This window comes from Chlamydotis macqueenii, chromosome 2 (genome assembly GCF_036417535.1).
Source record: "Chlamydotis macqueenii isolate bChlMac1 chromosome 2, bChlMac1.mat, whole genome shotgun sequence".
NCBI lineage: Eukaryota > Metazoa > Chordata > Aves > Otidiformes > Otididae > Chlamydotis > Chlamydotis macqueenii.
The window spans coordinates 122,626,203-122,914,560 of NC_141557.1; the positions used below are offsets into that span (position 1 = coordinate 122,626,203).

At 40.7% G+C, this 288,358-nt stretch overlaps 8 protein-coding genes, 1 non-coding gene and 1 pseudogene across 34 annotated transcripts; 2 read left to right on the plus strand and 8 right to left on the minus strand.

Annotated features, from left to right (window-relative positions):
• Positions 1-214: 214 nt before the first annotated feature.
• Positions 215-55,244, plus strand: LYN (LYN proto-oncogene, Src family tyrosine kinase). 8 transcript variants are annotated; one of them, XM_086740827.1, is made up of 14 exons: positions 215-463; positions 16,111-16,170; positions 24,167-24,303; positions 25,508-25,556; positions 25,649-25,754; positions 26,107-26,205; positions 26,316-26,419; positions 27,664-27,813; positions 29,093-29,245; positions 36,250-36,432; positions 37,325-37,401; positions 47,687-47,840; positions 49,593-49,724; positions 53,584-55,244. In XM_086740827.1, exons 3-14 carry the CDS (start codon positions 24,172-24,174, stop codon positions 53,784-53,786), a joined length of 1,542 nt encoding a protein of 513 aa, XP_086596953.1. In that variant the 5' UTR covers positions 215-463; positions 16,111-16,170; positions 24,167-24,171; the 3' UTR covers positions 53,787-55,244. The 8 variants fall into 8 exon arrangements, with proteins under 8 accessions (XP_086596953.1, XP_086596959.1, XP_086596952.1 ...); XM_086740833.1 differs by having other exon boundaries at positions 24,167-24,240; XM_086740828.1 differs by lacking the exon at positions 215-463 and adding an exon at positions 4,091-4,109.
• Positions 55,245-57,176: 1,932 nt separating this feature from the next.
• On the minus strand, positions 57,177-80,589 carry LOC104475105 (kinesin-like protein KIF20A). The gene is made up of 18 exons (XM_086742342.1): positions 80,458-80,589; positions 79,270-79,344; positions 76,384-76,503; positions 75,339-75,477; positions 75,057-75,241; positions 71,458-71,554; positions 70,795-70,992; positions 70,602-70,713; positions 68,894-68,965; positions 66,715-66,861; positions 65,926-66,091; positions 64,484-64,654; positions 63,677-63,816; positions 62,295-62,460; positions 60,547-60,664; positions 60,398-60,465; positions 58,783-58,902; positions 57,177-57,602 (listed from the first exon to the last, which is right to left on the minus strand). The coding sequence occupies exons 1-18, from the start codon at positions 80,587-80,589 to the stop codon at positions 57,330-57,332; spliced, it is 2,499 nt and encodes an 832-aa protein (XP_086598468.1). The 3' UTR covers positions 57,177-57,329.
• Positions 80,590-83,676: 3,087 nt separating this feature from the next.
• On the minus strand, positions 83,677-86,515 carry RPS20 (ribosomal protein S20). The gene is made up of 4 exons (XM_086740834.1): positions 86,356-86,515; positions 85,159-85,258; positions 84,324-84,397; positions 83,677-83,894 (listed from the first exon to the last, which is right to left on the minus strand). Exons 1-4 carry the CDS (start codon positions 86,356-86,358, stop codon positions 83,712-83,714), a joined length of 360 nt encoding a protein of 119 aa, XP_086596960.1. The 5' UTR covers positions 86,359-86,515; the 3' UTR covers positions 83,677-83,711.
• Positions 84,479-84,543, minus strand: LOC147601771 (small nucleolar RNA U54). The gene has a single exon (XR_015257957.1). It is a non-coding gene; the product is annotated as a small nucleolar RNA U54 (small nucleolar RNA).
• A 17,605-nt stretch (positions 86,516-104,120) lies between the features above and the next one.
• MOS (MOS proto-oncogene, serine/threonine kinase) lies at positions 104,121-105,214 on the minus strand. Its single transcript, XM_010119988.2, has one exon. The coding sequence runs from the start codon at positions 105,168-105,170 to the stop codon at positions 104,121-104,123; it is 1,050 nt and encodes a 349-aa protein (XP_010118290.1). The 5' UTR covers positions 105,171-105,214.
• A 13,064-nt stretch (positions 105,215-118,278) lies between these two features.
• PLAG1 (PLAG1 zinc finger) lies at positions 118,279-168,493 on the minus strand. 5 transcript variants are annotated; one of them, XM_086740839.1, is made up of 5 exons: positions 168,307-168,493; positions 139,683-140,078; positions 124,504-124,603; positions 120,312-120,670; positions 118,279-119,720 (listed from the first exon to the last, which is right to left on the minus strand). In XM_086740839.1, exons 4-5 carry the CDS (start codon positions 120,551-120,553, stop codon positions 118,457-118,459), a joined length of 1,506 nt encoding a protein of 501 aa, XP_086596965.1. In that variant the 5' UTR covers positions 120,554-120,670; positions 124,504-124,603; positions 139,683-140,078; positions 168,307-168,493; the 3' UTR covers positions 118,279-118,456. The 5 variants fall into 5 exon arrangements, with proteins under 5 accessions (XP_086596965.1, XP_086596964.1, XP_086596961.1 ...); XM_086740838.1 differs by lacking the exon at positions 139,683-140,078 and adding an exon at positions 167,363-167,451; XM_086740835.1 differs by having other exon boundaries at positions 139,683-140,103; positions 167,363-168,493.
• Positions 168,494-168,610: 117 nt separating this feature from the next.
• Positions 168,611-207,733, plus strand: CHCHD7 (coiled-coil-helix-coiled-coil-helix domain containing 7). 15 transcript variants are annotated; one of them, XR_015257696.1, is made up of 8 exons: positions 168,611-168,855; positions 192,748-192,927; positions 195,977-196,035; positions 196,165-196,280; positions 203,636-203,672; positions 204,537-204,602; positions 206,062-206,123; positions 207,458-207,733. XR_015257696.1 is itself a non-coding variant. In XM_086740841.1 (5 exons), the coding sequence occupies exons 3-5, from the start codon at positions 171,734-171,736 to the stop codon at positions 173,377-173,379; spliced, it is 255 nt and encodes an 84-aa protein (XP_086596967.1). In that variant the 5' UTR covers positions 168,653-168,855; positions 171,051-171,154; positions 171,710-171,733; the 3' UTR covers positions 173,380-173,685. The 15 variants fall into 15 exon arrangements, 3 of the variants coding, with proteins under 3 accessions (XP_086596969.1, XP_086596967.1, XP_086596968.1); XR_015257691.1 differs by lacking the exon at positions 195,977-196,035 and having other exon boundaries at positions 168,634-168,855; positions 206,058-206,123; XR_015257690.1 differs by lacking the exon at positions 195,977-196,035 and having other exon boundaries at positions 168,634-168,855.
• LOC104473107 (short chain dehydrogenase/reductase family 16C member 5) lies at positions 196,951-207,539 on the minus strand. Its single transcript, XM_086740840.1, has 6 exons — positions 207,219-207,539; positions 201,768-201,899; positions 200,646-200,745; positions 199,258-199,402; positions 198,392-198,517; positions 196,951-197,848 (listed from the first exon to the last, which is right to left on the minus strand). The coding sequence occupies exons 1-6, from the start codon at positions 207,537-207,539 to the stop codon at positions 197,755-197,757; spliced, it is 918 nt and encodes a 305-aa protein (XP_086596966.1). The 3' UTR covers positions 196,951-197,754.
• A 46,873-nt stretch (positions 207,734-254,606) lies between the features above and the next one.
• On the minus strand, positions 254,607-262,511 carry LOC104476462 (epidermal retinol dehydrogenase 2-like; annotated as a pseudogene).
• Positions 262,512-274,487: 11,976 nt separating this feature from the next.
• On the minus strand, positions 274,488-278,794 carry PENK (proenkephalin). Its single transcript, XM_086742360.1, has 3 exons — positions 278,610-278,794; positions 278,075-278,216; positions 274,488-275,670 (listed from the first exon to the last, which is right to left on the minus strand). The coding sequence occupies exons 2-3, from the start codon at positions 278,210-278,212 to the stop codon at positions 275,005-275,007; spliced, it is 804 nt and encodes a 267-aa protein (XP_086598486.1). The 5' UTR covers positions 278,213-278,216; positions 278,610-278,794; the 3' UTR covers positions 274,488-275,004.
• Positions 278,795-288,358: the final 9,564 nt, after the last annotated feature.

The window sequence follows — 288,358 nt, forward strand, 5'->3', positions numbered from 1 at the left end:
AAGCCCACCGTACGAAGTTTGCTGAGGGGCAGAGGGGCGCTCCTTCCTTGCCTGCAGCAGCTCTGGGCCCCCCTTCTGGCAGAGGCACACCCCACACACACCCCCCCACGCAGCCCCTGCTCTCCCTCCCACCCCCTGGTCCCCCGTCACAGCCTCCCCCCGCCCAGGGCTCCGCGGTGCAGCCGGAGAAGCCGGGGCCGCTGGCAGGGGCCGCCCGCCCGCTCCCCGCTCTTTCCCCTCGCAGCCCCGCATGCAAATTCACCAGGAAGTAGCGAAACCCGGAGGCTGCAGCCAACCGCCGCCTCTGACCGAGCCGGGCAGAGCCAAGCGGAGCCGTGCCGGGCCCCTCCGCCGGCTGCCCCCCCTGTCCCGGCCGGCGGGGAGCTGCGCCCCGCACCCGGACCGGACCGGACCGGACCGCGGGGTTTCGCTAGCTGCCGCTCAACTTTCGCACCCCGAGAAAGTAAGTGTCTGCGCCCGTCGCAAGTTGGGTGGGGGGAGGCACGGGCGGGGGGGGAGCCGGCTTCTGCAGTGGGTGGGAGAGGTGGGGCGGGGGCCGCCTCCCTGCCCCCGGCACCGCACGGCCGGTACGAGATGCTTTCCGGGGCGGCTGGCCCTTGCTTCCCTCTCCTGCTGGAGCTGCCGCCACCGCCTGACCTTCCCGGTAGGACTGGATGGGATGTTAAAGGAAATACGGCATCTAAAAGAAGAAAAAAAAAAATTAAAAAATTATGATTTACCTCTTGCCGCTTTGCCTAGCTTCTGCTGTCATCTTGAGGGCTCGGGTCCCTTCTGGCTGTTTTGTGCGGGAGGCGTGTAAAATCAGCCCATCCAAGTCTGCAGTCGGTGTCTCAAGCCAAGGCGACAGCCTTGACTTAGGAGAGGTAGTGTGGCCCCTGGGTACTCCTTCTTACCCTCCTTTTTTTTTTGGCAAGAGAACTCCTGGGGCATCTTCCAAGGTAAAGCTGCATCCTCTTAACTGCATGTTCAAATGTGCATTGGCTTAAAAGATGAGAAAATGGGATTGTGATGGTTTGGTGCATGGTGTTTCTTGCTGACTACTGTTGCAATGGCACCGTATGCCTAAGGAATGCTCCTGAGGGGTTTTATCCTTCCAATTTCAGTTTAGGATCTGTAAGTCAAGCTAGATCTCCCTAGCTGATGCCGTACCTTCAGTAAAGCAGTTGGAGTTTCTGTTGAAATTGCATCTGATGTGTGTTTGCAGTGAATAGATTCACAAGGACTCATCTGGCTGCCTCGCTGAGCTCTGTTAGCACTAAGACCGAAGCGATTAACACTTAAACTTGTTCAGCCAGGTCATACCGCTGTGGATAGACACAGGGAACACAAAGGTTGAGTTCTTATTCTCTTGTTTCATCTGAAACCCTGCATCAGTATCTCATCTCTTACCTTTCCTTCCCACCTTTGAAACAAAGAAGCAGTCTGGCCAATCTTAACATATTTTAGCCCATCGTAATACAAATTGGAAATTACATTTTTAGCTCAATTCCATAAAGTACCTGGAAGACTTTTGTAATTTAGAAATCTTAGTGTTAGTTGCAAGTATCTGTGAAGTATGAGTGTCAGGTAGATAAGTCTGCACTCATCGTAGTATCACTAAAGGGTTACAAAAAAAAAAAAAAAAAAAGAGGAAGATTTTTGTTGGGAAATTGCAAAGCTATGTTGGGAAAATGTAGCTCAGTTTTACCGACGAGATAATCAAATTGTATTTGTGGGAATTGTTTCCAACCCAATATTGAATGCAGAGTAGTTGTTACTTATCTTTTATGTGTTGGGACTTTGTATCTTTATAGCAGGTACTATCAACAGCACTGAAAGTATGGAGGAGAAAAAATAAAATAGTTTTCTCTGAAAAAGTAGCAACAGGCTAGAAATCAGTTAGATACTGTTAATAGGAAGTTATGAAATCTTGGGCAAGGATTAAAATTAATTAACTTAATTAAAATTAAACAAAATTAATTAAAGAATTACAGTTAATTAGATCAACAGGTGTCTCATTCTATTGATCTCTTCTGGCATTTACAGCTTTTTTTCTTTCTCCATTTCAGCTTTGTGAGCTACAGACTAGTTAGAAAAGAATTCTTTGTTTAATAACTTAAAGATCTATTTTAACTGTGTGCTGTTGAGCACACAATTCTCAGCTGTAATGGTGTGGAATGATCATCTTTGTACGGTAGCTGGCTGACTTGAAGTTATTCTGCTTTTCTCCTGTAGTTTTCTTTTTGAGTAAATAAGGGTTTTTTTCCTATGTAAATATACAGAGGACAAGGTAATGCTTAGGCCTTTCCTTATTAGTTCCTTGACCACTGGAGTTGTGCAATGGCTTTTTCTGACAATGCAATGAATTGTGAAATTTCCACAAACTAAGTTAAACCCCATTGCCTTTAAGATGTTTAATATTCCAGTTTTTAATGTTACCCTTTCAAGGGAGTTTCCATAAATGTGAAATTGCATGAATGTGTAACTAACTCTTTCGTAATGCTTTCCCCCCCATTTTATCTATGTAATTGAAGTGAAAAATAAGTGAATTCCTATGGCCTTGTTGGCTCTTGTAAGATAAATAGCATCACAGAACATCAGGTCTTACAAGAAGCAATTCCTGAAACGGGCAATGAGAAAGGTCCAAGGTCCTCCTGGCCCAGCTTAGTCACTGATCTTCAGTGGGGTGGCTCACAAGAACAGGGGTGCTACATCTGGCCCTTCTTGTGCTGCACATCAGAGAGCAGCATTTCGCCTTTCTGGAGCCATTCAGGAAAGTTTAAAAACTGCAGTATTTGATCTCAGATGTGATTCCATTTCTGTCACAAAAAGGAGATGTTTTCCTCTCTGTACTTTGTGTGTTATTTGTAATCTTAATGGGCATTTTTGAGGGATGGAAACATGTTGACCATGAACCAATTTTTATTTTTCTCGAAGGGCTAGGTGATTCGGGCAGAGCGCGAGGTCTTTCCTCCTTTCCATGCATGCTTACGTCACTCACTGACATGTGAGTGACTGAGTGACTTTATTTCTTGTAGAGAATTGTAGGGATTCTCCATCAGGGAACTGTAGAGCCAGTTTTCCTCTTAGGGTTCAGGGAGCCCTTTGCAAAAGTGAATGAGCACAGAAAACAAGCAGATGAGGAATAAATAAATAAATAAATAATGTCATGGGATGGGCATGAGGTGTAAGACTAGGATTCCTAGCACTCAGCTCTACTAGCATGGCTGTACTGAGGTTTGTTTCTGCCAGTGATCCCCAAAGGACGTAAGCTGTCACATGCTAATGAAAGGGATATAGGAGGAGAATCATCTGTTGGCTGGGGATCCTGAGGGTTGTGTGAGCTTTGTGTGCAGTAGGTGATACTTCCTTCTGAAGCTATGGAGCTGCGTGTGTAAATAATTACACTGAACCTCATGACTCTGTTAAGTAATATTTATTGTTATTTTACCCCTGTAGGATTTCAATCTCTAAGAAGAACAGCTTCATTCTGTAGAAGAACCAGTTGCCCAGCTGAGAATTAGGGTTTTTTTCTCCTGCTGATCACATTCCTACTTCCTGTTTCTCCCATTTATTTGTGTCCCCTCTTTCATCAGAGTGTAGGAGTGCTAGAGATGGTACAGAGAGAAAGGCTTCCAGACTTGCCGAGCCATGACACAGGAAACTATGTAGATAAAAATGTAAAATTATATTAGTATGAAAACCATCTTTAGTGAAGCATACAAGGAGAAGGAGACGGCCATACTGTAAACAGTAATGGTACCTTCTCAAAGAAATCAGCTTCTACTAATAAAAGGCAAATACAACATAACTGTCCTTAGTGTGACTGTTCCTAGTTTAAACTTAATTGTTCTTCAAGGGAGGATGGAAAGGTCTGTGCTTTCATATTTATTTTTGCCTGATTCAAATACGTTTCCTGTTGACATTGTCATTAAATGCTGTAATTTCCGAGGTTGAATCATTCACAGTCGTGTTCGACATCTTTCCTGAAAATGTGGGTTCATGAAACAAAATGCAAAGGCAGAATTCATCTTGTGTTGGAAGCAATTCCTCCAAATATTTATGAGATGCTTGCATCTGTTGTGTGCCCTCAAGAACTGCTCGCAGAGGTAAATAGATTAGTTATTTTTGTCAGCTGAAAGTCAGGAGAGACGATATTTTGACAGGAACACTTTGCTGGGGAGAGAAGAAGGAGGAGATCAGGGGAAGGTGAAGGGGGGAATGGGTAGGTCTCATTTCTCCAGGGAAAAAAGGGGAGGCTAGCATTATTCAGGCCAGTATTTGCTGTCCCTTAGGTCAGCATTGTCTATCTTTTTCAAACTGCTGGCATCTTAAGTATCTACAATTGGTTCCTGTGTTGGCGCAGCATGCTATCTTACTTCTTCAGTTCAAAGGACTCGAGCGATAAACAGTCTGAACAATGTGTCCTTCTTCCTCTATGGTCTCTGCTGCATGTAGCATGAGGCTACTTCTTCCTGTCTAAATTGTGGTTGATGTGTTGTAGAATTTGCTACTTTAATTTGCAAAGGCCTGCTTTTTGCTGTGCATGTTCTTGTGACCAAGCCATTTATTGAAAGTTTCTGTAATAGCAAATCGTGCAATCTTAAAGTGGAAAATGTGATAGCTTACCACAGGGGTTGAAGTATGGGATGCAGCCACCCTTCCGGAGTGGCGTTTTCTGCAGTTTTCTCTATTCTAGAGGGCTACTGGAGGTCTGGGCATGATAAAAGTTTTGAGGGCCTGGAGTCCCTCTAGGATGTGTTTCTAACTGCTCCTTTGTTGGTTTAACAGAAAGGCATTTCAGGAAGTTCATCAACAAAAACATAGTCTTTTAAGTGGCCTTTCTGATGTGGCATCTGTAATATATTGCTTTGCTTTTCATGTTTTCTTCATTAGTTTGTACAGATGTGTGTCTACAAACCTGTATGATCAATTTTTGGATGAAATCTTATTCAAGTTTTTCTTGGGCATGAACCGAAACAACATGATATGACAGAAGTTAGTGCAGAAGCATATTCGGCTGCTAAGCAGGTTTGCTCTTTCCATATATGACAGCACTAGGGGCTTAGAACAAAATAATTATTAGAAGGTAAAGAGTATGTTTGAGTGAATTCCTACATAATAATAGCATATCTATAAACCAGTAAGCCTGACCTATGACTAAGTTTTACTCTATCCAGATAAAGAAAATATTTCCTGTAGTGTCAACTGAGTGGGAAAAGATCTGAAAAGTAGTACATCTGTGGTGTTTGTTGAAATTGCCTACTCAAGTATCCCTTACCGGCACGGACTGTTGTGATAGGACGAGGGGTAATGGCTTTAAAATAGAGGGAGGTAGATTCAGACTTGATATAAGGAAGAAATTGTTTCAAATGAGGGTGGTAGAACACTGGACCAGGTTGCCCAGAGAGGTGGTGGATGCCCCATCCCTGGAAACACTCACGGCCAGGTTGGACAGGGCTCTGAGCAACCTGATCTGGTTGGAGATGTCCCTGCTTCTTGCAGGGGTGTTGGACTGGATGACCTTTAAAGGTCCTTTCCAACCTAAACCATTCTATGATTCTGTGAGGCTTACATTCACTAGATCCAGTGGACAGAAACTGGTTTTCTGCAGGGCAACCCCAGCCCTAGCATGTGTCTTGATGGGATTTCTAAAACCCTTCAGTAAGTGCTGAATGCCCTAGGGCAGCTGTGATTCAGGTATCCACAGACAAGAGACCCTGGAGAACAGGGTTAAGTGATGGCCAGAACCATCGGTCACACCATGTCGGTGCAACTGAGGAAGTGAAAGTTTTGGTAAATACACAGGAAGGGGATGGGCAAGAGAAAGAGGAAATCCTATGATGGATGTTCTAGGTTAAACTTGTTCAACATACATTGCAAGAGTCATTTGAATGTGCTGTTATAGCGTAGCAGAGCATGCAAATGGGAGTCAAAGTACGTTTTTGTAACTACAGGCCTACCATTGCAAAAGATCTGCTAAACTGTGCAAAGGCTCGAGAGAAGCATTGCAGCCCTTGAGGGGTGTGGGAAAACTTGCCTTTTAAGCAACTCTCCTGCCGTATTGCTGGTACGGCACTTTGTCTTCCTTTTTCTATCTCGTGAGGTCTTTGCTCTGTCACTGGTTTCCAACTGTCCTTGCACTGGCTGCAAGGGAGATTGCAGCAGCTGTCCTGGCACCAGTGGAGAAGCACAGGGCCATATCAAGGTGAATGCTAAGCCAGTTTCTGTTGGGATGTAGATGGTCTGACTGACAGTTTCTGCTAGGCAGGCAGTGGACAGCAGTGCTGCCAGTAGGCCTGACCAGGAGAGCTTGCCTCTTCTGAAAATCTCCCACTAAATTTCCTTGGTAGCAGCTCCCGTCCCTCTGACATGACGCTTACTATTAGTAATAATGTGGTATTTGTCTGGGGCTTTTCTCCCCACTTTCCTGGAAAAAGCCATGTTCTTTTTTTTTTACCCAGCATCATTCTGTTGTTTCTTTGTCTTCAGGACTGTCAGTGGTATAAGCTGTTTATTTCATCTCTTGATTTAGATCTCTATGCAGCAACTTTTCTTTTTCGCTTTCCAGAAAAATAAGTCTCAGCACCTTTCACAATCTAACTATCATTTGTGATCTACTTGTGCTACCTTATCAGGGAACATGCGCCCAGAAATACATACTCCCAGAAGAGGTGTGAAGTGCAATGCAGTGCCAACCTGACCGTACTGACATGGTCTTCACAGGGTTTTAAGAAGCCTGTGCCTCGTTAAAGGGCAGCTTTGTACTTCCAGAGATGGCCAGCAACACTCTTCTATCTAGAGCATGTATTATGTGTAGGTGTGGTCTGTCTTTAGAGACAGCTACCACTGTTTACTACATCTTATTTTAAATGGTGGCCCCAACCTGACTTGAAACAGGTTAATTTCTGTCATGAAGATGGGTAGTGGGGATTGTCTGCCACCCTTTTTCTGCTGTTCTGCAATGTTGCTTTGACCTTCTCTGGTCAAATTTCATTTCTCTTGTATGCAGGAGGTTTTTCTGTGCTGTGTAGTGACAGGTGTGAAAGGTTTTTTGAGCCAGTGTTGACCGTCCTTGTAAATCCACCTGGTTCAGGGAAGCAGAGCATGGATTTACTGGCACGTGTGCTTGCCTGTGAAGAAGAAACCAAAGTTTGGTGTTGTGGGGGTGTGGTGCTAAGGCAACAGCTCTTGTTCCAGGATTTCCGTGGTGTGCTCCTTGGTGTCGACATGCCCCAGATTCTCTGTCCCCACAGAAAACGAAACTTAAGAAATTTAGCTTTGGGCAGGCAGTGCAAGTTTTGAAGAACGAACTTCAGAGCTGGCACCAGCAGAAAAGAGATTTGGCCGGTGGAGTGAACAAGTGGGGAAAAGGTGCTTCAGGTGAGATCTTTCTGCTCTTGATGGAGCATTTGAGCAAGTCTGAGGGCACTGGATACAAGTGTCAGAAAATGCAAAATTCAGTATTTGAATAGCTTATTTGAATCTGAGATCAGAAGAGTATCTTCTTCTGTAATGTTTTTGACTATGTACAATGGCAGTCTCCTGCTAGGTTTAGATGGGTGGAAAGTCCTTTTCCTTGCTCCTGCGATAAAAGCAAAAATATCAAGATGCTTGGTACGGTGTGACACAGGAAAGTAATTTATCCTTTGAGCATGGAGTACAGTTTTAGTGATGTGACTATATTATGTTTATTACATGTTCTCTGTCTTGTCATACTGATGGAGATTATGTGCTTTCCTAGGGACTGTAATTGTGTCTACCCCATCAGTTTGCACTCTTATTATTTTTTCTCCTTTTATATCTCTGCTTCCACAGTCTTCTCTCTTCATTTATTTCACAGCATCAACCCCAATTCTGACTTCTCAAGGATTTCAACTCCTTTCCTACACTTTTTCTCATATGATTTGTGTTGTCCTGAGAACTTCTCGTGCATGCTTGACAATAAGGCAATCTTAGTGGTTTTTAAAGCATCTTCTTTGCACAACGCTTAATTCTATGGAATTCAAACATAAGCAAGTTCATTGTGGACTCATTACAGTTCTCCCGAAACAAACGTGGGTACCATTGTGAACACTGTTTTATTCTTACTTCTTGCTTGGAAATTTAGCTGCATGGGCCATGCATGCTAAAGTCACATATAGACAAGAGGGCTTGTGCACAGTCTAAGATGCTTTTGTTAGGTACACTGTAATCGCATGGCCTGCCTACGAGCTATATGTTTGTTATTTGAAGTTACAAGGATTATAAACTTTTATGAGCAGCCAGTATGGTTGTAATAAGACTGCTGTAAAATTCTTGCAGTCTGCAGTGTGAATGTGAAAATAATTCTTGTCATGGACCTTCAGTTTACTGCGAGTCTAAATCTGCCAAAATTATCGTGCATGCTGTCCTACTCATTAAGGTCTCTGTCCTGCACTTTGTTTAGAAAGTGCTGACCTGATTCTCTCAAAGTCTGTAGAGCTCCTGCAAGTTGTGTGCAGTCACTTACAGCATCAGAGCCTGGTTGAGTGGACCTGCTATGTCTTCACCTGCTATCAATTGCAAGGCTCTTGACCAATAAGCAGGATTGTAAGTAACAGAAACTACTAAATGCTGTGCAATCCAGTAACGATACCTTGTGGATACAGGCATGTTGGTTGGTTTTAGAGAGAGAAAACAAGAAATGTCAAGAGGAAGTCAAAATAGCAGCAACAGTCAAAGTATTAGTCCAAGTGGAGACCGGTCACGAGTGGCATCCTTCAGGGGTCTGTGCTGGGCCCGGCCCTGTTCAACATCTTTGTCGGTGACATGGACAGTGGGATAGAGTGCACCCTCAGCAAGTTTGCCGATGACACCAAGCTGTGAGGTGCCATCGACACGCTGGGAGGGAGGGATGCCATCCAGAGGGACCTTGACAGGCTGGAGAGGTGGGCCCGTGCCAACCTCATGAAGTTCAACCAGGCCAAGTGCAAGGTCCTGCACCTGGGTTGTGGCAACCTCAGGCACAAATACAGGCTGGGTGGAGAATGGATCAAGACCAGTCCTGAGGAGAAGGACTTGGGAGTGCTGGTGGATGAGAAGCTCAACACGAGCCACCAACGCGCCCTTGCAGCCCAGAAGGCCAACCGCATCCTGGGCTGCATCGAGAGGAGTGTGGCCAGCAGGTCGAGGGAGGTGATTCTCCCCCTCTACTCTGCCCTGGTGAGACCCCACCTGGACTACTGTGTCCAGTTCTGGAGCCCCCAACATAAAAAGGACACGGACCAGTTGGAGGAGGTCCAGAGGAGGGCCACGAAGATGATCAGAGGACTGGAGCACCTTTCCTATGTGGACAGGCTGAGAGAGTTGGGGCTGTTCAGCCTCGAGAAGAGGAGACTTCGGAGAGACCTTATAGCGGTCTTCCAGTACCTCAAGGGGGTCTACAAGAAAGATGGGGAGAGGCTGTTCAGTAGGGCCTGTTGTGATAGGACAAGGAGTAATGGTTTTAAAATAGAGGGAGGTAGATTTAGATTGGATATTAGGAAAAAAATTTCTACAATGAGAGTTGCAGAACACTGGAACAGGTTGCTCAGAGAGGTGGTGGATGCCCCATCCCTGGAAACATTCAAGGCCAGGCTGGATGGGGCTCTGAGCAACCTGATCTGGTTGGAGATGTCCCTGTTCCTTGCAGGGGGGTTGGACTAGATGGCCTTTAAAGGTCCCTTCCAACCCAAAGCATTCTATGATTCTATGATTCTATTCATCGGCTTCTGAAAATGAAGTAAATTAACACATTAAGGAAATGCAACATGCTTCTTCAAGTCAGTCCTCCACTCAGAACTTCTATTTAGTATGGAATAATTTATCTCAAATATAAAAGAACTTTAATCAAGTTAATATTCTTGCATAGCTGCTCTCCCGGTGATTTGGGGTACTCTGTGTTCATTCTTGCCCTTGAGAAAGAGAATCTGCAAAGACATACATGTCTTTAAAATCCAAGGTCTCCAGTTCCTCCTTACAATGTTTGAAGCAGGAATAGTAAAGTGAACCATCACACCAGCGATTCACAACCCTCCCTCAAAAGAGAGTTTCCAGATTTCCACTCTCACTCCTTTCTGAAAATGAAAAGAATGTAAAATGTTTTTAATTTTGGTTAACTATAGAAAAACGTCTTATTCATGCTCCTATGTACGTGACAAATGTTGAAAGCATGCTTAGCAACTTGAATGTGAATTCTTAGTCCATGTTCATTCAATGACGTATTTCCCTTTACACTCTTACTGTCACTGCAGCTTGAGCCTGTAATTTCACAAGACTTTACTAAAGTGTGCTTCTGTCTTTACATGCCAGGCTTTCAGACCTGAATCAGTGGGAATTTGCAGTCCTTCAGGATATGTTTGGTAGGCTTATGCAGAGTGTACTCATCTATTGAAAAAGCCCCGATCTCAAGGGCTTACTCTAAAAACCTCCAAAATTTGGTAACGATATAGCTCTTTTAGTTCTATTTGTCTTATTTGCATCAAACTGTTGGTTCAGACAATAGCCTTTGGTGCCCAGCATGTATCCCGAATTGCAATAGTGGCTTAGAACAGTTTACTAAGTTGGGCGAGAAATCGACTGGAGTGTGCCTGGTTTAGGTTCGTGCCCTCAAGGGAATATAATTAACACAGAGTTTAAAATTAAGTACACTAAATGAGTTATAAGTAGACCTCTGTGAAGTTCCAGAATCTGGACTAAAATCTTACACCTCTGAAGTTAAGGGAGGTTCTGCTGCTTACATCAATGAGAATGAGACGAGGTGGTTCCTCACAGGAATACTTACACAGATAGTGCTGAATGTTCTCCTAGTGTCCCTGTAAAGATTAAATAGCACAAAACTTCACTTCCGCTAGTGTAATTTACTGGCACCAGATTCAACACTGTCTGATTTTTTTTTTTTTTTTTGAAGAACTCTTGCAACTTCCTCTTGCAACTTGTCCAAGCTTTGCAAACTTCCAGGAGGAACTGGACTCTGAGTAAGAGTGTTAGCCTACATCAGCATTTAACCCCAAATTTCCATCTGATCTTAGAGGTCATTCTTAAAGCCATGTTGCATACCCCAGTACCATGGCTTGTGTTTCAGGAGGGTTCCTCTGTGTATATCTAATGCTGTACAGCAAATGGAACACAAAGCAGTCTGCTAGAGAAGTAACTCTTCTTCTGCAACCAAACTATATGCTGGCGTTTGAAGAGAAGAAAAAAAGTTCTGTTTTTCTTTTGTGAAATTGAGTGCTTAAGAGACAGGTGCCCAAGGCATAATACAATGCTATTATAACAAGAATGCTATGTTTAAGTTGCAAGTTTGGTCATGAGTACGTGTCAGCATTTAAATGTGGAGGTGACAGCAGATGAAGAAGCCCTCTGACCAGTGGAGCAGGATGATAAATGCAGCATGGTGCAAAGTAATATAAGTTACAAAATGGCCAGGCTAGTACAGAGTTAGGATCCATGGACACACAAGTCATTCTGCACTAATTTAGTTATAACTATCTTAATCCATGTTATAAGGAAAAAAAAATTACAATAAGGGTGGTGAAACACTGGAACAGGTTGCCCAGAGAGGTGGTAGATGCCCCATCCCTGGAAACATTCAAGGCCAGGTTGGACAGAGCTCTGAGCAACCTGATCTGGTTGGAGATGTCTCTGCTCCTTGCAGGGGGGCTGGACTAGATGACCTTTAAAGGTCCCTTCCAACCCAAACCATTCTATGATTCTATGATTCCATGAAAGCAGATTGTAGAATGCATAAAACCAGGTAAGGGTTATAAGAATTGATTTATTCTATGGGGATATGCTTACCTGAATTTGAGAGAACAAAAGCTAGTTATGCACTAATAATCTGCTCCTCCTTTTATTAAACACACTGATAATAGAAGATAAACCCAAAAGAGAAGTGATATACTTTCTATGAGGCCACCCTCAAAACCTCCATCAGGGCTTGTTGGCTGTGCATTTGCTGTTCTCCATCATGTTTCCACTGACACGTTGTGATCATTTCATGATCTTTGAGTTCTGTTTATAGTATAGCAATGGGTTTGAGTTACAGGCACATCTCAAAGCAAGAGATCACATCTGCAAAAGACTCTTTATTGCCAACAACATCTTCAACTAGTTAAGGCCATGTTCGTAAATAACCATCTTCTTCGCTTAGTCGTAGTAGTTAGTAATGATTCTCCCTACTGAATGTCCTGTCAATAAATTCATCCAGGCATGTGGAGATTGAGCATTAGGTTGCCTTACTTGAATAAGACAAAGGTTTCAAGTATCAGCTACTGCAAATATACCTTCCTATGTGCCTTCTGGGGGGGGGTGGACAGAGTGCCAAATTTCAGTTGAAGAGCTAGTTGGGGTGCAGCCTGGTGATTATATTAAACAGACACCTTAATTTTCCCCAAACTCACTGAACGTTAGCAAGCTGCTAACTTAGTCCCATGTTGTCTTCTGAGGCTCAGTGAAGCAAGGAGAAGCTAACTCTCATTTCTTTTTCATGTGTCACGTAGTAAATGCAGACATTGACATTAGGTACTGCAGAGTAGCTCATGCAGGGCCACTTGTTACTTGGTGTAATTTGTTTATGTGGCTATGCCTTTGGTTGCAAGTACATTGATGGGTATGTTGAAATAAACACCTGAGTAAAACCACCATGTTTGAACTAGGCCTTTTGGACCGATGTAGAAACCCTTGTTGCGCACTTCTCAACTACACCTTGTTTTGAGAGGCAGAGTGTGTGTGTGTGAAGAAGGGGAGAGCAAGGAGATGGGCAAGTACTGTTGGGAGTGAAGAAGGATAGGTCCCAGATCTGTGTTCTCCAAGAAAACTGTGTGAAGCTTGTCCTTCTGACCTTCTGTCATGTCACTTTTTATGAGGATGACGTCATTTGGGCTACTCCTGGACCTTACTCCAACATCCTGTCTTTTTATAGGGGTAGTTTATCATTTTCTTACACCACAGTGATTACTCCACTCATTAAAAAGGGAGAGGAGGAAGATCTTTATACTACTGGTAGACATGGACACCTATAAAGCTCAGGGCAAAGATTAGACTACTGAAACTTTAGCACACTGCCATTATTGGACAAAGTCATCAATTTAAAGCTGAAAAAAATTATGTGAGTCAAAGATACACTCAACTTGGACTGTAGACATAGTCCTTGGGGTTTGCTAGCTGGAGTGGGACACTTCCTAATACTTAGGAAAATGTCAATCCTCTTTAATGTAGTGGTTTGGCCAAATTTTCATCTGGAAATGGAGATTTGGTTATATGGAGCTGCTGTTTGTCATTACTGAGGGTTTTTTACCAGTTAAGAAAATGACATTTTTACTTACCATTTGCATGATGCTTAAGTTTGTAAAGTATTTTGGGAACCTTCCCTTTAAGTTGGTTAACATGTTGGTACACTTTTTCACTGTTCATTTCATATGATCCTTTTGAAGAATTTGATAGAAGTATTTATTCTGTTATGTCAAATTAAGATGTTATTTGACCTTTTCCCCTCTCTTCAAAAGATACAGTACAGTGGAAAAAAGTTGAGGAAATGGAAGATGTGGTTGCCTGAGGGCTGACAAAGTGAATTCATTCATTGTTGATATTGATTCAAAATTCTGGAGGATGCAGTTGAGGCAAATGATTGTAATAAAATGAAGTGAGTGTTATAAGGTCAGAAAACAGATGTTAGCCTAATGGTTAGCTTAACTTGGTTTAAAATTAGTGCCAAAAATACTGACTACATGAATCCGGAATATTTTCATTATGTATAGAGTCTATTATGCAATGTTAACAAAATCTTGTGTGGATTAACTTCCATGTGTTTTGGTATTTTAGAATCATGGAACCATAGAATGGTTAGGGTTGGAAAGGAGCTTTAAAGGCCATCTAGTCCAACCCCCCTGCAAGGAGCAGGGACATCTCCAACCAGATCAGGTTGCTCAGAGCCCTGTCCAACCTTACCTTGAATGTTTCCAGGGATGGGGCATCCACCACCTCTCTGGGCAACCTGGTCCAGTGTTCTACCACCCTCATGATAATTTTTTTTTCCTTATATCAAGTCTGAATCTACCTCCCTCTATTTTAAAACCATTACCCCTTGTCCTATCACAACAGGCCCTGCTGAAGAGTTTCTTCCTGTCTTTCCTATAAGCCCCCTTTAGGTACTGGAAGGCTGCAATAAGGTCTCCCCAGAGCCTTCTCTTCTCCAGGCTGAACAGCCCCAACTCTCTCACTGTCCTCATAGGAAAGGTGCTCCAGTCCTCTGATCATCTTCGTGGCCTCCTCTGGGCTCGCTCCAACAGGTCCATGTCCTTCTTATATTGGGGCCTCCAGAACTGGACTTGAAAAAACAAGTGTTTCTTTTTTTTTTTTTTCTTTTTCTTTTCAATTTTAATTATTTTTTTTTTACCACTGGCAAAATTCCTGCATGAAACCAAGCTTTTAACAAATCTAGGCAAAACCTGAGGTGGATTTATAGAAAAATAGAAGATGCTTCTTTCTTGACCAAGACCCCTCACCCCTATTAGAGCTACCTTTCATGTTGTCAACTATGATGATATTTATTATATGTTATGCTGTCATTTATGAGTTCCAGCAAAGATTGTATATCATTTAGCTGAGCACTGAATAATCTCATCCTCTCCCCAGAGACTTAAAGGCTAGACAGGCAAAGGTTGAATGGTGGATTAGTATTGTTTGAATATAGAAAACTGTTTACCTGAACTGATACAGCTAGTTTTACCAAAGCACTCCTATTTCAAAGGCTGTGGAGGGAAGTACATAACCCTCAAATCTCGCCTGACCGCACCTGATTTCTGTATAATTGTATTGGATCACTTCATACTTGGAAGTTTGAGGAGTAATAACTTAGGTCGCTTATTTTCCATTTAGTATAGCAATGTTGGTTAATTAATTAATGTTGGTTATTGAGTAGCTAACATGCCTGGACTGGTAAGGTTTATTTTTTTTTAAAAAAAAAAAAAAAAAAAGGAGGGAGGGTATAGGAGAAAAGTTTTCTCCCATATGTACAATGAAACACATCAATACAGCAACACTAGGTATTTTATCTCACCAGGAGTTTCCTGTTCTTATGTCAGCTGTTGGGGGATTTTTGCTATCTGATGTAATACGCAGGGCACTTCCACTGTAGTCAGATGGCAGCACACCTTTTTTTCCCCTGTTCAAACACAAACTTTGATTTAAAAAAAACTTTAAATTAGGAAGTGGAGTTGACTTATGAATGTTGCGTAGTCCTAGCCCTGATTTCCATATGCAGGCCAGTGTGGGAAAGGAACTGGGACACCAAAGGGTGGAAGAGTGGGTCAAGATTGTTAATGAGAACAGTAGTCAGCTTGGTTATAAATTCAAGAAAGGTTTCTGTCAACCCAGATTGGTTTGGTTTAACTGAGATATTTGTGCTCTGATGTCAGGAATCTGGGCTCTGAAGAGGAGAAGCAGAAATACTGGTGCAGGGCTTAAAAGTGAATATTGCAGGGGAAGTAGAAACACGATGGATTTATGCCTGTAGTAAGAAAATAAGTGTTGGAGGGCATGAAGGTGAGAGTGTGATAATTTCTGCAACTGATATAGGAAGACCATAAAAAATAATCTGAGATAGCATGGACAAAATAGAATTTGTCTTGGTCATGCCTGCTAACGGAGGAATTGTGAAAGAAGCTGCACGGGGTAGCGGTGCCTGTCTGCTGCACTTCCCCAGACTCTTGGCAAGACCACTCTTTGTTGCCTGGTGTTACATTAGCACTACATTGAGGTTTTTTTTTTTTTAATACTTCCATTTGCAATGAAAAAGTAGCAGTCTGCTTGTGACATTAGGAGGTATTCGAAATACACAGGCAGCTGAAAATATCCTGCAGAAAGAGCAGTCTGGCAAAACAATGGGGAGAAATTTAATATCAGGGTGCAAGGTCATGCCACTGGAGAGATGAGAGGAAAATCTGCTGTGACAACAGTTTGTCGTTATGAAAAATGAAGCAAACTGGAGTGCCTTAACTGATTGCAAGAGGGTTATAAAGGCTAGTGTGATTGATGAAAAATGATAAATTTATTGGGTTATGTATATCTGTAGATAGAATAAATAGAAATACCATTTTTTTTTTTGCCTAGGCATTGCTGAAAGTCATCTTGGAACACCTGACCAACCCCAGCCTCCTGCCCTTTAGAGGGGTGAGTGAGTTGAAACTGAAACAGATGTGGATAAGGGCTTCTAGGATAACCAGTGAAAATGGAAAAGACTGAGAGGGCTTGGTCTTTAAAGCCTAGAAAAGAGGCTGAAAGAGATATGAATTCTTCCTAATTGTCGAAGAGCGTAAAGGGCTAAATGCCATTATTGTCCCCAAAATGTACTTAAGACTAGGAATTACAAGACAGCTTCTAAGCCAAGGGGAGTGAGGTTCTGAGACCTTTCAGCAGTAATATTTTGTTCTTCCCCACCACCACCCCTTAACCTCTCTAAAAATGGAGCGTGGCGACTCACTTCTGAGCTTGTCCAATGTGATTGTGCTGCTTAGAATGGGTCTGCCTTTCCCAGAAAGTAATTTTTAGTCCTGTGCTCTAATCATGGATGATAAACTAGATAGCTCTGTTATCTTGCTCTGATAGAAGTGCACCCTTGGAAAGTTTGAGAGTTTGACTTAAATAAGTTTGAGGAAATCTCACAGTAACGTGCTCGTTGCATACTTTTCCACTACAGTAATATTTGGGGTTTGGTGATTACACTGGAGATTAACTGTTTCTCTTCTTTGCCTGTTTATATATGTCAAAATAATTATTTGAGCTTTCTCTCACCTTTTGCCAAAAGAAGGTTGAAGAAGCTAAAGAATTCCCCAAATTTTCTCCTTTTTTAAAAAATGCTGTCAGCTGGACTACTGCTTCTCACATCACAAGAACAACATGAGCCTGCACTGGGCAAGTCTGTCATAGCCTAAATCTACTCAGTGTTTAACTACACAGGCTCATTTTTGTATGCATTGCAGGGAACACATGGCGATTTGTGCCTCTGTGTGTGTATATGTATGCCCATGTATATGTCTGTCATATAAGGGATAAGTTCAGTTTGGGAGGCATAGAGATGATGTCATCCAGACCTGTAGAAATAAGCTAAATTTAAAAAGAGATTAAAATACCCAAGACGAGGAGTGACTGAGACATGAACAACCGTTTCAGCAGAAAGGCAAGGGAAGAACAAGCTACTTAAGTTCCCCTCCTTGGTCTCCAGTGCAAAAACAAGATGTAGGAAGTGAAACAAGCCCAAGATAAGAGCTGACCCGGGATTTCTGGGTTTGCAAGAGTCTAGTTTGATGGAAGTTACCAGGCAGTCAGGACTTACAGTAAAATTTAAATGTGTATATATATATTTTATATTATGTATAAGTTAATAATTATATTACAGAACTATTATTCTTATATAATATTAATCATTCTATAGCATTATATATATTATATATAATATAATATATATTAATATGTACTTGTTTTATATATTTATATATGTAATTAATTGCAGGTATAAGAACAAGGCTGAACAAAATCAAAACTGATCATTTTTGAGACAAGAAATAGGAATCCCTTTCTGTTCAGTTGCTCTCCAGTTTAGTTCTTTCACATTACTCACAGCCACAGATAATTTATTTTTCTCACTCTTATTCTCACTCCAGTCTAGTAGCACATCTTCACTGGCCCTATGGAAATATGTATAGAGGAATACAGGTGAGGCTTTGCTGAGCCCTACACTTCAAATTAAACTCCTCCTCTGTGTTCCTTGGAGGTCACTTTGCCATTCTGAACCATGTGGTGATCGGTCAGAAATGAACCCAGGTTTCCCAGACCCCTCAGAGATGTTCCTCCTCATAGTCCTAATAATAAATGTATAGAAGATCATTGCAACATTCAGGTACCACAGATGATGTGGAAGCAGGTCAACATAGAGAGGAAGTCAACGGTAAAGATTAAGATAAGTTAATGCCTTAAATTTAAGATTTTTTCAATTTTTTTAATGGAATGGGAAACTTGAGCAGTTGGCTGAATGATGTAGAAAGTTGGGTGAAGGTACTGAGTAACACGTTTCTGTCCTTGAGTGGACTGGGATTACCATTCTTCCTCCCCAGCAGTTTTAGATCTAAGTTGGGCACTCTGAGGTTGGTTGTTTTTCGAGATACTTCTGCCTTGACCTTGAGCATAATGCAGAGAAGTATTAAATTCTTGATTATTCAGGAGATCTGATGAGGGCCTCACTGTGTTAACTCTGGCTTTCTAACTTGTGAAGTAGCAGCAAACCAGCTGGCATTAAAGGCTGGAATGAAACATCTAAAACAGAGGAGGGAAAATATATTCTTTTCAATTTTTGTAAAGAGGTGTTAAAAAATAAATTTATTTACCACTCTGCTCTCTAAGCTGCTTTGAAAACCAGTTGGGTTTTTTATATATAGGTGTAAACAATTGCGTCCTGTTCTTTCATTTAGAAGCTTAAATATAGAGCAACATTCAAGACTCAGAATAATTTGGGAGTCTTGATTTTTTTAATAATTTTTTTTTTATTTGTACTTCTTAATGCACTGCCTCTCTCATACAAACTGCTAAGGAACATCTTTTTTATATATATATGCATAAGAAATTTTATGACCTAATTGAAGAGTTTACTGCTTATAAACCTTGTAATTGAATACAAATGTATTTTATTTATATACCTGTTAAAATACATGTGTATATATCTGCTAAAAGCCTAAGCCACCCACAGAATTGGTGTTTATATACGTGATTATTGTCCTTTTGAATAACAGATACTTATTTGACAAAATAGAGCGGCTTGTGTACTCAGTGTGGTAGTTCTAATTGTTTTTAAAGTTACTTTATTATTGGAAAAGCCAACGTATAATCTATTTTAGTTGCTTTTTAAAAGTTTGTATTTTCTGCAAAGATTAAAATGAAGCTACTCTAAACTGTTGAAAAATGTGTGAGGATGTGAGAATCATTTTCATGAAGACATGACTTCGATCAAGAGAAGGCCAGATGTATCAGGGGGATTTTTAGGAAACGGTTTCTAATGTGCACTGTAAATATTGCATGTAACAGAATCACAGGGAGGGGAATGGTTGTGGCCGTGAGCAAAATGAAAAGTGAGATAGGCTTTTGTAGATGATGTGAAGGATAAGCGCTGGGAGGAAATGAAACCTCAAATGCTGCTGATGGTGGATGGGCAGGTGATGGTCACACGAACCCTGTCTGCTTGCAGTAGGAAGTATTGTGGCTTTAGACACGTTGCTGCTCATAGAGCAAAGGCAGAGAAAGCAGCAGTGTTTTGGACATAGACAGCAGCTTTCAACTCTGGGAAAATGTTGCACTAGCCCCCCATAATCTGTTCTGAGCTGCTGTAGCAAGACGAAATAGGGGATTCAGAGGGAAAATTCAAGGCGAATGCCTCTGTAGACATCAAAATCGGTGACTGTGGAGCAAGCTGCTGCAGAGGCTCTGTGTAATGGTTCTTACGGATATCTGTTTATAAAAGTTAGCAGCTGTGTTATATAGAGTTTCTTTTAATCAAATGTTTATCTTTCTTGTCTAGAGGTGTGGACAGGGCAATAAATGAAAAGCATGGATGAAAAGTAGTGTCTCCTGTATTGCAAAACTGTTGGAATGGGAAATGTCTGGGCAGGGGCTGACAGCATTTCCTCTGATGTCTAAATTATTTTTGTCTCTGACGAACAATAACAGAGTTTCATTTGTAACAAAGTTGCACTCTCTGGATTGCTCTTTGCTTACCATATTCTCTTTATATCTGCCCAAAATGCTTCCTTGATGCTCATTGTGATACAGCAACAAAGAGCTATGCAAATAAAGATTTTACACCAAGTGAAATATTTTATTTATGCATGAATGAACTTCCTCCCTTCCGATTTTCTTTATGACTACTGTATGAACTAGAAAAGATGTACACAGCGCACACACATTTTGTATTTCAAAGCTTCTTTTTTGTCTGGGTAATTTGCTAGGCTTGATTGTTTGTGAAGTTTGGTAATGATATAGCATTTTGTCCTTTGAAATCCATTACAATGTGTGTTGATTGAAACTCTCCCGTCAGTGCCTGCTGTTTATACTGGCCCTATGAATCTTTACTTTGATATCACTCTCAAAACCCTGGGAAAGACCCAGATCACATTTCACTAAAAATATATAATACCATGCTGGAAAAAAATACATCTGGCCTTGCAGATGAACTGAGCAGTCACTGAGCAGAAGCTTTTGAAACCAAGTTACATTTGCTTTGGGCATGGGACTGATCTTATGGAATTTTAAATGTGCAATCTGGAACCCAGTGCACATAGCTTTACAGAGGGCTAGCTTGTACAGAAACGTGAGATCTTGCAGCCTTTGAAGAGTTCAAAAATCTTTAGTTTCACCGTATCAAAAGAACAGATGCTCATTGATCCAGTTTCTGCTGCTTAAAAGCTTTTCAGCTTTGTTTATGCTTTGTATCCATTCTCTGCCTATACTTGTTTAGAAATGACATGAGGTCAGAAAATTAAATATTAAATTGGAGAGAAAGTCTTTAGCAGGACCTGTTGTGACAGAACAAGGGGTAATGGTTTTAAAATATAAGGAAGCTGACTCAGACTGGATATAAGGAAAAAAAATTTCCAATGAAAGTGGTAGAACACTGGACCGGGTTGCCCAGAGAGGTGGTGGATGCCCCAACCCTGAAAACATTCAAGGCCACGTTGGATGGGGCTCTGAGCAACCTGATCTGGTTGGGGATGTCCCTGCTTCTTGCAGGGGGGTTGGACTAGATGGCCTTTAAAGGTCCCTTCCAACCCAAACCGTTCTATGATTCTATGAAATTATATATCATAAACTTAACTATATTGATATGTATTAACTGCTAAATATGTGCTTTTTGTTATTGCATATTTTTATGTGTTTCTTTTGCAAGATTCGAGAGGCTTGTTTTATAAAGAAGCTAAAATTCTCAGGATGTGTCTGCATTAGCATTTTAATTACGTTGGGGTCCCACTCCTGAATCAGTTGGCCCCACTTGCTAGGCTGAAGTTTGTGTTGTGGAGCAGAGTTGGAGTACAAGAACAGGACTATGTTAGGAAGATGCAGTTCAGGGCTTACCTTTAGCTAGACCCTTGCTATGATCTTGCTCCTACTGAATGTTCAGTCCTTGGGGCTATACTGGAGTCAACAGGGCAATCATAGAAAGAATCATAGAATCTTTAAGGTTGGAAAAGACCTCCAAGATCATAAAGTCCAACCATCAACCTAACACCACCATGTCCACTGAACCATGTCCTGAGTGAAGCAGGTATGGGCTTCAGCACCACTTCTTGGGGCTATTGCTAATGTAGACCTAGCTAAGTCCTGTGAGGACTATGGGCTTTCATCTCCAGAAGGGGAAAAAAAAACCAACAAACCAGTGCTTCACAGTGAGGTTCAGGATCTTCACTTTGTCTGGTGCCATCACATGTGTTATCTCACATACTGTATTTGTGTGATTTCACATCACATCGAGTAGACTTCTGTGTAGACACCTGCACCTTGGCATTACTGCTCCGTAGTTGTTGCTGTCACAAAAGCTAACCTTGAGCTCACCAGCACAGCCTCACAGCAGGCTTAAGTTACAGCTGTTCTTGTGTTTTAAGCTGCAGAAAAAAAAGTACATCTGGCATTGCAGATGAACTGAGCAGTCACTGAGCAGAAGCATTTGAAACCAAGACAGTTACATTTGCTTTGGGCATAGGATTGACCTTACAGAATTTTAAATGTGCAGTCTGGAACCCAGTTCACATAGCTTTACAGAGGGCTAGCTTGTACAGAAATGTGAGATCTTGCAGCCTTTGAAGAGTTAAAAAATCTTTCATTTCACAATATCAAAAGAACACGTAAAATGAGTAAAAATGCTTTTCTCTGAGTTTACACAGGCACTGGGCAAGCTGCAGTCTCTAAAGATATCTTCAACTTTCTTACAACAATAGGGAAAGGGATTTTTGGCTGACAGCTTGGATCAAATTACTGTATGTCCTCTACTTTAGCTATTTGTTCTGTAGAAGCCGAGCTACTCAAGAGCAAAAAGGTTAGCACTTAGGTGGCTACATACCTGATCTTGCAGATGCAGCAGGTAATTAAACACTGGTCTTCCTGATGTCTGGGATGAGCGTGCAAACACCAGCCTGGCTGTGGGTGTCCAGAAATTTCCTACAAACCATTAACTACAGAACAAGAGTCATCTATGTATTCACAAAAAAAAAACTTATTCTGGGTATTTCAAAACAACTAGTGTGTAACCCATGTAGAGCTGAGAATTTGGAAAAATCTCCCAAAGGGATTTTCACAAACTGAAATTAAGCGTTAAAGATGTTTGCTTCCAAGGGAAGATCCAGGCTGAAGGTGCCCCCCAGTGCCTTCAAAGGAGTATGGGAACACTGAAATGTTGATACACAAGAAGACGAAAATGTATTCTCTGCCTCTGTGGGATGATGATGCCTGGTCAGTGCCTATTGATTTTCTGTACGATTCTTTTTATTTTTATCTCAAGAGAAGACGAGAAGGGGAGCGATGAGCTTTCATGCTGCTTTTAAACCAGTATCACAGTTCACTGCATCACTGCTGAAATCTTGTGGACACCTGAGATTTGCTGCTGATAGGTGACAGATAATTTGCAGAAATGCTAGGAGAGGAAGTACCCTACTCTCATGTTTAGAAGGAAATGTTCAGCCCATGGATAAGACAATGCGTCTGTCATTACGTGGTGATTCCTCAATGACAGGATGGGACATTAAATTAAGGTGATGTGGAAAGTTGAGACCTGCTATGTGGAAGTGCTTGTGGCTTTGGTTTATTGTTATAGTCAGTTAGAATTATTATTATTATCAGTATTGTTACAAAAGTACAAGTCTTCATATGGATCCAGCCCAATCTGGCTGATTTTCCTACATACAGGGGTAGGGTGCGTAAGGCACTGTCCATTGAAGTACTTATGTCTGCAAGTGGACACCTCTACTACTTTAACTGTTTAATTTGATCACCTTTTCTATTCTAGAGATGAAGGTAAAAGTGAGGTGTTCCAATCTGCTTTAGCTTCTCCAGCTGTGTTTTACTCGGTGCTGGTTTACTTGGGCCCATATATGCACTGAGCTCTCATTTTAGGTTTTACATTGTTCTTCAAAGAACTGGCTTTAAAGATTAATTAGGGCAAGGGAGGAGTGAGAGTGTGTGCCTGCAAGGGAAAATGTAACTGTCAACCTAGCATTAGAGCACTGACCTGAAAGGAGGGAGAGAGGAAGGAAGAAGAGGTCTGAAAAGCATTCCTAGTGGATTCTGTGAAGAGTAAGTATAATTACTCTCCTCTGAGGAAGGAATATAGAGATATATGCTTGCTGAAGTCCTATGTAATTACATCATGGGATTAGCAGTCAGGTTCCAGTCATGCAGATGCTAACAGCTGTATCTCGTCTGATTTGGCATGGATGCACATCCTGAGAGAAGGATTATCCTTCTAAATTGTATTGAAGGAGAAATACTTGTGTGGTGATTTGCCGTCACTGATACACACATTGACTATTTTAGACTGCTGTAACAGGCCGCTTTGAACAAGGAGATTCATTACTGGAGGTCACAGTAGCAGCATTATCTGCCTTGGAGCTGGGACTGCACAAGTCATCAGCCTCATGTGAGACAGGGACTTGAATCTGAGCTCCCTGCTAGACTGGCGAAATGAAGTGGGGAGATACAGGCATTGCTAACTCCAGCTGCAGTTCTCATCCTTTGGACTGGAATCTTTTCCTTCACCCTTCAAAGCAGCCTTTTCTCTAAAACATACAGAAAGAAGTCGTGACTACAGTAGTTGTATCTATTCTGAAGCTCACAGAAGCATCAGAGAGATGTAATGGCTTTCGGAGCAGGGAGGACTGGGGAGAAAAATGTGATAAATCTGAAAATGTTGGAATAGTAAATAACTATTTTGAAATATTTACTTCATCTGTGGATTGAGACAAGAAGTCATTTCTTTCCTTTGCAGCAGAAAAGAGCTTTCAGCCTGTGTTGCTAACCTTCATCTATCGTGTATGAAAAGGAAGCATGTTTTTGCTGCATAGTCCAGATGTTTGCATGGGAAATGGCTTGGTTTATGGCATAATGTTTTTGTTTAATACCTTTTTTATTCCAACAGGAAATATGGGATGTATAAAATCAAAAAGGAAAGACAATCTGCATGGAGATGGGCTAGATTTGAAGAATCAACCAGTACGTAAAACTGAACGAACTATTTATGTGAGGGATCCAACGTCCAATAAACAGCAAAGGCCAGTAAGTAGATAGTCTCAGGGGAGAATTCCACTAGCAAGATCAAAGCATGACTGGCATAACTTAAATCTGAATCCAAAGCACATGAATGAAGAAATTCAAATAATCATTACTCCACAGTTGGACTTTCAGTGTTGTGCAGCTCACCCTCAATGAATAACTACTTAAAGAAATAAAAAAAATATAAATTGACACTTTGTTACTTAATTACTTTGTTTGCCATTGTTTTCCGCATGAAAACAGTAATCTTTGGCGACGCTTGATCTAGATATAGCTATGTCTGTAGAAGAATGCTAGGTAACTTTAGAAAACCTGAAGTAGTTTAAAACCATTTTTAAAAGCATTGGTTTGGGGGTTTTAGTAGCTATGGGATCCAGGTGTTGATTCTTCAGTTTAAGAGGCTGAAGTCATCATGGGCAATTCTTTACCAGCTCTGGTCAACTTCCTTTTTACTCACTGAAGGCCGCTACTCGACATTGCAGGAGGGGTGTAGGTAAGGAGGGGAGCGGAGCGGAGGGTGCAGCGCTGTGCTGCGGGGGGAACAAGCTGATGGCAGTTCCCTGTGTGCTGCCTGGCATTAGAAAGGAAGGGTGTTGGGAAGGGGAATCCCATCAAGTACCGCGTGGGTTTGCTTTTTTGCAGGTTGACTGGTACCTTTTTCCCCCGCCCTCTCTCCTGTGCCGAGGAAACCATCTTTCCTGACTGCCCTTCTTTGGGGGCTGTGCTCTCCACGGGTGTGAGGACACCCTTCTCCCCCAACTCATCAGCTGACACGGTGGACTCAGCATACTCTCAGTCAACCTACACACATCACAAACTACCATTTATATTTATTTTTTGTCCTGCAGAATCTTAGCAACATAGCTATGCTTGTAGTTCTTTAGCATGACAGTGACATGTTAGTAACTGTCCCGTTAAAGTGCCCTGCCTAAAGCCTCTTCAGCAGAAGTCACAAAGCTGTGAACTTCCTCCCCCCAGCTCGTGTCACGCCCTCCCAAGATCTGAGCTGCTCAATTCAAAATCTAGTGGGGACTTACAATATTTTTATGTTGTAACTTGCTTTTGAAGAATGGTGAGAAAAGACTGGAACATTTCCTTTTAATTTAAGACATATAAGATGATACCAAGGCAACTGAATAATACATAATTGTAATGTAAGATTGTCAAAGATCTAAAACTGCCTAATTAAAGACACATTTTATTGTAGGCAAATCCAGAAGCACAGCTCTTACCGGGACAGAGGTTTGTCAATGAAGGTACGTTTTCATAGGAATCTTACTGCTGCGTGCTATGCCTGTGTCAGCCTGCAAAATAACCCGACTGTGCCTTTGGCTTTCTACCTTCCTAGAAACAGAGGAGCATGGAGTCATTGTGGTAGCTTTGTATCCCTATGACGGCATTCATGAAGATGACTTGTCCTTCAAAAAAGGAGAAAAATTGAAAGTTATCGAGGAGTAAGTATGATAGTACTGATTTTATTGTAGTTTTTCTTTGGACTCATCTAATTCCCTTTATGATCTTTTTATATCCTACTCATAACATGAGTGTATTAATGGTAAGAGAGCTCCCTTACATGTGGAAATGCAACTGCATGTGGAGCTGTTGGTAGGACTTGGCAGCTGCCCTCGGTCACAGTGACCAAACATCAATCCGACAGAGCCAAGGACTTCTCGGGGGGCTTGAGTTCAGAAAAAAAAGACGCTGCTTCTCTCCCCAGGGGGGGCAGAGCTCTCAGCACAGTGGAACCCAAATAACACTTTACCATTTTCCTGTCCCGTGAATGCTACTGTTGTTTCTTTTTTTCAGACTGGGAGAATGGTGGAGAGCAAAATCTCTCACGACAAGGAAGGAAGGCTTCATTCCCAGCAACTATGTAGCAAAAGTAAACACCTTGGAAACAGAAGAGTAAGTTCTCCCAGGCTCTAAATACTGGCAAACTTTTCCTTCACCTTGATGGTGTATCATTTGTGGGTGGGGGAAGAGAAATGGTCCTAACTCTTCAAAATACTTTTCAGATGGTTCTTCAAAGACATAACCCGAAAAGATGCTGAAAGACAACTCCTGGCTCCGGGAAATAGTCCTGGAGCTTTCCTTATCAGAGAAAGCGAAACATTAAAAGGTAGGCTTTGGGGTGGGTTGCTTTGGGATTGACAGTAGAGTTAAAAACATACAGTCTGTCTTCACAAAAATTGGCATCAGGTGGCACTGGATGTGGAGAAGTCCCAGTGTGTCCCATTGGTACAAGTTTTATAATATAGTTAGCGCGTAATTAGGGTTTGCACTTCTGCTCTGTAGTGTGATTTTTTTTTTTCAAAAAGCTTTTTTTTTGTGAAGATTTGTGCTGTAGACAGAGCTCTCTGTACTGAAAAGCTTAGTGAAGTCTCCAGGCTCTTCAGCTGGGACTTTGAGAAGAGCATAGGAGGTTCTGCCCTAGTGTCTGGACTCTGAAAGCAGCCTGACTGGGTACTCTAACACTCCATCCTCCAGAGTAAGGTGCCTGAATCCCTTCAGCAGATCATTTGTCTGTCCTCTCCACAGGGTAGCTTTTCTGGCCCTAACACTGCAGGTTCTTGATTAGATAGCTCTCTGTAATGGGCCCATATCATTGCTTCTGGGCTCTTAAATGAAGTCTCCTAAGTGAAGTTCCCAAAGGAAGACTCCTAAATTCAACATGGGCTGCTGAGAGTAAGGCAAAGTACCCCTAAAATATTTCTTCCTACTCCTTCTGTCACTGGAGCTGCGTGCGGGGAGAGAGAAGGAGATGAGGTGGTTTCTTATCCTTTGAAAATGGACAACAAGAATTGTACGAGCAGAAGAAATGAAGAGCTCTGTAGTTAAGGGTAGATGCTCTGCCACCCCATCTTAAATTCCAGCTGGGGTTAGGATCCTTAAGACAAACAGGTCTACTCTCCATCCTGCGTGCCTCAAGCCATCTCCAAACTATCCTTTTGCTAGTTGGCCCATGACATCCAGCATGTTCCTTTTCCAAAACGCTGATCTCCGAATTTCAGCTTCTGCCTGAGGAGCGTCAGAGCCCTGGCCTTGCTTTCCCAGCCAGTTCCACTCGAACTGGGGGAGAATTTCTGCAGAAGTGGGCGTTGGACGTGAAGCTGCCTGAATTATGGAACTCCTGATTTTGTTGAATAAGATTGAAAAGGAAAGTGTGGCTGTAAGCATTTTGGTGACCGGTTCAGGACTGGCTATTGGCTAACTTCCTCCTGTTGATTGCAAAATGCTTTTTGAGGAAATAAGGGAGTAAAAAGAAAAACTGACAAAAAGGTGATTTTGTGAGGCTGAACTGTATATGTGTGGACACTGTAGACTTTTCCTGTTTGTTAATGATAATTCTTTCTTTATCCACAGGCAGCTACTCTCTCTCCATAAGAGATTATGATCCACAGCATGGTGATGTTATTAAGCACTACAAAATTAGGAGTCTAGACAATGGAGGATTTTACATCTCTCCAAGAATAACTTTTCCCAACATCAATGATATGATCAAACATTATCAAAGTAAGTTAAATCAGTTAGTGAAGTACTTAATAGGATGCAGCCATCATTTCATGTGAAGGAAAATAAATGCTTTCTTGTTTTGTTTCAAACCTTTTAATCTTTTTTTTTTTTTTCCTAAGTAACCCAAACATGCATGTTATCAAAGATAAAGTAAAACTGGTTGGAACTCGAGTAATGTTGTTACCATAATCAGACCTAAGACTGCTTGCTCTGTGGCATACCACTGTGAAATACAGAACAGCTTTATAAAACACTTCATCAAAGTTATGACAATATGAAGCTATAGTAAGAATTGCCTGCATTGTAAATAAATTAATTCCATATTTGAAGCAAATTTGTTTTCACAATTAGCAGAAATACCTACAGGTTTGTGAATGTCTTCTTGTATATGGTGTTGAGTGTGTAATTTTTTACATTTTTCCTATAAAATCATGTATTTACTTATTCTTGATGGTATTTTGAAGGAAGTAAAATTCCATTGACTTCAAAGAAATAAAATTTCACCCACGCAGAATGTATACATTTATTAAAAATTAAAAAGGAGGAGGAAGGGACAAGTTTCTGCCTATGTTTTATCTACAGAAGTGACCTTTCATTCTGCGTAACCTCCTGGTGGATAGCTCCAAAATATGGGGTTTTTTAGGCTTGTAAATGAGAAGACAGAGCAGATGAAAAACGTAGGACAGAAGATCACATAGTGATTTTTCAAAGCCACACTGAGGACTTGGCCATGAGATTTCTCCGAGTTATTAGACATGTGTGGTAATTCTTTGGCACAGCTGGAAAACCTGAGAATTATTTGACATTTATATTAAAGTCATAGCTGGTCAGTGTCTGGAGAAAAAAAAATGATGACCTACTTATGCTTGCATGCACATGTGTCTGAAACAACGCTGCAAGAAAATTTAATGATGAATTCAGAATACAGGTCCCAAGCCTAACTCCAGTGTGTATCTTCATCAACCTTCTGTCAGTAATCAGATCTTATATAGTATTTGTTTGGTAAAAATTGTGCTAAAACCCCGTAATAATCTGATGGTTCCCAGATACATGTGACACTTCTGTATTAAATTTGTCTCTGAGTACCAAATTTCAGTTCAGAGGTGCTTAAAGTTATGTGAAACCACCAGAAAGGTTACATTTTGATCAAAGCATCTGATTATTTTGAGGATTATTTTGAGCTGGTTAGCGCACACCTGCAATTAAGTAATGTTTGTCTCAAGTCATGAGGCATAGAAATGTAACGGATTTTGTATTTTGTTTTTCCTTTGAAAACCAGAGCAATCAGATGGCTTATGCAGAAGGTTGGAAAAAGCTTGTATTAGTCCCAAGCCTCAAAAACCATGGGATAAAGATGCGTGGGAAATTCCACGGGAATCAATTAAATTAGTGAAGAAACTTGGAGCTGGTCAGTTTGGAGAAGTCTGGATGGGTAAGTTTATTCCTTTGAAAAGAGTATTTAAATCTGCTGAAAGAAGTGTAATTTCAAAGTCATTCAGTGGACATGGACCTGGTCTGATATACTTGTAAAACAGCACAGTCAAACCCCGAATATACCTTCTTGTGAGGAGAGATTTGTGAGGGGGAAGGCATCTGATATCATCAAACAACTCCTTTGGTGTCTTTCAAAGGAGAAAAAAAAATAGTGAGTAAGCACTGTAATTTAGAGGATTGAAGACAACAGGGTTTTTTTGGTCGTGTTTTGTGGGGGAAGTAAAAGATTATAGTAAGATGTGACTCCTGATTCTCAAAATCAGTGGGCATCTCAGAACTTTGATTCAAATCAGAAAGTGGTAAAGAACCTGAAACAGAAAGAAATCTTGTCTTTTAGTGAATTATGTATAGAGTTTTCATTGTGTCTTGGTAAAGAAGAGGCTGCAATATAATGCATGGGACTGCCGTACTGGGTGAAAAACGGGGACACTTAATCCAAGATTATTGCCTGCCAGATTGCTGCTGGGAAAGTAGGTGACTTAGGTAGTAAAAAGATTAGAGATTGATCACCCCCTATCTTGAACTATCATGCAGGTCCCCAATAATGAAAGTACCTTAAGACTTACAAGTTGTAAATGTTAATATATACCTGGCAAAAAAAAAATGATAGCATTAATTATTAAAACCACAATTAGCTTTGCTTATAAACAATTTTATTTCCTGAGCCTCAGTGACTTCCCTTGGGAAGGGGCTATGGCCACTGTCTGCTCACATTCTGCACAAATATTTAATCCTCTTGCTTTTGAATGCTGTCTGTTCAGGGATCTGAGTATTTCTTTGGGTTCCATATTGCATGTTCTGTGTGCTATTCACTACTTATGCACTTGCGACTGGTTACCATCTTATTTGAGGTAGACTATAATTTTTTCCCCAAAGTCTTCATTATGGTGTTTTTTCAGGGCAGATCATTGTCTCAGCTCTGCCCTGAATCTCCTTTTTGGAGGTTATATTTAAATAGTAATAAAATTGTTATTATAATAATAGAAATGTTGTTATTATCATTGTTATACAAGATTCTATAGGCAGGCCATTTCTGAGCAACTTAAAAGTGTGTCCCCAAACTTATTAGAAGATGGAAAGCTATGAAGGGGTCTCTGATGACCCACGGGAGTGTGGCAGGCTGAGGAGAACGTCATTGCTTTGAAGAGATGCTCGCGTTTAGGAAAGTAAAGCACCCAGTGGTGCTGCTTGAGTGGCAAATGCCACACACAGCTACGGTGTCAAACAGAGAGCTCTAATTCAGTCATAGCTGGAATATTTTATATAAATTGTGTAAAAAATGCAAGCAGCACATCTCTACAATATAATATAGCCAAATTCAGCCTTTTATCTGCCTTCACATGAAAAGGCTTAAAAACCCCTCTGTCTCTGATATACATGAGTGACAATTTGCATAGGAGTTAAGACAAGTGTCACCCATTGTGCAGTTTCTTTCTGTCTCATAAACCAGTTGAAGAAATGTTTAACTGACACTGAAACGCTATGAAATACTTTGGGGCAGAAGGGTAATCACCTGCTTGAAAATGTAGATCATTTTGGGAAGTGGCTACTTCTGCAAGCTACAAAAGCATAAAAATTTAAAAGGGTGTTTCTGGTTCAAGATGTTTCCTCTTGTTTGTGTCATTATTTTACCATCTAAATTGGGCCTAACCCCTCCATCTGAATTGCTGCACTGTGAGAAAAATTAATGTACTGTGAAAGCAATGGTCGTGTTTCCTCTTCTCTGCTTCTTTTCTGAAGTGAGAGAGGCTGATTTGCATGGCGCAGGTCCTTTCAAATCAGGAGCGTGGTTAATCTTGGAACCAGGGACGCTCCAGCTGGAAAAGACATCTTAGGTCAGCTGTGCAGGGCAGGGTATCAACAAACACTGTGTATTGTAATAGTCAACCAGGGGCATCAGGAGTTGTGTAGATGTACTGAGAAATAACCTAGCACTAGGCTGTCCTGAGCTTTCTCATCATAGAGAATGAAATTATTTTTCAGCCATAGTGTGATTTAGAAAGAAATATTTTCCCGTGGTTTATTACTAAATGTATTTCTTCTTGATAAACGGTACTTAGAATTGTGGTTTCAGAGGGAACAGTGTCCCGATCAGAGGAAATGGGGACCTCGGTAAAGAGAGATATAGAGCTACTGAAGAGAGTCCAGCAAAGGGCCACAAAGATGATGAAGGGATTGGAGGCCAGGCTGAGAGAGCTGGGGCTGTTCAGCCTGGAGAAGAGAAGGCTTGGGGGAGTCTCATCAATGTCTATAAATACCTGAAGGGAGGGTGCAAAAAGGATGGAGCCAGGCTCTTCCCAGTGATGCCCAGTGCCAGGAAAAGAGGTGATGGGCACAAACTGAAACACAGGAGATTCCCTCTGAACATCAGGAAAGCCTTTTTCACTGTATGAGTGACCAAGCCCTGGCACAGGTTGCCCAGAGAGGTTGTGGAGTCTCTGTCCTTGGACACATTCAAAAGCTAACTGGACATGCTCCTAGACAACTGGCTCTAGGCGGCCCTGCTTGATCAGGGGGATTGGATATGGTGACCTCCAGAGGTCCCTTCCAACCTCAACCCTTCTGTGATTCTGTGACATATGGGAAGGTGAGATAATACCATTACTGCAATGAGAAGATATGACAGCATATCTTTCGTAGTATTTTCTTTTTAATTTGTCCATAAGTATTCTTTGGGCTTCCAAGTTGACATCTTCCTCTGGCACATTTTGGAGGGAGTTAGCTTATGTTATGGGAGAGTTAAGAAAACCCTAGGAAAAAAAATCAGACCCCCATATCCCACAAGCACTCAGCTGTGCTCCTCTGCAACCTGTGCAGAGAATCTTTGTCACTTGTAAAGTGGGCAGGTGAATCTCCTCCAACTCTGAAAAGTTTATTTTACACAGGGAAAACTTGCTATAAAGGACTGTTATTTTCCAATTTTGTCTATCGCTGCAAGTGCCTTTCATTTCTTTCTTCATTACAGCTATGTGTAACTTTATACACTTTTTAAAAACTTTCTGGTTTTAGGCTACCAAGTTAGCGTTTATGTTTATGTTTTGGACATCAGCTGTGCTGATATGATAGATGAAAGCAACATGGCAGAGCTGTGTTCACATTTTATGCGCTGCACCGTAGAAGCGGTTGGAAAGCTGCAGCCTGTGCTTTCTGCCTGCACATCAAATGGAGATGATCTGGAGATAGAGCTACTGTTGCGTTCCTCTGCTCTTCAGCTGAGCGATGGCTGCAGCTGGTGAAGGAGGAGTGATGGGCTGACATACAGTAGGATGCAGAGAAACTGCTGTTCCTCAGTCTCTTCCCCAGTACCTCCTGCAATCCTAATGGCCTGAGACGTTATCTACAGTGTCATACCTCTGTAGCTCAAACAAGTTGGTCCCAGTATAATCTTGCAGGGAATTGCTGTGAAAGAAGAGGAAGGAGCAAGCTGCATCTTGTAGGCTTGTTCACAAAGGTGCTCCTCATCAGTCAGAAATGGTAGGCTCAACCTCATTATTGTCTGTTAGAAATTCATATCAGAGCTTGACCTGGTTAAGCCCATGCAAGAATCTGGGGGCAGCCTGGCTGTCCAAGATACTACTCTGTCAAAATAATTGTAATGAACTCCAAAATAAATACCTGAAACTCTAACAATTTTTGGAAGATTCTATTCTGACACGTAGAGAAGAACATGGTTCTCAGTGTAAGAGATCATCACATTCCTCAGACTTGCGTACTATTGCTTGTGTCAGATTTAATTTTAACAGAAGTCTAAACTGCAGAGAAAATTGCTTCCTGCCATGGTGTGAAACATTTTTTTTTACTATGGAGTTCAATGTATCTGGGCAGCTTCTTTAGTGATGTGATGAGCCAGAGTAGCACTGCAAGAGCAGGGTCTATGTTTTATGCATTTTTGTTCCTGGTGTGCTCCGATATGATGTGAACCATAATGCTCTGTGGAATTAATAATCCATGAACAGAATTTTCAAGCAGGGCTAAGGGAAAAGTTAACAAGCCAAATGGAGCCATTATAGTGTATTTTATTAATGAGACACATTTTGCTTGCATCTCAAGTGTAAAAGATTCTCTCATTTGGTAATCCCCAAATTAGAATAGAAGTAATACACATTTTGGATGTGTATTTTCTTATGCAGCTGTTAGAAAAATCAGAGTAAACCATACCACATAAATACTGTTATTAAAATAAAAGGCATCTAAAATTAACCAAGAAAACTTGCCAGTACATCTCATCCATACCAGAAATGGATTTTTACAGTACATATATGAGCTGAATGTTACTGGCAAAGAATCTGAATTTGATGTCAGATGTTCTAGACATAAGCACAAATTTCCTTGCTTACCTATCTTTTTGAATTCGTGTTTAGGCAGCAAACTGACCATATATTCATTCGTATCATATGGCGGGGAATACGGTGGCACAGCAAGTGCTGGGTTTACACCTGGAGCCAGGTTCAGTTCAGCCAAAGCAGACATTAGAGAAGGGTTCAGAGCTGCAGGTACTGTACAAAGCGGGGATGATACAGTGCCGTAGCCACCCCTTCCCACATCTCCCTGTACGTCACTGGAATCCTGTGATGCAGATTGAACTTCAACTGTGCTGTCACCGAAGCGCTTTGAGGTCATCGGTTTTCCCTCTGCCTGCACAAAGGCGGCTGTTTCTTAGCTGTACAGTAGAGAGTGCCTGCAAAGCAGATGACCTTTATGGAAACTACCACAGAGATCCTCACGGTAATGATAAGTGACCTGACATGAGGACTAGGACTTTGTTAAACTGGAGCTGCCTGCTCTAGGTCTGATGTGGTCCTCAGCCCAAATCAAGCCAATGCTGCTTTTGCTGATAGTGGGTGGGAGAGAGGTGACAATAGAAGAAAGTAGATTCAGACTTGATATAAGGAAGAAATTTTTTCCAGTGAGGGTGTGTGGAACACTGGCACAGGTTGCCCAGAGAGGTGGCTGATGCCCCATCCCTGGAAACATTCAAGGCCAGGTTGGATGGGGCTCTGAGCAACCTGATCTGGTTGGAGATGTCCCTGCTCCTTGCAGGGGGTTGGACTAGATGACCCAAACTATTCTATGATTCTATCATTTGCCAAACTGTCAAAGGTCCATTTTTTACAAACGCTATTGTGTGTGCTCATAGAGTTCATGGCCACCTTTCCTCAGTTTTTTGATGTCCCACACCTCCCAATAGCTGATGAAATAAATGAACGTGAGGGAGATCAGGATCAATTATCTCTAGTGCTCTCATCAGCTAATTTGCTTTGTGTGTTACCACCAGAAGATCAGGGTAGACCATTTTCTTGCAGAAAACATCAGTATGGGTGAGGTGTTGTAGTAATGTAAACTTTATGTAAGTAGAACCGTAGGTTGATGGATCTCTCTAGTGAATGTGAAATATTGTTACATCGTTAATGTTAAGTGTGTTGGTCACAACTGGTTCACAGAAATAATGACATTAATTAGTATGTTCAGTAAAGTATTCAACAAATTGCGAATGGAACTAATGCTCTGCTTCAGGGGATGGGATGGAATGGTAGAAATGATACAAAAAAGCTTTCTGCTTCTTAAGCAGAAAGAAATATATTTAACGTCTGTTTTTCCAATATATATAAATTGTATACCTGAGCTTTAACAGGAGATTTGACCTGTACTTGTAATTTCTTATTATTAGATCATTTAGAGGTGTATCTTTGTTATTCTTTGACCTGACCATGTTTGGAAAAATATGTTTAATAGTCATGCAGGTGAATATTTTGTGAGAGACATAGTGGCTTTTCTCCAGTGATGATCCTTCTTTAAAAAAAGATGATAGAAGATGCAGTGGTTAGAGCAATCTCTTAAGATCTGGAAATTAGTTCCTTGCTTTGAAACTAATATCTTATGTTAGGATGATAAATAGTATAAGGAAATTGCAGAGTCCAATTTAGAGGTGTATCCGTTGTGGTAATACTGTCTGGACTGTTGCTGAATAAGGAAATGAGGCTGTTTCATTGAGTCATGAAGTTTCGCCTCTTCTGAGAAATATTTTTGCAATGTTGAAATGGGTATGGTGGAGGACAAGAGTTGCATTTATATCACTCTCTCTTTCTCTCTTTTTTTTCTTTTATTTCTTTTATTTTTCAAATAAAGTGACTTCACAAGATAAACTTCAGGATCAGTGCTTGCTACTCTATTTTTTAAATGCTATTTTAAAATTTATTTTGCATTTGGAAAACATTAAAGCAGAAAATAATTCACTGTTTTTCTCTTACCAATAGTTGCTTTTTATATAATTAGAGTATTACATTGGAAGGTTTGATAAACAGAGAAATGAAACAGCTGCAGTCTCTTCCACTCTTGGCATGGGCTACGTGAAAAGAAGATATCACATTTTAAATCCTCCTCTGAACGTTGGAGGATTGCAGTCCTGGCAGTGTATCTTTCTTGGTCACGAAAATCCTCATTTGATTGCGCTTTCCTGTAATGCTCCGTTTGAGCACTGAGAGTTACAAGAAAGGATTATAAGCATGAGACTGGCATGCATAAAATGGTCATAATCATGGTATTTGAAGGTGCTCCAGAATCTTGCAAGCAGTGCATGGACTTTATTAGATTCTGAGACAATTTATGTGGACATTCATTAAAACATCTCTTGACTGTTTGAATATTTTATGGACTACTTGTAAATGAAAACTTGGTATGAAGTAAGGTCATTTGCTTGCTTTAGTTTTTTCAGCTAACTGATTTCTGAAACAGAGAACGGATTATTGGTCACTGCAATGTTGTATCAGTTGCAAAATAAAAAGGAATTCTTAGCACAAATATTTGTGCTACATCTGGCACGTGGTCTCAGGCTTTTAGCTATTACTGGAATCCAACCTCACCTGCTTTACGAATTCCTGCTCGTCGGGGTGCTGTGCAGCGCAGAATGACTTCAAGTGCTCTGATCGTATTCCCTCCTTTCAGGTTACTATCATAATAGCACAAAAGTGGCTGTGAAGACTCTGAAGCCTGGAACGATGTCTGTGCAAGCCTTCCTGGAGGAAGCCAACCTCATGAAAACGCTTCAGCATGATAAACTCGTTAGGCTTTATGCTGTAGTGACCAAAGAAGAACCTATTTATATTATAACAGAATTCATGGCTAAAGGTGAGAACAACATTTGATGTGCAAGCAGTGTTTTAGTAAACTCTTCAGCCTCTCCTAAATTAGTCTCCTTTCTTTAAAAATGAAGGAATAAAAAATGAAAACTTGGCATTTTAACATTATTCTTTTGAATGCTCTGATACAAAGTAAAGGAGGGCCTATCCTGGAGGAAGACTGAGGCTTTAATTTTATGATTCATTGTTACATTTGTGAAATAAACTACTCTTACACTTTTCTTAAATGTAGCATTTTTAATTGTTTCAGATGCAGAGCACAACCCCCAAAATAGCTCTGGTTCCTCTGGGCTCCTTAGCTAACTTTTGTGTCTGGTGTCATAGTGAAGCAATTAAAGTAAACCTTAGAAATTGCCTTATGTAGCCCTTGAAATGATAAATAGATGAGTAATGAGTGGTCTTGCAAGGATGGCTTTATTAGAATATTACTACACAAAATAAGTGAGGTTTCCTTCTCAGGTTGTCTTGGGTAGTAGTTTTTCTTCTTCTGTTTTCAAGCAATTCTGCGGGTAACTTCATAAAAAATGTTGACTCACTTGTTCTTTGTGACTTGGAAAGGATTGATATGTGTGATTCTCCGAGACAGCTGTCCCAATAGTCTGTAGACTGGGGTACTTCTCAAACTCAGCTCCACTGAACTGAGGTGTGGTCTGATGGGAGTTTTCTACACCCCGTAAAATGGCAAAACTTGGATGCCTGACATGCTGACCTGGATCTTACTGTTGTTAAGTCATGTAAAGAGGCTGCCTTACTGTAGTCAACTTGAAAATACATCAAAACACTTCACTGCGATAATTTTGTGATTCAGAAAACTGGAGACCTGACGTGACCTTTATTTTGGTAATAAGCTGCACTGACTTAATCTTTCTCTGTTGTCACAGGAAGTTTGCTGGATTTTCTGAAGAGTGATGAAGGAAGTAAACTGTTGCTTCCAAAGCTAATTGACTTCTCTGCTCAGGTAAATTTTAAGAAATATGCTCAAAACTATTTATCTCTGTGTCTGAAACTCATGCTGGACAACTTTATCCTAATTTTTTTTGCATTAAAAAATAATGTAAATTTCAAATATGTTTTGGGCTGAGTAACTAAGGTTACTTGCAAGGAGGGAATAGATAAAAGATGTTTCAAAGGGGATATGTGAAGTTAGGTTTAGCTCTTAGATTCTGCTGGTGACCTGCTTAGATGGCAGTGGTATGCAGCCGCTTTCCTTCGTGGAAAGGTTGCTCTCACTCCGAGCAGCTGTGAGTTGAAAGTGTAAATATGAGTTTGTGAGTTTGTGCTTATGAGATTCCTTCAGTGTTAATAAATGTCTCATTTTTACTTCTTAAGTTAGGTCCATTTGTTAAGCTTCTCTCTTAACCTCAGCAGACTATTGTTGGTTTTAAATTTTTATGTAAATTACAGTGAAATAAATGAAATCCAATCAAATGGTGTTTCAGGCACTAGTATCTGATTTATGAACCGAGGTGATTGTTTCAAAATATACAAGTTATCCCGTATCATAAACAAAATCTGTAGAGAGAGACCCCAGGGTGATTTATGTGTCAAAGCGTGGATCAAAGGTGCATGGAGCCCAGGGTTTCACCTCGGACAATTGCCAGCATTAGATGTCCAGGGAGGCATATAGAAAATAGAGTAAAAATTGTACTTTTGCAAGTTGTAATTAATGTTACTAATAGGTAGTGAAGGCATTTTTGGTAGGTTATTGTTTCACCAACCTTTCAAGGTTTTCAGTATGCTTTAGAGTTTGCAGACCGGTGTACTCTGTTAAACTAACTTGTTGCAATTCATGAGGAAAGATGAGAAAACTTTTAAAAGATTTAATAAAACATTAAGGACTTATACCAAAAATTCACTATAAGAATATTATATAACTGTTTTATGTAACTATTGCTATATAAATAAAGATAAGATTAGATATTAGGAAAGATTTGTTTACTGAGAGGGTGGTCAAATACTGGAACCTCCTATAGACGTGGTCAATGCCTCAAGCCTGTCAGTATTTAAGAAGCATTTGGAAAATGCCCTTAATAACATGCTTTATCTTTTGGTTAAAGTGGCCTGAAGTGGTCAAGGAGTTGGACTAGATGATCGTTGGCGGTCCTTTCCAACTGGAACTATTCTATTCTATGGTATATTATATATCACATATTGTTATATAGACGTTCAATATATCAAATATAGATTTTTATTTGAGATATAACCAGCTCCTGCATTGAATCTGCTGTAATTGTTGGTTCAGTATAGCTATAGGCTTCCTAAGTTTTCTGAACTCTTTGGGTAACTTGTCCTTGAGAATTTAGTGAGGCAAAAGCTTTGTAGATGTGGAAAACCTGCTGGATCTCCGGTCATGGTCTGGAGAGATGAATAACCGTGGGTAGAAAAAAAAAATGTAGCTTTGAAAACAGTGTGTAAAATTCAAGGAAGAGAAGAGCATCTGTGAGCAGTGATATGAAAGGAGACCCAGGATGAGGAGAGAAAAGCGCATGTGGTTTTACAGCAGAACTTTTTATTGGAGTTAGGGATGTTGTGTTAATTTTAAATGAATACTGTGTTTTCAGAAATTAAAGCTTAATAAGTAGATAGCAACTCTAACTGTGTACAACTTGGGTAAATCACTTCCAAGATGACAGGGATCAGCGACTGTCATTTACAAAGCTTTGAAGGTCACGTCTCTTGAAATGAACATCACTTGTCACCCTGATCTGACAGCAACCTCTCAGAGCCAGTTACCTACACTTGGTCTTAGAGGTCAGGACCTTGTGCAGCACAGGTGATATGAGAAGTCCTGCTCTTCACACAAGATATAGACTATCAACAGAAATCCCTGAGAGCAAGCCGTGCATTGGGCTGCAGAGTGATCTTAAAGGGATGTTCAGGAAGGCCTCCCTGAGGATTTCTAGCTGCAGGATAAACAGCACTTTGGAACAGAGGCATACTTGGATTTTTCTTGTGGAAAGAATTTGTAGGTTTTTGGGGCACGTTTGTAAAGAGCCCTTAATGCCACGGGGTAATAATAGGACTGTGTGGAACAGACTTGCAGGCTGCGTGTGGTTCGTGGAGGAGAGATTTCCCTCTGACCAGTGCAAGTCTTCCACTGGTTTTCTCTAACTCTGACAATCTGAATGTTAATTGATGGGTCTTTGTGGCAAAAGACAGACAAAAATATTTTCAAACTCTGTTGGCCTACTGCTAAGGTAATGATAATTTTACTAGAGACCTCTGGTTTTCCAGAACGTAGGCTGGATATAAAGGAGAACATAAAGTGTGTCTAGTGGTTTTGGTATGATTCTGGTTTGTAGAAACGGAACACTAATTTATTCTTACAGCAGTGCTGTTAACTTCTCTGTACAGCCTAAGGGGAAAGAAATTTGGAGATCTATGTTTCGGAAGAGGTTAAGAACAAACCAAAAAAAAAAAAAAGCATAGGAGGAAGCTTATGGTGAACTACTTAAATAAGATCAGGCATTTTTTTTTGCCTTGGTGGACACACACTTGAGCAGTTCACTGTCTAATCACACCATTCTGGCAAGGCCATTTCCCAGACTATCCCGGCTTCTCAGAAAGACTGAAAATGCAAGAAACGATAGCTGAGGATTGGCTTACTTTTCCCCATGTGTATCTGTGATGTTGTGCGAGGCTGACCTGCGCCCAACCGTGCTATGCAGCCGGCTGGCTTGCAGCCACATGTCTGCACACAAGACGTCTGTTGCAACAAAAATTGCTGAAAGAACCTGACCCATGGCAGAAGGATACGTTACCAATGGGCCTGCAATGCGACAGGAGGCAAATGGGCAAGAGCTGGTTCCACTTAGTATGTTCCCTTCTTATCCAGAGAAATGGCCTTTGCCACCTTAGACTGGCCTTGTCAGATGAGGAGGGACTGGGAATGGGAGAAAGGGAGGGGAGGATGTAGTCTCTATGACCATTAGATAGCTGAAGAATGCAGTGCAGGTAGCTGGACGTGAATTCCCAGCTGAAGCCAATTTTCCAAGTGGTGTTGAAGAGCACTGTGGGTTGGTGTTTTCATTGCCAGACTGCTGTGAGTGCTCCACTCGCTGACTTCATAACGCCTTTGCCTTGAACAGTCTTGAAAGAAATCTGCATTTACAGGGGGTGAAATGTTCTAGTTTTGCAAAAAGTAAGGATGGCTCCCCTAGGTGAAATAAACACTGTTTAAAAAGATAGCATTTTTCAAGCAAGTAAGCAAATATACTCCTACTCTGCTATACTGATTTTGCTGTTTTGTTAGCTTAAGATCCACACTCAATGTCTGCCATTTTTCACAGCGATAGCTGAGTACTAGTACTAGTACTTTTTTAATACGGCCTGTAACAATAGGAGAAGGGGTAATGGTTTCAAAACAGAGGGAGGTAGATTCCGATTGGACATAAGGAAGACATTTTTTCCAGTGAGGGTGGTGGAACACTGGAACAGGTTGCCCAGAGAGGTAGTTGATGCCCCACCTCTGGAAACATCCAAGGCCAGGTTGGATGGGGCTCTGAGCATCCTGATCTGGTTGGAGATGTCCCTGCTCCTTGCAGGGGGGTTGGACTGGGTGACCTTTAAAGGTCCCTTCCAATCAAAACCATTCTGTGATTCTGTGATTCTACTTAGTTACACCTACATCTAGTGACTACTTTAGTGTACAGCTGTGAATTCAGGATTTTTATGTTTTTTTTTTCTATACTAACAATCACAATTTATGAAATTAGGCTTGTGGAAAATATGGCAAGAAAATGCTTGCTGGAAAGGTGGTCCAGCTGAGTTTCTAAAGCAATCTGCCCTCTGAAAGAGCTGAAATTTCTCTTTTGTGTTTTAATCAGTGCATACGAGTAGGGGCTGGGGAAATCTAGTGTGAGCCTTGCCCTGGCAAAGATGATTTTGGCCACTAGCGATGAATGCTAGAAGTTTCTGAAAGAAGTGTGTTTTTGAGGAAGCTGAGTTTTGTAAACGTTCTCTTCAAGCACATACTACTTGCTTTAGTACAGTGCAGAGCTGTGGCATCTCCCGTAGAAGTCAGAAGAACTGTCAGTATAACAGACATGCCAGAAACAGCCAGGAATACGGAGAAGGCAAAATCTGAGCCCACTTCCCTGCCTGGGTGACCACTGCTGGTGCGTGGGTGGGCAGCACGGCACCCTCACCAGCTGGCCTCGCAGCTGCCGTGCATCTGGCCCGCGTTAGCTGGCACGGTTGACAAGCACTTCCCCTTCCTGGGGCTTCTGCCTGCCAGCTCGGGGAACCCAAAGGTGCTGTTAGCTGTTGGTTGCCTCTTATGAATTGGAGCGTAAATGAATTTCGTTGCTTTATCCACCAGCCATGCTGCCAGATCTTGCTAACGCCAGAACAGTTCACGTGCAGACTGCCTGTCTTCCTCTTGGTCATCTACAGGCCTAGCTCCTTCAGCACTAAAGCGACTTGCAAACTCTGGATCTTACCTGTTGCTTTTTGTCTTACCCCAGAGATAATTTACCCAAAAAGCTCCCTATTCCTTGTTTCACACTTCCTGACATCCTACTTGTTTCTGTTGGATGAGAGCTGTTGAAGACGTGCGATGCAAATTCAGCAAACCTTTTGCGTGTGTAAACTCTTCCTGCCTCTTACGCAAATTCGTTATCTGCCACGTAGCACGCACACGCATGGTGGCTGTGGTTAGGAAAATGATATCAGTTGTTGCTGAGCATACTCGTGTCATAACTTTCAAACTGGTCAAAGCTTTGTCATAAAAATAATCTTTCCTCTTTCCCGTGCAGTGCTGGTACTTCCATTGATTCTTCTATGAACTACAACGTCACTGGCAACTCTTCTTTCCACCTTCTAGGGCTGCAATCCCATTAAACTAATAATCAACTTAGAATAAAATTAGTAGGTATTTTTGATGCAGTGTTTTAATCCCTCTCTCTCCTCTTTTTTAAGGGGAGAAGAGAAAGTCCTAAATCAGAATTAATTTTAACTCTCTGTTGGGAGATTTCCACTGTCGTTTCATCATATTCCTTTTCAGGTTTCTTTCATTTTTAATGATACCTTCTAATGTTCCAATGCATAATTATATATGTTACTCTAATAATCCTTTTTTCACGTTGTGTGTCTGCTTTGTCTACATAGCTGCTTGGCTGGAGCAAGAGGAATGTGTTTTTGCAGCCTTTCCTGACTTCACCTTTAGGCTAAGCACAGCTGCAAACTCAAAATTGGTATTACACTGATATATCACTGGAGGATTAAAATGTGACTATTTCACAACAGTTTTCAGTTGCCAGATACAAAGGGTCTACACCCTCTTCACAGACAGAAAATCACATGAAGATGAACTTTCTTTTTGAACTCTGTGATCAAGAAGTATATTTTATTTTATGATGCATGTGGACATTATTGAAAGAAACCAGCTTTTGGTTAATCATAGGCCAAAGACAATCTTATCCAGGTCAATAACACATTTACTTCAAACCTTTCAAAACTGCAGACTGTTTTTAGTGAGGCTCTTCCCTAGGAACCGAGAATTACCCACTTTAAGGCAGTGTGAACCTTAGGATACGCTCCGTTATTTCCTCTGCTTAAAATTCACCAGCAGGATGCTCCCTCCCACCCTAAGTGCCTTGCACTCATTTCCAGTCTGGTTTTTCGGGCTGCTTTACCTGCTTTGGCAGGAGCATCCTGCCGAGCCCTGGGCCTGAGCTGGTGGGCAGCCAAGGGCAGCTCTGAGGGCACCGTCCGCCAAGCAAAAGATGCTGCCGGGATGTCCTGCTCACGGCTGGACCCTCAGGGACAGCTTCCCAGCCCCAGAGCAGCCCTGGGAAGTGGGTGCAGCAGTTTAGCCCCGCTTGGCTCACAGGCAGCAGTGGTACAGGGGGAATTTAGATGCTGCCTTTATGTACAAATCCCTGCATTCTACGGCCTGCAATTTCATGCGTAGTTTTATAGTGTGGATCCTGAAAAGATTAAAAAGCCACATCTGCCAACAGAAAGGGAAATTTTTAAAATGTGTACCTAAACCATCTCTAAGTAATAATTTCTGCAGGTTTTTGGTTTAAAATAGAGCAGGAGAGGACTGAAGAGATTCTTAGCCTAGTTTTTCTAGGAAACTGTAGGTCACACCCTTTTGGTTTTTTTTCCCAGAGTTTACTTCATTTGTACCCAAATAAAAACTAGGCTCAACTTTAAATACTAATTCTTCACTTATATTTTTTTTTCCCATTTTGCTTGCCTGCTTCACAGGTGAGTGCTGATGTGTGAGTTTGGGTTTACTGATGATTTTCAGGTGTCTTGCAAACCACCTCTACTCATGAAAACTGTCCTATCTCAGTTCTTTCCCTTTTCTATCCTGTGTTCTTACCCCTTTGTCATTAACAACGTTTGCATCCTTGGCCCTTTCAGTTGAGACTGAAGCAAAGGCAGACATTTAAAACTTCTCTGTACAATTTGTGTGTAGTCTTCTCCATTATTTAATGATTTCTTTAATGTGAATATTTTCCTTGGTCTTGTCTTGTTACTAATGCACCCCTGCTTATACTTAATATTTGTAGCACTTTTTATGGCTTGACTCTTCTGATTTTTGTCATATTTTGGTATATTTTACACACATATATACACACACACACATGTATTTTATATGTTAATTTGCCTTTTTCATTTTCAAGTGTTTCTGACCATGTAAGATTTGGCCAAATTTTTCTCATCAGGCACTGTCTTTACAATAAGTGTGATTTACCTGTGCACTTGTAATTGCTGGGGTTTTTGATGGTGTGGTTGCTCCTGAGACTTTTTTCTTATGAGGTTGTACCTGTGAGTCCTCTAGGTAGTTTAAAATTTGCTTTCCTAAAAGAAATTTATATTTGGCCATTCTTTCATTCCTTTTCATTTCCATTCCACTCTGTTTCGTGATCCCAGTCACTTAGTTTTCCTTCTCAATATGATACAATATGTTCTCAGCATGATGTAAAAGCATCCTATCAGGCTGACCCTCAACAAACCCATCTGGCCTCTTTAGTATTCCACATTTTTACATACAGCCTAGAAACGCACAAGTGGAATCCATAAAATGTGTTGCCATAACTCCCTCTCTGTGTGAAGATACGGCATTGCAACCTATGTGTAAAACATGGGTTGTTTGAAATGACTCTTGCGAAAAAGGATCACAGACCTTGGAATGGAAGTTGAAATTAAGCACGTCTATGACAGAATCCAGAACTTCTCTTGTTTTGTAGCCAAAAAAAAAAAAAAAAAAAAAAAAAGACAATAACTTAATTTCACCTTTTGAAAAATAGCACAGAAGTGCCCGTCCCTCTATGTGCTGTTTAACTTTGGCTGTGGTGTTTCACCAAGGAAGCCCATGAGTTGTGACCAAGTGACCTTTTCAGAAGGTGTAGCTCTTCTATGATCATCCCCTCCTAAACACTGGTTTATTAGGTTCTCCCCTCCCTGCTTCAGAGTCCTCTGCTGTGTTTACTGCTTTCCCCAAACACCTTCTGAAGCTACAAAAAATGGGTCAGAAATTAGGGAGCGTGTGTTTTCAAAGCAACACTGCTCCATGCTTCTGTTACCATTTTCTTTCGGGATTTTGAAAGAATTTTATACCTATTTGTGAAATGTTTCTAGAAGTGTGTCAGTAGTTTGTTAAGGGTGAGGGGTAAACAGCTTCCTTCTTGGAGGTAACGGTTGTGTAGGCAGAATCCTCTCTTAAAGGCCACACAAAACATATTCCAGAAGCCCAAATTAGCTTTCCCAGCCTCCTCCTGAGTAGTAGTTACATGTAGCTGAACAGTCTTGACAGGTAACAACGATCATTTAAAGAAGGGGAAAAAGGCTTTAATTTTCTTTTGTTCCCATGAATTTCTCTACATTTAACATATCATTTGGCAATGAAAACCTAACCGTTATCATAAAGAGTTATCACATGGGCTCTGGCACCCTTGATAAAAAATCCTCTTTTTGTTTTTTTCTTTTCCCACAAGGAAAAGCTTAAGTGACCAGATGTGTGGATTCAGTTGTCCAGTCCCTGTGTTTCTCCTCCTCCCTCTCCCATTCAAGACTCCTTACCCATTATTCTTTTCCTGCTTGGGAATTTTTTTGCATGCCCAAATGCTTGTACATGCGCGGCTTCTTTGAATTTCTCTGATTCAGCACAGTCAAAACCATTGTCCAGGAATTTAACAGAAATGTAGTTTATATTTGCTGAAAACATAATGGATTATTTGATTTCACATTCTTTGTTTGTGACTAATCAGGTGATTACTTTAGTGAGTCAGGCACAAATAAGAGGAAATAAAGTGGTCTTTACAATGGGTTTGCTTAGTTAGGCTTGGAAACTAAATATCACCATCATGAATGTCTCTTCTGTGAAGTGGTTCTCCATCCCCCAGCCAGAAGTTCACCCAAATGTTAAATCTATGCAGGGAAGTAGGAGGCAAATTGATTCCTTCATGAGGGTTGATGTATTTTTGGTGGTGTTAGTGGACCCGTCTGTGTTTCGGTCATACCTGCCAAGCTAGCCAGTCCAATTTTGGCATTGGTCTTCCAGCAAAACCTTCCTTTCTATCTCCCCTTCCTCCCCAAACCTAAGTAATGGCATGGGGAGCAGAGAGAGCGGAGTGGGCTCTAATCAAATACTACTCTTCTGTTTTGTCTGTAAGTCTCTAGTAAGACCCTCTGTGGCAATTCTTTACTAGCAGTTGCTTCCTTCATTATAAAATGCCTTACTTATTTCTAGAAAATGTGAAATGCAGGTGTTCTTCATTCTTTTCATCATCAGAGTTTCTTTCTGGTTTAGTGTGAGAACCCCCCTGCCCTGTACGAGGGCGGTGTACCACCCTGCTCTGAGGAACACATCGGTTTGTTTGCAGTGGAAGGAGGTGGGAGGGTGAGCAGCTCTATTTTTCCATTGCCTAAACCGAAAAAGAGGAACAAAGATTGTGTGGTTTTGTGTTGTAAGTGATGGCAGTGTGTGGCCTCGCAGCGCCCCTCAGGGACTTTTTAAAAATGGATAAGCAGAAGTGATGTGAGTATTTTCTTAAAATTTGGTCCAGTGCTCCTGCCTGCTTCCCTGCACAGCTGAAAGGAGCACCTCTGGCGCTGAGAAGGGGTCCGCACTCGTGCCTTCTCTGGAGGCGGAGAGGGAAGAGCCCGCGTACACGTGTGCTGGAGAGTGGCACTGGAAGGGTGACCGTTCCTGCTTTAGTGCTGCTCCATCAGCAAACCTGAGGGCTTCTATGTTCCCCGAACCGTGAGTGCCAGCTGCCTCTCACCCACCCACAGACATGCCAGCGGCACGGGCTGGACCGTGGGCCTGGCCTGGGAATGACCCGCCACCAGCATCTCGCAAGGAAGAGAAAAAACAACAGCTCACAAGCACTGGGTTTATTTTTCTTTTTTTCCTAACTCCTCTTAAACTTTTGGATAGAACACGATCTACACATCAGTTTTATTGCTCTGAGGAGTTTAGAAACTATTATTTCAGTTTCTTTTTTTTTTCTGAAAAGTAAAATGTTTTTCTTCAGGGGAAAAAAAGAAAGGTAGTCTGGGCAAATACTGAAAAAATCATCCCCAGTGTGTATTTTGAGGACATCAATCATCTTTAATTTGGTTTGTAAATTAATTTGGGCTGCTGAAATACAAATTAAATTTACTTTTGATAGTATCTAGGTGCTGGCTGTTGCCAAACACTCCTCGTGCACGAACAGGTACATGTTGCTGTAGAAAAAAATAAAGATAAAGTTGTTTGCCCTGTCTTAGAAATTGTTTCCTGGTTGTCCAGGCCCATACTGGGTAAATAGAAAGTTGCTGGGGGTTTTTTAACTCTATCTGCACTGTTGCTTCATCAATCCTTAAAAGAACATCTGTATCTTATTTAACTTACAAACTCCTTCCATTTTCTTAGCATTTGGAAAAGAAACTAGTTAATAATTTGGGGAAGAGAATATTTTAGTAGAAATCTTAGGAGCATTTTAATTAAGATTTTGTTTCAAGAAATGTCTCTCATACGTATCTGTAATCCTGCCAGCTGTTATTCTACCAAACAATTCTCTTGAAGCTGCTACTGTAAGTATAGTTTTGCAGGACTGGATCTACACATAAGTTTTCCATGGCAATCACCCTTTCCTTGCTTCCATCTAAAACCGCGCCCAAGATGCTGGTAATGAATAAATGGATGAGGCTCTGCTGATACCTTGAAAGAACAGAGAGGTCAGACCTGCTGATGGTGCTGTGTGGTGTTGAAATATCAAAAATAGTTGTTTCTTTGGTTACAGATTGCAGAAGGGATGGCATACATAGAAAGAAAAAATTATATCCATCGAGATTTGAGAGCAGCGAATGTTCTGGTGTCAGACCTACTGATGTGCAAAATTGCTGATTTTGGACTAGCGAGAGTCATCGAAGACAACGAATATACAGCAAGGGAAGGTAGGTATTTTTATTTTTGTCTTTAAAACTTCAGCCTCTGGGAGGCAGTGAGGCTGTATCTAACAACAATGTGGTCACCAAGGGCAGAAAATGCCATGATAACTTCCTAGAGGCTGCATTCTAATGCCAACGACTTTAAAAAAGAATAAGGAAATAAATAACCTTTCTGTGCTCCCCAGGCTTTTTGAAAATTTTAAATAAACAATCGGGAGTACTTAACTGCACCCAAGTTTTTCTAAATTGAACGTATGAATTGCACAGCCACAGCTTCCATCTCATTGAATTTAATGCCAAGAAAATATAACCTTATTTTCTCTCCACTTCCTTAAGTGCCACGCACGCCTCCTTTCACTCAGGGAAAGGAAGGAGCCCGAGGTGTTGTAGTTGCTGGTAAGGAGAAAAGCTTTAGCAGCACTGCTCACCTTTTGAAGCTGCTATAGGAGCTGCAGTGTTGATTTGCATGTTCAGCAGCATTGCCGCTACGCGTGGAATGCTGGAGGGCTGGGGCATCTCCCCGATCGGCATGTGGCTGGGAAGTAACATCACAGCAGGGTCAGGACAGGCAGGAGAGGAAATCATACTGTTAAGGGTATTGATCTGGGTTTTGCCATGTGTGTTTCTCTAATGTTGTCAAGGATCCTTTCAAGAAGTGAAATTTGAAGTAAATTTTCTGCAGTTAAAAGTTTTTATTTATGCTTCTGTGCACAGATTGCTTTAAGGTAACTTTTCTGAGCAGATTTGTTGGCTGGCTTTCCCCCTCTCTCTCGTTTTAAAGACAGCACGTCATATTTTCACACAGTCTGGATGGCAACTGTGGTAATGTAGGACAGGAGTGGAAGAACTAAGGTATGAGGAAGAAAGAGAACAATGCACCAGAGCTGAGATTAAAGGAAAATGAGCTATTCAGCCGTCACTGGGTAACAGGAATTCGACAGATCAGAGGGAAGGGTCTGATTAAGCAGTTTTCGGAGGTACAGCTAGTTTTTTAGCTAGCTCTGGACACTGTATATTGATTAAATGAACCTTTCAGGTTATAAATTCTTTATGCTGAGTTTCTTTGTGTTTTCTGCCTTTCAGAAAAGTTTCCTGGTTTACCTGGTATTTTGTGCCAGAACGATACAGCAGGCTAAAAAGGGCAAAGAGAGAATCTGCTGGTATTACTCTTCATTGTCTGAAGAGCTAATGCGCTATTCCCCAACAAAGGCTGCTTGAATTTTTCTTATTTAATTGGAAGGAGTGAGTTTGCTTTTGTGTGAGATTTTCTGGAATGAGTTAATTAGCCATGAAAGACAGTATTTGAAGATACAACTTTTTAAGAGGTGACATGTCACTGCTTTTGTATCTGTGGCTGAACGTGAAATGTGTTAAGGTATATGCTGAAGCCCAACTGACTTTCTTCAAAATAATAGGAAAAGTTAGTTAAAGTCTCGCAGAGTTGCTGGTGATGGGAATTGTAAGATTGTTGCCTGACCGCTGTGCAGAAGTGAAAATGGTGACTGCAATTTTAGCAAAAATTCACCAGACCTGAGAGTCAAAAGGTGTTGCGTAACTTTCAGCATCTTATGTGCACCTCTGACACAGGACCTGCAGTGCAGCAACGTGCATCTTGCAACAGATCTCTGCTGGTAGCTCCTTGACAGAAGGAGCTGCTGGTAGCTCGGCTAATTTAGAGGTGTCACAGGCACTCAGACCTCTTAGTGACTTGGTATTGAGTGTTTGCCTTTGACTGATTGAGACTATACTTCTTTTTAGGTGCGAAATTCCCTATTAAATGGACTGCACCAGAGGCAATAAACTATGGATCTTTCACTATTAAATCTGATGTGTGGTCCTTTGGGATTCTCCTGTATGAGATCGTTACGTATGGAAAGATTCCTTACCCAGGTATGGACATGCGTTTGTACCGTTACTCTGTATTTATCGTTTGGTGTTAAAAAGCAAAGAAAATACGCAGGGAAAGAGCTGACATCTGCCAGCTGCAACAGCAGCGATTCGGAAAATGTCTTGCAGGTAATGTTATCGCTTTGAAAACTTATAGTCACCGTATGTGTAAACCAGGTGCCTCTCTGGGGTAAATTGTAGCCAATGGACTAACGGCACTGTGAACAAGTGGTCGCTTTTATATGTTCAGAAGGTGTTACAGCTGAAGTAAGTGCTGAATTGTCCCAGATCCTGGCTCTACGGTCAGCAGTACAGTCTCTAATGGTGCTGTGTAAACTGCTGGGGTTTTTTAATATCGTAGTACGTGAAAGTACTAAGAAAAGGTGTTTTCACAAGCAAATAGGCTGTAATAATTTGTCAGTGTTAGCTAATCTAAATAAATATGAAAGCAGACCCTAAAGCAGCATCGATGTACTGCTAGGAATATTTACTCTTCACTGTTCCGTATGGTTCAGGTACAGACGGCAGAGGAGTACATCCATCATAGCTGTGAAAGGGTTACATGCTTTATGTTTTGTTTTTCTTTCTGTTAAACAAAATGCATATTAATGTTTCCAGCACACAGAAACAACTTGTATGAAGGATAGTTGTGCATGCAAAATTGTCACATCTCAGGCATAGCTGATGAACTCGAGCTAGCAGACCACATTTTATTTAAGGTTATGGAAAATTAACTGAAACTCTCTTCTCTTGTGGGCAAACGGGGAAAGTACAGCCATATTCACTTATACTGCACATCTCATAGATGGGGTGAGTTATGAGAAGAACTCTTAGGATCCTGCAGTTTACAGGCAGTAAAGGGAGAGCAGACATTTCATCCAAGCAAAGCTTTCCCAGTGCAGCAGCTTTTGCTGTTTAAACAGTGAAAACATTTTCGCCACCACTTCCTGAGCAGCTGGAATTCTGTATCCTGCCAAAGGGGCAGACCTGGGTGACCCAAGTCCCGGGTCCTGAAATGACAGTAGGCTCAACACCTCTGGGCACAGGGAGACTGGACCTCCCGCAAGGCTTGGGCAGCAGGGAAGGGGTGGTGGCCAATTTTATGCTATGGAAGAATTTATCAACTTCCCATTTAAGAGGCAGAGCCAAACCAGACATTCTCATCGCTCAGTAAGGCTTCAGTCCAGGAAAGCACTTAAGCTCAAGGGTAGCCCCCTTAAACTTCAAGAGGTGATAGGGCTGCTCGCAGAGCTAGATGTTTAAACATACGCTCCGGGTTGTTTTTTTAGGTAAGGGCTATAAAATATGTGACTGAGCAGCAGGTCCTCCCAAAGCTATTCTAAACACTGCTCATGTCCCCAGGAAAGATCAGAGGGGAGCTGTATGCAGCCAAGCAATGCATTCTTCTTCCCACCGTCAGGATACCTTTTTTTCCCCGTTAGCACATGGCGATGTGTCTAGACAGTTGCCTATGCTGAGCTGGGCTCCCAGGGTTATTTCTGGATGCCTTGAAAACTGTCCTTCTCTAAGGAAACTGACAAGCTCACCTGGGAACCAGCACTAAAAAAATACAAAACGCAATCCAATACTTAATTCTGCAGCTAAGTCTGCTCTCTCTTTGCCTCCATAAAACATAAAAAATTTAATCTGTACAGCAGACACTCTACTGCCGTACTTCTCTGGGAAAACATCTCTTCTAGCGGAAGTCTGGGCAATATTTTTTTTAATAGGGGAGCATTTTTATGATCACCGTAAATAGGCCGTACACTGTGGATTCATCTGTCAAACAGCAATTAGAAGAAGTGGAAGCCTTTTGACTGCATACTAGAAGATTTTAGTAGTTTGCAGGCATTGATTGCAGTAAACTAGAAGAGGGATATATGTCTATTTTAAATAGAAGTATAAATTGAAATAGCCTATTAGACTGAAAGTTGATACTGAAGAATTAGAAGGACAGCAAAATAAATGGGTGACTGATTTACTCCACATGGAAAGATGTGACAGGTTTGGGCAAATTACCCCGGCATGGCAAGAGTAACCTAGTGAGAGGTTGTAACCAGCAGCCACGGGAGAGAAACAGTAAATTGATTTTTCAGTGCTAACAGGAATGCTTCAAAATACTATTTTCAATTATTAACCAGCTCTGCTACCTTCAAAATACTGTTTTTCTACATGTGTGCAGTGTTAGCTCAGAAAAACTTCACTCCTCCTTCCAGAGCGGAACTGAAGATAGAAAGATATGCCCAAATTAAGCACTCTGATCCAGACCCAGATCTCATGGCTGACAGTATTTCTAGAACAGGTTAAAGCCAAAAGGATTGAACTGATGTCAACTATATGAACTATAGTCATCTTGAATAATCAAAATAGTTATACTGGATAAAGTTGTCATTTGGCTGTAATTCAAATGTGTCCTTACCTGCCAGGTAAGCTTTAGTAGTCAGCTAACGCATACAACGATCCGCACAGCCTGCAGCAACAGAGCTGTATGGTCACCAAGTACCTGAGGCAAGCCATATCTGCATCTCTGCTGCCAACCTTGCTCAAAGCAGGCCGCGTCCTGCCTCCTCCCAGCGGAGGGTAGCTGCTGTCCTCGCACCTCTGGGGAACAAGTGTAAGCAGGAGCAGTGAATGTCACACCCACACCTGACCAGAGGCTGAGTTGCCCAAGAAAACTGTGATCTTAGGCAGAACTATGCTACATGGAGCATTTAGCCTGAGGAGCAGCCAAGCAGCGGTGGGGTCTAGAATACACTTCTCAAAAGGGAAAGTCTTCACTGGTGGTAGCAAATTTCTAGGCTGAAACACAAATGCTTCCTGCATGCCTAGCCATCAGAAGAAACAGCATTAAATGGAGTACAGAAAGCTTAGAGTCTGTGTCTTGGAGAAGGTAATCCTGACATAATTACTCCACTAGGTTTCATAAGATTTGCAGAGGAAGGGACAAGCTCAAAGGCCAATTTCTGGGTAAGAAGTGGTGAGCCTTTTTGTTGGCCCTGATGTAGCTGACCTTCTGAGAGTAGGTGTCAAAAATCATTCTGTGAAGCAACATCTCAAGTTTTTTAAAAAGAGAGGGTGGAGAGGTGGGGGAGAAAAAAAAAAAAAAAAAAAAAAAAGAGAGGAGGATGGAGTTCAGGGCAGGCCACTCTCATGTGATGATAGCTGGCACTTCTGGGAGTTAGTTCTTATCCTCCAAAAGAAAACGGTAATGGGGAAACAAAGCAAAGCTCAGCACAGCTGTCAGGATGGCTTTGCACAATAGAATAGGATGAGGAAGAAGGGAGAGGAAATCGCCTGTTGCAAGTAACAATATAATGAGTGACAACATTCAGTAGCTTGCAATCAGCAGCACTTACACAAAAGCTGATGTAGAAGAAAATCTGGCAGTGTGTTACTACATTGGGCAGGGTGACTGGGAGCGTGGTCAAAGAGGCAGGCTGCTCACCCTCTCAGAATGGGTGGTGTCCACAGTGAGCAGCTTAGAAGCTCTGCAGCTAAGAGACAAAGGCTGATGGCAGGGTGGGCTTTTGCTGCAAATCTCAGTACTGCTGGAAGGAGAACAAACGGTGGCAGGACTGGCCAAAGGAACAGAACAGAGCTGGCTTCATGATATGCCCCACAGACTTGTTAGACTTGGCACTAAAGAGGTTGCTACACTTAACTGGGGAAACAGAAATCTTCCCTCAGGATTTCAAAGCAAGTCCCTCATCTTTGTTTATTGAACTCATAGTAGTAGCTATCTTTAATAAGTAGTAATAGTCTTGTAGTATTGGGTGAAGATCTTTAGAATGAAGTAAATAAGAAAAAATAATTTCTTTAGGAAATTAAGTCTTTTGATCAAAACTTTCTTTCTCTGTTGAAGGTATGAGCAACTCGGATGTGATGGTTGCTCTCCAGCGTGGGTACCGAATGCCACGCATGGAAACCTGTCCAGCTGAGCTTTACGATATCATGAAAACATGCTGGAAAGACAAAGCAGAAGAGAGGCCAACATTTGATTATCTACAGAGTGTGCTTGATGACTTCTACACAGCAACAGAAGGGCAGTATCAACAACAGCCATAGAACAAAGAACACTTTTTCTATTGACATGGCTCATTGGCACAGACTGTTATTTGGACAGACTGCCCAAACCCATTACTTCGCGATTTCAGATGGCTTAACTGAGTGTGAAAGCTGAAATGCTGAAGGAAAGAGCAATTCTGCAGAGAAATAATAATGTTTTTATTTGGTTAAAACAATTCCTCTAAAGATTGACGTTCTCCTTAACTGCTCTGTGTTTTGCATCTGCAGAAACATCCCAAACCAAGCAAGCTTTTTGGGGTGGGGAGGGAGAAGGAAGGAAAGCGATCATGCACCGGTACAAGTTGACAATGCCTTCCTTGGATCTAAGTCATGGAATACATTATAAGGAGACCTTTATAAAAGGGGTGAGAAGATGTATGAACAGCTGTTTTCAAAAGAAAGAGCCATGAAGGAGAACTTACAGATTTAAGACATGGTGATGTTCTTAAATAATCTTTTTTGAAATACAGCATATTGTGAAAATTATTTTTATACCCTTGTTATTTCACAGTAGTAGCTGGAGTACTGTCACCTCTTGTAAGACTTTCTAAATGGTGTCATGATTTCCTTTAAGGAAGGGTTATGTATGTAATTATTTACACTGAAGATGGTTCTGTTTTACTGCTGTGTTACTCATATTAAATTTAAAATCATTTTCAAAGCATCGCACAGCCATCGCAGATGCAGAAGTGCAATATGAACACACATGACAGCAGAAGCAGCAGCACACCTAGCTCTGTATTCAACCTTCACCTTCCCACAAGGCCAAAGCCATCATCGGAAGTCCATGGGAAAGCACAGGATGTTGAAGGAAGTTAATACTTTCATTGCAATCACTGAGACTGTTACCACTGAAAATATTTTAATCTTAATTTTTAACCCTCTGTGATTATTCAAAAATAGTCCTTATTTTTTTGCTGCTTTAATCAACTAACCTTAAATATGTTTTAAAGCTAAAACTAGCCCTAGCACTATCAAAAACCAATTTGTGGAAATATGCAGCTGGAGATCAAGTTACATTGCAGTAACACAAGAGGTTTGTTGCTCAGTATATAAATCTAATTCATAGAAGTGAATGCAGTTTGCCAAGCTCTACATATTGAATTGTTCTATCAAAGTACTTCCAAAACAGCTGAGCCAGTGCAAGTGCGATGTAACTACAGCATAGATGACTTTTTCCCTTCCCAAAGTGACACTGGTTCTTAAAACTGAAAACCAGTACATCTTTGCCACCTCTCAGCCCAGTTATTTGGCAATGGTACTTTGCAGAAGCTTAAAACCCTTTTGATACAGCTTCAGTGTGCCGCAGTTGAAGTGCAACAGCATAAATATTCATTGCTTTCCTTTTCCATTGGCTTCCTTCCGTCAAACTGTGCAGTTTAAGCAGACTAGCAGTTAAATATGTAAATAGTTTCTATTGTATGGTGATTTTTAACTTTAATAAACACTTTACCTGAAGCAAGTTGTATGGTAGTAATCCGAGATAAAACAAATGGTTGATGTTCTATCCAGAGTAGTAGCTTCATGCTGAACAGGGCAACATCTGTTCATTACTACTAACAAAATTAATGGAGTCTGCTTTCCTTACACCCATTCATAGAATCATAGAATGGTTAGCTTTGAGAAGCTGAAAAGAACCAAACCAGCCATTTCCACATCCTCATTAGGGTTTGTTTTTGGTCTGGAGGGCAGGAAGAGAGAAAGTCAGTCCTCAGCTGTCCTTTAAAACAGCTTCTCAAAAGTTTTTCATGTAATACCAACACAGTCCATTTCAACCTGTTGGAAACATTACAGTTAAGAATTGGTCAGTACTTCACTACAGGCTTCATTTTATTTTAAGGAAAAAAAAAATAGCTTAAGATAATGTAACCTTGTCTTTCAAACCATTTCCTGTAGCTGACCAAAGAGTTCTGGGAAGTAGGAGGGAACATGGAAACAGCAGTTTCTCAGGGAATAAGAGGTTCTAGTTAGTGTTATATTAACTTGCTAACATACACTCTCAGACAAATGTCAGACTGTCAGGGTGTAGTTTAGATCATTTCAAAGGGTATTACAGAAAGTTTCCAGCATTAGCCTGTTTTGATTATTTTTTGACTTCTGTTTGAATATTGCTGTTCTTAGAGCAATTTGTACATAACAGCTTTCTTATTCAAGGGATCAACACTCAGTGTATTGTATCACTACACCAAAATATTTTTTAATAGCTGGAATAGATTGGGTGGGAGAAGAATAATATTTTAGAAATTCTACCATGGAGGGATTATAGGCCTTTAGAACTACTGGAGCCAGATAACTTATATTTAACAGAAACAGTTCAAAACATAACACCAGCACTAGCTCAAGTGCTACATCTCCAGCCTGGTTAATGTCAGAGTGATTACTTCTCACTGCATTTGCACACACCACCCCAAAAGTCCTGACAAGAACATTCACACCAGAGAGGGGCTGTTCTGTGTGGCACAGGAAGGCTGCACCACCTAGTGTCGCCCAGCGAGGGTAAGGTTCTTACTGGGTTCTGGTTTCTTACTGGGTTCTTACCAGGTTCTTACTGGGTCCCCTTACACCAGCGGGAAACAGCATGAAAGGACTGACCAATCCATTTTACTTATGGATTCTGCCTTGTTCTAAAAGCAGTTCTCCAGCACTTACAGACATGGTATTTCACAGTAGTTAGAAAAAACACTCACTGACTGAAATGGCTCTAACCAAGCTATTTCAAGTTTTATCATGCTCCAGTCTTCCTTCCTCAAGTTACTAGATAAAATAAGTCATATAATCAGGGCTATGATTCCTTCAACTCAAGATCATCTTATGTTAATCACCAGGATCATTTGTCTCTACATTTATGATCTTTCCTTATATTTATTTCATCAATTTTCTCACCTTATAAAATGAAAAGTCAGTTTAATTTATTAGTGGAAAATTTTATTATAAATAGATCTTTTTAAAAGTTTAATGCATATTCTTAGTGGAAATTCAAATTATATTAAAACAAGTTCCTTTACAAAGCCAAGTTAGTTGAAAAATAGCAAGGAGCCTGATAAGACCTCAATTTTGCTGCCTAGCAATTTGCTCAGTTTGGTCCCAAGACAGCAGTCTCCAGGTCAAAGCCAGAATACTAACTGAAGAACCAAGCTATTTTAGCTATTTGAGATTAAGCTTACAAGCTATCTGATTTCTAGGAATCAACAATGAAATTAAATAAATACTTAAAAGGTAACAAGAGCAGCAGATGAGGAATCGCACTTTGCATGAATCACACATTATTCAGTGTAAAAGACCATGATAGCAGTTACTCAAGAATTAAAATCATATACACATTTCTCAAATCACATCCCTTCATCGAGAGTAAAAGCACAAGTTCAGGTCTATACTTACATAGCTCTGATTTCAACTCAGATTCAATTTAAAAAGTTTGTATTAAACATTTTTCTGTCAGTTAACCTGACAGTGAAGATGGCATCTAAGAGTGAGAAAAAGCTACCAACAGTTTAAGGCTGATAAAGAAGCCCAGTAACTGCACACTTGATTAGCCAAATATTATTATTTTGCTTTATGAGCCAACAGTACTTGTTTCCTTGAAGAGGATGAAGCATCTTCATTCTTCCCCCAGCCTTTACCAAGAGGTGTACTAGTAGTGGCTGCTACTGTGGACTTCAGGTTGGCCAACAAACCTCTCCTGGGTTTTTGTTGTTTTGGCTCCTCTATAGAGACATGCTTCTTCTGTTCATCAAGTTTTTTTTTCAGGGAAGACACTGTTTCTTCAAGCTCAAGAACACGTTTAGCCCAGTTCTGAAGACTACTCATTTCTTGATCCTACAAGGATAAGGCTACGAACACTTAGGTACATGAACACTCCAAGTTTTTCTAATGATGTTAATTTTCTGTTTCAGATTATTTTACTATACCAGTAAACACCCTTGTTATTACTATGCTAAATGGCTATTCAGTACCCATTTCTTCTGAATTACTTTGATGTAATTTAGAGAACAGCAAACTACAGGGCCATCAGATCTAGTTAGAGACCAAGTCTGACTAAGAAGCTGATGCTAAAATGCTTAGCCACACTATGCAAAGAATTGCTGCTGTTCTAGGAACCAAATAAGGAAGGCTTTCCTATCTTAACCTGCAATTACTGAAAGCAAAACTGGTCAAATCAAAACTCTTATCATAAGTCTGCTAACCAGGACTGAAGAAATGCTTTGAACGGGCAGAATACAGAGTTGTAAAGATGCTCTCTAATCCTTGCGGTTAACAAAAAGTCACCTTCCTATGTCTTAGAACCAATTAAGAAACAAAGTTCAAGATTAATAACTTTCAGTCTCAGACTTAGACTAAAAAGCATGCAGAAGGTAATTTAACATTCAAAGAAAACATCACTAAGCAGCCTTACACCTGCCTTGTTTCCTTTGCAGATTACAAGAGTTCGAAACTTTCATTTTTTTTATTTAGGAATCTAGTTGATATCCGAAGTCAGATGCTGTCAACTTTATAAAGTCCCTGCTTTTGAAGGAAAGATTTCTTCAGTTTCAGTATTAAGTAGTTCACCTGCTTATCCAGCTTGGCTACCTCTGCAGGAGCGTCAGTATAGCTTTAAAGCCATAGATCCATAGGTCTTGTTGCACTAATATTTGTGCACTAATAGCTTGCTTGCTCTCAGCAAAACAACTTGATGACTAGAGTTCAGAGTAGTATTTTCTTTGCTTGACAATAATTTGTGGCATCTTTAGAACAGCAAGAATTGTCAGCACAGAGTTACCCTATTGACTAACTCTGTCACTTAAACTGAAAAATGTCTTACAAGATACAAAGTCAAGGAGTGAAACACAAGGGCTCTGAGCTCATAATTCAGGAAATCAGGTATGGAAAAAATGCTAGCAGCAAAAGAAATTACTAAGACTGAACTGTGTTTTCACATTTACAAAGATGCAGAAATATCCAGTACAACTATAGATACAAAAGTCATATTAAACTTGCTTTTAAGTTGTTGACAAACCTTGAGCATGATTGTATGCTTCAGTTGGCTGTTCTCTTCTGCCATTTTTCTGTAGCCTTCATTAGCTTCTAGCAGAGTTTCATTTAATTTCTGTATTTTAAACTTTAGAGACTTTATAAGCTGAAAATAAAACCCATAAAGACAACGTTTTACCTTAGGTTTATGACTACAGCTCATACAGACACTGTAAGCATTTCTGGTTAATACTGAACAGTGCAAACTGTTCAGCAAGATCAAAGCAAAGAAGATGGAGTCTGCTTCTCTCAACCTCCTGTGTCCCAACTCATCATTCCTAGTGATAAAATACAGCTGGAGCATTCAAGGGCTATTGTGTTGAAGCTACTGGATTTACACAGACCTGTCAATTAAAGAACAGCAGCACAGACTAAGCTATTCTGATGGGAATATTGATGGATTAAGTTTTGAGAGGAGAAAAAACCCAAAAACTAATGCTGTATCATTAATTTACTTCTACAAGGTTGGAGGGAAAATATCTAGATGGCTAAAAAAAAAAATACCTCTTTCCCCATGTTTAATGGCTGAATGGGAAGAAAAAAAGTAGTTAGTTACTCATCAAATGTGCACAGATATGTGAGGCAAAGCAGCAGAAGGGCACTGATGGAACTGCTTTCACTTCAGTTATTGCCAGGCAGCAATCCCAGGATTCTAACGCTTTCTAGCCACACAAAACAATCAATTCTGTATTCCCATATCAAGCATAAAAGCCAAAGTTACTTTCTAGCATCAAAATTGAAAATTGACATACAAAGTGGAAAATGATAGAGAGCTCTCAAGAACAGGAGTGGGAAACAAATGCCAGGGCCATAACACGAGACATTAAACTTGGTAAGGAAGAGGTTATTTTTTGAGTAGACTTTCTCAATAGAAAGAGATTTAAGTTCACTTTCTGTTTACATGGTTTATTAGAACCAGCTGGAACTATTTCTCCAATCCTTACTCCTATTTGTTATTAGTGAAAGGAGCAAGGTTTGTCTCTTCCTTCCTCCCCATCCCCTTTAAACACGGGAAACTAACTGTAGCCTTACAAGAAATTTATTCAAGGTATAGACTAAAAGTGCATACAATGCAGCCTGAAGCTCATAATTTCTACCTCTATATGCTATTCAAAACACAAATATCTTGTTTGTTTGAAGAACAGAGACAGTACCCTTTACTTAGGCTTAAGGGGTTAGGGGAGTTCAGTACTTACAGAAAGGACCAGTTTAAGGCACTATTTTGGCTCTAAATCTAAACTGGTACCAGATTCTGTAACTGTTTCCCTGTGCATGGCCAGGAAGCATTTCAGAAAGCTGAGATGACGGCAGCAACGTCTACAATAAATTCCAATACAAGGCTATATATACTTCCGTACTTCCAACTCGCATTAGGTTGACCATGTTGTAGTAGCCGATGCCTTTACAAACCGGAGTAAAGCCAGAACATAGCCAATCTCTGGCAAAAGTCATCCACAACTGGGGAAGGGCTTTTTGTAAACTTGAAGCCCATTTGCAGGAATCTTCATGCTTTTGTCGACAGTGCAGATCTTTAAGCATTAAACCATGCCAGAGTTTAGGACCATTATCCCCAGATCTGTTAAATACTAAACAAAAGTTACCTCTTCTTTCTCTTTGCATTGTTTCTGCAATCCTTCATTGGCTCTCTTCATCGTCTTGTTCATAAGATCTACAGGCAAAAATAAGTTTGCTTGTTTATACACTATACCATAAGTAAATTGAACTTTGAATATCCAGATTAGATTCCTACCTAGTTCCATGTTATTTTCAGTAGTCAGTATATCTGATTTCACACTTCCCAAAGCCAACAGTCTCCCTGACTGTTCATCAAGTTGCCTTTCCAATTGCAGTATTTTACTCTCTCTATCCTGAAAAAAGAAGGGTATATGGTAGAATTTGTCTAGGTTTCTGCTTAGCCTGATGCACTACTGCATGTCCTTCAATTATACTACACGTGTATATGCAGTTTTAAAATAATTTCAAGTGGAAGTTGTTATGATTATGGTTGAGAAATCACAGTAAGGAGTAATACAGATCATGAGACCTTCTGGGAAGAAGTTACTTTACACAGGAGTCAACCCTTCCAGTCTGAAGATTTCCAAACTGTATTAGAGATAACCATAAGGCAGAAAGGAAACTTTGGTGCATCTGTATTAAACACTCTTGACAGTGAGCTCGCTAAATAAGGAAGAACATATTTCACAGAACTAAGTTTTAATCTCTTTTTTAGTACCTGTCAGATTGCTACAGTGGTTTTTCAGAGTGAGAAATCAAACAAGTGTCACCATCAATAAAAGTTATTCATCTAATTCTGGTTCTCTGAAGCTGCCAGCTCAGATTTCATATGGTGCTCTCCTTTGTCAATTAAGAATTTTACACCTTAGGGATTTCATCAGTTCAGCTGACTTGCTACAAAAACTATCTTGTTATTTGAATCTTCCCTTATGCAGCCTTGTGGCCAGTGTAAGAGGCAGCTGCAAATACAGAAAGCACTGTTAAAACCCTTTTCCTCCACTCCAACATGGTGCACACCCAAGGCTTAAGTGAGCATAAAAACAGAGTCTAAGTTGGGGGGAAAAAAGATAAGTGTGAAGAAACTGGAAAACCAGAGGCCATTACACACCACAGTGTTGCTTGTCAGCAACTGAATGGAGAGCTGTAACAGCAGAAGTGTTTACAAATCACAGTCTACAACAGAAACCCACTTCCCTCATGTCTTGAAAGGAATCCACCTACCAGTAGAGCAAGATGCCTTACTGGTTCCTGGACAGGGGAATGCAGTGAGAAAGCACCTCTAGTATACACCACAGTTGTCCTATTCTTCCACTACAGACCTGAAAAAGCGAGACTCACAGGTCTCATCCGTGGCCTGGGTACACTTAGCTATCCATGCAGAGGGTAGAAGTAAAGACTGATAGAGTTGCACATGGCTAATGTGGCTCAATTGCAAAAGGAATAGCAGCTTACTGATGCCAGCTCTGAGCAATTCTAGGTATAAGTACATTCAGAACATTAAGGTCTCTCTTGCATGAAGTTTGATTTCTGATCACAGTTTCTTATCCTACAGTCCTCCCTCTAGACCTTCAGAGCAGAGATCCATTATAAGTAAAATATTTACCCTGTAATAAATTCCCCACCAGCCCTTTCAGACTAGCTCTTTACTCTACACCCTATAATCCCAAGGATCTCCACAAAGTCAGACTGCTGTCTACACCATCCCTCTAGGTGTTCTAATCATTGCACTACAGAGGTAAAGACAACAGATTTAATTGAACTCTGCCCTCAGAAGATCAGGAAGTTAGGTATATGCTACAGGTAGTGGTACACAGAAGACATCTCTATCCTTATGGTTAGCATTGGACAGCAGAACAGCTAGGCTGAACTGATAGTTTGACTGTTCAAGGTTACCTTTAGGATTTCCAAATAATTCTGTTAGGGAAAAGCTAAACTTACAGTTAAGAGGCCAGCACACATTTTTTAACAGCAGTCAAGTCATACCTCAACTTTCTCTTGTTCAGCCAGAAATTCTTCTACGGGAACATAATGCTCTTCAATTTGTTCCATTGCACACGCATATGCATGTTTCTTGATGGCCTCTTTATACATTTCAAATTTGCTCTCCAGTTTTTCTTCATAACTGTCTTTCATATCTTCCAAGCGGTTGCTGAGGAGAACATGTTAGTTTTATTTCATATACTAGCATTACAGCTATTACAATTTGACTCCATGTGTTCAACTGGCAATATCAAAGTTATTCATCTAATCATAAATTAGATGAAGTACTTTTCTTCCTTTTCTCCTTTTTATTCTTGATGATCCTACAAACTTGCACTAAGGCATAACTTCTACTTGGCATATATCAAGAAAATTGCTATAGAAGAATACATACTTAAGATCTGTCAAACAAAAGTTTTACAAAAAAAAAAATCCACCAGCATGTAGTGATAGATATTAGTACACCCAAGTAGACCTGATATTTGAAATTCCAGGATTTGTTATGTTGTTCCCATGTTGTTGGGCACAGGTTTCATGTTTTGTTTTGTTTTTTTTTTCCATTAAAGATATGCCAATTTCACTTTGGCTTATTATTTCAATACATTATACTTGTCAAAATTTTAAAAAATGCCCCAGCAGTGACACAGAACATCACCTCAACACAGAAAAAGTGTCACTGCTCTTTCATGTTTTTGGCCAAAGGCACTCAAACAATTTTGAGGTCAGTTAAACCATAACATGTTCAGCTGGCAACTTAACTTGGGGTTAGTCTCTGTTAGCAATTCAAACAGCAGGAAACTGATTTCAAGAAGAGAGGAGTTAAGAGGAAGTTAATTCAACTTGAGCAATTTGGCCACACTTGAAAAAAAGTCCACAAATTACTAACATCAGTGCAGGCAGCCCCAGTAATTTGTAAGAAGTTAAGCTAACAATAAGTCATCCAGGAGTAAGAATCCAGAAAAGCTCAGAGAAATACAATTCAAACTACCTTGAGTACATGCATGCATATTAACATGGCCAAGTGTAAATTTTGGAACAATGACAAGCCTCAGCAGGGTACCTGTAACAGTCTTCCACATCTGTTAAATGCTAATAACGAGCCAGGACAGTCTACAGTAATTACAAGTTAAACAGAAAGGTTCAACAGAAAGCAGCATTACTTTTTAATTGTACACGGGAAGAGGCTGATCTGTACAAGTTTATTTTAATGTTCCTTCTTCCCTTTTCATCAGAAGCTTTGAAACTCTCCAGCCTCCAGTTACTCTCCAGTAACACGAGTATGAATGTCTTGCATATACACGTACATGTATGTGTATATATATAAATGTATGCGTTTATATATGTGGAATCCTTTCAGTCTTGAAGAGGACTACAATATGACTTGCCTCCAGGCTTCCTCTGTTTCCAACAGCTGCCGGAACATTGCTTCTGCCATCTCACTACGTATCTTCACCTCCAGAAGGAGTTTACTTTGCCTTTCTGCAACTAGCTTCTCCTTCAGATTCTCTGTAGTTTTCAAGAGATCCTAAATTTAACATACTTCAGTTGAGAAAACAAGCTAGAAACATATTGAGATGCATGTCAAATGAAATATTCATACAGACAGCCACCCACAGAAAGCACTTCTACGTGCCTTTATTTTCAGAGGGCTTGCACCAAAGGTTAAATATATTCCAACATTAATTTCTACTGCAAAGACAACCTTTCTCCATTTTAATAGTTTCTACTATCAAAACGCTTACGAGTGTTTCAGCATTTAAATATTAATTTCTACAACTATTTAGCATAAAGCTTACTTGATTTTTACAGTTTATTGCTATTCAATTGTATAGCTTTGTGTTTAAATGCTCCATCTTAATTGTTCCTATTGTTTCCAAAAGAGCATAAACAACTAAATAACATTGTTTTAAACACACATACTGCTTGCTTACTCTTCTCATTGAGCAATCAGTTAAACTTCAAATTTAGCACTTGCCCGAACTAGAAAACCACAGGTGGCCTTCCACAACTATGCTTGTTCCTGTTCCCTCAGAACTAGACCACGTTAAGTCTAGGTCTGCCTGACACTGAGCAGAGGCTTACAGTTCTCATTTCATACAGCTTCCAGCACATCTCTTGTGGTAAAAGACTATAATATTAGTTCTAATAGCAGTAGCTTTCTCGGCTACAATTTTGAGTAGATGTGTATCTACCTCATGACTCAGAATAGTGATGTCCACTTCCTCTTCTGCAGAGGTTTCAGTACTGTCAGGAAAGTCATCTACAGATGTGTTTGCATCAAAATGTACGATAGGCTTGCCACCACCTCCAACTAACTTAGCTGGAAAGTAACCAAAACTTTTGGGTAGGATTGTCTGGATTATCTGAAAAATTCAGAGTTGAACGCATTGATTTGTCCACGCTGTCAATATTGCAGATATCAGAACACTAGGCATGAATGCGTTGTCATATTTACACTATATTTAATGATTACAAGAACATTAACAATTTTATATGGCTTTTAGTAGACAAAACCATCTATCAATACAAATATAAGACTTCAGTATTCTAACAAAGTGAAAATAGGAAAGATCATCTACTAACAAACTGAGGATACTTGTCTAGAAAGCTGTTTTCTCTCCCCCTAAAATACAAGGTTTTGATGTATTTTCCTGGAAAGTCAATGAAAAGCAGCAAATCTCTAAAACATTTGCTCCTTCCTGAAATAGTGAAAATGATTCAACAATTTCTGCAGTTACATAAAGATTTTAAGTATGTATGTCATAGTACAACATATCAGAGTAGCCAACCCTCAAGTGCATGCTCTTATGATGAAAGCTGCAGCCAAATGGAACTAGAAAAAATATCTCTCTCAGATCATATTAGACATGCCATTATAGACTTGGAACATGTTAGAACTAATCCATGGTTCCACATTAGAAATGGACTTAATTTATGCCATGAAACACAGCATAGCTCACCATCCCACTCCCTGCCAGAAGCAGCTTCTTAGGGAAGTTGAATGAACTTCAGACCAAACCCCAAGTCCTGAATTTAATGGGAGGCTGACAAGCAGAGCTAGCAGAAAGCTTATAGAATTAAGCAGAGTTTTTTTGCTTTTAAAAGAGAGAAGCACACTACCTTCATGTGTTAACTTAGAAAAAAAAAAGTCTTTTGTTTTTGTTTGTTATTAATTATTTGCTCCTATTTGGCTAATGACTACAAAATAAGAGGTTACTTCCTTTACTACCACTACTAGCTATCCAAGAAGTTTTGAAAAATAATCATCTTGTGCAACAGATGATTAACTGCACACAGATTAAACAATTCATCAAAAGCTTGAAAAATCTTGCATTTGCTCAGATATATGGTATAACCAGTCATATCTGAAAGCAATAACTTTTTTTTTCCACACACAGAATGTCTGCAGTGCAGAACTGAACAAGCCAGATAGCTGGAGCTATCTTAACTTCTTACCACAAATAGGTTTGAGGATGAGCAAGACTACTAGAAGTCTTTTAGAGGGAAGTCACATGCAGAAGAATTAATATGATGCATCAAAAGTCCTAATCACAAAGTCCGTACAACCTGACCATTACACAAACCAAAGGTAGCAAAGAATGCAGAATAGCAGAAAAAGTAGATGCACTCTTACCTGTTTAGCTATAGCTGAAAATTTCATTACATGTAGTGTTTCATCATATGTGGAAGCATGCTGGTTAATGTTTACAATCATACAGGCTTTGCCTTTTCCACAAAAGAATGGCTGAAATAGACGAGTCAATTTGCTCTCTCTGAATGGAATATAGCTTGGCTTCATCCTCATGGAGAAAAGAATAATAAAATTGTGGAACAAAAGAATTTTAAGAGGCCTGTGCAATACTGTAACTTAAGTTAATTCTGTTTCTTTTTTCAGGAAACAGATCCAGTAGGGTGCTCATATTTAAGCCTAAGCTATTTCACAAAGAGCAAGGTCTTTCCTGGATCTCATAAGCTCTACAACAAATTAAAGTATTTAACAAGAGAAGTAAAAGAGGCTGAATCACAGCTCCCGAGTGTTGAAAAACAGAGCCTGAAACAAGCTAAAGCCTAAGTACAGGATTACCTGTCAACTATCAGATGAGTTCACCTGTGTAATTTGGAGGTGGAAGGGAAGAGGACAAAGCAGGAGATCTGTACACAAAGCATATTGCTCTATGTACACACTGAAAAAAGCTTGGTAGTTTGCTACTAATTGCCTTTTTTTTTGTTCTCCACAGAGAAACAATTTTAGAGAAAGAATATTCATTTCAGGTTTTCAAGTGACATCTGGAAAAAAAGACAGCTTACAAGATTTTGTAGATTTGAATTTTCCTCTGACTATGTGAATCCCTTGCAGAAACATAAAGGGATGCTTAGGGTTTCAACCTAAAACTCAGCATGTTGTTTACAGCTTATCACTTACTTTGGATTTTGATTTTGCTTCAATGCTGCAATGCATTTTCCAAGAATATGAAGAGAATTATTAATATTTCCTGCTTCTTTTAGTCTGTCTCCAAAGGCTTGTGTTTTATTACACCTCTCTGATCCAGCCAAGTCACAGAAAGACAACCTGCATAAAATAATTACCCAGAACACACATACAAACTTATTTCTAAATGATATGAAAATAGAACTGCATGTCTTTATACTTTAGGTATATAAAGAAATGAGTGACTCATTCTGACCTAGATCACAGAATAATGTATGGACTTTAATGCTGACATTTTGTCCAGAATGCACTACATGAGGTATTTAGGATAAAGAGCACTAGCCTATCTTCCCATTGTATACAAAGATACTTGAACAAGATTGCTGCTCCTAAAACAGTTTATTCAGCTCATTCAAAGCAATCTCCTTGTAAGCTTCATTTAAAACTTAGTAAGCATCTTATGTAAAGAATTCAGTTTAGGAACCCTAATTTTGTTGCAATCATAAAGTGGGTGCTTCCAAACAGGACAAGAGAACTTCTGAAATAGTTTTGCCTAGTGGGGCTGTACTACAGAAAGCACTTTGACCATCATCTTCACCGGTTCTAGCACTGAGGGGCCTGCAAGATAGTAGCAGACTTCGATACACTGCAGTTTGCCTCTTTTGGATGCAGAACTATTTGTTTCCTATTGCAAATAAGAGGCCAGAAGTTCTTCCCAGATCATCTTAGAGTTCTTTGGCTATAGCAATTAAGTGCTACTAAACTCAGGCTATGAAGTTGTCCCTCATGGTACAACAGGTTACAATCAGAGGCAATTATCCTGGATAATCAAGGAATTTAATAACTTTTACTTAATATAAAGAAAGCCCTTGAAATACAGGAAGCTCTGGAAGTCAGATATTTTATGTAACCCAACTATTACTCACTTACACATACATTTATTTACATAAAATAACACCTTTGTAAGATCATAGCCTTTCACACAGTTGAAATAAGTACATATTAATACTATACATATTAGTAAGGCACATATTTCAACTGTGTGAAAGGCTATGATCTTATGATCTTTATCCTTTTTAGTAAGAGACTAAGAGAGTTTTTTTCTTCCTTAAGCAACATACAAACTCTGTCATTCATCTAACAGCTGCTGCAAGCTTCACCAGGGTAATACACCAAGACACAGAACAGAAAGGAATATAGATGCAGCCATTTCCTCCAGCTGTCTTTCCTTAGAGCATTTATCACCGTAATATCTGACATTAAAAGGTGTTATCTCACAGAGAGGTATATTTATTAACAGCTCCGCTCAGCAGAGACAAGAAAGAAATCAGCAGGAGCTATGACTGAACTAAAACACTATTTAGGACTGTCCTCATTTTTCTATATGAAGCTAAAGGGACAAATAATCAGGGAAAAAAAGAAAATAAAAAGCTATCTAAATGGCTTCAAGCAGCTTCAAGTCACTTCCCCTAAATCACAAAAGAAGAGAGGCAAAAAGATTTAGCACTGCTCTCACACAGTGCACCTACATTAGCATTTTAGATGACGAAAACAATTTTTAAGCAAGTCACCTGACGATCTCCTCTTACTGTAGATTGTACCATGGAGCAGTCCCAGAGCATTTCACTTGCATTATTTTTGGATGACAGACTTGAATTTACATTCCAGTAGCACATCAAATGTGCTGACACAAACAGCCATTCAACCCTTAACTCTAGTCTAGTCTCAAAGTAGAAAGATACACTGGCATAGCTTGCATCTTTGGTCTTCACCACCAGTTGCTGAGCTCTAACTTTAAAGATTGGCTTCTATCAGCCAGTCATTTAGCTTCTGCTTACCTGAATATTCACTGTGGTATTACACAGTACTACTCTGCCCTCACCTCCACCATTATGGAAGGCAATATACATATATCTCCCTCAATTTATGTACTGCTAACAGTTTTAACATGCTCCTTCAGCCAAATTTTAACAAAATAAAAGAGACAGGGAAACACTTCTATGCCTGTCCCTATCAAGTTTCCAATGAGATGCAGCCAGGACAGTTCTGATTTCCTTCTTGGCTCTCAGAGGATTTGTTCATTAAAAGAAAGTTCACCAGTTTAGCATACTTACACCTTATCAACTTTTTAAAAATAGGTACATTCTTGTAATCAGCTGAAGCATTCACTTACTCTGAAACTCCAAGAACATGTGGCTGATGCTCATCAGTTAGCCTTAGTAGCCTGATTGAAAATATACTGTGACTGGAATGGAAAGAAGTCCTTTTTAATAACAATAATTATGAAAGTTAAGCAAAGTAAAATTTACAGTCTACAGAAAGTTCAGTTCTTGTTTGTTCTTCAGCAGTAATTCACTAATTTACATTAGTTTACTTAACAATGCACTCATTCAGCAGCAAAAAGCAGCTAAAGATAATGTACGTTGTGACTTTCCATTTCTTTCAACACAGGAGAGGGAAAAATACCACATGAAGCCTACAAGCTGTCTTAGAGAAAGAATAAGCCAGATCACCTAAGTCTACCAATCACAAGATGAGTACTCAGGTAGCCACTTCACATACAAACTTTAGATAGATCTGAACTCAGTAAATCTGAAGAATTAACTTCTTAGAAATACACTGGTGGTGGGGGAAGGGAATAAGTTAAGGTTCAACAGTCCTATAATTTTGCCTATTTCAACATAAACAGTTATTTGTTCAGTTTTGAAATGATAGTGTTTCTAGAAAGGTTGAATTTTTAACACTTAAAAATCCAGTTATTCTGTTTCAGACATCAAGCTAGAAAGGCAGTTGGCATGCTGTCTGAAACCAAAGAGAAAATCCCAGAACCAGAAGCGCCCTGTCCCCAGTTTATCCAGTAAACCCAAGAAACAAAACTTCTCTAGTATAGATTTAAAGTGTGCTTTACTCCTCAGGACTAACCCACAATTTAAGAATAAAATTTCTAATAAAAAAACCCACACCAAATAAAACTACAATTAAGAATTTAGAAACAAGCTGGGTGGAAGTCAGCATATTCTCTGGAGTAAGAAGATCTAGGCACAAAACTCTGCCAGAAAAGCATATAATTATTTTCTGCACTACTTGAGGCTTGAGTGAAATTCAGGTGGAATCACAGCAGGAAATCTAATGGCAGCCATCTTTAGCTAATACAGAACACTATAACTCTTGGATTTTAGAGAAAAAGCAGGCTTAGTAGCATTGTGATTATATTAGTCAAATATAAAACATGGCCCTTCCACACTTAAAGGACAAATTAATAAGAGGGCATTCAAATCAAGAAGGTGTTTTAAACAGGAAGTATACCACCTTCTCTATTTCCTCCCTCTCCATCAAACCAGATTCTCCCTGATTCCTCTCCCAGAGCTGGGTAAGAGCTAGGGGCTTAATTCTTGACTTATCAGGTAAACTCAGCTAGGACACAGCAATCTCAAAGCATCTAGATAATCTAGCAGCACTCCAAGGTACTGCATGACTCTCTCCTTCCTACACCCCCTACTGGGAGGCTCCAGGTTTCCAAGAATTATAGCGCCAGTGATGAAGAGTTATCCAGCTTTTTCCTTCAGCATCCTCGCACAGACATTCCCGCTCAGCACCATCAGCATTTGCCAAGATGCATAGGCCTGCTGGCACTCAAAAGTGAATGTGATTTGATCTTTTTGGTCAAAGCCATGAATAGCAATGCAAGCCCAGCTACTATTAAAGTCATAGGGCCTCTCCTAGCTTTCTTCCAGAAAGAGTTTAATAATAAAACCAGAATAATCAAGGAAAGTCTTAAGCTATTATTGAAGAATGGCTCATTTCAAACATATTCTAAAGTCTTCTCCTGCCTCCCCCCTTAAAAGAAAAGAGACAGAACGCTTGTAATTAAAGGAACAAACCTCCTACTTGATTGCTCATTCATTCTTGTACAAGCAAAGCTTCGGTTCTTGTTTCCTATTTTTAGTATTTTGCAGGCTTCTTCAGTGCTCTCAACGTTAATCCACTTTAAGTCTGTGAAAAGAGACCTTTTACATACAATTCTGATCAAAGAAATTCTGTTAAACTCACAAGGTCATAAAACAGTATGATTACCTTTAATATAAGAATTTCCTCCTTGATCCTCACAAATTCTTAAGACTCTGCGCTTCTGAGTTTTTGATGTAGATAATACATTTAATAGGTCATACACATATTCATTATAAATTTCACAAAAGGAAATCCACACGGATGCTTGTGTTCTTTGGTGTACATTAGTCCTACACATGTCGAGTGGAACAAAGTTGTTCTCTGCTAACCCAAAACAAAGGAAGAGTTCACTGATCAAACAACTCATTGATAAATTTTAATTGCAGTATATAGAACCTTCTAAATGAAGGAGGCTTGTATATATCTGTGTTGCACAATTAGATACACAGTACTGCATAACTGAGTATACCCAAGAATTTTCAAACTTTTCAGTAGTCACCTGTAACCAGAATATACCCAAGTTCTAAGCTATTGCCCCCCTCTACCACAAGCTTCCAGCAGCTTTGCAGAACTAAGTCTCCCTCTTCCCTCAAAAAGAACAAAGCTATTTAAATATTTTTACACTGTTACTCTATCTCCTGAGTTGAATCATTAAGATTTGGTTTAAAACTACATATATTTACTTTGCAGTATAGTAGAGAGATTATTAAACCCACCAATAGTTACACACTTATATTACTAAATTTCTATTCCTTCCCGCACACACAAAAATTTTCGACTTTATTTTACCTAGGGAATCAGAAGGAAGACTTTTTGAAGTATAGTTGGAAGAAGTCGACTCCAAATCACACATATTTGTAATACTATTTGAGATGCTTTCTGTCTCCTTGAGAAAATAAGAGACCATTACATCCACATTAACAGACTATGAGAATAGCAGAAGTAAAAAAAAATTGCTGTAATTCCAGTAATTATTATTTAAATATTGAAGTAGTATTAAGCATTAACCTCCCCTTACTCTGGCTGCAAATGAAATGTCTTTAACAACACTAAACTAAAATCAATAAGTGCTCTTTCCCTCACAAGAACTGATGTTCTCTGTTACTCCCAGCAACATGGTTTGGAGGCCAATTGCTGCTAACATAGGAGACTTACTTCACAGTTCTGGGAGGAACAAGATGCTCTATAAGACTGGGACATTCCAGAATGCCTTAGTGAACTATGGGACAAATCTGAACAGTGTTTCAGTTAACAGAAGGAGTTGGAGACATAAGTTTCTTTCAGGGCCAGATGACAGGGTGGTGGGCAACAGAGACACTACAGCAGCAGAGCTTCCTAATTTGCTTGCTTGTTGCAAAGCACATTTGCAAATCACAGGCTTGTGCCAGGTCTGTGAGAGTTTGAGTCAAACTTACTTAAGAACTCAGAGTGAAACGATAGCTCCATAAAGGACTTAAAAGATCTGATAAACCAACAGTTTAGTTTGGTTTAATTTAGAGTGAGTTAGAATGCCATTGAAAATCCTGTATAGATAACAGCACAGTTTAAGTACTCACATTTGCTGAATTTCTTTACATCAACAAAATTATTTGAAAACCTGCCAAGACTTGTCAAAGCATAGGCTTCAATTTACCCCTAGGAAAACTGGTGTAACAAATTAGCAACTGCCACTATTTAGAGATTCCAACATCTCCACGTACTATCTCGCTCCCTTCCCTTATTTTATACACAATGTAAGTTTTCATTAGGACATTCACCCTGATTTCCCAAAACCCAATCCTGATACAGCATCATCCTACAGTACAAGAAGGGAACAGACGGAAGAAGTTGAATGTTCTAGCTATTAGAATGCAGTGCTAAGCTCATTATGGATTATCTACTGATGCCTACGTTACTCACTTGGTATATCCAAAACCAAATTTTTACAAACAGAAAAGTAAGAAGCCATACTTTCAGATCTTCAATTTTAAAGATAAACAGCATACGATGTTGTTATTTATTTTATAAACGACCACTTTGCAAAGACTGCACTGTCTATACCTCTATGTTGCTTAAGTAGTTACAAATATAACCACAAGCATGGATTCTATTAATTCTGTTTGTAAAGTACAAAGCAGAATTCTAAGGCAGAGTAAGGGACTGACACGGATCACACATTCATGCACGTCAAAAGCGTAACGGAATGTAAGAAAACCCGGTGCCACAGTACTTGTGCATGTGATACATTTTTGTAAAGCTATTTCAACAAGACTGAGTGAATTGGCTATGTTGCTATACTGTTCTAAATTCATAAGACCAAACACAGAAAAGAAGATGAAGATGACTGCCTGAAAACAAGTGGGAACTGACACTGTGCCAGCAACAGAAGCTGACATTTAATAGCAAATATGAGGACAGGTGCAAATAGGAATGCAAGTAAAGCAGCTTTTAATCCAGTAAAAACCAGTATTTAATCCAGTGAATAGAACAAGTAAAAGGAAGGAAAGAGAGGGTGTGAACTATGCTAAGCAAGAGATTTTGCAGAAGTACTGTACAGAGAACACACATAGTAAAACTTGAAATACAAAGGTACTGCAATAACTCAGAGCAGTTTCAACCAAGAGAATGGAAGGAACAGCAGGCTCTTTCTGCATGACATGTAAACTGAGCCTGGGAAAAGGGCCTACAGAAATTCATGTAAACCAAAACCAAGCCCACCAAACCTTATCTGCTCTCAGATTACAAGCTTGAGTGAGCAGCCCAACAGTGATGCTATTCACAAGCTACCAAGAAGCACAGCTTCAGTACTGGGGAGGGCTGAGCTATCAACTATGGAAGCGCTGTAACACATAAGCAAGGTCTTGTCACATATTATTTTCTAGATGCATTTTTACCTTTCCTTCCTGGTGGTAGAGTCTCGCTTGGTTTTCACTGTAGTGTGTCAACATCTAGATCACCCACTGGAACATTCAGTAACTAAGCTATTAATAAAGTCAGACTGCAATTCAACAGAAAGGAATATTTGTGAAGCACAGCGTTATCTTCAAAATAAGATATCTGGTCTCCTGTTCTAGACCTTGAGCTCCTGCTTTTTCCTTCTTGCATGCTTCTAGGTTCCATGAAGTTTTAAAATATTTACCTGCTATCCTCCTGACCATCTCAATTTTTCGTTAAGTCCCTCATCCCCTGCACATACACATACAGAGTGGGAGAGAGTTTTTAAAACAATCTCAAAATAAATATGCAATCTTTATCATCTTGAAGATTACTCTGTCTGAAGTATGTCCTTAAAAGTTAACCTGACTCAGATTAAATGAAGATGGTTTGCAGAGTTTAAATTAAGCAACAGAATTTAGAGTGGGACTTTATACATTAATTTGATTCATAGAAGGATATTCTTTCTGAGCTAACCGGAGTACTTTATCAACATTGGTATTAAAGACCACAGAAGAAGAGAAAACCCAGTCAATCATTAATTCTACACTTCCCAGAATTCAGAGTTGCTTTGAATGATAATCCCAAAACACAGTAGGCTCACAGTTGAGATTAAAAATGTTATGAACATAAGGAAGAAAGAGCTAGACATCTTGTGACAATTTGCAACTGGGCTTGGAAGTATAGAACAGTCACACACACAAAGGCGCCCATTTTCTGGCGAGACCCGCTTCTCACACTGGAGATAGAAATGACTAGATAATGAGAACAGGAGGCTGCCACAGTAAAGATTCCTCTATTCTACCTATAATCTTCAGACACCAGAGTTAAAGACACATAGAATCCTCTAAAGCAGATTGTAATGCTTTCAGGAAATTCATTTTGTGGCGTCTCACTTCACCTGCTGTTTCAGAAAAGTTTCTTCAGGAAGTTACATCACAGGTTTACAAACTTTTTGATCTGCCCCACAACTGTCTTCCACCAAAAAGGAACTCCTCTGCTGCCTTGGTGCCACTGCTAAGACATTGCCATCATCTTTCCTGAGCTAGTACTGGAATTTGAGCAACCATCCAGAGATCTAGCCTGGGAATTTGACTCAAAAGGACATTCACATAACAAGCAGCAGCAGGTTTTACATAGGTCAGCTGTCAGGGATTTTTCAAGGGCTAGTGGTGTCACCACGGTGTCAGAACTGCTCCCCTACAGAAATACAGGCTTTGGCTTTGCAATGGTTGGTTTTTTTTTTGTTTGTTTGAACCATGTGCTGCCTGCTGCAGGAAGTTCTTCCAGTTTACCCTGAGCTCCAAAAACAGACAGTTGCCGTATTATTCCAAGGTTCACCAAGTATCCATACTGTAGATTTAGATAAATCTAAAGAATCAATAGTGAAGTAGATATTTTATTAAAGATAGTCTGTTAGACAGAAGTTTTTATAGAAGCTCCATTCAGTAACAGGGAAGCATTTGGTCACTGACCTCTTTCAGTGATGCAAGAATAGCAGTTTTTATGGCTTCTTCTTGCTTAACTTGTGCTTCTTCTAGTTTCTTAACATCATTGCTCAAATATGGTTTGAAGTTCATCTTCAGGTACTGTCTTCCCTTTACGTGGTTAAAAATCACATCAAGTGAGCGAGGTAAAATACCAAAATCTTTTGAAGTCCCTTAACAATAACAAGGGATCAAGTTTAGACATTCACATAAACTTCTCATCAGATTTTTCTTGGTTGTTATATATGCTTTTTGGCAAACATTTTATACCTTGGATAGTGAATGTCTTGCCTGCATTTGTAACCCCGTAAGTAAACACCAGTCCATTCACTCCATTAACATACGCTCTTACTATCTCTCTCATTGAGCCTTCAAAAAATTCACTCTGAGTAGTTTCTGGTCCAAAAACCTTGGAGAAGGTGGGGAAGGGAAAGGAAAAAAAGCAGTGATAAATGAGACAAAGAAGTTCAATATATTGAAATATTAAGCACTGATTAATAGTTACTAGTTTTTCAGAGCAAGCTGAGTAGTTTTCTGTCTTGCCTGAATCCTTTCTAATTCAACATTTTCTGTTGGGTTCTCAAAGAACGCCTGCTTAATTCTGAGAGACATTTAGGCTTGCATTTATTTTTTAATATTTTTCTACTCCTAAAATAAGCTGCTCAGAATGCTTACTGAGCACATACTATTTAGTGGATACTTTCAAGAACACTGCTGGTGATGCACAATTCCCTCCTCACTCCGTACCAGTCACTCACAATTGATGAGAAGATCAGCATTACAACGGTCTGAGTGACTTAATGCCTGGAGCTGTTTATGTTTTGATACTCTAAGAACGAAGTTCTTGCAGTGGGTAACAGAGCTGAGAAGCTTACTTCCAGTATAGAAGGTTTAAGCAGTTAGGCTGATATTCTTTCAAAAGTAAGTCCCTAAACACATGCTTAAGTCCCTTTAAACAGGTGATTTCCTGTAACACTTCCCAGATAAGAGCACCTGCAGGAACAGCAGAAGCACTGTAAGTCTGTGCCTATGAGAAGCTTCTGTGCCATCTAATTAAAAAACCAAAAACCAAACCCCAAACCAAACCAAAACAGAGCTACCAAAGCAGCTTCCATGTCTCATCTAATAGGCATCTCCATTGTAACACAGCTTTCTTGACAGCCTAACAGTAAATAAGCAGTCTGTTTTTTAACAAGTACCACCACATTAATTCAAAGAAAAAATCACATTGCATGATATAGTAGAAAATTCATTTTTTATCATTCCAGTGAGGAAAAACAAACTATAACTAAAAATTTTTTAAAAGTTTGCCTACCTGAGAAAAGGTAAACCTGTGCACAGAATGACTGATCCCTCTTTCACTGTTTTTCATTGCAGAAGATTCTTTGGGTGCATTAAGAATTACTGTCTGGGAATCTTCAATAGTTACACAACCCTTAAAAAACAAGACAAGGGAGACCAAAACACCACACAAAGTTATTTAGGAAAAAACAACGACAAAAAGAAAAACCACAACAAAAACCAGAATGTTTTCATCTATTTACCAGACCACAAAGAGCTGCAAAGTTTACATATAATCTCTCTTAAGGTGTGTAACAACTACAGAGATATCGACCTCACATGAAAGCCAGAGTGTAGACAAAGTTAAGGCAACCGCCTGGAGTTTTCTAACAGGTATAAAATTTTTTCCAGGATTCCTTCCAGCAACTTTTTTTTTTTTAAAAAAACAAAAAAAAAACAAAAAAAAAACCAAAACACTTTCTAAATCCTGATATTTTATGATTGTGGCTTGCTATGAAAACAAAGCTATATAGAAGTCTACTAGTTTTCCACTTCAATAATTTTCAGTGTGAAGAAAGCTCTGACCAACATAAATAAATAAAATAAGTTTAAAGCATTATCCTTTGATCAATAGATGGTGTTATCAGTAATGAAGAAAGTGTAATTAGTTTCAAGCAATTTGATTACTATTTCTCAATCAAGTAAAGGTAAGATGCAATTACCTAGCACTCACTAACTAGGTAAATGTAGGATGTAGTATTCCAGGAAAATTTATTTTACACCAGACAGGCTGTGTACAAACTGAACTACCAGTGTAGCTTAACAGTGTCTCAAAGCATCAGCCACAAGGATTGATTGTAACTAAATCTGACACTTGCATTCAGAGGCTGGCCAGAGCTTGTAAGGCTAATAATCCATGTGTAGCATGTACATAGGAAGTACTGCTCTTCTGAGGAGACTCAATAAACAACTCTGTTTATCAACTGGTACAGAAGCTGTAAGAAACTGGGTACTGAATTTAGACCAATCACTGGCTCACTGTGCCAGGTTCTAAACCCCATATACTTTTTAACATTCCGCCCACGTTGCCAGGGACAGGAATGCTAGTCAGATGTACTAAATCCTAGAGAGCTACAGAAGAATCCAACAGCTGCAGCATGTGTCATCAGCTGCCACTGGCCTCATAGAAGCTTGTGAGTAGAGGCCTTGAAGTAGTCAGATCTGCAGAGCTGGAAGCTAGCCGCTGACATGTCACATGTCTCCCCCAGCTAGCCCCACAGGTAAGCTGGCAGGAATTGGACCATTTCCAGCACTGTACATATCATTTATTATCCAAAGAAAACAACTTTCTGCTCTCCAGTGGGCAACTCTGGAGAATCACTGGCAGTTGTATCAAGAGTACAGAATTTCATCCAGAGCTTTTGAGCTTTACTTGCATAAATCATTATCTCTACAACAGATCAGTTAACCTGTGACTGTCTCTGTTTAAAGCACCAGTGTACAGCTATAAGGGCTTGGGTTCTACTGTTTCATTCTCTTGTTGCAGATTTGGAACGAGGATGCTTTCCTGAAAATTATACATGGCAAGGAAGAAAAAAAAAAAAAAAAAAAAAAAAAAAGGACCTAAAAATTAAGTTCTCACTGATTATAGAGATGGGAAGGGGTTTTCATTTTGTTGGTTAGGGGTTTTTATTTGTTACAAAGCATCTTCTTCATGGATTCAGGTGATAATTAAGAGTATCAGCAGTAGAAAATACTGAAAATGTTGAAGATCTTTGAAGCATTCACCATTTTGGGAGGGAGAGGAAAAAGCCTTCATACTATGCACAATGGGTTACACAGCTAATATGTTGGAAGATCAATCATTAACGACATGAACACAAGAGCTTAAAAAAAAAAAAAGTCTAGTACAAGCATCAACACTTACTCGTTTCCTTCCTTACTGCTTTTAAGAACAAGTAGTCTCACTAATGGTCAGGTAATCAAAAATTTCCCATTCCAAAGAAGAATAAGAGAGAAAGAACTCCTAAACCAATTTGATTTTGTAAATCAGTTTATCTGTAGAGCCAGTTCAGATTGCTGAATGATACCAAACTGGAAGCATTGTGTCAGTGCATACTACTCAGCAGGAACTGCCTAAGGAAACGTGAATGGAAGTTGAGAGGAAAAAAAAAATAATAATCAAAGCAAAAAAAAAATACAAAGATTCCAACTCTGGCAGATTAAATGCAAGAATATATTTCAAAAGCAGCAAATCACAAGGAAATCAGAACTAATATTAAATCCTTCCCTAAACAGGTCAGGAATAAGAGGTCTATCAGAGAGCCTGTGAGACCCTGCACACATGAGGGCTGAGAGATAGACTGCAGAGACCTTGTCCTCCAAGGACAGCTACATGATTTCTTTGTAGCAGTGTTCACAATGAGGGGTAGAGAAGGAAGAGTATTCCTGTGTGTTTGCATGTGCACTTGTATGTGCACGTAAAAAACACTGAAGCATCTGAATCTGACAGTATAAACTGTAGAGGTTACAGAAAAATTTGACAGGATGAGCAGCAAGTCACTGGGATGAGGCAGTAGACTATTCAAGCGTTCCAAAGAAACTCAAGGGTCAGATACCTGAATTACTCCTAGAATTGCATATCTCTTCCATGAAACTCCTTCATTTCTTGAGCACCGTACAGAGTCAAGAGCGACACCAACTTTTAGATAACATATGCAGTAGGATTTTGCAGAGCTAGAGGTGTGCATATCTGTACCACACAAATTAGTACAAATTATCATTTTGAAAAAAATCACCTTTATCCAGGTGTACACTATTTGGAAGCAGTACATGGCTTTTATAAAAGAAAGTCCCAGCTTACAATACTAGGTGTTCGTTGGGGGAGAAGAAAAACTTATTTCTTAATTCTACAACTAACCTGAGATTCATGGTTTTCAAGCTCTGCTATAGAAAATGGCCTCACTCTCAAGAAGACTTTCAAAGGTTGATATGCCTACTCATTAAAAAAAAAAAAACACACAGTTATAATGGCCACTTTTTAAACATAACACCCTGAATCATATCAGCATACATCTCTGATGTAGTATTTCCTATTTTCTGACTCCCACACTTTCTCCTTCCTTGTGAAGTTCAGATCCTAAGCTTTCATTTGCTTCTCTACCTCCAAATGTCCTTAAGTAACCCCTTTTTTTGCTCTCGTTCCCCCCAGCCCCACAGCGTTCTTCTATGAATACAAAGCCAAGATTTTGCTTTTAAAATAGCACACTATTGGAAGAGTAAACTGCACTGCTTCCACCTCCTGGTCTCCCTCTGTATTGAATTCAAGCTATATTTTCTAACAGCTGCTCTGTAGTATTGCACTTCCATTTTGTGTGGAGCACGTTCAGTTAATAGATTGACATATTCTTAGCCTCAAGACACCACTTTATTACCACCATCCAGGCACTAGCCCCTCATCTTCCTCACAACAACCACCATGAAACAGTTCTCAGTTGCTAAGGCAGGCTTTTCCATCCCATACCATTATACAAAGGTCTCCCCATCCAGGTGAAGCAATAATAGCCACGAGATTTTTAGAGAGATCCCAGCATTCTTCTTCTCTCATAAAGCTTCAAAGTCCTTACTTTGGCAGCTTATTCATTCAGCAGATGGATTTACCCTGAGCCCTCCCATGACCAGCACTCCAATAATAATACAAAATTAAGTCACCTGAGGGAAGTCAAACAGGAAACCTATCATTCTGAAAAAGCTGGTTATACTGTCTTCAAAAGTGTACTGCAGCAAAGCATTATAGATTTTTATTTCCAAGCACCTACCTCCTTTTTTAGCTTACTAAAAAAAAAAAAAAGTAGTTGCATTACATTCAAACTGCAATTACTGAAGTCCTTTAGTTCCTTGTGAAAAGCTTAGCACAATATATCATGTTGTATAGACCATCTGCATTTGCTACTGGCTATAATCTATTTTTAAGCAATGAGAAGCAAAAGAATCAAACACATCTTGGGGGCAGGGGAATACAGCAGTTCTTACCAAAGAAATATTTGCTAGAATGAAAGCTTTAAAAAAAAAAAAAAATCAGAAGACATATTACAAGACCAATCCACACCTCCTGTTCCTCTGTATTAGGCAATACTGTTGACTCCATAGGTGAGGGTTTACCCACTATGTTCAGAAAAGAAACCGATTCCAACGTATCAGATAATTCTGCAGATACATAGCTTTTCTCCTCATCATCCATTTTTCTGCACAAAGGAACTTGTAAGGAAAAAATTTTAAAATCAATTTTCTCACAGAACAAGCAAAAATACAGAAAACAAAATAGGAATCAGGGTAGCCGGTATGTAAAGAAGCACTTCCGAAGGAAATAAGGTGCTCTAAAGAAGTTTGGGAGTATGAAGGAACCTTAAAAAAACCCAAGCGACAGCTGGTTTACAGCAAGAAACACACAAGTGATGGCATACTAACGGCCTCTGTACGGCCACTACTCTCATCCGCCTGCCAGCACTGGGCCACAGCCTGTAACCCACCCACCCTCGAGAGGCACAACGCTCCCCAGGCGCCAGGAACTCGGCCCCCAGGCCCAGGCCCAGGCCCACGCTCAGCCCCGAAGCCACCGCGCCGCGCCTCAAAGAGCGGCCCAACCACCGGCTCGGGCAGGGCCCCGTTCACACCAAGGAAGGGGGCGGCTTGTGAGGGGAGCGGCCCCCGGGGGAGTCGGCAGGCACGGCACTGCCCGGCTGGCGTACGGGCAGCCAAGGCGAAGCGGCAGTGCCGCCCGGGCTCCGCGCTGACCGGTGCGGGCTGCGAGGCCTCGGGCTGGGTCGGGCCCCAACCGCCGCTACCTTGCCGCGCGCGGGAACCCACGAAACGCCCCAGCGATGAGCGGGCGGGCGGAGGCAGCATTTAGGCGGGGGGGAAGACGGGCGCTGATTGGCCAAACGGGAGGGAGTTGGGCGGGGTGGAGCGGCAGTGACGGACAGGCCCGTGCAGGCACAGGCGCGGCTCCCTCCGCCCGGCAGGGGGCGCCGCCGCACAACGCAAGGAAGGCGCCGCGCCGCCGGTCCCCGAGCTGCCGCCGGCGGGGGCGGGGGGGGAACGGGGAGGGAACGGGGGGAGGGCTGGGGGACGTGACGTGACGCAGGATTTATTTATCGTTTTTAATTAGGGACCGGGGGAAGGAAGGGGTCCGAAAGGCGAAGTAAGGCGGCGCTGACAGCAGCAGCTTAGTGGCCAGAGGAGGGGGTGTCTTGCCTGACTGCGAGCGTGCTGGAGGGGACGGGGGGGCCGGGGGTGGAAGAGGGGGAGAGACGAGAATACCTAAATATTTCCATCAAAAGAGTTACATAAAGTTATTGTGCCTCTTATGTAACCGTTTCGACACCACGCGGTATTGTCGTAAACGAAGCAGAAAAGAAAGAAATCACGAAACACGCAGGTGACACAAAGCCAGAAGTGGGACGGGTCGAGCGAACGGCAAAGAACCGGCCCCCCACGGAGGGCACCCCCGGGGGGCCCTCGGTCCCTCACCTTCAACAGATGATCTGCTTTTCTGGGAAAGACTGGAAAATCTTCATGTACCAGCCTGTCTGTTCAGAGAACAGGGAGACCGTCTCATTTCTGTGAGACAAGACCCAGATGCAAAGACAGAGTTGTGCTTGTCCTCCAAAAGTTGGAGGCAGGTGAAAAGAGAGAAATGGGCTCAAAAGACCACAGAAAGCTCGTTTTTAAAGAGCCCCAGCTGCTCAAAGAACATAGATGAGACTTCAGGTCATGTAGGTATGTTTAAGGGGCACCCTGTAAGTCAGAGGCACAGGCAGCTGTCAGCCGATAAAAAGCTATGACACACTGACCAACAGCAAGGCTGAAGACAGAGATGACGGCAGAGCTAGCCAGCCCTCCCTGGATCCCTACGCGTGCTTTCAGTCAGAAGACTGTTGGGTTATGATGAGGGAAGACTACTTGGGTGAAAGTTAATAGCTGACCATACACAAAGATCAGTCAGCCTCAGCTAGTTAACACTTCTGGTCTGTTACTGGTCTACCCCCGTTTATCCCTTTTAAGTCAGACTGGTGTCACAAAGTTCTTCCTATGCTCTTGAGAGCACCCCATACAACACAGATAATTTTAAAACTTCAGCTAGAAGTACTTGTCAGACAGCTCATATTTATAACATATTACCAGAAATTGACCTTTAACACACAGGATTTTTTTTTTTTCTCTGCTCACACAGTTGAGATGTTTCCCAGGGAAGCAGACTCATCGCAATGTGTGGGTAAATGCAACCAAGTTTCTCACCTCGCTCTACCAAAGCTCTTAAGCCTGCTAACTAGAGCAACAGAATCCTCCTAAGGCTTTACATTTAATTAAATTAAGACAAGTGGACAGATGAGAGACTCTAGAATCCTTTGAGTAAGAAAGCTCAAGCTTTGGCCGCTGTTCTAGGTCTTAGCAAATCTAAATAGGACCTCCAGGTCCACACAACTGCATATTTCCTCACTTCTGTTCATTTAATCAGAATTTAAGTTCTCTCCTATGCTTGAAGCAGAAGCAGCAACCTGATCTGAAACAGATGAAATGAAACAGTGTTCTTTCACTTAACTCAGGGCTTTATGTCTTGTAGGTTTAAGAATTAATGACAGTTTCTTTAAGAATTTGTTTGCAGAAGAAAAAAAAAAAACCTGCCGCTAAACTTTTTGGCCTAAGTAGCAGCAATGAAAATGGCTAGTTTATTGCTTCACATACAAAGCTTGTGTTTAATGTAACTTTAACATTCAAATCCATGGAAATCTAAACCTAGAAAGACAACTGAAGAGCTCCATAACTTAGTTTTGTGACTCTACATGCAAGTCTAAAGAAAGAACTTGCTAAATTCAATGTATTCACCACAAATTATCAAGTTTTATAACTAACATCCTCAGGATCCACTGACTGTGAAAAGCAGGGGGGGGCGGGGAGGAAGCCAAGTAAACCAAGTGTTAGTTTAGCCTTGCATAGCAAAAACTAAGAATTGAAAATTTGTTAATTCACCTAAACATCAATTTTAATCCTATGCTTGTCTAAGGATAGACTAAGACTTCAGCCCAAGTTAGATCCTTTATGGAAAATAAGTTTTTAATAATTTAAGTGCTGCACATCCATACAGTCACCAACCTCCAATGAAACTATGATGGCCAAGTTTCATCTTCCTGATGTTTACAAGCGCATATCCTTCCTTAAATATCACAGAATCCTCTCAATTTTGATTATGATCTCCATTGTCCTTCTTGAAAATCACCACACAGCTACCCAAGACTCTTGGCACACATATGAAAAACAGCAACGAAAATTTGTAAATCGATTTTATTCAGCGATGACCACCATTTAGGCATCGGCAATAGTAACTTCCACTTCTACACCTGGTTCAATGCTGATGGAAGTGATCTGCTTCACAATCTCAGAAGGGCTGTGTAAGTCAATGAGCCGCTTATGGATACGCATTTGGAAACGATCCCAGGTCTTGGAACCTTCACCACAAGGCGTCTTCCTGGTAGTGATTCGCAGAGTCTGAAGAAAAATAATGAACACCGGGTATTTAGTTGATGAATACAGAAGACTAATCTACAATCAAATCAATCCACTTAAAAATACTGTATGGTATCTATGTCATTGGAAAGTTATATAAAAATAACTTAACATCAGTAGAATGTAACTTAAGTAACACTCCTCTATATTCATTTTTTTTAAAATTTCACAATTAAAATAAACTGAAGGGAAAAAAAATAAAGCCCCTTCCATGTTCAACATATTTTGCACTAAACAGCTGCCCTAAGTGTCAAAGCGACTTGTGAAGTCATTACCTGTTTACACTGGGTCACCCTCAATTTAGTAGTACTGCTTCTCATCTCAACTTTTATCAACTTTTTTAAAAGATGCTTTAAGTGCACATTTACAGAAAAGCCCAAACTTTTAAGACAGGAAAACAGTGTTAACTACCTTGGTGGGCATGCGAACGGGTCCTTTCACCTTTAGGTTTTTTTCCTTAGCACCTCTGATCAAGTCAGCACAGACTGAAAAAAACAATACAAAACAGCTCAAGTTTGTATTTTTTTTTTTGCTTTTTTTTTCTTAAATTAAGATTTCAAACAAGAAGTTGGCTCAGAATAGCGTATGAAATGATCACTGCCATTCATTTTAAGGGTTATCCTCACAGCCAACCACATACAGGTGGAAGTGTTACACCACGGTTAGCAAAATCATGTTACAACAGCAGGCAAAAGCCAGTACTACACGTTTAGGCTGTACTTAAGCTGTTATCAGCTCAAAGATCCTGCACAAACAGTGATTCTACAACATTTACATTACATGATGCAAACACCAGCAAAGCCAGTTTCTAAACAAGATTTAATAATGACTTAAAGGATGCTAAACTTCTAAACTAAACTCTTCATAACAAGAGTGACAAAGCATCAACCAAGAAACTGGTGCCTTTCAGTTCTTACACATTAAAATAGTGACAACTAAAACCCCCACAAGAACTAAAGGGAAGAAGCTGCACTCTCTTAAGTTAGTCAATTATGACTAACATCGTAAGTTCTCAGCATGATGAAAAAACCTAAACACTACTTTCCATTAAAAATTAATCAGAATCTACTTGTCAGTTCATGAAGCGCTTTGGTTTGACTGTTAGCCAAGTCACATATAAACAAACTCTAACATATTGAATTAATTACCACTGGTTTCGATACATTCTATGTTGCAATACATTTTATCGTACATATATTCATTACTTAACAAGCTACCCCAGCTAAAAAAAAAAAGTATCACTTACCCTTCTCAAGTGATTTTACATTGCGACTTGTCAAAGTAATTCTAATGCGATGAATTGCTACCTCTTGTTCCACAGGTGCTTTGCCAGTATCTTTAAACGCCTAAAACGTTGAAGTTACAAATATCAGACACTACAGTCAACACCAACTAACACTACCTGCAGCCTCTGAAAGAAAAAGAATTTCTACAGCATAAAGAACAATTTAGCTATGGGACTATTTTATTCTACTGACTATATGACATACCCAAACACTACGGTGGCATGGAAGAAATGGTGGGAACAGAAATAAAAAGCAAAGTCCTAAGTGCTCTGAGGAAAAGACATTTTTTTTATTGTCTAACTACACCTCACGGTGGGAAACTGCAAGAACATCCCTCTCTGGTTTGCCCGTACACAGCGCGCTGTCCAGTCAAGAAAACTCCTCATTCTCAAAAATAAACACTTTTCAGATTTCACAGATCTTACAGCACAACCTCACCACAAATTAAGTAACAAGGACATCAACAGAACAGCAACAACTTAAACAATGAAAACAAAAAGGGGCATCTGGCCAGAAAGACTTAATTGGGCCACTCAGGAAACAGATTTGAGGAGCTCATGCAACTAAACGCTTGCAAATAATTGGGCATTAATGTGGACCGAGTGACTTGATAAAATAAAAGTGAAAATATGGAGAAAGAAAGATCTTAGAAAACCGTGGTTGAAACACGGTGTTTCTCACCTTAACGAGATACTAACTGGCAAACGTTCCTCTCACAAAAGCCGGTTTTAAGGGCAAACGCCCGAGGCCGTGTAACCCCCCCCCCGACGCCCCGCTGAGGTCGCCTCCCCGCAGGCAGCGGCGGCCCCGCTGCCACAGGCCCCGCTCCCGACGGGCAGCTCCGTGAGGAGGAAGCGCTACGGCCTGGTGCGTCCCGGACCCACGGGCCGGCCTCCCTGCAAGGCCGGCTTTCCCGGGAAACCGGCGCAGGGGCCCCTCCTCTCCGCACCCCCGGCCGTGAGGGGCCCAGGGAAGGCGCTGCGAGAGCCTGTGCGCGCCCCCCGCCCGCCCTCTCGCCCCGCAGCCCAGGCGGCCGCCGGCCGGGCGCACGCGGCGGCCCGGGCCTGGAGGCCACGCGGCGCGGCGGGAGTGAGAGAGGCGGCGACTCATCTCTCCCCCTCCCGAACCCGCCGTGTCCCCGGCGCCCCCCGTCTCACCATGGCAGCAGCGGGGCCTTCCTGACCGACTTATTCCCGGGCGAGCGGGCAGCGCGGGGCCCAGCGAACAGCGGTGAGCCAGGAAGCTGCGGGCGGCGCGGGCAGAGAGAGGGAAAACGCTGGCGGGGCGCTTTATATAGCGAGCGGCGCCGCCTCCATCCGGGCGCTGCGGGACCTTTCACCTGCTCGGCCGGGGCCCGGAAGCGCCGGGCGGGGGAAGTTGGGCCGGTGTGCCGGCTCCGGCTCCGGCTCCGGCTCCGGCTCCGGCTCCGGCTCCGGCTCAAGACGGGAAAGGGGGTCCGGAGCGACGCTACCCGCCTAGCCGGACTTGGCGGTGAGGGGCAGAGTCGGCCGCCGCTTAGCCGGTGGGGTCTGGGCTGGGCTGAGCTCCGCGGCCCGCGGAGGGACGTGCTGAGCGGGCCGGTTTCCGCGGCCAGGGCGGCCCATGGGCCTGCCCCTGCCCCTGCGCCCAGGCCCGGCCGGCGCCCTGCGGGGTAGAGCCCCGTTCCCCCTCGGGCCTGGTGGGCACCTGGCGCTCCCGGGTGCCTTCATCGGTAGATTTCGGTTCTCTGTAACGGGAGAGGTGCTGGGATTTGATATGCAACCGGGTCTTTACTGCTTCCAGTGATGGCAAACCCATTCCCATCTAAGCCTGCATGTTTTTTAGTTTTCAATCACTACTGAGAGTGGAGGTGTGAGAGCAGAAGCTTTAAGTAAAAGCACTGGTTTCATTCATTCTTAAATTTAAGAAGTTAATTTTATTTATTGATGTCCCTTTAATTGTTCAGATTGGGCATTAGAGGGATGGGCTTTTTAATAACAACAGTCGTTGTTTTGGCTTGGACACTGGTAACTGTCAGTCCCAAAACAAGCGTTTTGCTGAGAGCATGGCCATTTCTAGTGACATCACAACTCGACAGATTTATTGAACTGGAGAAACAGGTGTTTTGTGTTATGAAAGTATGGCCTATAGGAAGGTCACTGAGATTATATTTTTAAAATAATATTTTAATTCTAGTTTGGGGTTCCTTACAGTAATCGTAGTGCTAGCAAAACTACTGCCACCTTTGTAAGCTTAGTAATTTCTACAGTTGTTCAAAAAAGTCCGCTTGGTGGTTTAATATGAACTTACTTTCAGCTATCACACTGCACCTATTTTTTCCCCCCTACCAAATATTTCATAGGTCCTCATATGGTCTTTAAATCTCATGTGATGGAGTTAACTCTTGTATGCCAATTATTTGATTGTCATGGTCAATTTCAGACTTGTTTTGCACTTGGATCATTTGTACTTGCACTTTGAAATCCTTGGTTTCCTAATAGCTTCTTTGGACTAGATGCTGTATTCTGATAAAGCAGTTCCAATAAACATGGATACAGAGTTGTCATCCTGTTGCTGATTCCTGAAATGCAGCAGTGTCTTCCCAATGGAGATCAGTACTTGAAAAATCTGATTTGATGACAGCCCTATTTCCCTGGCCTCTTCCTCCCTGCAGTGAAAGCAACATTTGTTTCTGATGGTTTGTTTTCTGAGCTTTTTAACAATTACATTAACAACTTTGAACTCACTTACACATAAGGAACCCATGTTTACTCTGTTATCAGCTATTCCAACTACTTCCTGAGGAAGTTTTCCATCTATAAGTGTTTTGTATTCATCACTCTTAAATAGATGACCTCACACGGATTGTGCTGAAACACTTAATTTTCCAGTAATCCAGATGGTTCTCAGTCAGCCATCTTGCTACATTATTTGCTTAGAGCTTTCAGGAATGTTTTTATAAACTTTATTTCCAGATAAAATATTGAGTAGCTTGATGCCAAGAACTAATTCCTGCAGGATTCAGTTAGAAATATGTCTGATTCCTCATTGATGACACCGACCTGTAACCTTAATTTACTTACTATAACTTATATGTGCACAACTATGCCAGTTTCTCTGTCTCCTACTGAACAAGTCAATGTACAAATGTGTTATATCAACACTGTTCTTGTTGTTTACCAAATGTATGCTGTAATTGTGTGAGGAAAAAAAAGTCAGTCTGAAAGATACATTTCCCATACATTTAAGATGTGTAATTTAAGTATTATTTCCTCATTTATTCCTAAGTCAGTTACTTTTTTTCCCCTGAGATTAATGCAAGGTTGACAGTAAGTTCCCAAATTTGTTCTTTTCTAGTATTGGCACCACCTCAGCTTTCTTTGAGATTTTTTTTTTTTTTTCCTGAGCTTCCCCAGATTTCTCAAAGCTTATGGAAAATCCACATTAACAGCACACAAGTCTCCTTTGCCAGCTCTTAAAATTCTTGGATGCAAGCTATCTGGAGCTGCTGATTTAAAAACCGCCTTACTTCTGTTCCTATGTTTAAGGCTTTCCTTAGCTATTGTTAGAATTTTCTGATATATATATTGTTTTTTTCCACAAATGTAGAACAGAAATTTATCTGAACTTCCTGCTTTCTCTGAAGTATGCTATAAAAAAGTACTCCTTCATGCTATTCACATGAGCAAATATCCATTGTAAATTCAACTTTTTTCTTCCCTTCTGAATATTTTGTCATTCTCAGCTTCTAATTCATATTTTGTATTATGCCTCCTTTTCTTTTGGTTACATATTGGTTTTAATGTAGGTTTTTCTCCCCAGCTAATGCTAACTTTAGTTATAAGATGGTGAGTTTGGACTTATAATACACTGTATTATATGTCTTTTAACATATATGCTTTTTAAATAAAGCTTTCAGGAGTGTTTTCCTCATGTCATGTAATTAAGAATATAAATGATTAAGAACCAAGACATGCTTTTAACATGACTTAGTAGTCTGTAGCAGAAACAATTTAATACCTCATTTTGTGATTTATCACACAGAATATTGTTCCATGCACATTCAGGACACTTTCTGACTTTATTTTGGTTTTATAGATTACTGGGTTTTTTTTCTCCCTTCTTTTGACCAGTTTGTCTTTCAGAAACAGTCCTGAGTAATGAACGGAATATTTTGTTTTCCATATATTTTCTACTAGCTTATGCTAAAACCAATTAGATTCAATTTATGCTTCCACATTAGTAATTAAGTTCCTATTGATTAAATACATATATGTAGGGAGTTAGGTTCTTGTCAGGTTTTTGGTCATTTTCTTAATTTCAGTCTTTGTGTTAAATGAGTGGTCACCTGATTCTTTAGTTCCTCAGTACCATTGCATTTAATCTTACTAAATTTTGCCTGCAAAGATTTCTTTTCTTCCCCTTTGTGACAGGCTAAATTATACTTTTTTTTTTTTTTAAATCCAGAGAAGATGTCTCTGTGTTCTACAAATCTAAATCAATTTAGTCTAGATGTCAATTAACCTTCTGTCTTCTTTTGTTCATGTGACAAAAAGGATCTTTTGAGGAGATTTCCTAGATGTTCTTGTAGTGCTAGAGCAGTCATAATTCAAGAGTAGATCCTGGTATGAGTCTGCCTATGTGACTGAAGACAGCATCTTCTGAAGTATTGTAACAACTTCTTGAAATGAAAGCTTGTGCTGTCTTCTGGTGAATGCTGAACTCTGATGCACCTTTGGGTGGTTCAAAGGACAGAGATATTCCCCAGGCTTTGCAATTGGCTTGTGAACACCATTTATTCTTTTGAGTAGACTCAAAAGAATTTCACATAGATGGCCTCTGAATGGTTTTGGGTTCCTTAAATCTGCTTTGTCATTTTTCATAGTGATACTTGATGTGGGCAGCTTCCTGGAAGCTACCTGGGGTATACCAGCCTAATGCCTCTAGTCTTTGCTTTCAGTGGTAATTAACATATTGCCAAAATGTTATTTGGCAATATGTTATTTGGCTATTTACTTTGAAAACTACTTCCTTCTCCAAGGTCTTTGAAATCACGCTTTCAAATATTTTGTTTGAACTTCTGATCATAAAATACCTGTGAAGCAGATTCGTACTTGAGGCTTCTCAGGAAATCATCAGTAGGTGGTGGAGTATCTAAACCAATCAGCAGCAATCCAGTGAAAGCTACTGTCAAGCCTTTTAAGAAAAGCTTGAGCATCTGCTGAGTCTTAATTGTAGGTATCTGCTGATCCGCTTGTGTTAACTTGAAGTTATTCAGTTGTATCATGTCTCAGAACTCTCTTCCAAGTTCTCTGCGCAGCAGTTAGGTGTACCTGTTAATATCTCTTTGTCGTCTCTAGATTTTGAATATCTGTATTTACTGTGTCTGTGGCTGCCTAGCTATTGAAACTCCCAGAAAACCCACTGGAACTGAAAATATCCCCTTTTAAAGATTGATTTTTGTAGTTGGGTAGTTGCTAACTGGCAACTAATGTTCTCTGCAGGTAGCAGGCAGAGAGCGCCCAGTGTGTGAGCACCAGTCTGCAGGTGGAGTGCTCATATTGCACCTAGCCTGTCCATTTAAAATGTTCTAAATTTTCATGCCAATTCTAGTGTAAAGATCACCATATAAAACTGCAATCCCCCTCAAAATACTAGGCTATCTTTACTTTATTTTTTTTTTTATATGTATACTCAGGGAAAAAAATGAACTAGATCCACAACTCAGAAAAAGAGCAATTGTGCTTTGATGGACTCCCTTGCTGTTGACAAGTGTTGCCCACAAATAGGGATTGTTAAAAGACTTTTTCAAGTGGGCAGCGTAAGCTGCATTGTTATTATTGCAAGCTCTTTCCTTCTAAATATGTACTTTATACCTAACAGATAATACACTTGACTTCTATTATCATTGACCTGGTTAGAGTATGACTTCCCCAAAAGTTCTCCTTTGTCAGCCTGTGTTGCCTTGTTCTTCTGACACAAATCACAGTGATGAAAAATACTTAACTGCTAATATGCTGCAGCATTTCTAGTGACACTGAATCTGTGATACAGCACTGCAACCTGTCTTTGAACACTCAGGATTGAAACAGGGTTTTACATCTGGGCTGCTTTCAGAAGGATATTATTTGAATTGGTCCTGCCCTACTTCAGTCTTAAGATTGTTTTCAAATTGATGAATTGTGTCTTCTCTGCTTGTCTGGAAGAATGTTTGTTGCCTCTCTACTGCTTGCTCTGCAGATGTGACGCTGATGTCAAATTTGTAATAATGAAACAGCAGAAAATAACATAGTCTTGACAGCACCAAGGTGGTTTATTGATTAGCAACATGTAATTTGCCAGTAATTAGTGAACTATATATTGTGGATCAGTATTGGCAATATGACAGAAATCATAATACTATATGTTTACAAAGTGTTAAGAAGCACCTAGAAATTTCTTACATACCTTTCTACAGCTGATCCCATATGCGTGTTCACACAGTCCTATATGCACGTCCAGTCTCTTCCAAGAAGAGTGAGTTACAACTGCACACTCCCACTTTCAGGAGTGCAGGTTCCACTGTTTCTAAATCCATTTTGGAGATGTGGGCACGTGTACCTGTGCAGCTCATCCATATGCCAGTGAAAGTATGCCCCGTGAGTTCCCATACACACTCCTGAGAGGTGGGACCCTTCTGATACACCTCATCCTGTCAGTCCCCCAGCCTCTACTGGGACTGGGGTGGCAGCTACTTACTGTGTCTGATGGGGAGGAAGCTGTCAGGCCCTAGAAGCTGTAACACCAGCTGGTCTGGTACTGCTTTCCCATCCCAGAATTTCTTCTAACAATCACAAATTCTTATGCTGCTTTTCAAGCTAACTTCTTTTCTCAAAAGGCTCTCAGTAATCTAATCCCCTAGTTACTGTTTAATCTGGGTGATCATTGTCTTAAACAGTTAAATTGTTATTGTTAATTTCCTCTTAGTGTTATCAGGTTTTGGGCAAACATCCTCTCAGAACAGCCCAATTTGGGTTTTCTGTTCGCACATACTACACTCACATTCCTACCATATCATCTGTTGTTATCCAGGCCACAATACCAAGAGCGGGGCATGCAACTCCTGGACAAAAAGTCCCCAGCATCAGTCCAGTGAAAGCAGAACTAGTGGACACACAAACAAACCTGTGTTTTTTTGATCCAGTTTTCATTTTGGAAATCACCTTGAAAGACTTCATGTCTGGAAAGGTTAATCAAGTATAAAAAATATACTCCAAACTAGACAAATCTCTCCAATCCAGATTTGGCCACTTGAGGCAGCACCACTTGGCACTTTTTTTGTGATCCGTTTTAGTTTGAAAAAATCGATTGTTCAAGATGATTGCAATAGTTTGTAGCACATGTTGAAAAGCTGCATCTATTCAAATAATATCCATGTGACTCTTTGAACATAGCAAGCTGTTTTATCAACTGAGTTGAAAATGGCTTCCAGGATATGGGTTGGATTGCTATACTTACCTCACTGGCTTCTCTACAGATGCTTCGTGTTTGGAGCATTTAGAAAATAGCCGTGCATGCTGGTGCGTACAAACTCTTGCAATACTGTGCTAATAAAGACTTCGGAGTTGTCTTTCCTTTTTATGTCTGCATCCTACAAAGACTTTGTGGGAAGCTACCAGCAGCAGGGTGTTTGCATGGTTGGATGTCTGTCCTTGAGGAAGAAAAATTGATTAATTTTACAGCAGTTATGTTTACCAATATATGTAGTCCACATGTATTTTTGCCCATGACCCTCTGTCTACTCTTAAAGTCCAGTTATGAAGCCAGTGATCACATTTTTTTTTTGTTCCAAAGACCAGTTTAATCTAATCTAATTCTTTGGCGAGACAGAGTAGGAGGGAATTCTTTCACGGTGCTTGTGCTGCCTCTCTATCATGGAGCAGGGATAATTTAAGGAATGATCCTGACCTCACACTGCCTTACGACTAGAGGAAAAACTTCTCTTGATATAGAATGCATCACTGCATCACATTTTGGTTTTTTTTCCCTGAGAAGTTTTTCCTCATCCCTTTAAGATTAGTTTCCTCCTTGTAATATTCTTCATCCAACTGTTTTTCCAATGATGAATGTCTGCAAGCACGAAATTTAGCAAAAGCTTGCCATAGATGATGAAGAGATTTAAAGCAAGGGGGAATCACCATCTTGATGGTGCAGGACTATTAGAGCAGGATATTAGTTGCATCTCACAATTTTATCTAGATTACATCCAGGTGTCTGTCTGACTTCTGTGGGACTTGCAAAGAGATGCTCTTCCCAACCCTGGCATCTGTAAAGAAAGACTAAAGCCAATTCAGTAGTGCTTCTCCTGTTGTGACCTGACCCTGTGTGAACTAGCCAAGTTAAATTACTCAAAACCTGACAGAAACGGGCATAATAACATAGAACTTAGGACCTGGAACTAAAGGAGATACTGTGGTGTTAAGATGCGCTTTAGAAACAGGAGTTAATAGCTACTGAGGAAATCATTACACTGTGATTGTTCAGAACAGCTGGTCAGATCCACAACCTAACATGAAAGTGATCCAAGAGGCATCAAATATTAAGAAGTTCTGGTTTCAAAGGGCTTGCTAACTTCTCTATAAAGCTAATGTGGCAAAGCAGCAGCTGCAGCCTACTACATAGAAATTACAAGGTTGCAGTAGGGGGACAGGAAAAACAACCGTAGAGTTTGTAATGTCATTGCATAGAAGACCCAGCAATTCTGTTTAAGAGAACAACCTACAGAAGAGTACAGCAAGTCTGTTAAACTTGTCTTTCACCTAAATCTACGGCCGAAGTTCCTACTTCATTTGTAATGAAAACAGAGCTCGTACATGTGCTTTCACACCAGTCTATAAAACGTCATTGGTACAAGTATGGAATATGGTTTGCTTAGTCTCTCGTTGCTTTTTCCCCTGCAACGATCATTTAAATGCAAGAGCAACTCATATGTAGATGCACATGATTACATTTCCAACATTCCTACCTCTGTGTACAGTGAAAACTCCAGCCACAGGTTTTCCAGATGCAGATCAAGGGGACCAGTACTGTCTACTGGTTTAAAACTGAGGAAAAGGTAGTATTAGCGCTTAAGGGAGTTATGGTCAAGCATTAAATTTTTAGGCAAATAAAATTAATTATTGTGGTATACGTAGAAGGTGAGTAGCCATGTCCCTGAAAACATTTCAAGAAATATTAATACTTGTAATTTTTTCAGCATTATGATCTCATTTTTTTTTCTTAAGAGTACAAAATATGTATATTACAAAGTAATCTTTTGGTAGTTAATGCTCTTGGAAGATGTTTCTGAGAGCATCCAGCAAGTACTTCATTCTGTCAATGGTCCCCTTCCTGCACCCTTGCAGTAGGTATATTTTCTTTTTTGAGAGTCCCTTACGTCATCAGAGGAAGAACTGCTTCTCATACACTCTTGTGAAGTGTTCCTGGTGTGAGATACAGCCAACTACTTTGTTCTGACAGGCACAAATGCTTATGGTAATGCCTAGGGATTGATTCTGCTCTTTCCTGAAAAAAAAAAAAAACAACACCACACCTTTTATATAGAAAACAGAGCTTTTTACTTTTAGAATCTTCTATACAAAAAAGATATTTCTTTTCCGATGAAAAATCCACCACTACTTGTGTACCAGTATACATTGCTGAATCATTTGTGTTATTAAAATATAGCACTAACTAATCATCATCATAACTAGCACATAGTGCAATTATCCAAAAAAGTAAGAAAAACCCTCATGGGCAGTTTGAGGGCTAGTAATGGTTTGCAGAGCATTTAAAATTAACCAGTTTTTCATTTTGGTGGGCCAGGACAAGTTGGGTCTTTCGGGTAGCTCTGGCATACAACACAGAAATTCACATGCCAGCATGAACTTATTTTTCAATGAGAGCTTCACTGATTGAAAGGCTTGTAGCAAATAGGTTTGGGTTTGGGGGTGTCTCCCCTCTCCCTGTTTCTGGTGTGCCTCATTGCCTCCTCCAGCCACCTCCCTTGTCTCCCTGTGCAAATGGCTCTTTCATACCACCCTTGCTATGATTGGTGAGGTAGCGCTCATTTTTATGGTTAGGACACTTTTTCAAATGCTGTTTGCAATTCCATACACAACTTTTTGAATTAACTACACAAGCATGAAGACATTTTTTAAAAATTTAAAGAAATTTATTTCTTCTGAAAGTCAGCTGTTGACAGGAATGGTTAATTAAATTTTAAGAATATCCTTTTTCTCCCCTTTAAATTAGAAAACATCAAATAGCAATCATTTCACTCCCAAAAGCTATACAAGGATTGACAACTCTAAGGGAGGTCTGTAGAAGTTCTGTCACTTTCTATACAAAGAGAAATTCGGGTGACATTCACTTACTGGCATGTCAGTGCAATGATACACTCCTTCAAAAGCTTTGTGTGTGGCTTTTGTGTTATCTGCAAAACATTTTAATGGAACTGTTGGTTAACCGAGAAAAAAGGATGTGGCCAAAGTATATGATATCTCTCTCTCAACCTACTGTATTACATAATATATACTATTAACTACTATTAAAAAAAAAATCCATCCTCCTCAGCCTATCAATTTACAGTCAGCTTTTTTACTCTCTCTGTTCAGGTGCAATTTTCTATACTTGTCTCTGGGGCCAGCTTCACTTGTGCCATATCTGAATAAAAACCCTTTCACCATTTTTGAACCAGTTCAGAAAATACATGGCTTGAAAATAAAACTGGTTTTCCTTCCACTCTTTTGGGGGGAATAACTTTAAAAGAGCTGGACATTTACGTTTCCAATGTGCAGCCTACTTTGCTCTTTGTAGCCTGGCACATGTGCAGTAGAATATTTATTAAGTTATGAATTACCCTATTATCCCTGGTGCCCTGCAAAGGCAAATGCAATCACCTCCCTGCTCTGCTGAACACTCAGGCTATTGAACTTCAGGCTGGGTAGAGAGCGAAACTCAACCTCGTGCTTGGAGAAGTCCAGGGCTGGATGGTGCCTCTACTATCAAATTGTCCCATGGCATCCTTAGCTGATGGCAGACTGGGATAGATGCCAGTAGACATTTTTTTTTTTTGTTCCATTTTCCTTCTTTAACTGGTTTTAAGGCTTTTTTTATTTGACAGGCAGACAAATATTTGGCAGCTGGGTTAACTGAAGCATAGAAAGAGGCTCTTTGAGCACTGCATTAAGGCATTTGCAGCAGATAAAGGGCTAAAATAAAGTATAAGTAAAATGTTCAAAGTACAGTTAATTTTAAAAATAAGCATTCATTTTTTACCCTTATTTTCCTCTTTGTTCTAGTGGATGAATTTATAAACACATATGCTAATGCTGCAAAAAAAATAATATAGAAGTCAAATACGAAGCATCCACTTAAGTCCTATTGAATTTACAAATATTTGTTGTATATTCTGTAAAACATCTTTTTGTTTTGTTTTCTTTGCTAGAGATACATCTTACCACAGAATACAGAAGCAACCCATGCATCTTCACACTTACGTCTTCATGCTACCTTGTGTATTAAGGATGTGCCCAGCTCCAAGTCATACAGTATTTCTATCATTTGAAGATAGTGTTGTTACCTCTTTCTTTTTGGGTTGAAATAAAGCATGACACCATAAAAAAAAAAGGGAATGAAGTAATTGAGCACAGAAGAAGCCTCCAGGGAAAGAGAAGCAAACAACAGAAACAAATCACGAGCAGGGTTACAGAGTCTCCTGGTTGATGGGAAGCCAGAAACTATGTCAAAGAGAAACAGATAACCATTCCCCAGTTAATTATCAAGCATGTTTAACTGTAATACTCCCACCCACCCCACTCCCAAATAAAGAGAGTAGCATCAGAATTGTAGCTTATGCTTACTTTTTAACAAACTGGTTATGAAATATCTGTTGATACTTCCATTGGGAACCACAGACACTAAACCTTCAGTAATAGCTATAGTAAGTGAAGAGTAATACAGAATGATGAAATTACACTTCCATGCTTTTTCTTTTCCTTCTTTCTCATTCTTCCTAGAAACTTTTTATTACAATTGCATACCTCCCATGCTTCTAGCTATCTCTTCTTGTCTTTCTTATAATCACTTGACTGCTAAAGTAATTGTTGTAGATAAAATTACATTAAATCTTTCTTAACTGCATCCTGTCAAGTTTTGCACATGCACCCATTTGAGAGAAAAGAGGAGACACATGGGGAAGGTTTGGGGTGGTGGATGCCATTGGTTATTAAAAAAAAAAGATAAAAAGGCCAGAATTAGAACTTTTAATTTGTGCTTTTCCCTTAGTAGACAGTCATATCTGTATAACCAAGGAAGGACAAAATATAACACTCTCATATGGTTAGTATGTCCAGAGCTACTACTGTTGATGACTAGACATGAGAATGCAAGCACTTTACAGTTTCTTCTTTATATGTACTTTCTGAAATTGGTAAATGCAGACAGATTTGGTAGTTAGGTACTGGGAGATTGACAAAAACGGCTGAAGTTTACCCAGTCTGTGGTTACCCCAGACTGCTATGAGGAAGGAGCTAACCCACCTGATTTTGGCTAGTTAGCTCTCAGTGCTGCAGAGCTGGAGGTTCAAAAGGTAGCTTGTGCTACTTAAGAACAGAGAACATAAAACAAACCCCAAAAAACAGCTCACCTTGAGAAAATGGCCACTGTGACATGGCATCTCATGGTCTCTGAAATGGCACTTAAGTTGCAGTTGTAAAAAACCCCAAACCTAAATACAAGACTAGTTTAGTTTCCAAGGAAAATAATATCAAGCTGTTGGAACTTGGTTGATGGTAAGACGTGAGAGTTCTGACGTTTACCAGTTGGGACAAATGAGGCTTTGTTGCTTCCTAAGAGCACAGTCACGATGCATGATCACTCCTATTTGAGGAGGTCCAGCCTGTTCTTATCATCGGATAACTCGTGTCCTGAGTAGAGCATACCTGGCTGGCAGAGGGCTGGAGGGCACAGCCCAGAGACATATTACAGTACCACTGTGCCCAGACTTGCACTGATGCTGCATCATCTGAATCTGTGCAATATTGGATCCCATACTTCCGAATTTGCTGGACCCTACAGAGCCGACCAGGACATGAATGCTAGTTCAGCCTTTCATGTTTTTATATATATCCTGCCATTTAGTCCACAGAAAGAAAAAGTGATGTCCCTTTTTATATTTGGTTGGCTGGATGATTGAGGCGGCCATACAAAGGATCCTCAGCACCAGCTTCAGAAGCGTTTCATGCTCAGAAAGCATAGCAAGATGTCGATAAACTACAATTACCTGGTTGTAGCACTTGTTCCAGGCCTTCAATAAATCTTCTGTTTAGGCTGATCAAGCTGCTGGTGATCAATTCCAGGAATGAAGAGAATAAATAAGCTTGGTACAAATAGCCCTTAAGGTTTACCCTGACTTATAACCATGTCTTGTTAATCATCTGGAACTGTGCTGCATACATATGTACGGGGAAAGAGAGATAAAGAACAAAACACCTTCAAGAAAGCCTTAGGGAAAAAAACTGGATGAACAGAATCCCATAAGAGTTGTTACACAATTGTCTGCAACTGCTCTGCCAGCATCATGTGCGTTCTGGTAACATTTTATATGGAGGTATGCAAGTGTGACAAAGTTAGAGAGCAATGTGCTCGTTAGCTCACTCATTAGCTTTTATGCCAACTTTAGAAGCAAGAAGGCATCCTTTGAAAACCTGAAGCTGTGTCCAGATGAAGAAAATGGAAAGGATAAAACTCTGGGGGATTAAATATAAAAAGAGATGGAAGAAAACTTCAAGGAACTAACATAAACCCCATAATTTATAATTTTCAGAATATCTATAAAAGAAATCTGTCAAGCCTTTCTGGTAGATCTACTGACGTCAGGTTTTTAAAAGAAAAAAAAACAAATCAAACCAAAATTAAACAACCCTAATCATTGAAACCTGATCCCTTCCAAGACAACAAAGCCATTGCAAAGAATCCAAGTGTGTGCCTTGCGTGTGTGTTGTCCTTGGAGGAAACACAAAATAGGCTCATGCTAGAAACATTTTTGTAGGAGAATTCGGGAGCTGTCTGAAATTCAAGCATCTATAAATGTTATTATAATTGCAGAACTTTTGTGGCTGGAAGGGACCTCTGGAGATTGTCTACTCCAAACCCTTGTTCAGAGCAGGGTCAACTAAAGCAGCTTGCTCAGTATTGTATCCACTTGGGTTCTGAATATCTCCAAGGTTGAAGACTCGTCAACCTCTCTGGGCAAGCTGTTCCAGTGTTTGACCATCCTCATAGAATCATAGAATCATAGAACGGTTAGGGTTGGAAGGGACTTTTAGAGGTCATCTAGTCCAACTCCCCTGCAAGAAGCAGGGACATCTCCAACCAGATCAGGTTGCTCAGAGCCCCGTCCAACTTGGCCTTGAATGTTTCCAGGGATGGGCCATCCACCACCTCTCTGGGCAACCTGTTCCAGTGCCCTACCACTCTCATTGTAATTTTTTTTTTCTTACAGCAAAAATGTTTTCTCTTGTATTTAAATGGAGTTTCCTGTTCTTCAGTTGGTGTCCATTGCATCTTTTCCCATCACTGGGCACCACTGAGAAGAGACTGGCTCCATCTTTACTGCCTACCATCAGTATTTATACAAACTGCTAAGGTCCCCCTGAGCCTTCTCTTTTCAGGCTGAACAGTCCGATCCAAGCCTCCCCTCACACGCAGAGGTTCCAGTTCCCTATCAGGTTGATGGCCCTTTGCTGCACTCCTGGTCCAGTACATCCACGACTTTCTTGTTCTAGCAGAGTCCCGAGCTGGCCACTGCACTCGAGGTGCATCTCACCAGTGCTGAGTAAGCAGAATGGAATAACCTCTTCTGGGAACACCCCCAGATGCTGTTGTCCGCCTTTACCACAAGGGCGCATTGCTGGCTCATGTTCAATCTGGTGTCTGCCAGGAGCTCCAGGTCCTTTCCTGCAAAGCTGCTTTCCAGCCGGTTGGCCTCCAGCCTGTACTGGTGCATGGGGTTCCACCAGGTAGGATGCCTTGCAGTTCCCTGCATTGATTCTCATCGGCAGATTTCTCCAGCTTCGTAAAGTCCCTCTGAATACCAGCACAAGCTTTGGAGGTGTTGACCACTCCATCCAGTTCTGTATCATCTGCAAACTTGCTGAGGGTGCACTCTGTCCCGTCATCCAGGCCATTAATGGAGATGTTAACCTGTACTGGACCCAGTATCCATCTCTGGGGTACACCACTAGTGACTCCCACTGGACTTCATATCACTAATCACAACCCTTTGAGCCCAGCATCTCAGCTAGTTTTCAGTTTTCACTATCTAGGCTGTACTTCATCATTTTCTCTATAAGGATGTAATGGGAAACAGTGCCAAAAGCCTCACTAAAGTCAAGATAAGCAACAGCCACTGCTCTCCCCTCATTCAACAGCCAGTAATCTCATCGCAGAAGGGTACCAGGTTGGTCAAGCATAATTTCCTCTTCATAAATCCATGCTGACTACTCCCAATCACCTTTTTGTCCTTTATCTGTTTGGCAATGGTTTCCAGAATTTTTTGTTCCACCACTTTCACAGAGAATTAGGTGACGTTGACTGGCTTGTAGTTTTCCAGATCCTTGCTTTCGGCCATTTTGCAGACAGGAGTTAGATTTGCTTTCTTCCAGTCCTCAAAAATCTCTCCTGAGCACCATGACCTTCCAAAGATAATCAAGAGTGGCCTCACAAGAGTGGGCTCACTATCAGTGAGCTCCATCAGCATTTGTGAGCGCATCCCATCAGGTCCCATGAACTTGTGGGTGTCTTGTTTCTTTGAATGTTCACTAATCTGATCCTTCTCTACCAATAGTAAGTCTTCCTTGCTCCAGACTTCCCATTGGTGTCTCAACTCTTGCATGTTTATTTTGTGTGTTTGAGTTTAATCAGGAGCTGCTTGTTTATGCTTGGAGGCATCCTGCCACCTTTGCTTGATTTCCTGCTCATTGGGATGGACCAATCTTGAGCCTGGAAAAGGCAATTCTTTAAAATCAATGATGTATCTTGGGCCTCTCTTCTCTCCAGGACCATGTCCATGGAAATCTTTAAGAAATAACTTTCCTAATTACATGATTGGCATCTGTACAAGATACATTAGCAGATACTATATTAAAGGAATTACAAAGACCTAGATATGGTTTGTTTAGAAGGAGCCAATATTGCTTTGGCTGGGAGGAGTTGTGCTTTACAATTGTGTTGAATTGTATTGGAATTCTTTAGGAGCACCAACAGCATGCAGATAAGGAGCTGGTTGATATATTCCCTTTGGGTTTCCAAAGGTATTTGAAAAATCCTTCGCTGCAAACTTTTTAAAGGCTGGATAAGTCAAAAGACAGGAGCAGAGGAAAAAGGAAAGTGCCAGTTCTCTCAACTAGAGAAAGTGCCCAGTGGTGTTTCACAGGGTCCTGTGCTGCTCAGCACATCCATAAATGAAGTCCACGAGGGTGAGCCACAAGATAAACACATTTGCTGATGGTGGAGTTATTTAGGACATTGAGTGCAAGAGCCAGCTACAAACTAGCAAAAGGATATTCAAGGTAGATTGATGTAAAGTGAGGCAAATAGGCAAAATAATCATCATCACGCAGAACCATGGATTCTGAGCTATCGGGCCTGAAATATTTCTTGATTAGCATTAACTCAAAGGTCATTAGCAATCAAAAAGAAGCAAATAAAATCTTAGAAGTTACTAAAAAACAGAGAACATCATTATGACAGCAGATTATGATGTGCCTACATCTCGAGTGCTGTGCAGGGTTCTCACCCCCTCTCAAAAGATAATCGAGTAAAATTGACAGAGGCATCTGCAGAGCTGATTACGCTTCAAGAGTAGGTCTTGGCCATCCAGTATTCTTCTGTCAAGTATAACAGAGAATTTGAAGGGTGCTTGATTTTTCACGTAGACTGAAGTAGCACTTACTGATGCTAAAGTGTCATTAAGCTCAAAATATCAAGTTTCTAGCAGTTTAAGAAACAAGTTACCTGGATCAGCAAAATAAATACAACACATAAGCATCTAGGAATTAATAAAAAAAGTTTTAAATACATTTTTAATTATATTCTTTTGAAGACTGGAGAAACAGTTTTATGTAAGGCTTGATGTTAAGGTGAGGCATTCCAATGGCTTTATCCAACATTTTGTCTTACATGCCCTCAACTAAAAATTTTAAAAGGTAACTGGCTTAATATAACTTTTATAAGATATTTCTTGTTTATTAAAAGAAGTTATGCAACACAAAAACCCAGAAGTTCTGGTTCTATAGCATAATTATTTTGACAGAGAAAACACAGGAAATCTATTCCAGAATTTACCTTAGGTTAGATTCCAGCTGGCACTTTACAGTTCCGCTTAAGGGGGACGGAAGAGCAAGAAATAGTTAAGCTTAGATATGCTTTATAAACCATTCATTTCAATTACCAACCCAAATACCATAAAGACCTACAGAATCATCTCAAATTCACATAGTTGCTCATTTCCAGGATTTCACGGGGCTAAGAACAGATGTGTGTCAGAAATCAGGAAACTGGCTCAATTCCTTTGGGATTCTTTTCCAGAATGGAAGCAAGGGGGAGGAAGGGAAAAGAAAAAAAAAAACCAAACAATTTGACTGAAACATCACTCTTTCTCCTGTCTTAAAAAGAAGTGGAATCTTTGAACAGAATGGCATTATCAGCTAGGGCAGCCAGATCTTTGTGGCTCCGGATAAGGGTTGAGATCTTGACAGATCTATAATTATCAGTTCCAATAAATCAGGCATCAGAGCTCTGTCTTCAGCATTGCCTACAGCACTTCCTTTCCCAGACACATTACAACCAGATTAGGAAAAACAGTAGATAAGCAGTGCAGAGGATAGTTCAATAGTGTATGCTTTGAGCATCTGCAGAGTATCATTGTTACTGCTTTAAGCAATCTTCCTTTTCAGTACTCCAGTATCTTATCTAATACTGGCCCATGCATTACCAAGGGTGAGCAATCCCCCTCTTACTCTGATTTATGAGGTTTTTGTATTTATACATCTCCCTTCATGTTTTCCCAATTATTATTTTTTTAAACTCCCTCTGTACCTGCAGAAGCTAGGAACTTTCTTTTCCACACAAGATGCTCTTCTAATACTTCAGGTATTAAAGTTTACAAGATACCAACTAGCAAGCTGCAACTAACACACCTGGTAGCATAGAGGTCTTGTAAAAGCGCAGGTTGTTAATGTATCTTCTTACTCTTTATAACTGTAGACTGACAAAAAGGGTCCTTATTTTAATGGGGAGATTGGATAGCTCACAATTTCTACTTCAGAAACAGCATACTCACCGAAATTAAGTACACCTAAGAACAAGAAAAAAAAACCCCTGACACTCTGTATTTATTCTTCTGCATTCGTTGATTTGTGATGCATACTCATTCCTTGGTAAATGAAGAGGAAAAGCTCAAACATGCAAACCTAGCTAATATGAAAAATTACTCATATCTGACATTTTGGAAATACCAAAAGGTATTATGTACGAAGACTCTTCCAAAAGCAGCCCTTTTTTGTACTTCACTTATTTGAAAAGAACTATTTTTCCGCACATCACATCCCCCAGTTTCTCCCTAAGCAAGGCAGCACACAACAGATCAATCAGAAAAAGTAATACTTGCTAATGTCTTGATCCTTGCTTCTGTCCCCTCCCACAGTAAAACCCCATAGTTTTGTTAAATATCTTTATTTACAATCTTCTTACAACAAAGCAGTTCAGTTGTTTTGGGTTTTTTTTCTTTTTTTTTTTCCTAGTGTAAAAAACCAGCAACAAAGCCTTTAGATCACACAGGGGCTAAATTCATTATGTTCAGAGAAAGGTGGAGGGAAAGAAAAGTTGACACTAAAAGAAGCTGTAAGAGGCCTGAGTTTTCCTAGAGGCTCCCCTTGAGCGCCCTGAGGCTGGGCAGCAGCTGGGCTGCGCTCAGGCGCTCCTCCACATTAGGCTTCCAGCAGCAGCTAATAATGCTCTGGAGCCTCTGGCCCACCAGCGACTCATGGAAAACGGCAGCGGCCAGCGAAGGGCGTAAGTTATAGGCTACCACAGCGTAGAGCACATACTGCCGCTCACCCAGGTAGGGCTGCTCTCGCATGACAATTTGCCAGAGGGTGATGGCAAAGGAGTAGATGTCTGCTTTGGCTGTGACCCTCTCCCCTTTGAGAAGCTCAGGGGCACGGTGTGTATACGTGCCCCCTTGCTGGCAAACGTGGGGGCTCTGGGACAAGCCCTTCTCCAGTTTCTGGGAGCACCCAAAGTCTCCAATCTTGCACACTCCCTGCTCAGTGATGAAGATATTTGCAGGCTTCAGGTCCAAGTGCACAATGCCCTGGGAGTGCAGAAAGGCTAAGCCGGTCATAATGTCACAAGAATAGCACACAGTCTCTTCCATGCTCAGGGGCTTCCTTCCACATCCTCCTTCATCATCCTCGCCCTGTCTCCATGCATCGCCAGTCCCATAAATTACATGATGCAGGGTGATGTTGCCCACATACTCCATAATGATCGTGCCCAGGCTGTTCTGGCTGGCTGGGGCACATGTGCTGGCAGCCACCACACGTACCACGTTCTCATGCTGTAGCCAGGCTACATTCAGCTCAGCCCAGAAACTCTGTCGTGATGCCAGCCGGTTTTTGCTGCTCTTCTTCACCTGCTTCACAGCCACGGTTGCACCACGGTAGGTGGCTTTGTAGACAGAACCAAAGCCCCCAGAACCTAAGGGCTGCAGGAGGCAGAGCTGATCCCAGTCAATGGAGCACCAGGCCAGGCGTGGAGGCAAGCGGCGAGTCCTGACTAAAGGAGTTCCCCCCAAGAAGTTTTTGCTGTCTTTGCCAGGGATAACTAAGGGGCTGCTGCAGGGTCGCAAATCCGCAGATGGGGAAAACTCCAAAGGAAGAAAACAATTAAGAGGAATGGGTGATGGCATAATAAGGTGGAGAAAACAACAGGCAGTAACTAAGACAGAAGACTGGAAAGTTTCCCTGACAGAAAGGACTCTGGAGTGGCTTCCAAAGCCTTTTATCCTCACTTCACAATTGTCCCTCCCACCCTCAAATGAACTGCATCTGTCACAAGTAGCTGAACCCAATCAGGTTCACCTGCAAACATTCTTCTCCGACCCTGAAGTAGATCTCTAGAAAGTCAAGGCAAATGGATTTAAAGTTAAAAAAGAATTAACTCACATGTATTGCACATAACTTCTAATCTTATGAGAAAAGGAAGATGTTCTGCCCATTGAATGCCTCTAGCAAAATGCCCCGGGAGTAAATACAGCAGTGATGGGTGAATGCATTTCACCATGGCTCCAGGAAGGAATGATCATCATCAGATGCATTAAACAGCTCAAAATCATTGTCAGAGGAAGCAGCTGAAATGGTGAGTGCTAGCATTTGATGAGGCTATGGCAAGCATAACTAAATATAAAAGCGTGTTTGTAGAAAACTGCCACTTAAGCATGACTGGGACAAGGGGACTGGTTTGGCTGCTCCACTCTGCCCATGCAAGACAGCAACCTTAATAGCAGCATAAAGACAAATGATTGCTCTGTATTGTCCACTGGATATAGTAACTAGAATTATACATAAATATTTGGTTGTTTTCCCATCACACCCCATGCAGTTACTACAGGTCTATATTTCTATATGTCTGGATCCTCCTTAGGAAACTTATTGCTAAATTTATGGAGCTGTTCTGGCAGAAATCAAACAAATATAGTTTTGCCTTACTGGTCCCAGGTTTTTTTGAGGGGCTTTTGCATCCTGCTTTCCCATATTCGCAGTGCTCATGCTAACTGCCTTAGTGTTGGGTACCTGCTGTACTGCCCTTCCATCAGAGCACCCTGACGGGACCTGTACATCTAAGTGCTCTAGAGTATTCCGGTAAGTATCTTTCTGTACATGTCAATAAATATCTCGGAAAGCTTGGACCTCATTTCGCACCTCCTTGCCCTTCAGAACCTTCCTCTGAATGTCAGCTTTGCCAATATGCATCCTGCCATGGGACTTCAAAGATTGGTAGTGCCTGTTTCTCCAAGTTTACCTCTGGGCAGCCCTGGCTCTGCAGGCAATTCCTGCAGAGTTTTCCTGATGTTTTCTGTTCTTTTTGTTTTGCTTCTCTGGATGAGTAAGATGCAGCACAGATGCACTGAGGGAGGTTTCAGGGGTGCTCAGAACACATGCAAGCAGAACTGGAGTGTTCTCTGCCTTGAGAAGGGTTCAGTTTTTCATCTCAACAGACAAACCTAATGTCCCAAAGACACCTTCTGACCCTACTTGAACTCTATATCAGCTCAGCCAGAGGGTTTCAAAGGCATCGCTCTGCAGCGAATCAGCGATGAAGATCTTGCCCAGTACTCAGACTTAGGACAATCAGGAGAAATTTGTCATCGTAATTCACAGGAAAGCAAACTTGGACTAGGGATGAATGAGAACAGGGAATTTCATTGTCACCTGCCAGTGTGCAACAAACAGGCTGGGGAAGAACTAGGTCAATAGGTGCTAATATGCATTGTGGGAGTTGTTAACAAGTGAGAGTGCAAAGAGTTAGGGATGCCAGAGGGCTTCTTAATGGCCCTGGGTGGGGGAGTGCCTGGCAATGGGACTGCCTGACAACACAAGGCTCCTTTTTCCTTCCCCCTCCCAGAAGGGACTCCAATAGTATAAGAGGCCCCAGGACTCCTCTGGTGCTATCACACCCCATGAGTTCTCTGAAAATGTTTTCTAGGCAGGTGAGCTGTGATGGAAAGGAAAAGCTGCAGCAAGCAAATGAAGCTACACTGGAGAGAGAAAGGATTTTTTACGCCTATTTTCTGAGTGCTATTAGGGCTCTAATTCTTGCAGGGACTTCTGTGCTACAGAGTATATGATGTATATAAACAGAGAGACATCTCTGTTAGGAATTCTCCAAGAACTTCAGCCTTCTCACGAAAGGAGTGCACTTGTTATAACCTGTTCTCATCAGGTTAAAGTGGCACAGAAGGTTCAAAGGGAAAGTTGGTTGAGGGAGTGGAGCAGGTAGAAGGATGGGTAGATGAAGGGTCTGAAAGTGGACTTGTTAAGCTGACAAGTACAGGAGCGTACGTGGAGATTGCAAATGCTACAGAATCTATGTTAATAAAACAGAGAGGATTAGAGCTGTTTCTAGATTTCTTTGGTTGAAGCCTCATTTGGAAGGCTATAGCAGACCTTCCATGCTATTTTTTTCAAACTTAATTCCTCCCCACTCCTTCCAGTTGTCCCTTTTCCGGTAATTTTCCTGTTACCCTTTTATGTTTGAAACCTTTCTGGTTTGCCCCCGTCATGGCAGGCATGTTGTATTGTTCTTGGGGAATACGCTGAATTTTTGAACAGGAAGAGGGGTGTATTTGGCGATTTACACAGCCTTAATGAAACTTAGTGCCCTGTCTCAAGCTAACTGCTGAGGACTGGAGTAGGGGGACATCCAGTGTCTTTCAATGTGAATGCAATTAAAGCAACAATTTAAAAGCAAGCAGGCTTTTATTCTTAATAAACGTTATTTTCCTGTAATCCATTGATGACTTGGCCCAGCGACTTCCTGTGAGGCACAACCCCTGTAGGATGTTCTTGCCATGCTCCACAGCCCTGTTTAGCTCCAGAATTACCACAGGCTGGAGGAGGGGGTCACAGCATGGCCCAGGGAGCCATTTTTGGAGGGGAGCAGGGCTTCTGGGGACAAGCTGCCCCTTCCCTCCTGGCCACCCTTCCCCGAGGGAACCCAGAGCATCACACTGGGTGCGCACAGCAGCCTCCAACCACACTGTTCCCATTTCACTGCTATTTCCACAAGGAAAAAGGAAGCTGTATGAACCAGAAATCATCAGCAGAGAAGGCAACAGGAGCTTTTACAAGTGACAAGAGGGAAGCATGCAGTCTGTGTCCTGAGGGCTGCAATACGTCACAGCTACCATAACCTGCAGCAGCGATGGTTTTGTTTCAAGCTTGTGTGTTGTATTTCCGCAAGTAAAACATGCCTGTGCATCCGACCCCGCAACAGCTGCCCAACCTGATCTGTGCTTCCAGCTGAGAAGAAATACAGAATCAGCCTTGCTTGGTTCACCCGTTCATATTTCACTTGTATCTCAGGAATATCGAAATTGCCATTACTGTTAGTTCCTACTGCTGTTTGTTGAGTTGCTGGACAGAAGTCAGCCTTGATACCAAGGGCCTGCTATGGATGTAACCCCCCACAACAGAGGACACAAATGAAACACCAGGAGTTTCATTTTGATCAGGGTGCATCACTGTTGTGGTTCTTAACAGCAAAAATTTTGTCTAAAACACAAGAAGGACAGAACTGAGGACTGGAACTGGTTTCAGAGAGTTTAAGAGTCTATAGTTATGTTCTTCTCCATGATCATGACTTTATTTCTTTGCACATTTGGTTGGTGTACCATGTAAAAAGCCCTTGAAGGCTTGGCTGTCCAGTGGCTTCTAAGAACTGCTTTACAATATAGAGGTAACATTGTGTTTCTACTAAATTACCTTACAGTCTTGCTAAAGGAGTCAAATTTATCTCTCAAGTACTTAAATTACAGTCCTACTCTCAAAAAACACAGTTCCTTAGCCTGTGCCTTAGTGATTTCTGAGAGGTTTTCTTCCCAGTTTCAAATAAAAGTTTTCTTTTTTCTCCGTTTACTGTCAGCCCCTGTGATCTGTGTTTAGGATTTGATGATGAATCTACATTCCTCCTTATGCATATCGTGTTTCACAGTCCAAATGTTGCTTCCAGTCGCACCTCATAGACCTCAAATGATATTCAGTGTTGCCTGAAAGCCGTTCTGATATGATCAATTGCACAGGTGTAAGCGATACCACTGTTTGAAGCCAGGCCCTACACAGGCTTGCTCTGAAGATAGGCTGCTGATGAACCTTTTTTTTTTTTTTTCGCTACGAGCACAAGCCAGGAAAGAATCCAGTTCATGTTTCAGAGTTTGGTTCTGGTGGGACAAATGACACCTTGGAATAGCAAATGCAAGCAAGTTTTCATTAAAACAGTCAGAGGTAAACCCAAATGCAAAGAACAAATACATCTGCAAGAACTGTGATGCTATTTTACTGCTGAGAGACATAATAAACATTTTAAAAGGTTAAACTCTAGTTTATATATAATAAGATCAAGTTTCAAACACACATTGCCAAACAGCTGCTTGATGCTTTTTTTCTTTCTCAGTAAGGTTACTCCATGTGTTCAAGAGCATGAAGCAAACGTTCTCCTTACCTGAACGCACCGAGGTTTTAACTGGAGGCACTGGCAAGGCAGGTGAGGTTTCACAGCTCATTTACTGGGGCCTCAGTGACCACCACTGACCAGGGTGGACCAGGAATAACAACCTGGGACCTGCTGCTGTAGATTAATATCACAATTGCAAAAGAGCACCTTGAGACAAGCTAAAGGAATATGAACTTATGGATAAAGATAATGAAATGCAAAATACAGGCTCTCACCCATAACAATACTTTCTGGCCATGCAAAGATGGGTACCTATCCTGGCAGGTTTACTGCTGTCATATGGCAGGCACCTCATGCAGTATTTTCAGCCAAATTAATCAAGACTGGTTTTGCAGTCTTGCTCCTGGAGCAAAGCTGACTTTGGTCACAAGGAGATGAAAAAAGGTAATGGTGGAACTTGAGACTTGTAGCTTAAGGACTAGAACACAGCTTCAATGCTTAATGAGAAAAATTAATCACCTACAGCAAAGGGCCCAGGAGGTAACATCAGTGCTATTCGACTGCTGGGAGACAGCTGCTTTTCCAGGTACAAAGATTTAATGCTGATGCCTAGGACCACAGTGTAAAAGGGTCTGTCTCTCTCGCAGCTCGCACAATCCCATTAACACAGATCATGCCCAGCTCTGTGACTTTACATTAAATACACTGCCATAGCAAACGTGGTCGCTCCCTGCAAACACATCTTCAGACAGCTGCAGAGAAGATGAGGCACGAGCTAAATTTTAGTGGTGATCAGCTAAATTGGGTGGCTTTGAAATGATGGCCTGGGCACTCTGGTGGGCCTTAGCAAATTATCAGAGGTTGCCCTATGTTACACAATTTTAAACCTGCCTGATTAAAATGGGTCATACACTTCAAGTAATGGTTACAAGGTTTGCACCAGTGAATAAGCAAAAGCTTCTTGTAAAAATACTGCTGAAGAAAACTATGCATAAGCTGAACAGAGCACATTAACTATGGGGCAATCCTATAACACTGTTGGCATAGGGAGCCAGACAGTGACAAAATAAGAGACAATTTTTAGATGAGGACAGACTTCAGTAAGTTTGAGAGTTTAGTCTGTGTTTATTTGTCATTAGTGTTTGATATTCCTATGTTACAGCTCAGATGTTACTCATTTATGGCACGCCCCTTAACCAGTCAGAGCCTGTATTTTATTTTCATTTTCAATGTAAGTAAGTACTTGTGAGGAAACGTAAGGATTTACCCATGAGCATGTGTGTAACAATTCAACACAAAGGCAGTACGCCAGAGCTGAGCTTCATTTCAGATGCGCAGCCTACAGAACTTTTCTGCCGAAATCCTATCTAACATGACACAAGGGTAACTGACAAACACCTTCCTTGCAGGAGCCTGTGCGCCCTATAGATAACTTGCTGTTTCTCATAGATTAATCAAGTATTTGGAAGAAACTCTTCCAACTTGCCTGGGAAACCACACACTGTGTTAACTAGGAAATACCTTTACAAACTGCATGATTCATTTTGGACACAAACATTTTAGACTTAAAATTTTGATGCAAACCAAGACAAAATAAGACTAATTTCTCAACTTCTTCAGGTTTGATTGCTCTCTGCCCATGCATACATATATGTCCACATATACATATATACACACACACACATATAGGAAAGTTTAAGCAATGTACTGATTTTCAGAAACTGTGACTATTCTGCATTACTTTACCCACATCAAGCAGAGATCCGACTGATTTATATGAAAATTACACTAAATTATCCTTCTTTGTACATGGCAGTTCAGTGCAAAAGTGAAAATCAGTGCCATGGGAAACTATCAAGGATCAATTCAAATGATTTCCAGCCCAGTCACTATGTGCGTTACTACAGAACGCTTTTCAGACTGCTCAGCTGATAGCTCATGTCTCTTCAGTCCCCTCTGAGGCCAACTGGCTCTGTAGCTGGTGATTTTACGACACAAATGTCCCCAAAGGAGACAAGGTCGTGGGATGATGATGACATTGAAGAACACAACTGTTGATTATGTTTTCAAAAATACTTATTTCTCTGAAAATGTTCATTTCTTGAAGACACACAGATCATTAAAACAAATAAATATAATTATATAAAAGTAAAAATACTTGGCAAGATGTTACACCTTATATTAAGAGTGGATAAAGTTTATACTGAATTACCTAGCATACAGCACGTGAGCAGAAACTTGAAACTTCATGCTACTGCAGGGGCTTGCCATTTTTAACACCATTATCTCCACTGTTGTTCAAAACACAGAAATACAGCCTTGCTGTTTAATTGCTAAAGGCCCCGGCTTATAATAATAAGCAGCAGTTAATCCTTGAATACACTTCTCCAACTTTTAAGCACAGACTAAATTTTGTAACAGAGCTTATCTTGCTGTCCCCTACTTGCTGCCTGTTTGTGATCACCAACCCTTGCCGTGCCAACTATGGCAACTGCCACTTTGGAAAACACAATTTCTATCTGATTTAATACAATGTTTTGATTTGCAAAGTGGGGAAGATGACAGCATGTGGCTGCTCAGTTCTTGCTAGTCCAGCAGCAGCTCTGCATCACTGTTTTGAACTTCTCTGTCAAAAAACCATTCTTTATCCTAGGGTATGCTTATACACGAGAAGGAAAAGGAGAGTGAAGGGGGAAACCAGAATAGTCTTTCTCTTCCACTCCTGGAGGACAGCAAGACCAGATATAGAGGATACTGAAGGACTGTTTTCCTGTACTTTCTTACGCAAGTTTTGGAAAGGGGTGGTTAAAGGAGAGACAGAAGGGAAGATGGCTGTGGCACTGAATTTAACAAGAAAAGCTCTGTAGGGACTGTGTCAAGAGATCTCCAGATATAACATGGATATCATCCATGCAACCATATTCCACTTATTGCAGAGGCTGATGGAATTTCCAGAGGGTGTCCGTTTGGAAGTAGGACATGTTAATTCCGTAATAGCAGGTAAGACCAGCTACAGTAGTGAGGTAATGGGGTGGTTTTCTTGCGGGGCGGAGGGAGCAGGAAATAAGTAAGTTTTGTAGAGTATTGCATGTCGTAGAGCATCTGTAGAGCTTTTGACTGCCAATATAACAAGGCCAACTCTCTCAGGCAAGTTAGAAACCTGTGACACAGAAGTAGTAAGTCAGCTCAGAGGAAAAGGGTAGGAATCACAAGAAAGGAAAAATGTCTGTGTATGGAGATGGCAAAAGCCAATGACTTTCTGTAACAGTAATTTCTCTCATACTGGCTTACAGCAAAAAATGTGAAAAGTCCAGACTTGGAAAAGAGAGGAACCCCAAAGCAGGAAAACACAGACAATGCTGAGGATGTTAACAAAATATGTTCCGAAAAGCAATGAAATGTGAAATGCTAGGCTTTTACTTTCCTGGCAAACAGTCTACACTAGGGAACAACTGTGTGGAATCAACAGAGGCAACTTTCTGCGGCTTTGAGCAGGCTGCTCGTCTGGCTGTGTAGCACCTCTTCCCCCCATGCATTAGTTAGACTTCTTCTGCATTGTCACAGGCAGACGGGACATCTATGGGATCCAAGTAATGGAGTTTCTCCTGGAAATATTTCAGAGAGACAACCCACACACTGTGTCTAGCACACGCCACACTCTTACAGTTTATCCTGCAAACAATAACAATCGATGTAAATGACTTGCATTAATCTGAAGTGATGGAGAATCACTCACCTACTTCTCCCAAATAAGCGGTCCCACTCTGGAAATCCCAAACTCACCTTCCAGCGTCTCACAGTATTTCAAAGTGCAATTTGACGGCAAACTCAACTGCTTCCTTCAGTTCAGATCTGTCTTGCCACAGACACAGTAGCATCATCCAATTTGTTCCTTGGTGAAATCATGAAACGCAGATACTTATGCTGTAAGATTTTCTGAAAAACTGAGATTTTACCAGTCATAAATGAGAAAGACAGTTACAGATTTGCAAACTCAGAATAACTACACCCAGAAAAACTGGATATATTCTGTAATGACTTATTGTAATCCCAAACATGCAGATCAAGATTATCTATTGAAATGCCAGGCATAAGTTATTCATTAACTAAAACCATTCTGTAATTTTATTGATATATTTTGTGGAGTTCACATATTTTTGTACAGCAAACATAACACTGTAGGCCACAAGAAGCTGCAGCACTATTGTTTAATAGCAGCAAGGTATATTTTATAATCAGGGTATGTGGACAATAAATAGTCTGTTTCTTTGGATGTGAATGTTTAAAATGAAGTTCTGCTGCAGCTTCATAATGTGATTGCTATTTTACAGAGCTTATACACAAAAATATATATGCAATCTTTTTGTCTATATTTTATACAAATACAACAGTAGTTTGTGAATACATTTTAAAGTACATATACATGATAAGCAACTCAATTTCCCATATCACAGGATAGCAAATTTTAAATGCAAGAAACATATACAAATTCAGTCTGGAATGCAGGGTTTTCTGTGTTTTTTTTTTTCTCTACTTTTGACTCAAAACTTTTATCATTAAAACATTTTAGCATACAAGTCCAAACAGTTTTTCCACTAGCTAAAAATATAATTTCAGCAATCCGAGTCAGGTTTGGGTGTGTCACCATTCCCCAATATACTTTTCCCAGTTTTTGTCTAAATTCAAAGGCTTTAGTAATATATAGTATGTTCTTCACTCCACACCATATAAAAAGCCCACATTTAATTTTAACTAGCAGTCATCTATTTTTGTGAACAAGAGCTGGGCTTGTCAGCGTTTAAATTTGCATGTCCAAAATTTTACTATTGCAAGTGCATATGAATACATTGTGGTGTTGCACAAAGTTCATTAATGACAAATTAAGTCACAGTATAAAAATATATCATACAACTATAGGTCTAGTATAGTCCTTTTTTCTATGGGTAAAAATACATCTGAATGAGACAGGGAGGTTTGTAGCACCATGAGAGGAGTTGTATCCCAAGTTACATTAGCAGCATGATCCAATATAACAATATTGCAGGAGTGTTTCTGAGGAGATAAACATTCACTCTGGTTCAACTGTACCACTGAAGCTTATACTGAAAAGTGTTTACGTATGATTAGCAATAGTTCTGTGTCACTTCCAGGGCTAGATAACTGTTATCAAAAGACACTGCCTTCCAAAAAAAGTAAGACACCCTTTTTGCATAAAAGCTTTGGGACTATCCAAACACATTTTGAACTACTGTGGCGTTATTTGTACGCTGAGCGTGATGCTAAGTAGGCTGTGGTTTTAACTGAACACTGGGAGGATGCAGGATGGGCAGCTAAGCCTATATGGTTTACTACATACCGGATAAGAACATTTATTTCAGAGGCTTCTCTTTAGACTGAGAAGAATACAGGACGAGCTGCTAAACCAGTGTATGAGACAGACATAACAAAGGATGCAATCCTGCTCCCCTCGACCTTTACGGATGCAGGATCAGGCCCTAAGTTAACTTCAGACAGCAGCATAGCGATGATAGGATATGACAAAAAAAAAATCTGTATCAAATACTGCATGTTAAACATTTTTGCCATAGTTTACCATCCAGAACTCCAGAGGACACAGTTTGCAATTGTTGAGGACAAACTCCTAATTTTTTTTGACTGGTATCCAAAATGGCAGTAGAAGACAGTGTAGTTTGAAACATGTAAACCTAGTAAAAACCATTGTAAAACCCTTAAGAAAGACACACTGGTTCTGTGCAATATAGCAAATTGATAAGAAAACACTGTAAAAATGTACCTGTTTAAAATTACAATGTCTACCATTTTGTACACAAAGCATTATACCAAAGGCCTACATATATGTAATCTAATGGCACTTGAAACAAATTATAATAAAAGGTTTTATAATAAAAAGCATAACCTGTAAGAAATTTTCTTAAAAGGTTTAGGTTTTCTTTTTGAAAGTGCTATATCTTGTAATATGTGTAACATAGAGGTTGACCAAGCTTTATTTTAAAAAATATTGGCCTATAATACATGTTTAGCTCACTAGGCAAATGATCCTGAAAATATGTACTCTTAACATTCATTATTAGCTTAATAAAGCAATCAGCTCTGGCTCATGTTTCAGTCAGTATATGGTTTTTAAAAACCGCTACTGCCAAATTAACAATAAATCACTCTATTCCACAATTTACTACTAAATAAAGCACAAGCAACAAGTACACAAAAATATATATATATTTTTTTAAAAAAACAAACCTTACTAGAAGTTTAGAAGTTGCACAAAGAGTGGTGCATGATCAGCCAGCCCTCCCCCCTCCCGCTGAGAAGCCATCTGAAATTGAGAAAACAGGGTTTTTAAAAACTGACGTTTTAGTAGTGGCCAATATCGACTCTGCCTAAGTGATACTCAAAAGCACTCCGGTGACGGTTGTATTGCTTACAGTGTCGGTCTGCTTCCATGTTACCACACATCCGAGCTCAGTGGCAAACACACTTGGCGCAGCCACCCACTGAAACCCTGACTGAATGAGGTTCAATATCTTGTCTGAGGTCCCTATTTCTCAAGTGAAATGTACGTCTAACTCCAAAGTGAAATGTCAATCCCTTTTCAGGAAGCTAAGGCACGAACAAAGTAGTAAGGACTCTGGCTACGCGCTAATAAACGGGTGTTGGCAAAGTGTCTGGTGGGTTTTGTTTTATTAATCAAGTCTAGTTGGCAACTGAGACTGATAAACAGTCGCTACGGATTGGAAACTCATGTGCCCTGGACAGGCAGCACTGCCCGGCCACACTGCTGGGCTGGCCGCAGGATGCCGAGTGCTCGCGACTTTCCTCTGCTGCAGGGGAAGTTGCAGATGCTCAGCTCCACGCAGGACATAACCCACTGGAGGAATTAAGTCCATTTATCTTTATCTCAGATTGATTTAAAGGACTGAGAATAAACCCGAGTTCTTCCTAGATGCGTTATGGTTGCTGATTTAAACTAGAGTTACATTCGGTTGCATTAACCTTGTGCTCTGTTCATCTGTGTTTTTCTTTCCTTTACAAAGGTAACGAGAAAAAAAGCAATATTGAACAAATCATTCAACTAAAGATGTAAGTAAGCGAGCAATCTGTTTCACAGAAACCAGAGGAAGCAGTCATGAAGCAGAGCTAAAAGCCCACTTTGAGATAACGTGCTCCTAGACCCAAAACCTAGGAGTAGTTTGCAGAATTTCAAAAGGTATTTTCCTTATTAATACATCCTTATTTTAATGCCTTTGGAACACAAACACATTTATAAAAATGTTATCTTTCAGTAATAAAATTTAAATACACATATGTATAAAATAGTAAAACTACACCTGCATATTGCTCCTAGAGTTAAAAAAAAAAAGTAGGAGCTACTGATAAAACATCTGGAGCATGAGCTCCTTCAATGGGAGCAACTTTTGTTTCTGTGAAGTATATTTAGTTTAACCACTTAAAACCTTGTATGAATCCTCATTATTGTTTGAGAGATACTAATGTACATGATTTCTATTTTTTAATTCCTTGTACAAAAATGACAAGGAAAAAAATGTTATTATTGAATTACAGCAAATCTAGTTTGCTTTCATGCATCACAGGGTTGGGTTTGTTTTTTTTTTTTTTTCTCTTTTGGTTATTAGGGGTTGGGGAATAGAATATATTGCATTAGGTAAAAGTGGTGTAAGCAATATGCTTTTACTTCACTCCTAAGAGTCCTGTCTTTAAATCTTGGCAATGGGCAAAAAGTCCCTAACCAAGTACCCAGGTGTAGAAAGTGTGATTAACATCTAATGTGTTGCTTAGGAGGACATAACACACCATTGTAACACAACTGAAAAGATCATTCCAATAAAAAAAAAGCCAAAACAAAACCTGGTATTTGCAAATTTACATTCACTCTCTCTGACTGCACACTAGTTTTGAACTGAAAATAGATGCACACTTTCTGGCTGGACTGGATCCACCCTTTGGTGGTGGCAGCTGTGAAAAGACCGATGCCTACACATGTGAATACACTATTGGAAGATTCCTATGCAGAACTCTTTCTATGCTACTAAAGAGAAAAAACAGCAAGTTAAGAATTAAAACAAAAACTGCGACAAAATATTCTGCATTACTAGATTACAACACTTTTATATTTCAAGATCAGCCATTAATTTTGCCTGTTTCCCTCTACCAGAGTCATGAAAGCACAACAAAACAGTTCCAAATTCAACTTGAAACATTTGTCATTTAGGCAAGCAGAGGTTCTCTGTTGAAATTCTGTCCAGCCATCATTTTAGAGAATTAAAACTAAATTTTTTTCTTCCGCTATCCATAACAGGCCACAAAAATTTAAGCCAGAAAATGGCAAAATTCTTAACACCTTTTACAATGACTTCAATACAAGTCAAAATGCTATATATATGTACATGTGTATATATGGACTTCTATATATACACACACAAGTTTTCAGAAAAATCTGAATTCTCTATTTATTTTAAAAATTTAGATTTGTCATTATAGAACGGATCAGATGTGTCACCATTTGGGAAGAGGATTTGTTTGGAAAGGGACTGGAGAATTTTTTTCCCAAATCTTCAGGAACCTTTGTGATACATATTTTAACTGGATTCTTTGCAAATGCTAAAATATAGTAAAAGTGGTAGCTCTACCACTGACATCAATGAAACAGAATAGCTGGTATGGTTGAAAAAGTTTTTAAAAAGGGATGAGTGTTGAGAGTTTGCTTGGGATAAATTTCTACTGAACATTTAAAATGTGGCAATTGGCAGTGAAAATGAAAACAATACAATGAGACTGGTTTTTTTAAAAAAAAACAAAGTAAACACAGCTGAGAATAAACACTTTCAAAACATTTTTTAAAAGTTAATTTAAATTTCTTACTGGCTTCATGAGATTGGTACTGTACAAAAGCAGAGAATTTATAATGTCTTATAGTAGGCACTAAGTTAAAAATGGTCACCTAAGGCATTTCTACAAATAGACAGTAACAAGCCAGCTTTGTACATCCTATTGGAAAGCTTGATGAAATCGCGGTAGGGTGGTGGTTGTGCTTAGACTGCTTGTGAAAGCTGCTGACAACGAGTGCAGAGACCCAAGACCTATACTATTGCTAGGATCTTGTGGATCCTGGGTTTGTGGTGGAAGTTGAGTCATAGAAGAATGTGCCTCCTCTTGCGTATAACTCATTCCGAGGTTTCCCACTGAAACGGAAGGATTATAGGGAGGGCCATTTACAGGTATGAAGTTGAACAGCTGAGAAAAGTCCAATGATGGGGTGTTTAGAGGTTCGCTAATAGGAACGGAGCCCTTGGAAAGGGAAACCTCCCCAGACCCATCATCTAGTGGGCCTACTTGTGGATCCAGCCCTAGTTTTGATGAAGATGCTTGAGAATCCTGGGATGAAGAAGGCATACCACTTTGCAACTCCATTAAGTAACTTTCGATTTCCCCTTTCAATGGCTGTTCTTTTTCCGGCATAGAAATTGCATATGAGGTAGTACCGAGCGGATATTTCAACGATAGCTGGTGAGAAGGGTGGACAGACTCCATATCTATTGGACAAGGCATTCCCAATGGTAACGATGTGGCAACCATTTGGTGTGCAGATGCAGAACTCTGCATGGACTGAATCTGAGTGTTGTAGAGATTTAATTGCAAAGTGTTTGTAAATGGCTTTGATGTCAGTTCACTGGAAGGTAAAGACATCACTGGAAGCAGCTCATCCTTAATAGGCACAGAAACATTGCAGGTAAAGGGATCTAGAAGGTCCATTGGCTCTGTTTTGACCTTCAAAAGTTCTTGGTTGTGACTCTTCTTCATGTGGCGCGTGAGGTGATCCTTCCGCCCAAATCTCTGTGCACAGTACTGACAGAGGAAGTCCTTTCTTCCAGTGTGCACTACCATGTGTCTACGGACATCCTTTCGGGTGTAGAACCGACGATCACAGTGTTCACACTGGTGTTTTTTCTCCTTCACTCCACCCGATGACTTGCCTGCGTGAGTTTTTAGGTGCTCCAGCAGCACTCCTGTGCTTTCAAAAGTCTGCAAACATACCTTACAGGTGAGGTCACCGCTTGTTGCAGCATGCAAAGCCAGGTGACGTTTGAACCCAAGCTTGGTATTGTAGTTCTTTCCACATTCTTCACACTTAAAGGCCTCTTTGTTGGGATTGTGTGTATGTAGGTGATTCTTTAGGTGATCTTTTCGGTGAAACATTTTCTCACAATAATTACACTTGTGGGTTTTCTCAGGAGAATGAGTAGCCATATGCCTTTAAACACAGATATATTCTGTAAGTAATTATTTTGATCAAAAAACACGTGCTCATTTTTTAATGGCAGCTAAATACTACACTAAATGCTGTTTTGCAACAGAACCTTTTAACTGAAAGCATGACACTACAAAGACAGTTCGACAAATTTAAATATAGCAAAACGTGAGCCATTTCTCTTAAATTGACACTTTAGTTTTGGTGGGTTTTAGCTACTGTAACAGGGGTATATGGGCAAGTATGAAAGTACTCGTGTAAAAGTCCATAGCCAAAAATTTTTCAGTCCATACTCTTTTTTTTTTCTTGTGACAATTCCTCATACAAATGAAAATTCTATGCTCATTTTTTAAAGAAAACAACAAACAAACAAACAGAAAACAAAAGCAGAAAACAAATTAAGAAACAAAATCAAAGACATTAGCTTGCAAACTTAGGTAATTTAGAATTCTAGAAACAATCCAATGGCTACTTTAATTAACACATCCTCTCTGCAATCAGCTGAAGGCGTACACAAATATATACTTTTACACGGCTTAACACAGCCAACATAAAATAGATAATATAATCTGAAAGATAAATAGAATTTAATACCTTAGTAATTTGTACTTAGAAACAAAGGCCTTGGTGCAGTCTTGTTGCGTGCACTTGTAGGGCCTCTCTCCTGTGTGAGAGTATGAGTGAACCTTTAATTTCTCAACACTGTTAAAGGCCTTGTCACACAGTTGGCAAGGAAAGTTTTTTCTTGGTTTGGTTTCACCACGCTTACGTTTCCCTGAAGGGACTTTCTGGGTATCTCTTACTTCTGACAAATCACCAGGAATGACAGTGGCCATCGCAGCCTAAACCAGGCCTTCTTGTTGGACACTTGGGAATTGCCCAACTCCACTAAATGATTTAGCTTTAGATGGCTTCTCAAGTTTCATGTGGTCGTAAAAGAAAGCAAAAGGGGACTGGAAAAAAAAAATAAGAAACAACTAGTTTGTAACTAAACTTAGATTTTGAAGTTTACTTGCTATGTGATGCTTCTGAATAAAACTTAAAAATAAAATTAGGTTCAGCTGGTCTAATGTAATACCTGTAGGTTTCTTTACACTATTTGCTGCAACTCTTAAAATGCATTGCTCAGGATGAACAGATCCACATATGCCCTGAAATCACACCTCACAACTTTCCCCTCAGGCACTGATGGAGAACAGCAAAGTTTCTGTCAGATTACAGGAGGCATCAGGCCCACCTACCCAGGCGGCTTTCGGCAGCTTCGGATTTCAAAGGAATTAAAGCCCTGCCTGTGGTGTTTGCACAGACGCACGCACACGTGCACGCACACATGCACACACACAGTTATCAAAGTGAAAATCTGTAAGCCCCAAAATGTTTGAAAACCTGCGCGAAAAATAGCAGTACCCATGCTGACAGTCTGGGGACGGGGGAAAACCTCACGTTTTGGGGTGCACCTCCTCGCTGTGATTACTGCACATCTATCCCTCTGCTCTAGCAAAATGTACGCATTGCCAATGATTGCTAGCGCTAGGTGAAATTCTCCGGTGAACTTACCCTCTGTTCACAGAGACTAGACATATTAACAGCAGAAATCCCACGGATTAGGGATAGATTAGACAGATTAGGGTTTCATCAGCCGAGCACTGGAGACCCCCACCCTCCTGATGCTATCCTGCAAGGTGTAAGCGCTCTGAGATTCAGGCTAGCTCAGGACAGAAGCTCTTCGCTGGTCATTCCAGGGCATTGCAAACTGTGAGCTACACCAGAGGCTTTCGGCTAAAGGAGGTGCACGATGCTCGTGTCCGACTTGCTGGCAAACAGCTTCAAATTTGTCATCTGGTAACATATAGTAGCAACTGGGCGCCTGCCATTCCAGGGCACTCAACAGCCCCTCCTTTGTCAGGGGTAGCTGACAGCTTCTTTTCACTGTGGGAGCGCAGTTGCTACTTTAGATACCAAACCCAGCGCTACCTGTTGTGGGAAAGGCCGAGTACGAGGTCTGCGGCAACAGGGGTGAGGAGGAGGATGGTGGGAGGGCGGCACTCAACGCAAGCTGCGGGCAGGGCAGGAAAGACCTAAAATTTGGTTTTTCTCCTTCAAAAGCAGCAACCCCCTTGTCTCAACGTTGTGGCTTGCAGCTGCCATATGCTCTGGCCTCTGCCGGGGCAGCTGCACGAGAGGCGGCTGGGCCGGCCGGCACCAAGGGCAGGGGCAGCGGCCGGGCTGGGGGCTCGGTGGGCTGATCGCCCCCATGGGGCCTGGCAGCGGGGCAAGGGAAGCCAGCAGCTGCTGGGACAGGTGGAGGCCGGTGGCTGGGAGCCGGGCAGGGAGCACCAGGCTGCAGCTGCTCCAACCTAAGGCCACCTCCCTGATAAACAAAATGGGCTCTTCCCAGCTGGCAGCGAGGGGAGGCCGGATAGCTGGGAGGCAGCCTGGCTCTGGTCTCAGCTGTCCTCTCTCCCCTGCTTGAGGCTCAGCAGAGAGGGAGAGAGCGGACAGCAGCACCCAGGTGTGATGGGGGCTAAACTAAAACATCCCTGCAAGAGCTCCAGCGTGGCCCTGGAAGAGAGCGGGGAGGAAGGAGAGCCTGCGTCTTCCTCAGTGGACAGCAGGGCAGGAGGGCTGGGAGGGGGACGAGGGGATGCACCTCTTTAATGTCTCCATTTTATGAAAACTTCAGACTCAGATTGCCATTTTAAATGTGTACACAGAGTATCTGTCTATGCCTCTTCCTCCCTCCTCCCCCAAACTTTTCCCTTGTCTTTACAAGAGGAGAGAAACACTGGCACACCAAGATGGAAATTTGCTGCCTTTCAACCCTGTAGTTCTTGAATGGCAGGTTAAACTATGCTACTCTCTGTAAGCACAAAGTTTTGTAAGACCACCTTTATTCCCCAGAATTTTATATGGAACCACTAACTTCTTTAAAGACACCCCGTGACAGAAAAGGTGTTTCTTTAAGGACTCTTATAATTTCAGATTTGTCTCAGACTCATTCTCACTCATGGGACGAAGCCTGGAGACATCAATGCCATGAGTGGGAACATGCACAGGTCTTCAAAGAATCAGCTTAATTTTATTTTCTGTCTCATAAGCAGCTTTCTAGCTCAGAAGTGAAAAAATGAAACAGCTGTTTGGAGACTTGAGACCAAAGTATTTCTGCAACAAAAGTAAATGAAGACCAGTTCCAAAGACTTCAACAGGGCCGCCAATGTAATCAAAAGGAAGGTCCGATTCACATCAAAGTTCTGATATATTTGTGGATTGAGAAATGTTTCAATATATGCTCTGATTAGAATCTGGTAATAAAAGGAATTCTGCTTTTCTGTAAAGGAACACACTGGTCTTCTATGTATATTGGCCTGAATATAGAATGAAATCTTGTTTTAGCCTAATCGCTCCTCATAAATGAAATTCTAGAGGAGAAAAAAAAATCCAACCTGCTCTATGCTTACACAGAGTATATCTATATGACAGGGGCACCTACACGAGACTCTCCACACAGAGCCGACAGTGCAGCAGCCGTGGCCCTCGCTGTGTGGCTAGGGCACCTATGGTCTTGAGGGGTAAGAAAGGGCAACGACCCCTTTCACCCCCTTGCCAAATCCACACCTAGCCTGAGAGAGGCAGGCAGCATTAGCAGCATAGGGGAAAGGAACTGCCTTCACAGTCTGCTGCGGGGGAGCGTGGTTAATTTGACCATGCTGGGTCCAGGGCTCAACAGCAAGTGGCCCCTGTGCCCAGCCAGTGACAAGGGAGGCAGGCACGGCTGGTGGGATGTGGGGAGGGAGAGTGAGCTGCCGTGGGGAGGGACAACGGACAGAACTAGGATGGGTCTGTGGGGCCAGGGAGGAGCGGGGAGCACTGTATCAGGGTTGGGAACATCTAAGGACACAAGGATAGGGGTGAGCTGGTAACCCTGGAGGCAGGTAGGGAGGAACTGAACATGCACCAAGCTGGGGAGATACAGGATATTAGGCCATGCAGAAGAGTGATATGCAGAGTCTGATTTGAGGCCAAAACCAGTGTTTGCTGTGTAACAGAATTTGAGGCTTAACTGTGAAATTAACAACTCACTCCTTCTCACTCAACTTTTCTCTCAACTTCTCACTCCTTTTCTCAATGCAAAGATCACAACTCAGGCTGGAGGCCATCCTACATTCAGGCCAATATAACATTACTGTTACCTTCTCCAAAACTTCAGGTAACCTAGCTCCTGTACCAGAAGTAACATTCACATGGATGAAGAATTCAGGTTTTGTTCCTCTATGATCAAAACTAATTAAGCTGACTTTGAACTGTGTTTAAGTGTCCTTAAAAATGCATCATTAGAACAAATATAGTGTGGATCCAACTTTTGACAATGACAGTGTTTTATGAAAAAACATGTATGCACTATTATCTCAGTACCATTTCTCAACAGATGAGGCAATTAAGAACTTCAGTATTGCTCTCTGAATAGCAAATAACCACTTTCTTTTTTTTTTCTTGTGGATATATAGACTGAGCAATGGATGTAAAACTTAAAAAAACACTGATCCTCAAATATTACACTTTCCAAAGACCAGCTGAAAGAATTTTATGAGTAATATTGCCTGTTTGTGTCTCAACATATTATCACTTAAAATCCTCATTCTTACTGGTGCTTTCACAACTGCAGGATGAATGATTATATGCAGTATCAAATATAACAAATACATTACACAAAAGCTCGTATATAATACTATTTTTAAGTAAGCATATACTTAAAGCAGGATTAAAGCAGGCTCTGTTCAATGCACACCTGATGTTTGCCCACTAAAGTCCTCAGATTTTGGTCTTAACCAGTTCCGCTGACTCTTCTTGGAGGAAACCAGAATCCAGTACTTCCCATTTTTACTGGTCTGAAAAACAAAAGGAAGAATGGACTAGACTCCAGCGAAACCAGTATCTTCAGAAAGGCTGGGATGCAGCAAGACCGGGGGTTGGAAAGAATCGGAAAGGAAAAGTTAAAAAGGATAGATCCAACCCATGCACAGAACATTATGTACTGTTAATCATAAACCGTAGGAATCAATCGTTCTTGCATGATCAGTAGCAATTACGCACTTCAATTTGCAGTATACTTACATTATTTCAACTAACACTATGCTGGACAGTAACACATAAAGAGATAAAATTAGACAAAAGCAAAGGAGTTTTCAGTAAAGTTAAAAACAAACCAAAAAATCCACTGACCACAGATAATTTAGAAATAACAGTGAAACATATAAAATGCTGGGCCCAGACTTGAGTTTCTTACTCAGAAAGGACTGAATAAGAGAAGATTTCTGGATTAGGCCCAACTTTAATAGAACCTAATGCCTTCATTCTGCTTAATTATACAGGAAATAGCAGCTTAAAAGGTGACCTGCAAAGGAAAATAAAATTAATTTTTAAAAAATAATAAAGACTTTTAATGATGTACGTGCTACAGGTAAATCCCAAAAGAGGGCAAGTCTAGGTGTGCCTGTGCAAATCCAGAGGGCCTTTCTGGAATTTCCCTTGTATCTCCCTTTTCCCTGCCACCATCCTTTTGTAAATTTGCAGCATGTCCTTCTTTTCTTGCTAGAAGGCCTCCCGGATGACACAGGTATACGCGGGAAAACATGTTCAGCACCTCATTGTAACGGAGAGGTTCATCCCCTCCAACTCCTCCAGCTATGTAAGGGCGAAGCCCTATACAGTGCACATACCCCACGTGGCATAGCAGGCTGAAGGTATTTGGCAGGAGCCCCGGTGTAATGTAACATTTCCCCCCACACCAACCATTTTCCCTTCTCACTTCTCATTCACTCCAGTAAAGTATTCTTCCTTTTGGTACAGAGTTCAGCTTTGCACAGCCCCAGCCTCCTCTGCTGGGAAGCATGAAGGTGAACCAACCAGCGTCCTTGAACACCTATTAATGGCAGAAGCGCTTCAGAGCAAGTGACTGAAGCTCTCTGACAGCTGAGGAGCATTTATCTGGGGCTTTGTACATACAGGCAGGAGGTAGAAACAGCTCCAGTACCCAAAGAGAAAGCAAGAGCTTTGTTTTCAACTAGTGAGCAAGGGAGGGGTCACAATCCTCATCCTCTCTTTCGGAGATCCCCAGATCACCTTGTTTTAGGGAGAAAATGCCGATGACTCCTCACTCCTTCTCCCAGCAAGAACCTTGTAGTTATCCTGTGATGCCTATCTCAACATTTTCCACTATTGCAGCAAAAAGGAAGAGCTTCATTATCCAGATATTTCTACTAACATAGCTCACAATAAGTAGACAATATTTAAGACAGCCACATAAAGGTAATGGATTAAGTCCTTGTGGACTTAGTCCCTCCACTATTGGTATTTACAGACTATTTCCAGTTTGGAGAAAACCCCTACATTCTATCCAAAATATTATTATGCCCTCTCAACAGTATTCAACATTTTCTCTTAAATGCTTATGGTGCTCAACTCTCACCACACATCTGAAGTCACTAGCAAAAAGCAGATGCCCTCAGAGACACGCCATGAGAGGCATGGGAAAACTACCGTATCAGGGGCAACTGAAGCAACCTGAACAAGTAAATAAGCAAGATAAACACCAGATGTAGCTAAAATGCTGAAGAGAACAAAGGAAAAAGGTCAGGTATTCTTATTCATTACCTTATGAATACTGCAAAAACACAAAGCAGTGGATCCAGAGGAGGGCAATGCTACACCTACAATTAGCTGGGATCTCAACTTCTACAAGACCGTTATTAAGGAAAGAGCTTAACAACATACACACAAAAGGGGCTAAGTTTGTACGAATAATTAAAACATCTGCTACATTTGACAGGATTAAGTGAAAACAGAAAATTAAAAAAAAAAAATTCCTATGCTTTGTGACAATAAATCAGCTACTGGATAAAAGACTTTTTCTTATGCACAGAATACAAAAGTTGTCCACGATAATGCTCATTTTTATGACATTTCTCAGAAGCTTTTGGTGCTAGAAAATCTCTAAGGCAGAATACTGGTCAAAGATGTACCATTCTTCTTCTAACTACTTATAGTGTTTATAAATTTTCTTCTCAACTAAATGAGTTGGGAACAATTTTTAATGAATAACAACACTCAAATTGTTTTCCATGTGAAGCAGAGAAGCATCACACTGCAAAAAGCATTGTCACATGCACATGTCCAAAACCTACTTGGGAACTAGCAACAAAATACGACTTCTATAGCTTGTCAGATTAGAATTCTTAGACTTTATCAGATTTCCCAGTATGCATTATACACTAATTTTGCTAACTCTCCAAACACCCCATTTATTCCAGGTTAGACAATATTTGACTGTCTACCATCTAAAGAGTTAAAGTGAAAAAAAAAAAGCCCCCAAACCCTAAGCTAAATTACTTATTACTGTTTTTAATATGAAAAAGAGTAACATAGTTTTTTCAAAATTCACAGTTCATCTTTAAAAATCTGAAAAAACAGCTGCACCTGAAAATATTTTAAAACATTATTTGATATCTAAACTAAAAGCATAATGAAGACATTACACAAATAGAACCAATAATTCTCCTCCTAACTTGCATTTTATACTTTTCTTAAGAGTGCCTAAGCACAGTAAAGGAAAACACCAGTTTCATGGTTATTTTCTTTCAAAATAAGAGAGCAACAATGAGAACACAGTATTGAGAACATGGTATCTGTCAATGCGCCTTGTATACAGAACAGTGAATCTAGCTTCAATTCCTGAAGTTAACCCGTTTTAAACCAGAGGAAGGGTCCTAGAAACATTAGAGTCATAATTATGGTGGAACAGATTTAGGATTTAACAGTATTACAAAGTCATCCTGGGTTTTAAATATTTCTTTTAGGAAACAAAACAAAAAGCAGTTACTTACCCTATGGAAACCGTGATTCTGTGAGAAGTGCTGTCCACACAGATCCCAGGTGAGCATGTACTCACATGAACAGGATCAAGTTCTCTGAAGACAGTAATGTCCATCCAGGCTGTGCCTGTGAACCCTCCCAATTGCTACCAGCGGTGCTGTGAGGCAAAGGGCTCCCAAACTGCGCCACACACATCACCGCACCACCCAATGCGGTCTGCAGCAATGGCAGCTCCCAGCTCAGCTCTTCACTCACACTGTTGAGCAAGAGCCATTACATGCACCACTGCCATCAACTTGCTGCCCTGGGAAGCGGCAACCTCCCTTTTCGGCCCATCTCAGGGTTTTAGATGCTGATGTGAATCATAGAATCTTAAGGTTGGAAGAGACCTCCAAGAGCCACAAGTCCAACCATCAACCTAACACCACCATGTCCACTAAACCATGTCCTGAAGTGCCACATCTACACATTCTTTGAACACCTCCAGGGACGGTGACTCCACTACTTCCTTAGGCAGCCTGTTCCAGTGCCTGACCACTCTTTCAGTAAAGAAGTGCTTCCTAATATCCAACCTAAACCTCCCCTGCCACAACTTGACACCATTTCATCTTGTCCTATCGCAAGTTATTTGGGAGAAGAGACCAACACCCACCTCCCTACAACCTCCTTTCAGGCAGTTGTAGAGAGCAATGAGGTCTCCCCTCAGCCTCCTCTTCTCCAGACTAAGGTGGAACTGGAAGGAGCTGGCAAGGTTTGCTGTGGCTGATGAAAGGGACCAGGACTATGGGAGAGAAATAAGTGGGCAAGAGTTGATGTCTCCCTAGCTGGGAGTGTGGTGTGAGGATGGGAAAGCAGAAACACAGACTGGCATCCTGGTTTGGGAAGAAGCAGAATGAACACATGCAGCCCAAGGAAGCCAGGAGCTGCTGCTGCTCAGAGTGGTAATGGAGCAAATCAAGTTCAGTATGCCCCAGTCTAACCTCTCTCAGGTTTGCCAACAGTAAAGACTCCTTCAGAGCAAAGGACAAGAGACCACTGTGGTGCCTCTACGAAGAATGTGCCTGAAAGGAGCCACAATTACTACACCAGCAGTAGCCATTTTTCTTCTTTTCCATATCAGGTGACTAAAAAAGTACTGGCAGAGGATACCTCCTCTGTCTGACCAGTCAGGAATAGCTGGAGGAGCTGAGCTGGAGGAAGCATCAGCAAGAGACGGTCAACAAAACAACTTACTGTGGCTCAAAAGAGCCTAAGTGACAGTCAGACACAGAGTGGCACAACTGAACTACAAACCTCACCACGTTTGCCCCGCTCAGCTGGAGCTGTTAAAACAGCACAAATGTCACCAGAGCTCCTGAAGATGAAAGAATCTACCCCCAGGTTAAGGCAAGCGAAGAAGGAGCACCACTTAGCCTCCTACTGCTTTCTTTGTGCTGTGGGCTTACATGCAAACCCCCCACTAGGCAGTTCAGTTTGTGGAGGTGCAGATTTAACCCTCTTTCCTTCAGACACCTCTGCTCGGACAGTTGTTGGAAGGGTCTGAGGGCATAAGTGCCAAAGTGCCTGCACTGCTCCAGGACAGCACGCTGGGACCCGCAGCCCTGCAAGGCTCAGCCATCCTTCCTCGATCATCAAGGGTCAACGTACCTAATGTACACTTGCACTGACCTCAGAGCGAGCAGTAGGTCTGACTCACTTTGTAGAAAAATGCTAGACTTTTTGCAGCAGAAGACTCATCTCAAGGTACCTGCAGGTAGCGGGAGGTCTAGCTGCCAATCTGGGATGTCCAGAGATCCCTCTTATGGGGAATTAACTTTCAGTAAGGGAGGATCGCAGCTGGAGAAGTTGATCCCACCAATGGAAACAGTCAAGTAGGTAAGAAAAATCCATGCTTAACTGGAAAAGACATTAAAGTATTGATAGCTTTAGGGATGCCTTTCTCCCTGTTGAATTGAAATCAGTCTCCTAACTGATGCAGGGGTCTACATCACTGTTTGCTCTTGCCAGGCCATCTGATCCACATTTATTTGAACAGCACGTCACTCTTTAAAGGAGACAACCAGTGAAGCTTGCTCCCGTTCAGAAAGAAAATCCTGTCTTTGGTAGGAAGATGCTGATTCTCCCACATTTGTTCTCAGCTGGATGGGGCTGGAGGGGGAAGGGGACAACAAAGGGAGGTGTCTCTCTGTGACCTGAGTTCTACATCTGGAAGCTCAAGCTAAGGCTTTGATACTGGAGGACAAGAAGGAAAAATGGGCATTGCTGGGGTGAGACTGTTAACCAGGCGGTGGGTTTGACCAGGGATCCTGCCTGGGCCAGGAGCAGCTCTTGCCTGCACTTTCACAAAGTGATACTTCCTTTAATTTTCTGCCGGTTTTATTGTGTAATTTGACAGCAATCAACATGTACACACATGTTTCTCCCCTAAGCAAAGAAGACATCTGGCATGACTGTCTAAACATGGCACTGCCAAATGGCAAGAGGGACAGATCCCATCCCCCAGAGCCCTGCTTCCAGCCACTGTGGCTTTTCGTATGGCAGGCAGCAACAGGGAGAGAGCCAAGAAGTACACTACCTGACAGCAGCTGGGAATCGGCCGGGGGTTTACAGTTCCTGTTCTCTCACAAGCTCACAGAGAGAAGACAAAGGGGTCCACACTGAAGCTCTAAGGAGGACAAGGTGGGACTGAGAGGTGGGTGAAGCCACTTGGCCTTTTGTGGTTTTGGAGAAGTTATTGTAAATAACCACTCAAAGATGATAGAACCGTAGAGTAGTTTGGGTTGGAAGGGACCTTTAAAGGTCATTTAGTCCAACACCCCTGCAAGGAGCAAGGTCATCTCCAATCAGATCAAGTTGCTCAGAGCCCTGTCCAACCTAGCCTTGAATGCTTCCAGGGATGGGGCATCCACCACCTCTCTGGGCAACCTGTGTCAGTGCATCCTCACTGTAAAAAATTTCTTCCTCTTTCTAGTTTAAAACCCTTGTCCTATCACAACAGATGTAGGCACTGGCCCTACCATACAGCAGTGTTTCATGCAAGGGGAGCATACACACATATGCAAACTAATCACAAAAGAACAGATTGTTTTGTTTTGTTTTTGTTTTTTTTTTTAATATATACATGGCTGTTATTTATCTCGAACTTCAGGGCTTCTCCTTATAGCAGGCAGCTGAGTTCAGAGAAATCCTCCTCTGTGGATTCAAGCTCTAGCCTACAGTACAGAGGGGCGGCCAAGGGAGCGTGGTAGGACAGCAGCGAGAGCACGCACAGGCTGCAGGAAGACACAACCAAATCCAAGCATGCAGCCCGTGAAAGCTGCTGCAGAAAAATGGAATGATGTAGGCAAAACAGTGAAAATATCTATCCAGCAATCTTAGGTGTAAACATAAGAATGACTTAGAGATAATAACACATAAGACTTTACCCCGTGGGGAGACAGACAGACATCTAGAACACAATGAATTAACATAAGCTCTGAAACTAAAACCAAGCAACCACCATAGTCTGCTGTTAGTGACAGCCCATTACTAGTATCTACTGTGTGCAGAACAATGATTATGCTGCAAAGAATATTATAGAGAAGGTAGAAAAATACAAGAATTAAGATATCAATTCAAAATTTTAACAAAGTCTTTGATGTTTGGGTTTTTTTTGGAAAACATCCACAAACAGAGAAACTTAATGAAATTGCACAAAGGTGAGCAGGAAAAAACCCTGATCCTTTCAAAGTACTGTGAAATATAGGTAGCAAGGGGAACAAATGCATTAAAATGATTAAAATAACTTCTTTTCTCCTGAGCAATAAACACACAGATTCTACTAGTAAACATCTGTTAAATACACATACCTTCTATTAAGTAATAAAGCAAGCATTTGGAAGAAAAATCCACTAGGTTGCTGTGGACAGTAACCATCACACAAAACCAGGTATTTATATAGATTAACACAAATACATATATAAATCTACACAAAAATCTATATAAATGTATATAAATATACATTTAGCAATCAACTAATATATACAACTATACATTTAGCAATCAACATTTATGTAGACTTAATACACAGCATATTTTTTTCATGACTGTAAGAGTATTCAGAATTCTTGAAAGGTGTACTAGAGTCTTGAAATTTGGACAACTAGCTTTTTAGTTTTAGAAAATAACACATTCTGATAATATGCTACACTAGAAAGAGTATTACATAACCTTTTTCAGAATACAGAAGAAAAATTCTATGATGCTTGCTTTTTTTTTTTTTTTTTTGCTTCTTAAGTTTCTGGAAAAGTAGAACACTAACTTACCAACGTTTATTTTATCATGACCTAATAGACTGTAATCTAAAGAAAAAAAAAAAAACAGTACTATGCAGCATCTCTTTGTGGGCTTTCCATGTTTCAAATTACTTAGGTTCACTTTAAATCTTGAGAGCTCAGTTTTGGTTACTAAATGTTCCAAAGGATTCCTGATTATATACTAAATTAAAGGAAACAAGAGCTGCCTAGAGTTAACCCATCTGATTATTGTGGTTTTATGGGCTTTTTAAGAATCTCTATGGTACTGCATAGATGTTTTTCTAAAAACTTTGAAGAGGCTGTCATACAAATAACATTGATACTATAATTACTGTTAGAATGTTTAAAACCTGCAGAAGTGCTATAATGTATTTTTGAATCACACCACAAGCACACTCCTCTCCCCAAGAATAACCATAGAATCACAGAATGGTTTGAGTTGGAAGGGACCTTCAAAGGTCATCATGTCCAACCCCCCTGCAAGGAGCAGGGACATCTCAGGTTGCTCAGAGCCCTGTCCAACCCGGCCTTGAATGCTTCCAGGGATGGGGCATCCATCACCTCCCTGGGCAACCTGTGCCAGTGTTTCACCACCCTGCTAAAGAGTTTCTCCCCATCTTTCCTGTAGGCCCTCTTTAGGTACTGGAAGGCCACTCTAAGATCTCCCCGAAGCCTTCTCTTCTCCAGGCTGAACAGCCCCAACTCTCTCAGCATGTCCTCATAGGCGAGGTGCTCCAGCCCTCTGATCTGCATCCATCTGTAAAGTGATGATGTTTCTGTGAAAGCAAACTTTACTAACTATTTAATCTGCATATAGGACCACATCATTATAATAAAATCAAAAGTGAATCCTCCGTGTGTACAAGTAAACACAAACAGACATCCTAAAGGTGCCTATAGGATTATACACTAATATGAACAGGAATTAATTTATGTTCGTAAGGAACATAATTTTCCTTTGTCCCAAGACATTTTAAAAGTGAGACCAGGTGTGCGGGCTAGATCAATGGTACCTCCAGGCCAGTATTCTGCCTCCAGTAATAGCCAAAAATACAGAACAGGTCACAAACGTGTGGTATTTCTCACTGACACTCTTCTGACCTCCAACTACTTTGATGTCAGGGACTTTCCGAACCATCTGTGGTTTCTGTTAGTTTAGCAACTTTCAGCACATCACCCATCCACGCTCCCCCTGAAAATCTTATCAGTTTCTAATATCTACAGCATACTTTTGAAAAGTCATCCCACAGGTCTCTCCACTACTGATTTTAGGGAGAATCTTTTCCTTTTGAAAGTTCTGAATCTGCCTTCCCTTCTAACTGTGTATGTTCTTCTTGTGAAAGAGAGTGGTTAGTCTGCCTCTTCCTTCCTCTGCAGATCTCCATAGTATTGCTCTAAACTCATTCCCTTCCCAGACCAAAGTCCCAGTTTACAGAAGTGGTCTTCATACGGAAGCCATCCCATGTAGTTTATCATCCTTGCTAACCTTCTCTGAACCTCTTCCAGGTCTAATAAATCCTTCCTGAGATGAAGGCTCCAGAAGTGCACACAGCACTCAGAAGGCAAGTGGACCATACACTCTTGTAATGACATTCTCAATTTTATTCCGTATTTCTTTCTGTGTTTTGGTGACCAATGAGCTGATGATCTCACAGAATCACCAATCCCTAAATTTTACTCCTCAATGGTAATACTCAGCTCAAACTCATAATCGTATATATAATCAGGATTGTTCTGCCTAGTGCTCCTGTTATTCTCATTTATCTATATTGAATTTCATCGCTCATTTTGTTGCAGAGTCCTAAGCACTGCAATGTCCTTCTACTGGAAGGCTGGCTTTCTTCTTTATAGCAAACTTGATTGCTCTCCTCCTTACTGATACCATTTACAAATGTGTTGAATAGCACAGATCTCTGTGGAACTTAACTGGGACCCTCCTTTAATTGAGAATCGACCTTCTACTTCTGCCCTTTGATCCTATCTTTTAATATGTCATTTACCTATGCAAAGACCTTCCCTCTTACATTATGGCTCCTTAATTTCCTTAAAAAAAAAGCCTTTTTGATAAAGTTCACTTTGATTTTTGAACCAGAACATCTTTAATTCTTGCTGATGCCCCTGAAGAACTCCAACTCCCTAAGACAGGTCTCTCTTACAAATGTTGCTTTGACTCTTCCCAAATAATCATACCTACCCGGGTGCCCACCAATTCTATGCTTTATTATAGCCTCTACCAAAATCGCCTGGTACAGATTTCAGATTTGTCTGCTGCAGGCCTGCCTGGCCCAGACCACCCCTGAAACCATGATTTCACGCACTTGTATTTCAGAAGATTTTTCTAAACCTGAATACTTTGGGATGTACCATTTGAACAACATAATTAAGTTGCAGAGCACAACTTGGTAGGATAGGGTAGAAGTTTTGCTTTTTGAGACACAGTAATCTAACTTGAATTGTAATGCAGGATGTTTTTAACAGTTTCAGTAAACTGTCAAGCAAATGGGTTCCTGGTGCTTTGGTCTGCTAGGTGGAAATCACAATGACATTGGTGAACTCAAGATAAACTCCACTCATATATACCACCATAGAACACAATCCTGTGCAGCTAGGAATCTCTGTGCAGAGAGAGGCGGTCTGAACTGGAACAGCAAAGAAAAAAGCAGCTGCCAGCCATTCCACTTTGTGCTCTGCTCCTCATCTGAGCTGAAAAAAGTAAAACTTAAAGAGCTCAGTAACTTCACTTGAAAGTCTGCTAGGCAGACAGTACAAAGGAACTGGCTGTGCTGGAGAAATTAACAGGGTGCCAGAAGGCAAGGACAGGTTTTAAATAGCAAAGTCTGTAAAGTAAGTATGGACTAGAAGTTAGAAAACATGGGACTACAATCCAATCAGTGATTCACTGTTTGGGCTTCCCTACCTCAATTTTTACTGAAAAAAAAAAAAGGAAAAAAGGCAATACTTACCCATCTAGCTAACAGAAGCTCAAATAAGATGAGCAAGGTGGTGATATTTGAAAAAAAAAATCGCAATGCCACATAGAAGCTGCAAGGGCTGTACTAGATCAAGACCTTTCACAGGAGTTAAATTTCCCTCATGAGGTTAGGTGGTTGGGAAGCTCACATCTTGGACAAAGAGACAACTCATGAAGGACAGAAATAAAGTGACTACGAGGAAGGGTAGTCTCCCCAGTACATACACCACATCCCAGGTGTAGGTAGTAACTATACAGTAGTCCAAAGGACATAGCGGAAGCCCAATCCTGCCCTGAATCACGTGGCCTGAAGGCAAAAACTGGGTTTCGCATTGCTTTTTTTGTAACCCTGGATTTTCACATGATTTATTGGAGCTGCTCCAATTAAAATGCTGATCCTGGTTGACCCATCTCCTCTGCCTCTTATCCCAGTCCTCAAAGAAACGTAACAAGTAAGAAAGAGTGCCCAATTTCCAAGCAGCCACTAATCTTCCAATACACTCTGCAGTTGAGGAACTGCTGTTCTATCTGAAAAGAAAATACTTTATAGATTATTGTAATTTTACATTAAATAAAGAGTGTCACATTTAGTCACAACAGCCTTTGCTACTACTGCTACAGCTGCGATGCTGGATGATTGTGTCAATGACCTTATGAGCTAAAACAGAAGCCTTAGGAAAGGATGAGTAAAGATGCAGAATATTTAGGGTAATACCAAAGCAAATCCCTCTCCAAAGCCGTAATCAGTGATCCTTTCAGAACCTGCATGGCACAGACACTGAAGGTATTTCTGACTGTTCATACATACCAGCTTTGTTAATGCAATGATGTTAGCTTACACTTAATCAGCTTACTCTGATTACAGTGACTTCACAGAGTGTTTGTGTGCCATCTTGCTATGAGAACATCCTTGTTAATGAGGTAAGTACACAGCTCTGCATTTGTTCCTACCTCCCATGCTGCATATTGAGTGGTTCATTTACAGTGCTCTGCTTCAGTTTGTCATGCAATGTATTTTGGGATGCACATTGTAAGAATTCTGAGATTTGATGCCAGATTAATGAGCAATTAAAAGCACTCATGCATAATTTAGAGCTACACGATTGAACACAGCAGAGGGAGATGAAGCCAGGCAGTTAGTATCCAGAACAGTCACCTGGAGTACAATTTTTGGATTCAGGTGACTGGCAACAACTTTTAGGCAACAAGTTTTAGGCAGCAAAGGCAGAACCTGCCAGAAGTCTACACAGATTTTGCCCTGGAGCTGCACCAACAGCAAACCAATCTGGGAAGCTCCTATCAGCCTGCTGAAATGTCATAATGATGTAGTCATCAAACAACTTTACTATTAAATCACAAGGTAATTAGCTAGTTATTGGCAGGGCAATCAAGTCAGGAAGGCTGACAGTAGCATGAAGCGGTTTCTCCATGTCTGTCAATGCACAGGCGGTCTCGGATAGCTTTGAAGGGATAGGGTTCCCTACTGGCACAGAAGCAGGAGATAGGACAACACCTGTTGCCCTACTCTACACCAGCTCCACCTCCCAAACACATGGGCTTAATTAAGACTTTATCAACACAATGGCATATTCCTTCACAGTCCTGCTGGACACAGTTTATCACAGTAAGCATTCACCAATACTAACAACGGGTGGTCTACAAAGAAACACTTGTGTCCTGTAAGGTAATTTTTGTTCTCCGCAGTCCAGGACACCACGGCATTTAAGAGCTCTCCTCTTTTTAAAAGCAACTTAGCGGACTCTGCTTCCCTGATTTCTAAGCCTATGTTAAGTGATGGGAGAAAAACACATGCAAGACTTTGCCTTGAACAGCTGCAGACTGCCAGTGGGGCGGGCTTCCAGAAAGGTGAAAGAAAGATGGTGACAAAAATATGGAATAAAAATAGTCTTATGATTGTATGGTATGCATCAATGTTTCATGCACATTATGGAAAAAAATCCTGGAGGGCAGATGGAAACGCAAAATGGAGCTGCTTTTTCGAGTCCCAGAGAATGCATTCCTTTAAGTGCTGTCCAACAAGGAGACTAGCTGTAGGCTAGCAAAAAATCTGCAATCAAAAAGCATGTTTTAGTTTAATTTTATTTTTTAAAAGTTGTGAAGAGATGAGTTTTACAATAGTCATGTGTTCAGTTTTTTTTTCCAGACACGTGTTTAGAAAACAGATTTATTCACTGATTGATTATACTTTTTCAATGAAAAAAAATAACGACTTTAAAACCAAAGTAGGTCATGCAAGGAGTGCTCCTCGAGATGATGTACTCAAGATCCTGAATACTGTCAGGTAACATTTCTAATTAGCTCAACTGACATAGTGGCCTCAATATGGAACATCATCTGTGTTTTGCAGGGTGTTGGAAGTAAAGTGCTTGGATCAGTGTTTTGTTACAACTGTTTATGTTTAGCACCTTTGTATTGCCTGTTTCTTGTCCCCTTCCAGAATCACATAATCCATTTCAGTCTTCTGGGAGTTCTCCAGGAAACCCTCCTTTCACCACTCTGCCTTTGCAACCTCCTGCTGAGCTGAGACTTTCAAGGTTCAGATCCACCTTTCGTTTATCTTCTGAAATCTGATGGCTATCTTTTAGCTAATAATTCCCCTCTTCATATGGGCTGCAGCTTTTTTATGTGCTAAGAGAAATCAGAAAAAAAATAAAGATGTTACTAGTCACCCCAGTCATTACAAACTCTATTTTAATACTGCTAACTAGTTTCTTCCCTCATGACCACATTCAAATTCTTTTCCCCCAAGTTTTCGTTTCACCGTGTTCCCTTCAAAACTGCAAGATGCTTTCCAAATTACTTCCACATACTACATATGCTGTTGTAGGTTTTTCTGGGACATACGTAATGGGGTAAGTTGGTTGCTATTGTTTCAAAACTTGAAATGGTCAGGCACTGCTGGATAGGCATTTGAGTATAAAGGGTTCTGCCTTTGTTTTTTTTTTTTTTTAAGAAAAAAAACCAAGCGGCATTACATTTGTAACTGCATACATGTGCAGCTAGCTGTCCTTACGCTGAAGAATATTACTCCCTAGCAAATTCCTAGGAGACTTAAAGGCCTTGTTTATGAAGACAACAGCAAACTGCGATAATACACTGCGAGCCTACCTATCAACAAGCTTCATCCAGGAGTGCTACAGAAGCACTTCCTTAAAGAAAAGAAAAGGAAGAAAACAAAACAAAACAAAACAAAAGCAACCCCACCAACACCTCCTTTACTTGCAATGTTTGTGTCAAACCTCCCTCCCATACACTCTTTTCCCTTTTTTTATGGCTCCTACAAATTACTGTAAATACATGCAAAATCAAGAAAATTCTGTAGCAGTTGTTACATATACACAAGGCCACTCTACTAAGTAAAAGTTTTAGAAAGCAAAGCAGTTCAAAATTCCTTGTGTACTTCACCCTCGGCAAAGACTGATCACGCTGATGAAACTCCGTGACAGCATAGCTTTATATTTGAGACTGCATGAAGATTTATAAACACGCTGAGCATGACTAAGGTCTGGAGCAGGGGGGCAGCATAACCAAAGCTGGGGAAGGCTGTGATTAGTGAGGAGGAAATGAGAGGAGATCACACCAGCTGAGAAAGGAGGCAGAAAAGTGCAACTCATGTTTGGGACTCGGCACAGCAAAGAAACACACCGTTAAAGCTTTAAAATGAGACTGATGAGAGGATGCCATTCCAGGGAGGGGAGCAAGTTTTTTAAAAAAAAAAAAAAGGCAGCAATATGAGAAATGCAAAAGTATCACAAAGTGACAAAGTGTGATCAAGAGCTCTTTATTTGTGGGGTCAGGTACTGGAGAAACTACAAAGCCCTGAGTCAGCAGCACAGATGCGACAGATGACACTGACTGGCAGTAAGGCAAACCAACACTTGTGAAACTGAACGACACATCCGCGTGGGCAGGCATGTAGGCAGCAGCAGGAGGAAACACAGATTGTCTCATGTAAAACCATCCATCCTCTACCTCTCTGCATCCCCCAGAACACACGGGTCCCTCCAGCCTCCAAACTCTGTACCCTTGCACCCAAGTGAGGAGCTGAGCTCTGGGGAGCATGGAGGTGAGCCATGCCATGGCTCCAGCTCGGCTGGGACGGGTGTGCTCCTTGCTGTGCCTAGCTGGGCTGGCTGCTTGTGTCTTCTTCACAGCCCCAGGGCTCCCCAAGGCAGGCAGGGAGCAGGCAGCATGTGCCCTGGTAAGATCAGTGACCCAAGAGCAGGGTCACCTCTCTCCTTCTGGAGCTCTCCAGGCTTCCCAAATAGGGCAAGGTAGCTACGGGACACAGTTGCAAAGACTTGGGCAGCGAAGATAACTTGATGCCACTCCTCATGGGATGGATCTCTTACACAGAGGGTAGAGAACGCAGAGAATGAGGGGGAGGAGAAGACATGGAGGTACAAGGGAGCCGACACAGTAAAGTTTCTAAGAAGTTCTTAAGTACAGCAGGACTCCTAACTAGCCGAGAGAACAATGAATAAAATTTGTGGGATTTCACATGCAAAAATTTGGGGCAGGGAATACCAACAGTAAAGGTTGTTACTCTGAGTGAGAGGGTAAGAAAAATGAAGGGATATAGGGACAGTAGCCAGAGTGCAGAATTTCAGAGGTGGCCAGTCAAAAGTGCATCTGTGTGGATGAGGAGCCCACAGCAAACAAATAAAACAAGAGTCTGATCTAAGTTTGAGAATGGCTAAGTTAAATGGCAAGGAGAAGGCAGCTACCTGAGCCAGAGAGCTCTGCTCCAGAAAAAGTAGTTTAAACCTTTCTGTGAAGTTATTGTGCAATTGGGCATGCAATACTTACTGGATCGGTTTCCTCCTCCAGCCTCTGCAGGATCCTGTAGCCGTTTCGTTTCTTGAGTATTGTTCACATCTGATGAGTCACAGTGCTTGCAGCAGGCCCAGGCCCAGCTGGACACTATGGCATAGGTGAGGCTGCGGACCTTTATTTGCTGGGTTTTTACCCAGTTACCTCAGGCCTCTGCTGTGGCACTGTGCACCACTCGGGGGGGAAAACATAAACCACTCCTGGATTCAGTGGCAATGGCACTTGCAAAACCACAGCCCAGAGCACGTATGAGGGCACTGATCAAGCACCCCATGTTTCTTTGTCTTCTGCTACATCCTTTGTGGTCCTTTGTGTTGATTCATCCCTGAGGCCAGGTCCAGGTGTTTCGTTTATGTGGGCAGTGACCTGTGCCTGTCCATCCCGTAACGATTCATATCTGAGTAGGGTCAGACATAAACCAGAGGCCACCAGAGCCTTGGCAGACTCTTCAAAACTAATCAATAGTTACAATTAACTTGCTTACACCTCCCACCACAAAGACCAGCATTCCTGCCTACCTGCCAACATGTCTGGAGCATTTACCTCCTGTTTGGATGACCCCGGAGTAAAGAAAGACATAGGTAGTGAGCCAGGTGGGAAGAAATACAAACTCCAGCACATTATAAGCAATTAACCCAAAGAAACAGAGTGGAAACTAACTCACTGCAACAAGCACTTACTACAGTTAGTCCTTTTTGATTTAACTTTGAGAATTAAGTTCAGCGTGGACACACAATGCTGTAAGAGGACCTTAAGTGTGTTCAAGGTAACATCCTACTGTGGACTAAGCCATAGTAAATTGTTTTTGTTAAGTATTTCCCAGCGATCAACAGCCTAGACATTCTTTCTTTCTCACTACCTCCATTTAAAGGTTTACAAAGGGGCAATTCTACCTATTATCTGCTTGAGTGAATCCTATGTTTCCATACTTAGAAAAGCAAAACGGAAGTAAAAAAAGAAAATGCAGTAAATTTTGCATGCAGTTTCTGTTTGTTAGGGCGAATATTTTTTTCAACGTACAGGAAGAATATAATATAGAAGGTAAAAAAAATCCCCACAACAGGTTATTCCTCGGCCTCTGCCTTTAAGAGACTATTCTAACAGACAAGCGGGTCTGAGCAACTCTTGTCACTGTTCTCAAACATACCTTCTCAAAGTTGCTGAGATGCCAAAAGAACGGGTCAGGTGGACATACGTTTCAGATCTGCTAAGTCCTGACCCATTTCTCTCATATAGCCCTCTGCAATTTTGAGCAAAAGCAGCTCACATCTACTGCATATAAGCCAATGCATTTTTATCAACCTCCAACCCTTCCTTAAATAAAGCAACAAAACCACTTAACTAAATCCAGCCCACCTCTCTGTCAAGTATGCCCTTCTCTTGCAACCTGACCCGACGTCGCATCCCTGGTTTCTAACATGCAGCCCCAGCCACTCTGCTTGTGGATCCTCCACCGTCCACTAGCAATCGAAACGCCACAGTCCTCCTTCAAAGGTTTTGCCGCTCTAATGGCAAAACCTGAGGAATCACTTCAGCTCCCTGTTGCAAAAGCCCGTAGGTCACTGTGCACTGTGAATCAAGTGTTCAAGCTTTCTATTAGATACACAGGCTGTTCAGTATTTACAAAGGCCTGGATGTTAAGAAGACACCACTACAAACAGAAGGAGTATTTATTTACAGATATCATTAGCAATTTACAAGACAATGTAATAAACAGGTCACATACAAACAGCTGAAGCGCTGAGTGGCTAACTGGATATTTCAGCTATCTTAATTAACTTCAGTATTGCATCAAATGCCGTAAGAGAGCGACAGATCACTAATGCCAAGTTAGTCATTTTCAGTAACAGTTCTCATGGAATTTTTTCCTTCTAAATAATCAAAACAATTGGTCATTGGACCTTATAAGGAAAAGTGCCATACCAAACAGAATTTCATAAAATACAGCTGTTTTAACTTCACTGTTTCCTCCAGCATATCCGTAGCACCTGAATTTTGGGGCTGCATTTTTATGCTTTTTTTTTTTTAAACAAGCTGACAAGATAAAACTATTAAAATAATTAGCAGTAGAGTAACTTGCTCAGTTGTTTCATCTGTTCTTACAACAGTGACAGATATTCAATAAAACCACAGCATAGCAAATTTGAAACTAATAAACAATCAATACTTTATTTTTTAACAGCGAAGTATTAGCCTGTAACATTTACTGCCAGAAGGTAGCATACGGTTACACAGATAACATAGATAACTGGATCATCTGGAATTATAACACGATTTCAGGAGGGCTTCAGGAAAAAAATAATACCAACTGTCTTTTTTCAGGACAAAATCCAAACTAGCAGAGAGTTAAGCAAGAGAGAATTTTCTCCTGTATGTTATGGTTATGCTACACCTTGAAGCATCTGATAGTAGCTAGTATAAAGACAAAATACAGGACTAGACAGAACAGTAGTCAGAATTCCTGTGTCGTATCAGATCTAGAGAGGATAACACTTTAGTGAACTCCAAGCAGCAGCTTCCCATCTCTCCAGAGCATCTTTTGAAACATGCAGTTGAGCTTACCTCAAGTATAGCAAAGTATATGTTTTAAGACCTCGGGCACTGGGATACTTGCCAAGTCACAACAAATATGTATACATAATCTAATCTACCCAAATTCTGAGTGGAAACTCTGTGCCCTTTAGATATATCCCTCAAGGCTACGAATAGCATACTTGTTGGACAGGATGAAGTTTCCCTGTGTAAGTAATAACTGAGCTCTTCTGGCATCTAACCACACCTCCTGGCTTCTTCCAAAACCAAAGAAAGATTGGAGAGGGAGGAGTGATGGGGATGAAGGTGAGGAGGTTCGGAGATAGGGGCAAAAGGAGATTAAGGAAGAGGAAACAGAGACAAATTACAGGTGGATTAGGAGCAACAAGGCTCTTTAACAAAAGTTTTAAGAAAGCAATCTCTTCCCCCCACCTTTCCTTTATCTGGCAGATGACAAGTTGGTTAAAAAAATCCCCCAAATGGAGAATCCCATGAAGAGGAGAAGAGGGCCTAAAAAGTGAAGTGAAACAAAGCAGAGGCAAAGCAGCAATGTTAACAAATTGCAAGGCAACGCTCACTGTTCAGCAGATTTGAAATACAGAGAGGATTATTCACAGCCTTGGTATGGTCACCTTTACTTGGGAAAAAGTGGCTAGAAAGAAAGCCAATGAGGTCCTTGGGAACCTGTACAGGCTTCTACAGCTAAAAATAAAATTAACAAAACAAAAATCCAAATAGTTTAGAATACACATGAATGCAAACAAACAGGGGTATATTTTGACAGCACAAAGCAGTAGTTAAATAACTGCACTGCCTTCTAAAATGAGGTAATATTACTACTATTCGTAAAAAGCAGATGACTATTGGGTTTGAAATTTCATACCGCACTTGTTTCTATGACCTGTGAACCTTCTGCTAAGAAGAGCTAAACTACTGGATAAATTTTGATAAGAGATCTTTGCATTTGGACTCTAGAAGAAAAATTTCACTGGCAGCCTTACTTCCTAAGACTAACCAATCTCTTAACATACAGTAGCTACTAATCTTTTAAAACACTTGGTCTAATTGCACACTATAATGGGCAGACTTATCTGACGCAGATCTAGTGTGGCCTACACTACTTGTTTTAGCAGGATTTTTTTTTTTTTCTCCCAGCTTCTAACAGATAATGTTACAACTACAAATTTCAAACTGCAACTGCCCTGCTTACCCAAATCCGAGTACCAGAAGGCGGGCAAGGGAGATGGGGAGACTTGTGCCCGTGGCATTGGTGTTTGTAACTGCACAAACAAGCAGTCTTTAAGAAAAAAGAAATACCTGCGAACACGAACTGTGGACTCATGACCAGCTAACACTAGGTAATACAGTCTGACACCACGGCACCCGCCCAAGTTTTCTATCATTAAGAACACATGAGATATAACACATAGAAACTTGGCTGTAGAAATTACATTTCTTTCCTGACTGCTATCATATTGGAGAAATCTGCTGGAGTTAAGAAAGGTATGCATCCCCTCCTCCTGCAGAGAGAGCTGGAATCTCACCTTGCTAAACCACACTTGTTACATATTATCGACCACACACAATACACTTGCTTCTGACCTGTAGCGATGATAATCTTCTACCTCTCTCCCCAAACACATCACTCTCTCCCAGCCCTGCCAGTTAGCACAAGCTGCCAACATGGCTGTCACTGGGGGAGAACATTTGCTAGAGGGCTGGGTACAAAACAGTAAAAAAGAGTTAGAGTTCCGCGAAGGAACAGCTAAGAAAAATGATACAACGCTATCAACACAGGTACAATAGCCTGATGATTTCAACATGTCCCTTTCTGAAATCAACTGTTTCCTCACCCCCCCCTCACCAAAGGGGGGAACACGAGAACGCATCAGAGATCTGTATTTCACTCTCATTTTTAGCACAGTTGTCACCAAAACTTTAGGGTTTGTACCCAAAAGGCTGTACTTGCAAAAACGAGGGCTCAGATTTCTCTTGAATACAGGAGCATGGAAACCAGAACTGTGAGATATCACTTAAAAAACAAAAAACAAACAAAAAAAAAAAAACAAAAAAAACCCCCAAAAAAACCCAAAAAACCCCACAAAACAAACAAAAACAAAAAAAACCCCCACCCAACAAAACCAAAGCAACACAAAAGAAAATACTGAAGAATCACTCAGCATGGATATAGCTATGGTACAGATAATTGCTGCCAGTTAACCTCAAGGCCTGATCCCTCATCAGATTTGATAGCTGCCTTGGCAAGCAGCTTCAGCAGTTACCTTCTCATCTCTGGACCCAATCCCAAAGGCAAAGTAGCTATCTCCAGAATTAGGTAACTCCACCTAAGCAAGCACCTTTTTTACTGGGTCAACTATAGGCAGAGGTGACCATGCCCAGCCAAGACCCGAAGCTGGCCAGGCACAAGACACCTCCTTGCTGGAAGGTCGAGCTGTGTGGCAAAAGCAGTGCCAGGGTCAAGTGCCCACCAGCTACCTGGAGGCAGAGGGGGAACAGCTCTGGCACAGTACCTTGGCCAACACTCTGGGATTGGAGATGGACACATCTGTCCAGCTGTCATGTTGAATGGAGCACAGAACATCACTCTGTCAGCCTGCCCAGAGCTTAGTCACTTTCAGAGTGCCTCCACACTGAAACAATTCAAGGTATGGTGCTTCCTCCCTTTCCTTCTTGCACCGGTGCTTCTCTGGCCACACAGTGTACCAGGTCAGAGAGCTAAAACAGTCAAATGAACCCTAGAAGAGCTAAACTGGTCAAATTAACCCTACAGAAAAAAAAAAATACAGGCCGTTTTAGTGCAGTCTAAGTCTTTGTAGTGCCTCAGGTACAGGGATGAGCAGGTTGGGACTCCTGCAGCTCTAGCCCAAATGGCAAACCATCGAGAAACTGCACCCACAGATTTCCTATGGTCTCTTGGCACTAACCAGACCGAGCAACAGTTCAGAGTCAGGAGCAACAGAAATCTCAGCATCTGGCTAAACAAGGGAATTAATTTGGCATGACCTCTGTCTTGCAGACTCAGTGTCCCACAGTGCAGTGAGGGGAACCAACCTGGCAGAAGAGACTGAGCACAAAACACTAACAGAGTATCGTGGCACTGCAAGATACTCTCACCTTAGCAGGGGTGATGAGAGGTACTAAATGACTATGTTGGTATTATTTGCAGTGCACATATTTCCTTGAATAAACTTGGTCAGAACTAAGTCTGTGAAACATCTACAATCACAACAGAGAGAAGCACTAGGCAATTGTTTCAACTGACTATTCCCATTACAGTGAAAATAAGGTGGAAGTTTACAGCCCGCTGCACCAGAGATGGCTACCAGCCACAGAGACCAACACAGGGGCTTCTGAAAGGTAAATTTTAAAAAGTATCTACTATACTTCTATAACTTCACCCTTCACATTGAAATACTATCTTCTGATTTAACAGGAAGCAAGGCTGCCATGTGATGAGATGGAAGAGTCTCAGAAGAGTATCAAATACAAACAAACACTTTTTGCCTCAATTCAATATTGAGGAAAGGTGGAGAAAAGTTATCTGGACGTACAATTCATGATGATAGCATGGCCTCTTGCTTGGAGCATGTTTTCAAAGAAAGAATGAAAACATGAAGGTAAAGAGAAAATCAGATAAAATGTAGCATGATTTTTAAAAGCTGAACCATGTCAAGTGTCCAACTTTTCTTCAACATGACAAAATAGTCTTTATAAAAAGGAAGCACAACAGCTCTACTCTCACTCAGTGAGAAATCCGATACACTACCACCTGAGCAGTAGTTTGTTGAGCTGGGAAGAGAGGGCTTAGTTCAAGAGCAGTATGGCAGGAAAAGCAGATCAAGAGGAGATGACAAGAGTTTTCTGAGAGGTGGAAGGATATTATTTATGGACTTCTGCCAGAATGATCTTCAGTCTTTTTTGATTCAACATTTTTCATTTAGAATTTTTTTTTTCTGTCTTTAAGTGAGCACTACCAAAACATGTAGAAAATACAAAACTGGGAGGTACCAGGAGTACAGTGCAGACTGAAATAGCAAAAGAAAAACTGTAACAAATCTTAAGGACAGCCACAATAGAAATGATATGAAAAGGACAGAGTAACACACTTAGAGACTAGTGGTTTCTGCTGAAAAGTGATGATTCATTAGTTGGAAGTAGCAGAGAAGGAAAACGTTTGTGTATAACCATCCTATAAGCAGCTAGTAAAAGGCACTAAAGAGAGCTGATTCAGAAGAACAAAAATATAGTGATTCAAAAAACCCCAGCTGTATTTCCAGTGCAGAAAAAGACATAGGTGCCACTACAGAGGACTATCAAGATCCTGCTGAGAACACCACATATAAATCTGGTAATACGTATTCATTTAAAAAATATTATTTGGGATAGTACAACAAAACATTTGACCAAGAATGGTCTTAAGTGTACCAATGAGACAATCAGCAGGGCTGGCATAAAGATTAAGTGTAAGCTTATCAAAAGTAAGTTTAGGCTGCAAATTAAAAGGGTCCCTAGACAACAAGACACTGGCTTTAAGTTTGTCAGAAGATATGGATGTGAATAAGAGGAAAAAATGTAACTAGTTCACAAGGGGATCTATACAGGTTCACAGAGACAGACATGGTTTCTGTGACAGCAAGGCATTTGGTACAGTCAGAGTGATTTGTTCCAGTTCTAGGTCCCTGAATATTCATTGGAACACAACGATGGATGCCCATCCCTGGAAACATTTAAGGCCAGGTTGGAAGAGGCTCTGAGCCTCTGGGGGATGTCCTTGCTCCTTGCAGCAGGGTTGGATTCTATGATCCTAGCAGGTCAGAGCAGAAGTCCACCCAGCCCAGCATCCTTGCTCCAGTAAGAGCCAACAGCAGATCATGAGGAAGGCAAGTGTGTAGTATTTTGGGGAAGTTATCACCATTTGCGATTTAGGGACTTCTGAGCTACATAGATGTAATAGCTCTCCTTTCTACTGATTTGGCAGCCCCCTTTTGTCCCCATGTAAGATTTTTACTCACAACATCCCACAGCAAGGAGTTCCACAGCTTAATCTCACATTTTATTAAAAACTGCTTTCTTTTAGCTTGTTCTGAACCCATCTCCCACCATTTCTTTCCTCTCAGCTAATGATTTTGCTTTCTTTTCTTCCCACCTATGCCACTTATGATTCCTTTATGATCCCCTGTCTGCAATATAAAACCTCTGTTGTGTTCTCCCTTTTGCAGTTTCTTACCAGGCTGAGAAGTCTAAGCCTACTTAGGCCTTCCTCGCATAGAAGCTGCTTCACTACTTTTTTTTTTTTCATATTCATCACCTTGTCCTGTATTTTTGCCATTCTACATATCACTTTTGTACAGTAGTCAGGAGACAGACACACCATGGATTGCTGCCTGTTTCATTTCTTTCCTAACAATTCCCAATGTCCACTGAAGTACTACACCAAGTTTGACATCAACATCAGGCAAGTCAGCACAAACTTGAATAACAACGGGTGGCAAGAGTAGCGGTAAGAGGACCTATGAATAAATACAACATATTGGTGAAGAGAGAACCTAACTTGGAAAAGGAAATCAAACTCCATGAGGCAAGTGGAGTTCTGTGAAGAAATCAATGAACATGTAGGTAAGGGAAACCTAGAAACCATGCTAAGGCACATGGAGAGCAAGGAGGTGGTTGGTGACAGCCAACATGGCTTCACCAAGGGCAGATCGTGCCTGACCAATTTGGTGGCCTTCTATGACGGGGTGACGGCATCGGTGGACAAGGGACGAGCAACTGACATCATCTACCTGGACTTGTGCAAAGCTTTTGACACTGTCCCGCATGACATCCTTCTCTCTAAACTAGAGAGACATGGGTTTGATGGACGGACCACTCGGTGGATAAGGAGTTGGCTGGATGGCCGCACTCAGAGAGTGGTGGTCAACGGCTCGATGTCCAGGTGGAGACCGGTCACGAGTGGCGTCCCTCGGGGGTCCATGCTGGGCCCAGCCCTGTTCAACATCTTTGTCGGCGACATGGACAGTGGGATAGAGTGCACCCTCAGCAAGTTCGCCGACGACACCAAGTTGTGTGGTGCCGTCGACATGCTGGGAGGGAGGGATGCCATCCAGAGGGACCTTGACAGGCTGGAGAGGTGGGCCTGTGCCAACCTCATGAAGTTCAACCAGGCCAAGTGCAAGGTCCTGCACCTGGGTCATGGCAATCCCAGGCACAAATACAGGCTGGGTGAGGAATGGATTGAGAGCAGCCCTGAGGAGAAGGACTTGGGAGTGCTGGTGGATGAGAAGCTTAACATGAGCAGGCAATGCGCCCTTGTGGCCCAGAAGGCCAACCGCATCCTGGGCTGCATCAAGAGGAGCGTGGCCAGCAGGTTGAGGGAGGTGATTCTGCCCCTCTACTCTGCCCTGGTGAGACCCCACCTGGAGTACTGTGTCCAGTTCTGGAGCCCCCAGCACAAGAAGGACATGGACCAGTTGGAGAAGGTCCAGAGGAGGGCCATGAAGATGATAAAAGGACTGGAGCACCTCTCTTATGAGGACAGGCTGAGAGAGTTGGGGCTGTTCAGCCTGCAGAAGAGGAGGCTCCAGGGAGACCTGATAGCGGTCTTCCAATACCTCAAGGGGGCCTACAAGAAAGATGGGGAAAGGCTGTTTAGTAGGGCCTGTTGCGATAGGACGAGAGGTAATGGTTTTAAAATAGAGGGGGGTAGATTTAGATTAGAAATTAGAAAAAAATTTTTACGATGCGGGTTATAGAACACTGGAACAGGTTGCCCAGAAAGGTGGTGGAGGCCCCATCTCTGGAAGCGTTCAAGGCCAGGCTGGATGAGGCTCTGAGCAACCTGACCTAGTCAGGGATGTCCCTGCTCCTTGCAGGGGGGTTGGACTAGATGACCTTTGAAGGTCCCTTCCAACCCTAACCATTTTATGATTCTATGAGATACAACTGAAAAGCATGCAGGTGTACCTGCACTGAAGTGGATGGAGATTGACAGACGGAGCTGAACAGACTGATTGTTACTGCCTTTTTTTAAAAAGGTCTGGAGATGCAAAATGAAGTGATGAGGACGCAGGCTCAAGAAGGAAATGTACCTGTTTCTTCACATGTTTCTGCTGTGGAATTCCTTGCAACAGCATGTTTAGACACTTAAGAGTTTACAAGGGTTCAAGAGGTCACAGGAAAGAGTTATGGAAACAGTCCAGTAAAGTTCAGCAAATACAAACCCACTGTGTCTGGCTCAGAAAACCTTTGACAAGTGGATTATTGAAGACCAGGGGAATACTCTGGGACAGCCAGCTTTTATCAGATGGAGTAAAAGTAGTATTTGTCATCTCAGGCCTTGATTGGGCTCGTAAGACCTGCGATAAAAGTTCTCTATCAACTCTTGATTTGAAAGCAGGACAATTCCTCTGTTAATTTACAGAAGAACTGACACCACTGTCAGTAGGTACAAATGCTAACTCAAATCCAGCGTATTTTACTATTGGCAGAATGAGTAGGATCACATTTCACCATGATGCCAAACACTTGCCATTATAAGACAAATCCCTCTACACAAGACAACTTAGGACTTTGCCAAACTGCCATTGTTTGGGCTGAAACTTTACAAGTTAATGTTTGCTTCAGTGTTTTGTTTCTTCATTCAAAACAGTATAGCCACTTAAAAAAAAAAATAAAGGTTAATGTAAAAAAAAAGTTTTGTCTATGTCAAAAGATTCTGGCTGACTTGTGCTACTTTTCCTTTTCCTAGAGTTTTGAACCCCTGTCCTTTGGGATAGAGTCTTGAAATTAGACAGGGATAGTGGCAGAGCTGTCATTTCTGTCAACCTTACCCAAATTTGGCTGATTTCTTGATTACTTCTTCCACAAGCCCTTTAGTCATTCAGAAACCAATCCTTTGAGTCAGATAATTGAACGCTGTCCTGGAGGACTCAGATTCTACTACAGATCTCTGTGTCATTTAAATTGAATGCTACAGAAGAGGTCATTAATTTTCCAGGTCCTTGGCATGGGCCTATAAGGAGTGATTTGCAGAAACACTTAGTGCCTGCAGCTGCAGTGGAAGGCAGTGAAAGCTGCGTTCTAAACAGATTATGAAGACAATGGTTTGGAAAAACTCGGCCTAGTAATATCAAAACAGGTTCTCCCCCCCAAAAAAAAAAAAAGCCACAGAAACTTGATTCTTAAAAAAGCAACCCTCAGGAAAAAAAAAAAAAAAAACAAAAACACAAGAGCCATTTACTTTATTTTCACTCTGCATTTTATCTCGTGCATGCACAGTAGGCTCTCCTGCTTTGGTACCAAGGTGTTTACAGTACAAGCCTCATGATGCAGGTTGGGTAAGCAGTGTCTCTCCATCACAAGAGTCAGAAACAATTTACAGGCAGCCAGGTATTTCACAAGGGTACGGACTGTGGCTGTAAGGCAGGATTTCTCAAAGTATCTGGAGCCTGAGGCAAAACATCAAACGTGCTAGAGAGCATACCAGAACACTGTATAAATATGTTCCATTGTCAAGATCCATGTATAAGTTTCCAGCCAGCAAATTGTCTTGTGAACTTCCATCTGCAGGATACATACAGCTCTGAGAACTAGCATCCCACTGGGTATTTGCCTTCGGTGATCCAGGGCCTGAAAAGTAGGATAGCATAGGAGTGCCCATGGCGATAACTGAGACAAACACAATTTGGCTTTGTGTAAATGAGGGACAGCTGAATCTACTATTTTATTTTAAAACAGTAGTGTCAGCCACTGTTGTTAAATTAACACACGAAATTAAACAGGATGCATATATGCAACCGCAAGTACTTTAACTGCTTTTTCCCCTTTCCTTTCCATGTGTCTCAGTTCTCCTCCTTCGAGTAACACCGTAACCTTGTCAGGGGAAGGACAGATGCCTGCTGTGTTCTCCTTTTCAGCCTCTAGTACACTGAATCCTAAAAATGGACATTACTTTTTTTTTTTTTTTTAAAAAAAGACATGAACAAAGCAAAAGCCTCCTTTAGTTCTATTTATTCTTACCCAGTCATCAGTGCTTAGAAACAAACATTCTTCCTGTCCCCTGCTCTCCTGTGAAAGACTACAGTATCTATAGTTACTGGAGAAGAGTGCTTCAGTTATCTAGGCTCTGATCCTTCCCATGCTTTACTTTCCAGCTTGCCCCTGAAGGCTTGCTTTCTCAGAGGACACCAGCACCAAGATTTCTCTCCTTCCAAAGGCAGCTACCGAAATTCTCTCTCATCACTGGGAAGCTCGTCACTCCTTAAAAGAACCAAATACTAAGATCACATCCGAAACTGAAGAGCTGAAGAGTCATTTCTGATCAACTTACAGCTTCAGCCGACTTGCCAGGCCTCCCCGGGTGCAAGGAAAGCGATGAGACTGCAACTCTACTCCTCAGAAATGCTGCCAGAGAGCACAGGCTGAGTTTTTTTTAAAAAGAGCTACCAACTTCCCCCAAATCACTTTTTTCTTCTTACTTGTAGGTCTTCCTGTCAAAGGAAAGCATATAGGGCAGGTGGCAGACAGTAACACTGTGAAGCTCTCACCAGAAGGACAGAAATGGTATCAGAAACAGCACATCAACTTCCTTCAAAAGATCCATGATTTTCTAACAGCCCTAAGGAGCAAACACCATGATAATTCCCCATCCTGAGGGAGCAGGGGAAGGAAGGACTACACCAAGCAAGAATCTTTCCTATTCCTTTCTTAAACCATGCCCGCTTACAAGAGGCAATCTCACCAAAAAAAAAAAAAAAAGAGATATTTTTGGCTGATCTTGCTGGGCTATTTCTCCTTGGCCATTTGGAAAACAAATTTATTAAAGAAAATATTTTATTTTTGGCTAGAGGTAGCTTAAGAGCTTTCCTCCTTCAAATCCATGAGAAGATACTTCCCTCTTCAGTTCAGTGGAGCAGCACAAATTTGTGGCTAAGAAGTTTTGGGTGTTATTCTGAAAGGAACAAACAAACAAACCAAAGTCCAAGTTCACGCAAATATCCTCTCAGGACAGCTGTTTATTTTATATCATTCTTCCAGCTGTGCAAAAGGTGCTCTAAACAAACAGAGCACGTTGCAGAAGCAAGGGAAGCAGCTCAACAAAACCTGCACTACGGCAGAGTTTTTCCTTGGAGGGGAAGCAAGAAGTCTGAGCCCAAGAAGCGGCTGTGGCGCACAACACAGGGCAGCAAGAGCCGGGACCTGAAACTCTGTCGGCAGATGAACACTTCTGATGGTTCATCTCAAGGAATGTGTTAAGAACAGCACACAAGAATCCACAGAGGCATTCAAGTAGTCAGAGGATCAACATATTTTGCAGGTATATCCTTGGCCACAACCTGCTAGTGCTTTATCTATAAACTATTTACCAATACAGAAGTATCCCTCTGTTTCCTAGTGTTCCTGTATCACAGAGCACCATCAGACTAAGTGATGCAGAAATAAGAACACAAACTTTTTTTTTTTTTTTTTTTGCAACTGATGAGTAATATATGACTGAAAAATGATGAAAGCAGAGTAGAAAAGCAGTCTGGCATGGGAAAATGGTATATTAAAAAAAAAAGTAATAATGAAACATTCAGGAGAGGATGAATCAAAACCAAACTGAACAATTCCTATAAATCAAAGATTTCAAAATACTAAACAATAACAGACTTGATTATGAAGAAATCTGAACACATGCAAAAATAAAAGGGTCAGATCAACAATGTGTTTTGAAGTATTATTAAAATGATGTCCCACCTTCAGAAGGTAATTTTCAGATGTACTGACAACTCTGGACAACCGTATTTCATGCTCTCTATTTCTTCTTAGAGAGATAAATGAAAATCGTTGTTGATTAAAATTGCACAAACTTGGAATAAACATGAAAGTGTAACAAGATCGGAAACAAGTCATTACTAAGACAGGAAAACAAAGAAAGCAGAAATCCAGAAAATCTGAAGCAGAATCACAAACAAACAGTTTAATCTTTTCAGGGGCAGTGGGATGCAGTGATGACGGCTAGGAACACATACTCTTCTGGTCCTCTGTTACTATAAGGAATTTATCATGGGCTTGACCTCCTGCCTGTCTCAGCTTTTTAAACATAAAAGCTCCTCTTCGGTAAATACATTCTCATCTTTAAAACACAATCATGGTCTGAAAGTTAACACTAAAAATAGCACTAAGGAGCTTCATATTCTTGTCTTCTTGATTTCTGTATCAATTTACTTGATTGCAACAGTCAAGCGTATGTCCTCTGGTCCTCAAGACTGAAAGGAGTTCTTAGGAGGGTTAGTCCTAAAGAGATATTTGATAGGGTGACACTTTTGAGTTTAAATCCATAATAATTGAAACATCAATGTGTAACTGTAAATACATAAAGAACAAAGCATCCATAAATGTTTAGTAACTTTCTTAAGAAAAGCAAGTATCTGAGTCAAAAAAAAAAAAAAATATTAGAGAAACATGAAAAAAAATTAAAAAGAATACATATTCCACTAATCCATACTGGCATGCCAGAAAAAGACAATTTGGAACAAACTTCATAAATTCTTACAATTAGGAAATACATGAGGAATAACATCATGAATAAGTCTTCAAATTAGCAAGTGACCAAGAAGTACACGCTTTGCCAATTTCAGTTCAAATCAAAATACTTCATGATACAAGCATATTTTTAGTACTTTTACAAATAAATGAGTTCTTTGGAATAAGATTCTTCACTCACTAACATTCTCCTTTTTTTTTTCCTGCAGTGTCAGAAACAAGACATTTGAAGATGACTTTTGCAAATCTGCAAATTAAGAGGGACAATTAATATGTAATGTCATCTGAAGTTAATGTCTTTGAAAAAAGGATAAAAAAATCTTTAAATGTGAATCTTGGAAAAGTTGTTTTTTTTCCCTCACTTTAATGACTGTCTGAAATAACTACTGCACTAACCTGATGACACACTTATTTACTATATTTTTTTATGCCCGTTATTCAGTTGTTGGCAGTAATACAACTTCATTTAGCAATAGCTTGGACCCCTCAGTAAGGGAATGTGTACATAGTAGCTCTCTAATCTTGCTGCCCAGCTGCTAAGACAGTCACATGAGTCACTTGCTGCCTTTAGAGCAACACACACCACTTGCTGAATTTAGAGACACTCTCTGTCTCTGCACTGGCCATACATATAAATTGAGTAATAATCCTATCCTCATCACACACAAAACTCTAAGCGGTTTGTTGCTTGGGTTGTTTTTTTTTTTTTTCCCTTTTTATTTAAACTGGTGAGTCAGAGAACATATTTTTTACTAATGCAGTTAACAACCCAGCTCCACAAAGTGATTTATGTACCGGTTTTCAGCATTATCGTTTTCACTCCAGTTAGGCTAACTTCAGGAACCAGTTCAAATGTAGGTAACTTCATCTAACTGTTCAGTGAAAATCCAGCCCTGGAAGAATGAAGAACTCTATCTGCCAGGACAATTCAGCATACAGCTTCAGAATAAAACACTTTACAGCAATACCTTCCTTATCAGGATTTTAAACAGTGACCGGTTGGAACACCACCTTATTCAACAGTCTATTGAAAAACAATTCACATAAAGACTGGCACGGTTACTTCCACGCAGCACTTTGGTGTACTGATACATAAAATTCCTTATTGGAAATATTTTATTTATTAATATAATCTATAGGCACTGCGTAGGAAGTACCATCACAAACTAACGGTACACAGCCTTACAGCAAAACACTGCGAGGATAATCTGCTTTGGACTGCCACTGCATCCTCAGTGCAGGCCCTGTGACGTTTTGTTTTACTCCGTATCACATGCTATCTTCTCTCCCATACTCTCCCTGTGTCTCATTACGGCAGTGTTCTTTGCAGATGGCTGTAATACTGAAGTGATCAACGACTCAACATATTATGCTCTGATCATACGTGTTTATAGACTACCAGCATAACAAAAAACCCACAAAATCATACTTCAAGGTATAAGGTTAATGCAACCAAAAAGGAGGAGTCTCTTAGATTATATGAAACACGCTTCTCCAGTTCAAAAATATGTCGGCCCAGTATGCCTAAAGAAGAAAGCCATGTGTCAAACCTTACCTAACCCTATTAGTTTCAAGTACAGCCAAGCTTGCTTTAAAATGGTCTTCACAGACTTCTTGCCAGTAGGAAATCACAGTAGGCAACGTCCCGGCTCGCCAGGCGAGCAGCAGCACATTTTCAAGTGAAATACCCTAATCTGTCAGATAACATTAAATAGAGCTCCATAACTAGCCAGAATAGAGTATCAAGTAGTAACAACTAACTAGACTTTTCACTCATGTTGTACCATTCTGAATTAGCATTTGTAAAAATAAACGAAAACTGTTATTGCTAAGCTGTTTTAGTAAACTTTGCACTGTAATTCAACTAAGTACAAGCAAATACCTTGTACTGGTATTTAACACCTAAAAAAATATAGTCGCCGATGTACACAGTGTCAGTCAACCTACAGTCAAATTTCAGACTAACACAGACATATCTAGTCTTCTTACAAGTAACTCTAAGATTTCCAAAGTCGAAAGATAAGGCAGAACTATATTTTTCTGTTGTGTTTTCTGCACTTTACAGAATTTTCTGCCAAGTTAGTATTGCTGTTTCCCACATTTGTGTGACTCTTTACACAGCAACAATATACAATCACAAAAATTGAATGAGGAAAATACAACTTCAGAAAACAAAGTGGCAGAGGAACATGGGGCAAGGTTAGCAATTGAAACTACTAACCCAGATGAATCTCAGTCTGCAGTCCAGCTGGCATAAATTCTCATTCTCGTTTACTCTTATCTTTCCCATAATCAATATAGCATTCCATTCAGGTATTTGGCTATCACAACATAATATTCTACATTAAAATTAGGAATTGCTACCCCCTGCATCGAGAAAAGGTTTTTGCATATGCCACTTTCAATCAACAATTTGTCTCAAATAATGAGAATGCCTTAAAGCAGGCCAAACTATGCTGACACATAAAACAATTCTTGGAAAAAAGGCTGCAATGTGATAATGCACGTATGATGCATTCCATTACAGAAGCCTCTCTCCTTAAGAATCAAGTTTATGGGTATATTTCTGTGATAACCTGAGACCTTTCAGATGGACTCTAGTAAGAGGGAGGTGCCTGGAATAAGAACACTGCCTACAGAATGATGTATGATGGCTTAGGGGATTAGCATGTTAAAAGCATAATCTCTTTTGGCACAGCTATTTTTAAGTGGTCTTAAAAAAAAAAAGTATAAAATGTTAATTCTGTTTTCCAATAAACATAACTTTTGATCTGAGTCAGAGGTGTTATGCATAATAACCACAGCAGGAATACAATGCTATTTGTATTTGTTTTGAGGAAAAAGCATGAGCACGATTTTGTGCAAATAACAAGAAAAAAAAAAAATCACAGAGCGGAATTCAATTAAAGGCAAATACACTCCAGGTAAACGGTAATTCTGACAAAACAACACACTTGTTTTCCTACATACAATCCACATTACTAGAAAGGCAACTCCAAAGCCATGTAATATTTACATTCAGGTTTTCCAATATACACTTCCAAGAATGGACTAAAATACTGTGTGCTACTAAGTCAGTACCGTATCACTTTTCTATGTATCACTTTTAATTCTGAATTCAAATCCACAAAATCAACAAACTCACTAACCTTAGAAAGCACTTTATCATGCACTATCTGAATGTAGTAGAAGAGCTTTGTGTTGTACAGCTCCCAGAAATAATCATGGCAAGGTTCTGACTACTTAACCTTTTTACCTCAAAAAATAATAAAAAAAAAAAGTTACGGATGTACATGGACACAGCGTAATTTTTTTGTGCTTTCATCAAGTTCTGATGGTTTTGTTACTAAAAACTACATTCTTCTAAATGCATATTATGTATAATTTTCATAAATATATTACTATAACCTCACATTCTCTGCTAAATCAGTCTCCCACAATATCTACATATTATTTACTTCGTTGAAAAATACCATCACATTAGTATACTTGTTATTTTTCTTTGCTTTCAAGACAGTTAAATATTTTTCCAAGATCCTTAGTAAAAGGATTTTCATTCTTTTCAAACACTCTAACTTCATATGTGGTTACATTAATTGCCCTTTCAAACTGACAGACTTGTAAAAATCATCCTGAAGTGTCCATTTCTGATACTGCAGGAAAAAATGAAAATGTCAGTGAGTGAAGGAAAGATCTTGTTCCAAATAATTAACTTATTTATCCAGAGTAAAGCAGTTCCCTGTTCACACTGTAGAAAGAGACCAACCCTTCACTGCAAGTTTGCTCCTTCCACATTCAGGACATTGCAGTTCCATCATTAAGTGCCATCCCCTGCTGAGGAGCACGTGACTTTACTGTTCCACGATGTACCCTCAATGACCACCAGTTGCTGAATGATGCTAAAAAAAAATACTTATTTCTACCTATAAAAAAAAAAAAAACCCTGAACAGCTTGATTCTTGACAACCCTTTTCAGAAGTACCACCTGAAACAATCTCAAATGCATGTTAAAATTAAAATAACTGATGGGGAAATACCACTTGCTCCCCGAGAAGAATTTCAACTTTAACACAGATCTCTGATTCTGAGAGAGGCTTAAAATGTTAGCATGACAGCCTACACAGTTACTACTGTACATTTACTAATGACCTACCTAGAATTTGACAGATGGAAATGATATTTCGAAGCATGAAGTAGAGGCTGAATATTTTGAAGGTCACAGTGAAAAGAATCATCAGCATCTAACTGGATTTTAATAAGCTTTGCCAGAGGAACCTAGGATATGCATTTTTATTGACTGTTTGCTCAATTTGTTTTGTTTTGATTTATAGCAAAGCACTGTTGAAGAGGCCAAGGAAACTGTCAAATAGTCTGGTCAAGATCAGACAGGAAAAACATCTCCCTCTTCCATCTACAAATTCTGTAGCTCAGGTCATTTAATAACTTTGCCATCCACTGCATACTCAAAAAATATCAAGAAACAGACTTCTTAAACAACTGATGACTACAACAAGTGGGGAGGAAAAAAACAATAAATTTTTGTCTCCACATAACCAGTCTAAAAATACCCAAAGCAAGAAGATAGAATACCTCAGGCCTGAGCTCTGCTATGCGGGGGGGGGGGAGCGCAAGGTAATACATATTTTTGACTACCTACTCTCTCAGATGTACCCCTCAACACAAAATCACATAACGAATTTACAAAGTTCAAAACTAACGTTTCATTCATAAGACGGATACAAATACATTACGATCTCTCAAATACATTACTAGACCTCTTCATCTTCCGACAAAGGCCTAAGCTACAAAAAGTTTGGAGATAAATATATATATACATACACACACACATATATGGATGATCTTCAGAGCACTGTTAGGAGCAAAAGTGGTGCCAATTTTTTACATATATTTCGGAAGGAAGAATTTTATATATCGATTAAGCTCTGTCTTCTTCAAGCTATGAGTCTTACTGTCTCAATGAAACAAAGGCAATTTAAGTACTACTTCACATAACAGTTACAGAGCACTTGCAACCTGACAGCAAATTTCTGCCTGCCTCTAAGCTTTTTTGTAAGCTATCTACATAAAACCTTTATGATAAAACTACCACCAAACATCACACTAGCTCCTTTATGATAAAAGTCGTATGCTTAGCAGAAAGGATTACTTGACCTTCAACCACAGTTTAACAACTAAAACTATGACAGGAGCAGGGGAGGTTTAGGGCATCCATGAAGTCTTTGAGGGTTTGCTCAGAGTTGAGAGACTTTCTGCGGCTTGATTCCTGATGAAAACTGGAATAAACAGCACAATACTCAAGCACTTATTCAGACAAAACTTTTAGGGAACTCAATCTGCCTAATGAAGGACTGTGGAGTTCATCTCAAGATAACTGAATATATTATGAGTTTTGAGGATGCAGCATGACTGTGTGACTGAAAACACAAATTCATAGGATTTAGCTACTTTGAGAGACTGAAGGGCAGTGATTTAAGTAATCAGAGCCCCTTCCTGACCACATCTCCCTTTTCACTCAAGGCTTGAAGAAAGATCTAGTCTCCTTTTATGTTCAGTATTTTTATTAGGCAAACTACAGAAAAATAATTTTAAAAAATAATAATACATATTAAATCTCCCCAAACTAAAGCACCTTTCTACTCCAGTCAAATGAATGAGTAATCAACACAGTTAAAAACTGCTTAAATGCACTTTCCTTTCAGTACAAATATTTAAGTATAATGAAGAGTATGAAGTTTGTTTTATGTGATGCACAGATAAAAACCTGTACTAGAAACCAAAATGTATTACTCCAGACTGACTTAACTTACTTGTTCTTAAATATTCTGAAGTGGTCAAGTTTTCAAAGGTAAATTAATATTACACTACAGGGGAGACCTCTAAAACCAGGATTTTTTCCAAGAAACTTATTTCATTTAACCTATAATTTCCAAAAGTATAATCTAGATTTCTGTTTGCCTTCACAGCAATTGATGCTAGGAGTGTGTCTGAGTATTTCTTAAGAGAAATAGTGATACCACATGTTTAATTAATGCTACAAGGCTGCAAAACCTGACATCTTTTCCTCATAGGCTAGTTTAACACTTATCCTGTTTGGGACTATCCCCACCATCCAAATACCACTATGATGAAACTTCCCGGGTCACTCTACACCCAATTTTTATACTGGTAGCATCATCAACACAAGTTAATTCCACAGTACTCCTCAGCACAATTTTTGTAGTACAAAAGTGATCAATACCAACACTAAACAGGACACAAAGTCATCTTGAGAAAACAAAAGAGTTTAAATAAGTGAAAGAACTGCTGGGTTCAGAAAAGAGGGTATCCAAAGGAAAGGGTACACTCGTGCAGCTAAGACAAAACCCTTTGAAATTATAATTGGGAAAATATTACATTTTACAAGTAATGAGAAATTAAACGAGTTTGATATAAATATTTCATATACACTTTTTAAAGCAATTTCAACACATATTAAAAACAGCCTGAACAATTAGGATAATTAGCATATTACGATTCTCTGTAACTTTTAAAGTAACAAATAATATAACTTTGTTGTTTAGGAATAGAGCTGATTTCATTGTACTGGTATGCTTATAACTGTACTTAAACACCATTTAAAATAGCATGTAGCAACACCATCCTTTGACAGATGCAATAATATTTTTATTACTTTTTCTGAAACTGATTAAAATATAGCCATAAGCTACATGTTTGTGCTGGGGTATAATTAGAAGTGGTTTAGCCTAAACACAATCCCAGTATTCAAAAGAATTAAAGAAAATTGTCAAATCACAGAGGGAAAAAAAAATAAAAAATCTACAGATTCAAATTAACTAGCACTTATTCTGATCAGCTATGTCCAAGCTCTTCTCTAAGCTACATGGTTCACAGTTTCCTAGTGTCCTAGATGAAACAAAATGTGTGCGTATGAACCACAACAACTTCTAGTGAACAAAATAAGCTTGAACAATGTCTATGTTTAGCTTCCCTGACAGAATTTTACATTTGTTTCATTTTATTTTAATACTCACTCTTCCTAAAGTACTTGTAAGAGGAAGAGCACCAGTAACTGATAACAGGTAGCTAACACCATAAATTTACACCTTTGTACTGTATCATCTCATGAAAATATAAGGACAGCTGTAGGCAATTTCTGCTTTTACATATTTACATTGTATCTATACATCCATGTGATAAATACATAAATTATTATTAAGCCTTGCATGTAGGCAGCTGTAGTAAATGCACAATTAGTATAAATGAGAATTCCACACAAGACAGTAAGAGTTTGGAGAAACTTAACATTTACAAACTTGTAAATGTTTTATTACTAACTATACAGGCTTGATTGAAATTTAATAGTAAGCTGCCAGAATTTCTCTTTCTGCCTTTTCTTCAAAAATATCTCTTAAAAAAAAAAAAATTCCTATATCACAACCGATTCAAAAGACATGAAGTTCTCCCTAAACAGACAGATGTTTCGTTAAATGTGTGTGTATCTGTATTACATATAAATGTAACATTCATGATAAATACATATACCACACAATAAACAGTTTTATTAGAAGTGACAAGCAGTTAGGACAGTAAAATCTGATTTGCATACACAGGGTCTTTCTGCTGTTCAAACGTTTAGTGTAATGAGATCTCATTAATTCAGAATCAGATGATTTGCATGGCTTTTTAGAGAACCCATGCACTAGTAAATCTGACACCCTGTGGTATACAAATACCTGCTCAATGAATGAAGCAGAAGATAAGCTTTCTGACATTCTCCCTGCTTTTTGATTACTTAGCCATTCACAGTAAATGTGCATAGGACAAAATCAATCATCTACATCTTATTTCATGAGAAATACTTAAAATCTGGCAGTCTCCAAAGTGTAATGTGACCCACAACCATAAGGAAAAGCTTTTAGGGTAAAAGATAGTGACACATAGTGTTAGGCTACCAGGTAAATTACCTGTACAATAGGTAAGTCAGTGTATGTGCAATCTGCATGGTTAAATGGTATCAAATAAAGTACTACTTACAGCAACATGGAAGAGATTATTATTAGTTATCCTAACTTTAGTAAAAAACCAACTTTGACAAATAATTCCCTTTAAACACTTTCTAATCTGATTTCTAGGGATATTCTCCTTAGAGAGAGGAATTTAGCACATTAAATGCAAAAGAAGATTAGAGCAATTCAGTTTACTGTAATAGACACCTTTTGCATTTTTCCAAGTTCCTTTACACAGTTATTTCTTAATTGCATCTGATGGCAATTCTAGGTTTTACTTTCCTGATTCCCACTTGACTTCTCAAAGCTGATTTGAGCTGTTTTACTTTGGAGTTTTGAGTTACTGTTCTGTGTATTATAGCCACAGTTGTCTACACTCATTTGTTTTATCTAGCTCACTTTTTGGTTTTATACCAGTTCAGCCCTGGGTTGTTTTTTTTTTCCTTTCCTTTAAACAAATAAAACAAAATTATGCACATTGGGCCACATTCTCCTCTCTTCGTGCCCCCTTATAAAGCCTATCAAAACCGCCAGGGCTGGGCATGCATCACTCTGGCCATGTATTTTAATGTATTTCACAAGGTATCTCTACAGTCTGGACAGACAGGGAATTAGGAAATGGACAGAAGTTATTACAAAGAAGGCTATAATAGAAACCAATTTAATTCCTTCAACATGAGAATAACTATGTGAGCTTTCCCACTCTTCACTGTCAAGTACATACTTATGCGGTCATCTCAAAACCCTGCTATGTGCAGTCGTTAATTTTAATACCATGATCCTACAGTAACTGCTTATAAGACATGCAGGGTCCATTTAAATATTAACAATTTTGATATATCCTACGAGAAGGCCCCATCCTTTGTAACTGTTATCACATAACTGTTTTTAAAAGCATGTTATATCTTGTCAAAAATTTTAAAAACCCCTCTAATTCTATTCATTCCTGATAACTTGTCCTTCTAAAATAAGATAATAACAGGTGAACACTGATACTGAAATAGACAAAAAAAATACTTTAACAAGCCAATCTAAATAAAAGTAAAACTGAATTCACAGTAATGGTGATCAGTTCTGTTCAACATTAGGTTTTCATAACTTGTGTACAATTAGAAATTTTTGCATTTGATGTTTGGTGTACAACTGTGCATTTAAAATGCATTAGTAACTTCAATCTGTTCAATTTCAGATAAAGGGTCATTATATTCCTTGAAAAATTAAAAAAAAATATAGGCAGCTATATAAGCAATTATATTGAGAGTTAATCAATGTTTTACAGTCAAGTAACAAGTTTGCACAATTTAAAAATCAATATAAATTTTATTAAATTCTAGATGTGATTTTTTGATGAGCAGGAAAAATACACAACTCTCTATTATCAAAATAATCAGATAAATGCAAAAAAAAATCCTCTGCACTTCAGAAATTTAAACATTTTACATTTGATCAATACAAAATGTTACTTTGTTCTAATATTTGAATTATTTTTAACTAGTTTTCCAAGGCTACCTAAACATTTGGTAATTGGTTAAAGATGCTTAACAGTTCAGTGGATAGATACTGCACATTTCTTTCAAAAGCAAAGCAAGCTAAATCCTCACTAGGAGCAGGTATTTGGAGAACATCTCCTCTAAAACAAGTTCTCTATCACTTCAGTAGTGGTGGCTGCTAGCTCCTTTTAACTCTACACTGATTGGAGAATGGTCTAATTGCTCTAACATATTTCACATTTTCCAGAATACATCCCCTTGGTAAACAGATAAACTTATTCAAGAACCCCCCCAAAAGGTATTTGCTGACAAAAACTGGTTTTAGAGATTTAAGAGGTTATAGATACAAAATTTGAAAACCTTATGGCTTAGACTCTGAAATAAAAAAATTATTTTAACAAAATAACCTTGAACACTTACAAACAGTGGTTTATTTAGAACATGAGCAGTGCCCTCTTTAACCCATCAATTTAAAAACACATGCACTACTCTGGAAGGAGGAGACTTAAGGGCACCATTTTGACTGACTAGCTGCAGAGATGGACGACCATTAGAAGTGTCTGTGCTTTGTATACAGTGCCTTTTGGAATTACACAAACTTTTAAAAAGTTTCTTAATTTAAATCTCAAAGTTCTACATTGGGAAACTAATTTTTCAGTATAATTACTAAATGAAAAGTACACACCAAGAGACACGCTTCAACTAAGCATTCGAGAAAAGCTGAATGTATGTCCATTTAGATTCCTGGATTTGCTGTACTGTTGTAGAATACTGTAGTTACTATTTTTTAAACATTATTGGATAGGATTGGTAAGTATCTAAGAAAGGTTTTAACACATTTACAGCTCCCTAGTTTACCTACAAAAAGTAGGGTAACTTTACCAAGAACAGCCCATAGTATTTGTTTCCTCAGGTGTTTTAATTTTAGAAAATCTTGAAAAAAAAAAATCATACCAAATTGTGTATAGAACCAGAGCAACATATAATAGAGAAGATTATCTTAACTCTTAGAAGTAAGGAAGCTTCAAAAATTATTTTATTTTTATTAAACACCACATCATCCCTGTAAGAAGAATTCAGTTTTCTACAAAAAGAGAGTAAGTTTGTAAAAAAAAAACAATCCTAAACAACATTTATCTTCTGCTACTATCATCATCATCTGGTTTATACCTTAAAATTAAACCCAGTTTGGAAGAGTATCCAATTCTGTGAGAACACCCTTTCCTCTTTCTCCTCCCTATGTCCTGAATTTTGTACTATGGCTGGATACACTGAATTTACTTTGTATGACATAACCCTAAGTCAAGAAAGATACAACAAGTCCACAACTTGTGCTTCTTTCCTGGTGTTACTACCACTGCCTATACCTATTTTCAACATTACAATATTAATGATTTAGAAGGTCTTAACTAGGTAAAAATACATTAACACATTAAACACTTCATACTGATGGTCACAAACACAGTATTTGAAGAGTTCTTAAATATTGTTCTCAAATAGCATTAACTAGTTTATTAAAGTTAGTTCTGTACATGTACTACTATCTATCTACCATGGTACATTAAAAACACCGACACTTGGTGTACTGATATTAATTTATTGAATTTCTATGCATTTCAAGATAATGTTACTTCAGTCAATAAAAAGAAGAGATCAGTGTAAGAAATATCTGGAAAGGAACTTTGAAGTATGAATTCTTGTTAACTATAAAAGAAATCTCTAAACCATAAAAGACATTTTTTGGAAAAACGTTCAGTTTCATTCCTTTACACAAACTGATTAATCTTTCTTCCTTAATGAGCCTTTTTTTTCTAGCCTAAGAGTAGTTAATGTGATTTAATTTTCACAATTGTGACTCACTGGAAAACTTTGAGATTTCTTCCAAAATCTCTTAACCACAAAACTATCCTAGTCAACAACTACTATACACCAGCTTCTTTGGTCACACTTGCAGAAAAGGTACAGATCATTTGCGAACACATGCTACTCAATGCAGAGGGCTATCACAACTGATACTCAACTTCCAGAATTAAAAAAAAAACATTTGCTCAAATAGCCTCCCTACAAGTTCAGCTCCATCTTCGCTCTCGAGAACCACATACCTGTACACAATTTTTAATCAAGAATTAAATACAAAGACTACAAAAACAAGGCGCGTGTAAATGAAACATTGTAACTCCTCGTAAAAATATTAAATTGCCATGTTAGGAGGCGATGTTAGTTTTCTAAATAGCATATTTCACTGAAAACTAAAATACATAGGAGATAATAGGGACAAGTGGAACATCATTAAACATTTACAAGTTAAAAATTAAGCAAAAAACTGTATCAGCCAGAACCCATGATAAAAGGACGCATGCACACATACACATGAAACTAGACCACAGTTAGGATGATTTTTCTTTTTTTAAACAAAGCCAGAGGCAATTCTTCCGAGTGATGTTATAATTACACAGCTAAGGTGTACTTTTAAAAAGCCTCTAGTTTGGCCAATTAAAACCTCCAGTTATTTTCACTACTTTCAAAATCTTTTGGGACTGTTCAGAAGATTCAAGTCTAGAACAAGCTCTACAAGGCTTTTCAACAAACTCAAGTGTCCCCAACAAAAGTGAATTTATTCGACGTAAAAATAATGCACTTCACAACTTTTACAAAATGTCTGTGAAACTGCCCTATGCACACAGGTCTCCTCCCAGGGAATTCTTAGCTAGCAGAACAGCACTAGGTTTTAACATTAAAGGACCTGAGACTATTTCATTTCTGCAACACCCATTCCAGAAAACGCTCTCCAAAACGCAGCGTTGTGATCAACACACCAAGAAAACTCCCCTGAAGACCTGCTACACACAAAAGAATTGCTTTGATCCAAACGAATCTGCACGTTTTCCCCGATTACCCAGCCTTAATTTATCAGACCAGGGCCGATTTGATCCCTTCCCATTAAAAAAAAAACAACAACGAACCATCCCTCTGCCAGAGGCAGAGGTGCTGCAGAGGTGATGATCACCCCAGGAAAAGAGAAGCTGTCTCTTTAAAATGCCCTGCTATGTCCCTGATCCCACGTGGAACCAACATCAGCAGCACTTTCGCATTAACTTCAAGGCGAGGCGAGATGAGGCATCATCATTTTATATAAATAAAACGGGGAGACTGCAGAACGCGTTCGTGGTAGGAGACAAACAGGTGAACTGGACGTGCCAGGGAAACCAGCAGCCCCCCGCAGAAGAGGTGCCCTGCCCCTGAGCCCTCTCCGCTTTCCCAGTGGAGCGCTACCTCGAGCCCACACTGCCCCGAAGGATCCAGTTTGGATAGGGGAGGGAGCCACCAGGAAAACTCGAAATTCAAAGGCAACGAAAATGCACTTTATAAACCGGAAAGGTTCACCCTTTGCCTCACACATCCTAATTAGATCAGGAAAGTGACACTACAAAGGCATTACATTCCGGTCCGAGAAAAAAAAAAAAAAAAAAAAAAAAAAAAAAAAAGAAGAAAGAAATAAAAAGACGACAGAGGGAAAGAAAGGAGCCCCCATCTCCCCAGACCCCCCAAACATACCAAAAAAGCATTTAAAAAGCCAGTTACAAAGCGGCACAGACAGCATTTATCTTATCTAGGATCACTCCACATTACCCCCAAGTTATGCAGTTTCTGCACTATCATCTCCCCCTACCTCCCTCTCCTGAAAGGGATTTTCACGTTTTCTCATTGTCGGTGGCGAGTTATAAGAGGCTTTCGCCTTCCCAAAGAATTCATCAACAAAAAAAAATAATAAATATTAACTCCTTGCTCCCTGAAACCTTAAAACGGTCTCGGGAAGACACGGGTTTTATTCTGTTACCTTGAGGAAGAAAAGGGGGAGCAGCCCCGATTTTTAGGTATTTTTTGGCATTTTTTTCTGATTTTTATTTTGTTATATGCCTCAGTTCTCCCTCCATTTTGGTTGTTTATGATACTGACAACAAGCTGTCCCTGCTCTCTCTCTCTCTCTCTCTCTCTCCGGATCTCTCCTGCTTTCAGTTAGCAAACCCCCCTCCCCAATGCAACGCGGCTCGGCACTTACTTGGGTTCACACTTTTCTCTAAACACACACCGATGGGGAAGGGAAAAGCTTCAGGGCCACTCGGAGGGGGAGAGCAGGCAAATTCGTTTCTTTATTACGAAAAAAAAAAAACTTTTGTCCAAAAAAACGACGGGCAAGGGGGGTCGAGTGCCCCAAAGTCACTCCGGATCCCCCCAAAGACGGAGCCGCCAGGTCCGGAGGACACCCCACGGGTAGCCGGGTCCACGGGGGAAATTTCTGTGCGAAATTCGGCCGGTTTGAGGCGGGGGGTGAATTTATATTAATTTTTTCCCTCATTTTTTTCGGCACCGCGGTCTCTAATGTCTTCCGCTCCCTCTCGCCGCTGTCACTGCATTCACAGCACAGGCTCCGCACAGGCGAGGAGGGGAGGGGGCGGCCGCGCGCCTCCCGCTTCTGCCCCTGCCCCGCGCCGCCGCCGCCGCCGCCCCGGCCCCGGCCCGCCGCGGGGGTCGGCGGCGGGCACCCCGCGCCCTCCTGCCGTCCCCCGGGCAGACCGCCGCCTCGCCCGCTCGCTCGCGAACCAACATAGCGCGGCGGGGAGGGAGGGGAGGAGTGGAGGAAACTCCTGAGAGAGAGGGCTTGCTTTTTTTTTTTTTTTTTTTTTTTTTCTCTGAAAATCATCTCTTTCTGCCTCCGAGGGAGGAGAAGGGGGGGGGGGGGCACCGCTCGCCTCGCCTCCCCTTCCCTGCTTTTTCCCCCCTCCGGTTTTTGGTAGGGGGGGGGGTCCGGCGCGGGACGGCGGGGGGCTGCGGGAGACGGGGGGTGAGAGGGATGGAAGGGAGGGATGGTTAACACAAACTTTTCCTCGCTGCTCCTCTCTCCTCTCCCCCCTCCTTCTCCTCCTCCCCCTTCATAATTTAAATAACCCTGATATTTCCCTGCTAAACCCCGGCGCCTGCCCCCCAAACCCGCAGCAGACTCACCGCGGGAGCCTCAGCATCCCCTCTGCGCCCCGTTTCCACCCTTTACAGTGTTCTCCGATTTTTCTGTAATTTTTTCCCCATATTTCGGGCTGGACGCGGCGGGCCTGGAAATTGTTTGCTTTCCCGTCTTTCCAGCAGCCATTGTAGTGTATGCGCTGCGGTGCAGCCCAGCCTGCCGCACACGCCGCGCCCACGCCGCCCGCCGCCCACACGCACCGCGGGTTGGACGCCTCCCCCCGTCAGTCAGGGCCGCGGCCGCGCCCCGCCGCCGGCGCCTGCGGCCCCCGCCGCCCGCCCCGTTGGTGGAAGGAGGCGCCGCTCAAAGCCGGGGCGGGCTCGACGCCGCCGCCATTGGCGCCCAGGCCCTGCCACTCAGCGCCGCCGGGGCGTGGGCGGTGGCGGCGCTGGGCCGGGGGGAGCCGCGAGGCCGGGAGCGGGGTAGGCTGCGCCCGTACTTAAGCGGGCTGCCCGAGCCGCTGACGTCTTTCGAATTGGAGACGGGCTGCCCCCTCCCGCCCCGGGCTCCCGCGGACACGGCCGGGGACGGAGGTGAGTGCTGCCGGCGGCGACCCGCGCTGCCCTCTCCGCCTGTTGCGCGCAGCGGCCGGCTGCCGCGTTCCCTTCCTTTGCCGCCGGGCGAGGGAAGGCGCGCTCGCCTTTCGCCGCCGGCGGGCTGGGAGAGCCCTGACCGGGCCCGGCGCGGCGGGGGCCGGGCCCCACTCGCTGGCGGCAGGTGGTGCTGAGGGAAGGCTGCGCGCGCCTGGCGGCCGTTGGGCACCGGTGGCCGTTGGGGCGAGGGCCGTTACCCATGCGAGGCGACGGCGGGCTCCTCTGCCTGTCCCCGCCGCCGGTGCGGGAAGGCAGGGGTTGAGGGGTGGGCGCCGGCGTCGCCCCGGCGCTGGCCGGCCCCTGTGGCGGCCCGCCCGCCCCCTCTGCACCTGGCCTGCTCCCCGGCTCCCTGCCGCGGGCTGGGGCGGACGAGGCAGCTCGGCAGTGCCGAGTGTCCGGACCCGCCGGCTGCCGGCCCCCGCTTGCCCTCCTGCAATAGCGATAAAAACCGTAGCAGGATTTTTACACGGCCCTCGCTCCAGGGTTGGAGGTTTAATAAGCTGGTCTGTATTGCAGCATGATTAACGATGCTGTGTATATATATATATGCGTTTTAAAAAGCCAAACACTTTTCAATGGGAGGGAGCCCGTGGAAAAATATCCTGATGGTTTATGAACTGAAAAAGCCCTAGGGTTAAAGAGTGCCAGCAACAAATGTATTTCTCTGTGGTACAGTTTACAACTGTTAATGTGTTAAAGCATAATTAAGAACTGTGGAGTAGAGAAGCCTTTGGTTGTGGCTGAGCTCAGACCTGTGATCTGAAAGCAGGAAGGGAAAGCCTGTGCATGTGCAAAGACTGGAGGGGAAGCTGGCTTCCTGCTCAACTGCTCATTCAGTCACACAGCAGCGTTTCGGTGTGACCTGCCTGCCCTTCTCGCTGATAGTGTTTCAAATCCTGAAGTGCTTCGGAGAGGGGAGGAGAGGAACACATGCAGGAACTGTCAGACCTTTTTGGTAGTACCAAGTATGTTTAAGCATTTGTCTACTCTGAACTAGGCAGCCTCATGAGAACCTGAGCTACCTGTTTATTAAGCAGGTATTTAACGTATTGTGTGCACTGTTCCTTAAATTGGGCACGGTTGAGAACTCTGGTAGTGTAATCAAACAGAAAATGCTAATTGCACTTTGTGTAATGAACACTGGTGTGATGACACATCCTACTACTCTTTCGGAGAGTAAGGCTGAAGTCGATCTAACGCGGAATACCTTGAGGCATATCTGCTTAAGTGGTACTTACACCTTTAATATCAATGAAGCAGAGTTGTAACACAGACACAAACTTCTAACAACTTTGTGTCTGTAGTACTGACTTAAATGAGGCATTTTGTTATGCTGCTTTTGTTTTCTTCTACTTTTCCCCCCTCCTTCCTTGAAGTCTGGATGATGCTATTGTTCTACCTGCTTGTGTTTCCATTTGATTTGGAAGTGCCTGGTCAAAAATCCTCTTGCACCCACAAAAAAAGCTAACATTTGCCTAGCTTGTAAAGTTAAGTTAAACACTGGATGGTTCTCAAAGCAAAGTGGAAGGGTTTCCTGATGCTGTTCTTCAAAAGGCCTGTTTGCAGAAAACGATCACATGGAATGCAAAAAATATTCCAAGCACCAGGAGAGTATACTTGTACAGGATGTTAAATATAAGGCTTATTCACCTGGAATACCTTACTCTTACCCAAAGAAGAACCTTCATCTGAAACATTGATTTCTGTCTGTAAGCTACTAAGAGCAGATTTTTGTCTGCTGATATTAAGCAAAAATGGCTTTTTGCTGCAGACTTGCAGTTCTCAATTTTTAACGTGAACAGAAACACATATAAGTTTAAAATTAGCAGCAATATCTCTAGGGGGAAAAAAAAAACAAACCAAAATCAAGCAAGGATGTTCTTTCACAGTTTGCTTAATCAGCTGTACTTCAATTTGTTGCAAAGAGCGCTCTCTCTCTTCCTCAGTCCTGTATTTCTGCTTGCATTGACTGAAGCAGTCATCTGGTCAGTGTTACAATGTTAATTTGGTTTTGGTTACATTTAGTATTTGTTACAAATACCTGCATGGCCATATGTGTGCCAGAGGCAATGTATGGGAAGTAGTAAAGGGAGTGAGGGTCTTCTGGTTGTCTTCATGTCATCATCTTGCAGCAGTGTAGGTTCTTGACTCTGAACTCCGTGTCTCTCAAGCTTACAGTTCCCAGAGTCAGTGTCAACAACTAAACTGATGAAAAATTATTCAAGCTGTCATACACAGGGTAAATGGATCTGGTCCCTCCTCATGGTGAAACCATTTTGTTTTTCTGTTAAGTATCTGATACAGCAGCACAGGAGATGGTTGGGCACTTTTTACACCTGGGAAAGCTCAGTGAAGATACAGATGTGATCCAGCTAAGGAGTAGGCACAAATCTGGAAAAGCTTACTCATACATTGCTCCCACACACTATTAATTGAAGTGTCTACAGTGTGTTGGCTGTGAACAGCTTCTATGGAGCTGTTTCTCCTAGACACGATCGCTTCCTCAATGGTATGACAGGCTGGTATGAAAGTCACTGCAGTGGCTCCATTCTCTGCAGGAATTTATCAGGGAGTAAGCAGTCTTGGTGACAGGCTGAACTTGCCTGAGTTGTCTTGCTGTTAGTGCTTTTGAAATAACACTTACGCAAAACAAGTTTTATGGTGGTGGGCTTTTTCCTTTTAAAGACAACCAAACTGTGGTTATTGGAAGACCTTTATTATATGCTGCAGTTCAGACTTAGTTCTGAGTTACTATTAAAAGTAGATACTTAACCTGTTTCTTTTCTGTTTCTAGTCAAGGTACAAGTATCTGTCTAGAATGTCCAGGCATGCACAACAGCTTAGAGACCATGATATAAATCCATGTGTAGCGGTAAGATGATGAAATTGAGCTTTCTGTTTATATGTTAAATAATACAATTTCTAGAGGATTTTTTTTATGGATAGCACTCTTCCATTGGCATTCTGCATAAAACGTTTCTTAGAGTCTAAAGATGGGGAAAGCTGAAGATCATCTGTTACAGTAAGTGTGAAATAACAACGTGTAATTTCTCATAAACAGCAGTGATACAACGGATGGCAGTCTCTTAAATTTTCTGTCCTTAAAACCAGAGTCTGAAATCCTGATTAGACAAGCTTAGTCAATTTTTAAGTCTTTTGTGGCTTATACCAAGCATCTTTGTAAACAGCTATTCTGTGGACTCTATCCTTACTATTTAAAGAGTACTAATGTCTGTTATCTCAAAATGAAGTCATTTCTTGGAATTACTGATTATCCTTTGTGATAGATGTTCCTCTGCTCTCTCTGATAGTATTCTTTTATCTGAGACGCTGCCTTCTATCTTCATAGTTACTCTAGGACTTGTTAAAATTTTTAGACACTGACTACAGTAACTTTCCTCAGCTCTGAAGTGTGTTTTCCCTATTAAAGGAAACAGATGCCTCTAGAAAATGTATGGATGACAACAACTATAAGAAGGATATGTGTACTGCTTATTTTTTGAAGTACAAAAGCTGCAGAAAATTCTGGGTAAGCGCAGTAGAATTTTCTAAGTTTTACTCCATGCCTTACTTTAAGTTCATTACTTCTGACACACTGCTTTCTAAACTCTTCAGACTTATCTAGTGCTGACTACTGCTGTTTTTGTGGTGACTTACAAGGCATTAGGTAGTCTCAGTATGTGTCGCTGGAAGACTTAAGCGGATGCACATTGAAGTACTTCACTTTGTTCTCATAAGCTTGTTCTCTTAGATTGTGGGTCTGTGTTCTTGCAGTAATGTTCCCCTCTGAATTTGAGTCAGACATTTCTAGTAATAAGTTCTGTTTTAAATACATAAAACAAAAAAATTCTGAGGTAAGATATGTTGGTCTGTTTTTCCACTTCTGTAGGTCGTGTTTACTTTAACCCAAGATAAAGCTTAGGAAGAGTTCATTCTTGTTTGGTGGTGTCCTTATTTCCTTCTCTCTTGTGGTAGAAAAGTATCCTGAGGAACTACATGCGGTTAAACTGTTCTCTATTTCCTTTCCTTAAGCCGTAGTAGTAAAGAGTCTTTTAGCCTAGCTTTTAAACAGTTGTGCAAACAGCAGCAAAAAACTATTTACAGACAATTGCACGTTAGTCTTACATAGTGTAATGGGAATACTGTAATTTCATTGTCTTCTGAAGCAGCAAGGTAAACTATCGGATACCTTCAATTAAATACTAGTACATTTAGTTATCAGCTAATCAGACTTAGAGTATCTGGCTTTTGATATATCAAGAGTACTTCTATTAAAGAATCTTATTGATTGCTTATTCACTGCTCAGAGGCAGATACATCTGAGAAATCTGTGTTCTCATGGACACTTTCTTCTATTTCCAGCATGACGTTATGATGCAAAGAAAAAGAAATGGTGTGAAACCAGAGATGCCCTCAGCAGAAGAGAGGAAGAAAATATTGGAATCAATGGGGAAGCCCTACTGACTAGAAACTTGCACTGACTGTTTTCACTGTACATATGAAGACTTAGCAGCAAGTTGCCTTGTTATGAACTTTACAGTTGTCATATCTTGGATTAAAAGAAGCTCTTAAATTTTGGAATGTGTCAGTTTTCAAGGATGTAACTTCTTGATTTTATTTGTATTCCCTATCATGAGAACTTGGCCTCTCACTGGAAGACATGAGTATCAACACAGCTTATATCTAGACACTTTGAGAGTAGAAACTAACTTGCTGTGAAATGCTATGTATAAAATGAATGGGACCTGCAGAAGGTCCGCTTGAAAAGAGGGAGGTGGTGAGTTTTGCAGTGTAGTTCTAAGAATGGAGCAGGTTGAGACCCTGGTATGTGCAACGTGTTTCTTCTATCCAGCTAGTCTGCCTAATATTCTGAATTTATCATGTGTGATCCTATCACTATTTTCACAAGTTGTATTCTGTGCCCCTGGTTTAAAGAAGGTTGTTCGTGAACTAAAATCCCAAATCCAACAAGCCTGTCATTAGGTCTGCCACTGCACTCATCAGTGACAGCAGCAGCTTGCAATAAATCAGATCTGCAAGCTTTGCTTGTTACAAGGTTAGAGAGGTTGATGAAGATAGAAGTGAACTCCTCAGGTCTGAACTGAATAGTATCTTCTGTGGATAGTAAATAGATACTTTGCTGGCAGGGAGGCAGGGGAACTTGTAGACATGTAAACATACACTCTGAGTGACATGGCAGGTTTAAGTATAGTATGTCTATCTAAGACTCTCTGGACAGCTGAAGCCCTGGGTTTGGAAATGCTTATTCATACAAGACCACGAAGCTCAGTTTGAAGAGTACTCTAATCTTAAGTAAGATTGATTCCTTAATTGAACAGCTAGTAAGTGTAAATGGGTTGCTGTCTAGTGGAAACACCATTTTCTTACCTTTTAGTACCTTCAGGTGTCCTAACTTAAAAGCTTGCACCCTGTGGTGAAATAGAAAAACCACTGTCATGAGCTCAAGTTCCATGCGAAATCCTTTAGGACCTACTGTGATCAAGTTGGCAGAACTCTGGCTGACCTCATGGAGAATGGTGTAAAAGTGTTGTCTCTCTATTTAGACTGTTTTGGAAAGACTTCATGGCTTCCTGTTTCTCCTTCTGTCTGGCTTGCCTTGTTTCTTTCCACTGGAGGCCTATTTCTATGCTTAGTGTGATTTTTATGCTGTTTCCACCTTTCCCCTTATTATTTGACCTGACTAGTAACTAAAGGAGATCTTTTCCTTCTCTGCCTTTTTGTCTGTTCTCCTTGTACATCTGAGTTTTGAAGTGGATTGATCATACCCTTTCTGTTACTGGAATGTGTAACTCTATGCCTCTTGTGTATGCAGTTCTCTGAGCATAGCTGTGCAGCCTCCAAGCCATGTCACAAGTCCTTCAGTCAGTTTCTGGCAAGGGAAATAGACTTTCTTCAATCAAGATCGTCAGATTCTTTATTTTAAATTACTTTAACTGCACTCAAAATTCAAACTTTGCTAACTTTTTTTTTGTGGTACAGAGAAGAAACTTTCATTATAGATTCAAAGGCTCTTTCTTGCCCACCACCTCCTTGCCATCTTCTTTCAATACCCTACTGCATACCAGTCTTTCCTTCCCCCCTGCACCCTCCATTTAGCCCCAGTTCTTTTTTACTGATTCACGCATTTTGGTCTGTTCTTATTGTAACTATTTTTTTCTAATAACTCTTTTCTATCTCTGATCTAATGAAGTCCTGCAATTACTTTATAATACAGCTCCTCTTGAAAGTCTAGCGTTCTCTGCTCTCTGTCTTAGTGAGAGGATAACTCCTTGCTTTCATTAGTCTAACTTAGCTATAATACTTCATCATTGGCCTTGCATTTATTTGATCTTGTTCATCTGCAGTTTTTTGGGGATTGTCCCTTTTTCCTTAGGGCTATGTCTCTCTGGACTCTTCTGGTTTTGCTGCCTTGCTTGTCTAAAGGCACCTTCTCTCCCACTTGGCACAGGTTTGTCATTTGGCACCTTTGTCATCTTTGGGTATGTTCTTTGCTCCTGTGGCTTTAGCTACTATTCTAGTGCTTGCTGTTTTCCTGTTGCTGTGCTCTTATGTTCTGGGCTTCCATTAAAATCTACTGGTTTAGTTCTGTGCAAGAAAAACAGCATCTCCCCTTGATGTGATTATGCTGATTCTTCCTTGCTTAAGCTCAAGTTCGTAAAGTCATCTCATTTATCCTAGATTTTCCTTTCAGGTTTTCTTTGAGTGTAGGAATGCACTTTCTCCTAGGTTATTGTTGCATTTACAGTTTTTGCCTGCCAATATTTACTTGGAAAGCTTCTACTGGTTTTGTTTTCTTCTACAGGATGATTGACTTCTCTTTAGGCTTTAATAGATAACCTTGTACTGTTTGTAAAGGTCTAGTACTGAATGTCAGAAAAGGAGATGCATTCTCTACTTTCAGGTATCAAACAATGCAAGAATGTGGGATCACAGGACAGACTAAGGCATGAGTAATGCAAGAACAGTATTTTAATATTAGACTTCCTGATCATCAGTGGACACGCATGGTAAGTTCCCTGCAGGTGTTGCGACAAAATTGAGCTCAGTGAAGAACTGAGGGCGATTTAAGCAGTGGCCTTGTGGATTTAATCCAGGTAGTCAGTCATCCATTGTAAAATAATGCCATTTGTTCATTTATTTCGTTGCATATGCCTTACAGTTACTGTTAAAGAGCACAACTTTATGAAGAATCTCTGAAAGCAAGTTTTCTTCATATCATAATGCCTCTCAAAAGTAATCCATTAGTTCAGTCTGAGTTTTCATCTTTTTTCCCCCCTCAATGAAGGCTGCTGTTTTTACTTTTCACTACTGAAGCTCGAGAGTGGTTGGTTACAATAACTAAAACATGCACTCTTATGTATGAAATGGTTGAGGTTTTTTTCTTATTAATTTTTGTAGTGTGATTAACTGTCTTTGTGAGCCAAAGATAATGGTCTTTTCCTCATACCCGAGAGTTTATATTCCACACTTCACTGAAAAACTGAGGTAAGCTGTAGCCTGCCAGTCTTATTGGGCAGGAATAAACTGAGCTGAATTTCTAGTTTTGCTAAAGCATGCACCTGTGTACTAACACAGAAAGCATAACACAATGGACCAATATAATTTGGAAGCAGGGAAAAGAGCTGTGGGTTATGTTGTGTTTAATGGATGTAATTCTTCATTTTGCTTGTGGTACAAGGAACAAATCTGGATAGTGGCATTAATGTTTCATTATTTTTTTGACAGCTGGATGGTGCTGTTGCACAACAGACTGCATGAAAACAGAATCACTCCACCCACTACTGGCTCTTCCAAGATTTTTTAGCCGCTTTCCACAGAGATAGCAGAATTCATGAGGGAGAAAGGGAAGATTGGTGCTGTCTCTACACCAGAAACGGAAGAGGAGGACAAGAGTCTAAATCACTACTAGAAAATAAGGGGTTCTGCACACCCTGAGAAGATTTGGAATATTTCCTTGAAAGTGTTTTTTGCTGTGAGTCATTTGATCACAGCTGAGCACTGAGCAGCAGCCACAGGCTCTCTGCCAGACCCAGGTGAATGTCCAGGCTCCCATCTGTACATTTTACCATCTTACCTTTCCCATTACCCTACTGCGCAAGGCCGTTGTATATTTGGTTCTGGAACTTTGCTGCTGCTGCAGTTGGGATGAGTCTGTGCTCTTGAAGGGTGTTAAAAGAAAGTCCTCTAGATCTAGAGTCCTGGAAACTTTTTTGAGTTTAATAGCTGAAGCTTTGAAAGGCAGGGAATTGCATGTGCTGCAGCTCTGAGTTGTTTTCATGGTCTTCTCATAAAACTTTTGCACTCATGTGTGACCAAGGGTATGTGTGTAGGGAGGTTTCCCTAAAACTTCTGCAGAACAGACGGGATGGATTTAGAGTATACAATGTTATTCTGCTGTAAGGCTTTTGGAGGCAGCCCTTAACTCTTGTTAAAAAGTATCTGCATCTTTAAAGTCAGTCTTCCAAAATAGCTATGAAAAAGTAATCGTAGCATGAAAAGAGTTTGGAAAAATGGTACACAGTGGCAGGCTTTTATTCTCTTGCAAGAATTTGAGGCAACTGGAGGAAACAATTCCGTAAGTATTAAAGCAATAAAAAGTAAAACAAGCATGTTACTTCCGATTTTTTTTTTGGTTGCAGCCTATGTGATAGAAAAGATGTAAGAGGGAAGTACTGCATTTGTACTAACTAAATGCAGTGGGTCATGAAAATAAAACATTACTATGTTTTTTAATACATATGTACGCAGTAACTAAGACACATCAGATTTTGAATAAGTAATTCCTCTCCATCCTTTAGGTTTCTGTCTTGGTGCCTCCTATCTCAATCTATTTTGGAGGATTTGGGGGTTTTAGGCATCTGATGTATAACAGTCCTTGAATCACACATTATTACTTCCCTTCCCTTTTGACCGTTGAGCTATTAACTGAATGTAGCCAACTTGAAATTCCTTTGCATCTTGCCTGTCTCTCCCTTTGGCATCCCTTTCAAAAAGCTCAACTTCTTGACTTCCTCATGCTCATACTATATTCTGCCTTGTGTACACCATTCTCCTATTGCATTATTATTTTGATATTTTTATTTTCCCTTGGGTACAATAATATTTAATGTCCTGATTTCTATATTAGTTTCTTTCTCTTATCAATTACACTGCTTCCCGTCTTGCCTTGTAACTTTGTGATCACCATCCATGCCTGAAGTTCAAAGTTCATTCTGGAGGTCTCATGCTACAGCTTTATCCTCCCTAATTACATTTTGCCTAGTCATCTCTTTCACAAGCTAATTTCTATTACCTCTGGCTGGAATATCTTCCCTGCTCAACTTCCCTCACACAACTGATTTCCCCCCTACCCCAAGTGCCTGTTCTTTTACAAAGACTATCTTCTCCTTCAACCCCCAAATGCACTTCTATAGCTAGTTCCCTGTGATAAATAAATAAAAAAAACCCTACTCTAGTACTCTGGTAGCAAAGATTATCTAGGTAGGTAGCTAGTGAAAGCATCTCCCTTACATTTTTTTTAAGTTCTGGTAGCCCTTTCTCAAAAAAAAGCTTTTCAGTCCCATTTATTGTATGGTGGTGCATAGTGTTTAATTCAGGCTGTCAGCTCCTTGAGCAGCAACCTGCTGTTTCATATTAGTCTGTAGAGTGCTGTACAGAGCTGTGGCACTGGAGAAACAGTAAATATAATACCCAAGTTGGTTAGGCTGAGAGCTATGACAGATTTTAATTTATTTCTGATAGTGAAGTAATGTGGCAGATGGCCTAATTATTAGCAGTTCCTTCCCTAGAAAAATATCTTCTAAGGAGATACATGAGGGCCATTTAGTACGAAACACTCTCTCCCGATGCTGTCTGTGGGAGTAATTCCTTAATTTATTATGTAATATCTAATAAAATCAGAAAAGTTAGGTGATATGGCTCTTTGATCGATAGGACAGAGGTTTCTTTTGGTGGAGTATTTTAAAGCTAATAATCTTCACTGTCGATGAAGCTAGGCATACATCTATTCTTTTCTTCCTAAGAATATTCTTTTAAAATTAACTTTGATACTTGTTTTCTATATCTAGGCTTTTCCCCTTTTGCGAAGTAAATCGTGATATTTGCATTAACTTCTCGGTCTTTCATACCCCAAAGGATTATTTGTATTCACAGCCTCCATATTTTAAGGACTGTGTGGGTTTTTTACAACATTCAATTTTAGGAGATTCTATCTGGAGACCAAAGCCTAATCTAGCTAAATCTATCTGGAGCTATTCCACAACATGCTATTGTTCTTATTTGTTTGGGTTTTTTTAAGTGCTGACACTAGTTGTTAGCAAATTAGATCTTGCATTACATTGCGCTATTCTTCCACTCATTACTCTCTCTTAAAAGTCCCAGTACCCTTGGGCTACTTCTTTACCTATTTTACTTTGATAAACAGCTGTGCACTGCAAAGGCTTCCTGATTTTTAAGTGACTTTGGCAGAACACAGAATTGAAACAGAAATTAAAATTGCTCAATCCTTGCTATTTTCTTTAACACTGTTTTCATTTTCAAACAATTTCAAAAACATCTTGCCTCCTCTTTCTGTTTCATATTTCTTCTGGGTCACACTAGTGGATACAAGCTATGAGCTGCCTTTTGAAGCTGCTATGTAACACACATGTTCTGTTAACGTCAGACTCCTTATTTTACCTGGAAAATGTTTTTGCCCTTTTATGGTAAACAATACCATAAATACTGCCTTCTGTTTTAGCTTTTTTTCTCTACTGCTTATCTCATAGCAAAGAAGGTCATCTTGTATCTAACATCCTCAGTGGAAAAGAAATGCATACTTCTTTTGACTACCTCTTCTTCATGTTTATGTCTCACTACTCAGTATTTTAAATTTACACCTTCTCCAATATACTTTTTTTCTTAAAGGTTTTCAAATTCAGCCTTTGCTTTTGGAAAGATGCTGTCACAATTCCTGTACTTCAGCACCTTAACTATGTCATGTTTGTTTTGCACCCCCAACAGAAGAAGGACGTGGACCTGTTGGAGCAAGTCCAGAGGAAGCCATGAAGATGATCAGAGGGCTGAAGCATCTTTCCTGTGAGGACAGGCTGAGAGAGTTGGGGCTGTTCAGCCTGGAGAAGAGAAGGCTCTGGGGAGACCTTATAGCGGCCTTCCAGTACCTAAAGGGGCTTGTAGGAAAGATGGGGAGAAACTCTTCAGCAGGGCCTGTTGTGATACGATGAAGGGTAATGGTTTTAAAATAGAAGGAGGTAGATTCAGATTAGATATAAGGAAAAAAAATTTTCTAGTTAGGGTAGTGGAACACTGGCACAGGTTGCCCAGAGAGGTGGTGGATGCCCCATCCCTGGAAACATTCAAGGCCAGGTTGGATGGGGCTCTGAGCAACCTGATCTGATTGGAGATGTCCCCGCTCCTTGCGGGGGGAGGCTGGACTAAATGACGTTTAAAGGTCTCTTCCACCCCAAGCCCTCCTATAATTCTATGTGACCATTTCCTGGCACAAGACGCCCTTTGTGCCAGGGAATATCAATATTGTCCATTGCTATGTAAAATAAAGAATAATCGCCCTCAGTCACCTGCGAAACACTAGTTAATGTGTGCTATGGATCAGTAGATTTAAAATACAAAGTAACAACAATTTTTTTAAAAAACAACCCTCTTTTAAAATGTACTGTAACTGGAAGGGATGAAAGTTAAAAATTTCTTTTACTGTTTTTTTCAGTAAAAGTAGTTGAATATGAATGCTGGATGATGTTAGAAATAGCTGCAAACTATACAGTTTGGGAACTGGTCAGATTTGTTATGTATACATACAACAACATTGAATTAGTATCTGTCAAAAATCAGTGTTCTATGTATAGATAACACTGTACTATATTGTATTAATGGATTAAAAACCACATTTCAGAGTTGTTCCAAAATAGGAAACAATTGCAAGATGAGTAAGATGTATAATGACAAAAAAGATTATGCTCGAGATAGAAAAGAGATACTGGATATAGTAAAAGCAATTCACAGCTATAAGACAAAGACCAATAGTAAAATAGGGGGAATCAGCTTAAGCTTGCAAACACTCATAAGGCTGTGAAGAATCTAAACATTTTTCATTGGTGATAAAAGATTGTATTTGTTTTGTCAAAAAAGATTTTGCAATATTTTCACAGAAATAGCCTGCTGGTAATATTTTTTCAGTTGTGCCACGTATGAATCTCAGAATTTTTCTTGCTTTGAAACATGGACCCCTGAGCAGTCCTTGGCTCTAGAGTTGCGTGCAGCTGTTGCAGTATTCAGTGAATGTGGTTGCATGTGAAAAGTAGGGTAGCAGGAGTTTTGTGGCATTTTCTCCTGTCTTTTGTTAATAGTGAAAACAGATAAAGTTGCTGCACTGGAAGACATTAGCGATACAGTACTTGCTTCAATGCATAAGTAACAAAAGGATGGAATGAAGATAAAAGGACTGATTCTAAAGTCCAGTGTCTGCAATATGAGTCTTCAGTATTTTGACTGTAGGCTTCCTAGTGGTGAATGGATGTTACTGATGGCCTAACAAATGCTGTGTTTTAGTATTCTTCTACTTGACAGGTAAACAAAAGCAGTTCCTTAACTAAGTTAAAGATGACAGTTTAAGATCCTGGGGTGTTCTTATACAGGATGGAAGAACCGCTTTGTCAAATTTACAATGTAGATCTGTAAGGGCCTGTTCACCTGTCAGGTGTCTCTGTGCCCAGACAGCTAGAGCTTGTGGGTACCAAACACTTTGGTACTGGAAGTTCCTGGTGCTTTATGTTCCATTTTGTGTTTTGGTGCTGGCAGTGCTGATGGCTTTCCGCACCTCAACACTGCTGGGATTTATGGAATAAACACTTCACTCCATCAGCCCTGGGGAGTGATTGTGGAGTCTGCTAGTGTGTAGGTGAGCAGAAGGAGATTTATTTTTCTGCAGGGTATTACTTGATGGTCGTATTATCAATGATTCACTTCAGCAAGTGCCATTCCAAGTCCCTTGTTCATGCCCTCCAGCTCATGCCTCTTTGTGATCCCCGCTGTCAATGCTAGTGCAGGACCCTAGCCTGGGGAACGCATCCAGCCGCAAAATAGCGAAGGGAAAATGAGGAGAAAGGGAGGGCTGTTTCTTTTTAGCCTAGCTGGACCTTCAGGCTGCAGCCGCACTTGTGCCCATGGGCTGGAAGGGACAATATAGGGTGAGTGAGCAGCAAAAGATGGGGAGCAAATGCTGAAGTCATAGCAGTCACAGGTCAAACAAGGCTTTCTGTGTTGGAAAAGGGGGCTTAGGTATTCAAAGCTGTGAGTACACAAGGGGTGTGATTTTCAAGGTGGCAGGCAGATAAAACCTAGAGACACAATTCCCTGTCATCTCTAGCTGGGCGGTTTAAACAGTCATCTTGACAGTATGCCAGTCTTTTTAGTTCTAGATGTGATCACATTGCAATTAAGTGCTGCAAGCACACATGTATGAGGAGTAGAAAAGCATTGAAAAGGCTCACTGGTAGTTTTTATGTACCTGTGCGTTAAAAGCAATTTTCAAGTTTCTGCCCTTTAAATTTTAATGTTCCAAACACTGAGAATCAATTATGTTAATAAATACTTTAACACTTCAGCTCTTTTAGGGTTGCTATGGGACAAGAAGAGCTCACAAAATGCTCTGGTGTTCTGTGGTGTAGAAAAATTGCCAGTTGGGAGTTGGCAGAGCACATCAGTATCTCTGTCTCTTCCAGTTGGCAGCTGCAGGAGATGGGCCTGTTGGAAAAGCTGCTGTAAAGCTGGACATTTGCAAACAGCCAGCTGCTCCCTGTGTCAGGGGAATCTCATTCTCAGTTTGACCCAAATGGGTATGGATCTGCCCTGTTTTGTACTGATCTGGAAATGCTGGCTTTAATTTTTTAATGTGCTAGTGAGGTCATTTGTTGCTCATTATTGCTACCAATTGGCCTCTGTAGAGTGGTAAGAAGCTGACACTGTTTATAAAGTAAGAGCAATTTGCTGATTTAAAATATTAACAGATTCATTTATGGTTCTGTTTGCATCCTCTATTGGGTCTAGAATTGCTATTCACTTGTAGAGAATTATTTTATGTGCAAGTTTTTCCTCATGTTTTGTTTCCAGTTCAGTTTTCACAGTGGTAGACTCTGCACCAACCCAAGAGAAATAACATTTTCTATTCAGTAAGGGATTAATACTTTTGATGAGATGTTTCTGACACAGGAGGCTCACAGATGTTCTTGCACAAGCCTGTAAAAGGGCATTTGACGTGTGGCACTGCAAGAACATATTCAGCAAATTTTAGGTAAGCAAATTGACTTAACTTAATAAACTGCTTTTCATCAATCTAGATGGGGCCAAATCAAGTACTTTGCCAAGAAATGTATTTTTATTAGTGCGGTGTAATTTGGTGCTTACTAAGCTATCTCTTTCCCGCAGTGTTCTTGGAGGGGGGAAGGAGCAGAGCCGATGGCGTTGAGAGGTTTCCTGCCCAAAGAGGGTGGCTCCACAGGGAGCACAGCAGCAGTGCTCACTGCAGAGCTGCTCCTCCACCAAATTTTTAAAGTGGGGAGTGATACTGTGCTACACAACCCATTCCCGAAACTCAGAAAAATCATAACTTGGAAGCCAAAGAAAGGTGAGCTATTTCCTATACCTGGTTCACAGCTTTTCATCAGCAGTAAAAACCTGAGGGGGGCTAGAGTAGAAAACTGTCATGACACCAGAAAGCATCCTGGGACTCTGCTTCCAGTCTCGCAGTAGTTTCTGGAGTTTCTAACAAGGGGAACTATTCACTGTGTTAAATTCACATGCACAAACCCTTGTGGTGGGTAGTCGGTGCTTTGGCATATGCAGAGTTCTTTCAAAAGCCCATATTCAATACAAATTTCAACATTTCTGGACAGCAAGTAATCTCTTTGTATCCCGAAAGACTGAGAACCACAAACGTTGGGCACTTTTTATAATTAAGTGTGACTTCTCCAAAGAAAGTTGATTGCACTATGAGAATTTTTTTTTTTTTTGCCAGAAAATGCCTCCCTGTATCACTTTTTCTACTGAAAGATGTGTGTGGGATTTGGGATATGCTGTATCTTCACAGTGAGTCTTGGATGAGACATTACGGATCACATGCTTTGGATTTTGTCTGACACAGAACCTGTCAGGCAGCTCACAGATAACGTTGACTCACAAAGTGTTTATCCAAATGACCTTAAAATCACTTAGTTAAATTTAAAAAAGGTTATAGCCTTCCCCTCCCTATTTCAGACCCATAAAGAGTCGGATAAAGATCTGATTTCTTTAGGGTATATAGGAAGACTTTGTTTATATACCCATTACTTACATTACAGCAGTTGTTTAATATCCTGCTGTTTCTGGGTAGGTAGCACTCTCCTGTGTGAAACACAGCTTACTAGACTGTCAAAATGACAATTTCACACTGTATTATGAAGGCAGGTCCTTAGCATGACTTTTCTTAGAGTAAGGCATCTACAAGCCCTTTGTTTCACTGCCCCACTTCAACTTATCACTTTTACCTTCGTTACTCAGCATATGCTGACAACTCAGTTTGTTAAATGGGGTTTAATATGTCTTTTTTTTGATGTGAAATAATCAGGCAAACCAACATTAGATGTCACTGCTTCAGCCACCAGAATAAGAGTTTTGTTAGCAAAGTGAGAGAGAAATTAATTTTATTTTGAAATATTAGCATTTGGTTGTGAGGATATCTGCTTGCAAAGTTAATTTTGTTTCTTAATATATATATATATTCCTTAGACTGTGCCATCATTTCCTGGTTTCTGAAGCTGAAAAAAATATTGTTTTTCTTCCTAGTCACATGTTTGTTGTTAAAAAGGAGTTTTGATTTAGTTTACTTAAAATTAGAAGCATATTTTGATTCAATTTGATTGTTTTTAAAGTTCAGCAACTCTGACAACAGAAAAAAGTTCTAAAAATTTTTTTTTTAAATATAGACACTTCAAAATGAATGGAATGCCACCAACTAGTTGTCCTTCAATAACCTTATTGCATTTTAACTTCTATTTCTTTAAGAGTATTATCCACTAATATAACCCAAAAAAGGCACTTCAGTCATTGCATCTAGAAAATAGTCTTGATTTATTGAAACATCCATATTCACACAATCATCTGTCGTAAAGATCTGAGCCAGTAATTTTCATGCATGTGGATGCTCATTAATTTCACTGATGGATCTGAGAGAAGCTGTTAGCAGATTGTAAGGACGCTGCTTGTGTCAGGGGAGTTTAGACATTCTTCTTCCAAATGAACCTCACAAGCTGCTGTAAATGAGGATAGCCTTTTGAAATGATCCCTCTCTGCTAAACAGAATCAAAGCTGTTTGAGAGATGCAAGTGTGACATCCTGCTCATTAGCAGCTGTGTCATCTGCTCCTAACAACTTACCTGGGGGTGTAGCAAACAGCATTGCTGAAGATTAGCTTCACCTTTAGAGACTGAAAGAAACATCCACAACTGCTGGCCACCCAGCAGAGTTAGTGCAGTTTGTTTCAGTAAAGACAACAGTAGGAAACCAAAGTAATTTTTTTCTATTCCCAATAAGCCAGGTCATGTAACATGTACTTTTGTTCCTCAGCTACTACAGAAACCTAATTCTTGAGAGAAAAAAAAAAGACATCTGGTAGTAGCTCTGTGCTCCTTATATATCTGACCTGAATTTTGCCCTGCTATGAAGGACAGCTAAGATTTTATTAACCAAGAGCAGGAAACCCACTTCCAAATTCCTCACACAGACCACGTTCTACCAGCTGTGCTGAAAAAAAAATGATGTAAGGAATGGCCATCTCCAACCCTATAATGGAGACAGGTAGCCTCCCAAGTAAACCTGTGCCAATGGCTACATTGCTCAAACTTCTAGGCCTCATTCCCCTAAAAAAAAAAAAAAAAACAAACAAAAACCCCACAACAAAAGCAGGGAGGAAACCATCACACATCTAAGTAGGCATTTACATGTCAGTGTTCATGTGTGATCGTGTGCATGTTTTCCCTCTGGTGAAACAGTCACATTTTAGCTCTCAAAACTACAAGTGTATTTTCCCCCGTTCTTTGAGACCTTTTAAAACTATTTGGGTGTTATTAAGCTAAGTATCATTTGAGTGGATAATTCAAGCAAGGGGGAACAGAACAGGAAAAAAAATATTTGAGAATATTTGGAGAATTGATTTGGCATTTAATAACAGAACTATATTTTTATCTAAAAAAAAATCATCTAGAAAAGGAGTTTTATTGCCAATGTAAAATCTGGCTTTAAAAAAAAAAAAAAAGCAGACCTAGGCCATAGATACTTTACTGTTTTGAATAAATTTTAGGTGTTCATATGCACCTGTAATATCGGAGTTTCCAAGTCAGCAAATGCCAAAGTCTGGAGCCTCGATCACCAATTATGTGTTCCATTAGAGCACATGGATGGGGAACACTGCACTCTGTGCCCTGTTCGTTGTAGACCTGTGGCATCCCCACAGGATTCTTGTATTCATAGACCCAGGCCAAAACACTCTGAGTTTCAGACAAGGTTTTCAGGATGGAAAGCTCCAATTTTAGGCAGTGTTTCTTCCCTGTGGCTGTTGGCCCTCTGGGTATGTCTCAGGCTACAGTCACAGTATGGAAATGCCCAGCCACTTGACAGATCTCACATCCTAACCTTTAAGTGTTCATACCACACTCCTGATGTTTTTACACCTTCATTTAAGTTCCTCAAGAACCTGTACCACATGCTAAATTCCCCAATAACTTCTCCTGTCTGGAGAAGTCGGGGCAAAAAGGGAGAGAAGATACAGAAATATTTTGCCTCCACTCATGCTCCTTTACAGAAACTGAGCTGATTTGGGAACCTGAAGCCTAATTCTAGTCCAGTTTTCTTGTCCTGAGTTAAATTCAAAGTCTGCCTTTCCTTTGAGAAGACAAGTGTGTCCGCTCCATTCACCCCCACTCTTGATGGCAGAAACTCTGTTTTCAACCCAGGCTGAATGGTCAGAGTGGAAGTGCAGTGGATGCTCCTTCTCTGTGGATGCTCCTTCTCTGTGGAAACTACAGATCGAAGTGATTTTCGAGACATATTTTGACTGTAGCCAAATGTTCCATGGCTTTACACAGTCTGAATTTGCTTTTTCTGCACTGTGGGTTAATGAATAATCCACTGTGTGCCTTTATCTTGCAAAATTTGGTGTTTAATTTTTGGTGGCAACAGATGGAAAGCAACTAATTATTACTGATTTTCTTTTTTTTTTTTTTTTTTTTTTAAGTGGTATCTGAGATCAGTAAACAAAACGTTGTAATGTGGGTTAAATTGTAGGGCTGAGCTGCCTAACAGCTCACCATTGTCAAGTGGGAGAGTCCTGTTCCCAATCCCGTTGCCTGGGGACAGTCTCATCTTCAACCTCCTGCCAGTTCTCATACTTGCTGGATCCTGCACTGACCTGATCAAATTTGCTAACCCAGCAAGTTAAAAGGAAGAGCTTCTGGAGGGTTAATGCCTGGTTCTATGTAATTTCACACTTAAGCAAAGTGATGTGCATGCCCTGGGACATGTGAGCTGCAGGCAACGCACAGCATCTGCTCACAGATAACCATTTGTAATTGCTGCCCTTCTGTTCAGTTAGGACGCCAAGAGACCTCCTGTGTAAGCCTGGGTTACCACCAACCAAAGTGATGAGTCAAGACTATGCAACAGCTCATATCCTCTGTGGTTCACCAGAGAGACCTCTGACACCAAAAGACTCCAGCTGCATGACAGAGGGTTCAATTCCAATTTTCCCATCTAATTGTTTGACTTCTTTAAAACAAAAGTCTGCAAAAAGAGCCTGACAAACCAATCTTATGAGTATTGCTTCCTGTTTTCTGAGGCTGAATCCAGAACAACAGTTTGTGTGGTGATGATGAACTGTTAAATAAAATTAAGTCTTTTTCCCTAAGGACTTTGTAATAAAAATTGTAAACAATATTTTGCAAATAAAGCTGCAGGCCTATGGGCTGTCGCTCCCAGATGGCATGAATTAGTGGAGGAAGGCTTGTTGTGCTTCCTTTTGCCAGCCATCCACCCCTCCCTGGGTTTTGGATGTTCTAGCCTTGGCCAGGGATGACTCAGCTGCTGGTGAATCACCTGCTGAAGGGCTAAAAGTGATAGCTTGGCTCAATTTCCTCAAGCAACAGTGAGCTGCCAAGGCAGACTAGCAAGGAAATGGTCTTCTGCATCTAGGAGAATTTTCCTGCTTGCACATCTAGGCTTGCAGCAATTAGAAGTGGTTGCACAGATTTTTCTGGGACTTCAACAATCCCTGTTGAGGTTTTGCTTAATAAAAGCTTCCTTGTGCAGCTGCTCGTTCATGAAAGGGCTTTTCACAGGTATTGCTGTAAAGCTTTCTCTAGCAGAAAACCAATCGGTGAAAAGCTCATGAACAATGTAGTTGGAGAAATACCCGTCAGGGATGTTTCACTTTTCTGGTTGGCAACCTGGAAAGTAGTGGAATATTTCCAACCAGAGAGATTGTTCCTAAAAAAGAGAAGAGATCTAGAAAAGCCTTCTGAAATCGTGCTATTTCAAATTGCTGTTTTCTGGTTTGGTGATGGTGCAGAAAGACAAGAAAAACTAAAAACCACATGGAAACTTTGTCAGGCTCTACATCCCCATGGGACTGCATGTGTCCAACCAGGGAGAAAAACATGGAGAAACTATTGTCACTATGTGGTGAGTCTAAATGTCCTTTACAAACAGAGGCTGTTTGAGAGATACAAAACAATGCTAGTTTACCACAATAATTTTTAACTAATGTGACCAATGGGCCTTTTTGAGTCTGTCTTTCAGTATCGGTACCTTTTTTCCCTTAATAGTCAAAGAAAAGCCACCTGCCTGTTCCCAGTGACAGTAGCACCAGCCAGCCCTGCTGACAAGCAAGCAGACATTGCAAGAAGATAATCTCAAAGTCTCTGTTGTGAACCTTGGCAAGAACCAGTATGCATTTCATTCTTCACCTACTGTGGTATAGTTTCATACTACTTAGTCTAACCAGCAATGTTTCCTTGAGTGGCTGAAGTTTGAAGAAAATACAGTCACAGTGAGTTACTTTGGCTGTCCACCATCAAGAGGATAGAATTTAGTTAGTGCAAAGGAAAAAAACCTAAGCTTTATCTACAGCAACAATTATTTCGCTGGATGTTTTTTACTTTGGCCTCTTTGTTGTATGGCTGAATATATTTTTGGGGATTGGCTCTATCCTGAAGAAAAGCACATCTTCAGCTCTCCTCCCTCCCCTGTGGAGAGCAGCAGTACCTTGGCCCCTGTTCAGCTGGTTGGCCAAATCACCCTTTCCCAACAGGTATTTCCTATCATCTTCCTCAGGGTCCTCTGAGCCAAAATCCTCCTGCAAAGCAATGGCTGCATGTTGATGGTTAAATTCTCAGTTATGCAGGGTAGAGAAAACAGTGCCAAAGAGGATTATTCAAAGTCATGTATCGGTGTAACTCCTCATTGTAGCTAAGCCACCTGGCAGGACCAAGCTAAATGAACAAGAGTAATTCCATCAATTCTTATTTTTGGAACAAGTCTGATTGTTATGAACATTTTTGTGGGGGAAGGTTCAAGGACGTGGCAGAATCCCAATATGAGCTAGGTTTGCTCACATAATCACACTTACTGTCTCTAAATAAGCCTTCAAATGAGTCTTATGATAAGCATGTTGTCCAAGAAAGAGATATGAGATGTACTCAAAGGCATTCCTTCACACATTTTTCCCATGAACATCTCACATTTTTTATATTAAACAATATTCCATTGTCTGGAATAGCATTGGACTTGATGCTATTTGAGGTTCTTACATGCAGAGGTAATGTCCCAAAATATGACCACATGCAGGACGCAGATATCCAAATGTCTGAAAAAAACCATACATCTTTAAGTAGCTGGTAATACTGTGTACTCTAATACCATTCCAACCTCAGTGCAAAGCCGCTGCTAAGCTGTGTGCTTAGTTGCATGATAGCACACAAATTTTAAAGCCAAAAAAGTAGTATCAACATTGTACTGCCTGTGATTTGCCTTTTTTTTTTTTGTCTTTCTACCTCAATTCATTTTCAAACCATCAGCCATTTTCATGTTGGAAGTCTTCAGACTCATGAAGCTGTCTGTTTAGCATTCTATTAAATTTATTCTAAAGTTAAGCATAATGTATGTAAGTTCAGAGGTACTATTTTTTTTTCTCATAAGATAATTTCTTTTGTTAAGAGGGATCTTATTTGTTAAGGGATTGTACTCCATTTACAATCAATCCATTTTGCCAGTCTTCTTTAAAAAGCTCTAAGATAACAGCAGTCAATTTATAGCAGTCCTTTCTCTAAGCAGACAAAATACAAAGGTTCTTAATATTTTCCATCCAAGTCTCCTTAGAGTCCAACTTGGGAGTGGTACTAGGATGAGAGCCAAGGAATTTCCAGAAATCTTGAATGCTACTAAGTTGTTACTGACACAGTGCCACGAATACCTGATTAGCAGATATTACCAGTGCATCCCAACAAAAGTCAAAGCTTCTTGCTTGCTTACGCAGTGGGGAAAGAAGAAGAAGGGTAGTTACCTCCCCAGTTAGAACAAGCACAACCTTTCAGCACTATCTGACCTTAAATCTCCGCAAGAGAGTATTTTAGCTACCACCTTTTCTGAGCCCCTTCCTCACCTCAAGTCATTCTTTGTTCAGGTTATATATGTTTTACAGTTTAAAGATGAATAGATCTATTGGTGTGAAATTTTTATTTAAAAATATTTGTAAGTGTATAAAATCTGGAGACCAGTCCTGGGGCAAAGGGTGTCTTCCAAAACAGGATGGATACATGGCTATCCGTGGATACATTCCCTGGATATGTGGGTGTGAAGCCCTAATGAATGTAGAACTTCATTAGTCACCACAGAAGCTCTAATGGTTTACATGTAGGAATGTTAAGAACAGACACTGTAGATTTCTTCAGGGTGATTTTCTGTATTTCAAAGTGTCCAGATCAGGTGCTTCAAAATAGCTAAGAGAATCCATATTTGGTTTGTAATGGCATAATTTGTTGTTCTATTGTATCTATCTCCTCCAAAATACTCAGCCGAGGAATGGTGTGATCCCTGAACATCTCTCCTAGCTTGTTTCCTTGATCTATGTGTACTTTTAGGGCTCTTTCTGGATATGAAAAGAACAGCATTAAAAAGAAAGTAAACTAAACCAACCTATAACTCAAGTGGAGAACACGGATGGATACTCATGGTACATCTTTGTGGCTTTGTCTGCTGTAGTACAGTAAGACAAAAAGCATGTGTAAACAAGAAAACACAGGACAGGCCTCCACAGTGGAAATAATGCAACAGTTCTTCCTTTGGATGTGAAAAATTCATTATTTCTGTGTGACATTTTAAAACAAACAAACAAACAAGAAAAAAAAGGGCAAAAAATAATGGCAAAAAGGCTAGCCTTGTGGCTGAGTGAATAAAAAAAGATGTGAACATGCCCGTGTCTCCTTAGTCTGGGTTCTTAGGAGTCAGGGTGCTACCCCATAAAACGTCTGCTATTTTTAGAGAGGGAAAGTACTGCGCAGGCAAGTCACTACATGGCCTCAGATGTAAAGCTCAAGCCTGGCATAACAAATTGCAAAAACTAGTTTAAAAGACTTTGAAAAGGGGGTGGATTTGGACGCCTTCCTGTCTGCCTCAGGAAGTGTGCCTGTTGCTCCCTCACTCACAACAGCTCTGATCTACCTCTTTTTACCTCTGCAGAGGCAGAGTACAAACAAAACTTAAGTATTTTACTTCATATATGCGTAACTGCAGTGTACGTATGTATGTATGGGTGTGTGTTTATATACAGACGGATACCCCCTTCTCCTGTCCTGGATTCTGCTTTTCCAAAGTGCCTAACCCTCTGCTTATCCTCTTTACAAAGTATCTTGTTTGAGACTTTAAGACACAACACTAACCTATCCCTTTTTTTAGCTCAGGAAATTCTCTAAAACAGTAGAAACAGGTCCAGCCTTTAAGAATCCTGTGGACCAAAAGGATGGCTTCTGGTACTTCCCATAAGGAGACCGTGGACCAAATAGTTACTCATCAACAATATCACCGATATCACCATTCCCTCTTTTCTTGCATCCCTCCACATGTTTAGTAGACTCCTGTTTGAACTGGTGAATTAAACTTCCTCACTGCTTTTTCATCTGTCCTCCAGTCTTCTTCCCTAAGGTGGTTTTCCCCTTTGGAAACTGTAGCTCTCTCCCATCAAACCTAGCTGCCACTTTCCAAATCTAGGAAGAAGCACATGAAGTGATCGTTTAAGTGCTCTCTCTCCCCTTTCAAGGGAATCTGAAAACCTGATGCATTTCAGATGGGCAGAGTTACAATCACACACAAATTAAAAGCGAAGATACTTTGTTTTTTTTAATTATCTGAATGCTAAGAACCAAGCCATAATCTTTAAAGAGTTAATATAAATATTATTGCAGATAAAATTATCTATATCTAAAAGCATGAGTGAAAGCAGTCAGCTGTTTCATTTGTAATGTAAAAAAAAAAAAAATTGAAGAAACTAGCTTCATAGCTGTCTTCCAAGTCCTCAGCTCAGAAGCAATGTTAGAAACAGATTTCTGCCTGTTGCTGCAGGTGGAGATAATTTCTACAAACAAGCTCTACCTGCTTAATATATATATATATATTTTTTTTTTTGTGAAATTAACTCGGTATCCATTATTCCAGGGAGTTGTAACACAGAAGATTCCAACTAGGTACCTTGTTATTTACTCCCATCCTCTCTTACAGACTGACCCAATACCAGCGTGTGGAAATGACGTACTTCCCGAAGGAAACGCTTCAAACAAGCACCTCACCTGGCTATTCTGGTGAGATTTGTTCCTTCTGGATACGCACCCTTTACAGATGTGATTACTTGGGACTGACAGCTCTCTCAAATTAATTTGTTAGAAGCTTCCCAAAACACAGGTATGCTATTTTGTAATAACTGTAGCATGACTCAGATCAGTTTTGGAATGTAATTAACTGTGCATGGTGCATTGTATGAGCATGCTTCAAGGTCAACTGTTACCATGCCAGAAATATGCAGACAGTCCAATAAATAATGCAAACTACATTTTCTAAAGGTAATATAGAGAAGACCCTCCATGTTAGCCCTCCACCAACAATTCTCACTTCCAGGCAATAATCATTGAGGATTGCATGCTCAGCAGATTCCTCAGGAATCAAGTCTCACTCTGCATTAATCTCTGAGCAAGCTGCTTTTACAGTGAAGCACTCAACACAGGTGATGCAGATTTCTCCCCAGTGGGACTGCAACATCACCTAGGTTTCATAGCCTAGATCATGGCACCTTCATGGCATGAAGTTTATGGTGCAAACAGACAAAACAAAACTTGTTTGGCAAGAACCTTTTTTTTTTTTTTTTTTTTCCCCTTTTTTTTTATGTTGGCTGCATCTGCTGACAGGGCTGTTGCTGTTGCTCATGTTCTGGCTCTGTTGATTCTTCTTTCTGTGCCACAGCCAGGGATGCTGCCTCTGGCACTCAAGACATGGAGAAGGAAGCGTCAGAATATGCCAGACCCTGTCTTAAGGCTCTGCCTTTCCTGAGTCTTTTCTGTAGTTCTTCCCTCCTGGGCAGTGAGTCTGGAAGACTATGCCAATACAAGTCCTGCTGAACCACTTTTCCTTAGACTGATGTAGTTACTCACCGCCTTGGAGAAGGGCGACATCTCTCAACACAGCTATTACCAATAATCAACACTGCAGGGCACCTTGGCATATAACCTATGCCTTTGTAATACCCTTTTCTTCTACCTCTGCGTCCCGATCATGAGAACACCCTTACTCCTAGTGTGAATATTGCTGAGGGCAAAGGAATAAGGTGTGAAGGTTTTTCCACTCCTTTTCTAGACAGCCATGTTTTCCTCAGGTATCTGTACAACTTCAGGCTGTGAGCTTGGTGGCTTTGGCAAGCAGAGAAATGATCTATCAAGCTGGAGACACCTAGGACTAGAGAGAAAGTGTGTTATACACTGAGTAGGCAAAAGCCAGTGCCTGTAATGCTTCCCCACCTATTGAAGCATCAATGACCCCACTAGGTCTCACCAGAGAGGCAGTAGTTCTGCATTACCCTAGAGTATCTGTGTATCCAAACCCATCTCTCCTGTCACAGCAAAGAAAAACTCAGTCAGGGAAGCTAAGTTACTTTGTTAAAAGATTTATTTTACAAAGCTTTTGGACAAAGGTTTTGGACAACTGCTTAGCAAAACATACAGTCCACACAGGTGTCTTCAGAACATCAACTGCCCCTAGGAAAGCTACCAGAAAAGGTGTCTGCTTGGTTCCTTCCTGACAGATCAGACCACCATGAAGACCAGCTTCCAAGCAGCTGCATATTGCTCTTGGGTACGATTTCTAAATTCATAAATTAAATAATAGAGCCTGTATCTCCCCTGCTATTTTTTTTTTTGTGGTTGTTTTTCTTCTCAGTCTTGTTCAGAGGATCAAGTTAGTGCCAGGAAAAATTATGTTCTCCAGGCTTTGAAGCATTAGAGGATAGTAAGATTTCTGCTACCACAGGAATATGAACTCACATGGAAAAGAAACACAAGAGGCAACAAAATACCACATTCTGGACTGTCTTTGAATCACTGTATCGGTGACTGTCAAGCCAATACAGCCATCCCAGTCAAATTTTGGACCTAGTCGTTCTGTTAGATATTGTTCAGTTTCAAGCAATGGTTATGAAATCAGTATTTCCTTTGTGGGAGCTGCCCAATGTACTTCAGAAAGCAGTCCCCCACTGTTGTCAGACATAGATGCTGTCACAACTGAGATGCTCTTCCATGTCATGTTCTATCTTCTTGTTTGGGTCTCACAGCAATCCTTCTGTGAGGAGTTTTCTTGCTGCGAGCAGGAGGAGAGTGTCCTTCTTGGCACCAGTAAAGTAATCGATCAAGATCATTGTTATGCTGGAAGTAAGCCATCTTTTATCTCAAAAAGTTCATACGGTGCTTGAAGATCCAAACACTCACTCCATACCACCTCCTGAACACAGGGGAAAGATTTGTGCTGCTTGACCTCCAGGATACAATTCTACAGATCTGTCATGTCCTCTCAGGAGATATGGGATATCAAAACCACCATCAGGATAGGCTATATCCTCCAATCACACAAAGAAATTTGACAGTGACTATAATATTCAAAGCAGTAGCAACACACTTGCATAAAACCAGAATTTGTGTACTCCTGCCAGGACAGCTAGCCAGCAGATTTTCTAGTGAAACTTTGTATGCCAGATTATGCACAGTCAACCTACTACAGCACTTGGTCTCTACAGGATATGAACATACTGGAGTGAGTCCAGTGAAAGGCTGCAAAGATAATTAAGGTACTGGAGCACCTGCCACACAAGGAAAGGTTGAGAGCGCTGGAACTGCTCAGTCTAGAAAAAAGGCTCAGCCTCAGTGTGCACAAGTACCTGATGGGAAGGTGTAAAGCACAGAGCCAGACTTAGTGGTATCCACTGAAAGGACAAGAGGCAAGGGGCACAAATTGGAAAGAAGTACATTAAATTTAGACATAATTTTCATTTACTTGTTTTTAAACTGAGTGTGAACAAATGTTGGAACAAGTTGCCTGGAGAGGTTGTAGAGTCTTCAGCCTTTGAGATATTCAAAACTTGACCAGACACAGTACTGAGCAACTTGCTCTAGTTGATCTTGCTCTAAGTAGAGGTCCTTTCAAAGCTCAATGATTCTGCGAAGTAGAAAAATCCCTGTGGAGATGTACTTCTCTGGCACAGATTATCAGGTAAGATCCTCCTAGTGGTGTGACAAACCTGAACCTGCTGAGAATCCACAAATCCCACAGCCAGACTCATTGCTTTCAATTTCACTCAGCACAACATCTTTGCAGAGACACTAAGAAGAAAAAGCTACTTGCTCTCACAGGAGCTGGAGTTTGACACATACTGTTCATATGTATAATCCACTTCTTTCCTCCTTTGCTCCAGAATCCTTGCACACCCAGCATTTCATAGTCAGGAGAAGTATGCTCTGTTAGTATAAAAAGGTGAGGAATCTGTAAGACAGATACTACACAGAGTTATTAGTGGTTGACTTTGTGAGCAGTGCAATGTACATATGGACACCACATTTAGGCACTATCTGGTTTTTAATTAGTAACTTTCATTTCCTGAAGCATACCGTAAAATACGCACAACTTCTGAGGTAGAAAAGCTGCAAATCTGAAAGGACACCAAGACAAATCTTTTCTTCATCAGTCTGAAATCTGACTCTCATCAATCTATCATAAAGGTAAGTTATTTTTAACACACTTATTTTACTCAGTGTTTCTTGCTCATCAGTAGTAAAGTAGTCCTATGTAAACCCTTCTTTGCTGGTAAATCTCACTAATTGTATAGACAAGGGAAATGAAGGTAGTTTCTGGGCCATCATGGGGGGGGAAAAAAAAAACCACACACATTGAAAAAAAAAAAAAATCAGCCTTTCCTCCATACTGTCCTTCAATTAATTGCATGCTAATGCATTTCAGTCTTAGTTTTCAGGTGTTACCGATAGCCAGTAAAGTACTGTGACATGAGCTGGGCTTAGCCAGCATGTGCATAAGTTACATATATTTAAGGTACAATCTTTTTTCTTGTTTTGGATTTAACAAAAATCAAGAGATGGCTTTCAATTTTCTAAGTGGCCATTGTCAAAGAGTATAAGGCCTTCTCAGCATATGTCCAAAATAAAGTAAGTCTCCATAGACACAAGATAACCTGTTGCCTAATTCAGAGAAGCAAAACATAACGCTCTTACTCAAGCTATGACTGTAATGATCCCATTCACTCCAGGTCTATCAGTATCATTCCTTTCTGAAATAATCCCAAGAGAAGCCCTGATTATACAATGTAGTACTTTTGCTTTTAGTAGCTCATTGTCTTACTTGTCAAGATGTTTGATAGGCCACCTAGACTGGCAGTCTCATGCTTTAGAACTACAAGTTTATTCTGCTTAGGAGATGAAAATTTAAAAATGTTCTTAAGATATTGCACTTAGAAGATACAAAGACTTCTATTACAAAGTTACAGTCATAGTATTAGCTTTTAAAATAAATTAGACAAAAAATAGATTAGCAGCACAAATACAGAATTTATATCCTTCCCCCTCCCCACCCTGACATCCATAGTCATCTGTGAGTCCCTGAGGTGATCACCACCCCCAAAATTTAATATATTTCATTGGCTTTGCACCAACACAGCACATATCTTCATTTCGCAAGACTTCCATTTGTATAAATTCAAATCTGTTGTTTCAGGAAACTCTTGAATTCCTCAGCTTACCAGGGAATGGTAATGGCACCAGCAGTACAGCCCCTCCTCACAGTTCAGCGAACAGCAGTGAGAAGTCAAGTCCACCAGAGGCTTTCCTGGCTCCCCGCCAAATACACATGGTTTCTTGGTCCCTTCTTTCCCAAAAGCTGCCAATTATTAGTTTGTGATGCAGGATCATATTTAAGGCATTATAAGAGACATAACCAACAGAACTGATTTCCATTAATGTATTTCCATAATGAGGTGAAAAGAAGACAGTTCATGGAATTTAAAAAGTAGTTTGAGTGAAAGCTGTTGATTAAGAGCCAATTAAAAAGCTATTTCCTTCAAAGTTGTTACTAATGAGAAGTGAGGCACCTTAAGTTCACAGCTGCTAGAGAAGCAGACCTTTCCCACCACCACCTTTAATAAGGTCCACTTTAGAGCTGCTGGTCTCTGAATTTTGTGCTTTTTCAGTCCTTCTTCGCTCGACCTTTGAAGGTATCCATGATATGGAGGTGTCCAAAATATTCCGCAAAGAGAACAGCTACTTTCACTGGTACAATACTGTAAGGTAGGGGAGTTAAAGAGGAGGAAAATAACAAAACAGACATCAGAAGAGTTGTGCAGTTTTATCATAGAATTAGTTTTACTAGGTTAATACTGGCAAAGACAGTATACTCCCTAGAATATAGTACCACCAGTTCTCTCAAAATATCCTTTATACTCATTTGGCAGCCTGAGTTATTGACAGATCAATTTCCCAGCCTGGCTTACAACAGAGTCAAAGGTGCCCTAATGCTGGAGCAAGACACCTGATGTGCAGCTACTGAGGAGCAGGCCCAGTCTCTACAACCCACAGTAAAACTGCACCCCAATGGACTCAGCAAGTTACATTTAGACATTTCTGTTATTGTTCTGTGGTCCAAGGGTAGACTGAACCCCTAAAAACAAAAAACAAAACAAAACAAAAAAAAACTCCAGAGATGTGTAGAACTTAATGAAAATTCACATCAACAAGTAGAAGCCTGGTTTGCACTTTTAGTCAAAAACATAGCTGAACATAGCTGGACAAAAAAAGAGAGGAAAAGAAGGAAAGGCATAACTTACTTTTTCAAAGCAAAGAAAAAATAGAGACTGCGTGGTAGCAGCAATATTTCTTGGTCCCGCCGAATAGCAGTGATTATCTTCTCAGCCACATACTCTGGCTCCAGAGTGGGAATCAGACTTGGCCACCTAGAAGAGAAGACACTTCTTACTATAAACCGAGTTGCTTTGGATTCACATTTTACTCAAAATAAGTCTCAAGTTTGCAGTTATTCAACTAAAAGAATAAATAAATACCACAAATCCTATGAACAACAGAACCTTCATTATGTTAGAGAGTGAGTGGCCATTGCTATTTTCCCTTTGTAGGATCTTTCATAAGAGAAATCTGTATAGTCATATTAAGACACACTAGGCTTTTATTTGGCTCCTAAATTTGTCACTATACAAGCATACTGAGCAAAACTATGCCACTGATTTAGAATCATAGAATGGTTAGGGTTGGAAGGGACCTTCAAAGGTCATCTAGTCCAACCCCCCTGCAAGGAGCAGGGACATCCCTGACTAGGTCAGGTTGCTCAGAGCCTCATCCAGCCTGGCCCTGAACGTTTCCAGAGATGGGGCCTCCACCACCTTTCTGGGCAACCTGCATGTGGGTTTAGAAACCAGCAAGGACAAGTGGAGCATTTGGCTTCTGCAGAGGAAAATACACCAATTACATTTCATGTTTCAGCTTAAATGAACAGTAAAGGACCAAAGGCTTTGCCACTTGGGTTGCCCAGTCACTGGATAGCACTGTTAACACCCATCTGAGGCCCTAAGAATAACAGGCAGAGAAAAGCCTAGCTCATTATTTTCATAAAGGAAAAAGGAGTACATAAAATGCTAAATGTGTAAGTTGCATAAAAACCTCATAAGAGTTTACTCACTTGGTTCCACAGCCATTAAACATTCCTGTGTTTATGATGTAAGGACACACAATTGTGGTTTTAACACCAGCCCTTCCCAGATCTCTCATCTCTAAATCAACTGACTCCGCAAAACCAACTGCTGCAAATTTACTTGCACAGTAATCTGTAAAATAAATAAAACATGAATTGCCATTAAACATTTTAATTTACTAATTAAACACTAAACAGGCTCAGTGAGTCCTACCACTGAACACGTACACAGGAGCAGTAACATTTTTTGACAGAGAACAGGGACAAAACTATGCTCTAGTAAGTAAACTAGCTAGCCACAGTTTTGTTTGGTTGGTTTTATGTTTGGGGTTTTTTTTTTGTTTAGTTTTTTGTTTGTTTGTTTTTTCTCTTTCAGTATGTAACAGCAGCACTAGAGTATAGAAATGATATATACAGAGTACCTGCAGGAAATTACTATCTGATAATAAAATATTTTACAACAGAGTAGGAACTGTTTTCAGGATTAGATTACTAATAAAATTTGCCTTTAATGTGATTTGCTCCTTTACTTTCCCTCTCCTAAGTTAACTGTTGTGCTAGATGGCAGACAGAGGGTTTCTAAATGCATCCCTGCTATCACCTTTCTACTCTCTACCAAACAATAGCAAGTGAAATTATCTTTTCATACCAGACCTTATCTTTGAATCCATGCACTGGCTTCTTAAGCATCAAACTCAAGCTTTCAAGACTCTCTAGTGTGGTTTCAACATATGAAACTCAATTTGTCTTCATTATCACTGCCCTGAAGCTATATTTCTTTTACTGCTATGTCACCTGATTTCATTTTCCTCCCTCCTCTGCATATGTTTTCCAGAAATGCCTTCTGAGTTTTCCCTAATTTCAACACTTTTTTTCCATCACTTTATGGGTCCTCTTGGATGAATGGCTGAGAGATAGAGAATGCAAAATGAGAAATTGCATATCTGCCTCTGTACCACATCTGGATTTTTGTAGTTCTTTGAGTTAGGGAAACCTGTACAGGACCCTGCTTAGCCTGAGAACACGCTTGCAAAAAATAAAACCGAAAAGAACAACTAAAACAAAAAGTGGCCTCTTCACCAAATACCTGCAGGTTAACTTTAACAACATTGAAGTTCTCAGTTTCCAAAGTTCCACGTCTCCTAGATCTTCTAACTGCCTTGGCAGAAAAAACCTGTTTCCAGATGCTCAGCAGTGCTATGAACTCTTTTGCAAGGAATGGTCTATTTAAGATCATCTGGTTTGAAAGTATGATCATTTGCTTTACCTATAAACAAAGACCTGTAAACTCAAAATTAGGAATTTTTTTGTGAGTATTGATTGCAGAGTTTAAATCAAACTAATTGTCTGCATGAACATTAGCTTTAATACACTACCTGAAAGACCATTGACTCCAGTCAGTCCCGCTGAGCTTGCAATGCTAACCAAGTGTCCGTGGTTAGAGGCCATCATTGCTGGGAGGAAGGCTTTGCAAGTCTGTAAAGTAAGTCAGAGTTGCAATGAAACATTTTACAAAGTAAGCTACGTGCTATAATATTTTGAAAGTGGTGTTTTTAAATAAATTCTCCTTACAGTTTAAATAAGCTTTTCCTCCTTCCATTATGGAAGCAGGGAGGGCAGGGAAGGAAAAGAGGAGTTTGTTGTTTGAACTCTAACCTTCAGCTACTGAACTGGGACTTTCCAGGCCTCACCAGTACCACAGTCTCCTCAACACCAAAGGTGGTAACTTGCTGAAAGCTGAAGATAGAGTTTAAGCTATTTGTTAAGTTTCTTTCAGCCTGAAGCTCAGCACTGTAATGTTTCAAATGAGAATTAAGTGTTCACTGCAAATTTTGTAAAATGGCAAAAATTTGAGTTTCATGTCTTCCTTTATTAAATTCATTTAATCTTTGTGATTAAACTTATTTATGAAGAAACTGGAGCATGTTTTAATAGCCCCTTTGCAAATCTTTATGATAGGTACATCATACAGATGACCTGCTTTCTCTGGAAAGAAGGAAAAACAAATTAAGTTACTCATTCTGGACAAAAGTCCCCCACTTAATAATAAGAACATTGTCTGAACACGTGGTATTTCTTACTGAAACTATCATAGCCACAAAGCAACTACAACACTAACAGAATTTAATGCTTCTGTTACTAGAGTAGCAACTTTTAGGCTTGGCCTGCTTCATGTCAATTAATACTGAGAGTTTATAACACATGACTATCTTTAGAATTTAGCAGACTGTAAACTTCAGTTCTTAAGAGCATTTTTAAATACGAAGCAGTTTTGCTTCTACCTACCTACCCCAGAAGTTCCCAAAGGATCCATGCTTCCATGCTTTTTTATTTTACAGACTCCCAGGCATAGAAAGTAATTTTTTGTATCATTTCTGACTGAGCTTACAAGGAGCTATATATCCTTGCATATTTTCCAGAATTCCAAAAGGCAAAATTAACACTGAAAACACGTTAAAAGGATGTTTTAGTATGTATATGCAAAGTACAGGTATTACCCAGAAATGTGCCATTATGTTCACTTCCATGGTTTTTTCCACAAGCGCATCTGGAGAATCAATAAACCTCTTCCCAGTTACAATACCAGCATTGTTGACTAGGATGCTAACATCGCCAACTTCTTTTTTAACCTAAAACAAAAAGCCTCAAGATATTATGCAATAAATACAAAACATGCTTTCCAAGTTTTCTATATGAAGACATAAAATAGAGAAATATTACACATTTCAACTAAATTGAACTTAGTATGCTTGTTACAGATTCAAACACCTCAGGTTCCCCCACATTCTCACCTGACGCCTTTTCTAGATCTGAGCTTGCAACTGGACTTTCTTTGGAGGTGTTGAGCCCAACAGCTCCACACAGGCTTCTGCTTTCAGTGCCTCTGGTCCTTGATGCAGCGGTTCCAGATAGATGTCTAATGCAGAGAGCTTAACTAACACAAGTATTTTCCTACAGTAAACTCATCTTAAAACTAATGAGTGGTTCGGTTTGTAGGGCCATTTCTATGCCATGCAGTGAGGCACAGTACACAAATCCTCGGGTGAGTTCACCAGAATCAGGCACATCAAATCTATGTGAAGGCTGCAGTATCTAAACTTTCACTTGTGAGGTTCCTTGCATTACACTCCAATCCTCTTGGATTTTCCACAGAGTAACTTGAACACAAAAGCAGTGCTGCCGTATGACTGAAGCCAGCTTGCATAGTACATGAGTCTTTTGATGGGCAGAGAAGGAAAATCAGATTCCCTGTTGGCAGTGATAATAGCCTACATCCCAACAGTCCAGGGATGCTGCACAAGGCAGCAGCTACTTGGTAGCATCTTAATATTCCAATATTTCAATATTCTTCATGCTGTTTTGTACATGTTTCACTTCCCCAGACTGTGATGTTTAGACACTGACATGTATTACATAGTAGTTTCTCACTAGTGATAACTTTACTTCCATTCCACAGCACACACATTAAACCAGACTTCCTTACAGCTTTCTAGAGGAGTAGATGGAGTTTTCTGCCTTCAGCGTGTTGGAATTAGAATGGGCAAACAGTCACTTTTGAGAAGAAGTATTCCTCATATGCACAGGCAGTAAGAACAACTACCTGTAAAATTAATTTCCTCCTTACAACCTTTTTATTTATTCAAGTATCTTGATTACTTCAAGGAACTTTACAGGTCAGGAACTTGAGAGCTTATCTAACCAAACAAAAAGGTTTTTTTACAAGTTTATTTCTTATGAAGACAGCATGAAAGAACACCATGTCTGCATTGATTCTACCTCTCAGGACAACACAAGAAATGAGAAAACTGTAGGAAATGTAGTAGTCTTATGAAAATTAAAAGCTGTAGGAATCTGAATAAAGGAAGATTTTAGGATATGAGCATTCACAGAAGGCAAAAGCCTTAGGAGCTTCTGGGGCTCATGGTGCATAAACTTGTTTCTAGTGCATTAGCTTCAATTCTAACGCTGTACCAGAAACCTTATGAGACATTCTCAGAAACTAAGTTAGCTAAAGAATAACATCTACACATTTTGTTCAGTAAGAGGAAGTAGAGTTCTTGTTTTAGCTCCAGCCTTAGAACTCTCACTTGAGAGAACAACAGTAGGCCAGCCGATATCAAGATACTGTGCCATCTCTCAAAAGGAGAATGAAAATACTGAATGCAGTATTTGAAGTACAGTTAATTAATCTGAGCTATCTGAGAAAAAGGAGACAAGTACTCTATAAGTTGTTTAATTTGTGATTTTCAGATCAAGTGCTAAACGTGTGCTGATCAGTAGCTTTGGGAAAACATGTTTTTATGCTATCTTGCCATACAGCTGCAGATCACAGAACCTCATTTTTTAATGGTATTTCCTTTGCTAGGTGCCTACAGTGACTAAAGAAAGCACAAGCAGACCAGGTAGGCTCCCTGTATGACAGTAAAGAATTAAAGCATAATATACCATCTACCCTTTATTCTAGCTTAACTTCCTCATCCTCCTTAAAATTGTTAACAAACTAAGGAAGGGTTTAAAAAAAACCAGAAAGCAGCCTTGGTATGATTATACAGAACAGCTTTTATAATAAATTCACGAGCCAGAGCCCCTCTCCACCTCGGTCATTGCTCACACATTCTTGTCTGTCTATTCCCCTCTCAAAAATTTGTCATGTAACAATTTAAATATTTCTGAAGCAGCACCACATGACCTCCATAGGCAGCCTTAGACAAGTTTTCTAGTCACCAACCTGAGTATGTACTGCTCATACAAATTAAAAATAGTTTGCATTCAGAGACAAAAATGTAATCATTAGTAAATGGTGCTTTAATACTGCCTCACGTCAGATGATCTAGCAATTGTGGAAGTCTGGACCAGTACCCTAAATCTACCCTTTGGGGCAAATAACAAATACCTGAATAAGTGGTCACACTTCTTTTGTGCAAACAAAAGATGGACAGAGATGGGGAATGTGGTACACAAAGTTTGTAACTTGGTGATTGGGGCATTCGGGTTAGATGGGAGAAGGGAAATAAAAACAGAATCTTGATCATCCCATTTCTAACTAGTGGCAAAAACCTGAACGTCTTCCTTTATCACCCATCTCTACTCAGTCTTCCAAAATATATTCACACTTTGGATGGAATTCAAAGCAGATTCAAGCGCCTTCTTGCAACCCAGACAAATTCCAGCTTTAGAACACCTCTGTCCATGCAGCTTCCCTACTAACTAGATGTGGCACCTCTTTCCTCAGCAAATTGTCTGTTTTAATTCTCTTCTCCTCTCAGCTCTCCCCTGCACATGACAGAGCCGAGACACCCAGCCCAGGCTTCCACACTCTGCTTTGAGAGCAGGTACAGAAGACCTTTAGCAAGCCTTTTCCCTAGCTATTTGGCAGGGCGGGGAGGGATAGTGTCAACTTTCCGGAGCTCTAAACCTCTCAATTTGTGTAGTGCAGAGAAGTATGTTCCAGGTGTTTGTTTTAGGCCTAGGTAAGGCAAGCATTATGCAAACAGCTGATCTAGTTAAACATCTTTTTCAGGTTAAAATAAACACTATTTCCTGTTTGTGTCTGCATTTATATTTATGCTTTTACATTAAAGGTTAGTAGTGAGCAAGTCCCATGATTCCCAAACAGCATCCCAAAGTGTCTAATTTTAAGAACCATGAACTCCTCTAACTGCCTACAAGAGGTGGAATAAAGCACTGGGTGTTTTATAGGCAGCATGAAACACCATCAGGAAATGTGCTTCTACTTTTGCTCTTCTGCACAGGAAAGAGGATTCTCAGAAAAGTGGAAAACTGGCTGCAAACTGTCATCCTGACTAACAAGAAAAAACAGTGCATAAGCAAAAGAGTACCATGCAAGAGATCCTGGAAGTAAACATGAGCCCAGACGCAATTTTGAAACATGATAATGAGGAAAAGGCTTTGTTTCCTCACAACTAGAAGGATAAAAAACCAGAGTTATTTCCCCTCTTTCAAAGCCCTAGGTTCTCAAAGTTTAGCTGAACTCAAGGGAAGGAGGGGTAGGTCAGAGAAAGTCACATTCCTTTTGTGGTTGGGTACTTCTGGAACAGTGACATTAGAAATAAATTTTAACCTATGGCTGTTGATAGCCAAAAGCTGTCCTTCATCCTTTTGGTACAGGAAAGGAACAAGGACACCGCATGAGCAGGGCTTTTTTGGTTTTCTTCCTACTGAAGTGACTTTTTCTTGGTCTCTGTGTGGTTGATGAAGTACCAGAAGCAGGTATTTAAGGTTCACATAGATTTCGTTTTGGCTTTGATGTTGTTTTTCTAGGCACAAAGTGTTCAACCATATCCTGCCCTGCCTGCATGAATTTAGCTCGCTATAGTCTTGTAAAACTCCAAGTCCTTGCACAAAGCTGAATCACTGGGGTGGGGAAACAAAACCTGGAACTGTGCTGCCTCATCTTGCAAAGGCTGATGCTGCACGCTATGAGCCAGCCTACTACACCCCATCAAGTAAACAGTGGCACGAAGCATTAACCAATACTAAGTCTTTTTGTCACTAATAAGATGGGAAAGTTATCTGCATGATTCTACATCAATTGTCAGCAGTACATGATGTTTCTGAAATAACAGTAGTAGGGTATTTTCTTCTATCTGGATCAGCAGGAGGATTATTAGTGGATCAGCTGTTTGAACAGCTGACAGAAGATTATAAGTGAGGAATCATGCACTGAGATTCTCTTATCACTTCATCGCTCCTGTCTACCTGTTTTTATCATCCCTAACCTGTACCACACATATCTACACTCTCTTCTCCTTTTTGTATTTGGCAAGAAAGGCTCTGCTACTGCTTTCCTCCATGGAACTGAAGTGCTAGCCCTTGAGTTCTCAAAACTGAAGGTTAGTTTCCATCCTCTTCATTCTAGTGTCCTTCACACTACAATACTCCCTCCTCCTCCTCCTCCTCCTCCTCCTCCTCCACTCCTCCCAGTTCAGCGGGAAGCGCAGTTATAGGCCTGCAGTGAGAAACATGCAACTGCTCTGCAGGGACAGCAGATGTGCAACTCAGCTGGCTTAAGGGAGCTGCAAGGGGCACCAAGGGCGATCAGCACTATCGGAATACAAAACCAATAGTACCAGCCTCTAACAAGCTGCAAATCATGCACAAGCTTCACTTATCAGAAAGTTTGTTTTAGTCATTTTTGCACAGATAAAAAATGTCGAAGGTCAGACCTTCTTAAACAGCACCAAAATAGGAACATTAGTTCAGCCAACAGATGTTCCTGAAGACAGCTGAACTTTTTTTTTTTAGGAAAAAAATAATCCTCAGGCAAACACTCACTGTGGAAACTTTCTAGTGCAACAGTTAAGTTTAGCAACATTTTAAGGAAATGAGAACAGGTTGTTATAATGGAAACTGTTAAGCTATTTTAGCTCTTGGCAATTCTACTAGTCTGCCCAAAATATCTAACCACATGCTATAATTACAAAGCTCTTCAGAAAGGAAAGTAAGAAATATTTAAGACTTCAAGATACATTTATTAATTCTGATAAAGTGAGTCTGCAGAAAATCTGTTCACAGGCATAGAATTATTTGAAAATTGCCTAAGAAGTTAATCTTTTTTACTATGTATGCTCTTTAGGGTTTACTTTTGGTAAAAGGCTGCCAGAACTTGAAATACTGCTTCAGCTTCAATAAATTGATTTTCTGCACTTCACCAGTAAATGCTTGCTCAGTAATTGAGTGAATGAGAAGCTATTCAGTTGAAATTAGCTTCTGAAAAAGAGAACCAGCTTTTCTTATTTTTAAAGGAACAGAGGCATACAAGTCAACTCTGAAAACCAGTATTCTTAAAATAGGTAGCAGGCACAATACTTTCTGAATGAATTAACTTTAATCTCTCACTTTAAAGTCACTAACACTTACCACACATCATACACACGTGCATGCACTCATTTTGGAATAGTGTCAAAGCCACAAATAAGATACTTTACCTGATCAGCTACTCTGTAGACTTCCTGCCTTTTGCTACAGTCACAGATGTAGCAGTGTACTCTCACTGCTCCATTTTCTCTGGCCAGTCTAGTTGTCTCCTTGAGCCCCTCTTGATTGATGTCCCAGAGAACCACTGTGGCTCCAAGTTTGGCAAACTTTAAAGATAAGAGTCTTCCAATGCCGCTTCCCGCTCCTGTGATTAATACTATTTCACCGCTAACATTCTTCTTCCGTCTAGGCACAACCAAGAATACTAGCGACTCCAGCAAGTAATACAGAAGAAGTCCAATGACTTTGAACGTTTCCAGGAAGAAGTTCATCTTGAGGATATTTCTTTAGATACCTGATAAAGGAAAACATTTACTAGATAAACCATAAAAAGAGAAAATGCAAACAATGTTTCAAAATTGAAAAGCATTTTGAGATCCATTCTAAATATTTTCTCTAGCCTGCTTCTGAGTGTTAAAAAAAAAAAACCAACAAAAAAAAAAATAGGCTTACATCTGCACACTGACTTATTTGCCCTCTTTCTGTATCATCACCAGGTTGCTCCTATTCTCCTCCAGAATGCAGCACAGAATTGATTTATGATTTGAGAGAGGCAGGAAACATCCGCCCTCATCTGCTTTAAAAATTCCCCACCCCTCACATGGATTTCCATCTCTGCTCTGACAGGATGCGAACTCAAAAACTAGAATTAAAGTGATAGCTGCCCCTTGAGCATCTTAAGCAGAAATGCATGGCAATTATAAATCAAAACATACAACTGAATCAAACAACTTCAGTGCTCACAAGCTAGTACTTTAGGTCAGGAAAAATTCTGCTTTCAGGATCATGACCTTTTTTTTTTTCTTTCTTTCTAGGCACTCCGTGTCATCCAGAAATCATATGCAGACCAAGTCAGTCTTAACCCTGCTGAAAAACTGCCAGCATAGGGAGCTTCAGAATACAATATGCTTACAAACCTCCAAAGCACACCAGGTAAATTACTGGCTGTCACCACTAGATTTCAGCTACCAGTACTACCATTATTGAGGAGAGCTTGCTTTCGCAATTGATCAGTGTTTTGTTCAGGGATGCATTGCAAAGCTGTTTATTTTCCTCTCTTCACCCCCCTGTATTAAGCAAATGTCATCAGCTTGAATCACACCATCTCAGGTATGGATTTAACTCCACAGCCTCTACTCATCACAGTAAGGCTGACACCTAGCAGGCATTTAAGTTCTTGAAAGAATGCTATTTATTTCCCAATATCCAAAAGTTATGCAAGAAATGTACCCTTGGTCAAAATAGGTTTTAATCTTTGACTAATTACAGTATGAAAGATTAATATCTTCCTTCTCAGCTAAAGGCAGGGGCACACTGACACTTACACTTCAACCTTTAGCACTACATGCCCAGTTGGATCACATCTCTTAGTTAACATTGCTATCTATGTGCATAGGTAATTGTGTTTGACAAGCGCCAAGAGATAAGTTACTTAGATCTCTGCTACTCTGAGCAAAGTTCACGAAATTTAGCAAGTGGACATATACGTGTTATCATGAGTCTCAGGTTTTGTACATGGGAAACAAGGCCAGTCCTGAAAAGGGACAGGCCACTGCTGGAACAGAGCAAATTATCTCAGAAAGTTTTCTAGCAGAAACATTAGGACGTCTTAAAACTATTCCAATGACAGAAAGACATTTGTCAAAAACATAGTAGGTGGAGAAATAAGTTCTTCTTTCTGAAGAAAAGGAGTCATAGGGTGAATGGTTTTTGTTCTTCATTCCCTTTAAAATGGGACAAAATGTGTGCAGAGGTTCCAGCACAGATGAAAAGCTGTAACACCAATAAGAAATGGAAGAAATATCTAAAAAGCATAGGAATATTTTTCTAGAGCAAATGTTGACATTGCGTGTAGTAGACTCTCATAGCTACGGAGCTACTCTAGATATAAGCAAAAATAAGGTTATACAGGAAAAGCACTATTAAATTTCACGCACATCCAAAACCCAGCAAGTTTTTGGAAACACAAGTTCTTTGCTGGGTCTAAAACAGAAGCAACAAATCTTGAAAATGCAGTCGCTGAATTTAACTTGATGACACTAACTTAATGCACTTAACGCAACAGCCTCCATTTGCATGAAATGAGATCGATATCTCTGGAGTAGATAAGGATGTCACAGTTGAGCCCTATGGCAAAACAAGAGAGGCAGTTGCCTTCAAAGTATAATACACAATTTGACCTACGTCAGTGATTTATTGAGTAAAATAATCGTGTATTAGGCTTCCACAGGACAGAGGCACGTTAGATCCTAGAGAAGCAGTGATTTTCTCTTAGAGAGGTAGAGTTGTTTTAGGCATACAGGCCACAGGAGACTTCCCATTAGAACACCAACCCTGCATCCTTCAGCGAGATGCTTGATTTCCTCTGACGCATCTCTCGCCTAATTCAGCTTCGACTGGGCCACGAGCCCTCCACGCTCACCGGCTCAGAACAGCTTACCAGAAAAATTTATTTCCCAGTGCGGATAAGTTGGGCAGCACGGGCCTGTGGGTACCTGCACTAACAATGCCCACAGCCTGTCAGTGCTCACAGAACACAAGGACAGGACTGAGACTGAACTGCAAACCACCTCTGCCACCCAACCCTCCTCCCAGCAAGGCTGGGCGAGCATGAGCTTGCTCACTACATCTGGAAGGTTGTGACCACCCCACTCCCCCACAAAAAAAAAAAAAAAAAGCCAAACCCACCCTAACGAGCCACAGCGGTCCTGCAGCCAGGTCAGCCCAAGGGCCGGGGGCAGCCATGCCTCCCCCGCAGCCGGAAGGCGCCGGACCAGCGTCACCTCGCTCGGCTCGCCCCACCCGCTAACCCACCAGCCCACTTCGCATCACCACAGCCCCACCACAGCGACCAGATCGCCACCCTCCCCGGGACCCCCCCGCTCCCCTCCACCTCCGCACCGGCCCGAAACGCGGCTCCCCGCGCCGAGCTCCCCAGCCCGGGCCCCCACACACGCCCGGGCCCCCACACACGCCCCCGGGACCGGGACACCCCCCCGGGCCGTGGGTACCTCCGCCTGCCCGGCGTGGCGCAGCGCGGCAGCCTCGGAACGGGCCGAAGGGAGCGGAAAGCAGGCAGAGCAGCAAGGCGGGGCGGGGCTGGGCCCCGGCCCTTTATGACCGCAGCCCGCCCCGCCGCGGGGCTGACCGGATGCCCAGGGGCGGGGCGGAGGAAGCCGGGCCGGGGCCGGCTCAGGCCTGGCAGGGGCGTGCTGGGGCGGAGGTCACTCCCGTGTAGGATTTAGGGAAGCCCCCGTGAAGAAATCGCTGGGCTTGGGGTGGCCGTCGCTCCGGGGAGACACGGCCCCTCCAGGGTGCTGGCCTGTCAAGGGAACGAAGGAGCTTGCAAAATGTGTTCTGCCTGTAGCCAGAGTCTTGAGTTTGTCAATTCAGTGAAGTTACCTGTTTGCTACTATAAATACTTTCGTCCCTTAAAGCAATATGGTGTGGGAAGGTTTTTTTTTAACCTTACGTTCATCCTTAGGTAGCAGAACTCCAAAACTGTAAGGCACTGAATGTTCACAACTTCAAGGAAAGTCAGTGTGGGGAGGGGACGCTTAGTACCGTCAGGAAAAATCTGACTGAAGGTATTTTCTTGGCACTGAGATCATTAATATGCCTCCTGACCAGAGTGGTATGTTTGTGCGGCTGTTGCATTTCCATAGAAACAGGACAACACAGCTTCCTGGATGTTACTTTCATCTGATGAATTAAGCAAACACTTGCTTATGAAACAATGTAATGTTTATGAAATAATAATAATATACTGCATAATGAAGAATAGGAGACAGCAATTCATAATGTAAGCTTCTTTAGGCTTCTGCCGTTTGGTCTGGTAATCTCCAAAGAAATTTTGAGAACTGCTTATGCACAAACCATTCCAAGGAGAAAGGATGGAGAGGGCACTTGGAGATACATACTGGTGAGGGAGCTGGTGGTTTTACTTGCTTTTTTGCCTTGGAGCAAATGGCTCCCCATAGTCAAAAAGAATCACAGAATGGTTTAGGTTGGAAGGGACCTTCAAAGGTCATCTAGTCCAACCCTCCTGCAAGGAGCAGGGACATCTCCCACCAGATCAGGTTTCTCAGAGCCCTGTCCAAGCTGGCTTTGAATGTTTCCAGGGATGGGGCATCAGCCACCTCTCTGGGCAACCTGTTCCAGTGTTTCACCACCCTGCTAGAGTTTCTCCCTATCTTTCCCGTAGGCCCCCTTTAGGTACTGGAAGGCTACTATAAAGTCTCCCCACAGCCTTCTCTTCTCCAGGCTGAACAGCCCAGGAGAGGGCTGCGGTTTGAAAGGTGCTGTTTAAATAAATACTTTTGTTGCTTCCCCTGCACATTCTTTTTAAAGTATTGTTGAAAGAGGTCAAAAGGTCTTTTCTTTCAGGTATGCAGTTCTGTCTCAGAGTCTAGGCTCTTGACTATAGACTTTGCTGCGCCCTTGAGAGCTAGTCACAAAAGAGAAATTAACTGCTGGATTAGAATATTTTAGTGGGAGTTAATGTATTATTCTATTACTACAGTAAATCCAGGAGACTAATTATAGCCAAACAGTGACGCTGATGAAATTTGGGTTTGGCAGCTGCTTTCTTTTTGTGGATTGTATTGTTTACAGTGGCTTGCTTAAATCAAGGAAGTGTAAAATCCCCCCGTTCATTTAATTTTCAAAAAGGTTTAAATAAAATACGTGCTTTGTAGTAATACTTGGAAATTAATAACACTTAATGTTGAGACTGACCTTATGATCAGAGTTGGAGAAGGTGAGAGACCTGGCTCCTTTCCCCACATTGTACAAAGATTTCCTGCAAGTAATAAACTCACTGAATAAAACTTGCTGAAATAAAATTAACTAAATTTATTGAGTTTACTTGTCTGTATGATGAAAGGCTAAAATTAGCCTTAAAGTAAAGATGCCCTTTTTAAGACTGATAAGTTAGTGTCTTCCACAGCCTAGGGTCAGAGACCCAAGTGGAACCACTACTCTTGATTCAAGTCCAGAAACTGAACTACTCTAATTTGTATGGGATGAGGCTGTCTCCCTCTTGTCATACATTATTTTTAGACCAATTAGTGAGTGCTGGTGAAATCTCAGGAGTGCAGAACTGGGGCTGGTATTTGTGCATTTTGTCTATCATCATGCTGGATGTTTTCAAAGGAACCAAGGTCATTCAAGTCATATAAACAAGTTTGAGGAACTTTGTAAGTGCTCTTACTTTTGCTTATCTGTAGTACTTGTGCTATGTAAGTGTACTGCTAGTCTGTAGCTGTTTTTTTACCGAGGGCTGCACTGTATTTTGGCCTACCTTAATTTCAAGAAAGCCCTTGGCATTTCTTGTCAGGTAGATATCAGCACCTGTAGAGGAACAGTGTAACCAGTAGCACACTAAATTGCTATTTATGCTTCGTGTGAATCTGTGGTAGATTCTTTATTACATTGACCTGATTTCACTACTATTTAATCTTGATTATGGATATGTCACAACAAATGAGAAAAAAGCAAATAGAGAGTAAGGGTTGCTCTAAGCTGGATAAAGGCAACTGCATAGTGACTAGGATACTCATCCTCACTTTAGAGTAATAAAACCCAACAGCCTGGCTTGCTGTTGGAGCCATATTGTCTTAAAAGCTCTCTCATTGTTTTTATTTCTTTCTACCAAAGCACTCAAAATATGATAAATATTTTGATAGTAAAGGATTAATTACCCCCCACCTACCTCAGCCGCTGAAGCAGAATAGTGTAATATGCTTATAAACAGTCTGATCTTTCTGCTTTCTTTTAATTGGCAAGAAGTAGGAAAGGGAGTACAGGCGACACCACTGGTGCCTACGTGCTCTGATTCATTCTATATGTCTACTGTGAAACTTGTAGAATCCTAATAAGTTTCCAGTGGCAGTGTCAGCTGCTTAAGCAATTGCAGGTGCATCATTGCAATTGCAGCCTACACAAACTTGTCCTTAGTCACATACTGCACCTGCCCAGAGAGGAGTGGGTCTTAGTTTGAAAACTAGTGCCTTGCTCAAAGTCAAATATCTCCTGTGTTGCCTATGAAGGAAGTATGGCAAACACCACTTAGCCAGAATTCTTCAAAATTGACTTTTTCTTCTTATTCCAGCAGAAGAAAAATAGCTGAGGGAGAGGAGATTCCAGTCAAAAGGAAGGAGCATCATCCTGAACACAGAAGGCTGAGTTGCATTCTAAATTTTCATTTACCACATGCATTTCCTTTGAGTCATATTTACCCTCTAAGAGGAGTTTTTTGAATTCTAGTTGCCTCTATCAGCAGATTGAAAATACAGGAATTGTAGAAGTGACAAATTATTACCTGCTGGTGCCTCACTCACTGTGTCTGGGAAGGGTGCCAAGTCCCGTTTAGTGAGGGTGAGGGGGTGAGATGTGCTGCACTAACATCTTCTGTTCGAGGTATTTACTACCTACACAGCAAATACAACCAGCAGCTTGGGGCACTGGATAGCATGCTTCTATCCCTTGCATATCAAATTAAGAACGGGGCAAATTCTCATTGGAAGAGGAATGTGCACTAAGTATCATCGTGATTTAGCCATTGGATGCCCAGATCCTGGAGTCCACAGCCTGTTACTCTACTGTGTTCACAGTATGATGGTTGGTGTCAGGACCTGACACTTTGTCTTTCATTCCCTATACATTTTACTGCAGTGTGGTGAACCTAATCAGAACTGATGAGTAAAACCCTGCAACAAGATGTTTGGGGTTTGCTTTTTCATCTGGGCCAGCTCTGTGATCAATTTACAGTGCAGAAGATTGCGTGGGAAGCAGAGAAAAAGCCTGAAAAACAAGACTAACTTAATCGGAGCTCCCATGGGTCATGAAAGTGAGACAGAAGCCTCTAACCTTGGCAACAGGTAGCATTATAGACAGGAATGTGTCTGAAATTCTGTTCTTTACCCAGACAGGAATGCCTGTTACGTTAGTCCTCTAACGCCAAAGTCCAGTCATTCCTTGTGGATGTAGATGGTTACATCAGCTCTTATGAGTAACTGCTGTTTCCTGATGGTAAAAGTGGTGTGTGTCCCTCAGTCATGGAAACGTGTGCCAGTCTTTGTTGTAGTAGGATTATGACAATGATGCTGTGAAGGACTTAAAACCACATTTTCCACCTCCCAGGAGGACATGTCAAATACTTGGTTATAATTTCTTTATGCGATCTGCAGAGCTTTGAGTCATGCTGGACAAGTGGGTACAGCACAGGTAGCTGGCTTTGCCGAAACTTACCCTTGCCCAGCAGGATAAAAGTGGATGGCAGCAGCAGCAGCATCTTTTTGAAGTTATATTTGCAAAGGGTGCTGAACTTTATTGAACACCCTGCTCTGGGGATGGAATTGGCACACTGATCCCCTCTGGGTGCAGAAGCGTTCAGTCTATTGATCCCAAACTTGCTTTGGCATGAACTCGCTGGGAGTGGCAGCTGAGGGCTCGCTCAGGTAAGCAGGCAGCATTAGCTGAGCTCTCATCTGCCTCCAGAGTTGACCCACTTTATTCAGGACAGTGAGACAAATGAAAGAAAATGTGCAAGTAATTTGAGTGTGATACAGAAGCGTTAAAGTATATGCTCAAATATTGAGTATGTGTCCATGGGTTGTTATAAATCAGAGCCTCGTCTAGCAGTGTCGTATTTCTGATCACTAGGATTTTATTTGCAAATGCACGTGCTATCTGTGACGCACAACGAACACAGATAATCAATAGCCTGCCATAATCAGCAGCAAGGAGATTGCTGCTATGTAGCTCTGCTCACTGTTTTTGCATGCTCCCCTATGTGCCTCTGGTATATATTCCTCATAGTATCTCTACTTTTAAGAAAATCTGCCTATACCGCAGGAGGAAGTGGCCCACAAGAGATTTATCTCCTTCATCCATGAAAAAAAAAAAATATTTCTGATTGGTTACTTGAGGAGTTTGGGCTAAAACATCCTTTACAGTAATATAATCCTCATTGAACAGTAAACAGAGTGAGGCAGTAAGAGTGTCTCGGATATCAGCTGATGTGATTATTAAGCATCAGGGGTTTTTTTGCTATTTTAAAGTAAGTGCCTCTCAACAAGAAGAAAAGTACCCTCAGTCCCTCAATGAACCTTTGTGAAAGCTAGAACCTACTTGCGCGTCTTGTGATGGTCAATTTTGGCTTGTTGTGTGTTTCTCAGAAGTTGAGATAATGCTGCAAATGGCTATGAGAGGAGTAAAAGCTGCAATGTTTCTCTGCATTAATTGTTGATCTGTAAATTTAAGACAAATGCTATACTGCTGATGCATTTATATGAACTTTTATGACCATGATATCATACTTAGTTACCAGCTGCAATGCCATTCACCCTTGAGTCTCTGCTATTTGCAGAATTCCAGCATTGGTGCTTTTGGATTTTAACTTGCCTTTTTCTCTGTCATTTCTAAATTATTAAGGTCTTCAGCTGCACAGAAAATCTGCATACAAAATTTTTGGTGAAATCATTTTGTCAGAGAACATGTAAATTCATTAAATTGACGATGAAGTATTCTGATGAGTGTACTGGCTTGGACAAGGTTTCACTGCATCGCCCTGGTTACTTCAGAGAAGCACCAAATCTGCTTCTTTCTGAGTGATCCAGCTGGTATCTGAGAACCAGACATTAAATCACCTTTGCTTTGCTAGGTTTGGTTCAAACTTAAATGTCACTATCCCACATCCACAATTTTGGATTTCTATGGTACGCTTATATTTAAGCCGAACAGCTCCCCAGAAGAAGGTAAGGGTGTACAGGCCTGATTTCCACCAGGAGGTTCTGGATGTGCCTTGGTGGTCCAGCTCTTTTAGACACATTTCACAACCCTTTTGTAAGCTGTACTACATTTTGGTGTATATTAATTACTGTATTTACACTTTGATGATTTTGTTACATCAATTTGCCTACATTTGTTTGAAATACATCCACTGCATTTGTTAATACATTTTTTTCTACAACAAACTGTTGTATCCTTGTTTATTATATACAAGATTCATACTGTAAAAATTCACTGTTGTCACACTTCAGCTCTGGTTTTAATGCCTGTACTTGGCTTTTGATGCATGAAACTGAGCATCATGTTGTTAGGTGACAAAGGGCTGATGCACGTTGATACCAGATCAACACAAAATAGCACGATAAAAAAGTCTCACTTTCTAAAATACATCTACACCAGTAAAGTTTGTGAAGAAAGGAAACCTGTCTGGGAGATCTTTACTCTTAGCTAGGAAAAAGCTTGTCACTGCTTTTGTAGCCCCTTATCTCTAATTGCATTTTATCCTAGAAGACCTAGAAAAACAGTGTTCAATTGATTATTTTTTTTCCACAGCTGATTTTGAATAGCCACAGGAGATTTTGACTTTTGTGGTTTTTTTTTTTTTCAGACATCACCTAGCTAAGTGTGAAACCTTACCCACAGAGAATCTATGAAATTAGTTCAATATTACAGAGGCAGATTTTTTTTCCCTTCTCCTTTGGTTACTTTTGAATGCAGGATATGATCTTAGCACCTACTGTGGCATTTCTCATTTATCTGAATATGAAGTAGGTTCCTTATATTTTCTAAAATGTCTGTATTTCCCATTGCTCATTTAATTTCTAAAACATTTTTCTGTACTGGAGTTGAAATCTAGAATGTGTTAATTCCATAGCCCAAAGCCAAACAAAATCATTTTTAAAAAGCTTCACTGTTGCCCGTTTAACTTCCTGTATTGAAGGATAGTTCCACTAAAATTATTTCCCTCAGCCTCCTTCCCGTTCCCTGAAAGGCGCAGTTGCACAAACCATGAACACTGAACCTGGTTTTAGAGTTGAAACAGAGTTTGTTTCAAAATCTGTCAGGCTGACAATCGCTTGCTTTTAAAACCCAAAACGATTGTCTCTGACAATCGTGAATTAGGGAAAAAGCTCAAGGAACATTGGGAAGAATGTCAGATTAACATGTGAGGTGAAGTAACAGTTTTTTGGGGGAAGAAATGGATAAGAAAATAGAAAGCAATAATCACGCCATTATTTAATCCACAGTGCACCCACGTCTTCAATGCTGAGTGAAGACCAATTCCCCTGCATCTTCCCCCCATCTAGGATCTAGTAGGACTCAAAAGGTATGCAGAAGAGTGATAAGGCTGGTTACAGTGTGCAACAGCTTTTGCCTAAGAGACATTTCAACAGCTTGGAAGAGAGTTGCGAGGGGAGGGGTGTGATAGAGGAATATAAAATCTCTAATGGTGTGGGTGAAGCGGATGATTATTCTGTTTCTCACAATAAATAAGTAGGTGATAACAAGTGAACGTCATCCTCAAGTTATAAATGGAAGAAAGAAATTGCCCTTTCCCTCAGCACCCTTAGTCCTGGAAATCAGACCAATTTTCCTGCTGCAAATTGTAACCCTTGTATGCAGGTTGTTTATAAAACAAATACATACCCATAAAAGTATACTTATTAACCAGTGTTTCTAGTAATTGCCTACTAGAAGACCCTTTTCAGAGATTCAGCAGTCAGCTAAGTTCTGTATGAGTAATGGACACTTTATAAAGTGATTGTGGAGAATGTTCTCATTGTTCAGAGTAGCAGTTTAAAGAAAGAAGCGTTTTATTTCAGAAAGCTAAATTACATAGCTTATCCGACACAACTGATTCATGTGCCTATACAGTACTGGCTGTAAAATAGTTTTTTACAGAAGAACAGCCATACTGTGTTAGACAAAACATCTATTTAACCTAGTATTTTACTTCTCAAGTAACCAGCAGCATGTACTTAGGAAAACAGTGTAAGAACAGGGAAAGCATACAAGTGCTATTTCCCCAGTGCGTACAGACTCGTTCAGTTCAGGGACCTCTGAAGCCACAGAAAATAGTGTTGTGTTTAATGGTCCTGATGGATAAACAGAGCAAATGCAGTTGTTGTGATCACACATTACAGCAGCTTCTGAATAACTACGGAAATGTTGCTTTTCTGCCTTTTGAGCGCTGGATAATCTGTGTTAATTTCCCCACAGAAGACCTTTTGTATGTAAAGCGCCTGTTTTCAGTTTGTCCATATTAGTGTGTCACCCACGTACAGTTAAAGTCTCTGGGTTGTATCTGAGTTACCTACCTTCCTAGGCATAAGAGTACAGGCACATAATACTTATACTGTGCAATGAGGGGAAGTGATTAATTATTGAAGGTACCACTAAACTGGAAAACAATGTGGATTAGCCTGCCTGTTGCATTTTAAACTCTGTGATCGATGGATTGTGTCATCTGTGGATCATGCATAATGACAAAGGTAACTAAAACAGTAAACCTCTTCTCACTGGGCTTAAATTTACCATATGGGGACATATAGCTCCACTGGAAAATTTCTAGGCAAACTGAGATGCAAAAATATATTAAGAAGGGAAGATCAGCGAGGAAGGTAGGAAAAAGCTTCCCATCATGTTCAACAGGGACCTCCATCCTTTTTTTTAATTATTTGATTTTTTTTTTAATTGACAGGCCACTCAAACTTATTGAATAAAAGCAGTGATCTACTTACTTTCTGAGCAAAGAAAATCCACAGGCCGGCTTGTGCAGTGTTGTCCCAAAAGCGTTCAGTTAGAAGCAACCAACACCAAACCTCAGCTTTGACGTTTCAGTTCTATTTTTCATGTTGTCCTCATTTGTTTATTTGCACTCCCAAATACTTGTGGGTATGTTTTTCTTTTGCTTGTTTACAGTGATTTGATAGACTGCCTTTTTGCGTTTGGCATAACATTGGGTGAGAAAACAATGGTGAGGATGGGGTTGTCAAAGAGATAGCCCAGCTACCAACCTCATGTTCCCGGTCTTTCCTACAAAAGACCAAAAAGCCATGAGAAACAAAAATATGTGTGATGTATCTGCTAATCTCAGGCCACGTTAAGGAGTGGGCAAAGGTCTGCTGCAGGTCCCTGTGGAGCAGTGCACAGCCATAGCGCCTGCATCCCAGGGCATGAACTTTGTATTTGGAACAAATGCCCATAAATGCAGCCACTGCTCGTAGCACGGCAGTCCTCCCACGGCCGTTCTTCTCCAGGATGTCTGTGAAGTGATTAGAGAGATCGTAAATTTAACAAACGACTTTTAAAATCGATCTCTGAAGTACCACAGCCCTCAAAAGGAAGGAGCTGCTTCCCCCATGTAACCACCCGGGAGCCGGCTGAAAACCTCCTCTGTACAGACCGGCGCTGCCGTTACTGGTCCCAGTAGAAATGGGGACTGAGTCAGTGGACTTCCTCTTTTTGGGCTGTTGGGCTTTCCCCTTTAGCTTTGCACCTACCAGAAAGAAACCCCCCTTCCTTCCTATGGCGCACCCAGCCGTTGGTGCTCCGGAAAACAGGGAGGCGGAGGAGGGGGGCTGCACGCCTGTCGCGCCCTGCCGTCACGCACCGCCCCCCCCCCCATCACCCCTTTCGCAATGAGCGGTCACGTTATCTGCCAGCAGGTACCGGCTGGCACCGGCTACCGTAAACCCCCGCCTCCCAAAAGCACGGGGAACCGCTCGCACCTCCCAGCGCTCCTCATGACGGGCGGCCGTTGGGGCACGCCTCCCGTAACGGCTCTCCCAGCAGCCCCCGCGGCGGCCACGGCGCCGTCCCGGCCCGGGGACTGCTGGGAAATGTAGTGCCGGTGCCGGCCGTGGGGCAGAGGGACGCGGCCCGTGGGGAGAGAGACGCGAGTGGTTTGGTAGGCTGCCTGCGGGCCAGGGGCCGGACGCCGGCACAGGCATTGCGGCCGCCGCCGCCCTACCCGTCTCGCACCCTCCGTCGGGCGGCCAGCCTGCGCGCCGCGGAGGCTCGGCAGCGCCGGGGGCGCCGGCAGCGTGAGGCGTTCGGGCTTCTTGTGCCACAAAATGGCACCTGCTGGTTGGGCCGGAGCGAGCGGGCAGCCGTGGCGGCGGCGGCGGCGGTTCGGTTTCGGGGCGCACCTCAGTCACGTATTGGAGGGCAGATAGCTTTCTGTGTGTCAATGATGGCAGTTGAGCAATGCCGCCTGATAAAGTGATTGACATCTGATACAGTAACTTGGGTCTCAAAATGTTTTCTCTGCGCTTAGGCGTGCCCTTATGATGTAATTTCCGAGAATGGGAAAAGCACCTGGATGCTTAATGCGAGCAGGTTTCCACCCCCCAATTTCACAGTGCTGGGGTTCGGTGTTACAGGCCATATTACAACCAGGCCTGGTTCTCCATGTTTGCAGGGCTGGTATATCTTTTTCCACATCTATGATTAAGGTTTAGATAACCTGCAATTGCTGGCTTGCCTTGTGTTCCCACAGTCTTTGCTTTGGTGGTGTCATGCTGTCCTCACATCTTTTGATATCAGAAACAGATCATAGTCCCTCCTCCTTTAGGAGAATTCTATTTACTTTCAGTGGAACTGTTTGGAAATCCTTAACCAATTCGTCTATACAACATGTTGTAATTGTAGCAGTCCCCCAAGCACCACCTCTGACATGTGGCTGCATCTCATACACACCTCTTTAAGGACTCCCTTTTTGTGCATTACTACCTTCAGCACTCCTAAAACTCTAACAGTCCTTCCTACTCAGCAAGTTGACCACCATTTTATTCTTTTCCCTGTTCTCTAAAATCTTCAACTTCCTCTGTTTCACCTCTTTAAATCTTAAAAATCAATCCTTTGCCTGCCAGTCCTGTTGCTAAAATGGTGATCTGTGTCTCGGACATTCCCCATTGACCTCAGAAATCTAAGGAAGCACTTCCACAGAGGAGGTTGCACAATGAAATGTGTGGGAGATTATGAGAGGCTGGTGACAGATCAGTTCCAGATACGGCAAAGACAGAGAACCTCTTAAGCATCAGGGCTATAAGAATGGAGAACGCATTGTTAGTGACCCACGGGAGCTGCTTCTTTCTTCATCCCTTCTGGTAGGTCTGGAAAACGGACAGTAGGAGCTCTGATGCATATGCGTGCTACCCCCTCAGAGAAGCCTCTGTGAGGAGGTGAGAGGGAGACAACAGTAGTCAAAGCTGGGATAATAAAGCACCTAGGAATGTGCTCTGCCAGTCTGACTTACACAGGTCAAGACTGCAGTATAGAGAGCCTTCTGCTGCATGGGCCTGAAGGGGAGCTAGTGGGGAGTAGCAACATTTTACTGGCGCCAGTCCTCTTTGACTTCTTTTCCTTGGCATCAGGAGGGCACTGGCCTGAATGATGCCAACCATTAAGTAAGTTACCCACTGTAACTTACTAAAAGGTTACTGTAAAGTGCAGAGCTCCTCTAACAAGAAATTATGGGAGTACCTTGCTCACAGGCAGAATTCTTTCCAAACCCATACAAATAATGGCTGACTTATCTGCCCTTCCTAGATCTTGCTGAACATTCAAATGTTTAGGTTTGTCTCCACAATTTGCTAATGTTTGTTGTCCACCTCTTCATCAGTTCCATTTCTGTTGTATCTCACTTCTATGTGACTGTTTCTGTGTGTAATTAAGCATGAATGAATTTTGGGTAGGAGGCAAAGTGCTAAAGGAAATTCCCAGTGGTTTGCTTGCCTTTTTTTTTTTTTTTTTTTTTTAAATGAAATAGACCTGTGTTTCTTCATCTGCCAAATGTTTATTCTACCTTCACAATGTTCAGATGTGAAAGGAAAGGAAACCCACTGGGTTTTATTTAATGTACTTCCCTGTAAACCTCCTTCATGTTTGGCAAACTTGCTTTGCCATGTGGAAAATTGAACTGTAAACAGTTTGAAACTAGCTTGTCTTTTTAACTTTTCCTCAGAAGCATTTAACATGTTCTCTAGCAAAGTCTGTAATACTGAGCATTATTTCCTGATGACCCTATAATGAAAAAAAAGAAAAGCTTTCTTAGTGCCATAAATCAGATATAGTGGCTGTTTGAAGAGGTGATGGTCATTAGGTGTTGCTAGAAACCACATTATGCCTCTCTTTTAACAGCATACACTGGATGGAGCCACAGAAAGCCATAAATGAATCACATGTCATGCAAAAAGAACAACATTTCAGTGTCTCACCACCAAGAGGGTGGTGAAATACGGGAGCAGGCTTCCTAGAGCGGTGGTTGATGCCCCAAGCCTGTTAGTGTTTAAGAGGCATTTGGACAATGCCCTTAATAATTTACTTTAACTTTTGGTCAGCCCAGAAGTGGTCAGGGAGTTGGACTGGGTGGTCATTGTAGGTCCCTTTCAAATGATCTACTCTGGTCTAGTCTATGTTGAAAGCCAGGGAATGGAGAATTATGTTGGAAAGTGTAGTTTTAATCTCATCCCTATATATTTAGAAGTATATTCTTGTTGCATTAACTATCCATAAAATGTCTAAACCTGGGGAATGTTGAGTATATGAAGGTCGGTGCAATACACAGGTTTCATATTTGATAGGTTAATATGATTCACAAACCAGTCGATATTTAAAAAGACATATTTGTGCTAGCATAGAGGAATTTCCTCTGTGTGTAATATTGATATTACGGCGAAATCTCCTATGACTGTGAAATCTTAAGTGAAAAACCTACTCGGTGAAGGGCATGCAGTTCCTTGAGCATTTGAGCCAGCAGTTGTCTCTCCTGAACAGCTGAGCCAGTGCTGTCAGGTTTTCAGATCCAATGCCCAGACTAATCAGACCTTCCAGTGGAGCCATTACTTGTCTATGTATTCTCAGCATCTTGTCTCTGGTGTCCCTTTGTGAGAAGTCCCTGTGCCAAATTTCCACTTTCGTTTAGTTTCTCCTGTTTGTTCTTTATCAGTGTATTCTGTGAACTTCATCTTGTGTGTTCTACCACTTCCTGTGTAGATTTAATTAATGATGCATTCCGTGAATTGTTTAGGACCTGTAGCAACCACAGTAAAAGGTACACACCAAGATATTTAAACCATAGTAAAATGATGCCTTAATTTGATTTATTACCAATAAAAATGGGACAAATGTAATAAGGAAGTCCTGGACTTTCATATTTGTGCAATTAAGTGTGTGTGAAGTGGAGCGGGCAAGATTGTCATCATGCTGTCTTCAGCCTTACCTAACCTCACTATAGTGACAGTTGCTGGTTACCATCTTTCAAGGCCTGACAGAACTGGAGGTGAACGGAAGACACCAGAAATGAGAAGACTCAGAAGTGAAATATGAACTGGAGCTCACTATGGGCGGGAGTCAAAAGGCCACCTTAGATTTGAAACAATCAGTATATATTTGTTGCCTCATACAGGATAAGATTGTATCAGCAGGAGATAGATTTATTTATCTCATATAGGTCAGTGTAGTTTAGTAATAAAGCATATCCAGTCGCCTTGTACCGATACAGCTGTAAAATAACTTTGTACTGTTGGTAAAAGGAGAAAAGAAGGATTCTTTTCCGAAGCAGCATTCCTCTAGCGCTAAGCTTATGTTCGCATCTGCTGGAGTTTCAACACCTTCTCTGAGATCTAGGTGTGCTGGGAAGGGAAGATTTTCTTCCCTTAAGGGTTGTCTTTCTGTTGGTTCTTGAAGTGAGATGTTAATTTTTAATTTAAACATGTATTCCTTTTGTTTTACATTTATTTTGCTTTTTGGTTATCCACATAGTCATACATACCCTACACTCCTTATTATTGTAATACTTGAACTTCTTATGTCTTGTTCTTTGTTTACTGAATGGGAAAATGCAACTTGCATTTTCCCAATAAACACAAAAGCACACTTCTAGGTGTTTCTTGAAAATTAGACACCCTTTTACAAGTCCTGAGCACAAGCGCATTACATTTTCACAAACTGAATAATAAAGGCATCCATTAAAACATCTCCTGCTTCTCCATGTGTGTTGAGGTGTCACTTTGTCTGTTTTGCAACACTTAGAAGCACAGTTGCAGGTCAAAACTGAAAGTGACTACAGTCCTTGCAGGATGTTATTTTCCAATATTTTTCATCGGTTTCAAATGCAATCGTATTTCTCTCTACACAAAAAATGTACGTATTTTGTATTCCACAGAATAGTTTGCATAGGTGATGATATACAAGCTTAGGCTTATGACTAAGTTTACAGCAAACAAGAGCACCATGCATAAGCTCTTAAACCAGAAAAACTGGGCCAGCAGTGCATTAGAGACACATGAAAGATAAACTGTCTCAATTTTTCTGAGTGGGGTGGTCACACAAGTGAAGAGAGGATTGCGTGCAGAAGGGTGAGGGAGAAGTGAGTGAGCTTGTGATTTGAAAATCTTGGTCATTAGCTCAATGATCCTGCTGATTTCACTGCAGAAAAATGTGTTAGCACATTTTTAAAATTGCTTTCTAATGTCTCATGCACTTTCAGGATGTGCAGTTCAATAACGCTCTGAAAACCAGAGTGAGGAATCAAGGTTAGGTTAGGGTTAGGGTTAGGTAATGCAACCTTAACTCTGCCTCCCGGAAGGAGCAATAATCACTGGGAGTTGTCTGTTGGTATCCAGCTGTGTCCCCAGCTTTAGATGATGCTGAATTGAGGGGTTAAGGGATTAGCTGGAGCACCTTGCAAGCACTATTATTGGGGCATGACATGATGCACCCCATTTATATGATCAAAAGAAGACAACAGAGATTCCCTAAGGGATCCAGAATTGCCAAAGCTAAGTTTTATGTGTCCCTGGTGGACTCCTGGGGTCTTGTAAGAGCTGCTGATGTACAGGGAAGAGGAGGTTGTGAGGGTCCTTGGTAGGCCTGTGAAAGTTTAGCTTTCTGTAAAAGTTATGTGGCAAAGAATAAGAGGTTGTAAAATTTAACAGGGTTAATTCTGGGTACCAGAGTAAATGAGTGCACAGCTGTGTGGGATGCTGTGGTTTAATATGTCTTATGTAAACATATGCTTAGATTTAGCAATGAGATGGAATCAGTGTCAGAGCCTCAATTCTAGAACAATGTCTATAATCTTCACAGGAAAAAATACATGAATTAAACTACAGTTGCTCAAAAAGAGCACAACTTAGGTGTTTTTGGTGTGTATCTTAACCCATTATTGCCTGACTTCAGAAGTTTGAGTGACACTGAACGCAGTGCATGGGTGGTAAGTGGTCCTAGTCTGATCCTTCTCCCTGTAAAACTCCCCATAGTGGAACAGGGCTAATGGTCTTACTCTGAAATAGCTAAAATATGTTAGGGCCAGTGAGAGAAACAAAAAATTTGGTCTAACTTTCTCAAATTCTAACAGCGTATTGGGGAACATCTGTCTCCTTTCCACTTCCCTGCTCACCTTTCCCCTAAATATGTCATCCTTGCGCCAGAGAGCATTTCCAAATCACCCTCTTTAATTCCCATTGAACTGTTGTGAGTAGCAAAGTTGTAAGTGTGTAAAAAGCTGGTGCTTTCCATCTCACGTTTTCTGTTGCTGGACACACTGTAGACATCAGTTTAGTCTGGGGCAATAGTTCTGGGGTACCTGAGGTGCCTAATGTGCTGCGTCTGGAGATGCCTTTTTATAATGAGGTGACTAGCTTGGTTGTTTTTTCTTTGAAAAGGAAAGGGTGAGACTCTTCTTGTGTTCAGCCTAGTGAATTTGTACCAAGAGAATGCATTGCAGTAGTTAAATCGCTACATTGATTGGGATAGATCAGTGTGTTGGGTGGAAGATGAGCCCAGGTCAGTGACTCAGTGATTTATGCACAGCGCAGGTATGTTAACAAAGAGCTTGTGATCACTGTAGTCACCCAAATAATGTATAACCATATGTGTATAAAGTGCTCCAGGGAAGTAAGAAATAAGAGGTCAAGATTTTCTGGCAGCAGCTTCTGGAAGGAATAGAGGCGAGATCTGTGATTGCTTGTGAGAGCTCTGTTACTCATCCCTGGTGAAGAGGAGACTTATTTAAATCTCATGAAAGCACAACGTGCTGCAGTTTTGTCCTTCCCAGTCTCAGGGTTAAATTTGTGTTTCCTTCGATGTCTCTCCAGCTGAGTTGAAAATAACTTCCATGTGTCACTGCTTCTCTCTTTAAAAATAGTTGGAGTTCCTTCTAAATTACGTTCAGTATTCAGAATATACCCCCAAAATACAAATATCCACAAGCAGTTGAATGTAGTTTTAATTTCTTCATTTCAGTATGTTCTGGGGAGTTAGAAGAGGTACTCTGTTCTTCCTTCAGTGCTAAAGAACAGCAGTCTCCCAGTATACAACCAGTGTCTGAAATTCCCAACACCTTTCTGAACATTAGTTTTGATAAGTTATTTCACGTTTCTGTTAATAGCCAAAGAAACAAGGAGTGAGGTGAAGTTCCCTCGTGGGGAGCATAGGGACGGCTGGGTTTTAGTATGGGATGAGACCCCAGGACTCTCGTCTCGCAGGTCTGGTTTCTGACTATGACAACACATTACTAACCAGGATGTCTTTTGGCTGCCCCACCAGTAATCCAATCAGGAATATTTGTCAGAAGGATGTAGAAGCTGCATTTCCTTACTTTTTGTTAAGAGTTGTAGGAGAAGAGAGTCAAACTGAGGGAAATGCAGGAAGAATTGAGTCAATGCCTGCTCAAAGAGGCAGCCAACCCTTGGCCAGTCCTCTGGTGCTATCTGGAGAGGGTACTGTCGGTCCCCAGCCAAACCAGCAGGAGCTATGGAGAGGAGACTGAGCTATGGAGAGGAGACTGAGCTACGGAGAGGAGACAACAAAAGGTCCTGCCTTGGTGAGGAAGAGTTGCAGTGTGGAGCAGAAGGGATGTAAGAGAGGGGACAGGGGTGCTATGATGGTGCTGCTGGGGAGATGTAGAGTGTTGTGCAGGACCCGTTAGTTGTGCTGTCCATGGAACAATTTGTTATTTAGGAGCTCTGATTACCATTCAGAGAAAGAGATGAGAAGAAAACAAGGGTGGCAGAAAGTAGTTCCATTTCCTTTGGTGATGAAGTGGGATTTCAGTGAAGGGCACAAGATCACATTTAGAGCCAATGTAGCTTTGCAGGTTCTTTCACCAAGAATGTTTTTGTTTCTTTGAAGATGAGATTACTAGATTCTGACAGAGCTGTCTCCATGGTAGCAGAGCAGGCTATGGAGGGGACAAACACAAACCCAAGTTTTCATTTCAGCTAACATTGTTTTCTTAGGACTTGCCTGCACTGGGACACTTGGGAATGTTACAATGAAATAAACTGATGCTCACATGTTAAGTTGCACTAAACCTCTGTGTAGATGCTCTCTTTCATTGTAACTTAGGTCACCGTATCTTAGCCTGCTGTGAAATAAAACTGCCTTTCTTCTGAATAAAAATGTAATAAAGCTTCATTTATGTACATCGACTAGTTGATTTGTCTTGACTGACATTTTCCTTAGCATCCCCACACAAATGAAGCCTTAAGTGAAGACAGTACCAGGACCACATTGTTGGGCAATGAAGATCCCAAGCTTAGCTGAGAGTGGTGTTAGGATACAGTGGGACCAGACACCAGATTCTCCTTAGGAAGCCCTTGTTAACAACTAATCTAAAAATATCTGCCTCTTGATGCAAACAGTCACATCTATTATAGCACATTTCAATCTGCCTTTTTGAAAAAGTTTATAGTGAGGCAATTCCAGAAATATTTGGAGGCTTCATATTTCCTTGATCCTAGCCAAATTGGTTTCAGGCCTCATTATGGTAGGGAAACTATAAGACTCTCTGTCTTATTAGCTTACTGGCAATAGCCAAAGACTCAGTTTACATATCATTTATCTATGAAGAACAGGGTCAGGAAGTTTGGGGAGATCCATGATAGACAAATACACTTAATGGGCAAATATATTTAACAAATATACTGGCATTTCTTTCAGTGTAGAACGTCACAGTGAAAATGACAACTGATCTTCTGTAACAGGATTTATTGCATGATGTATGACAAGGTAGAATGGATGGATGATTCTGTGGTTCTATGATACGGAGTCTCATCAAGACAAAGAATTACAGAAGTGACTCCACTAATTGGTGCAGCTCAGAATTTCCTATATTGTGATAATGGGTAGATAAATGACTTTGAGTATGTCTTAAATACTTTCATTTCATTCATTCTGGTCTTTGAAAGTACAATAAGCTGCAAATACATTGTGTCAGTGATCACTCTTGCTTACCTAGAAACTAAGAAACATTTCCCACAAGAATAAAAAATAGAATAATTAAGATCTTCAATCAGTTAAGAATGCATTTCACACTTTTCGTATGAAAAGAACCTCCCTCTCTTTAGCCAAAGGGCATTCTCACAGGATAACGAATGTAGGTAACACTCTTATTCATAAGCAGGGGCTGAGTGGATCCCAAAAGTTAACTGAGTTCTGAATTTGGAGATGTGGGAGAGCAAGAGTCAGCAACAGCTCTTTGAAAGATCCAGAGCAGAAGACTCCAGGGATCTGCCACGTTTGTCAGCCCGTATGTATATGTCTATCTGGACCTGGATAATGTCATGTTCTCTAAAAGAAATGTTTCTCTAAGCCCTGAGGAAAGTAAAATGAGAGGTAAAGGGAGAATAAAGAAATATATGGGTGATATGGCTATACGAGAGCAGAACGGTATGGGTCTTGTTTGTCCTTTTTCCAAATCATGAGTTGCTCTTTAGAAATCAAATGATTTTTTTTTTTCACCAACAGAGAAGTAATATTTTAAGAGGTTAGTACTTAACAAATGGCTGATGCTGAAATGTTGGACATAAGTAATCAAAAGCAGGAGTTTCTAACTAAAATAAAATTGTTGCAATGAAAAAGCGAGGCAGAATTAATAAAAAGGAGGAAAGAAATACATTATACACTGAGGCCACCTACTGGGTATTGTCGAATTAGCAGAGCAAATGGGAGGAAAACTGTAAGAGTCAGTTGGCAAGAGTCCAAATCAAAAGAAGAGAACTATCTTGCTTTAAAAAAAAAAAAATCAAACCAAATCGAACCAAAACAGAAACCACCATCACCAAAAAAACAACCAAAAAACCCAACACAAAACACCCTGAGGAAAAAAAAAGATCTAAAATCTAAGTTCCGGAAACTCATTTTTTTTTTTTACTCTTTAAGAAGTTTCAGAAAAAGAAATTGAACTTGTTATGTGACTTCATTTTTTTTTGTGGCTATCAGTCCTCTGAAGGGATGTTATCATTTTTTCCAGTCGCTTGTGCTCTAATAGAAGTGACATGGCTGAGCTGGTGTTCAGAGTAATGCGACTCCTTGGATCTCAGTTCTGCTATCCTAGCTGAAAGCCTATCTTCATCTTTCTCCTTTGTAAAATCAAAGTAGGTTATCCTAAAGGAATCTCAAAGACAACTTTAAAACGATTAATTCCAATGCTTTAAAGTAGTCCCATTTAAACCAAATAGTAGAGTTTATCTATGATGGTATGGTAGGAAAAGTGCATTTTTATCTTGAAGTATGGTCAAGATATTAGAAATTATGACTAATCATTATATACCTGAGTGATTCCTTTTAACTTAATCGTTAAAATGAATTTAGTATCTGGATTTCCTACTGGCAATTTAAGGCAAAGTTGCTCCAAGAAGAACGTAGCAGTAAAACTGGTGTGCTAGGCATCGGTCTTATTTAGTTCAATTAAAATTCAGTTTGTTTTTCAAACTGGCAAATCTAGTGTGTAGTCTTCACCTTTCAAATACAACTATTCCTGAGCAAATTCATTAGTCCAGGAAAGTCTTTGGACCTTATAAATGTCGGTGCAGAGTCAGAGGAGTATGACTGAGTGTAACACACTTTTAGCACTATCTTGAGAACTTTGTATGAGTGAAGCCAGACTGTAGAACTGAAAGATTTACAAGAGCTGAGTGTTCTTGATGTCTGATCTTTTCTAACACTTGACTTAGAAAAACCTGTCTATTTTGGGTAGATGGAATGCCATCACCAGAAGATACCTGCCTTTTAGGGACTTCTTAATTCCTTTTTCCTTTCCACAGCCCTTCCCTCTATTGGTATGGACAAGTGTAAATGGCTAAAGAATATGTAGAAATTTGGCCACTGATTTCAATGCAAAATTCACAACAAAACATAGTCTAACCAGAAAACTGTCATTCTAGCACCTGTATAAATACAATCTGTAGTAATGAATTGTCATAAATGTCTTAACGGTAACACCAGATTTTAAAAGAATAGGGAGCACAATATCCAGAATTTGGCAGAGGAAGATTCTCCTCCATTTCTGTGTGGAAGGTGGCATTGAGCTACTTTAGACACTAACGTGTTGTGGCTAGCGCTATAGGCTGCAGGTGAAGCAGACTCCAAGTGAGCTCCTGCAATTGTCCCCCACTGGTGGCAAGAGCAGTGCTGCCACCCCAATCCTGCTCCATGAGCCCTGGGGTGGCTGGTTGGTAGGATGAGGACTTTGCATACCGTGGGAGATCATGGTGTAGGAAAGATGCTGTGGTGCTCTGCTGCAAATGCAGGAGAGATGGGCTTTGGTGTGCCAGAGGGTAAAAGAGGAGCAGGCAATGCTGTATGGCGTTTGACTCATCTGAGAAAAAAATGTTTTTGAGTGGGATGAAAAGAAAGTTAGCTTCCAGATTGGCCCTCTTTGGGACTGTAGGAAGAACTCTGATTTAGTCATTGCTGGGTACCTTAAAACAAAGCGGGCTATGAAATTTAGAAAAGAAATAGAACTAAACTGAGTGGAAAAGAAGAAATTTCAGCCTTCCTGACAGGGATGGCTGAGGAGTACTTGTGTGATTATTCCCTCCAACTGGTAATGGTGTTGGAGGAAGCACAGTGCATCCCCTCCTTTCAGCCTGTATGCACAGCTCAGTCAAACTCCAAAAACCTGAATTCACTGGGAGAGCTTTCCATCCAGCAGGACAGGGCAAGACACCACCTGGTTAGCCAGCAAAAACTTGATCAGTTTTGGCCTCAGTTCTCATGATTTCTGCTTCTGGTTGTTTCATAACTAAATGGAAGTGGAGAACTCAGAGCTTGAGACCTTGTTCCACAATTAAAAAGAACAACATGAGTGTGATATAGACACGGCTACAGTGATGGGGGTTTGAGCAGCACACGCACCGTCTGGACAAATGGGAGGGGAGAGGCACCGTTCATCACTCAGAGCATCTGAGCAGCATCTTGTGCTTCCAGATGCTGAAACATCAGAAGGGGGAAAAAGCACTGTCAAGGCTGAAAGTCTACTGTGTGGTTTTCCAGGCATTTCAGTGCAGATTTATAGTCAGTAAACTTGGCTTCTGAATTATGGGGATGTATTCAATTTTTTTTTTTTTGCTGGCTTCAGTGTGTTGCTGATCTTCTGTGTACAATTTCTTTCTTCAGAAAAAAATTCCAGTTCCTAGGGAATGGATTGTAGATTTAATTTGTTCTGTTTTCTTCTCTGCTTAAAATAATATGCTGGTCTTCAACTGGTCTGCAAGAGCAAATTTAGCTTTCAGCATATGTGCTACGTGGTATTTGCTGAAACCAGCTATCACAGTGATTACGTAGTCACAGACTCATACAGTATAACCAAATATACTCACAATCTCAATGAGAGCCTTTTATAATTCTGAATCACGCAAAGAACAGATTGTAATGGCGGTGAACAACTGTCTGATACGATGTCATGAATCTGGCAATTTGTACAATGCTTGAGCACTGGAAAATAACCCACTTCACACATCTCGTGTGGTAAATTCATTCTTTGTTTAAAAAGATGGTACTAGAGCTGGATGAATATATTCAACTTGTTAGGAACCTTATGTCAGAAAGCCACATTTTTATTTTTTTTTTGCACAGGACATGTTAAGAAAACAGAATTGCAGTTCTTATTCTGAGCCATTTTCTTTGCAGTTGTCAGCTGAAGGCAAGGACAGATGAGGGCTACAATAAGTCACCACAGTTTGGGTTTCTGATGCATGTCCTATCTAAATGAAATCATAATTGCTGACCCATTGGTTAATTCACATTCCTTTCATCTGAACTTTATTTCATCTGACACATTAACCATGTCACAAAAGGGCTGAATCCCATTCAGGGTTTGAATATGTGGTGAAAAAAGAAACCTGTCCATTTTTATGGACGCAAAGACATCCTCCTCCATCAGCAGAGGGATATTTACTTACAGGCTGAGTAGCAGCCCTGCTGGAAAAGACCTGGGTGTTACAAGGGACAAACAGGAGTCGCGTTTGAGCCAAGACTGTGTTCTGGCAGACAGTAAGGCAAAATGCATAGTGGGCTACACTGGGAGGAGCATGGCCAGCAAGTTGTGGAAGTTACTGTCCTCATCTAATCATCTAATAACAAGGTGCAATAACCACAAACTGTGGCCTGGGATATTCAGGGTGGACTTTAGGAAAAATTTCTTTATTAGACTGATAGTGCAGCACTAGGGAATGAGTCCAAGCATATGGAGGAATCACCTTCCAATTTTCAAGGCTCAGATAGCCAGAGCCCTGTCTGACCAGCTTGTGTTGAGTGGCAAGCTGGGTTAGAAACCTCCAGAGATACCTTCCAGTCAACATGATCCTGTAATAAGTTCATTGAAAATGAAAAGATAATTCTGCCTGCCTGAAATGAAAGCTGGCAAAATTCAGCTGCACTTATTATAGCCCATGAGTATTTTTCATGTGATTTAGGAATTATTCCAAACCCAGTGACATCATTCACACAGCTCTGGACTGTACAATGGTTACAAAGAATCACTGCTATCGTTCTTTGGCTGTTGATAGATGTCTATATGGCACAAATTTAAAACAAATACCTATGAAGCCCCTACAGTCCTAGCCACATGTTACTTGCGGATATGTGCTCCATAAACAAGAACAGAGAACACCTCTGCACTGTGAGTTTTTAAAATGGTTCTATAGCAAATAGCCCATGAATCACAAGAAGGAAGTGATCAGTCAGCACAGCCTTCCCTGGCTCCCTCGGGACTGTGCAAAAATGCATCATATCCTTGGTTTTCCTCCTCATCTATCAGTGTCTGCTTCTGTGCTAGTAAAGAGAACAGCATTGGAGCCTGAGCGCTCTCCCATGGTCATCTATGGTGGTGGCAATATTAGTGTCCTGCCTGATGCATTTTTTTGTCCTTACCAGACAGCACTCTCCCAGACAACATGTGGCCATGGTTTTGAGGACAGTACAGGGGAGAGGTGGTTCCCTTGAGGCCACCCCATTTTTGAGAGGAAGAGTATTTATGTTTGTACACCTCAGCGACTTGACATCCTACTTACTATTCACGTTTGTTGCAACACAAAAATGTCCAAAGTTCTACATATCCACAAGGAATCAAGTAAGAGAATGTGGTTTCTCAGGTGTCTCACTAGACATAAAGAAGATTCAGTCAGTAGCAAGCATTGAAGTGTTGCTAGTAGATTCAAGTACCATAAAAACTGCTCATCTAGTGTCTAAGATTTCTTGAGAGCTTGCAGCTGTCTTTCGGATGAAAAAACAGTTGTGATGATATACACATTGGTATCTACAGCACATTTTGTCACTAGCATCATTTGATGACTCCCAGATATTTTAGAACACATGCTGTGTTCACCTTCTTGATGCCACCCTTGATTTCTAGAGGTCTTATCGTATTTCCAGCTGTCTCCTCACCAGGTTTATTAATCCTAATCTATTCTACCTCTTCTTTATAGCAAGGCTACTCTGTGGTTCAAAATTATCCTCGCTAAGTTTCTCTACCTTTTCAGGTACGCCCTTTCAGTCATGCTCTTGGTATTCATAATACACAGAAATTATTTTACTTAGTTGCATGACATTTTTTTTGTCTTGTTCAGTATACATTTCCTAATAATTGATAGCATTTATCTTAATTTAAAAAAAATCATTATTCAACATTGATGTTTGATATGTGTGTTGACATTTTTGTGTAACTACTTATTATATACTTAAAATCTCACTGCCTAATAGTAATACCCAATTTGGGTCCATCATTAGATTTCTATGCAAAGTTAAGATTGTGCTTGCATGTATCATTTTACATTTGTTTACATAAATGTAATTTCCTCTGCTATTTTCATACTTAGTCACTCAATCTTCTGAGGCTCTTCTGCGGTTCATTTTCAGCCTTCATGATGCTGTATAACCACAGCACACCATGCCTCTCTCTGAGTCACACCTTTTTGTGGTAATTTTGGATATGATGAACACTTTGGATGTGAGCACAGGTCCTAGAGATGCTCCGTGTAGTCTGTGACAGTTGGCATTTCCTCCTATGTCTCCTGTTTTTTCAAACAATTGTAATGACACGAGGACTTTTCCTGAGAGCCCTTGTCAGTGTAGTTTTTTATTCTTATCAAATGTGTTTTTAAAATCTGTATAGACGATATTAACATTTTTCTCCCTTGTCTGTAGGCTTCTTGATTCCTTCAAAGAAAAAAAAAATAGTTCTCTGAGGCAATAAAGTAGCTTTTCTAAAGGATATGAAATTCTATCTTTATTCTGTATTGCTGGTGTCAGTCATTTGCAGGAAACAGATATTGCCTCTGCTTAGTATAGGTAGAGATACATTGAATGATATGAATGGAAATGGACACCTGAAACCATAAAGAAAAATATTTCTGGAATGTGTAATTTGTTTGCTTTGTTTGCAGTGCTTTAACAATTTTCTGACAGAATTGCAATGATGTATACATTGCACATCTATTATTCACAGTTTCCTCAGTCAGGAAATATTGCTGATGCAAGTTACATTTTCCCATCAAAAAATTCCTAAGTAGTTATGCAGAGGCAACTACCTACTAGTAAACAGATACTATTACTTTTTCCTATTCCATTGCAATGAAGGTGTGCAAAATATAAAGCAATGCTACAGAATATCTGTTTTGACCAAACACTAGTTTGTTCTGTGCTGCAAATAAGAAAGCAAAGGACTCTCAGGGCTGAAAAAAAATTGGAAAAAAAATCCTGACAGGCTCATTGTATTTAACTGTTCCAGTCACTAAATCTTCGGTCTTCGTTATGATCAATTAACTGAAGAAAATGAAATGACAGACATTACAGAGCTCAGGTGTGGATGACATGTCAACCCCCTGAGGGTTCCAACCAGCAAGCACTTACTCTACAGAAGAAGTAGGATTACTTGACCTCAGGCCTGGCCATTGACCTACAGAGCCATTTAGCTTGAGTGGCTAAATGTCACTAACATTAGTAGAAATGGCTACTTACAGAGAACTAGCATGTTCACACCTTCCTGTATTCTCCCACAGCACTTGAGATGGTCAGCCATGAAAATAAGTTGTTTCCTCTGAAAGGGAAGGATGCTGGAGGATGTACTAAGTTGCTCTGAGTCCCTTCTGCAGGCTCGCAGTGATGAATAATTGCTAGATACTGTTGAACTGCTCGTACGCGGTGTTCAAGAACAATCTCTCTTGGATCTTTTTTATCATGAAGCTAAACTGATCAGGTAGCATAAACTCAAGGACTAGAAAAAGGTAGATGATACACTGCTCTGTCTGTTACTTACTGCGTATAACCATGCTGCTGTTTCTGTCTTGTTGGCTCTGTGCTTGGACAAAGTTAGCCCAAGGATGAAAAACAGCTGTGTGAAACAGGACCCATGCAAGAATCATGATGTGAGGAAAGCCTTTCTGAGGAGTGCAACATGCAGTCTACTTTGGAGTTAGTCAATCCACATCTGTAATTGATCAACTGAATCTATAATTTAGAAGTCCTTTTGCATTCTTTGATTGTGCTAAGTTCGGACATAGCATTACCCATGAGTAATGCTTTCTGTGAGCTTTGATTGGCTAGAAGACCCCATCCCATGCTGGCAGACAATGACACGTTACTCAGTTATTCATGCTTCACTTGCTTCCTGGCTGGACTACAAGAGTCTGATGTATTGGGTCACCAGGCTTTTCAGCACTCAGAACAATTCACCTAGAATAAAAAGCCCTCAGCCATGCTGTTTATTTTGAGCGTATCATCAGACCTGTCCTCAGCTGTCTACAATCTCTTCCCACAAAGAAGTCAAAAGCAAGATTTGGTCCTTCTCATCACAGCAGGGTTTCCTACAATGGCCAAAAACCGTCTAGAGCTTAGTGTTGACAACTGTACTCATCTGTCCCTGCAGACCATTCTGTTTCCTCCCTATCTCCACTTCTGTAGGGGTAAATGCTGTAATAAAGGTTGTCTGTCTAGGAGACAGAATATTCTTGGAGATCACTCTGAGATTGTGAAATGAATATCCTGGGATATAAGGACAGTCACAAACCTGACCCTCCATTTGAAGTAGAAGACACATTCATTTGACCTTTCCTAGCAAAAACACTGAGGCAAATTAAACATTTATAATCAAACCAACTCTACCAAAAGATGACACTGCACTGCCCGAGTATCCTCCTTTGGGAAGAAGATGAGAGAACAAACAGCATGCAACAAGGAAGAAGTCATGCTGCTTAATGTGTTTTAGAATGATTCTCCAGTGCCATGCTAGTGAGTGAGGTATAAAGAACTCCTGCAAAGCTAAGCAGAAAGTTGCTCAAAGCCTGGTTTCATGCTGTAAGCTGGTCCTTATGCAACCTTGATACCTGCTTCTTTGAACAATGTGTAAATGGGGTTGAGAAAGTAAATGCACTCTTTTCTTTAAATACATTTGGTTCTGCCATTTGAACATTTGCAATACTGACGTGGGGTGTGACATGCAAGCTGTGAATGCTCAACATTTTTCTCTTGTTGAGGTTTTTATGATTGAGGCCCAAACCCTGCAAAAACACCCCTAGTTCTCCTCTGTGCTGAGCCCCAAACTCCTCACCCACTGAATTTCAGACTCCAGTCCCTCTACCAGATGCCATTTTTTTTTTTTTGTCAAGCTTACAGCTTCCTTATCCATGACAGTAGCCTTATCTTAGGCAGACTTAACTAACACATGAACACACAAACGAAAAAAGTGGTTGTCCTACTGACAGGAAAGTGCAAAAACGAATATTAATAAAGCAATAAAACTAAATTAAGATTGTGCTTGTATTTTTGTCTTTTGTCTTTTATAAGAGTTCATCTTGTTTCATCTTCTACCTCTTGAGAATTCATCAGAAACACAAAAATATTTAACACTTAAGTTGTAAGGCATTTTAGTGATAAATAGAGTTGTGTGCACTTAAAGGAAATATATGCAGTGGAACTAACATCTTGGAAAACCTGTGACAGAGACTCCTGTCAAAGTTTCATGAAGGACCTATGAGAGTAAATTAATTTCCATGACTCATTTTCCATCATATATAAATAAGTATGAACTCTATCACATTTTTTATCTGGTCATAGGTAATTTTTACCAGCAGACGATGCCATGCAAACACAAGTTATAACTGACATTTACCACATTTTCTCTAAAAAATATAATTTCATAGCACTCCCTCCAAAAAACATTTACAGTTTAACTGATAGCATCACAGCTTAATTTGCAGTTACTTAACTTGTATGGAGGTTTACTGAATACTAAAGGCCAGGCTGGAGATTAAACTTCTGGAACGTTAGATAGTAAAGAAGGTATCAAGTCTATCCATTGTTAATTGAAAATTATTTTCTTTTAGACTCTAAGTAAATTCCAGAGTCACCATAGAATCTTTCCTGGCACTTTTCTTATTCTTTGTCTGTCCTTACCCTTTCCCAGCAGGTCTCAGTATGAAGCCTGCAGTTGCCTGGTGTGGCAGGAGCTACTATCCCATACCAACCTAATCCACTGTGTTTGCATGCCATCTTGGCTTTCCAGCTTCTTCGGGTGTGGGACTGAGTTTGGGATGGTGGAACTGAAAGGCGTTGCTGGCAGAAGGCAGGTACAGCTGATCAGATGCCTGCTGCCCTTCACAGAGGCAAGATCTTGCTTTTTCAAGGAGCATTTTCTCCAGGCATCCTCTGCTACTGCTTTCAGAGAAAAACAAAAGAATCAGACACTGCAAATTCGTTTCAGAAGTTGGCCAGGATACTGGTTCTCTGTTCTGGGGTGAAATGTGAATTGCATTGTGATTATCTTCAGTTATTTTTATGCATCTAGAATACTCTGTGAGAGGAACGAATATTCTCTGTATTTAAATGTGAAATTACTGTGCATGTTATTTGACGCTGTGCATAACTGTGTACACATCTTCGCACACTGATGTTGAATTTGCGGCTGAATGCCGTAACACGAGGAATCCTTTTTGTGATTTCTTTCTATCACACTCTAATTTGAGAAATTACAAGTGATTCAAAAACCAAAGAACTTTTTAGAATATTCATTAAAATAAAGATAAATGTGATTAAAGAGGGGAAACTTCAAGGCAATAGCTTATTTTTGAGGATGTGGTTTTAAAATTGGTTTTGTACTTAAATCAGTTGAGAAAACTATTTTCTACAGAGGAAAGAAATTATGTCTGCTGCATAAGAGCATACTCCCTCTTTCTTATTTGATTATTTAATTATATGCTTGTTTGCATTCAAATATTTGAAATTCATGGCCTCTTATTTGACAGCAGTTATCTGACACTTTCTACAGCCCCATACATCATCAAACAGAAGGCAAGAAATTACAAATAGAAGAAATTCTCAACTATTTACTGACAAATAGAGTACACAGTTTACAGAGTTTACACAGAGATTAGTTAAAAATAACCTTGTGTGAAAGTACTTCTTTTACTGTTTTACGTATAATGTGTAAATATATACTAAAATAACTTACTTTCTTTTACCGTTTTAAAAGGAAGAGCTAAGAGTCCATCTAGATTTAGTGTGAGACTTAATGTGAGTTATGTGTTTTTTAAAAAATAATTAATATAACTGTATTTGTGAAAAAAAAAAAGAACAATTGTCACAGCATCATTTTGTTTAACAGACATTAAGAATGACATTCTAAAAAATCTTCAGTTTCGTACAGAAAATATTACCTAAACAAGGACTAAACCTAAATAACTGATTAACTCTGCTACTGACTAGAGAAGAATTTTAAATTACTGGTACTGATGTTTTAGAGCTGTCTAGTTTCAGTCCTTCCTTTTCCGAACAGTAATGTTATCTAGGTGTTTGAAAATTCCAAAGTAATTCAAAATGAACATTAGTGTTTTCCTTGGTGCAAAACTGAGGGGGCAAATACAGAATTTCTGTTAGCCCCTAAAACTGTAGAAGTCACCACCTCCTTCCTCATCCCCTGTAATTCGATTTAAACTCAGAGTGGTTAAGTCACACTTCGCAGTATTTCTTTATGTCTCTGGGTTTCGTTTTCGTTTTATGTTTGCAACGTTGCGCAGGAGACAACAAAACTAGACGAATCTGTACAACCAGAAGCACAGGGTTAGACACAATCATTGACATTGCTAAATTGCTGATATTTAAGATCTTCAGAGCCGTTTGCTTTCAGTCATTTCTCTTTCATGGAGTGAATCTTCAATAAACAGTAATTTCACTCAGTGAAAGATTGCGAGGTAAAGGAAAGATGTTAGCATCACTTTTGAAGTTGCTGAACTGAGGAGACATTTGTAGTTAGTCCTGAAAATATTCTATGTTCCCCTCACTAATGATATATTTCTGAAAATGTTTTAATTGTATCTAAACCCTCCTGTTGAATTCACAATATCTATATTAATATATAATTATTGCAATATGCTGTTTAGATATTACTATAATACTATCTTCTTTAGTAATAAATTTGACAATCTGGCATTTACATTTCTGACACTGTTCTTCATGATCTATCTGACGTTCTCAGGTTGTGGATGAAGAAGAACCCTCACTTCAGTCAAGCTCTGTAAATTGAGAGAACAGTCAGTAACAGAGGCTTCAGAAACCGGGAATTGTTGATTCCTCCCTCACAGGGCACTTTGCCAGAGAATTCTGCTTGAGACTCATGGAAATTCTTGGACTAAATATATGCATGTATGGGACTGGAAAAATATATACGAAGTATGTGTTTCTATAAGAATCCTAAAGCATAACAAGATTTGAAAACACTTTTTCTTTGTGGTTCAGATTGAAAAAGACTGTCAGCTTGACAGTCTATCTTATTGCACACTTTTAACAGGTTTGTAATGATTGATATTTGCTAATCTATATTTGGCAGAGAGAAGAAAGAGACCATGAAGAGGAAAGACACATTCTTAAGTGCTTAAGTAAGAGTGTACTTGCATTTTTCCACGTGAACTTCAAGTGTGATCTTTCTGACAGCATACTCTACGTCTAAAGTAGAAAACGAAAATGTGCACCTGATAAAACAAGAAACGAGGATTTCCAAAAAATGTAAAGTTTCACATTCAAGTTTTGTTATTTTAAAGCAAGTTACTTCAGTATCGATTCTCCAGTCTCACAGAGTTCCCTCTCCATAAAATCTGTAAGAACAGCTGCAGACATTGTGAGATTTCAACAATGAATAAATAACACTTCTGCAGTGCTGCTTCCAGTGCCTGATTAAATTTATAGGACTTTTTCCCACAGTAACTGACTTGTTCAAATGTTTACTAACTCATGCTATGTACAAATATTCAGGCTTCTACTTCTGTAAATGCATGCCTAATTTGGGCCAGCTGAAGGCAACTCTCCGTTTTCAGTTTCTCGCAGCGATATGGATGCTTTTTTTGGGAAGGCAGACTTAATTCACACACAAAGAGGGCTCAAAATCTCAGTGGTACTTCAGACGAATTACCTTCCTTCTGCCTTCTGTTCTTTCTTCTTTTTGCTGGCTGTACGGGGAATATACGCCTGCAATTATGATAGTTCTGAGTGTACTCATTACATACAATGTGGTAAAAGCTGAAGCTCATGGCTGATGAGCCTGATGACACCCTGACCATATCAGCATTACCTGGGATATCATCTGCCTAGGTAACTGAAAAGGATGCCAGAGTTCCTGGGAAAGCCCACTTTCTTTCTTGTGCTACCTTACACATCAGGAGCTATAACATACTGTGAAATACTTGTGCTTTCCAATGGAAACTGAAGTAAAAACATGAAGAATTGCAATGCCGCTTCACAGAGTGTTAAGACTGAAGCATACAGGGAGTGTACAAAGATTGTATTACAAACGTATGTAGCCACACAGTGGGTGTTTCTGCCTCAGAGAGCTACATGTTAGTTCCAGGCTATCTGTACTGTCACTCCGGTTTGGATATGCCGGTATCCACATTCTCTGGGGGCTCTGCAGAGCCAGCGACTGACCAAGCCTGTGGATGACTGTCTGCCTTGCAGCATCTGACCCCCTCAGGCAGGTGCGCAAAAGCACCTATGGTTTTTACACTGCATGTCTGCCTAAGGGCAGGGTTTTTTTTTTTTTATGATTTGTTTCTGAGGATATTTGCTGAGTAGCTGTTCTCCATAGGGAGCTTCATCTGCTTCACGAGGAGGAAGAACTAAGCCTTCCTGAGTGCTAGACCCAGACCACAGGGACATCACTATTTTTGGACACTGCTGTACATCCTGGATGTCCTCATCTTTAGAGCAGGTGAAAACCTCTATTCAGGACATCTCAGCTGTATAGTACTGAAAGAAATTGGAATGAGAACGATAAGAACTATTTCCTGCAGCAGAACCTAAATAACATGACTTTTCAGTGTAAATTAGACCAGTGATTTATTTGCCTCTTTATCATGCCCTGGAGGACACTATTTCTGTTACATGCTTATAACTGTATCTTCATCACACTTAGCGTAGTTGATGTGCAGGCAACTGTGGCTCTCCATCCCTAACTCTTCTGTATTTTTCTGTATTCATCCTTCTTCTCCCCCTAGAAGCATTGGACAACCTCACCGGCTTCTGTTATTTCATTTTACAAAAGTTTTCCAAATTTGGCTCTCTCCCATGTTTAATCTTCTGGATCCAGTAGTCTTCCGGGCATGTCTTTTTAAATATCTTCCTGCACTTTTGTAACAATTTCCCCTCCCAATTTCACTCTTGTGCCCAGTCTTTTCTTATTGCCAGGCTTGCAGTTACTTAAGGTATTATTAAGGCTGTTGTCAAAAACATTAAAAAGGAATACAATAAGTGCCCCAGGCATATGAATGAGTCCAGGATGCTTTAGAAGGTGCACGTGATTTTTCTAATACACAGGACAGTTTTCTAAGAAAGCAAAATATACTTTCAGCTCAAAATAATGAAAATTATACTGAAGCTTTGAAGTATTCTTGAAAAGGTACTACTTTCAATATACAGATGTTGTTATTCAGTAGAGGGCCTCTCCCTTGTGCACAATGCTTATATGGCACAATACAGCCAGGCAAGATCTTAGAAGTATCAACTGGATCTAGGATCCTATTGTTTTGTAACAGGGTCACGTGAATCTGTTTCCTTTAAATTGCTTTCTTGCTGTACAACTCTATCATGCCATTGAAGATGAACTCTTCATTTTGGGGGCTTGTGAAAGCACAGGATAGAAGAAGGGAGTGAAAAGAGGACTGACCCCTCTGTCTCTTCCAGTGATGAATGCTCTCGTCATAACGCGCGCCTCAGTTTGGACGGGAAAGATAAAACATCGGTAAGTGGGAAAAAAAAAGAACGAGCTCACCTTTTGCCTTTTAGGTGTTGTCTACAGGATTTGAGGAGCGAGAGAAGAGGCTGTGAAATTACCTCTTACCAATATGGGACAGGGGCTGCCAGCATGCCCACTGGCAGCCCTGGCACAGCCTCTCCTTGCCGGGGATTTCCCTTCTGGGGTCGGGGCCTTGGGTGATTCCTGCCTGGCTGCCTTCAACACCAGCTCGGTGCTGAGCCTTCTTTCCACCTGCTGTCCTCTGCTCTTCTGGGATAATCCCTCTTCTTCCTTCAGGGAATGAGGGCTGCAGCCGAGGGCCATGTACGTTTGGTTTGGCGAGTCTCAAAGGATTTTATTTCCGAATAATTGATGCATCTAGGAATTACATGCTGCAGGACACGAAAGGGAAAAAAAAAGTAATATAAAGTGCCTACTGTTAATCAATGCAGGGTTAATGCAGCAGTTTGGGCATTGAGGTGACACCGCATGCCGCCCCCGCTGCCCAGCCCAGGGCACAGGCGAGATGCCTCACCGGTCTGGTGTTGGGGTGCACAGTCCTGCTCGAGGGGAGGGCTGGCAGTCCTGGGCTGCAGGCGTGATGCTCCGTCCCCATTAGGAGCTGGGGGAGTGTGCAGTTCCCCAGGTGCCAGGGAACTGGTTTAGGGCAGGTTTAGGTTTAGGGCAGGGCTGTGGCCTCTCCTGCCCTCCGTAATTTTGGGAGCAGCTAGTGAACTGAAGGAAGATCCAGTCAACATGATACTGTACAGCAAATGGGGTAGCGTGTGGGAGAGAAACCAGGTTTCCAGATGAGGTGAGAGGACACCCTTGGTGTACAGATGTGTGCATGATGAGGAGTTACTGCCAATGCCATTGTGCCAGAGCATGCTCTGAAGTTTAGTGTATGGGCACCTACCTACCCGTGGGCTTGTAAAGCTGAGTTGGCTGGTTGTTCAAGTGCTAGGCTCAAAGGGAGCATAACATGCTTTCTCCTTCTTGCCCACGTACCTCTCATCCCCAAGAAAACTGGAGGTTACTGAAATGCATGATGGCCTGTTGATGCACCAGCCCCGGCTCTCTGGCAATAAACCACACATTTCTAGTTTGAAACCTTCCAGGGTGTAGCCAGGTAAAAATGGTGAGCAGAGTTTAGGATCTTTGTGTCTAAAATCAAAAAACGAGAATGAGTGTGGCTTGGCCATCGCTCCAGCAATGCAAAGACAGCAGGCAACCCACCACCAAATCTGAGCCCTCTGTTCTTCAGTGCTGCAACATTGTGCTGTAAATGGAGGCAGGCCACAGCGAGGGACTCCCAAGTTCTCCCTGCCAGATTAATCACCTTTAAATTGTTTTCAAAGTTATAACAAGTCATTGATTTGCTCTTTTCTCTTATATTCTGGCCACGCTGCTGCCTACACCATCCCCGGGGAGTCACGCCTTCAGTGAACTAACTGGAAAACTTCAGCTAGTTTTCATCTAGGGAAAAAAACAAAACCCAGTTGGTTTGCCTTTACCTTAGTTTAGCTGGTAGTTAACTAGGACTTCTGCACGGTGGATGTCTGGGGCTTGAAGGTGCCAAGCAAAGGAAGGAGTAAAATAAATTATTAAATTGTCCTTAATATCATCAGTTGGTTTTGTTACTTCACTTCTCACCCTCTATTCCTGACCAGTAACAAACACATGAAATGAGCACAGCGCCCAGCACAGATTTCTCTGAGGTTCCCCCAGCAGCCCACCCCCACTCTGGAAATCAGCTCTGCACTCTTGCTAGTTGTTTCTGCCTTTTAGGTGGTTATTTATCTATACAAGGACCTTCATTTTCTGTTCTATGGCAGCTTAGTTTTAATAAGTGAAAACCAGCATTTCTAGTTAGCATAGAAACTTATCAGGTACCATAACAATTTGCACGATAATAAAGGGATTAAAAATCCAGAATTTGAACCCAAACTTCATGTCTTCATCGGTATTTTTCCTGACGTTTGCCTTTCTGAAGTTGTGGATAAGAAATGGAGAGCAATCCTTTTAGTCAAGACCACACTCACTAAAGCTGTTTTAGAAGTGGGAACTACTCACTCCTAACCTCAAGAGCATTTCTAAGGATAATATCCCACAAAGCATAAAAATATTTTGCTTAGCATTGATCTCCATACAGAATGAGCAATGTGAGGCAGAGTTTACCAGAGGAAGGCTGTTTACCTAAAATACTAATTTGAACACCTGTAGCTAATTCAATAATGACAGAAAAGACATCTGATGTTTGAATGCTTACATTGCCTGCCACATTCAGCTCAGAATCTATTGTTTCCAGCTTGCGCAATCAGTACAAATTTATTAGTTATAAATAATTGCTAATCTATGAAGTGAAGAAAGAAGGAATAATCCAACATATCAACAGCATTGTGGTGTTTTGGCATTGTACATAGTTATAGTTTATATGTATTTTTAATAACAGTTTAAACTTGGGTATAAATTAGCTATATCCTTCCTGTCTGTTTTGTGATTAATATTAAAAGTTCAAATATTTGAACTTATATCACCAAGAACATAGAGTGGAATTCCTTTACCCCACTTTAGCCAATTAGATGGACATCTGAGGACAGGAAATCCATCCAAACTGCCTCATCTGCTGCTAGAAGTAAATTGCTGCAAAGTAATTCATGCTATCAGAAACCGATCAGGCAATGAAATGAGTAGCTTGGGTCTGCCACCTCGTCTCCAGATAACCAAAATTAAGTGAGATGGATCATATGCTTACTGCTGTGGGATCATGCAGGTGAGCAAACACATTTTAATATAAATAAGCGAGTGCTGCACAGTTAGATCTTAAATTTAAAGTTAAAATTACTGCAATTCTATGTAATGTACTTTGAATTTAAAAGAACATAATCAAAGAATATTCCTTCTGCTATTTAAGCCCAGGAGACTGCTTCTATGATAGTCAGTGATGAAAAGGAAGATGTTCATGTGCAGACAAAGCAAACAGTGTCATGTTATTAAGAAGGGAATACCAGGAAATACTAGAATTGGTTTAATTAACATTCTTCATTCTGTTTTTGTGAGGAAAAATAGGATGTGTAGGAATAAATGCCACAGACAGGTGTAAATTTTTGTTTATTAAATCTGTTTCACCTTGGTTGACTGGAAAAAAAAAAAAAAGCACAACCCCCCGCTGTGTTTTGCCCATTTTTTGTCCAGTGAGAGAATTTCACTGACAGGGAAGACAGCTTTCCCAGGCATAAGGCCTGTGGTAAGCCAGGCTGAGACACGAATGCCATCATTCTTTCTAGTCATGTCTCCAAAAGTACAGTGTTACTAGGCACTGCTGCTGATATACATTTGTCTAAACATAAAGGACAAAAGCAGAAATAAGTTTCCTGGTTTTTATTCTTTCTTGCCACCCTTTGAAAATTTTGAGTCTCAGAAAGACAGTCAATGGGGAAAACTTAAACTTTTACACCTAATTCTGATCTTTGACCAAAGCAGCTAAATGGTTTTATGGGCAAGCTTAGGTGAAACAGTTTCCAAGGCACGTTAGATTATTTATTACAGACACAGTTTAAGCGTTGTCTGTAACTTCCTTCTTGAATTAGAATTAATCATAGTCCTGTTTGTTTAATCCCCTTTTCCAAATGTCACAATTTAACAAACTGTAATCTTAGATGATTTACTCTTCTAGGAAATAACAACACATAAGCGAGAAATCCCACCTTAACCTGGGTGGCCCTCCTCCCGGTTCCTGCAACCGTGCTGGTAGGCAAACATTCCTTACGCCTCGTTTTCTCTGGCTAACCTAAGTGCCTCTTCTTACTTTCCTTGTCAGTGAGCTAAAGCACTAGGATGCTCCAACCGGGTCACAGTTTAAGGAAAATGGCCTTTTAGTCCCATCTGAATCTCTGCTTCTTCAGCAGTGCTCTTTCTGCCTGGAGGAAATATGGGTAATAGAAAAGCCTCAAAGAAAGTGTCTCTGAGTTAATTTTTAAGTTGTGCATGAAAACCACACATGATCATTCTCTCATAAGAAAACAAACAAACCAGAAGCAAAAATATTTCACTGAAACATAAAAACTAGGACAAAAGCAGGGCTTGTGCGCTTAAAAGCTGAATATATCCCACATCTCTGGTTTGCATGCAATGCTAGTTAACGTTAAATGCTTTTTCCTCATATTTCCTCAGGAAGATGGCATTTCCTCTTAATAGTACAAGAGAAGCACAACGCTGCAAGGGTAGTATTATCAAATTCTCCTAATATTAATCTTCTGCATTTGCCATTTAGATATTTGCCCAGATTATTTTAATAAGTTTCTGAATGCATCTCTGTTGCAATAATAATGAAGGAGTTATTTTAAAGGCATTTAGCATTTGGTGAAATACAAACTCCTACAACTAATTAATTAGCATTAATGTAATTAGATATGTTGCCATCTCCAAGCTGGAAACATGCCTTTCATTTCCAAAGTGTGCGTGCTGAGAATTTATCTTAACAATGCATCAGCTGCGGTTATGTGTGGTTGAAGTCACATAAGTTCTACGTTGTGGTAAGTGCACTACGATTCCCTGATTATGGGCATTGTTCCCTGTGTAGGAATTCTGTCTGTTGCATCTGCTGATGTATAGCAAACTTTTTTCTTATATAAAAGAAATGATATTTCTCTTCCTGATTCTTACTTCATTTATTGCAGCGGCTTCTGACTCTCATGTAAAAGTATGTGCCTTCTTTGGAAAGGAGATTGTAAAAAATGAAAATTGAAGGAAATAATTAATTAGGAAGTCACTGTAAAGTCTTTGCATAGCAAGCAGTCAACTATCATGGAATTATGTATATTAAAGGCATGGTTATATTAAAGAAACACCACCAGTTTAGCAAGTGGTAAACATATCTGTTAAGGGAAGCACGGTTCTATGTAACATGGCTTAAATACCGGAGGGAAACAATTTTCTTCGCATTTCCAGCCCTGCATGGGCCCACAGTGTGGGTGCTCCCTTCCTGCATTCCAAGGCATGGTTAGAATCACAGCTCTTCTCTTAATTGACAGCTGTTAATTTATGTGGGGACTCTCAGATTTACCAGTTGAGCAGTTAAGGCATTGCTATTCCTTCAACTTGCAGGGAGGAGTAAGCTACAGATAACAAAGGACTTCAGATAACAAAGTAGACATCGGGTCTAGCCTGATTTCCTACTTTAAGCTTATTTGCTGTCAGGCTCTAAGTAGCTTTCAAAGACCTTTTCAGGACTATCACACTCTCTGGCTTCTTTCAAACTCTTTTCCTATTCTGGAGGAGTATCTATCTTATTCCTTGTTTCCTGTTACCTCCTAGCATATCACCCCAGGCAGACAAGCAACACTGCTGGCTCTCGAGCCAGCTCTACTTAGCTCATTCTGTTGCAAAAAAGAAAGTTTCTTTATGTGTGTAAATGTAAGAGAAGAAAATATATATGCTTGTATCTGCATGAAATTTGTATTTCGTTTAACTACGGGAAACAAAAATAAGTGAGAAAAGAAGCATTAACTAATGTTTTAAAAAATTTTAGTATACTTCCTAAAGGTTTGTGTTTGTGACTCAGCTAGAGAAATTTCAAAGAATTTAAAATCTTTTTAGGAAATTATTTTCTGATACATGTAGGCTAGCAGCTACAACTATGCCATTCATATTTATCCCCCCTTTCATATTTATGTATGTTGCTTTAATTATGTCTCCTTCAACACTAGACTGAAATCTGTTGTATCGTTCTTTATAGGACAGTTTAATTTTGTGTACACTTTGTAATGTCGAGGGCCACAAAGATGATCAGAGGGCTGGAGCACCTCTCCTATGAGGACAGGCTGAGAGAGTTGGGGCTGTTCAGCCTGGAGAAGAGGAGGCTCTGGGGAGACCTTATAGAGGTCTTCCAGTACCTCAAGGGGGCCTATAAGAAAGATGGGGAAAGGCTGTTCAGTAGGGCCTGTTGTGATAGAACTAGGGGTAATGGTTTTAAAATAGAGGGAGGTAGATTTATGTTGGATATTAGGAAAAAAAGTTTTTACAATGCGAGTTGCAGAACACTGGAACAGGTTGCCCAGAGAGGTGGTGGAAGCCCCATCCCTGGAAACATTCAAGGCCAGGTTGGAAGGGGCTCTGAGCAACCTGATCTAGTCAGGGATGTCCCTGCTTCTTGCAGGGGGGTTGGACTAGATGACCTTTGAAGGTCCCTTCCAACTCTAACCATTCTATGATTCTATGATTAAAGAATATTTAGATTTAACTATAAAATACATTAGATCTTTCCTGCTAAAATGAAAACCAAAGGAGTTAGAACCAAATTCATGACATCTATTTTGGATATACTCTTCTAGTGATAAAGTGCCCTTTAAGTGATAAAGCTTAGCCTTAGCAAGATGCATCTTAGCTGACTACACAGACAAAAGGAAGAGTAAAATGAAAAAAAAAATATATTTTGCAGTATAAGGAGATGCCTAGAACTAACTCACAGGCAACACTGACAGCATTGGAAGAGCCACGGAGCTTTTAGTTTCTTAAAACATGGAAGCATTTCACGAGACTTGCACAGTTCTTAATTGGCAGGTAAGATGGGTCAGATAATGGAAGATATTTGAATTTTATTCCTGGATGCTTTATCTGTTTGTGTGTCAACATCTCTGTTGTTTGTACTGGGCTCATCAAATGCTTTACAAATGCTTTTTTCTTGAAGGAGATGAGTTTGGTAAAAAGTAAATCATTTAATACTAAGTTATTTATTGAGTAATTTCTTCATATGGAACAGATGATTTGCCTGTTCTTCAAAAAATTATTTGTAAGGCCATAAATATGTAATAAAAATGCTAATAATTTAAAAATGTTAACAGTGAAAAGACAATTTTCAGTAATGAAAAATAGAAACAATACATTTACATGTAAGTTATGTCACTCCACTATTTTTTTGTGCTTCCTAGATTACAAATGCAGATATTGGAAAAGCATATATGTTGTGTAGGGCAATTTTATGAAGAAGTGCCTTGAATCATCAGCCCATGGCTTGGTGGAATGACAAGCAGTGCTTCAAGTGAAGAACTGCTACAATGGTGTAGTGAAAAAGAAAAAAAAAAAAAAAAAGAAATTTCTGAGTCTTCCCTCCACTAGACAGGAGGGCTGCCCTGCTATCTCAGGAATTCACTTCACCCAAAGTGGATCTCTACGTCATACACACCTATAGATACAAGCTTTCTAGACTCCCTTTAAAGACAATCCAACAGAGAAGGCATTCCTGGGTTTCATCTCATCCTAAACCAGTCAGCTACAAGAAATCAGGTGAATGGTGACTTAAATGGCACCCAAAATGCGTGTTGGAAATATTCATGTTCATTTGTTAACCACATTTCTGAGAAAGAAGAAACGGAGTAAGTGACAGAGCAACCACTATAATGCCACTTCCACCGACACAATATATTTGATCAAGAAACACCTGGGAAGCATGGAGTTTATGAAAGCATTGAGCAATGCCTTGTGACTATTTAAGTCACTGCTATCTCAGGCAGTGCTGTCAACTGAGATTAGTTAATGAAATGGATGGCCACGTGATCATTTATTTGGCTTCAGCAATAGATCTGTGCAACGTAAAATGGCAATTAGATCTGCATTCATTATTTTTTAAATAAAACCAGTCGTTCTTTATTAGCAGTCTGTGGCATCCTGAAGTATCTGAAGTGTTGAACAGAGGCACTCTATTGACTGAAGAAATAAACTAGAAAAATCCATAATAATAATCAAGGTAGAATTTTGATCTGTTAATAACTTAGCTCTTTGGATTGATTTAGGCCTTTCTACCTTATGAAATTATATGAAGTATTGAAAATCATGAGATAATATACAAAGTAATAACATATTTTTTCTAGGTCTAAAAGGAAAGATATGAAAATTCTATTTCTAGTTACCCTGAAAAATTGTATAAGCATGAAGCTTCCTTGTCCACAACTTGTAACAGTGAGAAATACATATTGTATGGCACTTTCACTGGTTTTTTTTTTTGTGTTTCCCAGGGTACAAATGAGGATACCAGAACAGTGAGATGAAACATTTTCATCAAAGACAAAGGCAGTGACAGAGGAACAGGGAATTTCCTCACTTCCAGTTCCAAGTCTATTCTTCCACAATGGTCCCATTGCTTTAGGAACTGAGAATTGAACATCTTTCCATGCAGAGATAAAGCAGATTACACATGAACAAGATTTCAAATATTGCAGAATTTGAAAATACATTTTTTTTTTGCTATGAAGTGGTATATAAAACTAGCCTCAAATTGTCTTTGACTATCTCAGTGTGTCTTTTTATATAAGCTGTCCTACTAAAATAATTTCTTTTATTTCTACCACTCTAGGCAGTCTTGCAATAGATTCCCCAATTTCAGAATTACTGCTTGATAGAATAGGAGACTAAGGTGACACTGAGAACTCTAGTATCTAGTAAGCAACATGCCTGTAGCTCATGTTTCAATGCTACGTGAAATGAACGGGGATCTTCCCCACGCTGATTAACATATTCAAATATTTACTTACGTGTGCTGCTCTGTGGTCTGTGTGCAAATGAATCTGCAGCCTTTGTGCAGGCTGGGAGCATCTGATGGAAACAAATTACCCTTATCTGGTATCCCGATGCCTTTGGCTGGGTTTCCTGCTAGTGCTGGTATCTTCATGCCATGCAAAAGAAACCTTGCACACAGAGGTCTTGTCTTTTCCCATCTGTTTCCTTTGGTCTTCTCTTTGACTGTAGTAGTCATTTACTCTCTCAGATTAGTTTCACTCTTCAAAACTGGGATCCAAACAAATTCATGAGATAGATAACTCAAAATAGAGTTTTCCAGGCTGGCAGTTACAGATGGTAATCAATCCTTTGGAAAGCCTGAGGTTGTTCTGGAAATGTTTTGTAATTTAATGGGATGATGCCAATTCAGGTGATTAATCAAACCAAGCTATCAGAATTTCTGGGAAAGTCCAGTTGTTTCTATGATACGTTTGAAGTTACACGGCATCTCTTAAGATATTAAATGCTCAAGCACACAGATGAAGAATTTGAGAAAATACGAGGTACTGCAATGAGTATTCATAGGGAATATAAAATACATTTGATTGAGTGGAAACATTTCTCTCTCACGTAAAAGATGAACCAAAAATATCTAGGAGAAGGTACTAAATATATCTCCATCTCCATGCAATGGCTGTCTTCACCAGAACCATGTATTTCAGATGGTTATCCAGATTTGGCTACGATAGTGCATTATATACCCAGAAAGAACTGCATGGAGAAATTTTGAGTCTGAGCCTAGAAGCATACTGTATAATGATATCTATGGCATATTGTAGCATACATTTGTATCCTACAATATTCTCTGATTTCCGCAGATGCTTTAAAAATGCTGTTCCTCTGGAAGGAGCTTTGATGTAGAACAGGAGCTAAGCTGTGCTGAGCCATCCAGCCTGTGGAGTTAACGGAACAAGGTGCTACAGTGAGCCTCTCTTCTTCCTGGAGTCTGGAAGTTGGGAGTCACAGGGTGCTGTGTACAGTCAAAACCACCTGAGCCCTTGCTTAAGTGCTCAGGGAGTGTCACAGAGTGACACTGAAATATGCAAGAGGTTAGAGAAATTGCTGAGAAATTAAAGTTACATGTTGTTGCCACTAAGATTTGTTTGAAATTTTTTTAGATTATAAGGTAGACCCAGCATCAATCAATTTTTTCTTTCCTCAGATTGCTTATTGTTTAAGTATGATTACTGTTCTTTATAAGATACCCGATTCTACAACTTCCTCTATATGCAAATATGCTCTGAAAAGATATGTTGTACTAATGGGTGTAAAACAAGAGGAAAAAGCCATATTTGATCTGACACCACAGATTATATCTCTATTGATGCACCAACACAGGTAGATTCAGCTCACGGCTGATCTGGCTAATCTGTTTGTCTCTTCCTCATCAGTTTCACAGGGAGCCAGGACTGCTCCCAAAGGAGAAAAAAATGACAATAAACTGCCTGTCAGTCTCACTTGCAACTTCAGTAATAACAGAATTTCTCCTGCAACATTGTTTTTGTATGGAGGAATTATGAATAAGATGAAAGCCTCAAAGAAGGAAAGCACACATTTCTCAGGAGTTGTCAGTAACTCTGAGATGCTTCTTAAGTGGCGCATTACAACTCAAAACACAAACCAGAATTTTATATTAAAAAACAGGACCAGCGTCCAGTTGCATCTTCTGAACTTTAATAGGAAGGTCTTCATTACAGTTTTAGAATTGTGTTACATGATCCATCACACTTCTTTTCTGTACAAATAAAAAATGAAATATTTTCCTCGAATTTTCATTGAAAAGAAGGAGTTACTGATTTCTAGTGGTGATAAGAAGATCTAACGGATCACTGTGAGACTTAGGAAGTATAAGCTTTATAAATTCCTTCTTGAGACAAGCAGATTAGCCAGAAGAAATGGAGCCAAAGAGTGCCCTTGGCTGCGACTGCAGCAATACAGAATAAGACTCTGCAGGGTGGCTATGCAGAGCAGGTGAATACAGCTTAGAAAACAAAGCATTGATTCCTTTATATTATTCTTAATCTTCTCATGTCCTGTCTATATAGATGGTAAACTTGCAACTGCAAATGCTGGTGGTAAGGCTGGCATATTTTTAGTTAAAGAAACTGAAAAAAAAAAGGGTACTGAAAGGAGAGCCTTTACAATGTGCTCTTTGGCTGCAAATATTTAATCCCTCCTGTCTATATTCCTTTTCCCATGATTTACAGCTGAGTTATGTTTCACACTAACAAACAGGCTACCTCACTGAAGTTTCAGTCTCTGAAAGCCATACAGTCCATGCAAAGTTGTTGCTTTGTCACTTAACGTGATATCTATATAATTTTACATTTTAAGGATTTTTCAGAAATTACTCAGAAAATTGCCAAAGATTTCTTACAGAGATTCCTCATAATCCTCTTAAGTCAACAATTTTCTAAGTAATTTTACTAAGATGACTGAAATTAAAGAGAACCATGTGGACCAGTTTGGAGGTCCAGATTCAGCTGCCGACTTCAGGGACCTAACACCTTGAACATAATTATCTGGCCACAGCAGGGTGCTTCAAAGCCACATAGGTGCCTACAGGGTCAGAGAAGGGAGTCGCATGCCTGTGAGCTTCACCTGGGCTCAACATGCAGCTGCCTACAGCAGATGCTCGGTGCAGAGCCCACGTAGAAACTGTGATTCTACTGTTGTAGGAACAATTTCCCAAATTTGTAGAGACAATTAATTACCACATCAGTAATTTCTCTAATGGATTTTTTTCCCTGTCTGCTTCATTTGGTTGTGGGGCTTCATCATCTTTCCTTTCTGAGTAGGCATATGATTTTTTTGCTGCCACTACAATTTTACAAATACTTTTTCTAAGCCACAGCCTTCGGGAAATGATCCGCTATCAGCCTCCAGCCATGGATTAAAACCAAGGCACACGCTTCCCATAGAACTGTGTTTCGAAAAGTGTGCTGTGACTAATGAAGAGCACGGTAAGTGGCACAGCACTGAGTTCACTCCTCTCCAGGACACAGGCTCCCTGCACGGCTCGCCAGCCAGAGCACATTATCCCACAGCACCCTTCTTCATGTCGGCTTTGTGTGAACTGCAGTGCTATTTTGGCCCTGAAAGGGAAATACGTTAAATGCTTTGTGGTTTTTTTTTTTTTTCCTTTCTGAATGAACACTAGTGCATTTTCCCCATGCTTTGAAATTTTTATCAGAAATTGAGAATTTAGAGTGTGCAATGAAGTCAAACATCCTTGCCAGGTCTTACTGACTTTTATTGAGAACTCAGATAAATGTGTAAGCAGCATGCTGTCATGAAATGAGACAGCAGGTTGTGGCTGAAAACCATTGATTAAAAGACAGTTATTATGAATGATATTGCATGCTGACCAATGTCAAATATTGTACAAGAAGCAAATTTTCTGTCAAAGAATTAACATGATTCAAAACTAATTTTTACTGAAAATTTTCAATTAGATGGCACTCAAGGTGTTCAGAATATTTTAGTCTCAATCCTTTTTCTTCTGGCCAAAGAATTTATCCAAACTGTTGGGGATCTTAAGATAAGATTCGAGGAGTAGTACCACCACAGAATGAAACTGGTGAGACAAACATCAAGTTAGCCTTAGATCTTTTTTTAGAAAAATATACTCTACAAATAAAGAAATGATAAATTAATTATATGTGCTCAATACTTCTGATGTCTGGCAATAACATATTTGGCACTCCCATGTTATAAGTGGGGAAAATGCATGACAGACCACAAAGCCATTTTGTGGAAGTCCTGACAGTGATGGAGGCAGTTACTGGAAGCAGACAGTTTCCTGGTTTATCCTCCCAGGAAAATTTTTGAAATTTCTACACCCAGCTATAGCTTAAGATGTACATTAGAAACAGAAGTGGCCAGAAGAATGCTATTCACTTAGATTATTAAAAATTAAAACCACTGTTTCTTCATAATTTGGTACATATAACTGGATTGACTGCAGGAATACTAACTAAAGGACTGTTTTTACTAAACTTTCCTGCTGATTTTGTGGGCCTATGGCAAAGGCAAGAAGGCAATTCCAGAACATGAAGGCAATTCCAGAACATTCCATTCTTACGTTTTGAAAGCAGGAAAGCGTAAAGTCAGAGGCATGGTTAGATCAAACTTTTTCTTTTGAATTGCATCCATGATCTTGCTGGCTACGTAGTCTGCATCATTAATAGGAAGAAAAAGGCAGTTTCTGGTGAAAAAAGAAAAAAGCATTGTGAAATAATAAAACTTTACTTTTGAGGTGTATTCTAACACAGAAATAATTTAATTAAATAATTTAATAATTTTCCCCCTTTCCCTCATGTAGTCTTGAAAAAGAGTCTCTAATCCTCTTAGCTCCTTCTGTCACCAGAATACATTGAAACCACTTTGGTGATACTGTGCATTTTAATGACTAATGAGTAACTTTTTGTGCAAGCCCTGCTGAGACCCTAATGACGATAATGCCCACAGTTAACTAATCCATAGTATATGCTGTTCTGTGCATAAGAGTTCATCCTCTGCACACCTCCTTCTTTTCTACTGTAGATGTTGGGGTGAAAGCTAAATAGACCAGGACTAGGTCTGTTTCCAGCCAGGAGAGAGGCTGTGCTCTGCATAATATACGCTGCTACAGGATCAAGAATGGTGGAAGCAGGAGCAAAGCACTGAAAAACCAAGACCACTGGTATTGCAGTACTGCAGTGGCTAATTTGATGCCTGCAACCTTTACTATCCCTACAACAATACAGCCACTCACCAGATACTAACACCACAGCTATTCTCACTTGGAGCAGTATGGTACCTGCTGATACAGTTAATAATGGGAGGTCACGGGTATCCTGACGCCCATAACTGTAATCACTGCACCAAAAGTACACGGGGCAGAGAAACTCAACAGCACCCATCCTACTGACAAATAAAGTTGCCTTAAATACTGCCGTACATCCCTAACCATTCCTTGACTGTGAGGTTATTACGCAGTCCCTGTTGCATGTTAGTTGTTAATTGTATGCAAAGCTTGGATTTCTTATATCAAGAGACATAGCTGTATGTGTCAATAGGGCAAAAATACTGAACTGAAAAGCAAATCAACCTTGTAATAGCTAGAGACTGAATATGGCATATCTAGTGACTAGTGATTATTTTTTACATATGAAATAGTATATAACTTAAGTTTTACTTACTGGGTTTGAAAATCTTTAGCTAATTGAGTATTAACAAAATAAGGGCAAATGATTGTAGTTTTAATGCCTTGTTTTCCTGTATGATACAGTTCCGAATTTAAGGCTTCCCATTCCAATGATTGCATGCTTACTTGCATCATAATCTGAAAAGTGAAGAAAGATGAAATATCCAAAATATGTCAAAAGCACCACAGTAAGTGTTATATACAGACTTTAATGTTTGTAATACTATTTAAGCCCTGGTAGTACCTAGTTATATAATTAGCAGTCTCGTAATTAGTATTTTAAGGATGCTGTTCATGTTGGCAATGCTAACTCTGAAGGTTAATGGCTCTTCCCACGATTGATGCACAGCTGTCTAAGGATAAGATCAACCCTTTCCAGAGGACTTCTTTTTTTTTTTTTTCAGTGCACAATAGAGAGATATAGGAAGTTGAGCTTATTCAACATTTTATGTACATTCCAGATACTCATATACAAGCCAGGCATTCTTTCAGTTCAGAATGTCTTTGCCCTTTAATATCACAGGTTACATTTCAGTAAGAACTATTTCCAGTGGTAAAAACTAAATACCCTACTTACGAATGCTGCCTCAACCTATTACTTCTTCTTCTGATTTGCCCTAGCACTACAATACCATTTTGTTTGCCTGAAAAGACTGAATCTTGTCTGTTTTTTTATTGTTTGATGAATGCATGGAACTCCATCACTGGAGAAAAAATATCTGCCCTCAGAAGGTCCTGTGCAACCTGATCTAAGTTGGGCCTACTTTTATTTGGAGGTATCGACCAAATGACTTCCAGAGATTCCTTCCAAGCTAAATTCTACAATTTTGCAACTGTAAGAACCTTATTTTAATACAGGCTTTTTTCAAATGTGTGTGAAAATAGTTCTTAGGTACAACAAGATCCAATTTTGCTGAAAGAGTAACTTAAAAAACTGGCATCAGAGACAGTTTGTTATGCTTCAGGGATTCACCCATAGTGGATGATGGAACTGTACAGCCTAAAAATGCATAGCTAAGGTGTAACAAGTTATAATGCATGGATGGGCAGGTCCACTCTCATTAGCCTTACAGTTAAATGATGAAAGTTGGATGTGACCTATTATCAATACCAAATCTAACCCAACAATAATAGGTAGCAAATAAACACTACAGTAACACCATTAATCAGCAGAAGAAACAAGAGATACTTAATTATTCTGAAGTTCACATTCTCATAGGGCAACATAAGAGATACTATCAGGATGTCAGAGAAGCTTGAGGAGAGACTGGGCAGCAGATCTAGGCTGAGGAAATAGGACTGTAGCAGAAAGCTCGCCTGAGGGCAACAGCTGAGAATATGGAGCTGTTAAATAGCTTAAAACACAGTTCATTCAAATTAATCTTAATGAAAATTTTGCCTTCTGGACCTGAATACCATTTTCCAAATAAATGTATTGTTCCAGGTATAACCCATGTATGTCTCAGGACTCTGAACGTTCATCTGCAAAAAACTGGGTGTGAGAAAGTGTTAAGATAACCCATATGCATAGTTCCCTCCCACTGTACACGTATGAGCTGTATTGTCCTTCTTCTGTGGCGATAAGAGAGGCTGCAGTCAGACAGTAAAATCTGCAGTGAGCTCCCTGTGCCACTCAGGCAACATGTCACCATCATCCTCTTCAATACACCACCGCCTTTGGTATCTGCAGGCTCTTCCTGAGTGTTCAAAAATCTCAGTATAAACTGCTTAAGCCAAGCATTTTTGAGTTCTCCAAGAAAAGTTATTAGCATGTAGATCTAATCTGTAACAGCATTTGATGACACTGACCTGACATTCTGTAGACTCCCAACAATCCTGCTGCACTGGCTGTGCTAGCCAAGTGTCCGTAGTTACGGGTCATCATGGCTGGAAGAAAGGCCTTGCAAGTCTAAGAGATATATTTAAAAAACCCTTTATAACCAGACATGCCAAAAGTGTTGCATTCCAAATTAGGCTTTATCCTTCGATTTGCTTTCTGGGGCTTCAATATACAAGAAGCCCAACTGACCTTCTGTCTCCGTAAGAATTTCTAAACGAAAAACAGCATTCCCTTCAATGACTGCCCTCTGTATGAAGATCTGTCAGCATTAAAATCGTGTTATCAAAAGCAGCAAAGTTTTTATTTTCTCTGCCTCCTGGTTCCTCATGTTTTGAATCTATTTGAGACTATTACCAAAGAACTGGTACACAAGAGGGAGCTAGAGGTCAACACATCAAGAGGAGTTCAGCTGTGTATGGGCCCTATTTGTTATAAACATAACCAACAACTCAGGGCCCTCACACCACCACTGTGGGTGACATTTACTATATAAGGAGGATGCTAGTGCTTTGTGAGGGGGAAAAGAAGAAAAAATACAAGAGCAGTAACAATTTTTTTTTCAATAGCTGAGATGTGCTGTCTATCTGACTCCAGATGTGTGTGCCTAGCACATGGTTTTTTGGCTGAGGTCCTGTGGTCACTGTCCTCCGCCCTATGTCTCTTCAGATCTGCTAGGCAGAACATCTCCCTCTGCCTCAAGTATTTGGAAGAATGGTGCTCTGTGGACTGGAAAATTATTAGAGGACTTCTATCTATGATGATTTTCTGATGAGAAATGTTATTTAGAGAGGGATTTGCCATAATACTACGTTTTTCCTTGATGCAGACTGCTCACTCAGGCATATAAACAGCAAGAGTAACACTTCCTGAGAACAAAATCTCCTAAAGGTCAAATAACAGCAAATTCCTACAGAGGTATGAAAAAACCCCAAAGATAGTACATACTATCTAGATCTGTTTTCTATGTACATTAAGCAGATGGTGACTAGGAATGAAAGCACGAGCTGAAGACTGACACCAACACATGCAACACGGTTGTGCCTGCCTGAATGCTACAAGTCTGTTAGACAAAGCCCTCTGATGCCAGCAAATGTCAGGAGTACGAAAGTCACATGCTATCATGTCAGCACTAACTTTTGCCACAGCTGTTAGATTGAGCTTATTTCACAATATGGTTGCACAAACTTTGGATTTAGCAGAGTGCCTGGGCAGGTTTGTGGTAACATTACTGAGACATAATGAGGAGACTGTCAATTGGGTGTGTCTCCAATTATAGGATTATTAAAAAAATGTATCTTCTCTCATTCAAGGTCCTTCCCATCCCTATTCCAAACTGAGTCTCCCTGGTAGGTGCCACCATGGTGATTTTCACACTGAAATGCTTGCCTGTACCTTTCAGGCACCCAGGATACGTTACCCAGACTTGAGAGAGGAAGTTGACTCTTAAGGTCTTTTCAAAATCTTCATCTGGAATGTCACAGAACTTTTTCCTAAGCAGTATGCCAGCATTATTCATTAGAATAGTAACATCCCCAACTTCTTTTCTAACCTGAATAAAAAAAAAGGATTAACAGAAAGCCTTAGAAGGTATCATTGCCTCTTGTGCTTCATTTATGAAAATGCTTAGTGATGTTTGCAATTATTTGTATCTCTACTGGAAATGCAGAGTACGTAAGAACTGTTGTACTGCATCAGATCAAAGGTCCATGTAGCCCTATAGCCCTTGTCTCATGATGGAAAGCAGAAAAAAAAGCATCAGGACACTAAGGTCTCCTCCAGTGTACTCCTCGGCTTTTCACACTCTGCAGCTTAGGATCCTCCTGAGACAGATAATGCATCTTATCTTTGTATTTAATATATGCCAGCCATTATTTTTCTCCCCCAAGAATTTCTCAAATTGCTTCCTCAGCTCCAGAATACTTTTGGTTTCCACAGGAACATAAGGTAAGGAGTTACAAAGCTTTAATGTGCATTGTGAGCATGCGTCTTTTAACACCTCAATAATAATTCCTGAATTTGAAACAGTTCTTTGAGTTTCTGCTTGTAGGTCAGTTTGTGCACTTCAGAATACTCTCTGCTGATAAAGGGCACAGCAGATTTGGCAGGCTGGAGCCCTGTGGCTGGTTCAGTTAATATGTTTGGAGATTGAGAATTACTGGAGTGCACTAACCAAACATTTTCAGACTCTGTTAAACTAAGAACAAACAAATAATTACAAAACATTCAGAAAGTCCAACAGAGAAAATACTTACAAAAGCTTAAACTAATAATTTTGGTGCATATCTTTGCAAGAAGCAGATAGCATTATATACGAATAGGGATTTAATGACAATATGACAATTAAATTTTTTTTTCAAAGAGATTTGATCTCAATAATTTCTAAAGTGAGGTTTTTTTTCTTGCAAAAAGAGGATTATAGAAGAATTGCCATTTGATTTGTAGTATCATTGCAAATAAAGATCAAGTGTCACATTTGAAGTACTGACCACAAATTGCTCGGACTGATTTTTCATCTTGCTAGGAAGTGATAACAGATATTAAGATTGTTGAAATTACTGTGATTCCTACTCTAAAATTGCAGGAGTCGTAATCAATGTCTCACACGGTGAGGGTCACGTCATCTATACTGCCCGAGTAATTGGCAAAGATTGTCCTCCTTGAACACTCTGTGTTGGGTCAGTACAGAACACCCAACAATTTGCTCATCTCTGCAGACATAATATTATAATATGATATATCCTTGCCTGCACTGTCCAAGTAATGCTATGATACCACTTGCGGTTCTTTACATGTACAACCAATGGCCCCAAATGGAAATTTTTTCTGTGCACTGTTTGTTGGCTGTGCCCCAAATGCTGCTAACAAGTACAGGTAAAATAATACCTTGCTGACTACAAGCATGAGAATTGCAGTTCCAGATACTTACAGATACTGAATCCAACTTACCCTTTAGAAGTACTTTTCGTTGGGAACATTTCTTGAGGAAAAATACTTATTTCAAACTTTTGTAGTTGTGTTCAGGAAGAATGAATATGGTTTGTTTAAGATTAAAAGCAACAACCACAAAACAAAGAGCACGCCCTGACAACTCATAGAAAATTAATGTTATGTTTCAAGGCTATTCCAAAAAAATCTGTCAACACTGACATGTCATGAAATATTTTAGCTAATTTCTCTGATGTATGCCTTTGGTCACAGAATGTCAAAGATGTGACTTAAGAGTCCTGTGTATAAGTACATATACTGAGAATTTAACAGAAGAATTTATCCCTGGATGAAATAGCAGAGTGGCTAACTGGATATAAGTGAGGCTATACTGGGAAATATTTTCAGGCATTACGTAGTTTAAGAACAAGTAAAAATTAATAATATTAATTTAACATCCAATTTATGGACTTTGATAATAATAATAAAGCAATAGTTCACAGAGTGTAAGTCTGCACAGCAGATGAGTCTAATTTAAAATGGAATCCTTCTCTACTTTACTTTCCAGCTTGATTGACCAAAAAATAAACTGAAGCTGAATCATCAATTTGACTGGAGACCAGACATGTCCTGATGGTATTTCTGAAACCATTATACCCCACACCACCATTACAGAACTACAGTTTTCTAAAAAAACGGACAAAGAAAAGGACCCCCTCCCTTACAATTACTACTGTTTTTAATTTTTCTTTTTTATTTCTTGGTTTCTTAAAGAAATTTTAAAGCCTAAAAAGGTTAATACATGGAGCTAATCTCTGCTATATATTTTACCATACTCTTAATCTAAAAGAAGATACCATCTCACAACAAAGGTGGGAAATGGATAAATCTCAACAGACCAGATTAAACCCAATTACTTTATTGCAAACATAGTTTAAGTTCTATCTAGAAGCTGCTTGTCAAAAAGAGAAAGTCATTGCCCTACATGATTACTTCCCTTTAGTAAACAGTACAGTTTCTAAAAAAAAAAAAAAAAAGCATATACTATGAAAAAGAAGCAAAAAATCAGGAGCAAGAAGCCAAATCAGAAGCCAGAAGCTGTATCTTACCTTGCCTGTTCATAGACCTCCTCCCTATTGCTGCAGTCACAGTGGTAAGCAAACACTCGGTTAGCTCCAGGTTTTTGGGCTAATCTGCTTGTTTCTTTGTTACCTTCATCATCAATGTCTCAAAGAACCAAGGTTGCTCCGAAAGGAGCAAAATTAAAGGCAATTTGTCTTCCAATCCCATTTGTGTAGCCAGTAATAAGCACTATTACCCCAGCAAAAGTTTTTTTTTTGAGTGGAGGAAATATGAATAAGAAGAAATTATAAAAAAATATAAAAAATTAATAATTTCAGGAACTGTAGCATCTTCAGGATGCTTCGGAAATTGAACATGATTTTTCAGGTACAAACACCGCTCTTCCGTTATACAAACCCAGAAATAAAATACATTACTGTCCCTTCAAAGCACTTTGACTAAAAAAAAAAGAAGATTGACTTAAAATAGCTATTTCATTCACATTGTTCTTTTGTGCAGATGCAAAGTATAACTAAAGACTTGTTTTGTGAAAGCTGCTGGCTTCTGACTAGTAACACTAAAGCAGATATCTTCTGCTATATCCTGCCTGCCAGCTGTTTTGTTCCAGAGTCCTCAGCTTCCCTCTAGGTTTTTACAAAGGTTTAGTACCGTACATTCATTTTGAGTACACTCACCTGGGATGTGCACAGCAACTAGGGGATCAGGCCCAGCCAGCATGGGTTTGTGAAGGGCAGGTCCTGCTTGACGAACCTGATCTTCTTCTATAACCAGGTGACCTGCCTAGTGGATGATGGGAAGGCTGTGGATGTGATCTACCTGGACTTTAGCAAAGCCTTTTACACCATCTCCCACAGCATTCTCATAGAGAAGCTGGTGACTCATGGCTTGGACAGGTGTGCCCTGTGATGACTGGCTAGATGGCTGAGCCCAGAGAGTTCTGGTAAACAGAGTTAAATCCAGTTGGTGGCCAGTCACAAGCGGTGTTCTCCAGGGCTCAGTACTAGGGCCAGTTCTGTTTAACATCTTCATCAATGATGTGGATGAGGGGATTGAGTCCACCCTTAGTAAATTTGCAGACAACACCAAGTTGGGTGGGAGTGCTGATCTGCTTGAAGGTAGAAAGTATCTACAGAGGGATCTGGACAGGCTGGATCAATGGGCCAAGGCCAATTGTATGAGGTTCAACAAGGCCAAGTGCTGGGTCCTGCACTTTGGTCACAACAACCCCTTGCAACACCACAGGCTTGGGGAAGAGTGGCTGGAAAGCTGCCCGATGGAAAGGGACCTGGGGGTGCTGGTGGACAGCCAGCTGAACATGAGCCAGCAGTGTGCCCAGGTGGCCAAGAAGGCCAGCATCATTCTGGCTTGCATCAGGAACAGTGTGGCCAGCAGGAGTAGTGTTGTGGTTTTGTTTAGTGAGGGGGGGGTCTAAGGTGGTAGCTTCTGTAGGAAACTGCTAGAAGTCACTCCCCTTTGTTCAGTGGACTCAGCCGGGCCTAGGGCAGACCTGCTTCTGGCCAAGGCCAAGCCGATTGGTAGCAGAATGTTCCGTGATAACACCTCTGCGATAACTTATTTAAGAAGTGGAAAACAGAAAAAAAAAAAGAGAGAAGAGAAGATGTGAAGAAGCTGAGTGAAGGCAGAGGCTCAGAGGGGGAGGCGCAGACCTCATGGGCCTTGCAGGCCTCACCCTCTGGCCTCTCACCAAGTGGCCAACTGGGCCCAACTTGGCCTGGCCTGGCTGCAAGAAGTGGAGATGAGATAGATGATGTGAAGAGATTCTGAGAGGCGTCTGCCAGCCTGTTGTGAAGAACTTTTCTTGTGAGAGGAATGGCTGCAGATGCCAAGGTCAGTGAAGAAGGAGGGGGAGGAGTAATGCTGCTCCTGGCCAAGATTCCCCTGCAGCCTGTGGTGACAACCATGGTGGAGCAGGTTGTCCCCCTGCAGCCCATGGAGGTCCATGTAGGAGCAGAGATCCACCTGCAGCCCATGGAGGACCCCACACTGGGGGAGGTGGATGCCTGAAAGTGGCTGTGGCCCGTGGAGGGCCCGCTGGGACAACTGTTCTGGAGGGACTGCACCCTATGGAAGAGATGACCCATGCCAGAGCAGTTTCAGGAAGGACTGTGGCCCGTGGGAGGGACCCCACAATGGAGCAGGGGAGGAATGTGAGGAGTTCTTCCCCTAACGATGAAGCAGCAGCATAAAACAACACGTGATGAACCGACTGCAACCCCCATTCCCTCTTCCCCCCTGTGCTGCTCGGGAATGGGGGAAAGTAGTAGAGATAATGTTAAGCTTGGGAAGAGGGAGGGGTGGAGGGAGGTTATCTTGTTCCCTGTCTCATTATCCTGCTGTTTTTAGTAATAAATGAATAGTTTTCCCCAAGTCAAGTCTGTTTTGCCCGTAACGGTAACTTTAAGGGTTTTCTCCCTGTCCTTATCTCAAACCTCGAGCCGTGATTTTGCCCCTACACTCAGCACTGGTGAGGCTGCTTCTTGAACACTGTGTTCAGTTTTGGGCCCCTCAGTACAAGAAGGACGTTGAGTTGCTGGAGCACATCCGGTGAAGGGCAACAAAGCTGGTGAAGGGTCTAGAGCACAAGTTTTATGAGGAGTGGCTGAGGGAACAGGAATTGTTTAATGTGGAGAAGAGGAGGCTGAGGAGAGACATCATTGCTCTCTACAACTACCTGAAAGGAGGTTGTAGGGAGGCAGGTGTTGGTCTCTTCTCCCAAGTACCAAGCGATAGGACAAGAGAAAATGGCCTCAAGTTGTAGCAGGGGAGGTTTAGGTTGTATATTAGGAAACACTTCTTTACTGAGAGAGTGGTCAGGCACTGGAACAGCAAGTCTATCACAATAAATCACTATCCTGCTTTTTTGACTGCATAAGAGTTGGTCAAACACACATGCTAAAATCTACCCATGTAGTGAGGGATTCGACTCAGCATTTTTTATGGTATAAATCCTCTGGCACACTTGCAGTTGCCAAGGTGATAAAGATGACATAATATTTCAGTAAGTATATGTTTGTTGTGATACACCAAATTCTCAAAACTGTTTTAGGCCAGTGTAGCCTAAAATGCAAGTGTAGCTCATTTGATTGGCCTCTTGACTGATAGTAAAGATTAGAGTTAGAGAATTACCCCCTGTTCTCAAGCCAGTTGCACCTTTTGAATGTCTTTGGTGGTTATGCATTGACCAACTTCTTGTTACTCAGAATGTGAAGAAGCTTACTTGTGAAGTGGTGAGGTGAATGATATTGAAATGCATCTTGACCTCTGAGCTGCAATATCTACTTTAAGGATATGTTATTAATGACCAGTCAGTATATTACATAGCTTTTAAGAAATGGTTATTAAGTATATATCACTATATTAATAAGGTGTTCACGTATTATCACTGTGTAAAACTTAAAACTCTACGGCCAAAAAGAAAAAAAATTAATTTAGTAGAACAAGATTACTTTATTAAAAGTGCTGGATGAATAATTATATTACTGGGCAGCTGAACGTCTTGTGTTTGCCTTTTTAAAACCTGATACAAGCCATTCACATGCTGCAAAGAGCTAAGCCAAACAAACACTTTGATAAACACAGACCAATTAAGTGGTATTTTAATATTTTCTGACAAAACTCATTTCTGCAGACTCTAATACTGCTTCAGATCTCTGCTGAATTTGTGGAAGAATTTTATTTCAGACATTCAGAAGTAGTTTGATATTGTATCAGTGCTAACAATTAATGTAGTTGTGCAGTCACGTGGATAAAAAAAAATGTATTAATATGGGTCCCTGCAAGGCAGCAACAAGGCTACGAGTCGGTTGTCATGCGGAGACATATTAATATATTTGGAGAGACAAAAAGAAATCCAAATAGGCCTAATGCCTACAAAAGGTGAACTATTCAGCACCAGTAAGGACTAGTGAGGAAAAGGAGCTCTCTGCAGATCACTAGCATTCAGTGATGTTAGTGAACTGACATCATTAGATGAAAAAAGTCCAGGTTTCTAAAGACCTAGATGAGAAGTTTATAGCTTCTGTCTGTGATACTGAATTTAGTCATGTGATTGACTTCTAGGAGTAATTCAATATGGGACATGAGATGAAATATGGGAAACTTATTACACAGGATATGCGACAACATTAACTCTTCAGACCTTCTTTAGTGATTTTAGCTTTCAGAAGGGCAGGGAAAACTTAGATTATCTCCTAAATGTCTGTGTCAAGACATCCTTTTCATCCATAGAGGTCAAAGGTGTCAGTCTGAAATCTCACCAGACAGCTAAGACTTAAATGAAATGAAATCAAAGTAGTGGTTTTATTAATTAATCAAAAGGAAATTGAATCCTCAGCACAAACTTAATGTATCCCTTGGATCTGTGCATATTGTTTCTAACATCTTTGACCAAACCTCAGGTTTACAATAGAGCACCCAGCAGGGAATACACTCTGCAGTGAACCTGTCATTTCTACCTCAAGTTGAAGTTGATCAGGGGTATGAGGGAAAAGGCTGAAAAGGAGCTCCAGCTCACAAAACTTGGATCTTGTATCCTGAATCAAGGCATGCATTGCTTTATTTCCAACGGCTAGTAGGGAAAAGAGAGGATCTCCTTTCCCATGTTTTTTCTTTTATTTTAATTGATTCAATATACTTCATCACACAGTTGGCCAAATTAATTTAATTTCCAGTCCAAGTGTTGGAGTAAAAATTATGAGTTGCTGTATCAGACAGCTGTTGCAATACTGCTGGGGCACGATCCGGGAGATAGGATCACTACAGGCTTCTGCAGCTATGGGAGAATTTGTATTTCTCATAGGCATTTAAGACTTTTAATACTGTGAAGAAAATCCTCAGCTGCTGAATATAAGCCATCCTACGGTGAGCCTACAGAGGTATTGTGGCTCAGAGCTTGATGGCCCTGTAGGGACCCCTTAGGAGGCCTGTGCATGCCACAGACATCTACTAAGCTGTTGCTCATCTGCATCCACATCTAAACCTGCAGATGCTTAATATTCTGCCTCTTGGTAATCCCAAACTTGGTCAAAGGGCACTCCATGACTGAGAAGGTGCTTGGAGTACACTCCTAGTCAGCACCCCTTGTGATCTGGTGGTATCCAGATGTGGTATCTATGAGAGGACAATCAGCTGGCGTAAGTTACCCAGGGTGCCAATGCTTGTCTGCTGCATCATTCCAGGGAAAACATGCAACTGATGGTATCATTCCTGAGGAAGAGGGCACAAACAACAGAGCCTGGTGTTATTGTGCCTGAGGACACTTAAGGATTTAAGCTGCAGAACCCCTTGAAATGTGTCTCATTCGGCAAAAAGCTACTGATGACCATGTTCTTCACAAGTAAAAAGCCAAGCATCTTGGAGACAGGTTTAGGCAAATGAGCAGAGAACAAAATGATAAAGTTTTCTCTTGTATACAGGCAGATCAAAAAGAAAACTCTTTGCTTCCCAGGGTGAAATGTCCATGTTCCCCAGGAGGAGGAGCTGGGGAGGAGAATGACATCTTCTGTAAGTTAGCCAGACATACAAAGTCTTTGCTTATGTAGTCTGATCAGTTCTTTCTATCAAAAAATATTCCCTGTCTCCCAATTAATTGAAAATTATTTATGATTGTGGAACTATATATTCTTTTCTCTCTTTAACCCTTCTTAGCTTGAAGCAATTGGGCTATTTCACTAGGATAGGTGGTGTATTTGCATGTGGGTATAATGGCACCTGAACATACTATTAGTTAATTTGCCTTTCTTTTTTTTTATACTGAAAAAAAAGAGTTCTTACATTAGTGACAGTAGTACTGAGGACTACAGGGGTGGGTTCTCTGATCTTGTTGAGCCTGACTGAACAGTACTCTGTCACTGTGCTGCTGTACAGCCTAGTAGTGATGGGTGGGAGGAAGGAAAGATGACATTCCTGCTCAGGAAGGACTTTAATTCTGAGATCAAGGACTCAAACAGTAGTGAGACAGTACAGAGCAGAAGGCAAAGGGGATGTGCTGATGGACATCTGGGCACTTAGGCAGACAAACTGTTATTTTATAGTAGGTGGAACTTTCTCAAGGCGTGACATGATGCATCTAATGAACTTTAACAATCAAATAGCCTGAAAATCACTAAACAGAGAATCATGATGCCAGGAAGCAGTGCAACCAGGAGATCAGCTGGAGTGTGTGAACAGTGCCAGAAAGCCACAAAAGAAGCTGTGCAGGAATTGGAGGGGCAGGTGTCTCCAGTAGTGAGGAATATTGTTCAAAAAATTATTTCCTCTAAGCATTTCTCTTTACCTACTGCTCTGTCCTTTTGTTTTGCTTGGTTACTGATTTAATTGCTCTTTTCATTAAGATATTGAGAAAACTGAATGATGTGCCTTCTAATCCAAACTAGTCTATGATTCTATGACGGTATTGACATTTACACAAAGAAGGTAGAGGAGCAGATATGTCGACATGCTGCCATCTTTTTTTGGCCAGGCCTCACCAGCGAATTTAGACTTTTGAGGGCCCACAAGGATTGGTGCTGGTGCGGTGAAGGTTGGTACATGCAAAAGGCACTTGCAGGTGCCTACGTGTTGTGAATGGTCATGATGCTGTAAACAGATTCATTTTATGCAGAGCTGGTGAAACTCCTTGAGTCTAAGGGATCACTGAACAATTCAGAAGGAGAAGCTATTGCTTCTGAACCCCTTAATCTCGCCTGTTTAAGTAAATTTGGTCTCAGTTACTACAGAGGAACTCAGTATGGTGGATACCTGGGAGTGAAATATCTCAAGTCTGCTGATCCGCAGCTCGGTAAGCAAAGTTCAAGCATGCATGGGCTCCCATAGAAGTGCTTTGCTTTAGACTCGTTTCTACTGCTTCTGTTCAGATGGAAGCTGACAGCTTTTTTTTTTTTCTGGCTGAAGGGCAAAGAATGAGTTAATAACTTTCAGAGAATGACTTTGTCACATTACCTGTGTCATTAGCTGTCACAGCATGACAGCTATGCCATATTAACAAAAAATAAAATAAAAAAATATATTCTTCTACAGAATAATTTTCTAGATGGAGAAATGTGGTGCAGTTGAAATTTCAGCCCCGTTTCCTGCCCTTGTCAGCTAGTTATTTGCAGAGGTGAAGATGGAAATACAGAGAAATGTGAAAGTCCCACTGTAAAACCCATTTATACTGCAGGTCATGATTGAAAAATGCTGGTGTATGTGTTCTAAGAAAGGCTTATGTGGCTTATCTGCCTCAACGGCTTTTATGAGAGAAATTCACCTATTATTTATACTCCTCCTGCCATTATTTTCTGCTCATGAGAGAAAGAAAAAGCATTACCCGAATAAGTGTGTTAGAATATTTTTCAGAGGCATTAAGTCTAAGAGTTAAGATGCAGATTCTCACAGGAGTGTAGGAACACTTTTGATAACTCAGTGTCCTGTGATTTTGTATGTATTGGAATCCAGATGAGCTCTTATCGGAGGTCTGTGCACAGATCTCACTGCAGACCTGGAGTGCAGGTCAATGCATACATTTAAATTTAGTAAGAAAATAAAGAGTTGATGGGATCTTTTGCAAACAATAACTCTTGGGCTGGAGAAGACTGGTGAGGAGGGAGTAATGGCAGAAAAGCAAGAGGCAAAGGTCACGTATGCTCTTGTATACCCACAGACATGAATAGCTATGGAAAGGTTTAGCATTCATAATCTGTGTGCGAGGATATGCCAGCCTTCTCTTTTAGGAAGCAGCTCAGCACAGTGCTTTTAACAAATCATTTAGCAGTGATGTGCTTTTCTGATGACTGTTTAACCTGGAGAGATTTCATTCCATGGTTTCAGCAAGGATTACGGTAAATGCTCAATTTAGGTAAAGTCACAATCTAATTAAACAAATTCAGTCTAAATCCCTGCTGGGCCAGTAAAGATTTGCCTGTCAAATACCTCTAAGCATTTTCATTTTCTATAGCAACAGTTAATTGGATACGCGACTGTCAGTTTAAATACTTTAAATGAGGCTGATGGGATTATAATTGAATGCTGGGATTAATGATTTACAGGTGGCTTTGCTACCCTGTTCGTTGCTCACAGCTATGTTCATGATGGCTGGGTACCCTTACCAGGTGGGTGGAGTAGTGGCCTGTAACTGTCGCATTGGTTATGATATCACGATATACAGTTATGATACAGATAGGATGTGTTAATCAGTGTGTTCCTGTTGATATGTAGAGCTGCAAAGAATTATGATCAAAATATTAAAAGCAGAAAACCTAAAAATAGCCACCTGACCTCTGTAGCTTGGCCTGGAGGCCTCAGTCATTCTCCAATCAGACGTATACAATTGTCTTTCACAGTTTGAGTCAGAAAGCAAACCTCAGTGTTGTGGGTGGTGAAATTACAGCCAAGGCTGTGAGTGGAAGCTGACAAAGGGATTTCTATAAGAGATGGTAGGAAGTGGAAGAGATGAAGCCTGTGTGCTGCCAAAGTGGCTGCTCTTGGAGAAAAGAGACCAGACCGCAAAGCTTAGTCAGGTAGAGGGAACTCTTTGGGGATGCTTGAATCACCCATCTTGGTGGGAACTGAAAAGAAGCATGAAAGTTTTAAGACCTCGATAGGGAAGTGATTTAGCTATTCTCTGTGTGACTTTTTTAGATCTCACTTCAGTGTTTTAAAAGGCCAGAAGTGTGTTCTGGGGTTGTCCCAGGACATCACTGTAACTATGATGGGTTTCCAGGCCAACTAACCCATGCCAGGAATTTCTTCCTTCCTGAAGCAACCTAGGGCCAGGGAATTTAACCATTCATTTACCTTTTAAGTTGAAAATTCTGGGATCCTCCTTTCCGCATAGGAAGGAATCCTGCTGTTTGTGTCCAGCTGAGCTCTGTAGTGCTTGAAGGCTGTAAAGAAAACTTTTCTGTGGCAGTGAGATATATACATAAACTGTAGAGTTGTGCCATGAATTTGTCATTTTGCCTTTTCTGTAGGCCTCCAAAACCATCCTTAATGACAGAGAGGCCCTTACATACCATACATTGAAAACTTTGGTTCTTGTTAATTAAGTTCCCTCCAGAATTAAAATGAGGCAGTGCATATTTAGAGCCTATGCTAAACACAGTTTAATAATACTTATTTCAGTATATTAAATTAGAACATGTTTCTGTTCTTATAAAGATTCTATCTTGGGAAACATCTGAAATAGCCAACAACATTGATGTAATAATTACTCATATTTATTATATAAACAATTACAAAGTAAATGGTTATAATTATTTAGAGATACTTCAAAATAATTATTGTAATAATAATTTCATAGTTATCTATATTTATTGTATATCATACTACATATTCATTTACCAGAAAAAAAAATCCCAGGAAATTCAAAGTTATGCTCTGCATATTTTGGCTTATAGAAAGTTCATCTGAGATGTAGGAATGGCACTATGACCTTTCTTCATTATCTCAATATTTAAGCTTAGGTTTTCAGGCAGAGCTCCAACTGCACGCAGTTTGATATTCAGAAATCATTGTATTTGTCAGCTTCTCTCTCCCTCATGATCTGCTCCCTTATGTGAACTCCATTTGGTTCAGGAAATCCTTGTTTTGTTTGTTTTTTGCTTGCTTTCTCTAATTTGTTCCTATTAAATAACCGAGCTCATCCTTGCCTCAACCTCAACCTGACTATATTTTTCTTCCTCTTGTTCCTCATGCAGAGGCATTAGTCTCTGTGACTGGCCTAGACCCTTCCACCATTCATTGCTCATATTCAGATTTTGTTATTCTTAATATTCAAACCAATGATACTATATTTGATCAAACTCTGGAATATTGATCATTGTGTAAAAATGTCAAGGCAGTGATAAAAGCCAGGGAAAGGAAATACAGAATTTGTTTTTTGGTCTCAGGATGAGATTTTTTTCTTTCAGAATACCCTTGCAATTAATTTTCTTTCCAGACATCAGGCTTTCCTCCTTTCTGCTGTTATTTATAGACAGCAATACAGCTGTTTCAATAATCTTCTGATGAAGTGACAGTGCTAGGAATATATTGTAAGAGGAAAACTAGGGAATCCTTTCAGAACTTGGACAAAGAATAAAATGTCCTTTTTCATCTCCCAGCCCAGCAGACCCTATCTTCAACCTTAGTTTTGTGATTTAGTTAAGTGGAGTTCAGGAAACCTTGCTTAATTTACTGGCACATTTTGAGCTGATTTCATCTGAAATATTAATTACTGAGAATGTTAGAACACTTCAGTGTTAGAGAGCCCCTAAGTGATGGCGTAACTGAAAGTTATAAGATAAGAAATTCCCTGACAACATAAGAAATTACATCTTCTTCTAATTTCACATCTTTTAAATTATAATTATTAAAGGAAGTGCCTGACTGGAGAGGTTTTCAATTATAATGGAAGGCATGAGGACTATTCAGCTTTGCTATTTTATTCAGAGAATCAGAGCTGCATCCCCCTTCCATGTACATTGCCACCTGCCTGTTCAAGCTTGGAAGAGACTTACTCCTCCACTTTGCTTGCCCTTGCTCCTTTTTTTGGGTTGCATGCATACAGCCCAGTTAGATGTTTGTATCAAGTGCGTTTTTTATTATATAGATTGATATAAATGGGAAGGTTTACTAGATCAAAACACTTCATTCTGCAAGATACATACTAGATATCTAGAGCTTTGGGAGTTCTATTCCTCATTAAATCACCAATTTTTTGTTAACTGTGAAGGACGTGTGACAACAACTGGTAAACATTTTGCATCATTAAGTACAACAATTCTTGTTTTAGTTAGAAGGCTGGCAAGGGCCTCTCTGACTAAATTAGAGGTAAGTTCTAGGGAAAAGAAGTAAATAAATGTCAACGTGAAAGATTAAGGATGCGACTGCATTGTCGTTGTTAGCTCTTTCTGGAGTGTACATTTGAAACAAACCTGTTGCTGCTGCCTGCACCCTATGCATGGGTTTGTGCTGCAGAGCAGGCTCAGTGTGCTCAGCCCACGGTCCTTGTGGATGAAACCACTCAGGTGATGTGTTCCAGGAGCCTGACTGATGTCCTCCAGCCACCAGTGAGCAGGTGCTATGGGGGGAAAGACAGGAAGAAGACTTCCTGTGGCTGGTGGCATCTTGAAGAACTTTTGAGAAAGGTGATAGGGAACACAACTGAATCCTGAAAAAGCCGTAGACCTTCTACAGGCATCTGTATTTTCTGCCTTCTAAAATTTGGTATCATCAATTCCGTAAAGCAGGAAGAGGAAAATAGGTGCCCTGCTTTTTATTGAAGGAAAAGGAATGCCTTGCAGTTTATCAACTATTCAGCAGAGTTTTGGCCACTTCAGACCAGCTATATCATCCTCTAATGGCCAAGCCAAAAATCATCACAATTAATTGTATGTGATGAGCCTTTTAAGCACACATTTAAATACAGCTTAATTTTTTAAAGTCCTGAGTACTTAGAAGATCCCATTGACTTGAAGTTAAAGAAAAGTCAGACCCTTAATTTGCCCTTTATGTCAATAGGCAGTACTGTGCAAAACTGAAATAAAGATACTGAATGCAGAGCCACAGATGGTTTTAGACATCTAGCTCCCATAAACTATACCAGCAATAATCAGGTATCTGAACAGCTTTGAGGATTTCGACTGTAGAAACTTCAAATTCTTGTCAGTGCTGGTGGTCCAAACTATTTTTATCATGTTAATTTAAGCAGGAAGCAACAGTAACTGGTAGGAGTAGGTGGGGAAAAAAGCGCTCAACAGACTAGGAATCTAGAGGGATAGTCAGAATCATGGAAGGAAGCACACACTGGGATGGGAGCCAGCCTTTGATGTAAGTGCCACCTATGTAAATGCCAAAGGATCTACAGTGTCAACACTGGGTTTTCTGTTTGTTCTCAGGTTTACTTATACTGCCTTTGTTTGAATCAGAAAAGACTGACCAGCACTTTCCCGTATTTTGGTAGTGCCAAAGTGATTTATACCAGCTGAGGAACCAAATACAAAGCTGTTCCATGGAAAACTGTTTGTCAGGTGTTCTGTAAAATTAGGATTTTGAAGGTTTTTATGCAGTTTTGAGTCATGTTTATTTCGTATGAACTGACTTAACCTCTTTTAGATTAGTGTTTATAACTCTAAGGACAACTGTACAATCCTATATTGGATGGATATAAAAGGTGTAGCTAATCAAATGTGGCATTGTGTTGTGCACTGGAGAAGTGTTTTTAGTGCTTTAAGTCAAACACACCTATGATTTTTTTTTTCATGTGAATTGTCTGAACACTATGAATTATAAATCTAAGCTTTAAACATTTGATCTGTTAACTGGTTAAAATGAGAGCAGTTAGAGCAAATACAGTTATATTTGCTTTAAAGCACATTTATTATTCTAGTATTCTAAGAAATTGAGAAAATGAAAGACAAATATGTGTTTCAGCTGTTGCATGTGCAGTACAAATTCTGTAATTACAGAAAAGAGGCTGGCGTTGCTCTGATTGCTTAAAGAAAAAATGAGATGACGTTTAATTAAATGACTGAGAGAAAATAAATAACATTTCAGAATTTATGCAGTTAGGATGAAGAATTTATTGTATATACAGTTAAGCAACTCTACTGTAGATGTACTTCTTCCTTAAAGAAAATGAATACAGTAATCAAAATAGTTCTAGCATGGGAACTACAATACAGACTGAAACTTGACTAAACCAGAAGTTATTTGACTCGAAAGGACATAGAACCTGAAACAACAAATGGCAGGTTGCATCATTAACCAAGGACAGTAAAAAACTGTACAGTACAAGCAACACGTTACAATAAGTTATGACCAATAAGGCAGTCTTTCTCATTTAGGACAAAAGAGATAAAGGGAAAGGTATTAAAATCTCATAAATCCACCATATCTCTTTTCCATCTCTGGGACCTCTTTGGAATAAGTTTCCCCATCTTCTTCTGAAGGGAGAATGGAGTCGGCGAAGCGCTTAAGAAACCCACCATATCGTTTCTGGTAATCCAGCCACCATTCTGGCCTGCCCACTCTTCTCATGAAACCACCATATCTCTTTTGCAGCTCTTTGGCTTCATCTTCCAATTCAGGGCTGCGCTTTATGCTTCTCATGAAGCCTCCGTATCTTTTGCTGATGTCCCCGTCATTTTCATTTATCTCTCGGTAATGCCCTGCTTCAGGGTTGTCCCCTGTTCCTAGAAGCTCCTTCAGCAGATCAGAGGAATTAGCAAGGGCATCGTCATCCGAGTCTTTCTTCATAAACCCTCCATACCTCTTAGTGAGGATTTCTCCTCCGTTAGCTTCATCCTCCGGTTCTACCCGATAGAGCTCATCCATCTTCTTCATGAACCCCCCGTATCTTTTCATGAAGCCTCCGTACTTCTTCGCAAGCAGATGGTTCTCATCCAGCTCTTTCTTGTCTCCTGGAGCAATGTTGCCATCCTCAGAAAGATCCAGCTTTGCCAGTTGCAGGAGCTCCTTGCAGGTCTCCCAGGCTTTGGCAGAAGGCAGCTTTCCTTCACATTCTAGTGTACATGCCTGAAAAACGGATGCGGTTTACTGAGAACAGTTTGATAGTAATAAGCACCTCAGTGCCACCTTGTCTTAGCTTTACTTGTTTTTTAACAAACATGGTTTTAAGACCATGAGCAAGCCTCTCTTTGTGAGTGGCTTGGAAGGACTGCTTTTCATGAACAGCTGATTTGGAACCTGTCTGTTCTGAAGTTCTTCATATCCCTCTCTGAGGGACATGGTATTCTCCACTCTAAGAGACAGAATACCGGACAAGACGGATCGTGGGTCTTTTATGTCAAGGCTGCCCCTGTGTTTTTTGTTTCAAAGGAAGCCACGCATACAGTTCCCACACCTCCCTTATGCTTGGGTGAATTGTTACAATTTTTTTTTTAATACTGGGAAGCCAAAATCCGGTTGTGGTTTGCTTCATAATGAAAGTGTAGAAGTGTATTCAATCTTCCTAATTAAAAGTAATATTCAGAAATTTTAGGAAGGAAGTTACATGGCATTGCCATTGCGAAGGAGCCAGCTGTACTGTACTGCTCAGTATCTTCAAGACACTGCGCAGCTCTAAAGCTGTATTTCTGCCTGTTAGTTGCTTTATGGAACAGATCTTTCAACTGTGTATCAATACAAATGTAGAAATACAGGCTCTCTTAGGCAGGATCAAACTTTTGGTTTTGCTAGCTTCAGATACAAAGTAGGGACAATCAGAAAGACAGGAAAAATTCCTAAGCTGTGTTGCCTCTGACTGTAACGAAAAACTTTCAGGCTAAGACATAAAAATAAAAAATTCTTCCGTACCTGTATGTATATCTCAGAACCTGTCATGTAAAGATAATAACGTACATATTAGCTACTACTACCTCTGTTGTGTCAGGGGAATTTACTTCTTGTGAAGCCACACTTTTCAGTTGCAAAAAACGTGAATCCAGTGTTTTTCCTTCTTGCCCATGGTTTTCACACCACAATAATTAAAGAATAAATGACCAATACTTTCAATAAGAGAAACAATTATTCTGCCTATGGATGATGTTTTCTAAGGATCTCAATATGTTTTAAAAGTGTGAAATTAAACCCCCAGCACAGTTCTCTCTATTAGCTAACTGACCAGCTCTCTACCTCTGGTCTTACCTGTCTCTTGAGCCCTATTTTAGTCTGAGAAATATATATACAATCACAAGAAAATGAAAAGATGTATGTATCTTCTGACACAATAACTTAACTGGCACTACACGGTTATTGCTATGTGTTATAGTTATGCTGTAGAGAATGGGATCTTGGCTTCAGTCTGACTTTGAAATTGCTTTAAATCAAAGTAAGAATAGGTTTTCCCCCTTCTCAATTAGTTCTAATAACCCTCTATTGCCAAATGAACACATGCCATCTCTTAGGTGTGAATAAGCGGGTACAATGTGATAAGTCTTGTTATCTTACAGATATGATGTGATAAATTCAGTTGTGATATTACTAGATGCTAGTCTCTACAAACATTTGTTTCTAAAAATTGGTTGTACGTGTATAACGAACATAAGATACCGCACATGGCTTCTTTTCCTATTCAGCTAATAAGTGTTGCTACTGAATGGGACTCTGATTCTTTCTTGAATAATTTCTGAAGGTGTACAAGACAGTATCAATATAGACGTCCACAACATATCCTCCAAAAAGCACGTATCTCTCCCTCCGAAAGAGGAAACTACCATTTTTTTCCCCTACTTGACATCAAAGCTAAAGTTTGATTGAAAGCTATTGTAAGCAAAAAAGTATAGGGAACTGTCCATCCCTTCCTTTTGTGTGCTCCCAAATACTTGATGGCATCATAAGAACAAAACTTTTCCGATCATTTGGACGTGCTGAGAGCGTGGTGCCTCAGTCCGCACCTGTTTGAGGTCAGGAACCGTGGGGGCCACCAGCAAAGGACAGGGCAGCCCGAGCTCCCACCTTCTTCAGGGAGGGAGGGGAAAGTCTGAGGGACCTCAGACTTTCACTGACCCTGATCTTTAAATTTCAAGTTGAGTTGCCTCTGTGACTAGGCTTTTAAAATAATTGCAATATCATTAAAATTACCAGATTAAAACCCGCCCGCATTCTGGAGGTTTCTCAGCATGATTTGTCCTAGGAGCCGCTGTCGAAGGGACCTTTCACAGGCACCTTCCTCATGGTGTCAAGAGAGAGGGCTACAAACCCGGCGTGAACCCCACTTTTTGTCAGCCTTCAGGCCGATCCGCCGCTTTTCAGCTCGACAGCCTTCCTGCCTGGAAAGAGCTCATCCCGCCGGGAGCCGGCACCCCCTGCACCCCCCTCCTTCGGCTTCCCCCCGCCCCGCCGACCACCTTTCCCTGCAGAGCCACCCTCTCTGGCCAGATTTCCTTTTCCCCTTACGTTTTCACTCGTTTCCCTCTCCCTTGCCCCCCCCAACCCTTACCAGGGGGTGGATGCGGGCGCGGGGTCCCAGGCGGAGGGCGCAGCCGGCGCAGTCGCGGCCGCAGTCGCCCCGCGCCCCCGGCAGCAGGCAGGTGCTGAGAGCCAGCAGCGAGCAGCCCAGCCGCAGGAGCAACGCCATGGGGCTGCGAAAAGGAGGGAAAGAGGTTGAAAACCGACTCCTGGGTCGCACGCAACTCCGGTAACGCTTTGGGAGGCGGGGTGGCTGCGCTGGCGAGGTAAGCGGGAGCTTAAGTTGAGCAGGAGCTTGGCGGCTGCGAGGCGAGGGAGCCGCGTCCGCAGCAGGAGCGGACCAGAAGCTGCCGTCGGGTGAAAGACGCTCGTCCCAAAAATACTTTATCCCGCCCTTCTCACGGGGGAAGAGACCTACGGCCGCCCCTCCCGGGAAGGGGTTCCGACCGCAACGTCCCGAGCAGCCGCCCCGACGACGGGCACTGGCGTCGGCAGAGCTGCCCCCGACCCTCTCCCGATCCCCTCCCATCCCGCCACCCACCCTGCGGGCAGAGCGGTTCACTCACACACGGGGCTCCCGGGAGTCGCTCGGCGCCGGAGCCGCTGTTATTTCTACCGAGGCCGGGCAGCCTCTGCAGAAACCCCGGAGTGGGAAACTGCCAGCAGGTCTGGGGGGCTGGAGTTGAGGGGAGCCGAGCCGAGCCGGGCGCTGCCGGGGCCGGTTGCGCCGCTGCGGAGCGGAGCAGGTGCGGACGCGGGCGGCGGCACTTTATAATTAGACAACGCGGGGAGAGCGCGTCCTCCCCCAATCGCCGTCGGGCTCCCGCTGACGCAGCACCTACGACATCCCCCCCCCCAACACCCCCCCGCTGCCCCACCGTCAGCGACTCCGGCGAGGTTTGGGGGGGGAGGGGGGCGGCGGGGGGTGGTGCCCCTGCCGTCGGGGGGAGCGGGGTCCGGCGCTGGGAAAAGTCTCTGGGGGAAGTTTTTCACCAGAGGCGGGGGAGGATGAGACATCGACGTGAGTCACGCGGCGTGGTGGGGGGAGGCAGCCGTTTTGGTCCCCTTCTCGCTTTGCCACCCTCCCAAAACCCCAAGGTGCATGTGCTTCGGGTGCCTTCTGCCTCCCTGCCTGGGCCTCAGGTGTGAAACACCTTGCTTGGGGGAAGAAGTTTTACCAGAGCGAGCAAGAAGACAAGATTTTTCATTTGAAAATATCAGACTTTCACAAGTATGGATAGATTTGCCTTATTTTCACAATTTTGGTGACCAGGTAAATACAAATAGGAAGGCAAAACCCCAAGCACTTCCATAAGGTCCTCAACCCCAGCAGCTCCCTGCTCCGCTCTGCTTGACACCATGGGGAACTGGGGTAGAGTGGTGATGCTGGTCCCTGACACCTCTTCTTTGTAAATGGCTCTGCCCCAGCCCTGCTAAGCTGCATTTCTTTGACTCTCAGAAGCCACCTTCTGTTTCCAGCCCCAAGTTATTTCTAGCTGGTTTGCATTTGTTTGCTCTTCTTTCAGCGTTGTCCTTCAGTTTAAAGAGCATTTTTTCCCTCCGTGGTGTGTTTCTGGTGGGGGACTATTCTCCTTAGTGCTCATTTTGCTGAAGTGAACAAGCTGTGCTCTTCAGCTTTCTGTCTTGAGATGAGGCCTTTTCAAGTAAATGTTCTGCTCTGCACTTACTAGTCTTGGAGTTCATCATTTCTGGGCATGAGTGATGGGAACAATATACAGCATGTTGGTTGAAATTTCATTAGGGCATTAAATGCATCATTACCTCCCCTGGAGGAGGAAGACACCTCAATTTACACCTCCTCAGATCTCATTTGCCTTCCCTAATGCAGCACATCCATGTCACACACTCGTCAGGTAACTGAGATGCAGCCAGGTCTTTATCCTTCAGAACTATCACAAAATCTGGTACTATTATTGGATGGAAATTGCGCTTTCTGCCACCTGTTAGTCCTTACATCAGCTATCTGACTCAGGTTAAGGAGGCTCAAATGAATGTCTGGATTGTCAGAAATAATCCATTCAACCCAAAAACATAGCTCTTGTGTGTAGTCTGTGTATGTGAGAAGAGAATCATGGGCTTTGTTTACGCAGTAATATCAGCCAGCTTTGTAAATGAACCCTCAGGAGAAGAGGTAGACATTTAAAAAATTGTCTCACTGGGCGCATTTATGTTAGCATGTGAGAGATCTGCATTTGGAGCAACGAGGAAATTGCCATGCCACTGAGTCAGCAGGAATGCTATAAAGTTTGTTCCTAGGATGGTTAGGGAAGCACTGACTAACTCCAGATGTGACACATTCGGTGCCTCTTCTCTATGAGCAGAGCTTTTGGTGATGGGCATCATCAGATTAGTCCTCTGGATCAATTACTGGCCCTCAGCTCTGCCGTCAGTTGTTGGCTTGCACTCTTAACAGTCAGCATGATGTGATGGGACAGACAGCCCAGTAGCCTCCTGCGGCATACATCCTGTGTCCCTGGGCTGACTGGCTCCAGCTTTCATTGTTCTGCATGCAAGAGTCTGTGATCAGCCTGCCCACCTGGCTACTCAGTCTGCTGCGTCCCTCAGTGCTCCATTTAATGTCACTTTACTGTGTTTAATGTGGTTGTGGTGAAAACCCAGCCCGTGTCAGAATCTCACTGTGTAGAGAGGAGCAGATAATCCCTGTAGATAAGATACAGACTGTAACAGGGAATGATGAAGGATGGAGTAAGAATAAAGCAGATAAAAGGACCGAATAAAAGGCATGTAAATTCTGTGCAGAAAAGGAGTAATGGGGAGGGTTATTTTGCAGTGGCACCCTTTCTTACAGCTGCTGGTGGTGACCAGGGAAGAGGAAAAGATGGAAAGAGATTGGCTGTGAAATGCAGAGGTGCAAGAGCACTGTAAGAAAGAGAGGAGAGGTACCTGTCTGCACCCACCACTGGGCAGGAGAAATCCAGCTGTGGCTGTCAGCAGTGCTATAGATATCCCTGAGTCTTTGGTTCACCTTCTTCTCCGTATCCTCTGTCAATTGAGTCTTTGGCTGGTTCCTCTCTATCGCTGGTCCTCGTCCTGCATCCTTACGGAGGTTGTATGAGAGTCCCCAGCGCCCTCATTTTACCTGTTTCCCACTAGATATAGCAGTGCCTGCTACAGAGTCGTCTTCTTCTTCCTGAAGATGCTAATATTCACAGAGAGTGAGTAGTAATGCAAGGAAGGAGTAATTCAGAAAATACTTCTTGAAGAGCTCACTTTTCCCAGTGTCAGCAGATGAAAGCTCCGTAATTCCCTGTCTGAGTTCAGTTTTGTATGGGGAAAGTATTCTTTGCAGAGAGAAGATGAAAACAAGAAAGAATTTTGAAAATTTGGACAAAATACTACAAAGCAAAGGAAGATTACTCACTATGGAGGACAATATTTCCTCAGCAATGGAGGACTGAGAAACAAAGAAATAGGGAGGCATGAAAAGAAAGAGAACACTTTTCACAGCAGTAAAGATGATAACGTGTTGCTGCCCTGGTGTTGATAAAAACTTTGACATTTATAAAATCCAGAATTACCATAGACATCAACTGCTTTTTATCTGTTATCAAGATATAGCAGCCCCAAGGCCATTGTCCTATGGCTTGTCCAGACTCCCAGACTTAAGCTTGAACAAGGTGAAGCCAAGATGAAATAATCTTAATTTTACCGATCAAGAACCCAGTTTGAATGACTTTACAAAGTCTTGCCAAAAGTGGGAAGCTGAGTTAGAAACTAAATATCTCTCTCCTGGGTTTCACATCAGTATCTTTATTTCAGGACCAGCTTTCCTGGAGATGAATTTCATGAAGATGGATTTACGGAAATGTGAAATAAATATGCTGTTAGCACCCCAAGCAATCCTTCTTGCAACAAAAAGCCTTTTAGATAGAATTGAAATGTGAAATAGGGAATGTAAAACAGCATGTTGATTATTTTCTTCAGCTCAGTGCAAAAGGTCACAGCATTTCTTAAGACCAAGCAGTCAGGTTCCATTTAGCTCAGTCTAAAGGGGCTTAATTTTTAACGGGAATATTTATAACTGATATCAGAGCTGAGAAGGGCATTGGAGGTCAACTCTCCAAACTTATCATCAAAGTAATTTAGAGACATGAGTTATTAATCTATAGGTACAAGGTACGCATTGCTACTTTTAAAATATTTTTATTACGTTATGTCTAACGTAAGCAGAAAGGGACTGTAATACAGAGAGATGCTCAGTCTCTCTGAGTTGGTATGGCATTGCCCAAAATGTCCCTTTACAGGACAGAGATGTTCCAGTGCTTCCCATATCTCTGTGTATCCCTTAGTATACACCTAGGTGTATCACCTGAGGGATGAACAAATAAGAAAGATATCAGTGATGCAGACATTGCTGCTGACAGCTGCTGAAGACAATCTTGTATGAAGAACTGGTATGCCAAACTTTTCATCTCAGACAAAGCTGGGTCCTCTTAATAATATTTTTTGCCCTTGAACAAATTACACCTTTTTTTAGAAGGCAAGCCCATGCACGGATCTAGTGCAGATGAGGAGATGTTTTCACTGAAGAGCCCTGACAGCCGCTGTCCCTGTCTCATGGCTGATGCTATGCAGCCTTCTAAGCGGGGAGGAGATTTCATGCTACTTTCTCTGAGTGAAATAAAGAGTGTGACATGCGGTTGAGTATAAGCATACAATAAATATGATTTCTGGTGCATTTATTTGCCTGTGATTATATCAGACCAGATAAGAGTGAAGCAGAGAAGTTCATACGGTTCTGTGGACATACATGGAGATTCCCTTTATTACATACTTCTCTGTTTCTCACCGGCACATAAATATGTGCACTCAAAAGATTTCTGATGTCAGGCCTGAACTGCAGTAAGTAGAATGTGCTGCAGAGTAAGTAGAACAAACTGTACCAAATCTGTATTCGTTATAAAAGCATTATGTTGCTCATTTCCACAGAGGCCATGGGAGGGATATTTCCAATAAAATAAGAAGAAAACAGGGTGCTCAGTGGCAAAATACATTGTGATGGAATCCAGGCACAGCGATTATTATTTAAGACAATAACTACTCCACATTGAGTGGAGTGATTTATCCTAATTTTTTTAATTAAGAAAACTTATCCATGAATTACAAAGGAAGTATTAGGCTCCATCTATGAAAAGGACTGCAGTGTCTAATGCATATGTGGAAGGATTAGCTGAAAATTGTAAATGAGAGATTTTGATCACTTCAGTCATATTAAGAAAAACAAACAAGCAGAGTCTAAATAATGTATCTGGAGTGCAAGCTTCAACTCATTTCCCGCTATTCACATTCACACAGCAGAATTCCAGAGCTTTTTCCCCAGTTCCAGCCTCACATTTTCATTGCTAGTATTTTATTGCCCAGTTGGGGAGTGCTGTGTTCACACTCCAGCACAGCATTCAAAACAAGTTGCTGTTGCAGGCTGGAGCGGAAAGGAGAGCCCGACGCCGTAGGTGAAGGCTGGCTGCCTTGCTGCACTACTCGGGCGGCACAGCTTGGTGCTGCGGGGCAGGCAGAGGTGACCTGAAACTCTCCATATTTTGGGGAGTTTGGAAATGTTATTTAAAGCAGTGTCAGGGGTTGCTGTGATTTCCAGCAGCCCAATGGGGAGTGTTTTCCAGCCGAGCACCGAGCTCTCTCCTTTCTGCTCCTGCCATGGCTCGAATGCAGCTTCTCTCGCGCCGTCTCCAGGAGCGGTGAAGGGCCACATGTGCTCACCCTTTTCTGCTCTTGCGCTGGAGGGATTCCCCACAAACCTTGGCCTAACGGTGGGCTAAATTCCTTGGCTGCTAAAGCAACTTTATGCTCCGTTATGGCAGAGTTCACTCTAGATTAGCTAGAGCCACAGTTGTGATCCCTGTGGAACTGCAAATGCTAAACAGAGGACATTCGTGCAAAAAAAAAAAAAAACAGAGTGGGAAAGGTGCATAAGGCACAAGCACCGTGTGAAATTTCCACCATTTTTCTTTCAATGGAAACAATTTTCAGCTGCTTTATGTGGATTGTTATGTTCCAGTAAGTGTTTTGCATAGGAAGGAAAACTGGAGGTTTAATTAATCAAGTTATCTGGCTAGGACAGGGAAGAAGATGCTGACATAAAAAAAAAAAACATGCTAAGATCCTTTGAAAATGAATTAAGAAACATTCTCATCATCATCACATTCCTTCATTTTACACCTATTTGACCTGTTCCACTGGCCATTGTTTGTAACTCTTTGTGCTTTGTATTTCTAATAAAAACCCTGGAAACTGAACTCTGACCTTTCCCTTCTCAGTTTACCAGTCTACATTCCTTTTCTTTGAAACTGCTTCCTTTGTGCTTGAAAGTCATTTCATTTCTTCTGCTGCATAATTGAGCACTCCAGAAACTAACAAGCAGTCTCGGCCAGCTGAGCCCAGCTGAGCTTCTCCTGTATGGAGCTGGTGAAAATATTTCATGAAAGTTGAAGCTGTGAATTTGATTGGGGCTCAGGTTTAACCTGAAGATTGAATTTATGCAGAAGCTGAGAAGATCCTGAATGATTTTGGAAGAAGAAGAGTTATCACGTTGAGTGAAAATGCAGGTGTAATGATGATACGGAATAAAGGAAAATGGCAGATGTGGTAAGATGCTCTGATTATTCTGGGGTGATGTACATGTATTGGAGGAGATTGCCTTGTGGTTGACTCCTTTTCCATCATCCAAATATGCATCTTGCATTTTGGTTGTTGTATGGCCTTGCTGTCATGATACCTAGCTGTTCCTTTGTCACTTGGAAAGCTTATAAAATCAGAGCAGCAATAACTGCTAAAGTGGAGGTATAGTACAAAATTGGTTTTTAATATGAAAGTGGTCAGAATGACATTGTCACGCAGTTAACCAGCTCTGTTTTGTCTGTTTTAGTTGTGCCAAAAGCTTTCTGTGCCACCTTAAAGTGGTTAATTTACCATTTCCCTCTAATGTAATGTAAATGCTATCAGGTGTTATCTGATGATACCTGGCTTGGCAACATTTGACTAGACAAAGACATGGATGCTATTTCACAGCCTTTGCTTGAGTTCATTCAAAGTATCAAGTATACTATTTGTACCTCTAGGACAAGACTAATATATCACATATTTTAGACTTTTAACTTAGTGATTTGGACTGCCTTCGGAGTGTCCCTTGACTACATTGGTACCCTAGGATTTAAACAGCCAATGCATTCAGACACATCTAAGGTAAACAGACTGGTGTATGCTAAGATTTCAGAAAAAAGGTCAGAGAATGTAAAATGATGCAAATCTCACAATATCAAAATACTAATATATTTTAAGCAGAAATAAGTTGTACTTCAACTTATTCAAGTGGATCAGCGCTTTGGATATAGAGAATGAGTAAGCAAATAATTTGCAGAGACGAATAATTGAGTCTAGGATGAGGTAGAATGGAGGAAGTCACAGTTGTGAAGTTTTTATGAGATTATATCAGTTTATGTCATAAAACATTCCTCAAGCTGATTATCTTCCTCTGACTTTTCTGCTGTTGCCTGGTGTGTATTCCTTGCTTCTCTGCAGGCAGCAGTGCTGGTCAGTGGCTGAGGCAGGGTCTCCATCTACTTCCGAGAGCGTCCTAAGAGTTGCCTTGTCACCTCACCCAGACCTTCAGGGGGAGTTTTATCATGGAACACGATGACTACAGATAAGTCATTTACTGAAATGAGGACTACTCTCCAAAAACGCAGCAGCAAAGTTTCTGTGCCACAAACTTGACTAAAGTGCTCTGGTATTTTGTTGTGGCAATAAATAAAGTGACTCATTTGTCTAATCATCTTGGTTTTTTATTATTAAACTAGTCTGCAATTTCCAGAATGTTTAGGATAGGTCTGGTGCATACTTTGTGCTAAAGCTGAATGTAATGTGTGCGCCAACAGAGTGATGCTACAAGTTGAAGGCGCTTTCTATATTGGCATTTTCCTCCTAGTTCTTTTAATGTCAGTTTAGTTTTGAAAAGCAGTAAGCTTGTTGTTTCGAAAGACTGCAAAAATAAATATTAATGACTGTCTTTAAAATGATAGCAAACTAAATGATGAGGCAAAAATAATCGGCATCTGTGTTGCCTGGCCAACTGATCAAAATACCACTGCAAAGTGACAGAAGGAAGCGGGAGGCTTTCAAGGAGGTCAGGGTGCTTCTGGGCAAGGTTGACTGTTGTCACCAGTCTGGCTGTTCAGCTCTTGCCTTCAGCCCTTGAGGACAGAGCTGCATGATGTGGCACAGCTGCTTTGCTTCCCTTTGAAGATGGGGTGTATAAAGTAATTCCCGTATGTTAGAGCTGACTGTCACTTTGAACCTCAGCCCATTGTTTTTAGCCCTGTTTAGGCAGTGCAGAAACCTACAGGAATACCTGCAGGTGGTAGAGGGGTCCTCAGGGAACCTGTATGAGGTTTAATCACTGACAGAATATGCAAGCTGGTTGCCTTCTAAATACGTCTGAGATGTTGAGTTTTTTTCTTCAGGCTATGTTTCCATTTTTGTTAGGACAACGATGGAGTCTCTGACTGCGCTCAGCAGCTGAGCTTCTGGTTCTTCTTCTGCTAAGACCACGTATGAACTCAGGAACAGAGTTGCAGATGGGATGCCCAACACAACTTGAATGCATGTAAACCTACTGAAAGAATGTGTGAAGTAAACTAACTCTAAATCAGTAAACTATAACTATGAATCAGTAAACTGTAACTCTATATGTAAAGCTCCAAGTTAGAGCTCATGAGGAAAATGTCAGACAAAATACTTCATTAATGTAGTTTCCAAGTTTTTAAAAATGAAGTGCTTGTGGAGGTCTTCTAGACAGATACAGTTCCAGTGAATTCTACTCTCTCTTGTCTGCAGGCTCATTGTCTTCTGGATGTTTGATCTCCTCCAGGTTCTCTAGGTCCAAGCTGGAGCTCCCTGTCTTTGCATGTAGTGGGCCATGGCCAAATTAACTCCTCCTTTGATTAGCTCTTATGAAGAATGGAGCTTCAGCAACAGAAAACAAAGGCAGGAGAAGGTATAAGGCACATCCTGTTTTTCAGTTTTGCCAGTTGTTTTATTTTATGGTGAAAAGCTTCCACTTGTCATCAGGTTTAGTCTGACATCCATGTTTGTGTCATCCTTTGTGATGGGCAGTTGAATGGAGCTTTGGAAGGGAGAAGTGGTTGCTCTCTCTATTTTCATAGTCTGAATGTGCACCTGAGTCTGAGAAATCCATGTTAATAAAAATGTGCTCTGCGTGGACATATCCCAATGTTTGAAATCCAGGGCTGGTGCTTTGGCCTTGGTTTGGCTGCTTAACTGTGACAAACTCCACTGATTGCTTCTGAATCTCAGTGTTTTGTGTGAAAATCAGATTTTCCTTTCTCCCATGAGCTACCTGCCTTCTCTGCCAACGTTCACAGGAGTGTATATTTTCTATTTCACACCTCCAGATTTTTCCAGCAAAAAATGAGATAACAGAATGCTAATTGAAAACCAGTGACTGGGAGACCCTTTATGGATTATCATAGTTTTTAAGCTAATAAGGAGAAAAATGAAAATGAAAGGTGATATTAATTTATTTGACATCTGTGGTTTAGATATTATTTATGAGAATAGTTTGCAGTACAATACACTAATTGTATTATTGCATATCCTTTCAAAAAAAAAGAACTGTAATGTGAGACATTGCAAATACTCAGGAAAATGGGTTAAGAATAATGGAGACAGATGAAGGTTTTAATTTTTTAAAGGATGAGTACTTTTTTTAAATTTATCAGATATGGATTAATGAGTTTTATCAAATGTCGCAATAAAAATGCTAAATTAAATATAAGTAATATGGAGCAATATGAAGTGCAAAGAAAGGTGGTGACTTTACCTCTTAATTATGTCTTCAGTTAAAAGTTAAATTAAATTATGACTTGGAGCTCCTGCTCAAGCTTACCATTGTGAATGTGCAGAATTCAGTAATGTTCACCCATGCACACAGAGAAATGAGTAGTGCATATATTTTTACAGGGTGAGAACTTTCCTGTAAGCCTTTCTTCCTGAAAGAAAAATACAATCAGACTGAATTTGGTATTTTCAAATGCATTTTACAAACACAGAATTAATGTCATTCTGTAAAACTCTTCATTTCTCTAGAGGTTTATGGCTAGTTTCTATGTGGCCATATGATATTGAGTTCCAGGAGGCCTGTTTAAAACAGAGAGAGGTTCAATTTTAATCATGTACTCCCTCCTTGATCTTGGGAAAAGAAACTCTTTGCTTTGTTTGAGTTGTGATTAGTATCTGTTGT

Excerpts from the sequence above, each read along its gene's own strand:
- LYN (XM_086740827.1), top strand. The coding sequence starts at position 24,172 with ATGGGATGTATAAAATCAAAAAGGAAAGACAATCTGCATGGAGATGGG. Across the intron at positions 26,420-27,663 it reads AGAAAGCGAAACATTAAAAG|GCAGCTACTCTCTCTCCATA; the intron begins GTAGGCTTTGGG and ends CTTTATCCACAG. Across the intron at positions 27,814-29,092 it reads TATGATCAAACATTATCAAA|AGCAATCAGATGGCTTATGC; the intron begins GTAAGTTAAATC and ends TTTGAAAACCAG.
- LOC104475105 (XM_086742342.1), bottom strand. The coding sequence starts at position 80,589 with ATGGATGATGAGGAGAAAAGCTATGTATCTGCAGAATTATCTGATACG. Across the intron at positions 66,862-68,893 it reads CATGTTCTTGGAGTTTCAGA|GTTGTCTTTCTGTGACTTGG; the intron begins GTAAGTGAATGC and ends TATTTTATGCAG. Across the intron at positions 63,817-64,483 it reads TCACTATTCTGAGTCATGAG|GATCTCTTGAAAACTACAGA; the intron begins GTAGATACACAT and ends TGTTAAATTTAG.
- RPS20 (XM_086740834.1), bottom strand. Across the intron at positions 84,398-85,158 it reads TGTAAAATCACTTGAGAAGG|TCTGTGCTGACTTGATCAGA; the intron begins GTAAGTGATACT and ends TGTTTTTTTCAG. Across the intron at positions 83,895-84,323 it reads CCGTTCGCATGCCCACCAAG|ACTCTGCGAATCACTACCAG; the intron begins GTAGTTAACACT and ends ATTTTTCTTCAG.
- MOS (XM_010119988.2), bottom strand. The coding sequence starts at position 105,170 with ATGCCATCACCCATTCCTCTTAATTGTTTTCTTCCTTTGGAGTTTTCC.
- PLAG1 (XM_086740837.1), bottom strand. The coding sequence starts at position 120,553 with ATGGCCACTGTCATTCCTGGTGATTTGTCAGAAGTAAGAGATACCCAG. Across the intron at positions 119,721-120,311 it reads TCTAAGTACAAATTACTAAG|GCATATGGCTACTCATTCTC; the intron begins GTATTAAATTCT and ends CTGTGTTTAAAG.
- CHCHD7 (XM_086740843.1), top strand. The coding sequence starts at position 171,734 with ATGTCCAGGCATGCACAACAGCTTAGAGACCATGATATAAATCCATGT. Across the intron at positions 171,788-172,345 it reads ATATAAATCCATGTGTAGCG|GAAACAGATGCCTCTAGAAA; the intron begins GTAAGATGATGA and ends TCCCTATTAAAG. Across the intron at positions 172,445-173,277 it reads AAAGCTGCAGAAAATTCTGG|CATGACGTTATGATGCAAAG; the intron begins GTAAGCGCAGTA and ends TTCTATTTCCAG.
- LOC104473107 (XM_086740840.1), bottom strand. The coding sequence starts at position 207,539 with ATGAACTTCTTCCTGGAAACGTTCAAAGTCATTGGACTTCTTCTGTAT. Across the intron at positions 201,900-207,218 it reads TCTACAGAGTAGCTGATCAG|GTTAAAAAAGAAGTTGGCGA; the intron begins GTAAAGTATCTT and ends TTTTTGTTTTAG. Across the intron at positions 197,849-198,391 it reads TTTTTCTTTGCTTTGAAAAA|TATTGTACCAGTGAAAGTAG; the intron begins GTAAGTTATGCC and ends CCTACCTTACAG.
- PENK (XM_086742360.1), bottom strand. The coding sequence starts at position 278,212 with ATGGCGTTGCTCCTGCGGCTGGGCTGCTCGCTGCTGGCTCTCAGCACC. Across the intron at positions 275,671-278,074 it reads GCGCCCGCATCCACCCCCTG|GCATGTACACTAGAATGTGA; the intron begins GTAAGGGTTGGG and ends TCCGTTTTTCAG.